At 37.2% G+C, this 243,793-nt stretch overlaps 3 protein-coding genes across 14 annotated transcripts; 2 read left to right on the top strand and 1 right to left on the bottom strand.

Annotated features, from left to right (window-relative positions):
• Positions 1–2,129: 2,129 nt before the first annotated feature.
• On the top strand, positions 2,130–115,449 carry MTMR2 (myotubularin related protein 2). 8 transcript variants are annotated; one of them, XM_087433613.1, is made up of 17 exons: positions 2,134–2,660; positions 11,199–11,269; positions 49,795–49,900; positions 64,282–64,347; positions 73,739–73,814; positions 78,333–78,427; positions 78,603–78,713; positions 80,819–80,920; positions 82,236–82,319; positions 87,650–87,799; positions 88,572–88,760; positions 99,507–99,692; positions 102,699–102,905; positions 107,551–107,643; positions 110,924–111,037; positions 113,171–113,347; positions 114,080–115,449. In XM_087433613.1, exons 4-17 carry the CDS (start codon positions 64,294–64,296, stop codon positions 114,239–114,241), a joined length of 1,800 nt encoding a protein of 599 aa, XP_087289739.1. In that variant the 5' UTR covers positions 2,134–2,660; positions 11,199–11,269; positions 49,795–49,900; positions 64,282–64,293; the 3' UTR covers positions 114,242–115,449. The 8 variants fall into 8 exon arrangements, with proteins under 8 accessions (XP_087289738.1, XP_004427478.1, XP_087289739.1 ...); XM_087433615.1 differs by lacking the exon at positions 64,282–64,347 and adding an exon at positions 51,820–51,940; XM_014785235.2 differs by lacking the exon at positions 64,282–64,347.
• Positions 115,450–124,371: 8,922 nt separating this feature from the next.
• CEP57 (centrosomal protein 57) lies at positions 124,372–163,124 on the bottom strand. 2 transcript variants are annotated; one of them, XM_087433618.1, is made up of 12 exons: positions 162,934–163,102; positions 159,051–159,083; positions 156,349–156,505; positions 143,751–143,930; positions 143,276–143,397; positions 139,844–139,960; positions 139,125–139,202; positions 136,292–136,399; positions 135,671–135,748; positions 129,022–129,263; positions 128,306–128,450; positions 124,372–125,646 (listed from the first exon to the last, which is right to left on the bottom strand). In XM_087433618.1, the coding sequence occupies exons 3-12, from the start codon at positions 156,467–156,469 to the stop codon at positions 125,413–125,415; spliced, it is 1,425 nt and encodes a 474-aa protein (XP_087289744.1). In that variant the 5' UTR covers positions 156,470–156,505; positions 159,051–159,083; positions 162,934–163,102; the 3' UTR covers positions 124,372–125,412. The 2 variants fall into 2 exon arrangements, with proteins under 2 accessions (XP_087289744.1, XP_004427479.1); XM_004427422.3 differs by lacking the exon at positions 159,051–159,083 and having other exon boundaries at positions 162,934–163,124.
• Positions 163,125–163,203: 79 nt separating this feature from the next.
• On the top strand, positions 163,204–184,394 carry FAM76B (family with sequence similarity 76 member B). Of its 4 annotated transcripts, none has more exons than XR_015552713.1 (11): positions 163,204–164,290; positions 165,131–165,195; positions 166,339–166,393; positions 167,173–167,328; positions 169,291–169,487; positions 172,696–172,743; positions 172,933–173,013; positions 173,667–173,802; positions 176,583–176,684; positions 178,310–178,419; positions 181,730–181,816. XR_015552713.1 is itself a non-coding variant. In XM_087433620.1 (11 exons), the coding sequence occupies exons 1-11, from the start codon at positions 164,204–164,206 to the stop codon at positions 181,817–181,819; spliced, it is 1,143 nt and encodes a 380-aa protein (XP_087289746.1). In that variant the 5' UTR covers positions 163,204–164,203; the 3' UTR covers positions 181,820–184,394. The 4 variants fall into 4 exon arrangements, 3 of the variants coding, with proteins under 3 accessions (XP_087289746.1, XP_014640723.1, XP_004427481.1); XM_087433620.1 differs by lacking the exon at positions 178,310–178,419 and adding an exon at positions 164,686–164,811 and having other exon boundaries at positions 181,730–184,394; XM_014785237.2 differs by lacking the exon at positions 178,310–178,419 and having other exon boundaries at positions 164,105–164,290; positions 173,670–173,802; positions 181,730–184,394.
• The last annotated feature ends 59,399 nt before the right edge of the window (positions 184,395–243,793 follow it).

The following is a 243,793-nucleotide window of genomic DNA, read 5'->3' as shown; positions in this document are numbered from 1 at the left end:
AGTAGAGAAAAACAACCCTTTATGTGGATTATATTTTTATTCCCATTTTGGAGATGAGAAAACTGAGTCTTGGAGAAGCAACTTAATCAAAATCATAGAGCAAGTAAGCGACAGAACCAGGATTCCAATTCAGACATCTGGTTTGAAAGTCGCTACACTTAACATTACTGTTCTTTATTAAGCCCCAAATAGACCCACACACAAATTATTATACCATCAGGCATGTGGTTTCAAGTGCTCTACTAAGACAGAGCTAGAAATGAACTGGGTAATAGCAAGTACGTGGGTCTCCCATTCAAGGATTCATCAGTCTTCACCAAACTTAACTTGGAAAATCTATGTCAAAGTATCAGGTAGCAGTCAGCATTTTGGAAGGCAGGTAAGGATGGGGAAGCAATAAACAAATTCTTTTCCGAATCACTGTAGATGTGTATGCTTGTTAAGCGTTTCTATTTATTCTCTTTGCCTATCAGAGGATCGGGTCTCTTTAAAAATTACACAAATAAAAACCATTGTTTGCCATCCTGTCCTTACCAAGCTGGAGAATGGAAGAGAAAGGCTAAGCCTTTTGTGCTTAAACACATATTCATTCATTTTAAGAACTCTAGTTTATGCTGAACACAACTAAGCTGGGTTGTTCTTCTGGGGAGTGTACTTGCAAGTCAATATTTCACTGGCCCTATACCTTAAGATTTTCTTAAAGACATCAGTTGTCAGTATAAATTAAATCTAGTTTAAATCAACATAATTCTATTTATCCCAGCAAGAAAGTTTTTTAAAAATGATTCCTTGTCTAATTGTTTACAGAAATAATCTTTGCATAATTTTACACCCCATACTTGAGGTGCTTGGGATTCAGTCTTAATCAGAAAAATTCCTTTACGGCATCCTTTCTACGTCCTTCCTGTATCCTCTGTAACAGAAAATTACCAGCAGAAGCATTTCCCCTTCACCCAGTTCCTGTTCTCTTATCACAATTCTATCCCTCTACCCTCCCTTCCTGCTCTGCAGGAGAATTTAAGAGGGCAGGGAAAGATTGCTAAAAGTTTGCCCTCTATCCAACACCACTGCATCCAGTAGTCTGCGTGTCTACTTTTTTGCCTATTTATCAGTTCCCTCCCGTTTCCTCTTCCATACCTCTTTGTGTGGACCATGGATTAACGCCCAAGTGCTTTTACCCTATGGACACTTCCAGACCACAGTGACTTCAATCCAAGTCACAGTAGGACTGAAAGTTTCAGCTTGTTTTCTAGTGCCCTTTCTACAATGCTGGGCCAGGGGTGGAATGAAAATAAAAATGATGAGCATTAATTTTTTTCCCTACCTGTCCTATACTTTCCCCATTACCCTCCCCATACCAATCATTCCTTACTTCTCTGCCACCCTTCCTATGTCTTCCGCTCCCACAGCTACCCTTTATTGAAGTTGTTAGAAACTGTTATATACATCAGTCCATTCCATCCTAAGAACCCTTACGAAGTAGGCAGTAATGCTAATAGCTACATTTGAGTGCTTACTATGTGCCAAGCATCGCTTTAACCATTTTACATGTATTAACTCATCTGATCTGTGAAGCTATTATTCCTCTTCCTATTTTACAGATAAGGAAGTTGATGTTTTCAATGCCCTGTGTTAAACTGGGAGTAACTGGCAGAGATTTGCTGTATTTTTTTTTTTGCAGGAGAAGATTCGCCCTAAGCTAACATCCGTTGCCAATCTTCCTCCTTTTTTTTTCCCCTCTCTCCCCTGCCCCCCTCAAAGCTGCAGTACATAGTTATATATTCTGGTTCTTCCACGTGAGTAACGGCCACAGCATGGCTACAGACAGTCTGAACCGGGCCACCAAAGCGGTGGGCGCCGAACTTAACCGCTAAGCCATCAAGGCCGGCTCCAGAGGCAGGATTTGAATCCATGTCTGACTGGCTCTAAAGCAGCCTTTAATCATTACTTAATTAATATTTATTGAATCAGTATTTTCAGCCCCTAATCTGGTGAACACTTTGCGATCTCATCTCCCATATCCTCATCCTTTACGTGCCCCTAAATTCTCTTCCTCCCTTCGTGACGCACCGCCCCCTCACGTCCCTTCTGCCCGTTCATCCTACTGTTCGCCCACATTCCTTTATTACCCTGCGCTCTCACTTTCCTTGACCCCCACATTCCGGTCTCCATCGTCTCCGTCCCTCAGCTCCTCGTCTCTTTCTTCTCTTACTCCTCTCTCTTATATCTAAAATTTCCCCTCCTTCCACACGTCCCTCGTCCCTCGTCCCTCCCGCCTCATGAGACCCTCTCACCCCGGGAACCGTCACCTCCCTTTCCCAGCGCCCAGAGGCCGAGCAGCGGGACGCAGCGCGCACAGCGCGCCGGGGAGGGCGTCTGAGGGGCGACGCGGGGTCCCCCCGCTCCCCGGCAGCCCCGGGCGCGGTGCAGTCTGGGGGAACATGGCCGCTTCCGGTCTCCCTGCCGGGCCGGCACTTGCCTGACCGCGGCTCCTGCCCGGCGCACTCCGCCCTCCGCTCCTCCCGCCCCGCAGCGGCGGAGGTCGCTTCAGCCTCTCCCTCCCGCTGTCCCCGCCGCGCCATGGAGAAGAGCTCGAGCTGCGAGAGTCTTGGCTCCCAGCCGGCGGCAGCACGGCCGCCCAGCGTGGATTCTCTGTCCAGGTAACCAGGACACCTAGGGCCCCCGCCCAGCGTCCGAGGGGGATGGAGAGGGGCCGGGGGCCCGCTGGATGGTGCCCCCACTCGCGGACTCTGGTTCCAAAGGCTGCGCCGGAATTCTTTCCCTGGGACTTGAAAGCTACTTCTTCCTCGCAGGGGCTTAGAGGCTGGGAAAAAGAAGGTTAAAACTCACTACTACTTTATCGCCTCCTCTACCTTTCGTATTCAGATATTATTTTATCCTCATTGAGGTAGCCCCAGTTCATTACTTTCTCTTATCTTTCGTTCCCTCTTAAATCATTTTTTGGACAGCCCTTCCCCCACTCTCCCCCTTCCCCCATTTCCTCCCTGTCTTTCTCTCTACCACTCTTTTCAAAACCATCCTCTAGTCTTGCTTCCATCCATGCTTGTGTCTTTGCCTTTTGGATTCTTGCCCACCCTGACTTCTCTTTTTCATCACTTCACTTCCATAAAGGAAATCGTTCAAGATTTTCCCTACACTCTGATTCGCCCCACCACCAACTTTGCTTAAAAATGTATATAAAAATACCCACTGTGCGTTTCTTTCTAGATCTTTCAGTTGAAAGTCATTATCTAGGAATCTCAGTAGTCTTTATCTCCGCGTGCATAGTGAATCATGAGTGGTAGTTTTCTTCCTTGAGTTACCGGTTCTCCAGGTTATTTCTCTTGTAGCAGATGGGATTTTTTTCCTGGAAATTTGAGGAGGACTTTAGTATGCAGCATCGCAGAGAGCTGTTGTAAATATTAACTAGACATGTTTTAGATGCAGTTTTTTCTTTGGTTTTAAAATAATGATTTAAAATTTTATTAAGGAATAATAGAAGACCTGTAACTGTTATATAGCAACAATGAAATCACGTTCTTTTCCTCTGAAAAAGTCTAATTTTTATTAGTGAGTTATTAGATACTACGCTGCGGTGCGAAAACACACACAATTTTCATTTTTTCCCCTGAATAAAAGTTGCACTGTCTCCTTTAATTAATTTTGGACTCCACTAAATATGGGTGATACTGCCAATTTTTCCTATTCCTGTTCAGTAGGGAACAGCAATCCCTATTTGGGATTCATTAGCTGATGGGAAATCATTAGCTGATGCCATCAATCTAAATTAGATTCTTTTCCTATATGCACTCATAGCAACCTGCCCACCCCCTTTTCAGAGTCCTTAACAAGCACAGTATAATTGTTGATTTGTCTTCTCTACTAGGCTATAAGCTACTTGAGGACAAGGACTGTATCTTACTCATCTTCATATCCTCAGCATTTAACAGAGACCCTGCATGTCAGAGGTGCTCAATAGTGTTATTTTGAATTTGTAGGTTGAATTATCCAGGAGAGAAGAATTTTTCTTTGAATTTGATTATGTATATTGTACATTTGTTTCAAGTATTTTTTGAATTTTGTGTTTATTACTCTGAAATTTAGAAAGCTGAGGATTTACATAGCTGTAAAATCATTCAGAAAACACGTTGGAAAATTATAATTTTATGAGAAAGTTACAAATGCCAGCTATGGTTCAAAGTAGAATGTAAAGAAAACAAATGAGGCAACCAATATTCTCATCCAAGCGAGAAGATTTAGAACCACAGGAGGCAGCACAGTCTGTTAGAAAGAAGAAAGTACTGGAAGTCAGGAGGCTCAGGTTCTCAAGTCCCTGGATCAGCTAGCCATTTGGCCTGTATCATTTGACGTTTCTAGTCTGCTGTTTTCTCATCTTTTAAAATAAAGGGGTTGATCTGGAAAATCTGTATCGCACCTTGGAGCTCTAAAATTCTATCGTTCTTTGTCTTAATGACTATACTTACTAGGATGAATGCATTCTTATCAATTACTAAAATATTCCCTTTACAAATAACCTTTGTTATAGATTTTTGAAGTTACACTAAATAAATGTTATCATTACAAATTAATGTACCTAATTGTTGCACTTAAGCACATTTATTTTCTAAAAAAGAGAATGTCCCGCAACTTTAAAGTTTATATATGTATTTTAACTTCTTAGTAAAAAATTATGTTATTGACATGTGAATTTGAGAAAATTAAGAACTTGAATTTTGACTACAGTATGTTAGTTTCAGCCTCTCTGGACAAAAATGTAGGTATGATTCTCTCATTTCCACAGGAGAATGCCAGCTTTCATTCCTCTCCTCTGGAAGGTAGAAAAATAACATTTATTGAATGTCTGCTGTAAAGAATTTACCATGCTAAATTCTTGCATATCTTTTATTTCATGAATTATTACACCTGTTTATGGCACTGTCTTTAATCAACAGTATAGAATAGCTGCATTGTAGACACTTGTTAGAAAGCTTAAATTAAAACTTAATGTAGCCTAACAATCACAGGTGATTCTAATAACAGGCCAGGTGTAATACACAACCATGGTTATAATAGCTACGTTAAGTGGCTATCTAGATGAAGTTTCTACTTTTGTTTTGTTAGCCTATGATAAAGCAAAATACTGTGTTTGAACTATATTATCTCAGCTTTTTGCAGAAATATCCCCCTTAAATTGTAGTTTATTTTCGTGCTTTCTGTTTTATACAATTAGGAAATTTTCAATTTTCATTTAGGAAATTGCCTTGTGAATTTGTTTTGATATCGCCTGCAAAATAATAGTTAACAATACTGTTCAATATGTTACGGATTGTCTTTTACACATTAGATTGACATAAATTTCTGCTGAGTTTAGCTTCAAGGAAAATTATTTATGCAAAAAAATTATGTATGCCTCCTATTTGTTTGAAAATGGAAACTATGTAACTGCATCTCTTCAGTTTAGCAAAAAGACTTGGGTCAGATTTATAGATGAAGTTGGTAATATACTCATCTCTAATTTCTTCAAGTACTTCTACTAGATGAATTCAGTTTAAATATTATGTTTAAATGTGTTAGTTTGTAAGATGTTTTACGCTTTTCTTGGAAGTAGGAAAAATGTAAATCTGAAAAATAATACACTAACCTATCTGATTGCCCATTGTTTTTTTGGAAAATAACACACTCCATTGAAGTTGGATGACTGGCTCTTGTGGGATCTGTAGTTCACACTAAACATGTGTTGAGTCTTGATATAAATATATCTGTCGTCAACTCAGAGTTGCTCTTGCTTCTCACTTTGCCTTCTAGATCATCAAAGGCCTGATGCCTTTGGTCATGAAAGAGCAATTTTATTCTTTATTTGATGTCCAGATAGCAGTTTCCTAATCAGCTATAGTTATGTCATCTTGCATCTTTGTAAAAAGTAATTTTCTTAGGTGAGTCCTGCTTGTTATTGCCCTACTTCAGTGAGCTGTTCAGCAGCTCTTGTATATCCTGCCATTGTCCATTCTTCATGGACAGCCCCACGGAGAAAGTTCTGAAAAAATTCACTTCAACACACTGATAATCTGGCTGTATTCCATAATTTTATTCATATTGGTCTTGCTCTGATTTTTGATGTAAGTATGACTTACATAGGATATAGGTAAAACAATACTATAGGCCTCATGTGATAGCTAGGGTAGGGGCCTGAGCCTCAGAATTGTATACGTTATGTAGCAGAATTTGTCACTATATTGGTAGTGTTCTGCCTTCTTAGTTTGGTTTTCCGTTTTTCTGTTTGTACACTGTTATAAAATGTACTGCTTGAGTGGGTTTCTTTGATTACTTTTTATGCACAATCAAATGCTAATATATCTAGTGCCAAATAGGTGCCCATTGAACGTTCGAATAAAGAAATGTTGACTGAATGTTCACCACTTGTCTTATTTGTTGTTTCCACTCAAAGGATTAAAAAGGGTTTTCTTATGTTGAATTTGACCTGTAAAGTAACAACTTAAGATGTCAAGAGGCTTCATGCAAGAATAACTTCAGGTTGGAGCTGAAGTGCCCAGTCCTACGTATCTTCACAGTATTATGTTTCCTTAGCCTACCTGCTTTTCCATCTGCTACTTTTGATTACTTTGGTCTCTTTCTCTAATTTATCTTGTCAGTCATTTTATTTAATGTGTATTTCCTTTATCCTTTTCATATCTTCGTGCACTAGTTATTCTGAGCACCACTTGTTTGTCTCAGATTATTTTGGTTTATCAGTTGATTTCTAGTCTGTAAACTCATTAGTGTTTATGAGCATCCCACATTTACATTTACTTTAGATAAAAAAATCATAGGGGAGGTACACATAATATACTCAAAAAAGTCGTCTCCAACAAATTACATTTTTTAATTGCATGTCTTCCTTAAAATTATCATTTGAAAACAGCAAATCCTGGATTTCTGTGTGAATTTTGATGGTACTTAGAGCCTGAAGACATACAAGAGTTTCTAAGATTTCTAAAACACATTTAGTGGCAAGGTCTCATCTCTAGTTGCAGCCTCAAAGTCACTTAGAGGTGATATCTTGATAGGAAATGTGCTTTGGGGTTGTTTTTCCAGTAGTGGTGATGGATTTGTGTCCAATCACACATTCTTACCCATTCCTGTTGTTACTCTTGGCATGTCTTCTGAGGCAGCTGGCCAGGGTTAGTGATAGAAACTATAGCTACAGAACAAAGTGAAGCTAAGAGATTGAACCTCCAATCCTGGCCTTATTATTAGCACCTTGCATCAGACATTGAACGTGTTGTAGCCTAAAAATTACTTATTTTGGATTTCATTATTCCAGGACCCTAAAAGAACTTTAAAGTTTGTTAGATAAGATCCATTATTGTGAACTAATCAGTAATTATTGTGTAGATTTTTCTGAAAGAATACTTAAAGAGAATAATTACTAATCAAAAGTATACTAGTTAAGCTAATACAAGTTAATTCTAAAGCTTATGCTATCATCAGTAGTATTCTATTAATGTAGCTCAGTAGTTCCCAGACCAGTAACATTAGCATCCTTTGAGAGTTGTTAAAAAGACAGATTCTCTGTTCCTACCTGAGATCTAACTGAATCAAAAACTCTGGATGTGGCGCCCACAGTTAGTGTTTTAGCAAGTCCTCCAGGTAATCCTGATGCATGCTAAAGTTTGAGAACCACTGCCTTCGATCTTTTACTAATTGTTGCTTAGTAACTTCATCAGTATTAGTTGAAATGGACTAAAAGTCTAGGTTAGAGCTGCTATAAGCCTATTACTTGACAGCATTTTTGTAAAAATATTGACTAGAAGTAGTGGAAGGTAAAAATCATCTCTTGTAGTTTTGTTATATCTGATTTTTAGGAAATTTCCTGAGATCTTTTCTTTCTCAGCCATGAGTAACACAAATCAAGAATACATGTTTTAGGCTTTTTCTTAAAAATAAGTTCTTGGTGAGATACTTTAGTGATAACTTGCATTTTTAAAAAGTATTGTAAAGGAGTAATTCCAGGAGGCCATCTCCAGAACCAGTAAAGCCTGGATTATGCCCAAAGGAAGGAAATAGCCCAGATACAAATGTCCAGAGAGCAGTAAGTTTATTTTGGAAAGCTGCCAGGTTAGTGTTCTTGTGTTCACAATCACCCGGGCCAAAGGTTGCATGTGATTCAGGACTTGACCAGTGGAAGTTCTTTAATTTTTAGTGTAGAATATTTTCTCTTTTTAAGGAAAATGAGTTTGAATAGGTAAAGCACTTGCTGTCTTTGTGCCTACTGTATGGTTTAATTAAATGAGTGGATAGGATTAAAAACTATTGAGAGGTGATAAGGATAGGGAGTGATTTTATAAGCCTGCTTTCTGCAGGAAGTCAGGTTAAAAATAGAACTGTAAAAAAAGAAAAGATTGGTACAAGGTTATTAAAATTAAAGGGACTGGAGAAGATGCCCTCTTAATGAAAATAATAACCTCAATTCCCTTTCCTGTAGCTTTATTACACAGAACTAATTGTGCTTATTCCTCTTAATGTGTTTCTGTATATGTACCAATGTTGTCATCACTATAGACCACTGATGAGCCAGTTTCATAATTCTTCCCCTGCCCAAGTACGTAGTACCCAGGACAGTAATTGCTGATGAATTTTCCTTCTTTCAAAGACTCTTACTAGATGTGTTTGACTCTTGGACTCTTTAAATACCTTTTAGTCTAGATTAAATAAAGGCAGGTGCTATGTTTTCAGTATAATAAAAATTAACTTTTAAGGTATGTTTTCATCTATATGCTTCGAAAAAGCCTAAATACTGATACTTGGAAAACTCTTCTTTCATTTTTATTTTCTAAAGTTAGGGTTTAGGTTTAGCAGAGTATAACAGAAAATCCAAACTAACTGTAGCTTAAAACAGAGATAATTTTATTCTTTCCCCCCATAAAAGGCCAGAGATAGTCAATACAGATCTGATATAGTGGATCTGAAGTATTGAGGACGCAGACTCTTTCTAACTTAATGTATCTTACGTTCCATTGTTACCTCATGAACCAAAATTGCTGTTGGAGCTCTAAGCATTGCATTTTCATTCTAGTTGAAAGTAACAAGGAAGGGAAGAAGAAAGGCATGTTCTCGCTCTTTAAAGGATGCTTTTTAAAGTCACATATAGTCTTTTAAGTTTACATCCAGTTGGCCAGAACATGGTCCCATGGCCATACCTAGCCACAAGGGAGGCTAGGGTGTGTAGTCTCTTCTGGGAGGGCTTGTGCTGAGCTAAACATTGGAGGTTCTGTCTCTAAGGAATAGGAGAGAATGGTTATTGGAGACAATCAAAAGCTTCTTCCGTGGTATACAAATGAATCATTTTAAAGCAAGGAAGACATTTTCCAGTTGAAGTCCACAACACTTCACTTAACGCCAGAGGCATTCTTAGATTTGCAAATGCAGTGACCAAAATAGAAAATACACTGAAAGAGAGAGATAATATATTGTAGCAGACCAAAAAGAGAACTGTATCTTGGAACTTTCTAAACTCTTGAGTTTTTAAACTTTCTACTTTTTTTTGTATTTTCTTGGCCAGATTTTTATAATCCTAATCTAAGACCATAAAATAAAAGGGATACATTTAATAATTGCCAGATCATTAAGTGAAAGGCAAATAGAAATCAAAAGAAAAATGATCAACTGTGCTGTTTCGTTTGAAGAGCTCAAGGAATTGCATGGTAAAGTTGTGGTGAGGAGGAGGATGGCCTCCATTGCTTACTTCTCTGCAGTTTGATGTTCATTTCCAAGACATGTGTCCGTGTGTTTTATCTCTCCCAGAATATTGCATCAGGTTCTCCTTAGGTCTTTTCTCTCATTTCGGTTCTAAAGGTTTGGACTCCATAAGGGAAATAAAGCAGGCCATTTTGGGCCATGTTAGTTATGAATACTTTTGCCAATATTTTGTGTTTTTTTCCTTATATCTTTGACCTAAAATTTTGATTGAAAATTCAGAGAAATTGGTGTTTTATGCATTTTTATGTCGCCTAACTTAAATATTAATATTTTAAGCGTGTAATGTCAAACATAAGTTGTTTAATCATTTGGGGTGGGTAGAGGAGGGTAGAGAAGTCTTCGCTGGATTGATACAGCATTATTCATTGTGCTCAGAGGGTTTAATAGGCATGAGTCACAAATATATCTCCTTCCTTAACAGAATTGCCTTTACTGGTAACAGCAAGTGAGCAGTTATTCAATTAGGACTTTGTTAGGAAGTTGTGCATCAGCAAAGGGGTAATAACTTTGGCTGATGATGGGCTAGTGAATACAAGCCTTAATTTTCTTGAGCTGAGCGAAGATGCCCAGCAAAGGCCAAAAATAAAATTTTATATGATACAAATGTCGTCTGTTACTGGTATTGGATAATATTCTTCCATTACAACCAAAGGCAGTACCTAGAAATATAAACACCTGAGATAGGCTTTGCTTTTGAAGTGATAGACAGTTGTTGTAGTAATAAATTAATAGTATTAATATTAACAATCACAACAATAATATATAAATAATATATATAATAGCACTTAACATTTATTGAGTGCTTACTGTATGCTGGGCATGGTATTAAATTCCTGGTATGCATTTTTTCATGTAATCCTCATAATTACGTAAAATAACAGTATTATTGTGTTCATTTTACAGATGAGAAAACTGAAGATTAGGGAGAGCGGTTTGACTTGGGAACCCAAGTCTGTTTAGCTTCAGGGTCTATGTGCTGTAAAGAACTGATCATACCTGAAGATCTGGTGCCCCAGGTCCAGGCCAAAACGTGATAGTTAGAGGGCAGTCTCAGGGCAAGTTGATTGGGCGGTAGTGACAACGATATGAGGTTCCTTGACCGGCTGCACTGCTGAGCAGGAGGATAAGGTACACAATACATTAGTGAGTTCGGAGTGTCCATCTTTGCAGAGAGTTTTCTCTAGCTTTGAGTGTTTTTTTTCTTCAGACAGAAAACAGGATGATTTTTTTCTTTGCCTGTTGATTAAAAGGATAGTATAATTTTCATTCAAAAGAATAGTTTTACATTTTGAACATCAGATAAATTATGAAGCAAGTAAACCTGCCAAAGCCTCCTTCCGCCCCTCCCTCCCCCGCAGGCTTTACAGAATAATTTAGAATACTTTACTGTAGAGTTCCTTAAATATCTGAATTCCCCTAAGTTCCTTTGTGTTTGTTTACAGTTAATGTGTTAAGAGCCATTGACATTTGAAGATCATCAGAAGTGAAGATAAAACATCTCAAAAATTATAATGTAAGTGAATGGGAAAATGGAAATAAATAATGGACAGAAGTTAATATTGCCAACAATATTTCTGGAATCCATGTATTACCCCAAATGAAATTTATGCATATGACTGACCACTAGCTTCAAATTTTAGTCCTAATTCCAAGTCCCAGTCCTTAAAATTCTGTGTTCTCTTCTACCTGGGGAAAATAGTCACTAGGTTTTAGTCATCAGTAATTTTCCATTAGAATTCTTTTGGCTTCCATGTACTGTTTTTTTCCTTTTCCTCCATAGTACTTTGCAGTTTGACAAGGGCTCGTGTTATATTTAAAATTTGATGTGTGTAGATTCTGAGGTCTTCACTTGACAGCTGATGATGTATGTTTTACTCAGTTTTAATTTTACTACTGTTTTGTATGTTTCATAGCCAAAAATGTGACCAGTTATCTAGCTACCCTCCTCCCTTCCTCCCTTCTTTCCCTTCTTTCTTTACCCACTCCTTTCCTCCCCCCTTTCTTCCTTTGTCTCTATAAATACTTGTTTAACATCAACTGTGCCTGCACGTTATGCTAGATCCAGAATTCCTAAGACCTTGGTGCTGAGTTAGGTCATTTTTTTATACAGTTAGGGACATTAGAGATCATCTAGCTCGTGTTTCTCAAGTGTGGCTGAGGACCACCTGCATATTTCAGTCACCTGTGGTGCTTGGTGAACATTTAGCTTCTTAGGTTTAGGGTAGACATTCTGAATCACTGGGAGTGGGCCCAAGAATCTGCACGTAAAGTAAGAACCACCGATCCAAAGATTCTAGTGCAACTCTGTAAGTTTGCAGGTGAGGGAACAGACCTAGAGAAGTTTTATAACTTACCCAAAGGCACAGTAAGTGTTAGAAGGCCAGGAAAGATTGATGATACTTCCTCCAAAGTCACAGAGCTATTTGGTGTCAGAAGTGATCTCCGGACTCCCAGTTCTAGACTTTACCAAGTCACGTCGTGATTTTTGTTGGGCCAGACAGCTTCACTGTGTATATATAAAATCATAAGTGATCCATCACTGTTCCTGAAAAAATATCCAAAAAAATAACTGAAAAACATGGACGGTTTGTTTCTTCATCTTTAGTCAGATATATGACTGATTCTGATTTTGAAATCACTGGGTGGGAAAAAAACCCTGGTAGTCCAGGTGGAGGAAAAAGACTTTTTTCCCCCTGTGGTACTATCCCTACCTGGCCTTTGAGTTTTATGCTTCGGAAAAGGATCTGATTTCATTTTTGAATGATGGTAGCTCGCATAGTGCTTTGCAAATAGTAGCTGCTTGGTAAACTGTAGTATGAACAGTTTCCTGTTAAAACTTTTTTTCCTTTGGATTCTGTGAGATACTGTTAGGAGTGGTTTTATTTGCTTTGTACAGAATCTGATGCTTTATATACCAAGCCAGAGACTTTAAATAATTGAGGTAATTTTATATTTATAATACTCCATTGTTGTAGTTGATAGTCACGGTATCTCTGAGGAACTGAAATACTCTAAAGTATTTTCTGAACTATAAGAATTTGAATTAATTTTAGTATTGTGTATATTTTATATTGTATTGTGTATACTATATTGATAGTTACTGAACAGTAACCTTACATTAGTAAATGTAGTTATCCAATTTTTTGGGAATATTCTGTAATTCTCAAATTTACTAGTAAGTTTAACTATAAAATGCCATTACCCAATTTTCTGGATATTTTGGGATGTGTTTTAATTGTAAGATTTTTAAAAAGTGACATTTTAAAATCACTTATTCACTTCTAATAAGTTTATTGTATTTTGTAATTATAAATTTTCTGTCTATTAAATATTTTCTGCTCTCTTTGTAACCACAATCTCAAAATCATAAATATACTAGCTCTAAAAAGGAACCTTATCTATAATGTAGTCTAACTCCTCATTTTTTTATGTTGGGACACTAAAGTTAAGGGACGTGCCTAGGAGTGGAAGTTTTATGAATGTTAAAATACACTTATGAACAAACAGAATAACATTTATTGTATTTCTATAATAATATGTGTAAAATGCTTTGAAAATTGTAAATTGTCGTGCAAATGTAATGTATTATTATGATTACCACTAGGATGATAATATGTCTACTGAGTTTCCTTATGATTTAATTGAAAATGTTTGCTATTGTTTAATTTAAAATCAGAAAGAAAAATAAGTGTGCTTGTCACTTGGTCTGTTCTCTTATTCCATGTGCTCAGATTTTACTGAGTCTCCTTAAAGCACATGGTATTAGGATAGATACTTTGCACGCTACTTACGTTTCTCTTTCACCCTGCTAATCCAATCCAGATTGTCACTTTATACACTTAACACGTAATACTCAGGGTGATACTTCTGTATTGGAAGACTTCTGTCAGCAATTTTCTGTGGGAAAAAATGGTTAATAAATGAATAAGTGAATGAATGGATGTTCAGTATTATTCCTCAGTGTAATCAAAGTAGGAGATAGTAATGTTAACACATTTTGCTGTAGTTTTTATAGTTACAGGCTGTTTCACCTACCTGATCTTGGTTGTTTCTCATAACAACCTTGTGAAGTAGGTCCTCACTTGACAGATGGGTAACCGAGGCTCAGAGAAGTGACATGATTGTCCAGTGTCCCCTGCTTATAAGAGCTGGAACTGGAACTGGAACTTGGACTCTAAATGCCATGCTGTTTCCACCGTCCAACATAAATCGTAACATGGAAGTGTTGGAGTTTCATGGGTATGCATTTTCTATTTAAAAGAAATTCTAAATGTTGGAAAATCGATGACAGGTTCACCTTATCCAGCCAGCCTAATTATTCAGTGCGTACTTCTCTTTAGAAGTGTGACTCACTTCTGCTACTCGTTAAATACTTACAAGAGATGCAGGTATCTTTTAGATAAAAGACTCATTCTCAGCATGGCTACCAGTGTGTGCTGCCTAAAATTATTTGAACGTTTAAAAGAGTATCTGTTCTTTAGAAGTATATTGAACTATATAAACTCAAAAAATATGCTGTGTGATATGCTACAGCACCATGTAGTGAAAAGTCTTCATTCTCTCTTACTCCTGGGTTCTTTAGTTCTGATTCTACTTCTTAACTGTGACTCTGGATGAGTCGCTTGATTTCTCTGGACCTGCTTCCTTTATCTGGAAAAAGGGTAAAATGATCCCTGCAGCCCTATCTTTACAGCATTGTTGTGAGACCTAAATGTGATGATTGATCATGGTGACAATAATAAAAAAAAAAATAGCCAGCACCTGTATAGTGTGTACCATGTGGTAGGCACTGTTTTGAGTATTTTACATATATTAATTCATTTGATTTTCATAACAATCCTGTTAGATATATAATTATCATTATCCTCACTTTATAGATGAGGAAACTGAGCCACAGAGAGGTTAAGTAACTTCCTCAAGGTCATACAGGGTGGTAGAACCAGAATTTAGTACAAAGCAATTTAGCCCCAGAGTTGGTAATATATAAGGAAGATAATGTGTATGAGAGCACTTTGAAATTTGTAAAGGGCTATGCTACTGTTAAGTATTATTACTTAGAAAAATATTTAAAAAGAGATTCATGGGGCTGACCCGGTGGCGCAAGTGGTTAAATTCGCGCACTCTGCTGCAGCGGTCCGGGGTTCGCAGGTTTGGATCCTGGGCACGCACCAACGCGCCGCTTGTGAAGCCATGCTGTGACAGCATCCCATATAAAGTAGAGGAAGATGGGCACAGATGTTAGCTTAGTGCCAGTCTTCCTCAGCAAAAAGAGGAGGATTGGCATTGGATGTTAGCTCAGGGCTGATCTTCCTCATACCCACACACACACAAAATATATGTGTGTGTGTGTATGTGTGTGTATATATATATATATATATATATAAATATATATATATATAAAGGAGATTCGTTTTCCTTATCCTTATTATACAGATGAAAAAAGACAAAAACAATTGAGAAAAAGGTGTCTTTTATGATTTATGGTTTTTAACAGCTAACTAATCTAGTAAATACGAAACAGTATTCAAAATTATGGAGGTATGAATCACTGAATGATGCCAATACATTAGATTTCTAATTTAACCTTTCCAGGCTAGAAAGAGAAAGAGACGTTGAATGCTCTTCTTTTCCTATGGAATGTTTTAATTTAGTGACTGCAAAATGAAACAAAACACCTGTGTTAATTTCACTTATATGACTGAAGTTTGTGCAGAAAAGTTATATCTCATTATGCTGAAAAGGTAGTGACCAATTAGTAGTAATAATTAGTTTTACTCTTGTTTTGGAAAAACAAAAATATCTATCTAGACAGCCTGAAGAATGGATATGTGGCTCTCTGATTTTAATAATGAATTCAGGGGACCGGCCCAGTGGCGTAGTGGTTAAGTTTGCGCGCTCCACTTTGGCGACCCAGGGTTCACGGGTTCGGATCCAAGGCGGATCTATACCCCTCATCAAGCCTTGCTGTGGCAGTGTCCTGTGTATAAAGTAGAGGAAGCTTGGCACGTGTTAGCTCAGGGACGATCTTTCTCAAGCAAAAAGAGGAAGATTAGCAACAGATGTTAGCTCAGGGCCATTCTTCCTCACCAAAAAAAATAAATAAATAAAAAATGAATTCAGATTTGCATGATGGAATGAGGAAATTACATGCGAGGTCATTTATCAAAGCATGAATTCCCCATGTGTTTTCTTTATTTGTCCAGGTAAAAGTGTATGTTGAGCAAGCAGTTACCGAATAGGTCAACTCTCTTCTTTTAGTGTTTCTGACCTTACACTTCAATTTGGGATGGAAGTGTTTGTTTCTAAAAGGAAATGCATTTGAGAGTAGCGTGCTTTGAGCTCTAATAATCTTACCAGTTTTCAGTTTAGTATGACATTTGTCTCAGCTAAACTGGTATATAAATAACTTCTCGCCTGTAGGCTACTTAAGAAGCCATATACGTTTTGATTTCAGCTCTAGTCTGAGTTTGAATGAGGTGCTGCTGAGGGTGTTGGGACTCAGGGTCTCTCCTACTCTCTGATTCTTATCCATCCCCCGTGAACACATTCATTTTGGCTAGAATACTTTGGCTTTTACCTGTTTTATTTATTTCTATTTCCAGATGAGATCTTTGAAGAAACAATACTCTGTAAGGAAGAAAAGACCTATGTAAACCATTTTCTGTACAACCTGGTTTTACAGACTTTCTGCTGCATTACCAAAGAATATGCCCTGACTTTTAGTTTGGGAAATGTAGTTGATAGACCTAAAAATAAAATAATACAGATTAAACTGTGTTCAAGGTCACATGTACGTTAGAATCCTGGGATTTTCCAGACTAAGTGGCAACATGCACCAGCTGTCCCAGAGCTCAAATCCCCTTTGTTTTTCTGAAGAATACAAAATGAAGTCTCATCTCTGTCAATCAGGTGCCATGATGATGAGATCATTTATGCCATCTCTTTAATACTATGGGTTGGTTAATTTAAAAAAATTCAAGGTTCTGGTGTAGCATTTTTAAAAATAACTATAAGCTGTAAATTAATTTGTTTTGGGGAGTTCTATTTTGGATATCCTGCAAATCTTCTGACAATAAGTCTTTTGTGTCCCAAATGCTTTATACACACTGCAGGCCTTTTATTATTTTTTTAAATAAAATTTTCAACAGAATGACTAGTAGAGCATGAACAGTGCTTATGACACTGCTGTCCATTGTGTAAGTATTGACAGCAAAATTTGCGTTCCTAGAAAAGCTTGTTCACGGTCAGAATATAGAACACATTCTGTGATGTTCTTGGGCAAACATGCTATGTGTGTCCTTAGGACATTACTTACAAAGGAAGACTTCTTAAAAAGAACCATTTCTTTCCATGGAATACTGAAGAAAAATAAAATTGGCAGTAGGAGTGAAGCGATTTAAATAAGGCAAGTGGTTTAATCTTATTGTGATGACTGTGGTCAGTAATGACTGGAAATAAAAGAAATGCAACCTCTCCCATGTCCTCTGGAGGCATTTGTTTACTGGGATATATGAAAAGATAGGTGACTTGTTTCCAGGTTGTTTTGAATTAAGAGTGTATAATGGCTGATGTGTTTATCTGCATCTCTAATCTTCAGAAATACCTTTTCACTTTTGCTAGAAATGTTTTTATTGGATTTTGAAATATTAGATCAGAAGAAGTAAGAGGAATATGAATATATTTATGGTATCGGTTAGTGCTTGGATTGTATTTTTCTGTTGATTATTGCAAAATACCTCCAGGAGTTAGTGTGATTAACAATAAAGTAATGATAATTCCATTAGCAGTCCAGCAAACCAGCAGAACCAGAGAGGGTCAATGCTTTGCTAATGGTTACACTGAAAAATACTAGTGATGGAATTGGTTTTGTTGTTGAAGCTTTGGGTCAGTCTTCTGCTTGAATCGATCGGAAATTACATAGGATGTGTGTATGCGTGTGCATGAGGGTGGGTATGTGTTATATATATATATTTAAAAAAATTTCCCCCCTGATATTTGTGCTTTGTATTAAGTGATTCATCCATTAACTAACTTTTTTTAAGTTTAAAAGTTTGTACATTCAGTTATCTTAGTCAATTGGGGACATTTTATAGTATAGATCTAAGTGAAAAGTTCTTTTAAGGCCAAGTGCTTTGCTTCCTTTTAATTCAATTAGTGGATTTCTTCTTAAAAGGAGACCCTTATTTCTGATTTCATTCTATTTTCCTTTCTGAAGAAGATACTCTTGTATTTCCACAATGCTATTTGTTGAACACTTTCTACCAGTTAAGTATTTAGCACTAATTACTTTCTATAGATCATGCTTTTTGATCCTTATTACAGTTTTATAAGGTATTATTATCTTATTTTATAAAGAGAGAACTTAGATTAGGTCACTTGCCTGAATTATTATTTGCTAAGTGCTGAAACCAAGTCTCTCTGACCCTGAAGCTCATGTTTTCAGCCAGTAAGCAGTTCTATGTCTGTTCTGTGCTTTGTGTTCTCTTCTGTGTGTCTGTTGCATCCATTATATGCCTTCATTTCCACACTGTACTATTATGAGATACTTAACATATCCAGCATCTTCATTAGACTGTAAGTCCCTTGAAGAAAATGAATCTGTTTCAACTCTGACCACAGTACATAATACATTGATGATGTCAGTAAATGTCTATGGAAGAGGGGAGGGTGTAAAAAAGGAGATTTAGGAAGTTCCTGCTCCCCAAATGGAGGGGAAGAGTGGGAAGAGCAGGAGGGAAGATGGCTAAGAGGCCTTTAGTTGGAGGTAGAGGTTCTTAGCCTCCATCCTTTCAATGAAGCTGAGGGCTGCTTTGAGGCGTGGAAATATTTAGAGGTGATAAGTGAACCCCTACTATCTGGAGACAGATTTCTCTGCCTTTGCAGCATTAACAGGGATACTTGTAAGTTCAGTAGTATTTAGGTAAGAAGTACTTCTGTAGTATGTACCAAAATTCACTTGTTTTGACATAATTTTCCTAATTTGCAAGATTTTAGCTTAATTAATTTGCAGGAATAAGTATAACAACGACAAAATCTCCTAACTTTCCTAACTCGAAGAAAGAAAGAAAGATGGAGAGTACATTATCTTATTTAATGATGCTATTTTGAAACGCATGTGGAGAGTAATTTGTATCGCCCTACCAATAATTATTTTCTATAACTGTTCACCTAAATGTTACACTTTGAAATAGTAGAACTTTTGAGACCAAAAGGGTAGAGCATGACTCTTAGGAATAGTGCAGCAAAGGAAAAAGACATTCTGTTATAATAACAGCAGACCAGTAAATGTGTGGGAATGACTAAGAGTCAGATGATGGGATTTCTGTTTTGATCCTGTGGTGGAAAGAAAACTGTGTCACTCTGGCTGAGATGGTGGCAGGGCTGTTAAAAAACAGAGTATGACTAGTGCTGTCCTGTATTATGCCTCTCTTACTCACTATAAACCTAAGTTCTGTTCCTTCATATGTATGTGTGTATGTGTATGTTCATTTGGTTATTTTGTGGAACCAGAAGTTAACATTTAAATAATATTGAGTTGATTCTTTTTAATTAAGACTAAAGAGAATAATATAGTTTAGGGTGGCATGAGGAGTGGGTTAAAGAGAGGGGAATTCTGGTGAGAGTGACTTCCCATTTACAAGGGCCATGGCTCTGCAAATTTGGATAAACGCATTTGTGAATGTAAATTGTTTGCATGTTCATATAATCTTTAATTGCTCTTCCTAAGGGTTGATAATGAATCAGAATTTAGTACATTAGAGTATAATTGCAGTTTTATTCTACGAGGTATTTTGAGTCTCTTGGGAAAAGGAGTCTAAATATGAATAAGTATAAGTATAAAGAATAATTGGTATTATTAATAAGTATTCCACAGTGCTGGTTATATTTTGATCCATTCTGTTGCTTTTGAGAAAATTTTCTCTCTATAACAATGTTAATTTCTAAAATGTGTGTTTTATTTATAATTTTTTGACTTAGCAAGCTTATCTGAATAAAGATATTAATGCTCTTGAGGGCAAGAATTGTTTTGCCTACCCTTGAGGTATTAAGATTGTTTTTGTTCCAAAGTACACTTACCTCTCCATTATTCTGAACCTTATTAATTACTTGCAGGTTATCCAGGGCTTGGGAATTTTCTATTTGCTTATGGCTTAAATATTTGAACCTTGTCAGTGGTTTTTTTGTACCTCCATTAAAGGATTTATAATAACAGAAGGGAATCATGATTATAATTTAATTTTATTTCTTAATAACAACTCTGATTAAAAGTTTGAGCAGAAAAGTGCCCACACAAATTGAAAATGAGGAATAAAATTTCATGATGTGGCTTTGTGAGGGCCTTTCTGTGGGGAAAGTTTATGCAGTATAGCTAAGAAATGATGTTGATGGACAAGTCTTTGAATCACATTTCAAATGGGACAATCGTATTTGTGTGTGTACGTGTGTGTGTGAGAGGGGAGATTTGGGGGCATTTTGATTATCAAGAAGTGAAAAGGATATTAAAAATGATAAAATCCTGTTTAGCAGATATTTCCAGTATTTAGTACTGTAACTGTACTGTTCAGTTCATTTGTAATTGTAGAATTTTATGTTCATTCTTAGAATCATAGAACCTTAGATTTGAACTTTAGACCGTCTTGTATAGCAACTCCACCCCTTAAGTCTTCCTTGTGACTTGAATATCATCGTATGACTTGAATGTCATCATTGAATTTAGTTCATTGAATATCATTGAATGTCATCATTCACAAAGCCCTCGCTTCCTCAACACTTTGTGCACCAATTTGGAGATCACTTTCGTGATAAAAGAGGCCTTGGATATAGGAAATGACCCTTTTTGTAGCCTGTCAATTAAATGAAATATGGATAATGGAGAATGATTGCTTAGTTTGGAAACATAGTAGTGTTTCTCTTTTAGGCATACATTGGGAAAAATCTTTTTTTTTTGTGGTGGAGGGAGGTGGCATTTAGTGATTAAAGCAGATACTATGGAATGGCTGTAATTTAATTTGAATAGTAATACCACAATTCTTTTACTCTTGACTTTGAAATCTCTCTGTGAAACTGTTATGAAACTTAGGGCCATTTAAAAAAGTATATTTGGACCATGAACCCATGAATCTTTATGTCATCTTTTCATTTGTTCTCCCAAATTCTATACAATTTGGCTTTTGTCGAAAATGAGATGATGTGATTTTTTTGGACAGTTTGTGACTTTTCCACAAGTCTTTTATTCTTTGTAATGAGAGATTTGATCATCTCAAATATTTCTTTATTTAATGTCTTTCCCTATAAACCAATTAGCCCTGTAAATTATTTTAGTGTAAATAGATCTGGCCTACTATTTTATTGCTGTCATTTTTTTTTTTATGGAAGATTGGCTCTGAGCTAACGTCTGTGCCAATCTTCCTCCTTTTTTCCTTTTGTCCCCCCAAAGCCCCAGTAGATAGTTGTATGTCATAGTTGTACATCCTTCTAGTTGCTCTATGTGGGACGCTGCCTCAGCATAGCTTGATGAGTAGTGCGTAGATCTGCGCCCAGGATCCAAACCGGCAAACCCCGAGTGCTCGAACTTAACCGCCATGCCACTGGGCTGGCCCTTGCTGTCATTTTTAGTATAATGGATATATTGTAAATGCTAATCTCTAAAGAGTTCTGATTTGTATTATTGGAAGTTTCCTTGGTAAATAAGCATTTATTGAGTTTGTGCATTTTATCAAACTAGAAAACATAAACTTGCTTGAAAACGTTAGCAAAGAACCAGTAAGATGTAGATAGGAATTAAAGATGAACGTGTTGAGGGGGGCATATATCCAGACAGTCATCCAGGAGGAATGGAGTTAATCTAGAAAGTCTTCCTGAGAAGATGCCTTGTTTCTTAGATAGCCCCGTACATATTTGTTTCTTGCTTTAAGCTTAAGTCTTTAAGGTTTTAACAGTAACTTCATTTTCCACATTGTACATTTTCAGTTGCAGGATGCTGGCCTCTTTCTTTCTTCCACTTTTATTTAGCAGTAATGTTTATATATAAAAGAATCTTACTGTGTAGACAGTATTTTCACTTGGTCTTTATAACTATCAAGTGAGATAAGAAGAGCAAGTATTTTTTTCCCTACTTCGCAATATGAGATTGAGCCTCTGAGAGGCTAAATGACTTTCCATGATTTATGAGACCTAATTTTTGTTTCTCTTCTCGTAGCTTAAACTTACATAACCTAATTGGAGTGGGAGAGCAGTTTATCTATGTGTAAGCATTTGCCAAAGTGTCCCTTGCTTCATATTGTGAAGATGGTTTTTAATATGGTTACATATAATAGTCCACTATTAAACACTTAACTGTAGACATCCTTTTTTGGTCATGAAGTAAAATAGTACACAGCATTTGCGATGAAAGCAGAAAGGAGGTATGTTTCCAACAATGATTTAATAATTGGAACCGGTTGCTAGAGGGGAAATATGAAATTTCCTTTTCTAGAGGTTATTTTTGCTTGTCTGGTTTTAAATAAATTGTATTAAATTTTCCCTGGCAGAGACTATTTGATTATGGGTAATTTAGCTCCTTGTTTCTTTAAGGGTCAAATTGGTAGAGTCTCATTTGTTTTAATTCCAGTCCCGTGTTTACTTCATTCTGATAAACTGGAGTTCTCTGGTGGCGGTAGGAGGTGTCCTGTTCCAGCCTTCATTAGGTAAAAATAATAGTTTACATTGTTTTGGTGTTTCTGTTTGTCAGGTAATGTGCTGAACTTTTTGCCTGCATTATTTTATTTGATCTTTGTAAGTATGTGCACTATTTCTGGCATATGGTAAGCGCTCAGTAAGTATTAACTAAGTGGAGGAGACAGAAGATAAGTAAAACAAAAAGTATATCAGATAGTGATAAGTGCTCTGGGAAAAATAAAGTGGGAAAGGGGATAGAGAATGAGGAGGTGAATTTGGAATTGTTTGCAATTTTAAATAAAATGGCCAGGGAAGGTCTCACTAAGAAGGCAACATTTGAGCAAGAACGCTGAAGAAAGTGAAGGAAAAAGGGGAATATTTAGGAGAAGAGAGTTAGAGATAACTGAAGATATAAAGATCCTGAAGTGGAAACTTGCCTGATGTGTTGGAGGAACAGCCAGAAGTCTTGTATGGTTATAGTGCAAGGGAGCAAAAGGGAGAATAGTAGAAGATGAGATCAAAGAGGTAAGGGTGGGGGCAGATTGTGAAAGGCCTTATAGGGCATTTTAAGGACTTGGGCTTTTATTCTGAGTGAGATGGGAAGGTAGTGGAAGGTTTTTTGCTAAGGAGTGACTAAATCAGATGTTTCAAAAGGATCTCTCTGGCTGCTGTGTTAAGAACAGACTAGGATGTAGAAGCAAGGAGACTGGTTTATAGGCAATTGGAATCATCCAGGAGGGAGATTCTAGTGGTAGCTGAAGAAGTAGAGAGAAGTGGTTGGATGCTGGACATGTTTTGAAGGTGCAACCATTAGGATTTCCTAACTGATTGAACCTATAGTGTAATAGAAGAGTCAAAGATGACTGCAAAGTTTTTGGCCCAAGAAGATGAGGAAGGATAGAATTACCATTTACTAAGGTGTTAGAGCTGTTTTCAGGAAGAACAGTAGTTTGGTTTTGGGCATAGTAGCTGTCCATCTGGAGGTATTAAATAGGTTATTGGAATCTGGAATTCAAGAGAGAAGTCTGTGATAGCGCTATAAATTTGGGTTCATCAACTTAAAGATATTAAAGCTGTGAGACTGAATGAGGTTATTAAGGAGCAGAGGTGTACATAGAGAACATAAGAGATCTAAGGACTGAGAGTTCAGGGGCATTCCAAGGAGGTTAAGAAGATGAGAAAGAATCATTACAGGAGACCTGAGAGAGAGTGGCTAGTGGCTAGTGAGGTAGCCATAAGAGTATATAGTGTTTTGGAAGCCAAGGGTAGAAAGTGTTTCAAGGAGGAAGGATCAACTATGTCAGATGCTGCTGATAGATGAGGACTAAGTACTGGCAACTGAGTTTAGCAGATTGGAGGTTCTTGATGACTTTTAACATTTTCGTTGGCCTAATGGAACTGGGTTCAAGAGAGAATGAGAGGTGAGGAATTGGAAGCAGTGAGTTAAAATATCTCTTTCAAGGAGTTTTTCTGTAAAGAAGCTCAAAGAGATGAAATGGTATCTGGAGGGGTTGAGAGAAATAACTACGTGTTTCTATGCTGGTTGGAATGATTGAATAGAGGGGGAAAGTTTTATGATGCAGGAGCCAGAGGGAAGAATTGCTGGAGAGATTTTCTTGCGAAGATGAGAGGAGGTGGAAGTTAGTGGAGGAGCTGGCTTTAGATGGGAGTATGTACTATTTTTCCACAGTAAGAGAAAGGAAGGCAGAGTACATATGCACAGATGCACATAGGTTGTGATTGGGGAAGCCTGTGGAAGATCTTCTTTGATTACTTCTATATTTTTCAGTGCTATGGGAATCTAGATCACCTACTAAAATTCAGGAGGAGAGGGTGGTAGAGGGTGAAGAAAGAAAAGACGTATGAATTAGTTGTCTAGAAGAATGGGAGAGTGTATGGACTAGGGAAATGTATGATTGCTGGGCAGTATTAAGGGCTTGGTTGAGGTAAATGATCATGAATTCAGAGTGAGTCCAGGCTGTATGGTTGTGTATTTTTCTCTAGACTAATTCAGCTGTATGGGTGCAGGTCTGGAGTAGGCAGAGAGTGGCTTAACTGGCATTTGGGTGTTGCCAGGTTAGTACCATGAAACAAGCAAGGGGCAAGGGAGTGATTGTAATTACAAGTTATGGAATTGAGTGAATTGGGGAAAGAGAGAAGTAAGGTCATGAAATAGAGACAATGAAAGGCAGTAGGAACAATGAAGGTCTTGGTGGAATTGAACAATTAAAGATGTTGGCTAGGGTACTAGAGAGAATGAGCTGGTGGTCAGACAGTAGAATGTTTGAAATTTAAATTAAGGAGGTCAGTTAATTGGTAATGCCAGTGTTTAGGGTATGATCATGGTCTGAGGTAGAGTGGAGGACAAGATTATTGGATAAGAGGAGGTCAGGGAACTGAGAGGCCGGGTGTTGGAATGCTCATTTACATGGATATTGAAATCAATAAGAATTATGGCAGTTGTATTAATATTAGAAAAAATGATGGTGAGCCTGAAGGTAATTCTTCAAGAAATGAGGGAGAGTGACTTAGAGATTGGTAAATGACTTCAACAGGGAGGAGTAGAGGGTGATATAGTCTGATGACATGATTGAGGTTTTTAGACATGGAGAGGAAGAATAGTCTGAAAGTGGCAATGAGGAACAAGGCCCAATTTGCAGGTCCAGTGGTGGGAGAGGGGTGTAGGATAGAAAGTAAGAGGGCTTATTTTGCCATTTGAAAGAGCTGTAGGGAGAGCAGTGTCCTCAGGGGAAAACCAGGCTTTAGTTAGAGTCAATGGTAAAAAGACCAGTTAAGAGAGAGAGTAGAGGATATTTTGCTGATGATTGACCTTGAAATCCAGAAGCACAGGAGTTGGGGGGTGAATGGAAAATGGGATCAGAAGAGGGGATTAGAGTCTGGTAGTTCTGACTTCTTGCGGGAACTGTTGAAAACAGAGATAAAGAGTATAATGGGGCCGGCTCTGTGGCTTGGCGGTTGGGTGCGCGCGCTCTGATGCTGGCGGCCCGGGTTCGGATCCCGGGCGCGCCCCGAGGCACCACTTCTCCGTCCAACGCGAGGCCGAGTCCCACGTACAGCAACTAGAAGGATGTGAACCTATGACATACAACTATCTACTGCGGCTTTGGGGGGAAAAAAATGAATAAATAAAATCTTTAAAAAAAAAAAAAAAGAGTATAATGAAGTTAGTCTTTACAGTTTTTAAGATAGAGTGTGGTGAGACTGTGAGTATTGAGGGGGAGGGAACAGTGAGATCCTGCAGGGATCACTCACAATTCTGGGGTCTTCTCTTCACTTTTGCCAATGGTGTTGAGGAGGCCAGGGGAGAGATGGAGAGACAGTCTTACTTCTCTAGAGCACTTGGATTTCTGATGCCCTTTCTTAAACTCCTGCTGATGGAGGCTGGGGATTGGGGGGAATGAGTGACCTTATTTGGAACACCAGGAGCTGAATAAATAACCAATTATATGAGGGAGAGTTTTTCTTCTCCATTTTACACATAAAGAAACTGAGACTCAGAGAGGTAGAGCATCCTGCCCAAGGTCACATCACTAGTGAGTAGTGGAGTAAAAGGAAATGAAGCAGTCTTAAACAGTAAAATAGATGAGGAGTCAAGAACAGTAACATTTTTTGAGATAATGTATCAGATTGTCATTGGAGCCTTATCTTCATTTACTTTCAGAACCTACAATATCACTTGGATTCATACTGAATTCTGAATGGGAAATTTTTTAACTTAAAAAATTTTGTTTTTACGTTTCTTTTTTTTTGTTTTTTGAGGAAGATTGGCCCTGTGCTAACATTTGTTGCCAGTCGTCGTCTTTTTTCTTTTTTCTCCCCAAAGCCCCAGTACATAGTTGTGTATTGTAGTTGTAGAGATGGAGCTCTTCTATATGGGACGCTGCCTCATCATGGCTTGATGAGTGGTGAGTTGCTCTGCACCCGGGATCCAGGATCTGAACCAGCGAACCCCCGGCCGCCAAAGTAGAATGTGTGAACTTAACCGCTATGCCACCAGACCGGCCCCTGAATGGGAGATTTAATTAACAATCCAGTCTTCTCATATAGAATATGTTCTGTGTGTTCATTGTCCAAAAACTTAAAAAAAAAATTATGGGAAACAGGCCTAAAGGTACTGCTTTCTAGTAGTCCTATTCTTAACCTACTTCCAAATCCAGTTCAGCTTTATCTTCTCCAAGGAGCATTCCCTGACTGGTCTCAGCTGAATTTCATCCTCATACAGTGAGCTTATGTGATAGAAGTATTGGGGGGTGTGTGTGTGTGTGTGTGTGTGTGTGTGTGTGTTTTATCTCCTCAGTTAGATAATAAGCACCCTGAGGGTATTTCTCCTTTTGATTCTGTACTCCATATCAGAAGCAATGTCATTTAGTCAAAAGGGGGCCTGATTCTATATCTGACTCTGCCACGACTTTGGTATATTTCAAATCATTCACTTCACTTCTTTGGGTTGTACTTTATCTGTAAACGAGGGGAGTTTCACTAGAATGATCTCGGGTCCTTGAAAGTTATAATATTCTGTAATTTACTGGCTGACTATCAGAATAGTTGGTTAACTGATGGCTATACTTGCATTTGAAAGGAACAATTTTAAAAAATATTATTCGATGTAATTCTGGTTACTTACTATATAGCTGAGTGTCATCGTAAGGTATGGGCAGTAGCCAAGCAGGATCAGAGTGAGAAATAGGGCTGCAGAGAGAGGGTGGGGCCAGATGGTACTAGTAGTAAGTATTTGTGAATGTGGGACTGAGAAGACTAAAGATATGTTTGAAAATCATTTGCACAGAGGTGATAACTGAAGCAGTGAGAATCCATGATATTTCAGAGAGATTGAGTACAGAGAACAGAACTTTCAAGAAAATCTATATTTAGAGGGCAAGTGGAAGAAAAGAACCTAGAGAAGGAAAGGGTGTAAAGAAATTTTAATGTAAATTAAATTTTAATGACAGCGGAAGTTTAGAGAGAAAAGAATCCCAAGAGGGAGGCGGTGACAGTAGTATCAGATATTGCAGAGAGGTTAAGGAGGGCAAGAACTGAGAGAAACAAGGCCCCTGGGTGTGTTCCTGAGGTCATTAATGACATCCAGAAAGCAGTATTAAGTGTAGTTGAGGGTAGAATTGAAATGTGTTGATGATTCTGACAGAGATTCAGCAAATCACTATTGAGTTCCCACTAAATGTCTGGTGTTGTGTAAAGCCTGTGCATACATAATACACACCCACCCACACCCACCCTACAGCCTCCCCTCCCAAAGGCGACTGGATGGGGCAAGATGAAGACCAAGAAGAGCAGGAAGAAGGACTGGCCTTGAACCCGAGAAGGGACGTATCATCATCTAAATAGAAAGAAAGAGAGTGGGTTTGGATCCAGATAAGTTTATTGAGAGAGGGGCAAGAAGTTGAGGCAGTCCATGCCTCATTACCTCCATTTTTTCATTCATATTAGATTATTGTTTCTAAAACATTATATAGATCCTATTACATAGTAATAGATTTAACATATCTTATTAATAAATCCATTTGAGTTTTTTCTTATTTTCCTTGACTGCTCTGTAGTATTACATACTATTAACTACCTATTTTGAAACACTTTTTTTGGCTTTCACTAAACTTTTCTCGATTCTTCCATCTCTCTGACCTTTTTTTTCTAGACTTCTACCTTCAGTCTCTATTCTATGAAAATGAATGTAGTTCCATTCACTAAATCTCAGATCTCTTCTTGCTTTATATCCTGTCCCTGGGCTACATGATTCAGTTTGATGAATTTAGTTATCACCTAGATATAACCTCTCCAGGGAATGTCAAAACTGGAAAAGTTTTATATTTCCACTTGATGAACACATCCACTTTGATGTTTTGCAAGAACCTCAAATTCAACATCATCAAAATCTATTGCATATTTCCACATACCCTATTCAGACTTTCTCTTTCTTCTGTTATTTCCTATCTTTGTCATTATGCGACCTATTCCAATTGTCTATTAAGTGATCTAGTTCAATAGTCTATTAACTAATCTAACTTCCTCTAGAATTTTTCCCCCAATTGATGCTCCGTAACTCCAGCAGAATATCTCTCTGCACATAGAACTAATTATATAACGCTTTTGCTGAGAAATGTTTGATGGCTTCCCGTGCCTACAGAATAGGATCTGAACTCTTATCATAGTATCCGTCATAGAACCATGATTTCTATGGTTCCTTCATAGAACGTAGCTCAGCCTTTCTTGCCTCTACCCCTCCTATGATCCACAAAGCCCTGTCACATAGGTTTCCCCAAATAATCTATTTCCTTATGCCGTTCTCTGTCTGAAATGTTTTTACTCTTCTGCTCTACCATCAAATGTCCATCGAACCAAACAGGCCAACGTCTGTAAAAAATGACATATTTTTCAAGTCTACCTCAATCTTTCTCAGTGATATTCAATCCTTCTCTATTCTACTGTAGTATTTTTTTTAACCATTCTTATGGCATTCATCACAGATTCATAGGTAAATAGGAGTCTGCCTCTCCCATGAGGCTATAATTTGGGAGCATATCTAATATTGCTGTATCACGTGTATCTTCACAGTGCAGTCATCCGATACAAAGTAAGCAGTAAATCAACATTACCTGAATGAATGAGTGGACAAACAAATGCATGATCAGGTCAAGTTTAAAATCCTTTGACTTACTACAGCATGGAGTACTACATGGTTCCCCGTGGATGCCTTAATGCTACCTCAGTCTTAAAAGTTCTAAGACCTCATCAGCTCCCCAAACTGATACCGAATGAAATGGGCTCGCCTCCTGGTGAGTTAAATAAGACTCTACACCAGTGGAAGTTGTCTCACAAAGTAAAGTGTATTTGCAGCAAATAGGAGGCCATGAGGAATCATTTCCAAAGTCATGGCATCCCTGAACAAAGGGAAGGAGGAACTTATATTTAGTTGGGGAATGCATATTCAGAAGGGAGAGGTGGGTATTCGCTTGTTCATCAGCTGAAGAACATGTTTCCACATAATGAGGCCTAAGCTCCTCCTGAAGAGATCCCTGCGTTAAACATGAGGCAAAGGTCATGGGCATAGCTCTTGTGGTGAGGCTTGGTCAGTTTCAGGATGGCTCCTGCATACATCTGCCTTGAGTGTCTTGCTTGCTCAGTTTCAGGATGGCTGGTAGTTACATCTCCTTAACATACAAAAGGAAAGAAACAACTTGGAAAAACAGTTAATTGCTTCCAAACCCCCCTTTGAGTTTCTGGAGGCACCTAGTTGGTGACAAAACTACCTACTTTTCTTGTTTGCCTTCTAATTTGGCACACTGGTTTCTTAGTCAGCAAGACTTGGGATCGTATATTGACCCTTTTCTCTCCCATTCTCATCATATCAAGTCAGTTGCCAAGTTCTGTTGATTCTATCTCCACTGTGTCCCCTGTATCCACTCCTGTTTGGTTTTTATGGCTAGTTTAGGCTCTTAGTATCTCTGACTTGAGGAGGTCTAACAGATTTTTTACTTTTATCATCCATTCTTCGACATATTGTTAAAGTAGTCTTCCTAAAATGCAGAAAGTTTTAGTGGCTTCTCACTGCTTTCAGAACTAAATATCTAAATATTAACTTATTTTTTAGAACCTACTGTAGTCTAATCAAAACCTATCTTTTCAGGCTTATTTCTGATTGTGCCTTACCAGTACCCTATACTCCAACTAAAGTGGTCTACCTCTTACAATAGCTTTAATATGCCCTGAATTTTCCACTTCTTTGTTTTTTTTTATGCTGTTCTTTTGCTTAGTGAAATTGAAATTGATGAGAAGGTGTTGAACTCTTCTATATTCTGGCTAACTTGAAACACCACCTCTTCCTTAAAACCTTTCTTGAGCCCCTAAATTAAAGCTGTATATGAGCTTTTTAATTTCTAAACCCCCAAGTGCTTTATTTCTCTCTCATTCATTTTTCATATTTTATGTTTTGTTGTGTTTTTTCTGTACTTGTATTAAGTGCATTGGAGTGAAAGCTCACTAGAAGAGCAACCCTGTGTTATTTATGTATCTCTGTATCTTTAGGAGTTCCTGGAACAGTAATATCTTACATATAATAGGTGCTCAAGAGTATTGACGAAATTAAACTGAGATATAGGATAACCAAAATAATATGCTAATGAATGGAGAGAATTTATAGTATCAGAACTGAGAAAAGACCATTATTTTTTTATAATCAGGTCATTAGTAATTATAGAAAGAGCTATTTTTAGGGGATTGATTGGGGCAGAAGCCAGATTGCAAAGGATTAACGAGTGAGTGAGTCCTGAGAAAATGGAGCTAGTGAGGATAGACAGTTTGCTGTAATGTGGAAAGTGGCTAAACTCTTAAGAAATGGAATATGGTCTGCATATTTGGAAAGAGACTTGTGAAGGAAAACCACATGTGGTGTTTGAAAGAAAAATGAGTGTGCTGTCAGAAATGCAAGTGCCAAGATTATTCCAAGTCATGCATTTTCATTTTTCACCTTGGCAGAGGAGAAGTACTTCAAATGAGTCAGGCTGCTAAAGCTAATAATGAGTTCCAGTGTGCTGAGGTCACAAAGTTCGAGTAAGTGTGCAAATCACAGAATAACAAGCCTGGTAAACATAACTGTGTTGGGCAGTGGCAGGGATGATGTTCCTGAGTCAATTGAGTTTATATTCCTTTGTTCCAGTTCAGTCTGATGAAATTATTTATTTAGAGAGAGGAGTTACTGAGCCAACCATATATATATATTTTAGGGGCTCTCTCCCCAGGTATATTTTGAAAGGTAAGACATTTGAAATGTAATTATTATTTAGATAAGTTAGAACATTTTTCAAGTGTACTTAAAAGATAGATATAGTTTCTGGTAAAATCACTTAATATGAAAATATTTAAAGAAAATATGGCTTATATTTCTTGATAGGATGTCATTTCTATTTATCTATAAGCAGGGTGTTAAATTTACACAGCGATAGCCCAGAGCTCCTGAAATAAGTGTAGCTATTGTACCATTTGACTTTATTATACATAAATATTCTCTTAAAGACTTTATTGTAAGAAATACAAGATTGGAATATTTCTGTTTAGTCTTTGAGTCTTCATATTCAAGACTAAGGCTGTGATTACATAATTAGAAAATATATATAGACACAAACACATACATACACATATTTATGGACAGTCATAAATATGGACAGTCGATTTAATGTTTCAATATTCATCTACATATTATATGAATATTACAGATGGTATAATACTTATTTCAGAAGCCCTGGATTGCATTAGAACTAAAAGGGATCATCTAGGCCAGGGTTCTTAACCTTAAAGTCCCTGACATTGTAAACAATTCAGGGAATAGCTTTCATGAGATTCTCAGAGGTAAACGACCACCAGAAAGCTAACCACTAAAATAGTGTAATTGGTACTTTTCACAGATAATGAAACTGTAATGGGGAGTGGGGATTAAGTCACTTGGCCAAGGATACTGCTGTTAGTTAGAAGGACTAAAATCCTGGTTTCTCAGTTCCCAACTGCTTTTTCTTTAACCATCCCAGTGGAAATAACAAATAGTCAAAAACCAATTCCCACCAGTTGTTTAAGGATTATTTATCAATCACTTAATAGCCTCTTTAAAGAAATGTTTACCCCAGTGTCCTAAGAAATTTTTTAATGGCAATAGGACACTATATATGGTATGTAAAATAATATACAAACAATAACTGTTTATCTTCCCCTACCCCTATTCTGCCCTTTCTCTCCCCCTTTACCAAGTTTCTTTTTCATTTTGTCTTGGATGTTCTAGTCATGGCCTCTGATGAATTTGATTAGAATAATCCATTCTTTTGATCATTCTCATTCATTCTTTCACTCATTAATTAATTCAACGAATATTTCCTGAGTGCCTGCTCTATGTCAGGCACCATGCTAGGTCCTAGGAATAGAACAATAAGTGAAATTAACATGATTCTTTCTTCTTGGAGTTTGTAGTCTTAGGAGAACTAAAGTCAAGAAGGAGATTGGCAGAATCAGGCTCCCTGCAGAGGGGCCAGCTTGTTTAAGGATCTCAAAGAAGGCCACTGTGGTTGGATTGAGGTGAGCAAGGGAGGAGAGAGATGCACAAGAGGAAGCTGGAGAAGAAGGCAGGGAGCAGATCATGTAACGACTTGAGCCTCAGGTAACATAAGAGCAGTGCGGAGCTCTTGAGAGATTTCAAGCAGAGGAATGGCATGGCTTGTGTCAACTTTTTGGCTATTGTGACTAATGCTGCTATGAACATTCCTGTGCATTTATGTGTGGACATGTTTTCATTTCTCTTGGGTGTATATTTAGGAGTGGAATTCCTGGGTCATTTGGTTACTCTGTTTCACCATTGACGGAACTGCCAGCCTGTTTTCCAAAGTGGCTGTACCATTTCACATTCCCACCAGCAATGTGCGACGATTCCAGTTTCTCCACATGTTTGCTAACATTTGTTATTGTCTGTCTTTTGACTCTAGCCACCCTTGAGGGTGTGGCGAGGTGTGTCATTGTGAGCTCCTTCCCTTTTCCTAGCAAGGCTTTTAAGTCTGGCGTTTAAGATTCTCAGTGATCTAGCACCAGGCTACCTTTTTAACTTTTTATCTGTTAGTTTGAGTAAACTGCTTATTATTCACAAAATATGCCATATACTTTCCCAAGTTCTTTTTTAAAAATTTCTGTGTGTGTGTGTGTGCGCGCACTTCTGATTTGTAAAGCCTTGATCTGTGCCTCACAATCCTTAAAGGCCCAGCTAAATTTCTTCTGTCTCCTTCATTTGAATATGTTGAGTCATACGGAATAGTTGATATTTGACCATTTTACCTACAAAATAGCAATTTCAAACGGTTGAACTTAATGTATTTCTTGCTTTCTCTAATCCTGGAATTACTGCCGTTCCCTTTGAGTTTTTTCTCCTGGCCCTTGTTTGTACCTCTCATGGTATTACTGATGTGCTTGTGTAGTACAATTTCTCTTATAGGCTGAAATCTCAAGGGCAGAGGCTGTTCTATAACCCAGTGTTTTGTACATAGTAAGGGTTTGGTAATTATTAACGTTTTTTTAAAGGAATATGTGTAATATATAATGAATCAATATAAAAAAAAGAATCAGTATAAACATAGTACATCAATGTAAGCATGACTGTAACTGAATACAAATGCAAAGGTGTTGGAATGACTAGACTTATTGGAAGGAGCCAGTAGGAATGGCTTAGAACTGGTTCCTTGAGGAAAATGAACCTTCAAGAGAAATTTTAGGTGGTTAAAAAGCACAGCTGGTCAGAAGAGAAGGCAGTTTGGAGACGACATTAAAAGGTATTCAAAGTAGAAAGTAAGAAGAGTCTGATTCTCATGATCAGTGGCAAGGAGCAGGTTTGTCTAGCTGGAGTGGAATGTAAGCTTGAGCTAGAGTTAGGTATGGTGGAGAACCTTGATGCTCTGAAAGCTATTGTGGGATTTAATTTGATTTGGAGGCAATTGCGTGCCAGTGTAAGAACCTTCATCATAATGTAAGTGCTAAGGAATTGTTGGAGCAATGCTTGAAGAAAATTATGCTTGTAGATTTGAATATAATATATTAGAAAGTGATGAGACTAACATCTCTGAATGAATCCAGGTATGAGCTGATTCTGGCTTTTTTCAGCCAAGGCTTATTGAGCTAGAGTGAGACATGAAAATGGGGAATAAAAATCATATTCAATGTGACAGAAAGGAAGAGAGGAAAAAGGAAAAATATAAAACAGTTTCTTCATGGAAATTACTTTGTGCAAGTTGGGATAAATAGTTTTGGGAAATGTAGTTCAGTGGAAAACAGTGATAGGCAAAATGAACATTCAATTTCTATTCACATTTTTCTCAGTGAACGGTTATTATTGATGACACGATTAGGTCTCTTCCAGGAGGACTGTCATGTCCTTTTTAGTACTTTTTAGAACTTTTGTGCTTTTTTTGTATAGAAAAATTTTTTTTATATTATCAGTTTTACTCGTAAATCCAAGAGAAACTCCTTTCATGACTTTCGTCTTCTAGGACTGTATTAGTCAACTCAGGCTTACTTCCAGAGTACTATAGACTGGGTGGCTTAAACAACAGAAATTTATTTCCCACAGTTCTGGAGACTGGGAAGTCCAAGATCAAAGCCAATTCAGTGTCTTGTGAGGACTCTCTTTGACTGGCTTGCAGATCACTGCCTTCTCATTATGTCCTCACATGATATTTCCTCCGTGTGTGTATGAAGAGATAGAGAGAGAGCAAGAGAGAAGGCTTACTCTCTCCCTCTTCTTATAAGGCCACTAATCTTATTGGATTAGGACCCCACCATTATGACCTCATTTAACTTTTTAATTAACCTCCTAAAAGCCATATCGCCAGTTACAATCACACTGAGGGTTAGAGCTTCAACGTAAGAATTTAGTGGGTGGTGGGGGGGACAGAATTCAGTCTATAGCGATGACAGCCTTCATTTTTAAATTGCATTTACAATGCCAACACACATGCTTCTATAGTGGGAATAATATTCATTTTTCTAATACTTCTAACATAATACTGTCCAAGAAACACAATTTCTTATTTTGTAAATACCAGCCAGGTCTTTAATTGTAGTTCTTGCTGTTTTTTCCCCTACCAGTAAATCTCTGGGTACAGTCATTGGGGGGTATTTGTATTCTCACTTGTAATATGTCACAACTGAAAGTAATATTAATGAGAGGTGAATGAAACATCAGCTTTCCCATTATAATTTTATTTATGCAGCTAATTTGACTTGGAGTAATATATGTGCAATAATACTCAGTTGTCATAAATAATAGTAACTAACACTTACATGTGTCACATATTCTTTCTTAAACACTTTACATGTTTCATTGTGAGAAAGGTGGGGAAATGATCTGTGGTAAAGAAAGAATCTTGAAATAGTGAACAAGATCAAAAATATCTGAGAGGAGGAGCCTGTAGATGAGTAAATGCAATAAAGTGTTAGAGATATTATGATACAAATACATACATTGCACAGTAAAGGAAGAAGTAATTGTGCATACAAGATGGGTGGGGCGAAGAGGACATGGAAGTGTATGAAGGACGTTACAGGCAAAGACAGCAGGGTTAGCAGAGGCAACAGAGGCATGAAATGGCTGGAAAACTTAGGGTATCTGCAAGCCATTCCCAATGGCTTCAGATGAGTAAAAGCTACAGCTAGAAATGTAGAACAAGGGCCAGATCATGGAAGACTTCAAGTGTTATGCTAAGGAGTTTGGGATTGATTCTGTAGGTAATGAGGAATCACTGAAGATTTAAGCAGGGAATGCAAATCAAAGCCACAATGAGATATCACCTCGCACCTGTCAGAATGGCTACCAAAAAGACAAGAAATAAGTGTTAGTGAGGAGGTGGAGAAAAGGGAATCCTTGTGCACTATTGGTAAGAGTGTAAATTTGTGCAGCCACTATGGAAAACAGTTTGGAGGTTCCTCAAAAAATTAAAAATAGAACTATCATATGATCCAGCCATTCCACTTGTGTGTATCTATCTGAAGAAAACAAAAACTCTAACTTGAAAAGATAAATGCACCTTTATGTTCATTGCAGCAATTTTTGCAGTAGCCAAGACATGGAAGCAACGTAAGTGTCCATCAATGGATGAATGGATAAAGAAAATGTGATATATATATATGTATATACACACACACACACACACAATAGAATATTATTCAGACATAAAAAGAAGGAAATCTTGCCATTTGTGACAACGTGATGGACCTTGAGGGCATTATGATAAGTGTAATAAGTCAGAGAAAGACAAATACTGTATGATCTCACTTATATCTAGAATCTAAAAAACCCCTAAAAAAACCAAAACCGGGGCCAGCCCTGTGGCTTGGTGGTTAAGTGCGCGCGCTGCGATGCTGGTGGCCCGGGTTCGGATCCCGGGTGCGCATCGAGGCACCACTTCTCCGTTCATCCTGGGGCCGAGTCCCACATACAGCAACTAGAAGGATGTGCAGCTACGACATACAACTATCCACTGGGGCTTTGGGGGGAAAAATAAAATAAATAAAATCTTTAAAAAAAAAAAAACCAAAACCGAAAACTGAACCCATAGATACAGAGAGCAAACTGGTGGTTGCCAGAGGCAAGGAGTGGGAGGTGGAGAAATGAGTGAAGGTGGTCAGAAGGTGCAAACTTCCAGTTATAAAATAAATAAGTGATAGAGATATAATGTACAGCATAGTGACTGTAGTTAATAATACTGTATTGTCTGTTTGAAAGTTGCTAAGAGAGTCGATCTTAAAAGTTCTCATCAGAAGAAAAAAAATATGTAACTGTGTGGTGATGGATGTTAACCAGACTATTGTGATCATTTCATAGTATATACAAATATCAAATCATTATGTTCTACACCTGAAACTAATGTAATGTTATATGTCAGTTACATCTTAATAAAAAAAACGATGTAAGTAGGGAATGATACGTCAGATCTGTTTGTGAAAGATCACCTTGCTACTGGTTTGGGATGGTATATTGGCTGAGCAGGAGAAAGGAGACAGGTGATTTGCAGTAGTCCAGGGAAGAGGTATTGAGGTAAGACAGTAGAAATTAGGATAGAAAAAGCAATGCATTCAAGATATGATAGGGAAGTTAGACTCTACAGGACTTTAGATTGACCGGATGTGATAGGATTGGGGAAAAGATAGTTATGGTTTAGAGAAGCCACTTGGGAAGTGGGAGTGCTGCTGAGCGCTTCCTTGGGCCTCGCTAATGTTTCTAACCGTGAGTGGCCCCAATGTGAAGATTTCCTCCATTAGTAGCCAAGCGTTAGCACAGGAGAAGGTAGATAGTTATAATGATCTGAATTTAGGGATTAACAGGGCAATGGTGACCAATGGATAAGGATATAAGGACACTTAGAGTTAGCCAAGAGAGTATGAAATGTTACACTATACATTCCAGGTTGTATAGGGAAGGAAGTGAAAGGGGAAAGGGAAAGCAGTCAAGTGTGAAGGATAATGACAAATCGAGGAGTTGAGGGGTGAGTTGTCTCCACTAGTTTGAAGATTAGATGAAGGGAAAGTTAAGGAAGTGTGAGATATTTGGAAAGGATAGCATCTGTGGTCAGAGATTGGTTTCCTTGAGTTTAAGATTACAGAGGCTGAGTAGTTCTCAGAAATGATAAAGTCCAGGGTGTCATTACAGAAGCACATTGCTAAAGTGGGGATGTGGATGAGGGATGTAGAAAGTGAGGAATTCTGAGCTAGGTGTAGCTAGTTTATCCTTATGGACATTAAAATTCTCATGATGATGGCAGCTTTGGAGTAAGAAGCAGCTTTGGAGAAGAAAGTGAGCCAGGTTAGAAAGTCTTTAGTGAGTGAGGAGGAGTAATTAAAAGGTGAGTAGATGATAGTAACAGAGTGGTTGTATACCCAAATACCATGAACCTCAGAGGAAGAAGGCTTTTATATATGAAGATGGGAAAAGTAATACTAGTGTAGAAGCGTGAGAGTGGAGCCTGGGGAAATGCTGGTTTCACCTTTGGGCTTTGTGAGATGTGGGAGAAGCAATGTTCTTCTCTAGAAAAGGCTGCAGGGAAGTGGATTCCAGAGGAGATGGGGGTTGGGGCAAAGCAGTGGAGGGGAGAATTCTGTTGAAAATATAAGGGAATTTATTCATTATGGAATGAAGATTTGAGTATAAGGTTAGGAAGAGTTAGTAGCTGAAGGAACACTTGGACAGGGCAAATGAATGGAGGAAACACGCAGTCAAACTAGAAGGTCTGGCATTTTTGAAGAGGGGCTCAGGATGACAAAGATAACAGGAATGTTTGAATTGAAGTTTATGTAGTGAATTTTATGGGCCCGGGAAAACTGAGGACTGAAGTGGTATTTGGTTACTTAATGAGGTTAGCAGGCATTGCTCCGAGTTCAAGTGCCTTGTCAATTACAAGATTCTTATTCTCAAGCAGTTTATAATTTAAAAAGGAGGTGGCCATGTAACCAAAGAGCTCTAGTCTAATGTGGAAAGTGCTAAGTGCAATTAAAGAATATAGACAGAAGTCTATTAAAGTGTAGAGGACTGAGAATTTTGTTCCAGCTGAAAGACCTGGGGAAGACTTCTAATAGCTAGCTTTTTAACTGGGTCTTAAGAAGTAAGTAGGATGTTAATAAATAGATTGGAGTAAAGGGGCATTCTCTTTTGGAATGGCATGAGCAAAGGTATGAATTCAGAGAAATACAGAGCTTGTTTATGGGACGGTCCATAAAAGGTAACCATAGAGAGCTTGAGCTCAAGATGAGCAAGGGAGAAATAGAAAAGAGCAGTGGAAATTAGATTGTATTATACCAGTAGCCATGGTGATCAGAGGCATGCGCAGAGCCCATATGACAGAAGAAAAAATAACTACTGAAAATAGAGCTCTGCATTCTGGGGCATGTGTGGCCACCTTCAGTAGCCACGAAGGGCAGCACTTTATGTTTACACCAGGAGAACTTGCAGTATTTTTGCTGGTGTGCGTGTGTGTATTTGTAAGTGTCTGCGGTAATCACAAGAACAGTACTATCATATATCCCCACCTCTGGCCCCTCCAGCTCCTCTTTGCTTCTCTGGAGTTTAAAACCTTTTGTAGACTGGTGATATTGAAATATATGTTAGTGCTTATTCAAATATAACATTGTAGATCATACTATCTTCCCATGTTTATGTGTGCCTGATAGAGAAGTTAATTAAAGGCTGTTTGCCACATTTTTGCTCGAAAGACTGCTTCTTGAATCTGAGACTGCAAGGTATTAGTTGCAGAACCTGGTTTTGTTTGTTATTTTCTCTTGGATTTATTTACTTCATACTTGGGCTCTAAAGAACCATTTGGTTTCTTAGTGGTGCATGCTATGATATTCTCTGTCAATATTATTTTTCTAGGTAATACACCACCCATAATTCTAAATTGTGTTTTATTGCCTTTAAGTGTTTTTTCTGTTCTCCCAGAGGGTCATATGCATAAACAGTAGTGTTGTACATTTGAACTTGTCCAAAATAGACTTTATGAGGTGTTGATTGCTTTATCACTTAGAATTGTTTTGGTTATACAGAATAGAAAACTTGATTACAGTGATTTTAACAATTGAATTTCATTTATTTTACGTAGCAAAAATTCCTGAAGTAGGGAGTTGTTGGTGTGGATTCAGCTACTCACGAGACTGTAAGGACTTTATGATCTTCCTGTTGTTTGGCTCCCTGTCCTTAGCAGGCCAGCATGTTGTTCATGTTTACAAGATGGCTACAGTATTTCCAAACTTTACATTCTTGTTCCAGGCAAGAGAGAGAAAGTGGGCAAAGTTAAGGGCTACCCTGCCGTTTCTGCTCCCATTTTTTAAGAAAATAAAAGGTTTCCATAACCATTAACAGACTTCCCCTTAAATCTCATTGACCAAAATTATGTCACATGGTTCTCCTAGCCACAAGAGAGCCAAAAGCAAGCACGGCATCTTGGGCTGGGCACAGACTGCCATGATCAAAGTGAGGAAAGAAAGGGGTGTGTATATGTATGGAGTAGGCATCAAACAATATCTGTCAAAGTAATGTGCCTAAAGTTTGATTATTTTACTTGTTATTTTAATGCAGATGGCATTTAATTAATCAGAAGTTGGCTACAAAAAAAAAGGAAGAAAACATTTTTAGGCTATCAATTTCTCTTTCCTTACGTTATGAAACTAAATAATAGAATTTCTTATGACTTCTCCATTGCATTATATTATGGACTCTTGGATATAGAAAAATAACAACCACAATCATACTTTGAAACAGTTAATAAAATAAAGAGATGTTCGCGTTAAAAAAAAAAATGTTATGAGGGAGTGACGTCAGCATCATGGCGGAGTGAGCTTTCCCGTGAACTCTTCCTCCGACAAGATACAACAAAAGCAACAGTCACAGACCAACAACGGAATCCCAGACAGTGAAAACCTAGAGCAGAGGGATCCACACTGCCACACATCTGAGAGCGGAACGTGCTGGGCCCCCGGAGGAAGTGGGGAGAGGTAAGGAGAACTCCGCTCCCTCCCCATCAGATCAGCGATCCGGGTCCGCGCGGCTCCCAGAGAGGGGGGAGGGGTGGCCCTCGGCGGGGAAACTGTGGCTCTTCGGACTCTCTCAGCCAGTGGGAAACTCCCACACAGAGGACTCAGAGGAGCCACAGGGCTACCATCAACATCTGAGCACCCCAGAGAGCGGATAAAGAGGGGCAAAGGAGAAGCCTCCCACGTCAGGGACCCAGAGGGCAAAAGAGAGAGCTCCCCGCTCCCCGCAACCCGGACTCTGCAGCTCGACCAGACCAAACCTAGCGATCCGAGGCAGACCTGATCAAACGACTGGACCCGTGGATCGCAGTGGGGAAAAAAACAAAACAAAACTGCGGATCGCAGCAGAAAAACCGGGGCAGAGCGCAGGGGGCTTAGACTACACAGCCCTTTACCACCAGACAGTGGCGGCAGGTGGAAATTGCAACCAGAGACTTCCAGGATGAGGAAAAACAAAACCAACACAGGAACCACAACGCAAAAATATATGAAATCACCAGACCAGAAACAAAATGACAAGCACCCAGAAATCAACCCCGAAGACACAGAAATCCATAAACTAAATGACAGAGATTTCAAAATAGCTATCATAAAAACACTCAACGAAATACAAGACAACACAGACAAACAATTCAATGAGATTAGGAGTTTCTTCACAAAAGAGATTGAAATCATAAAGAAAAACCAATCAGTGCTGATGGAGATGAAGAACACAATGGAGGAGATAAAGGAGAATCTGGAATCTTTAAAGAACAGAGCTGACAATATGGAGGAAAGAATTAGTACTTTAGAGGATAGGAAAACAGATATACTCCAGATGGAAGAGGAGAGAGAACTAAGACTAAAAAGAAATGAAGAAAGACTCCGAGAAATATCTGACCCTATTAGAAAATGTAACAAGAATTATAGGTATTCCTGAGGGAGAGGAGAGGGAAAGAGGAACAGAGAGCCTATTCAAGGAAATAATAGCTGAGAATTTCCCAAATCTGGGGAAGGAGCAGGAAATACCAGTAAGCGAAGCCAACAGGACACCTATATATATTAACAGACAAAGGCCTTCACCACGACACCTAGTGGTAAGACTAGCCAGGGTCAACGACAAAGAAACAATATTAAGGGCAGCTAGACAAAAACAAAAAATAACGTACAAAGGAACTTCCATCAGGCTCTCAGCAGATTTCTCAACAGAAACTTTTCAGGCTAGAAGAGACTGGAATGATATATTCAAAATACTGAAAGACAAAAACTTTCAGCCAAGAATACTCTATCCAGCAAAAATATCCTTCAAATATGATGGAGAAATAGTAACTCTCCCAGATAAACAAAAGCTAAGGGAGTTCATGGCCGCGAGACCCCCACTACAAGAAATACTCAAGAAGGCCCTCAGGCCTGAAAAAAAGAAGAGAAAGGGAACACAAAGCTTGGAGGAAGGAGAAAAGTAGGTAGACAAAATCAGAGAAATAGTAGATCTTTACCGGAATAGGTTAGCAACCACTTAAATACTAAACTCAAAGATCAAAGGAAGAAATTCACCAAAAATAAATTTAACCTCATCACTGTAAACACACAGCCACAACACAAGATAGAATAATGTATAACAAGAGCAACTTAGAAGGGGAAGAGGAAAGTGACTGAAGTGACTTAGTATAAGGAAATAGGAGGCTATCAGATAATGGACTATCTCATACACAAGATTTTTTGCCCAAACCTCAAGGTAACCACTAAACAAATAATCAAAGCAAAACCACATATGATAAACAAAGAGAAAACTAGAAGAATCATAAGACAGAACAACCAAACGGAATTGGCAGTCCAAAACAAATGGGACAAGAAACAAAGGAAATGCAAAAGAACCAGAAAATAAGTGACAAAACAGCAACATTAAGCCCTCATATATCAATAATTATCCTAAATGTAAATGGATTGAACTCTCCAATCAAAAGATACAGAGTGGCAGGATGGATTAAAAAGCCAGACCCAACAATATGCTGCCTTCAGGAAACACATCTTAGCACTAAAGACAAGCACAGGCTCAGAGTGAAAGGATGGAAGACAATACTCCAAGCTAATGGCAAGCAAAAGAAAGCAGGTGTTGCCATACTCATATCAGACAAAGTAGACCTCAAGATAAAACAGGTTAAGAAAGACAAAGAAGGGAAATATATAATGATAAAAGGGACACTACATCAAGAAGACATATCACTTATAAATATATATGCACCCAACATAGGAGCACCAATGTACATAAAGCAACTATTAACAAACCTAAAAGGAGAAATCAACAACAACACAATAATAGTAGGGGATCTTAACACCCCACTTACAGCAATGGATAGATCATCCAGACAAAAAGTTAATAAAGAAATATTAGACTTAAATGAAAAACTGGACGAGATGGACCTAGTAGACATATACAGAGCACTCCATCCAAAAACAGCTGACTACACATTCTTCTCAAGCGCGCATGGAACATTCTCTAGGATAGACCATATGTTGGGAAACAAAGCAAGCCTCAATAAATTTAAGAAGATTGAAATCATAACAAGCATCTTTTCAGACCATAAGGCTATGAAACTGGAAATGAACCATGAAAAAAAAACTGGGAAAGTGACAAAAATGTGGAGATTAAACAACATGCTACTGAACAACCAATGGACCATTGATGAAATTAAAGGAGAAATCAAAAACTCTCTGGAAACAAACGAAAATGATAACATGCCATATCAAACCATATGGGATGCAGCAAAAGCGGTCCTGAGAGGGAAACTCATAACGATACAAGCCCACCTTAACAAACAAGAAAAAGCCCTAATAGGCAACCTTAAATTACACCTAACAGAACTAGAAAAAGAAGAACAAACAAAGCCCAAAGTCAGCAGAAGGAGAGAAATAATAAAAATCAGAGCAGAAATAAATGAAATTGAGACCAAAAAAACAGTAGAAAGGATTAATGAAACAAAGAGTTGGTTCTTCGAGAAGATAAACAAAATCGACAAACCCTTAGCCAGGCTTACTAAGAAAAAAAGAGAAAAGGCTCAAGTAAATAAAATTAGAAATGAAAGAGGAGAAATTACAACGGATACCATGGAAATACAGAAGATTATAAGAGAATACTATGAGAAATTATATGCCAACAAATTGGACAATCTAGAAGAAATGGATAAATTCTTAGACTTATACAACCTCCCAAAATTGAACCAAGAAGAAATGGAGAATCTGAATAGACCAATAACAAGTAAAGAGATTGAAATAGTAATCAAAAACCTCCCAAAAAATAAAAGTCTAGGACCAGATGGCTTCTCCAGTGAATTTTACCAAACATTCAAAGAAGATTTAATACCCATCCTCCTCAAACTATTCCAAAAAATAGAGGAAGATGGAACACTTCCTAAATCATTCTATGAGGCCAACATCACCCTGATACCAAAACCAGACAAAGACAATACAAAGAAAGAAAATTACAGGCCAATATCGCTGGTGAACATTGATGCAAAAATCCTCAACAAAACATTGGCAAACCGAATACAACAATACATTAAAAAGATCACACACCATGATCAAGTGGGATTTATACCAGGGACGCAGGGATGGTTCAACATCTGCAAATCAATCAACGTGATACATCACATCAACAAAACAAAGAATAAAAACCACATGATCATCTCAATAGACGCAGAGAAGGCATTTGACAAGATACAACATCCATTTATGATAAAAACTCTCAATAAAATGGGAATAGAAGGAAAGTACCTCAACATAGTAAAGGCCATATATGACAAACCCACAGCCAACATCATACTCAACGGGGAAAGACTGAAAGCCATTCCTCTGAGAACAGGAACGAGGCAGGGCTGCCCACTCTCACCACTCCTGTTCAACATAGTACTGGAGGTTTTGGCCAGAGCAGTTAGGCAAGAAAAAGGAATAAAAGGAATCCAAATAGGTAACGAAGAAGTGAAACTCTCACTATTTGCAGATGACATGATTGTATATATAGAAAACCCTAAAGAATCTGTTGGAAAACTATTAGAAACAATCAACAACTACAGCAAAGTTGCAGGGTACAAAATCAATCTACAAAAATCAGTTGCATTTCTATATGCTAATAATGAACTAACAGAAAGAGAGCTCAAAAAGATAATACCATTTACAATTGCATCAAAAAGAATAAAATACCTAGGAATAAATCTTACCAAGGAGGTGAAGGACCTATACAGTGAGAACTACAAGACATTATTGAGGGAAATCCATGATGTCATAAAGAAATGGAAAGATATCCCATGCACGTGGATTGGAAGAATAAACATAGTTAAAATGTCTATATTACCTAAAGCAATCTACAGATTCAATGCAATCCCAATCAGAATCCCAATGACATTCTTCACAGAAATAGAAAAAAGAATACTAAAATTTATATGGGGCAACAAAAGACCCCAAATAGCTAAAGAAATCCTAAAGAAAAAGAACAAAGCAGGAGGCATCACAATCCCTGACTTCAAAACATACTACAAAGCAATAGTAATCAAAACAGCATGGTACTGGTACAAAAACAGACATACAGATCAATGGAACAGAATTGAAAGCCCAGAAATAAAACCACACATATACGGACAGCTAATTTTCGACAAAGGTGCTAAGAACATGCAATGGAGAAAGGAAAGTCTCTTCAATAAATGGTGTTGGGAAAACTGGACAGCCACATGCAAAAGAATGAAAGTGGACCATGTGCTATCGCCATTCACAAAAATTAACTCAAAATGGATCAAAGACCTGAAGGTGAGACCTGAAACTATAAAACTCATAGAAGAAAATATAGGCAACACACTATTTGACATTGGTTTTAAAGGAATCTTTTTGGATGACATGCCTACCCAGATTAGGGAAACTAAAGAAAAAATAAACAAGTGGGACTTTATCAGATTAAAGAGCTTTTATAAGACAAATGAAACCAGAATCAAGATGAACAAACAACCAACCAGCTGGGTGAGAATATTTGCAAAACATACATCTGACAAGGGGTTGATCTCCATAATATATAAAGAACTCACACAATTGAACAACAACAACAAAAAAACCCGATCAAAAAATGGGCAGAGGAAATGAAGAGACACTTCTCCAAGGAAGATATACAGATGGCCAATAGGCACATGAAAAGATGCTCAACATCACTAATCATCAGGGAAATGCAAATCAAAACAACACTAAGATACCACCTCACGCCTGTTAGAATGGCTATAATCACCAAGACAAAAAACAACAAATGTTGGAGAGGATGTGGAGAAACAGGAACCCTCATACACAGCTGGTGGGAATGCAAATTGGTGCAGCCTCTATGGAAAACGGTATGGAGATTCCTCAAAGAATTAAAAATAGAGATGCCCTATGATCCAGCCATCCTACTACTGGGAATCTATCCAACGCACCTGAAATCAACAATCCAAAGAGGCTTATGCACCCCTATGTTCATTGCAGCATTATTCACCATAGCCAAGAAGTGGAAGCAACCTAAGTGTCCCTCGACTGACGATTGGATTAAGAAAATGTGGTATATATATACAATGGAATACTACTCAGCCATAAAAAAGACAAAATCGTCCCATTTGCAACAACATGGATGGGCCTGGAGCGTATTATGTTAAGTGAAATAAGCCAGAAAGAGAAAGACAAACACTGTATGATCTCACTCATATGTGGAATATAAACCAACACATGGACAGAGAAAACTGGACTGTGGTTACCAGGGCAGTGGGGGTGGGGGGTGGGCACAAGGGGTGAAGGGAGTCATATATGTGGTGATGGACAAACAAAAATGTACAACCCAAAATTTCACAATGTTAGAAACCATTAAAACATCAATTAAAAAAAAAAAATGTTATGAAGTGTTCCCAGTGGCATACCATTTTCATCCGTTTAAATGACATTTTCTTTTGGGGGAGATGATTTTCACATTGTATAAATACATAACATTTTGCAGATGGCATAATCTTATACATGGAAAACTGTAAAAACTCTACCAAAAACATATTAAAACTAATAAACAAATTCAGGAAAGTTGCAGGATTCAAAATCAACATGCAGAAATCAGTTGTGTTTCTATACACTAACAACAGAGTCTCTGAAAAAGACATTAAGAAAATATTCCATTGCAATGCATCAAAACAGAGTAAAATACTTAGGAATAAATTTAACCAAGGAGGTTAAAGACCTTTACAGAGAGAACTATAAAATAATGATGGGGCCGGCCCCGTGGCTTAGCGGCTAAGTGGGCACGCTCTGCTACTGGCGGCCCGGGTTCAGATCCCGGGCGTGCACCGATGCACTGCTTCTCCGGCCATGCTGAGGCCGCGTCCCACATACAGCAACTAGAAGAATGTGCAACTATGACATACAACTATCTACTGGGGCTTTGGGGGAAAAAAAGGAGGAGGATTGGCAATAGATGTTAGCTAAGAGCTGGTCTTCCTCAGCAAAAAGAGGAGGATTAGCATGGATGTTATCTCAGGGCTGATCTTCCTCACAAAAAAATAAATAAATAAATAATGATGGAAAAAATTGAAGAAGACACAAATCAATGGAAAGTTATTCTGTGTTAATGGATTAGAAGAATGAATCTTGTTAAAATGTCCATACTACCCCAAGTGATCCACAGATTCAATACATTCTCTATAAAAATTCCAATGGCATTTTTCACAGAAAAAACAATTCTAAAATCAGTATGGAACACAAAAGACCCCAGATAGCTAAAGCAGTCTTGAGCACGGAGAACAAAGCTGAAGGCATACTTCCTAACTTTCAACTGTATTAGAAAGCTATAGTTATCAAAACAGTATGGTACTGGTATAAAAAACAGAAACATAGACCAATGGAATGGAATGGAGAGCCCAGAAATAAAACCACACATGAGGGTCAACTTATCTTTGAAAGGGGCTCCAGAATATACAATGGGAAAAGGATAAACTCTTTAATAAATGGTGTTAGTAAAAATAGATGTCCACATGCAAAAGAATGAAATTGGGCCCTTATATTACACCATACACAAAAATAAACTCAAAATGGATTAAACATTTAAATGTAAGACCTGAATCTGTAAAACTAGAGGAAAATGTAGGGGAAAAGCTCCTTGGCATTAGTGTTGAGACTGGTTTCTTGGTTTTGACACCAATAGCACAGGCAACAAAAGCAAAAATAAACTAGTGGGACTACATCAAACTAAAAAATTTCTCCACAACAAAGGAAACAATCAATGAAGTGAAAAAGTAACCTACAGAATGGGAGAAAATATTTTTAAACCATATATCTGATAAGAGAGAAATGAGGAGATATTGATCAAAGGGGACAAATTTTCAGATATAAGTGCATAAGTTCTGGGGACCTAATGTATAGCATGGTGACTATGGTAACCTATACCTTATTGTATACGTGAAATTGCCAAGAGAGTAGATCTCAAATTCTCTCACCACAAAAAAAAGAGAACTGTGAGGTGAAGGATGTTTTAATTAGATTGATTGTGGTAGTCATTTCACCGTGTATACATATATCAAAACTTCATATTGTACACCTTAAATATATACAGTTTTTATTTATCAATCATGCCTCAATAAAGCTGAAAAAAATTTAAAAAATGAAGTGACAATTTCTTTTGGGGGAGATAATTTTCACATGTGTAAATAATTTATTATTATAGGCAGGTTTATGGTGGACAAATTTTAAAATGAAACATGGAATTTAAATATTATCTCAGGGGCCGGCCCGGTGGTGCAAGCAGTTAAGTGTGCGTGCTCCACTGTGGCGGCCCGGGGTTTGCCGATTCGGATCCCAGGCACACACTGATGCACGACTTGTTAGGCCATGCTGTGGTGGCATGCCATATAAAGTAGAGGAAGATGGGCATGGATGTTAGCCCAGGGCCAGTCTTCCTCAGCAAAAAAGAGGAGGATTGGCATCGGATGTTAGCTCAGGGCGGGTCTTCCTCACACACACACACAAAAAAAATGTTATCTAATGAAAAAATTTTGACTTTTGGTGTGAGGAAGATGTTTAATAAGTTGGGAATGGAGCTTTAGAAAAATATATTTTTTAGTCAGATCTTTAAGCTTCAGTGTTTGAGGTTTTTCCATCATTGGTTTTTCTTACCTTGAATAAGTTTAACTTGCTTTTACTGATAAAAGGAAATGATGTAAATCATTCAGTTTCTGGCATAGGAATATTGTCACTGTGTTTTTGAATTTAACAAACAATACATGTTAACAGTATACTTAACAGTTAACAGGAAGTGAAGTAGATGTTTTGGAAAATAAAGACACAATTCTCCGTCTTGGGATACTTAAAATTTAGTTGGTGAGACAAAGTGTACATACCTGAGATCACTAAACAATAAAAGGCAGTATGTGATCACGTATGGAGAGTTCTATAGTAATTTAAGGGAATAAAAGTAACTATAGAATGTGATTACCTAGTATAATGGAAGAAGTGAATATTTAAGACAGGCTTGTTAAAAATATAGAGTTTGATTTGGTGGAAAGGTACAAGGTACAAAGATAGCTTCCCATCTTTATCTTCTGTTCATCCAGCCCTGTTGAACTATTTGTAGTTTCTCAAATGTCCTATCCTCTTTGATAATTCTATACCTTTGCAGTGCTTTTTGTTTGTTCATTTATGGAATTCCTTTACTTTTTTGTCAGCCTGGCATTCTCCTGTCTTTCAAGACTCAGTTCAAATATCATCTCCTCTGTGAAGTCTTCTCTGAACTTTCTGAGTAGAGTTAGGTGCTTCCTTTTCTTTTCTCCCATAGTTTGTTCACTCTTTCTCTTTCTCTGTGTGTGTGTGTGTGTGTGTGTGTGTGTGTGTGTGGTTAGAGTCATTATCACATTGCACCGTTAATTTACTTGACTGTCTCTGCCACAACCTTGTGAGCTTCATGAACATGAGGATTATATTGTGTTTATCTCCAAATCATATGGCCTGATGTAATGGTTTTGCACCGTTACACCATTACTCGTTTGCATCAATGAGTATTCATTGGATGAATGGATGGTTGGATAAAAAGAAAGAATTAGCCTGTGTTGTATTCATAAGTACTGGGGAAGTCTGTCCAGAGGGAATACGGAAGGTAAGAATACTTAGCCCTGCAGAAATAGAGAGTTTGCAATTTACCAATATTTGGAGAGAAGATTGACTAGGTAAAGTAGTTGGCACTAGTTGGCAATGGAAGCTTTAGTAAATAATGGAGATAGAATTAATAAAATTTCTGAAATTGGCTTTTTAAAGCCCCATTTTTCAAACATACTGTGCTTTTGTATTTTGTAGTGCTTCCACTTCTCATTCAGAGAATTCAGTGCATACAAAATCAGCTTCTGTTGTATCATCAGATTCCATTTCAACTTCTGCAGACAACTTTTCTCCTGATTTGAGGGTATGTATACTATTTCTAAGTTCTGATGAAGTGTTTTCTCTTAGTTATTTATGGCCACACTGTCAATATAACCTTTAAGCAGGAAATACGGATGGAGTATTCTCAACGACGTCAGTCTTTATAAAATATCCCAGAACAGGCCAGCAAATTTGGAATTCTTATTTATTTGTAAAAAAAAAAACGTGCAATTCATCTCTAAGTTTGTTAACTTTTAAGTTTTTTGCCAAAAGATAATGAATTTCATTGTGGTGTAAAAGATTTTCATGATTACTCTCATTTTGATGGCCAATTATAGCTAAACATTTATTTAGTACTTACCATGTGACAAGCATTGTTCTAAGTGCTGTAATGAAATATCTCTCTTAATTCTTCTCCTAGTTCTGTGAGGTAGACACTTGTTATTATCACCATTCTGCAGATGATGATAACTCGTAGAAAGATTAAGTAACCTGTCCAAGGTCTCATAGCTAATAAATTCTGTTGCCGGTATTCCAGCTCATGCAGTCCAGTTCTGGAGCTAAGTCCCTTAAATACCGTACTATAGTTGCTACACATCTCATTATAGTTTGTAAGTATTCCTCTGTTTATTAAAGGTCGTGTTGCTATGAAATTGACCACATCAGTGATATCCTATAGCACTTTGTACATTTTTGGATTCATCTGCTTTTCTACAACTTCTTGTCTATGAATGATGGAGAAAATGAATTTCATGTGTGGTGCTAACTCATAAACCTTACCTCATAATCTTTTTATTTTGATCGACTGCTTTCTCAGTGGTTACTTTTTCACAATTTTACTAAAAATTGTTTTCATTAAAGAAGTCGTTTGCTGTTGAGAATATATCTTTTTCATATATTTCATTTTCAAAACAGAATCCAACAAATGTAAGAAGACAGGTTGGAAACATCTGTAAAGGCTTCTGCATATTTGTCATTACCTTTTGTGAAATGTCATAAAATAGTAGATTGTGTATAGCATGACTTTAAACATCACTAAAAATGATAAAGATTTATCATTATAATCTTGATTATATGTTGTGCTAATTATGAAGGCTTCATAATATCATTAGCTGTTATCTTGAAGCATAATAAACATTTAGGGCAGAGTTCATTGTTAGTAATAGTAGATGTAAATCCATTGTTGCCTCTCTTTAATTTGTTACTATTTAAAAATACGTATTTTATATATGTATCTAACTTTTGTTTATTCATTACAGTAATAAAAATCCACTAAGGGCCAATAGGCATCTTAATAATTTTGAAATTTTTTGGCCTACTTCTGGTCAGATCTTATTAGTTGAAAACATCGTTGTTTTTAACTTCATGTTGTGACTGATAAAGAACACATACTAGGAATGGGAGAAATGTCACTTTTGCTTCTTGTGTATGCTTATATTATTAATATTGTATTCTACCTACTGTTTCTTGCCTGAAATATTTTAAATCATTTGTGTATTCTTGTGAGGAGTAGTTTAGTTAAACTACTTTACTGGGCATACATGTGAATTGCAGTACATTGCAGGGTACTGAAAGGAGGCCTCTGTTACCAGCTTCTCTGCGTGCAGACACCCTGCATTTCCTCAGGACACCATATGTACCATAAATAAAAGTGACTGGCTGATATTGGGACAAAATGAGGGTCATGATGTTAATCTGTATATTAAATATTATAATTTATTTCTTATTTTTATTAGATAAATTTTTTATTTTAGAACAGTTTTAGATTTACAGAAAACTTGCAAAGATGGTATCGAGTTCCCACGTACTTGACATCCGGTTTCTCCTATTGTTAATATCTTACATTTGTATGGTACATTTGTCAAAATTAATGAATCAGTGTTGATACATTATTATTAACTAAAGTCCATACTTTATTCAGATATTCTTAGTTTTTACTTAATGTCCTCCTTTTTGTTCCAGGGTCCCATCCAGGACACCACATTACATTTAGTAGTCATGTCTCCTTAGGCTCCTCTTGGCTGTGACAGGTTTTCAGACTTTGTTTTTGGTGACTCGGACAGTTTTGAAGAGCACTGGTCAGGTACTTCATAGAATGTCTGATGTTTTACCCATTATTAGACTGGGGTTATGTGTTATAGGGAAGAAGACCACAGAGCTTAAACAGACATTTTCATCACATCATATCAAGGGTTACATACTGTCAACATGATTCATCACTGTTGATGGTAATCTTAATCACTTGGTTGAGGTAGTGTTAGGTTTTTTCGCTATAAAATACTCTTTTTTTTTTTCCCGCCTTCTCGTTGTACTATACTTTTTGGAAGGAAGTGCCTGTGCACAGCCCACACTTAAGGAGTAGGGAGTTGTGCTCTACCTTGTTGAGAGTGGAACATCTCTCAACATTTTTTGTGACTCTTCTGCATGAGAGATTTGTCTGTTTTCCCTCATTTATTGATTTATTCGATCATTTATGTCAGTATAGACTCATGGATATTTATTTTATATTTTGGATTATAATCTAGTACTGCTTTGTTGCTCAAATTGCTCCAACTCCAAATTGGGAGTTCTTTCAGTCGGATCTTTTGTCCCTTTGACACGCTCACATTATTGTGCTTTTTAAATTTTTTTGTTTTTGTGTTTTTTGGCTCTTCTTTACTTTCTGGCACTACAAGATGCTTTAGGCTCATCTTGATATTTCCTTCCCAGGCTTAGAATCATCATCCGTTTCTCAAAGAGCTCAGGTTTCTTTTCTTGGAGAATGGTGTTAGAAACCAAGGTCTGGGCGCTAGGTGTACCACTTTCTTATTTTTTTTTTTACCAAAAAAAGGGTAACAAAATACTTTTATTTTCCTTCTGAAGCAAAAGATCATTTTCATGTGTCCTATTTGGAGATAATATTATGGGTAGAGTGATCATATATGCAAGTTTGTCTGGAGTAGACTTATTTTATGCCTGTCGTCCCTTCAAGTTTAACCTTAGACACAAAAATGTCGTGAATTATTGACTCTCTCAGCACAAGGATACCAAGAGAATCTGTTGAATTTATGTATCAGCCCCATGACTTCAGGAATTATCCCTTATTAATTCAGCATCTTTCACAACTTAATGGGGCCCTCAGAGTATTTTTATTAGATGAATGAAGAGACAGTTGTTAAATGTTAAATTAAGGAGAAGATGTTTTGGGGCAACAAAGGTTAACTGTACTTTCCATAGTAGAGTTCCTAAAGGGGCAGAGAAAAAAAGAAAATGAATATGTTTAGGCTGCCTGTTACCCTGTTTTCTCATTTTTAAAGATATCTTTGATTGTTAGATATATCTTTACTTGAATCACAGTCTTTTTTCAGTTGTGGGAGAGAAATGAATGACTAACATTACATTGAATGTTAGTATCATTTTAAAAATGCAGCGTGATTTCAAATGTATGTGTGCTGTTTTCAGAGGGTGGGGTGGGAGGAAGGATGTGCTGCTAATAATTGAAAAAAATCTAGCCTGCTACTATGATAAGCATTTATACATGCCTCATCTCATTTAACTTTCACAACACTCCTGCGAGACAGATATTATTATCCCACTTGACAGATGAGAAACCTGATATTCAGAAGAGATGAATTAAATCATGTTCTTAAAGGCACACAGCTAGGTGTTGCTCTATTTTAGTCTAAGGTTGGTCATATTCTTGTACAGCACATTACCCAGAGAGACTATCTGCCCATGATTTTGCTACTAAGTTTTTTCAAGTTTGAAGTGAGATTTTCTTACTTAACAAGGAATATCTTTAATACATTTTTTGAGGTAGAAATAGCAGTTTTCAATATTACTTCCTTAATAAATGAGAATTGCTTTTCTAAATAATCAGAAAAAGAGGGTTTTTGTAATAAAATCTGACCTCCCCTTTTCCCCAGTTTTGTTAGTTGATGATATTTTGTTTTTAGTATGTATACCTTTAGTGGCCATAAAATGGTAGTGCTCTAGTTAATTATAGGTGGAACTAACTGCAGACAGCTATGTGCTCCTTTTTGACCAACCACGGTTTGGCTCTGTGTGTGAGATGAGGGGCTTGGTATGGTAGTTTTGAAAATCATCATTCACAGGTGATGTCAAGTTGGTTAACCTCTAGGCTTCGAGTTCTCCACATAGCCTCACTGTTTATCTCTGCTCTGAGCCTCAACGTTTTATGAGCTCCTTTAGTAACAGCTTTTACATAGAAGTGTAGAAAACACAATGCATTGAAAAGCTAATACAATTTCATTAAAAATATTAAATTGTATAAGTTTTCTGCTACAGGTCCCATGTAGTGACACTTTCCTGAAAGAATAGTGTCTTAGTAGATTAACAGCTGAATGTGAAAGCTTCTGTTGAGGATTTCTTATTCAAACAAGATTTGTTGCTCCTGCATCAGTAAAGCAGAATGGAAAATCAGCAGGGGTATGGAACTATTCTAGATATTGTGAACTTGTATTTATTCAAGTGGAATTCTATTTGTATTGCTTTTTCACCTTGTTAACCTTGTTTGTTGTGGAAAAAGGCATATACAGATATAATCCAGTAGATGTAGTTCTGAAGAATTGAGCACAAATGCAGGCGTGGTAAGTTGAATCACGCTTCCTCAGTGACGTAATTGTGGAGCATTTTATCTTTGCTTCATTTACTCTTCACTTGGCAGTAAAACCTGTTTAATTTCATTTTAAAAGCTTACAAAAAAAGAATCCTTTTGTACAGAGTTTTTAATAATGCAAAGTATTTTTTTATAAATTTGCAATTTTTTAAATCAGGCTTTCTTTAATAAGAACCTATTTTTTAAGTTTGACACTCAGTGGAATTAAGAACCTAGGGAACTTGTGTCTGGTTGGTTTTATTTGCTGACTGAAGAATAAATACCATGAAAAATAGGATTTTAAAATTCAAACACACAGCTCTATTTATTTATGAAGTGTAATTTATATAGCATTAGGCTTTAAATAAAGTATGTTCCTTAAATGATGGTGGTTAAAAGATAAATTAAAAGTCAAGCTATGCAGCATTTCCTTTCCTTTGTGATGCCTGTGATATGGCACTTATATCAATGTTTGTCTGCATTGCAGAATCAAATATTAAAATGGAATTATATCTATGTCTTTTATCTCTTTATTTTGGAAGGCCTATTTGACCTCAGAATGTATATATATTATATAATTTATATTATATATAATTTATGTATATCTAAATATATATTTTGTATATGAGATAAAAGTTATAATATTTTGGATTTTGTTCTTAACCATCTGCCCTTATCTTGAAATGTTTAATAGGCTTAAATCAAGCAAATGTGATTATCTCTTCAAAATTTATGTTACGTTATTCATATTTTCTTTATGAAGCAAAGGTCAGAGATAATTGGATTATTTCTTATCTAGAGTGTGTACATGAATGTAATATTGACATGTTCTGAGTATGCAAATCTAGTCAGAATGAGTTAAGACTCATAGAGCAGATGTTAGGTAGACAGTGAACAGTGTCTATTACATATAATCATTTCAATAGCCAGAGAAAAAATGATTGAAGTTAGCACTTATTCATGATTAACACCACCACTTCTCACACCAACTTCAGCTCTTAAGAACCTAGGAATTGAAAAGAACAACTTTAGCTAGATAAAGGATATCCATCAAAACTCAGAATAAGCCTCATACTTAATGGGGAAGTGTTAGAAGCATTTCCTTTGAACTAAGAAACATGATGATGATTACTATCACCACTTTTGTTCAACATTATGCCAGAAGTCCTAGCCAGTAAAATAAGAAAAGAATAAATATAAGAAAAAAAAGAAACAAACAAAACTTTTATTATTTACAGATGATTGTCTATATAGAAAATTTAAGGAAAATCTGTATGTAAACTACCATCACTGTTGCTAGATACAAGATAACTTTAAAAAAACAAATCATGCTTCTGTACCTTAGCAAAATGTTTAGATAGTGTGATTTTAAAAAGATTCCAGTCATAAGAGCAACAAAATTACATTACCCAGGGATAAGTCTAATAAAAGATATGGAAAAACTTTATGGAGAAAGTTGTAAAATTTTATTAAAGAACCTAAAAAAATCTAAATAAATAGATGAGTAGACACAATAGCCAGGAGATGTCAAATATTTTCAGTATATCTGTTAATTCAGTATGATTTCAGACCAAATTCAAAAGTTTGTCTTGCAGAACTTGGCGAGCTGATCCTAAAATTTATATGGAAAGGTAAAAGGTCACGAATACCTAAGAGGAAAAATGAAGAGGGGGGATTCACTGAATCAGATATAAAGCTAAAGTAATTAGAACGGGAATAGATCAGTGAGACACATGACAAAGTTCAGGAACAGACTGGTGTTGTAGGAATTCTGTAAATGACAGAGATGGTATAACAAATCAGTGGAGAAAGAAGGAACTATTTGGTAATCACTGCTGGGTTAGCCATATTGAAATAAAAAAAAAGAAGTTGAGTTTCTCATTCACACATACACAAAAATTCAATTCATTGGATTAAAAACCTAAAATTGAAAATCAAAATATTAGAATTTTATAAGAAAATATATGATATCTTTATGACTTGTCAGGAAGGAATTTTTAAATAAAACCCAAAAATATTAACCACAAAAGAAAAGTTTATTTTTATTGTTAAATAAAAAATAAATTTAAAAAGTTTTATTTATAAAAAATGAAAACAAAAAGTTTTATTGTTCTCAAATGGTAAATAGGGACCTTTTCTTATTTATTTGAATACTGTTTATCTGACCTCTCTCAAATTAACCTCTACAGAGGCAGGAACCTTAGTTATATTCCTCATGCATAGAACAGTACCTGAATGAATGTGACTTCAAAGCTATTTCATACTTGTGGCCAGGTGTATCCTCAAGCTCCATGGAGCCCTGGAAACATCTATCCTCCCATTTGCTGTATTAATTGGTGGAAAAGTTTGAGGAGCACTCCTAATTGACTAAAACTTGAAGCCACTCATCAGCTACATCTGGGAAACTAAAGATTCATTCAGAGTTCCAGATAAAATCTGTGCATTTATTTACTAACTCACTGTACTCTTTTGAAATTCCCTGAGTGTTCTGGGGAAAAAGTGTCAAGTAAGATGTGGTCTCTGCCAGCATGAAGCTTAGTTATATTGTGGGAAAGTAGGTAAGCAAATCAGTGATTATTGTATGATAGATACTGTGATGAAGGTATACCTAGGGAGCAGAAAGGACAGAACCTTCTAAAGCAGTCTACATTATAAATAAAGTGCTACTACACTTAAAAATACAAGAAAATATTCGGAGGGCATTTACAAAAACAAGAATTTAAAGAAAAATAAACTTACTGGAAAAATAAAAAGAATATGACTATAAGCCCCTTGAGGGCAGACATGTCTTGTTGTTCTTGTTCCTTATTGTATCCTTAGAGCTCAGTATCTGGAAAGTGGAAGTACCCAGGAAAAGTTTGTTGACTGAATAGGTGGAAAAGAATGAGAAATACTAAGTTATTTTCCGTTTTATCAAAATGTCATATCTTTTGGAAAATGCTCATTTTCCCCTTTACTTCCATTCTTAATAGTCCCCTAGTTCTTATGTCTGACAGGCTTGCCTTTCTCTGATTCAGCTGATGCACTACTATAAGGCTAATCTTTCTCTGACATCACTTTCATAATGTGATACCCATGTTTAAAAATTTTTCGAGGGGATCCCTGTTACTTATAGTAGAAAATGCAGACTTGTAAGTGTTACGTTCAGGGTTCTTCATGTTTGGTTGCATCACGGCTATCACACTGTATCTCCAACTGTTCCCAAGCATAACCCCACCTCTATAGATGGGATTCTTCTTCAAGTCCCTTAAACATAATGTGCTCATTCCCACTTCCATTCAGTGCTGGCTCACACATCTGGAATGTACTTCCTTCTGCTCTTCAGTGAAACAAGTCCTGGTCAGCCTGTTAGTCACAGCCTCAGCCCCGTGACTGACCCTTCCAGCCCATTAAGGTCTTTTTTTCTAATAGGAGATATTTAGATAAAAATCAGAGAGATAACAATGTTGAAAAAAACTTTGAAGAAATTACATGAGGAAAATTTGGAAGTGAGACAGAAGGCAGTCACTAATTCATCTCCTTTATCAAAGAGCCGCGAAAATCCATTTGAAAAGTTCACTGTTGTCTCATTTCCATCCTTAATAGGGAAACGACTTGAATCTAAGCTCTCATGATTTCTATTTTACTGAAACTTTTCTCTCAAAAGTTACCATTAACTTTCCTTTGTAAAATTTTGTATCTTCTATAATAACATTGAGAGGTTTTTGAATTATAAAAGTAATACAATGTAATAAAAATTTGTAGGAAATAGAATTAAGGAAAAAAATAAAAACCACCCGTACTTCTACTCTATTACTCGTAGTATTTGGTACACAAAAACTCTTCCTTAAAAATTTCTCCATAGAACTTGTACGATTATAAGGTTGAGTATCAGAGTAAAAGCTCCTCAGCTCTACTCACCACAAGCTTCTGATGTCAGCAGTTGGCTAGGGTCTATGTAAGGGTCTTGCCTACTATACTATCACATAATCTATAGCATATTTATTGGGTTTGTAATTATTTTGATGTGGTTTGCAGATATTATTGCAGATATTATTAACCTCCTTAAGGCTTAAAAGAGTAAAAGTTCTGAATGTGTTAAAAGTTTTAGTAAAAAAAGCCAAATACTTATAATAGAAACAGAGAGGTTGTTTAAAAATTAGATAGTGTGAAAAAATGATAAATGTAAAAATATATTTAATATACTCATGATGCAACAAGAATAATATTGAGTGTATTCCATTGATAGTAAGAAGATAAGGAAAAGTATATGTGCCTAAAGGATATTTAATTGGGTAGGATATTAATATGATGCTAATTCTGGAGAAGCCAAGAAGTGTTTCAGACTTCAAGGCTTAGCATGGTAAAAGTGATGCTGATATAACTTCTGTTACAAGCCACAAATGGTTCCCTGTGATCACCTTTTTATACAGTCATACATTGCTTAACAACGAGGATATATTCTAAGAAATGCGTCATTGGCGATTTTGTCGTTGTGTGAACATCATAGAGTGTACTTACACAAATCTTGATGGTATAGCCTACTACACACCTAGACTATATGGTACTAATCTTATGGGACCGCTTTGGTATATGCAGTCTGTTGTTGACCAAAACGTCGTTATGTGGTGCATGACTATATACAGAAAAGGCATTTAATAAAGAGTTTTTGACAAAGTCAACGTCTATTCCAGATTTTTAAAACTTTTAGTTAAAAAGAAATAGGTAAATACTTATGTAAGGATTGTGCTAAATATTAAAATATTAAAACACCAGAAGTATTCCCATTAAAGAACAGGACGAGGTTACCTACTATCATGCCTGTGTTTTTAGCATTGTTTATTAATACTGTCTGATGCAATTAGATAAGAGCAATACATGGGAGGCATATTACTGCAAAGGAAGAGACAAAATAAGCATTATTTTTACCTAGAAATCAAGAAAATCAAATGAAAATTATTAGAAACAAAAGACTTTACTCAGGTGAGTGGTTTCAAAAAGGGGCTTGGAAGTCATCACTCTGTCCTAACAACAAGTATAAAGCAGAACAAGTTGAAAATCAACAACTCTTGTTAGGTCCATCAGAGAATTGAGGTTATAGGGCAAACAGCTGTCCCCCAAATTGGAGAGACAGGCAGAGCAGAAACCCACCAGCAGAAACTCTCTCAGGAACCAGTATGGAGTGGGAAAACTTAGACTATATATTGACAAATTGTTGAAGGCTCAGCGTGGACAAGTCTGAGTTAAAAACTCCAGGGGGCCCCAGTTTTAGGGAGACCTTCATACATTTGTGAGTTTTACCTACAGAAGCCCTACCAGGTTCTCACAATGAAGAGTGAGAAAAATCTCTTTTGCTTCTGGCAGAAGGAGGGGAAAAGCAACCATTTTGAAATAAGTCCAGAACATTCTGTTATTCTTAAAATGGCCTGCCCTCAAGAGAAACTATTTTACCAGCCGAGCCCACCAAGTTTTGTCAGAGCCTAGCTGACTTGGGGGAAGGAAAATACCCAATTCCAGCCTCCTTTAGCCATCCTGGCCTACCTCGGGGCAGGGGGACGGAGAAGCACTTGAGAATGTCACAGCCCGGAGGCACAAGCCCACTAAAAGACTGAGGACTGTAGGACTCAATCATAGGACTATAGAACACTTCCCTCTCACCTCCACACTTCACTCCCACATCACTAAAGGCCTGTTTATCTCGGTTCTTTTTATGTAGTACCTCACGTCCAGCTTTCAACAAAAAATTGCAAGGCATACTAAAAGCCAAAATTGATATATAAGAATCAACAGCTTTCTATTATAAAAGTACTTATAATATCAGGGAGGGAAAGATCCTATTTATAATAACAATTAAAAATATAGAATATCTAAGAATAAACCTAAGATATGTGTAGAAACTATATGAAGAAAGTTTAAAACTCTGCTGAGTAACATAAAAGAATACTTAAATAAATGGAAAAACATACGTTATTTTTGACAGGCTTAATATTGTTCAGATTTTAATTCTTGCTTATTCTGTAAATAATATGGTTAAAACTTGACAAGCTGATTCTCAAATTTGTAATGACAAAAGTCTGGAAACAAGACAAATGCCTTTTGGGAGGAATGGCTAAATAAATTATTTATATGTTTACAGTTGAATACTGCACAGTCTTTGGAAAGAAGAGGTGGATTTCCATGTGTGGATATGCAAATATGTTCAAGATAGGTTAAAAAATCAAGGGCAGAGCAGTGTGCATAAATTCCCATTTGTTGGGAATTGTGGGGGGAGGGGTAGAAGCAGCTATGGACACACAAACAGCAGGTATTAATTAGAGGCAGTTAGAATGAAAACAAGGAGACATGTTTGAAGGCTGTTCCAACAATTCCAAGTAAAAATTGGTAAAGGGCATGTAGTAGGGTAATGACATAATACAGAGTCAAGGACAGATTTGAAAAAATATATATGTGGATGTAGTATGTTAAAGCTGCCTGAATATTGAAGATTAGGGGGAAAGAGGAGTCAAAAATGATGACTCCAGGTTTCAAACCTCGTGACAGTTTATGGTTCATTTCTTTTCTGACTGCCTCCTTTATGTACTTTGCTATTCCTCTCTCCTCAGCTAAACAAGGTGACCCTAATGTGTCCTTCATCCCTTGCTCACCCCTAACCCGCTTCTCATTTCTTCCTTATGCTCCTTCTTTCTCATGGCTTCAGCTATCCTCTCTTATGGATGACTCTCACATCTTTAGTTCTGGTCCTTATCTTTTTCTCAGCCTCTGATCCCTTGTATCACTTGCTTGCTATACAGTTGCACTAGAATGCAATCATGTCATGATCATAGTCTTAGTACAGTCGTACATCTGTTCAAGCTCCGCTGCTGTTGCAAGGTATATGTCACCTTGGAAAAGTTGCTTACCTTCTATAAGGGTCATTTACCCCATTTATAAATGGGAATAAGAATACTACTTCTCTTTCAGGGGTATTATGAGCACTAAATGAGTAATGATCTTCTAAAAGCAGTGCATTAACTGGGCGAGGTCATGATGATGTTTTCCTTGGTATGAGGCATATGAGTTTCCTCCATATCTTGTGGCTTGGTAGCTCATTTCTTTTTATCGCTGAGTAATATTCCTTTGTATGGATGTACTATGGTTTATCCATTCACCTACTGAAAGACTTTTCAGTTGTTTCTAAGTTTTGGCAATAGTGATCAGCTTGCATTTTAAGATTCTAATTTGAAAGTTTTTCTTGACATTAGGTGTATTCATTTCCTAGGGCTGCTGTAACAGAGTACTGAAAACTAGGTGGCCTAAAACAACAAAAATTTATTCAACCAGTTCTGGAGTGTGATATTGTGCTATAATAAGAAATACGTATTTTGGTTTTCATCCTCAGCTCCTGGCCAGAGCTCCTAAAACCTTTGTAATGTCCTAAGTAGTAAGAGCCAAAGGAGCATCTCTTGTTATAATATTTGGTTTTTGTCCCTGGCTCCTGCAACAGTTCCAGAGTGATAAAAGTGAAAGGAGCATCTTTTGTTATTCATAACACATCTCTTGCAACCATATCTGATTTTATGTTGATGAGGTGACTTTTGGAAAGCCGCTAAGGATGGGCCGTGGTTGTCAAGGGAACCAACTTTGTGATTAGAGGTTTGGGACTTTTAGTCCCCCTCCCATCTCTGGGGAGGGGAGAGGAGCTGGAGTCTGAGTTAGTCACCAGTGGCCAGTGATTTAATCAATCATGTCTAAGTAATGGAGCCTCCATAAAAACACCCTAACTGAAAAGGTTTGGAGAGCTGCTGGATTGGTGAACACTTCGAGGTGCTGGGAGGGTGATGTGCCCAGAAAGGGCGTGGAAATTCCATACACCCTCCTGCCTCATATCTTGCTCTGTGCAGCTCTTCCGTCTGCCTGTTTCTGAGTTACATCCTTTCTAATAAATTGGTAAATGTAGATACAGTGTTTCCCTGAGTTTTGTAAGCCATTCTAGCAAATTATTGAACCTGAGGAGGGGGTCGTGGAAACCCTTGATTTATGGACTGTTGGTCAGAAGTACAGGTCACAGTCTGGGACTTGAGATTGGTTTTGAAGTGGGAGGCAGTTTTAGGGAAAGAGGGAGAATCCCCCTCTGCCCTTTCACTTAAGGTTCTTCTGGCTGGCCAAATAGTTAACAAGACAGGTTAGCAGAGAAAATAGTACCAAGTTTAATAACCTGTATACATGGGAGAAGCCAGGGACACTGAGTTTCTCAACACAATAGCAGAGATTCTCGTCTTAAATACCGTCTTCAGTAAAAGACAAAGGAGGATGTTGAGGGTCGGGGGAGTCAGTTACAGGAGATTACCAGAAAAGCACAGTAAATAAGAGTAAGGATATTATGCAGATTTAAGGCCTCACTCTTCACATTGATAAGTTTTTAGAGATGAGATCATCCCCCATCTTCCCAGTACAGAGAGGGAGATACCTTTACAAATGGAGATTTCCCTTATAAATGTAAATGTTTGTCTGGCATCTCCTAGCAGGGCCACCTAGAGAATGTGGCCGGGAAGAGACAGAATTTTTGATAAGAGGGGCTTGGTGCCTTTCCTATTGTAACATCTATTTTATATTATATTGCAGCCATCATGATAGCAACTTCTTCCTGAAACAGATCTTTTATGTTAAATTCTTTAGGCAGTTTGGGAGGGGAAACTCAAATGTTCTTCCTGAGTTTTCTGAGTCTTTGTCTTCAGCTCGAAATAATCCGCATACCAGAGTGGTGCATCTTGGGGTGGCCTGCCCTGAGCACCATCACAGTCTTGTGGGACTGAACCCTTATCTTGTGGGGTCTGTGCTAACTCTGGGTGTTAATGTAATAACTGAATTGTAGGACGCTTAGTTGAAGTCTGCCGAGAGCTGGAGAATTGCTTGGTATGGAAACACCCACATGTCTAGTGTCAGAAGTGTTGAGAATAGAATATAAAAAAACAGTATTTTTACTTTTAGGAGGCTAATAATCTGAAATCAAGGTTTTGGCAGGGTTGAGTTCCTTCTGAGGGCTCTGAGAGAGAATCTGTTCCATACCTCTCTCCTAGCTGCTAGTGAAGGCCAACAGTCCTTGGTGTTCCTTGGCTTGTAGATCCATCATGCCAATCTCTGCCTCCGTCTTCACGTGGCATTTTCTCTGGATCTTTGTCTTCACAAGGCCATCTTCTTATCAGGACAACAGTCATATTGGATTAGGGGCCCACCCTACTCCAGTATATCCTCATCATAACTTAACTAATTATGTCTGCAATGACTCTATTTCCAAATAAGGTCATGTTCCGAGGCACTGTCAGTTTAGACTTCAACCTGTCTTTAACCGGGGGAAGGAGGGAGGCACATTTCAACCCATAACTTCAGGTGTTGCTTTCCAAATTCTTCCTCTTTAGATACTTGCCTGTTTTTGTTGTTGTTGAATAACTGATGGTGATGTAATGTTATCCAACTCTGCTACTTGTGGTTTCAGCTGAAAACCAAATTGTCCTTGGGGGTGTTATAAAAAGAAAGAGCTTCCCTGTGCTCGAATTTGGATGTACTTTCAATTATATAACCAATATGATCCACCCCAGATGCCAGTCTGTGGCTCTACCCTGTTCAGATTTTTGTTTGTATGGTTCATTTGCCTACTTTGTGGTTTGTCAGTTAAGTTGTATAAAAAATAGAATAAAGTAAAATTGATGTAAACAGTTTTTTTTTTAAATATGTTAAAATTTTATTTGTGACCACGTACATGATCATTTTTTGTAAATATATGCTCATTAAGGAATATGTGAATATTGTAAACAGTTTTCTTTGGTAGAATTATCCAATGAAGAATAAGTTCATTATTTTTTCCTTCACAGCTTTAGTACATAATGAAACTGTGGAGGATAGTTTGTAACTTCTACAGACTCCCTTTTCCTTTTCAGGTAATTATAATTTAATGTTTTGCAGATTTTAGAAAAATTCTTTCCTGTTTTTCTATCATCTGACATTCCAAGTGAAAACTGACCCATAAACTTGCCAACTTCCAGATCGTTATAGACAAGGTTTCCAAATTTCCTTTGTAGTAATTTCCTGATCAGAGAGGGAGGGGGAGAGAGGGAGGTAGGTTAAAGTCACATGGAAAGTTACTGAGCGATTTGAAAATAATTTGATAAAGAGGGCATGGAAGAAAATGGGGAAAAAATGTGGTTGGGGAGAGAGCAAAACTGGATTATGTTTTTGGAATAAAAAAAGAAGTATAAATTTCAATCTGTGGGTTTTTTTTTCCCCACCAGTAACATGATTGATAGACTTTTCTTGATAATAAGAAAAGGATTAAATATTATATTAAATGCTATCGAAGAGTAGACCTTATATAATCTTAATCTGTTGATGTAGCCAGAGCTGCCATGGCAGGCAGGAATCTAACGTATATGATAGGAGACAGAGTGGATAGTCATTTAGTAACATTGTTTTGGCCCAGTAAGAGAAAATGTTTTATGTATTCCAGGGGATTTCTCCAGGAGAAGATTTCTCTCTTCCTCTCATATCTGAGGGTTAACTTTTTCTCCACTAAAGATATCTCCATGTAAATGCAGACAAACCTAATGAATCAGTTTGGCTTTGCTGTCTTAGTTTCCCAACCCCCGTTTTAGGAAGGTAGGCCCCTGGTGTTGAGATGCCCTCTTGTTTTGACTTTAACTCCTTTCTTCATTGAATCTGCATTTCTTCTTCCATTACTGACGTATCTAAAATGCAGTTCTTCTCAAGTAATAATCAAGTATTACTCAAATATTTGCTTGTACTTGTTTTATGAGCCTAGGGTCAAATTTGATCACTTTTTCCAAGTATCTCATATTCCTCATTATTTCTACTTCCACAGATTAATCCAGGATTTTGATATTTCTAACCTAGGTTGTTATCGTTTCATCTTTATCATACCCAGTTTTGTGCATCTCTTTGACCATGCCATTTACCTCTCTTAGAGGCCTGCAGTGATTTTCCTTTATATGACTGGTCAAGTTTAAAATCCTTACACGCTGCCTCCCCTCCCCCATTTTACTATAAAAATGTCCAAACACACTATTTGAGTTATATGAGTTCTTTTATATATTTTGGATATTAACTCCTTATCAGATATATCATTTGCAAATATTTTCTCCCGTTTGGTAGGTTGCCTTTTCATTTCGTTGATGGTTTCCTTTGCTGTGCAGAAGCTTTTTAGTTTGATGTAGTCCTACTTGTTTATCTTTGCTTTCGTTGCCTTTGCTTTTGGTGTCAAATCCAAAAACTCATTGCCAAGACCCGTGTCAAAGAGCTTACCCTCTGTGTTTTCTTCTAGGAGTTTTATGGTTTCAGATCTTATATTCAAGTTTTTAATCCATTTTGAAAGTTGATTTGTGTGTGTAATGTAAGATAGGGGTCTGGTTAATTTTTTTGCACTTAGCTGTCCAGTTTTGCCAGGACCATTTATTGAAAAGACTGTCTTTCCCCCATTGTATGTTCTTGGCAACTTTATTATAAATTAATTGACCAAATATGCATGGGTTTATTTCTGTGCTCTGTATTCTGTTCCGTTGATCTATGTGTCTGTTTTTATGCCGGTACCATACTATTTTGATTACTATAGTTTTGTAATATATTTTGAAATCAGGAAATGTGATCCCTCCAGCTTTGCTCTTTCTCAAGATTGCTTTGGTTATTTGGGATCTTTTGTAGTTCCATACGAACTTTAGGATTGTTTTTTCTGTTTCTGTGAAAAATGCCCTTGGAATTTTGATAGGGATTGCATTGAACTTTTTATGTTTTATTTATTTATTTATTGTGAGGAAGGTCGGCCCTGAGCTAACATCTGCCAATCCTCCTCTTTTTTTGCTGAGGAAGACTGGCCCTGGGCCAACATCCATGCCCATCTTCCTCCACTTTATATGGGATGCCACCACAGCATGGCTCAACAAGCAGTGCGTTGGTGCGCACCTGGGATCCGAACCGGCGAACCCCGGGCTGCCGCAGTGGAGCGCAGACACCTAACTGCTTGTGCCACTGGGCCGGCCCCAAACCTTTTGTGTTTTAAATGTCACAATTTACTTTTTTTTTTTTTTTCATGAGGAAGATTGGCCCTGAGCTAACATCTGTGCCAGTCTTCCTCTATTTTGTATGTGGGTCACCGCTACAGCATGGCTTGATGAGTGGTGTAGGTCCGCACCTGGGATCTGAACCAGCGAACGCCAGGCCACTGAAGCAGAGCATGCTGAACTTAACCACTGCATCACCGGGCCAGCCCCACAATTTACCTCTTTTTATATTGTGTATTCATGAAGAAATTATACTGACTATAGTTATTTTTAGTACTCTTTTCCTTTAACCTTTATAATATAGTTAAGTGCTTAACACACCATCCTATTACAGAATTAGAGTTTTCTGAATCTGACTGTATATTTACCTTTACCAGTGAGTTGCATATTTTCATATGTTTTCATGTTACCATTAGCATCTTTTCATTTCAGCTTGAAGAACTCCTTTAAGTGTTTTTTGTAAGGCAGATCTAGTGGTGAATAACTCCCTCAGCATTTTTCATCTAGGAAAGTCTTTATTTCTTCATTTCTGAAGGATACCTTTTCCAGATAGAATATTCTTGGCAGGCGGGGTTTTCCTTTCAGCACTTTGAATATATCATTCCATTCTCTTCTGACCTGAATATATCATTCCATTCTCTTCTGGCCTGTAAGGTTGCTACTGAGAAATCTGCTGATAACGTAATGAGGTTTTTTTTTTTTATAGGTTACAATCTTTTTTTCTCTTACTGCTTTTAGGATTCTCTCTTGGTCTTTGATTTTTGATAGTTTCATTATAATGTGTCTTGGAAAAGATCATTGTGAATTGAAATAATGGGGTCATCTGTTAGCTTCATGAACGTGGATGTCCAACTCTCTCCCTAGGTTTGGAAAGTTCTCAGCCATTATTTCTTTTAATAAGCTTTATGCCCCTTTCCCCTTCTCTTCTCCTTCTGGAACTCCAGTGATTCTGGTGTTGGTTCTTTTGATGATGTCCATAGATCACATAGGCTTTCTTCACTCTTTTTCATTCTTTTTTCTTTGTTCTCCTCTGACTGAGTTATTTCAAAGTTCCTATCCTCTAACTCACTGATTCTGTCTTCTGCCTGTTAGTTCTGTTGTTGATGCTCTCTCTTGATTCTTCATTTCATTCATTGAATTCTTTAGCTCTAGAATTTGTGTTTGGTTCTTTTTTATTATTTTTATCACTTTATTTCTCATTTTGTTCATGTATTGTTTTCCTGATTTTGTTGAATTGTCTGTCTTTATTTTCTTCTAGCTCATTGAGTTTCCTCAAAAGGGCTGTTTTGAATTCTTTATTGGGTAAATCATAGATCTCTGTGTCTTTGGGTTCAGTTATTGAGAGATTATTATGATCTCTTGGTAATTTTATATTTCTTTGATTCTTCGTGTTCCTCATAGTTTTACATTGCTGTTTTGGCATTGGAAGTGGCTGTCACCTCCTCTAATCTTTACCTGCTGCCTGCAGGTGAGAGAGACTGTTCATTGTTCCTGCTTATATTTTGGGGCTTTCTCTGACCTTGAGTGGATACTCACTTGCTCCCTCTTGTGGCAGAGTTCTTAAGCTTCTGTGTGTTCTCTTGATCTTATAATAAACCAGGTTGCTGTTGGTCACCTCTCTTTTGTTGTTCCGGAGGTAGTCCTACAGCTCAAGACTGTAGTTTCTTCCTTGCTTACAGCCCTTGGCTTGTTTTCTGCATGCACTCCCTGTCCACCTGAACTTGCTCTTGCTGTCACCTTTGGGAACGTGTACAAGGATCTGGCCACAGTGGGGAGGGTATGGATTTGGCACTTGGGGTGGGGGTTCCCATGGGTCAGATGAGGGGATCCTTGGGTGAGATTTTCCATAGAGTCATGGGTGGGCTTCCTGCTGGAGATAGAATGCAAAGAACCATGTCTCTTTAATGCTCTGGCATTCTTGTCTGCCTCTTTCCTGAACCCTTCCCTTCCCCCAGGGATGGAGCTCCTGCTTTAATACTCTGGGTACTGTGGAAAAGAGATAGGTTTCTTTAGCAGCGTCCCCACAGCTGGAGAAGCTGGGTGCTCACTCACTGCTCTCACTTTTCCGCCATGGGAGGCATCCCCAACTTCCTCTTGCTCTAAGCTGTGACACCTTGGAGTGAAGGTCATGCTGGCAAATTTCCTCCTACCCACTCTTATGCATCCAAACTTGTATTTCTTTGCTCCATTGGAGAGCTGGTACTTCTCCTCTAGAAACCTGGACTCCTATAAAGGCTTTCTCATCCATGGGTATCTGCCCAAGTCAGTGTTTTCCAGGTGTCACAGCCAAGAGGGGTTGGAGTCAGTTCACAGGCTCCTGCTGGTTCCACAGCCTGCACCAGGTTCTGTCTGCCTATTACCTGGTGCACAAGTGGGTGAGACTCCTCCTGGGTCCCTTGGCATATGGTGCTGAATTCCATAGCTCCCGCAGAGGCACTTTTGTTTATGGATAGATGCCAAATTTTAAATATTAAAGGGCAATAAAAATGAAGGACATCTTATGCTGCCATGATGCTATCACTCCTCTTGCTGCTTTCTTTAGAATAGTAAGATGTTTGCTATTCTGTAGCTGAATCGAGAAGTTAGTAGTTCTAGAGTTAAAGAGATTCATGGTTCTCTTTATGACAGGCTGTCTCAAATAGTAATCCCTGTGTATTTTAGAGCAGAGGAACAAAGCACGATGTAAATAGGCTATTGTGAGAAGAGACAGTGAAAACTTCTGTTGATGCTTCTGTTAGTGAATAATAAGTTATTTCTTACATTTTAATAGTACTTTGCAAATCCCTTTATGATGCAGCTATATTTCATACTCACAAACCTGTAAAGTGGATATTGATGTTATCTTTATAATATAAATGATGAAACTAAGACTGAGAGGTTAGTATAGTGGCAGTAATTTTTTCTCTTTTTTTTGGCAGGAGGGTAGTTAGGATATAAAACTTAAGTCTTTACTGTACACTACGAATTTCTTATATATGTTTTAATTTTGGTGACCTGGCATGTGAGAATGACTTTAACATCAAACATGTTAGAGAGGTCACAGCATTTTCCTTCAAAGATCTGATAAAATTTTGTTATTGTCTTCTAGAATATAGTTTTTCTGATAAATCTGAAGCTAGCCTTGCTTTTGTATGTAACTTCTCTCTTTTTTTTTGTCTGTGTTCTCGTAGTTTGTCTTTTATTTTTTGCGGTTCAAAAAAATTTGCTAAAACCAGATGTGTCTTTGTTCATTCATTTTTATGTGGAATGTGGTAAACTGTTTTGATGAAAAAACTTATAAAATCTTTATTCATTTCAAAAGCATGTTCTTTATATATTGGATTATTGCTCCTATTCTCTTTTGATTTTTTTCCTTTAGGAAATGGAATTCTTTTATTGGCTCCTTATTATCTTCCCTCATGATTTTTATCTCTGTTCTTTTTCTACAAATTCTTAGAGCATTTTTCATGTATTCCCTCAGCATAAATGCTGTTTTCTGAATAATCAGTTCAGTTCTTTATTAATTCCAACACAGATTTTATTTCTGCTATTATATTTTTAATTTTTGCAATCATTCCTTATCTTACCATTTCTGTTAGTCTCAGTGTGTCTCTCCTTGTGGCTTCCTGTTTCTGTTTCTTAGGAGAATATGGCTGATTTCCTTTTGAATATGCCAAATTGCTTATAAATGTTTCTCCTAATGCCTGTAGGGAATTATTTTCAGAAAACTGTTCTTTTGTTGAGCTTTAGGCTGATACTTTTCCTTGTCAAATAATAATTTTTTTTTTTTAGCCCCTATTTTTTCTCTTCTGTTTGATTATGGATAGATTTATTCAGAATCAGTGTTTGCCAACAAAACAAAGGGTGTGGATTGCCTTTGGCCCTGTTCTGTTCACTTGTTTGAATTCTTTTTATATCTCCAGCTCTAAAGGAAGTTGTTTATGTATAACCTTTAGAGTACGCCTATTAAAAGTCTGTCATCTAGTGCAGCTTTTCTGGACAAAGATGGGAGCTTGTCTTGCTTCTCTTCATTGCCTTGCTCTCCGACATTCTAGTCAGAGAGATTATAAGAGAGCTTATGATTCTCAACATGCACTACTTGCATGAGTTTCCCCGTGTCTCTTCTCAGTTTGTAAAGCTTTACTTATGAAGATTACACCTCCTATGTTACCGTGTTCCTCTGCCAGAACTGCCTTCCTCTTCACTCCTGTGTACAGCACACATACTTTCTGGGGTTTGTAGTTTCCTTCTGAATGTAGAAATATAGAAAGAGGAAGTAATGGGAACAACTCTGTAGCAGCTACAAGAAGATATACCTGTGTAGTGTAGCAACTACTGTCCAGCTTTATAAGTCGCATAATCTTTGTGTTTCCAAATTAGGTGGTAGATGATGGGCACCGGATAAAGCATCTTCCTTTTTACGATCTTTCACATGTATAGCATTGTTTGATTTTTTTCAGTATACTGTGTATTAGTTATTATTAGTATCTTTTGATCTAATTCTGTTGTTTTCATAACTAGTAGAAATTCTTACTGGATTCTGGCAATCAGTTGTTAGTCTGAATTTTTATTTTTGTTATTAATAGAAAACACTTACTAAGTATATATTATGTGCCAACAGTGATGTAAATGCTTTAGATGTATTAACTCATTTAAATTTTATAACAACCCTGTTGTGCGGTACATTTATAGTTATTACCATCTTATAGATGGGGAAAATGAGGCAGAAAGAGGTTGAACACTTTATCTGAGAGTACCACTGTGCATGTGGCACAGTCAAGATTTGAACCCAGGAAGTTTATCTATTTGCATTTTGTAAGTTTTTATCCTGTTTTTCTGTATCTTCATAGGCCTGTTTTTCTCCCTCCCTTCATTTTTTTCTCCTACTTTCTCTCTCTTCCTTTCTTCTATGACTACATAAAAGACTGTATCAGGAACCGGCAACCAGATGCCATTCAAAAATATCCCCTTTTTTGAGTTTTAGAATGGAATATAAAAACATATATGTGTGTGTATATATATTTTAGTTCTTTAGGTATTGCATTATGGTTACTTTATGAAACAAATTATTAAACCTTCAAAAGTATGAATATATTTAGAGTACAAATTTATTGAACAGAATTAAGTTTTCTCTGTAATTCTTAGTTTATTGGCCTTAGGTGAACGTTGGCTGTGGCAATAATGTTGAATCCTTTGTCTGATCCTCCCTAAGCACCTGACTTAAACCAGGGAATGACTTGATTATCAGGAAAAATTAGATTCATTAGATTAGTGCTCCCCAGTACTGGCACCACTGGAGATATGGCTGTTGAGCACTTGAAATGTGGCTGGTCTGGATTGAGATGTGCTGTAAGTATAAAATACACTCCGGTCTTTGAAGGTTTAGGATGAATAAAAGAATATAAAATGTCTCATTAATACTTTTAAAATATTTATTACATGTTGAAATGACAATATTTTTGATTTATTGGATTAAGTAAAATATATTATTAAAATGAATTTTGACTGTTTCTTTTCACTTTTTTAATGTGACTACTAGACAACTAAAAATTACATATGTGGTTCATGTTATATTTCTGTTGGGTATTCAAATGTGCATAAGATATGATACCTCTTCTCTAGGAGCCTGTTAGGGAAGAGGACAGACAGGCAATTAGAGTGGTATGGTAAGTGCCAGATGGGAGCTCATGCATAGGAGACATGTAACCCAGTTTTGAGGGCCTGCGGAAGGTGACGTTTATGGCAGTGATAGTACCTTGTTTTTTCTTCCTTTGCCTTCTTCTGAGGATTCTAAGTCTATGTGTTGGATGGAAGGAAATGAAAGTCAAAAGCTATTTAAAAAAATATTTGAGAATCTTTTTAGTGGTATTGGTTCTCAATCTATTGAAAGAAATCACAGTTGAAGTAGAAGGCCTGAGTCTGCTCACAGAGACCACTACTCGGCCCTCTCCCAAAACTGCCTGAGACAACCAAATGGATGGTAGTGCCACTTGCTAAGTATGGAACACAGGTCAGTTTGAGATCTGTTGTGTTCAAGGTGTCTGTAGGACATCTAGATGGGAAGGAACATTGGGCAGTTGATGTGTGGAACTAGGGTCCAAGAAAAATTTCAGCTGGCAATGTAGATTGAATTTAGGTGAAGTCACAGATAAGGTATGAGATCATCATCAGGCAGTGAGTAAAGTGAGAAATGGACAAACCTCTGAGGAAAAGAGCAGGTTGAGGAAAGGGAATGTAAAGGTCGTTGAAAAGAATGGCCAGAGAAGGAAGAGTTTAGCCAGGATAGGGTGCTTTCAAGAAGCAGGCAAGTGCAGATAGTGTCTGTTATAGCTAAAAGATAAAAATAAAGACTGAGAAATGTCCATTGTATTTAATAATGAGGAGGTTATTGGAGAGAAAGTGGGTTCCCTGGAAGGGATTGTGTTAGGTGGCGAAGCCAGATTGCAGAAGGTTAAGGAATTAATAGGAGGTAAAGAATTGTAGACAGTGAATTTTATTGTTTGGCAGTGAAAGAGGCGGAGGGAGAGGCTTTTGTTAGGTAGCGGGGTGTGTTTAGCGTATGTCAACTTGTATGTGTGTGTGCGTGTGTGTCTTTTCTGGAGTTGTAAATCCATTGGAAAACCATGTTTCTTATATCTTTACATTCTTGGAATCCAGTGTAGCATCCTTCATAAGGTAACTGCTCAATAACAGTTGTTGATGATGATTTTAATTTATTTAATATGTCTTTTTCAACAAGATTCTTTATCAACATCATTTCCAAATTCTGGAAACATTAAATCTACATTAAGAGCTTGATTTTATTGAAGTTTAAGTGCACTAAGGCCTCTGGGCATGGCTTAATGGAAAGAAAATAGGCTTTGTGGTCCACTAAAACTAGTTCGAATCTAGACTATGACATTTTTTAGCTATGTGATCTTGAACTAGTAAACTGTCACTTTTGGCCTCTTCTTCCTCATCAGGGAAATGAGGATAATAACACCTACCTTTATAGGGCTGTTTATAGGGCTGTTGTAGGGTTTAATGAGAAGACGTGTGAAGTGTTTTGTATAGTGCCTTATATGAAGTAGGCACTCAGTGAATGCTTTGTAGAAAAACAGCAGCTTCACGTGTTGTATGTGCCAACACTATAGTTTTTATAATTTGATTTAAAGTAGTATGTGTGATATAATGTTATAACTTTAAATAAAAACAAGCATTCTCCGTTGAAATTTGAGTGAAAAATTAGCCTTTGAATAAAAAATGTTTCTTTTCTTGCCCCCTCTTCCCCTTTCCAATCCAGGTCCTGAGGGAATCTAACAAATTAGCAGAAATGGAAGAACCACCCTTGCTTCCAGGAGAAAATATTAAAGACATGGGTCTGTAATGGTATTTTTTTGTTGAATTTCCTTCTCCTTTCTGACTATACCGACTATTCAGTACTCTCAGTGTACAGAGAACAGGCTCTCCGTCTGAGACGCCTCTTGTCTGGTAGCACTCATGACTGCCAGCCTTCCCAACAGTTAGTGTGTCGTGTGTCAAGTCCTGTTGGTCGTGTTTGTATTTGGACTACTGGGAAACATGCAAATTGAATTATATTTTGTTTCTTTTCTGGTTTGCTTTACTTTCATTGAAAGTAGGTGGCTTTTTTTTTCTTTTTAAACTATTGCTGAATTCTGTGAAAGAAAATTTCATTATTTTGAATTACTGCAGCAAGATAATTGAGTTACCTAGATAAGAAACATTGAATTGTCACTTTGTACAAGTAATTTTTCTTAAACACATTCTTTCTTTTTGCTTCCTTTATTTTTTCCCACTCTGAATAAACTCAGGTGAATTTTTGGGTGAAAATATTTCATCTCCAGGCAAAGCAATCCGTTTGCATGTAGGTGCCTTTCTTTGTCCAGCCTAAAGAACTAAGCAATAACTTATTGTATAGACTGGAAACTGGAAACAAGCATTTAAGCTATTTTTTTTTTGTCCTCGTGCTTTTATTTTGTTTCATCTGCGTGGTAATCTATAAAATACCAATAGCTTTTGAGAGATAAAATAATATATTAGGGGAATAAAGTAAATGGTTTCTTAGCCAAAGTAAACACTTTTCATATTGTTATCAATCATAATTTTAAAAAAGACTTGATAAATTCTTTTTTTTTTTTTTAAAGATTTATTTATTTATTTTCCCCCCAAAGCCCCAGTAGATAGTTGTATGTCATAGCTGCACATTCTTCTAGTTGCTGTATGTGGGACGCGGCCTCAGCATGGCCGGAGAAGCAGTGCGTCGGTGCGCGCCCGGGATCCGAACCCGGGCCGCCAGCAGCGGAGCGCGCGCACTTAACCGCTAAGCCACGGGGCCGGCCCAAGACTTCATAAATTCTTAATATTCCCTGGCCAGGTGTCATTTCCTTGTGTAAAAATAAGCAAGCCAAAGGAGGAACTACCCCAAAATGGGTTGTTCTTGCTTACAGTACATTTAGATCCTTCACACTTAGCATGGTATTTGTCTCTTCTTGCTCTTGACTCTTGGTTAAATACCTCCCCAGTCTCTTTTTTTTTCCCCGCTACTCAGCCTCATGTATGCCCTAAACTCTTATTCTGCTGAACTACTTACTGAGTCAGGTATTATCTATTATCAGCACTGGATGTTATATAATAAGAACAGTTATCATTATTGAGTGCTTACGGTCTCATTTAATCATTCTCATCTTCTGAGAAAGATATTAATCCCATTTTGTAGATGAGGAAACTAAGGCGTAGGGTGATTACCTAGCTAGTAAAGTTACAGCTGGCACTGTGACAATTTTTTTTCCTCTTCTGAACCTAAAGCACATGCATTTTCCACTATGATAAATGACCTTATAAAAGACTTGCAAGTTATCACTCGGTCTCTTTTGTTGGCTCCTCCTCCTTTAAATAGCAGCACTCCCTTTGGGACTCCACCCTTGACCCATTTCCCTTTTCTCTCTTCTATGCTCTTTTTGGTTGATCATATCTAAATTAGTAGCTTTATGTTCTATATATTTACTGATGACTCCAAACTTTGTTATTTCTAGTGTGAACCTCTGTCCTAATGCATATAAACAAGTGCCTGCATCTTAGACATATGACCTTGGATATCCTATTGATATCCCTTATACCCAACATCTCCAAAACTGAAGTCATCACCTTTATCCCTAAATTTACTTCTTTCCTTTTATTCTCTCCCTCAGTTAGTATTAACTCCAGTTGTCCATTCATTCAAGGCAGAAATCTGGGAGTCATCTTAGACTGCTCCATTCCTCTGAACTCTGACATCCAGTCACTTACCAGATCCAGAGGAGTCAGTCTCTAAGAATTTATCTTTTCCTCTCAATTTTCATGAGCCCTTGGTATAATATTTATGGGTACTGAATTTTAGGTACCTATGAGAAATTTCAAGTGGAGATATCTAGGAGAGCTATCTTAGGAGCTTAGGAGAGAGATCAGGGCCAGAAGTCCATATTTTGGAATCTTCAGATCATAGATATTGGTTGAAAATGAGAGGAGGAAAATAACCCAGAGAGCAAATGCAGTGGGAAGAGGGCCAAGAACATAAACATAGCGTTGGTAGACATTTTACAATTATATGGTAGAAGAGAAACCAGGGAGGGGAATTGAGGAGTGAAGAGAGTGTGATACAATATAAATTAGAGAGAGCCAGACTCTATACTTACCTTTGTCCACATAGGTACTTTACTTTCCCACTTCTGTATCTTGGATTAGGCTCTTCCTCTGCACTGAGTGCTGTCTCACCATCTCTGTGCATCTAAAGGATACCTGCCATTGGGGCACAGCTCACATGCCTATGTTCTCTGATCCCATAGCTGAAAGGATTTCCCCTTCTCTGTATTACCTGGAGTACGTCTTTGTGCCTTTCTTTCTGCACAGATGGCAGCTCTTGTATATTACATTTATTTGTATATATTTTATATCTTACAGATATGTGTTCTCAAGGTCATTTTGGTCTACCTCACAGAAACTATCATGGATTCTTCCTCTCAGTGAAAATTTGAGAGGATTAGTAAATCTAAGCTCCTTTGGTACCACTAGGCATTATTAGTATTGCAAAATTTGGAGGAATACCTAATATATTAAATAAAATATTCTGATTCAAAATCATCTATATAGACTTGATTATTGTGCCAAAAATTAAATTTAGTGTGAAGTATAAGGCTAGAAAATATTGAAATTTTGAAATTAATTTGAAAAAATTTGAAAATATTGAAATTAATATTGAAAATATTAATTCATGGAGAAAAGATGTTTGGTTTTTAGTTGGTCTAATGTAAATCTGCAGTTTAGATGTTTTTTAAAAGTTACTAGTGTTAGGAACATCAACAGAATGCTTTAGGGAGGAAGCAGTCTCAGAGTGTTGTAGCCTGGCACACCAGCCTAAGGAGGAAGGGTAAAGGGGACAGAACAAAGCAGAGCCTAATGATGATAATAGAAACATAGGTATACACCCCTTATATTTGTACTTTCAATTTTGGAAGCAGTATCATGTATATTATCTCTTGATTTTAGAATAAAGAGGGAGGTGTATCAAAAACATTTGACTAGGAAGGACATATCCTGTAGTAAAATATAGAATAATAAGATTGATTTTCTTGCGTGAGTAAGAAAACTGGCTCTGGAAGGAGTCCAGAAATGTTTTTAGTAACATTGAATAAAGCTTTCCTAGTTGAGGTAAAAATATAAGGTCAAGAAAATGTATGCAAGGCAAGTTTGTGTATCTTTCTATAATGATGAGTTTATTTAATTTTAAAAGCTTCCTTCTAAATGAAACATTGGAAATGCATTGGAAACCCTGATAAAAAAAATGTAGCTCGATCTTGAACATTCCCAAGGGAACCATTTTGAAGGTTAGAAATGTTTGTTAGAAGATCAGTCTCATTTCAAATTCCATATAAAGCAGTCAGTGCTTCAAAGTGATGTATAGAAAGCCAAGTCAGGAAGTTGCAATACCTTATTAAACCTATTTCATGTCCCTAGGTTTTCCCAGAAGCCCTTTGGAAGGTTCTTAGAAATTTGTTGCTCCTTATTGTGCCTTACTTCCTTGGAATGATGAAGATCTGCTGATTTGCTGCAATAATGACATAGCAGGGATTTATGAATATTTTAAGATATAAAAAATATATTGGGCATTACGAACTCTACCATATTAAATATTATTTGGAGCTAGTGGTAGCTGAGTTATTCTGCTTAATTAATTCATGTTCTAAAAAGCATGATATTGTATAGATTCATCATTTATCATTTAATAAAACAGTACTTATGATTATTTCTCTACAAAGTTTGACGTCAGTGCTTGGTCAGGAATATAATATCCTCTTATTTTACTAAGAAATTATATTTCATATACATTTCATTTCCCTCGCAGTATTTTCCCCATAAATATAATCAGGTCAGGAGTTTCAGGTATTCTATTTTTAGAGGAATATTGACAAACTAGACTGTGGCCAGAAGACGACCAGCAGATTGGTGAGGTGATCTAGAAAGTATGATAAGATTATTGGTGACTGTGACTTGAGGCATTTACTTTTGTTACCACCACCCCTCCACCCACCATTCCAACTACCACACCTATTTTATCCTACAGGGAGAGTGGCCATCTTTGTCTCCTTCTGTTCTGTCTCAGGATAAGGGATGATACTCTGCCTCTCTAGTCCTTCCCATTTATTCTACATTCCTTCCCCAGATTGCTGCACGGCTGGATGCTTGGATTTGGCTTCTGAGTTCTCTTTGAATCACTGATTCTGTGATTTTTGAGCATAAGTTAGATTAGCAGTCAGAATTCTATTACATTTTGTGAAAAGATGAGAGCGCAGTTTTTAATAGTGCACAATATATTGTAAATTGTGGACTCTTTGTCTTTTCAGCCAAAGATGTAACTTATATATGTCCATTCACTGGTGCTGTACGAGGAACTCTGACTGTCACGAATTACAGGTTATATTTCAAAAGCATGGAACGGGTAAGACTTGTTATTGGGTTAGATTTTTATATGTACATCTGTGTGTTGTTTGCAGACAGTTTTGTTCATTTTTAATCACTTTTAGTTAAAGCATTTCTAACTGAGGTTTTTCTCATGTATGATTATACAGTGTCAATTGCTCAATTTTTATTGTTTTTTTCTTTTCTTCCTTTAGGATCCCCCATTTGTTTTAGATGCTTCTCTTGGTGTGATAAGTAGAGTAGAAAAAATTGGTGGTGCTTCTAGTCGAGGGGAAAATTCTTATGGACTAGAAACTGTGTGTAAGGTAATTGTTATAATATGTGTGGAATTTTATTTGGTTTGAAAAGCTTTGTATTAAATAGAGCCTGTGTTTAGAGACTGATTTCCAAAATATCAAGTGGATTTCATACTAGAAATGTCATTCTAGTGGAAGAAAACAACATTCAGGAGTAATAAAAAGGTGTTCTATCATGAATTAGACTTGAATTCTTTTGGACCCAATACAAAGTACTTTCACATTCGTTATTTCACACTGAGCCTCATAAAAATCCTGAAGTAGGCATAATAGACATTATTACCTTTAGTTTACAAATTAGAAACATAAGGCTCTAAGCAATTAAGGCATAGTACTTTGTAGTAGGAGAATTGGTTATGATATATTCATCGTCCCCTATCTTTGCTGTTTCTAGTTTTCATAATTTTTTTTGCTTCTGAAACAATGCAGGGAAAACTTGGTATTATAGACCTTCCCTATTTTCTTACCTAATCGCATTCTTTAAATGCATCGATACTTGAATGAAACTTAGATTGTTACAATTTTAACATTCAGTCATATGTACTTAATACAGGTGCCACTTCTACAGGTCGCTCTTCTCCTTATTATGGCCTATTAACACCCATGCACGTCTCAATTCTAGGTCACCTTTTTCCTTTCTTTTGCTGTTCTGCCAGTGCCAAAAGTAAAAGCAACGGCAAATGCATAACTTTGAGGGTACTTTCTTATGCTAATCTTAGAAGTTTTATGAATCTAGTATTAAAGCTAATGACTTAGTAATTATTTTTATGCTTTTCCATTATAGTTGGAAGGGGTCTAAGAGTGTAATAGCTGTCAACCGTGTGTCAAGCACATTGTCTCCTGATCACTCTTCTGTGGTCTAATAGTAAATAGAGCAGAGAATATAAGAGGACATGAAAGAGGGTGACTTTAAAATCTTGATCATTTTAAATATAATTTTTTCCATGGAACAAGACCATTATCAACAAACCCAAACATTTAGGCCCCTGCAAACAAACCATAGGCCCCTGGTGTGGTACTTGAAGAGAGCTGTGTGGCTAACAGAGTGATTATGAATATTTCTACTAATTGTAAAGGTATTTACTGAGGGAAAACAAGGTATCAGCTTAGGTTCTTGCACATGTTTGTTTTAGAATACGGTAGAGCTAGCATTCTAGTTTTGGATCAGATTTGTAATAAAATGTTCTGCTTGTTCGTGTACTGCAGGTGCATTGTAGTGGGGGGGGGTCACTGTGTTCAGTTTTACAGAATGGGGTATAATAAAGCTATTTTGAATTCTGCCTAGGTTGAAACACTTAAGTAAAATGGGTAGTCTTAAAATTATTCTTAATCCTCAATTTTTTCTTAGTGCTGTTATGATGTCAATATACCAGAACATGAATATCTACGTTCAGCCTGAGCATAGAAAATCGTTTGAGGACAGATAATGGAAAGGGGCTTGGTCTTTAGATCTGACTTTAGAGCCTGGATGAATTGTTTGAAACCAAACTATTGAGAGTTTATCTGCCAGTAGGTGGTTGAAGAACTTGGACATGGAATGGAGGAAGCCCATAGGCAGAGTTTGGTTCTATCAGTCTAGTAGCAGGAGACTTAGAAAGAGAAGATCCAGTGGAGATGAGTCCTGGGAAGGGATCGTAAGTAGGAGAATAATCACCAGGGATAATGGGAATAAAAGACACTTAAGAAATATCACAAGAGGTAATCAGGTGTTTAATAGGGAAATTCATGACAGAAAATGGGCTTTCACAGGGAAAGGACATATGCTGATAGTGTGTATCAGTCATGACATTAAGCTGCAGATATAGTCTCTCTAATCTCCAGTCCCTACGTCATATGCTACCTCCTTCACTGGCCTGTCTTTGAGTCCATAAGCAGGGGTAAATTTCCTGTCCTCTGAGTTCTGCCTTGTATTAGAGAACCTTGTGTTTCTTTTTATTTCTCTCAATAAGGTGTTGTAATTTCCCTGCCTCCAGGAGCTGTCATCTGATTTATTTTTGTATCCCACATTCACAGATTTTAATATTTTACAAGTTAGTTCCAAGTTACCTTATTTGTTCATTAAATAAAAAGTGAACAAACCATGATAGATGACTTGGATCCTAAATCTTTTCTAGGATATTCGGAATTTACGGTTTGCTCATAAACCTGAGGGGCGAACAAGAAGATCCATATTTGAAAATCTAATGAAATATGCGTTTCCTGTTTCTAATAACCTGGTAAGATGTTTCTTTTCTTTGAAAAGTATGTGTTATAATTATTGGTGTAGCGTAAAGAAACTTGTCTAGGCTATCTAGAATCTCTACGTTTATGATCCTGCTTAGCCATTTAACCAGATGTATAATTTAGGTTTAATCTAATTTTTTGGACCAGTTTTTTTAGATATAAAATGAGGAAGCTGGACTAGCTGATTTCCGAGGTTTATTCCTGCATGCTGACATTCTATAATTATATGATCTTTCTATCCAGGATGTTTTCATGATAAAAAGCTGTATGTGGTCTTCATTAGGATTTGAAATCTTCTTTTTAATTGGGAGCTGAGAGTTAAGTCTTGCAATTTTAGGAGGGAAGGTTGGGAATTGGGCAGATACTTGACTGAGTTCCTACTGTGTACTATTAACAGTGTCAGGCTCCCTCATTTATATTATATAATCTAAGTTCTACAGTACCCCTATGATAGTAAATATTTATCCCTATTTTAGAGTTGAAACCAGGAGCAGGTAAGCAGTTAAATTAAGGGCATAGCTATTAGGGAGTAAAATTTGGAATCAATACTGGTCTTCTGACTCTAGTTTGAGTGTTTTTCATCATAGTTGATCCTGCCATTCTGTCTACATAAATGATAAATTAAATTTTCTTTTTTGGTATGCAAGATTGCTTGGCAAAAAATAAAAATTTTATTCAGTATGTTTTAGAAAATGTAGCATACACTTCAAAGCTGCTTAATTGCTGATCTCTGTGATGTCAAACTAATTGATTATACCAGATGTGTTTTTGTTATGTAATGCCTTTCATTATTTAGAAGTAAACCTAAAACAGCTACGAAAGATATCTGAAGGAAATATAGTAAATATGTTAGCATTTGATAAATCTTGGTGGAGGGCCTCTGTGCTTTTCTATATGTTTGAAAAATAGGAAAAAAAAATAAGTTTTCAAAATTATAAACAAATGCTAGAACAACAATATAAAAAAAAGACACCAATACAAAATATCCTTGCAGATAAGTAAGTAAAAACTTTGTGTATGATAAGGATACATTTCTGATTCATTACCTCTTTAAAGATTTTATTTATTTTTTTCCCCCCAAAGCCCCAGTGGATAGTTGTGTGTCGTAGCTGCACATCCTTCTAGTTGCTGTATGTGGGACTCGGCCTCAGGATGAACGGAGAAGTGGTGCCTCGATGCGCACCCGGGATCCGAACCCGGGCCACCAGCATCGCAGTGCGCGCACTTAACCACCAAGCCACAGGGCCGGCCCTCATTACCTCTTTAGATGTCTTTTTTTAGCTATTAATTCTGTTTACTTTTTTGTAGCCTCTTTTTGCTTTTGAATACAAAGAAGTATTCCCTGAAAATGGGTGGAAGCTATATGATTCTCTTTTAGAGTATAGAAGGCAGGTATGTACTTTTTTTTCTTTCAATTTTAATGTTCTGTATTCTTTTCATTACAACGAAAACTTCATGGGTAGAAGTAAACAGCTTTATACAGTCGTGTGGTTTATGTTGTTGTTTTTTTTTAATGAAGGCTATTCCTGATTTTTTGGCTGCCTTTCAGTTTCTTTAAACTGCTTTTCAGACTGTGCCAGTGATCTTTCATGAATCTTTAAGAGTTTACAAATAAATCAGTTTATTTTTAAGATGTTTAATAATTTTTAAAATAAAAATAAAATGGTATGTATATTTACATTTTAATGCTCTTGTATGCCATTCAACATTATTCACTCAGATTTTTCTCTTTTGGGTATCCTATATTTTAATTCTGAAAAAATTTCCTAATAGTTCTACTGCTTATAACTTAGCTCCACATAAAATTTTGAAAGTTTTACGTCTTCATAGAGGACACACTTCTACATAAAATGTTAACAAATCAAATCTGATAGTATACAAAAGAGATAATAAATCATGACCAAGGTTGATTGGTTTAATATTAGAAAACCTATTAATGTGATTCACCACAATAAAAGATTAAAGCAGAATTCAGTCTTGAAATCTGTGTTATAATGAATGATTCTCCCTATTCTTCCTCAATACACCACTCCCAAAGAGTCCTTATACTGCAATACTTAAACTCTACCTAAAATAGTCTTTATTTTTAACTTTCCACATTGGTTCACCATGCTTTCTTGAAAATTAAAGTTCAGACACATTGTTTCTTTCTTTGTAATCATTGGATTTGATATCCAAATTCTTCTAGAATTCTGATATGAAAATCATTAAGCTATGATTTTTGTATTTAGATTTCATACATTGAATTTTAGTTATAAAGCTTCTAATTTACTTAGGTTTGTTTCACAAAGGTAGGAAGAGTCAAAAACCACTACTAGAGAACTAATGCTATCCAAATGGTTTGAAACTGAGTTTGTTAATGCTCAGTCACATGTAGCAAGTGAAATTTCAAATTCCTCATTCAGTTATAAAACCTTCAGTTGGCAAAATGTGAAGCAGAATGCAAAATAAATGGATCATCTGGAAACCAAGAGTCTACAAGTAACATTGCAAGATTTTTGCTAATCTGAAAATCCAGTGTGAGAATTACGTGGGAAAGCAACCAGAAAATCTGACAAAAGTCTTTAGAATTGTAAAAATGAGGAATATTCTTTGGGAAACTAGGCAAAAATTGCTGTCTGTTCTAGTAGCATTCAACATAGAACTTTGGAAAGAAGATGAGATAACTGTGTCCAGAGAAAAGAAATAATTATTAAAAAGAAAAAATAAAGAGTAAATAACTGCCCATACAGAAAGAGAATTATGAGATTAGGAAATGTGGCTGTCACAATAGAGCACTGAACTCTATATTAAGTGATATAGATGCTTTGGTCTTTGACTTACTAGATGAATTTATTGGCTTTTTTCTGCAAAGTTAGACAGTTTGCTCTGAGTCAACTAAGCTAAAGTCTAGTGGAGAGGACACTGTATTTTTTGTAGTTAAAAGACTCAGATTTTTTTTTAAGTATCTTTTAAGTTTATTATGGAAGAAAATGAAGATAATCTCTTAATATAAACCTTAACACTAAAGATAAAGCATCAGAGTATTCCACCTTTTCCTTTAAATTAAAAAAAAAATTGAAAGTGGTAATACTTGCACTCTGTATAAAATTCAAAAGGTACAAAAGGTAGGTTTCCTTTCCAGGCCAACTTTGTCCCCTAGCCATCCCAGTAACTCTCTCTTTATTTTTTTTAAGCAGATGGTGGCATACTTTGCTCACTGTTCTGTTCCTTTCTTTTTCATTTAATATATTTTAGAGATTATACCATCTCAGAACATACAAACCTCATTTTTTCTTTAAAATTGAGATATAATTCACATAACATAAAATTTACCACTTTAAAGTGTACAGTCCACTGGTTTTTAACATATTCACAAGGTTGTACAGCTGTCACCACAATCTAATTCCAGAGCATTTAGAAAACTTAGTTTTGAATCCTAGCTCCAGCTCTTACTTAGCTCTGACACTTAGCTATGTGCTTTGAATGAGACATTTATGTCACATGGCCTTTACTTTTCACTTGTTGATAGGAATGGCTTTAAGGATTGTTTGAAGGATTCGAAATATACAAGAAGGCACTTTATAAACTATAGAAATCTATCCAAATTATTATTATTATATTTGTTACATTGTAAAGCTCTGAAAACAGAAATCATGACTGATTAGCTTTACTGTGTGCTGCCACTAAAACACAAAAGGAAAGCCACATTAATTCTATAGACCTACACGTTATAGTGCTAAAAGAAATTAGATTATGTATTTTTAAAAATGGGCAAAACTATTAATAACCATTTAAGTTTGTTATATAGGAGAGTGTTTCTTTAATTTACTCTTGACACATGTAGTGATTATATAGGGGACCCTGAAATTTGTGGATAAGATTAAGAAAAATCAGCAAGTTTGCTAAAACAGTAAACATCAGGCTTTTTACTGATTAGTAATCAGTACTCAATCCTAAGATAGATGTATTGCTTAACAAATTTGGAAAACACTCGAGTACAGTCAAGGAGAACAGAATTTATCCTCAGAACTGGAATGTAAGTAACTAAGGAAAGCTATAATCCAGTTAGTTTGGTTGTAACTTGACTCTGACAAATGGATACATTAACTGAAGGGCAGTGATTTGCAGGGAGAGTGGAAAAATGTAGGCCAAAGATCTACAATTGTTAGTATGTCTTTAGCACTGTCTACAGAGAGAGCGTATACTGACTAGCCAAGTCCGGTTTTCTGCTTGAAAGGCAATTCCTTTAGTGGAGTTAGGTGTGTCACTTTATCTAAGAATGAGGAGAACAATAGCCATTAAGACAATGTAAGTCAGTGGTTCTACCCCTAATCTGCCACTTCCCTGAAGAACGTGACATCATCCCAGTGGTAATAGTGGTTCTCCCTGGTATTGATTTTTCAAGGTTGTGGGAAGGGGATGAGAGAGATGGGAGTACGTACCTGGGTTGGGGGTGGTACATTAGGATCTCAGGAGATGTATGCTTTTCAGGTGATCTGACCCTCTTAGCTCTGACTCCATGATATCTAAGAAGACTTCAAAAACTAATTTTGCTTTGTATGGAAGCTTCCTTGTGTTACATTGATTTATTCACTCATATATTCATTCATTCATCAAATTTATGTAGCACCTACTGTATACTAGTGGCTAAATCTACAAAACAGAAGGACACTCCTGACTCCCAAAGAGCATATGTTTCATGGAGGATTCAAAGAAGTAAACTAATAGTTAAGATATACAGTGATGAAAACTGTGATTGATAGAGCAAGTGCTCCAGTGAGAGAATATGAAGCCCTCTCGGAGCTGAAAATATTTGGTATAGGCTAGAGTAGAGTGTAGAGTGGCAAGGGATAAGTTTAGGGAAAGCAGGAGTGTGAAGGCTTTGCTGTCATAAAGGATTTCATACTTTATGTGAAAAGGAATAGGTGGCCATTGATAGTTTTTAGGCCGAGGAATGACATGATAACTTTTGCATCTTAAAAGGTTATTGTGGAAGCAAGGTGGAAAATGGATTGCAGAGGGACTGGAGAGAAGTGATAATGACCTGAATTAGGGAAGTGGCAGTGAGGACTGAGAGAAGTGAGCGAACTATTCTTCTGGTACTTTTGGAAGAAAAATCATAGAAATTAGTCATTGATTGGATGTAGGGCGTAAGGCAAAGGGACAATTAAGGACAGTATCCAAGTTTCTTGCTTGAGTACCCCCTGTGTAAACTTACCAATTCACTGTACTTTTTTTATTATAGCATATAAATATATATCTTTTTAAATCTCTAATTAAACCTTTCTTTTATTTCTGGAAATAAGTAAGGATCTTGCCTGAACAGTTGTCTAGTATATATAAAGTTGAGGCGAGCAAGAGAGGAGAGATGTAGATCATAGGAAGCAAGTTGAGATCAGCCTAATTACATGGGGTACATAGGATGTGAAGCACTAATGAAGAAACAGACGGTGGCTAGGGATAGATGGAAACCATTGATAGTATCTACCACATGATTACTAGGAGGGAATTTTCTCTTCTTTCTTAATTTTAATATTCTCCTGGGTGTTTGGAAATAGCTTGATAAATACTGGTTTAAAGGAGAGTACATTCTGCCCTTTGATTTCAGATTTTTATAACAATTTTGTGAACCCCGATAGTAAATTTTTCTTGAGGAGCAATGTACTTTTATGTACAAAGGATAGATTTGGAATGTACATGGAATTCTTTACTACTTCATTTGGTCAAGTTACAGTCTGTGCTACAATTTCTTCATTTATAAAATGAAGTTAACAAAACCTGAATACAATAATGTATGTGTGTATGTGTATAAAGAGGGTGCTGGCATAATGCCTGCACATGGTAGGTGCTCAATAAATGTATTTTTTACTTTAATTTGGTTTCTTTCAACTCTGTCTTTTTCTGTTAGATATGAATTGCCAGGGGTCATAAAATTTAAAAAAATATATGTTTTCTTAGTTTCAACCATTTAACATAATGGCTTTATTTTCTATAGAGTGGAGGATGGAAAATTTAAGTGTCTTGTTAGGTAATCCTATATGTGAAGTAGTATACTAGTTATAAACATAGCAAATATGAAAGGACCAAATGAGAGCTTAATAATCGATGTGTTTTTAAAAAGTTGTTTTAAGTATTTCTCTTGCCTCTTGTCTTTTTGGCTTTGCCTTCTGTTACTCCCTTGCTTTTCTGACATGTCTTAGATTAGATTAAATCTAACATGATTTAGATTAGAATCTAATCATCCCATTAGATTCCATTAGTACTCTAACGTAGACATGAAATATTCACTGTAGGTATATAAGTGATAAACAGGTATACAGGATTCTGATGGACACTTGGTGCCTGCCCTCTAAATTTCTTTGTATATATGATTGGCAGCAAAATCAATCATCCAATCAAACTGAATGAGACTGTTCTTTTTTTAAAATAGGGAACATTTGCGGTCTTACGGTTTCCTTGCTTCCTTTCCTGTTGGAAATGCTTAGCATAGACTGACCACTCGATCAATATTTGTGACTTAATCTATTAACATAAAATCAAGTACCAAAATGAACACAGATCCCTATATTAGAATGTCTCATCCTAAAAGCCTGGTCACCGCAGGCAGACAATAACTGTTCCAACAACTATTCCAACAACTTATTGGAGATAAGAGAGGTTAAATATGGTAGCTTCTATTATGATGTCTTTTAATATGTTAGTTAGGTAGTAATTTGTCTCATGTTTTATTTCACATGTAGGGAATTCCAAATGAGAGCTGGAGAATAACAAAGATAAATGAGCGATATGAGCTTTGTGATACGTACCCTGCCCTCTTGGTTGTGCCAGCAAACATTCCTGATGAAGAATTAAAGAGAGTGGCATCCTTCAGATCCAGGGGCCGTATCCCAGTAAGTATGAAGCTTTGATGAGACTTTGCAAATGCTTTTGTACTCTACATAACGCTGAGATTAATGAATGGGAGAGTGGATGCAGGATAAAAATAGCTACAGCAGCAGGTCTTTTAGAGATGTTAGAGAATGAGTTATGTAGTAAAATTAAAACTTTTGGAGAGAACACGTAGATTAAAGAGGTTTCTGGAGAGTCTGACGTGGCTGTTAGAGAACTGCACAGAATTGCATGATTCTTAATTTGAAAACAAAGTTGGCTCTGTATATTATTCACTATTTCTTTATCTTATTATACATTCTTTAGTGGTGGTGATAAATGTTCTTTTCCTTTAAATCCTAGAAGGAAGAAAACTTTACAAATTTATGATAAATTACTGTGTTCTAGAAAGATCAGCTCAAATAATTTTAGGTACAAAATTTTGTAGATTCTGAAGACCTTATAGTTGGGCAGTTTTTCCGATACAGTAATAAAACTTTAAAAGTAGGGTTTATGTAGCCCTCTTTTAATGTATTTTTTTTCTAGAGACAACAGTTTCCAATAGTCAGTGACTTTCATAAATCAATATCTGATTAAAGAATTAGACCAAGTTTTCCACATGCCAGAGCTGGCTTGAAAGAAAGGTGATGGTTTTTTATAGCAGCCTTGTATATCCTTTCATGGCTAGGATTTGGATCCATTTAGAAGGCAGAGTTTTATAGAGTAATGTTTTTGAGAAGAATTATAAACAGAGAAGTATATAAAGGGCATGTTGCCATTTTTTCCCCCATTAAGGTTTTATCATGGATTCATCCTGAAAGTCAAGCCACAATCACTCGATGTAGCCAGCCCATGGTAGGAGTGAGTGGGAAGCGAAGCAAAGAAGATGAAAAATACGTTCAGTCTATCATGGACTCCAATGCCCAGTCTCATAAAATCTTTATATTCGATGCCCGGCCAAGCGTTAATGCTGTTGCCAATAAGGTGAGATTGTCTTTTAGTAATTAAGGTTACAATCACAATTTCATGAATCAGCTGAGTTTGGCGGGAGCCAGAGTGTAGTAGAAAGAGTTCAGGCTTTCCAATGATAAAGATATAGATTCTAATCCTGGCTTTCCTACTTGATGGTGTGACTTTGAGTTAGTTATTTAATCTTTTTAGACTTTATTAATTTGCTTATTTGTAAAATGAGAACAGTGATAGCTGACAGGGTTGTTTTAGGGGCAAAAATCATCTAATAAAAAATAGTGCAGAACCCTGTGCTAGTTTACATAATAAATAGGTGGTCAGCAATTATTAGTTTCTTTCTCCTTTCTCCAAACTTGACAACTACCTGAGCTTATGATTGACTAAAGTCTGCACAGCACAACTGTAGGAATTGTGAAGCAGTGTTCTCAGTGACTGGTGGTCTCCTCTTCTGACGACTTGCAGTTAGCTGGAGCAGTAGTGCTGATTTCTGCTATAGAATAAATATTTGCATTATGGAAATAGAAGTTCTGGTCCATTTGACAAAATCTATTATAGGAGGAAAGAGAAGAGATACAACTTAGCTTTAAAAAGCTACGTTTTTTTTTACCCTCAATAAGCAATGTCTGTGTATTAGAGAAGAATTAGCTAATGCAGATAAGCAAAAAGAAGAAAATGTTTTAAAACACCCCCAACCCTGTAACTAACAGAGAAACCTGGTGGTCTGGTGGTGAAGATTCGCTGCTCTCACCGGTGGCTTGAGTTCATTTCTCGGTCAGGGAACCACATCACCTGTCTGTCGGTTGTCATACTGTGGTGGCTGTGTGTTGCAGAGATGCTGAAAGGTATGCCACTGGTATTTCAAATACCGGCAGGGTCACCTGTGGCAGACAGGTTTCAGCGGAGCTTCCAAGACAGACAGACTAGGAAGAAGGACCTGGCCACCCACTTCCGAAAAAATTGGCCATGAAGACCCTATGAATAGCAGGGAGCATTGTCTGTTACAGCACTGGATGGTGAGAGGTTAGTGCAGAAAGACCGGGCATGGTTCTGCTCTGCTGTACACGGGGTCACTAGGAGTCTGAATCGACTTTAAGGCACTAACCACAAAAGAGAAACATCATTAAACCGTGGTTATACTACCAGACCTATGTGCATATGCATGCACATCTGTATTTGAAAAAGAAAGGAATAATTGTAACTTCCCTTTTTTTAAATTGACACTGGATCTTTCTATGCCAATACACATTCGTCTTTAACATTATTTATTTTTTTTTTGTGAGGAAGATAGGCCCTGAGCTAACATCTGCCAATCTTCCTCTTTTTGCTGAAGAAGACTGGCCCTGGGCTAACATCCATGCCCATCTTCCTCCACTTTATATGGGATACTGCCACAGCATGGCTTGCCAAGCGGTGTGTCGATGCGCACCTGGGATCAGAACTGGTGAACCCCAGGCTGCCGCGATGGAGCGCGGGCACTTAACCGCTGCGCCACTGGCCGGCCCCTCTAACATTATTTTAGTATAATAACTAAATAACACCAACTGTTGTTGGATATTTCTGGGTTTTTTGCTGTTATAAACAATACTGGTATGATTATCCTTTTAATTAAATTGTGGAGCATGTACCTAATTATTTCCATCCTGTTTAGTGTTTTGAGGGCATTGTGAGTTCCAGGCATTCTCTATTAAACTGTTAAGTATTCCTCCTTAAAGGAGAAATGAGATAATGTGTATGTGAAGCCTGTGGCTCAGGGTCTGGCATATATTTTTCCAGTAATTACTTGTCCCCTCCCTAAACTTTACACCATTAACTAGCAGAAATGAGACTTAGGATATTTTCTAGGATGAGAGAAGAAGGAGGGAGGAATATAAGGCAGAAAAGACGATAGGGCAAAATGTTATATTCCTCATCTTACTATTTGTTTAAATCATTTCCACACATCTTTCACAATGGAAATCCCCTCTTTTCTTTTGAAGACTCTGATATATTTTATTTATTGAGACATTTTTCTGATTACAAAATATGTAACAGACAATATTAAAAACTAGAAAGGCATATAAAAAGTAAAGAAAAGAAATAAAAATCACCCATAATCGCTAATACTTTGATATATTTTCCTCCCAACTGTTTTTTCTATGCAGTTATTCATTGGTTATTTAGTTTTGTTGTTTTTCCTCTTAACATTATAAATTATTTTTTTATGAAATAGTCTTGAAAAATCCTTTAATAGTACTCATATAGCTATATCATTATTCATTTAATTATTCATCTAATACTGGGCATTTAGGTATTTATTTAGTATTTTAAATATAGGTGAAATAAATCTCTTTTGTTGGCATCTTTATTTCCTTAAAATAGTTTCCTAGACATACAAGTAGAATATCAAAATTTAAAATATGCATATTTTAAAAAGTTTTGTTACATATTGCCAGTATTCTTCAGAAAGGTTTACCAGCCTTATGTGTTTTTTCCGCCAGTTTTATTGAAATGTAATTGACATAGAACATTGCATAAATTTAAGGTGTACAGTGTAATGATTTCCTATATGTATACATTGTGAAATGATCACCACAAGTTTAGTTAACATCCATCACCACACATGGTTACAGTTTTTTCTCTTATGATAAGAACTTTTAAGTTCTACTCTCTTAGCAACTTTCAAATATACAATACAGTATTGTTAACTATAGTCATTATGCTGTACATTATACCCACGTGACTTATTTATCTTTTCACTGGAAGTCTGTACCTTTTGATCACCTTCACCCAATTCCCCCACCTACCTCCCCCTCCTTTTTTTTGGTGAGGAAGATTAGCGCTGAGCTAACATTCATTACCAATCCTCCTCTTTTTGCTGAGGAAGACTGGCCCTGGGCTAACATCCGTGTCCATCTTCCTCTACTTTATATGGGACGCCGCCATAGCATGGCTTGATAAGCGGTGCATCGGTCCACGCCCAGGATCCGAACACGCGAACACCCGGCCGCCGAAGTGGAGCGCACACTTAACCACTCTGTCACCTGACCGGCCCCCTACTTTTCTTTTTTGATTTGCAAAAGTATACATCCTTATTGCAACAGATATTATTACCTGCATAATTAAGAATATTTTTTATAGCTTAATGTGAATATGACAGACGCTCTTGCAACCATGACCCATGTCAAGAATTAAAACTTTTCCAGCCAGTAAATCTTCCCTGTGTGTTTGATTCCCTTCCCTCATTCAAATTCACCTTCTGCCTCCACTAAAAGTATCCACTATCCTTACTTTTATAGTAATCGTCTTCTTGCATTTCTTTTTACTTCTATTACTGAAGTGTACATGCTTAGGCTCTATAGTTTAGACTTGCCTTTTTTTTTTTTTTTAAATTTTTTGTTTATTGCAGTAACATTGGTTTATAACATTGTATAAATTTCAGGTGTATATCATTGTACTTCTATTTCTGCATAGATTACATCATGTTCACCACCCAAATACTAATTACAACCCATCACCACACACATGTGCCAAATTATCCCTTTTGCCCTCCTCCCTCCCCCCTTCCCCTCTGGTAACCACCAATCCAATCTCTGTCTCTATGTGTTTGTTTATTGTTGTTATTATCTACTACTTAATGAAGGAAATCATACAGTATTTGACCTTCTCCCTCTGACTTATTTCACTTTGCATAATACTCTCAATGTCCATCCATGTTGTCACAAATGGCTGGATTTCATCGTTTCTTATGGCTGAGTAGTATTCCATTGTGTATATATACCACATCTTCTTTATCCATTCGTCCCTTGATGGGCACTTAGGTTGCTTCCAAGTCTTGGCTATTGTGAATAACGCTGCAATGAACACAGGAGTGCATGTATCTTTACACATTGGTGTTTTCAAGTTCTTTGGATAAATACCCAGCAGTGGAATAGCTGGATCATATGGTAGTTCTATCCTTGATTTTTTGAGGAATCTCCATGCTGTTTTCCATAGTGGCTGCACCAGTTTGCACTCCCACCAGCAGTGTATGAGAGTTCCCTTCTCTCCACATCTTCTCCAACACATGTTGTTTCCTGTCTTGTTAATTATAGCCATTTTGATGGGCGTGAGGTGATATCTCATTGTAGTTTTGATTTGCATTTCCCTGATAGTTGATGATTTTGAACATCTTTTCATGTGTCTGTTGGCCATCTGTATATCTTCTTTGGAGAAATGTCTGTTCAGTTCTTTTGCCCATTTTTTAATTGGGTTGTTAGTTTTTTTGTTGTTGAGATGCATCAGTTCTTTATATTTTGGAGATTAACCCCTTATCAGATGTATGGTTTGCAAATATCTTCTCCCAGTTGTTAGGTTGTCTTTTCGTTTTGTTGATGGTTTCCTTTGCTGTGCAGAAGCTTTTTAGTTTGATGTAGTCCCATTTGTTTATTTTTTCTGTTGTTTCTCTTGCCTGGTCAGACATGGTGCTTGAAAATATGTTGCTAAGACCGATGTCAAAGAGCGTTCTGCCTATGTTTTCTTCTAGAAGTTTCATGGTTTCGGGTCTTACATTCAAGTCTTTAATCCATTTGGAGTTAATTTTTGTGTATGGTATAAGGTAAGGGTCTACTTTCATTTTTTTGCATATGGCTATCCAGTTTTCCCAACACCATTTGTTGAAGAGACTTTCTTTTCTCCATTGTATGTTCTTGACTCCTTTGTCAAAGATTAGCTGTCCATAGATGTGTGAGTTTATTTCTGGGCTTTCGATTCTATTCCATTGATCTGTGTGTCTGTTTTTGTGCCAATACCATGCTGTTTTGGTTACTATAACTTTGTAGTATATTTTGAAATCAGGGAGTGTGATACCTCCAGCTTTGTTATTTTTTCTCAGGATTCCTTTAGCTATTCGGGGTCTTTTGTTGTTCCATATAAATTTTAGGATTCTTTGTTCTATTTCTGTGAAAAATGTTATTGGAACTTTGATAGGGATTGCATTGAACCTATAGATTGCTTTAGGAAGTATGGACATCTTAACTATGTTAATTCTTCCAATCCAAGAGCACGGAATATCTTTCCATTTCTTTGTGTCTTCTTTAATTTCTTTCAGCACTGTTGTATAGTTTTCGGTGTACAGATCTTTCACCTCTTTGGTTAAGTTTATTCCTAGGTATTTTATTCTTTTTGTTGCAATTGTAAATGGGATTGTATTCTTAATTTCTCTTTCTGCTACTTCGTTGTTAGTGTATAGAAATGCAACTAATTTTTGTATGTTGATTTTGTATCCTGCAACTTAACTGTATTTGTTTATTACTTTTAAAAGTTTTCTGGTGGATTCTTTAGGGTTTTCTATATATAAAATCATGTCATCTGCAAATAGTGACAGTTTCACTTCTTCCTTTCCAATGTGGATCCCTTTTATTTCTTTTTCTTGCCTGATTGCTCTGGCTAGGACTTCCAGTACTATGTTAAATAGGAGTGGTGACAGTGGGCATCCTTGTCTGGTTCCTGTTCTTAGAGGGATAGCTTTCAGTTTTTCACCATTGAGGATGATATTAGCTGTGGGTTTCTCATATATGGCCTTTATTATGTTGAGGTACTTTCCTTCTATCCCCATTTTATTCAGAGTTTTTATCATAAATAGATGCTGTATCTTGTCAAATGCTTTCTCTGCATCTACTGAGATGATCATGTGATTTTTATTCTTCATTTTATTAATGTGGTGTATTACGTTGATTGATTTGCGAATGTTAAACCATCCCTGCATACCTGGAATAAATCCCACTTGATCATGGTGTATAGTCTTTTTAACGTATTGTTGTATGCGATTTGCTAGTATTTTGTTGAGGATTTTTGCATTGATGTTCATCAGTGATATTGGCCTGTAATTTTCTTTTTTTGTGTTGTCCTTGTCTGGTTTTGGTATCAGGGTAATGTCAGCTTCGTAGAATGAGTCAGGAAGCTTCCCTCCCTCCTCAATTTTTTGGAACAGTTTGAGAAGGATAGGTATTAAGTCTTCTTTGAATGTTTGGTAGAATTCACCAGGGATAGGCTTGCCTTTTTAAATATTGTATTTGATATGTCTTTTCAGTCTCTCTTAATCTGGAGTCTTCCCCTTGCCCATCTTTTTTTTTTCTTTTTCTTTTAGCTGTAGAATTTCCCATAGTTGATTTTGCTGGTTACATTACAGTATGGATCACTTTTCTTCTGTCCTCTGAATTTCCGTCACATGAATTCAGAGGTTTATTCAGATTCAGGTTCAATCCCTTTGGCAAGGCTATAGCCTACAGGGGATATATCAGGAGGCACATAATTTGTGGTTGATTCTCCATTTTGGGATGTTAGCAGCTGTTGATGCTCAGGGCCAAGATACATTAATTCACTGGGGTTGCAAAATGGTGATATTCTGATTTTATGATTTCTTTTTCAGCTATTAGTTGAACTCTTTCTATAAAGAAATACTTTCTTTTATCTATATTTTGGTTAACCAGCAGTGTAGTTCATATAAGAAAGCTAGGATAAATGCTTGATTCATTCTCCTTATGTACCAGTTTTCCCAATAATGAATTTACTCCCTGTCATCCCATCAAGGTGACTAGTTTTTTTGAGTATCATTATGAATGCATGTATTTAAACATATTCATTATTTTCTAATCCATTGCTGATAGTGTTTTTCGAAGTTGAAATTTCCCATCCTTGGTCAGGGGGAGGCTTTTGAAGTTATCGCCTGAGTTCTTTTGAAATAACTATAGTAGTTTTTGCTATCTGATATGGCAAGATATATCAGACTCATCAGGAAATCTTGCACATTTCCTGGCCCAGACTTGGAATAACCATTTCTCCAAGAAGTTCTGATTTTTCTGTTAGTAAGAAATGGTATTTTAAACCATAATTTGGGTGCTAAAGAAACTTAATTTGCTACTGGGTTGGTCCTGTTTTTAGGTCTTTTCGGTGGATAGAGCTAGATTTATATGTTTTTAACGATAAAATACCTCATGAGTTCATACTGGTGCTTTCAGTTTAAATCCAGTGCTAAAGAGTTTTCACATAACTTCTTCTAAATTACATGTGTATCTCCTTTCTTCCACACCAGGAATCCTGGTTCTCAAGGACACAGGGGATTTGATAACATTAGTGTGTTCCGTAATTACTCATTTGCTTTATCCTGCTACAGTCTCAGAATAACAATACTATCATCACCAGTACAGTGACTGAAAAGTTGATTTTTTTTTTTTTGCATTTGTTCTCCCATTTTCCCTCTTTTTTTTTTGGCTGAGGAAGATTTGACCTGAGCTAACATCTGTTGCCAATCTTCCTCTTTTTTCGCTTGAGGAAGATTAGCCCTGAACTAACATCTGTGCCAGTCTTCCTCGATTTTGTGAGGAGATCAGTCCTGTGCTAACATCTGCCAATCCTCCTTTTTTTTTTTTTTTTTTTTTGCTGAGGAAGACTGGCCCTGGGCTAACATCCGTGCCCATCTTTCTCCAGTTTATATGGGACACCACCACAGCATGGCTTGCCAAGCGGGCATTGGTGCGCACCCGGGATCTGAACTGGCGAACCCCGGGCCGCCACAGCAGAGCGTGCGCACTCAACTGTTTGCGCCACCGGGCCGGCCCTGGTCTTCCTCTATTTTGTATGTGGGTTGCCGCCACAGCATGGTGGATGAGTGGTGGAGGTCCGCACTTGGGATCTGAACCCGCGAACCTGGGCCGCTGAAGTGGAGCATGCCAAACTTAACCACTATGCCATGGGGCCAGCCCCCCAGTTCCCTCATTTTTAAAATACATTGTATTACTATATTTACATTGTCAGCACATATAGGCTTTACATATTCTCCCTTTTGTACACATGCTCTCCCTTTTACCTCTGATTTCTACAAGTAGCTATAAATTTCATGCTTACATCCAATTCTTATATGGATGTCTTTCTAGTCTTTTTTTTTGCAGTTGTTCCCTTGTACATATTTCAGCAAGGGCTCATGGGAATAACATTCTGAATATTTGCATGCTGATAGCAGCTTATGTCCTTTATATTTGAAAGTCAGTTTTGCTGGACATTAAACCCTTGGCTTACATTTGATTTTCTCGAGTGTCTTAAATTATTTTCTTTTGGCATAAAGTTTCAAAGTCTGATGATAAACAAAATTGCTTTTCCTCCTAAATCAGTCTCTTTACTTGGATATCCAAAATATTTTCTTTTTCTTTTTCGTCCAGTTATTTTGTCAGAATATGTCTTCGTGTTGTGTGTTCTGGGTCTATATTCTCAGGTATGCACATGTGCTATTTTGATTTGTAATTTCCAATTTTGTTTTTAAATTTTGTGAACATTTTCTTTAATCATAGTTCTTAGTATTTGTTCTGTTTCATTGGTTTGGCCTTTTTCTTCAAGATTCCTGTCATTCCTATGTTGGTTCTTCTTTGCCTGTCTTCATCATTTGTCACTTTCTTTTGAGTCCTTTTTATGTCCTTCTAACTTCCTTTTGGTTTTAAGCATTTTCTTTTTCACCATCTAGTTCTTTTAATTTAATATCTGTTTGTATTTATTTGCTCTTGTGTTCCTTCCAATTTAATCTTCATTCCTGAGTTTTTTCTTCTGTTTCTCATTTGTTCTCAAGTTCTGTCACCTCATTTCTGAGTTTTTCTAATTCTAGTTTATTTTGTTTTTCATGCCTGGTATCATTTTTTAAAGTCTTTACCTTGCTTGAAAAGAGAAGATTTCAGTTTGTGGGGCATTGTTCATAGGAATGTTTTGAAGGCTGCTCATTCTCTTTTTACTATAGGTTGTATGAGATTTGACCTTGATCCTTTTCTGTTACTCATTTTTTGGTGAAATTAGTTTTCCTGAACTTTCAGAAGGATGCATGGTTCAGTTAGAAGGTGTGACTCAAAAGTTAGGTGCACCTGGAAGTTAGAAGAGCTAATTTCACTGAGCTGCCTCTTTTATTGTTTTCATGTAGCGTTAAAAAATTTGAGAGCTTATTTTCTGAGATTTTCTGGCTCTGTCCTGTCTCTCCCTACCCTGCATCCACACCCACATCTGTTCCTATACCCATCTTAACTGCCTCCCCCCATGCTTTTATCTGAAACTTCTCTTCCCTTCTCTTTTTATCTGGACTTTCTCTTCTTTTGTTTGTGTTGCCTCTGTCCTGCTCGGTTTTGATTGTGTGCTTAGCAGAGTGGATCCCTGGCTGGTCAGTTAGGAGCGTTTATAAGGGTTAGACTGCTTCAGCCTTTAGATCTACTGTAGACCCTTTATGCTCATCAGCTGTTAGAATGGACAGAACCCTTCCTGGTTTCAGCTGCACTTCTCAGATTGATCTATTCTGCTTTCCTGTAGTTCTGGAAGAAGAAAGCCAAAACAAGGAAGCAGAACAAACACTTAACAACTATAAGCCTCACTTGTGGTTTTCCTGTTCTCTAGTCTATCTTATATCCATTACTTCCTTCTGCTTCTTCCCACATAATCACTGATAGCATCCAGATCTTGTGGCTGTTGGTGGTTTTGAGGTTTGATGGAATGCTTTGTCCCCTAGTTCTGTTTTAAATAAGTCTTCTGTGTTTTTGGTTTTACTATCTAGTTGCTCTATTTTTTTCGGTATCAATTTTATTGAGGTATAATTCACGTGCCATAAAATGCACTCTTGTAAAGTATATATTTAAGTGTTTTTAGTATATTAATGAAGTTGTACAGCTATCTGATTCCAGAGCATTTTCATTCTGTGTGCTTTTGTGACAGATTCTGGGTAGTTGCCACTATTGCCATCTTTCTAGAGTTTTTTGCAACAACTTTGAATTGGAAGGCCCTCCACCCCTGACCTGTCTTATTCCCACTCTCCAGAAATAATCCTTGTTAACAGGTGTACACTGATACACTGTTAATTTTGTACCTGTGCCAATCTTGCATCTCAACTGTTTCCCAGACTATCAGTGTCAGAAAGGAACTGATATGGTTATGAGTTGGTGAATTTTGTTGTTTTAATAGGTGTGAGTCATATATAATATTATATAACTACAGTGGCTATTCTAGTATTTTCCTCAATTTTTTCCATTAGTGCTCTAAGAAGCATGATTTTATACATAGGTAGGAGATAGGGGAATATTTTTATTTATAAAATAGAGAAATATTCAATCCAGAAAAATTAAGTTCTCCTTCCCAGCTATAGTTTATTTTGAATACCAGTTGTTTCTTGTTCTGTTCTGTAGATGTAGAGTTAAGTCTTTGAGGATAGTGATAGTAATATACTATAGTATTCTGTGCTTTTATATTGTCTTTTTATTTAAAATAATTATGTGGTTAAAATAGAAGCAAGTCATTATGATTGCAAAGCATTTTGTGAATATTAAGATTAAAATGAGGTGAAGAGAAAGGGAGGTGAAGCAGCGTGGGCCAGTGGTAAACTAGACAGATGTAGTCCTGGCACGTGGAGCTTACTAGTCTGGTGATTTCTGTCTTCTGTAAGAAATTATGTTTGGGTAGGATTTGAAATATGGGTAGGGAAAATTTAGTGCTTTAAAATGTAAAAGTGTCTTCATGTATGTTATCACATTTAATTTTTCTAACAGTCACATAAAGAAGTGAGGGTGAGAGTGTATATTCCTGTTTTATAAAAAGGAACATGTGGTAGAGAGTGGTTGTGTTAAGTTGCCCTGAGCCATCCTCATTTTCCCATGGAGTTTTCCTGTTTGTCAGTAATGTCTATCATCTTTCCTGCTATTAGATGTTTTATGGCGCTTTTTCATGGATGTCAACTTACAATGGATGTGCATTCATTTATGATTTCCTGTGATGTGTCCTTTTTTTCAGGCAAAGGGTGGAGGCTATGAAAGTGAAGATGCCTATCAAAATGCAGAACTAGTTTTTCTAGATATCCACAATATTCATGTTATGAGAGAATCATTACGAAAACTTAAGGAGATTGTGTACCCCAACATTGAGGAAACTCACTGGTTGTCTAACTTGGAATCTACTCACTGGCTAGAACACATTAAGGTGGGTATATGTTACTATTTCCTTATACTATTGCAGAATATCAGTCAAGGACTTTCTCTGCCCCTTTGTCTATATTGGCTCTTTTCTTACAATTGAAATCAAGATGAAGGTACCTTTCTAAACAGTGAAAAATTGATAACTGCTTTGATAATTAGAGCTACTTCTAAGTTTTGGTGCTTGAATAAATTAGTTTCCTATATTGTGCATTTGGTTCTGTTGTACTTCTTTCTTTCCCTCTCTTTCTCATGCTATCTGAATACTACCCATCCTTGAGATCCTAGTTCATATTTCATTTCTTCCCTGAAGTCTTCCCAGATTGCATTCATTTCTATTTTCTCTGAAATTTTTACTTTTTCTTTCCATTTAATTACTTTTGTGTATCAACCAACGTATATTACTAATTCATAGAGACCACAACTGGATAAATCCTGTTTCTTTTTTGTCCCTTCAGGAGCTAGGGTAGCACTATCTGTGTAATAATAGGCACCCAGGAAATACTTACTGCATGACTTGTGAAGTAAAAACCATTCTGGTCAGGGAAATGGAGTGAAGTAGTTGAATGAAGGATACCATTGGAATGTTAAATGATTTGGAGACTACCATGTGAACACTAATTTGCCTAACATGTTAAGATAATGTTTGAAGCACCAAATGTTATTTCAGTTAATGTAGTTACATATGTTTTCAGGAAAGTTCTGAATTTTAGTAACATAGCTTTTTACTAAGATATAGAGTTGTATAACTACATATGTATTATGAAATAAAGGGAAATGAGATTTTTCATGTTAAGAAGGAGCAGACTTATACTTACATTAAAATCTCTAAAATTCAGACAAAAGCGAAGAGAAAGCCAAACTGACCTAATGAGAGTTATAGACTGTTTTATTATTGTTTCTCTTCTAGAAGCTTGAATGTAGCAAAGTGTAAACACTCCTCAGTTAGCCAGCATGTTCCTGTGGCCCATCTATTACATTGTATGATGTGTAAATAGAAAACCATGAGACTTGATTTGGAAGTAACGTAAGTTGCAGCACTTGCTTCTGTAAATTCCAGGACATTTCACTAGTAGGTACAACATTCTGTCCGAAAAGCTGGCTGTAACAGAAGCAAGTTTCCTTAGAGGTAAAGAAATACAGTTGTGTCTGGACTACCTGCTCCTACCCCAATCCTCACACCTACCAGGCTTACCCACTCACTTTCTTCAGATTTCTGCTCAAAGAGCACCTTCTCAGAGAGGGCTTTCCGAACCACTGCATACACAGTAACAGTTCTGCCAGCATTCTCTAGACCCTGCATGGTGCTTTGTCACTCATTGCCCTCTAACATGTATTTCCATATTCATTTGCATCTGCCTGGCCTCCCCTAAGTAGAATGTAAACTTCCTTAAGCCAGCACTTTGTTCTGTTCACTGCTCTATCTCCAGCCCCTAGAGCAGTGTCTGCCACAAAGTAAGGGACTCCATAAATGTTTATTTTATAAATGAGTGAATGAATGAAGATGACCACTTCGGATAACTCTCCCTGGTCAGTCTTAACTTTCCAACTCTTCTAGTCCTTTGGGTCAGTGATTCCCAAGTCTGGACATACATTTGAATTATGGGTGCAAGTTATTTAAAATAATGACTTAGGATTAGTGGAGAATGGGGCCCAGGCACTTTTTTAAAAAACTTGCTCACAGATGACTCTGATGCATAGTCCACATTGAGATTGCTTCAGAGTACCCCATTTCCAGAATATGCCTACAGCTGTGATCAAAAGGAGGTTATCAGGAGATTCTTCAAGCCTGGTAAATCTGTTTTCTTTCATTCTGATCTATGTTTGTGGAACCATGTTGTTTTTTAAGTATGATCTGGCCATTGCAGAGAAGAATGGGGCTATATTGTCCATTTTAAAGGATATTATACTTTCGTGTTTCTTTTTTGGTTACATCTAATTCTGTCTAGTATTAACTCAAGCTCAACTTCAGAAAACGTAAATTATTTCCCAAAGAGTCTATGTATATTTAAAAAAATAACTGAAATTATTTTAGATACCAGTTAAATTGATGTTTATCAATTTTATCAAATTGATGTTTATCAAATCAAATCAAATATGTTATCAACATATTACCATATGTTGATCTGATGAGAATTTTTTATTCATACTGACACAGAAAAGTAGCTTACTCTCAAGTTTTATACTGTGCTTGCTGTATGCTATGTATCATTTATAAAAACAGTATAGAATATTTGAAAAGAGATCCAATTTTATTACCTTCATACTTATTCTGATTTGGTTAAGTAAGCGTTGTTTTATTTTTTTATTTTATTTTATTTTTTTGTGAGGAAGATCAGCCCTGAGCTAACATCCGTGCTAATCCTCCTCTTTTTGCTGAGGAAGACTGGCTCTGAGCTAACATCTATTGCCAATCCTCCTCCTTTTTGTCCCCCAAAGCCCCAGTAGATAGTTGTATGTCATAGTTGCACATCCTTCTAGTTGCTGTATGTGGGACGCGGCCTCAGCATGGCTGGAGAAGTGGTGCGTTGGTGCGCGCCCGGCATCTGAACCCGGGCGGCCAGTAGCGGAGTGTGCGCACTTAACCGCTAAACCACGGGGCCGGCCCCGTAAGCGTTGTTTTAAATAACGGATAAGACTTCAGCATATTAATTATTTTTATTTAAATGGATTATGTTGGAATATTTGAAGATTCTTAGAAACAGGTCTCTTTAGAACTTGATCCTTCTTTTCCCTTACTCATACTGTTGATTTGTGTAGAATCCAGAGGTACCTTTCACTTGGATATGTCATTGTGCAGATGAATAGGAGTCTGCATTTATGAGATTTTTCTAGTTCTAAAAGCAAAACTTATGTATCATCTACCATTTAAAAAAATTTTTTTAGGAAGCAACTGATGTTTTTTCTCTGCATATTATTCAGACAGTCATCCCTAACAAAACTCTATTAGTAAATTTTGAAGAAGGAAGCATTTAATTTTTTAAAAATTTCATTTACAAAACCTGTTTTGCAGCTTATACTTGCAGGCGCTCTTAGGATTGCTGACAGAGTCGAGTCAGGAAAGACGTCTGTGGTAGTACACTGCAGTGATGGTTGGGACCGCACCGCTCAGCTCACTGCCCTCGCCATGCTCATGTTGGATGGATACTACCGAACCATCCGAGGATTTGAAGTCCTTGTGGAAAAAGAATGGCTAAGCTTCGGACATCGATTTCAACTTGTGAGTAAAGAACCTTGACTTGATGTATGATGTGCATCTCACATGAGGAATGTGAAAATAATGCCCTTTTATTCATTAGATATTCGTTTAAAATTAATCATTTATTCTAAAGGGGTAAACTTCTCAAGAGAACTTTTTTGTTTGTTTTGGAAAGCATTAGGATATCCTATCATGGCTCTACCATCTGGAGCCAGGGCTATTTGTCAGGTGTTTGACCCATTCTCTTCCATGATCTCATCCAGGAAACATCAGACATCATTCCGTGATGTCCACGCATGTCTCTACCTTCAAATGACAGTTCAGATTAGCATGAATAGCTATGGAATTACAGTGCACTTCTAGCTTTTCTTGTAGACTTAAAAAAAGATGAGAATGACTTAATTATTATTCTTAATTTAAAGTAGCTCTACAAGTAACCTTGCTCACACAGGATCAGGGTCTAAAAAAAATCAGACTGGGACGAAAAGAAATAACAGAGCAAAAAATAAAAATTCAACTCAGTTGGGAATAAAACAGCTTTTCTGTTGTCTTTCTTAAGGATAAGATATAATGACCACATGTATGGAAAGTGTTACAGTTAGTTTTATGGAAATGACAAATTTTTGTGCCCACTATGTGTCTCAAAATTTATTTTGTTCTTGTTGGTATCAAATGTAAGAGCTGGAAGGACCTCACAGTCCAGACATTCATTGTTAAATGTCTTCTAGGGTGTCCCCCAAATGATTGTTTAGTTTCTTTATTAACACCGCCAGAAATAAGCAGCCAGATCCCTTCCTGAGACTGTCCAGTCTCACTTCAGAAAGTCTACCTACTAGAAACTTCTTCCTCTTAGTGAACTAAAACTTGCTTCCTGTTTCCCTACATTCCCCTTTGGAGACAAGAAGAACAAATATGACTACTTATCCAAATAAAATATTTTATCCAAATAGCCCTTCAAATATCTGAAAGTAGCTGTCTGCCCCTATCATTCATAATCTTCACTTCTTCTGGCTAAATATCCATTTTCTTCAGTCTTTTGTCATCCTTATCCCCTCACCATTCCAGTTGTCCTCTGGACTTTGGTCCTGGCTTTCTACAAGTGTGGTTCCCAAAACTAATCACAGTTCCTAAAATAGAGGAATGGGGTTATGATGTCCCTTTTAAAGGATACTGTGCTTTCAGACTTGCTTTTTTGTTACATCATTCTTTGGATTCATGTAGCTTTTAATTAAATAAACATTCAAGTGGTTTTTAGCTGTGTGTCTGCTAAACACTAAATTTGGAATCAGAAAACTTGGAAACAGTAACTTTGTAGGCCTTGGTTCTCAGGTATTACCCATCTATGTTAGTTGTAATCATAGAATTTAGAGAGTGAGGAGTAGGAATATTTTCCCAGGAAGGAGGATCAGGGTGAGCAAATGTCTAGATGATTGAGCATGGCAAGAGTAGAGTTGAGGGAGGGGCGGATTTAGAGAACTATGGAGAGGGACGTTGGATTGTCAGAGGCCTTGAAGCCACTGAGAGCGTGGTTCTTGGCAGCATTTTCCTAGATTAGCTGAAAGACTTGCTGCAAGACTTTCTGAAAGATGCTTGCTCAGATGCTGTCTCTAATGTTAACCTTTAGTAAATAGTTACCAGGGTATACCAGCAGTGTTTATAAATAACTTGAAAGAAACAGATATTTAAAGGTAGTCTGCTCTTTTGAACTTCAACTGTTAAATAAAATTGGGTGTCTGGAGTATCTATTCAGATGGCTCACATTTTTCAATTCTCTATAAAATGTACTTATAATGAAAAGACCTTAAAAAAAATAAAACAACTCTTACTTCAAAGAATGAAGCTTTAGTTATCCAAAGTTGCACATGTTCATATAAATTGACGAAAATCATAAAGATTTCAGACTGTTTGAAGTTGCTGTGGATTCCTAAATTGCTAACTCTGGTTACCTACTCCTTTTCCCCTAGTTGTTGTCTGAAAGCAGAATTTGACAGTTAAAGGACGTCTGGTCCAGGTTAACAGAGGGTGACCATGGTTAGTGTAGGGTAACGTTTCTCAAACTTTTTCATTTCAGGACCACTTTCCATTCTTAACAATTAATGATGACCCCAAAGAACTTTGTGTGGTTTGTAGCTATCAATATTTATCATATTAAAAATTAAATTTTAAAATATTGATTAATTAAAGAAATAATAAATCTGTTTGTCTTAGTCCATTTGGGCTACTAAAACATAATACCACAGACTGGGTGGTTTATAAACAATAGATGTTTATTTCTCAGAGTTTTGAAGTCTGGAAGTCTAAGATCAGGGTGCCAGCATGGTCTGGTTCTAGTGAAAGCCTCTTCTGGGTTGTAGGCTGCTAACTCCTCACTGTGCCCTCACATGGTGGAAGGGGGCTAGGGAGCTCTGTGGGGTTTCTTTTGAGAAAAGCACTAATCCCATTCATGAGGATTCTACCCTCATGACCTAGGTAGCTCCCAAAGACTTCTCCTCCTAATACCATCATATTGGGCAATAGGATTTCAACATATGAATTTTGGGGGGGAGACAAACATTCAGAACATAGTACTATTATATTTTAATATAAATAACGTTTTAAAGAAAAATAGCTGTATTTTCCAAAACAAACTAAATGTTTAGTAATAAGAAGGGCATTGGTCTGCATTTTTTGCAAATTTCTTTAATATCTGGCTTAATAGAAGATAGCTGAATTTCATATCTACTTCTGCATTCAGTCTGTATATGAGGAAAGTCTGGCCACACAGATATGTAGGTTGAGAAGCACAGAGTACTTTAATAGCTCTTTCAGGGAATTGTGGATCTTCTTCTTTGATACTATGCCAAAACTTGACAAATAGTAGTTTCTTAGAGGTTAATTGTAATGTGGAATCCAAAACTAAATCAATGAGTCTTTCATTGTTTGTTCCATTAAATTCCATTGGTCTGTCTTGCACTTGGAATAGATCTTTTACCCATGCATGATTTTGTAAAATCATATGTTGGTTATTTGGAAAATACTGGCTTACTGAGTTAATGCAGCTCTTCCAATGTTAATGCATTTCATTATATAATATCATAAAATCACATTTGTTAATACCACCACTGATTTTATGAGAAAAATCTTTATTATCAAGCGCATTATGGCAGATAAAAGTTTTCCAAAAAATCTGATTTTCACTCAAAAGCTTGAATTTTATCATTGGCATTGGCAACAAATACTGTCCATTGTTTCTTGAAGTGACACATTCACTTTGTACATTTTCAAAAACATGTCTGCAAGATATTCAAGTCTTAATAACCATGGTTCATGTATCAGTTGTTCTTTCAAGTCGAAATGATGTTCCACGAACAAGTAGCATTCCCTACCATCCTAGTTAAGTTTGCAGCAGAGGCACGTTATGCGTATTTCCCATTTTGTTACACAGGATATTAAAAAAATTGTACTCAAGGGGAGAGATTTAATAAAGTTACTAATTTTTACTGCTTCATCAAGGAAGCTGGCTTCAGAGAGATTTTTTCTTCTTTTTTTCATTGAACTGCGAGTATGTGGCAAGGCAGAATACAGTAACTAGTGCAGTTCTATTCCAATGCCTTGCTTGATTCCTCCTAAGTTACCAGAAGTTTTATCCTTCATCACTTTTGCACCATTAGTGCAAATATCAGCATTGAAAAAAGCAAATAATGTCTTACTTAGTATTATTATGAAAATACTTTTTACCTCACAGGATTCCCCCCTCCACTCTCCCCCAACCCCCAGTCTATGGACCATACTTTTAGAATCACTGTGTTAGGATACAGAGTAGGGGTCTGTTTCATTCACCTGGGGCAAAGATCATCAGAGGATGAGAAAACTGAGAAAGTGGGTGAGTACGTGCTTGGAGGGCAGATGTCAAGCATTTTTTAAAGGTTTTCAGAGGTTTGTGCTAATGTGATTCTTCTTGATGAAGACAGACTGGAGCTAAGGTGCAACAGGTCACCTTCATGCACTGGCCAAGGTGTTAAAGGAGAAGTCTTCCTGAGGCTATTGTACAAGAAACTTAATATTCAGGGGAAAATTAAATCTCCAGGACAAAAATCTGGGCCCTGAGGTCTGACTGCTTCTATCTTCCATTTGTCAGCCTTTTAGGATCTGGGTTTCATTTATTTTTTTTATTTTATTTTTTTTATTTATTTATTTTTTTTTTAAAGATTTTATTTATTTTTATTTTTTGCCCCCAAAGCCCCAGTAGATAGTTGTATGTCATAGCTGCACACCCTTCTAGTTGCTGTATGTGGGACTCGGCCTCAGGATGGACAGAGAAGTGGTGCCTCGATGCGCACCCGGGATCCGAACCCGGGCCGCCAGCATCGCAGCGCGCGCACTTAACCACCAAGCCACAGGGCCGGCCGTGGGTTTCATTTATTAAACAAAGTTGTCATTCCTATTACAAACATCTCATGTCAGAAAATAATCTGGCAGTTTGTACATCAAAGTGTTTAAATAGAGATTTCCGCTTGGTAGGATAATCTGTGATTTCTGTTTTCTTTGCAGTGCTCTTTTAAAAAGATTTTCTGAATTTTTAAAAATATTGAACAAATATTACTTTTATTGGAAGATAAAATTATTTCCGTTAAAAAAATGAAAAATTTCACAAAGCTCATATAATATTTCACTCTCTTTGCTTCAGAGACTTGGCCATGGTGATAAGAACCATGCAGATGCAGACAGATCGCCTGTTTTTCTTCAGTTTATTGACTGTGTCTGGCAAATGACAAGACAGGTAACTTATCTGGGAGATCCATTCTTACATCTCTCTTGTAAGCTGTCCAGTCAGAGTTGGGAGATTTGGTCACTGATTATCCTACATTTCATGTAAAATGGAAATTCTTGTAAGGTTTCTGGGTAATGGAACTAGTACCTATTATTACATTATGAATTAAGTTAAAGGATATTATTTGGAGGTAGTACTTATCACCTAAACACCTGACAATTTGATTCCATTAGCCTTTCAATGACTGGCATTGATAATAAGTCCTGAGAGGTTTCCTCCTTTGTTTTGGGCAAGTAGTGTTAAATAATAGCGGTATATTCACCCAGAAGCTCATCTATACATTGCTAAGGGAGGTAAAGAAATGAAGAAATAGGCTAATTAACTCAAGCAAAATAAAATCTTATTTTAAGTAATTTTAATGGAAAAATGTGTAGAGATGGCAATTATGGCAAAGTAGATAGGTAATAGATTTATTCGTTTTGTGCTTAGGTATGGAGAGAGAGATTATGTTTTTTAGACCTTCTGTCAACTTTCTAACAAACCAGTGTGAAATATTGTAAACAGATTTATTCTATTGGAAAGTTACCAGAGGAGATAGAAAAAAACCTGGTTTATTGTGGGATCACTTCACTAATGAGGCAAGGGGTTAGTGTCTTAAGTGTTTAACTCTACTTAAAAAAAATCATCTCAAAACCCAAAAGTTGGATACAGCTCATTGGTGTGTCTGTTAAATATTTATCCAAGGGTTTATTAGACCTCAAACAACTGGGAGTCTGGTTTGTTTTCTGACTGCCACATGAATATAAAGTAGGGCATTGCTGGCTCTAGGATCATAGTTTAGCTTCAAGAAAATACTATTTATTTCATTAAAAGAAAACGAATGGCAATCCTAAGGTGAAATACATTAATTATATATTATGAATAGTTTTTTTTCTTCCCCTATAAGCATTTCAGTTGGGGTGGATTATTTTGAAAGCTGCCGGGTTAAATGAAATGTTGTAGTAGAGTGCAAATGTGTATATAATTGTTTTGATCTATAAATTAGGCCCTTGGTGTGTTGGGGGAGGGGAGATGCTACATACTCAGTTTAATAATATTTGTGACTTGGAGTAGGTTTGAATTTTCCCTTTGGTGTTGACTTTGTAGTAGTATATCCGCTATACAAATCCTTACCAATCCATTTTTGGGTGTTTGACCCAAAACTGTAGGACCCACTTTTGACTATTACTGTATTCAATTTTTAAATAACATTTGACTATTGGTAAAATTCAAATATGCCATATCAAAGGACTGGAAGAGCTGTTTGAAACCATGGCATCATTGATGGTTAAGTGTACTGCTTTCTAAGGGGAATGCCTTAAAGGGGGCAACATGTGTGAATGTATTAGTTCTGGTATGTTTGTTAGAAAAGAAAATCAGTCACATTTAGCAGTTGTTTGCATATAAGACTACATGACAAATACAATTCTTCCTTAGTAATTGTATTAACTTTTTATATGCTGTATATCTAAAAGCTGTTTCACTTTAATTTTGAGCTTAAGTTACTAAATAATAGAAAATTGGTTTGATCTTATGTTTCTTTGATAGAACTTAAAATACATTATAGTGTATTTTATTTTAGACATCTAGTTATGTTTTTCTGTATATTTTCTTCCTGAACATATACGTTAGTCATAATGGTTATTGTCAATCATCAGTTTTATAAATAATTGAATGTTTGTGCAGAGACTTAAATAGCATATTTGTCAAAATGGGACCAATTATGTTGCAATTAGCCAGATTCTGTCTGTCCTCCTCCCTTCATCCCTGTCCTCTCACTCCTGGGATCAGGAAGCAGTTGATGAAGGGCCCTTCAAATTTTAACATGTAAGAACAAAATATTCCTCCTCTGCTCAGGATTTTAAAAGCAATCGCAACAGTAAATGCTCTGCTATTTTAGTTTTGTTGTGAGGAAATGCCCACTGATGAAGCTGTCTTCTCATAACTGAGCTAATGGTTTTGCCAAGAAGATGAAAAACTAACCATGGGCTTAGCTGCTTTGGATTGCTATGTAATGAGTCAGGGTGCATTCATAGTTGGCTAATAAATAAGGCTGATAAGAGTGTGTAACAACACAGGAGATGATGGGGTTTATTTTGTAAATCAATGAATGAGATCTGACAGAGTTTCTTACAGTTAGTTGGCTTCTTGTTGCCATGTGCTTCATCACCTGCTTCATTCAACTTCACAGCCACAAACATTATCATTCACGGCATGGTGGCTACCCTTTATTGTTCGAGAAGGGAAATTTGCTACATTACCTTACTTATAGCTTCCTAAAATTTAGGAAACTTCAAGGTAAAGTTGTTTTCATCCCTATCCTATGCCTTTTGCATGCAGTTCTTGCTGTTTTCCTCCACTGTTGGGTAGGGATCATTCTAAGAGGAACTTGGAACCAATATTTATTTCCCAAATCTGCAATCCAAATATTCATGGAATTCTTGTTCACAATTCTATAATTGGTACAATCTTATATAGAAGCTTTTGAATAATTTTGAAATATTAGATGAATAGGATGGATTAAACTAAATCCTTTACCTTCCTGGGATCTGTAATTCGTCCTTGATAAGTTCCCCCCAAATTGTGGTATTTGTGTAATATTAAGACATCCAGTCAAGCCTTTATCCTAGGTTAAAGAGAAAGTGAATTTTCTTTTTGTTAGAAGGAGGCTGCCAAGGTACTGGATTACAAGATACTCTGGTTTGACTGGATGTTCTTAAAAAGATAAATAGGCTGGCTTTTAAATGATCTGCACATGTGCCTTAGATATTTATTTTTGTGCATTGCTGACATTTTCTAGAGACACTGTTAATATTTTTTGTGTAATTCCTAAAAACAAAACCATGTTGTTGAAAATTTAAGGAAAAATCTTGGGATGTTGTTTATAGTCATTTTTGGTAGAGAAAGATGAGAGTTGCTAGAATTGCCCAAGTCAAAATTGATCAGCCTGCAAGTTTAGGGTTAACAGGTAGAGGGGACACAGACACATCAAGGGCAGACCATTCAAACTCTTGCTACACAAGAGAAGGAGATTTTGGGAGAAAGTATCTCAGAAAAGTGGTCAGGTGATTTTTTTTTAATAGAAAACTTTTAAGTAGAAAATGCCATAATGGCTTAGAAATATATAGTTATGAACATAATTTAGCATAATTTTAAGAAGTATTACAAAGGATCTACCCATATATAAGGATGAATATGCTTGAAAAAAATGTCTTCGTAATTTTGTGTGTTTCTGATGTTCAATTTGCAGTTTCCCACAGCGTTTGAATTCAATGAATATTTTCTCATTACCATTTTGGACCACCTATATAGCTGTTTGTTTGGAACATTCCTCTGTAACAGTGAACAGCAGAGAGGAAAAGAGGTAAAATATGATCCCTGACACTTCCCTCTCTACCCCTAATATGTACTTTCCCTACTAGAGTGCCTTCTTCTGTGGTGGATTTCAACTCAACAGTTGTTCTTTTGGATGATTTCTTTGGCCATGTTTTATGTTATGTGCTGTAATTTGATTACTTCTTTCCACACATCTGAAGCTGATCTATTTTAAAGTGCCTCTGTCATAAAGCTGAAGGTGCCCTTTAGCTGTCAGGTGAGTTTATGGGTGGGAAGCAGTGTCTGTTAAAGAGAACTCAAGTATGTGGTGTCTTAGGAGCACCAGTGTACCTGTTGTTCCTTGCAGGATGGAAATCCTTCAAAGCAGGTGCAGAAAAATATAATCAGCAAAAAATACACATTTGAATGGACAGCTTAAATCACAAAATAAATTCTGCATACATATGAGCTGTTTTAGGTTTTTTTTTAATTGTAAAATAATACTTTAAAACATTCAAACACTGAAAAGATATTATATGGAAAGTTAGTTTGTTATCCCACTTCCCCAGAGATATCACTGTTAAATGGTTGGTATTATTTAGAAGAAACTGTGTTAAGGATTACATTTCAAGTTTTATTTCTGTCTTCCTCAAAATACATCTATCCTATATATGAAAATATTAATCATCTTGATTGGTGTCTCCCCCTGCATCAATTTTCATTCTAAAAAATGTGGTTATAAAATAGTTTATTCATGCTCTTCTATAAAGCATAGTGGCAAAGAGTTCTTGCTCTGGAGCCAGGCTGCCTGAGTTCAGATCTTGGATCTGTCACTTACTGTGTGACCTGGGGCAAGTAAATTTCTGTTTCTGTAAAACAGGGATAATAGTAGTTACTATTGTGAGGATTAAATAAAATAAACCATACAAACACTACAAAAACTGCCCTGTAGTGAGTGCTTCCTAGACTAGAAATTCCTTGAAGGCAGATATTAAATTTTTTAATATACCATTATATCTTCAGTGTCCAGCATGCAGTAAATATTTCAATGCATAGTAGGCACTCAAGAATTTATTGAATGTTAGATAATTAAGAAGAGCTAAGTTCCAAAGATGCTGTCATCCTTTTTTGTGTGTGTGTGTGAGGAAGACTAGCCCTGAGCTAACATCTGTTGCCAATCCTCCTCTTTTTGTTGAGGAAGATTGGCCCTGGGCTAACATCTGTGCCCATCTTCCTCTACTTTACATGGAACGCCGCCACAGCATGGCTTGATAAGGTCCACACCCAGGATCTGAACCCGCGAACCCTGGGTTGCCATGAAGTGGAGTGCGTGAACTTAGCCGCTGCCGCTGGGCCGGCCCCTGATGCTCTCATCTTTTGAGAGTCTTGAATAGGATTTACTGTATCCTGATTTAAAAAAAAACAAAACTTTTTTACTGAGATATAATTTATATTCCATAAAATTCAGTCTTTCAAAGTATACAATTTAGTGGGTTTACTGAGATATAATTTATATTCCATAAAATTCAGTCTTTCAAAGTATACAATTTAGTGGGTTTTAGTATATCTACAGAGTTGTACAACCGTCAACCATTATTAATTCCAGAACATTGAAAAGAAACCCCATGCCTGTTAGTAATTATTCCACATTCTCCTCTCCTCCCAGCCCCTGACAAACACTAATCTATCTCTATGGATTTGCCTTTTCTGAACATTTCATATAAATGGAATCATTCAAGATGTGGCCTTTGTGTCTGGCTTCTTTCATTTAGCATAATGTTTTCAAGGTTCAATTTGAAGCATTTATCAATACTTCAATCTTTTTTTTATGGCTGAATAATATTCCATTGTATAGATTTACCACATTTTATCCATTTATCAGTTGATGGACTTTTGGGTTGTTTCTGCTTTTTGGCTATTGTGAATAATGCTGCTTTCAATATCTGTGTTCAAGTTTTTGTGTGCATGTCTTTTCAGTTCTCTTGGGTATATACCTAAGAGTGGAATTGCTGGTATGATAAATATGTTTAACTTTTTGAGGAACTGCACCGTTTTCTGATATCCTCTGATTTTAATGTAAAAGTGGGGCTGTCACTGAAGTGTCCAAGTTCTCTGCCTCTAAAGAGATTTTCATCTAAAGCTTATGTGATAGAGAATCTTTACCTGTTTTTCCTTCTTACAGAATCTTACTAAAAGGACTGTGTCACTGTGGTCTTACATAAATAGCCAGCTGGAAGACTTCACTAATCCTCTCTATGGGAGCTATTCCAATCATGTCCTTTATCCAGTAGCCAGCATGCGCCACCTAGAGCTCTGGGTGGGTTATTACGTAAGGTGGAATCCAAGGATGAAACCACAGGTATATGCTCGACAATATACAATGGGAGTTTTCATCCATGCAATTGTATGAATTAGGTTTGTACCCTTGAAAGCAACTAGAAAAATTATCTGTGCATATTTAAAACTTTCCCTTTTTCATGTTAATAGTTATAATTGTATAGTAGAAAAAGCACTACATGGGAGTAATCAATATACTTGGTTCTTATCCTGACTGCTTGTGTGGCCTTGGACAGATCACTTCTGTTTTGCCTTTTCTTCCCTCCTCTGTAAAATGAGGGTGTTGGACTGGATAACATCCAGAGGTCTTGTTTTAATAAGGTGGAGAAAATGGCTTTAGGAGTGTTAAAAGCTTAACAAAATTCTGGTCCATTCTGAAATATGTTACAGAACATCTACTACTTAGAACTGTTTAAAAGACTAAAAATCTGCCACTAAACGATAGGAAATCTTTGACTATTGGCTTTTAGATTATATTGTTACTTAATTATTTGTTGTATTTGGAAAAGTACCAGTTTAAGGGTCTTCTGTGTCAATACTTGGGGGCACTAGGAAAGCCAGGGAAAGAGCCATGGTGTCAACAGAGTCCCTGAAATTAATTTTCACTGATGTGTTGGAAAGTCGGCTTGGTCCCCATAGCTGAAAAAAGCTATAATGCAACATTTAGAGAAAGAACTATATACAAGAATGATTTGACTTTGGATTTGTTTAGAATTGCCCTGTTGAATAATTTTATGGTGTTTTGCTCTTGTAGGAGCCCATTCACAACAGATATAAAGAACTTCTTGCTAAAAGAGCAGAGCTTCAGAAAAAAGTAGAGGAACTACAGAGAGAGATTTCCAACCGATCAACCTCATCCTCAGAGAGAGCCAGTTCTCCTGCCCAGTGTGTCACTCCTGTCCAAACTGTTGTATGAAAGGACTGTTATTAGATGGGGGCCATCATCGCCATGAACTCCTGATTACAATGGCAGCTTTATGAGTAGAAATTCTGAATTTAGAACCCATCTATGAGAGACATTGTTGCTTTATTTATTTTAAATCTTTCTAGGATGAGTTTAGAACTGTAGCAGTGCAGGTGGTTTAAGTGAAATAACTCCATATGTAATTACATAATTATGACACTAATCTTATAAGTCACCCAAAGAATATTAAAATGCTTCAGTCCTGGATCCACAGTGGGAACGTTTCTGATTTCAAAATACAAATGACTTCAGAAATATACCTCTTGATGGAAGAGAGCTCATTGCACAGGAGGAGCATCACTGTTTTCAAACCAAACCAACGCTGAAACTCTATGGCATCACACATATTGGGCCTTGATGTCATGACAGATCAAAATCATTTGATGCTCCTTTCCTCATCATGGGTTTTTCTTTTTTGTAGTAAGTGATTTACTTTGATCACCTTTTAACACCCACATTCTTTCTTTGTATATGATAAGGTAAAGTCATGGCGATATTATGGTGTAGTAGTAGTTGAAAATTATTGCTGTCATTATTTATGTACTTATTTAAGATGTTATTAAATAGCTGTTCCAAAATGATGCCTTACAGATGTGCTTAGGGGGAGGACAGAGAGTGGTAGCCGTCCAGGATTTCAAAGAACCCCACATCCTTCCAGATTAGTTTCCATTTGCCCAATTACTAGAAACATCATAAAACATTTAAAAAATTCATTATCTACCCTTTTTACATTTTTTTGTGTGTCTGAACATAGAGAAATTAATTGGTAAGTTTTGAGGCAATATTTTAAAAGTTTACTAGGATTGACTTTTTTCTGAAGTCTGTATAAATAGCTTATGGTGAGAAGTACTATGCTCAAATTTTACATAAAATGTTTTACTACTACTTTCCTTCACAAATTCTGTAATTCCACTGAATCATTAAGTTTACCAAAGAACTTATTGCATGTAAAAATGTATTACAATCCCAATGCCAGTAAAGGAAATCTTGCTTCACTGTTCGCCTGCTACAGTAAGAGTTCAGTGCTGGTAGAAACGTTCAACTCCCTGATGTCTCTTTTACTCTATATAAAGAGCCATATATTATATACTGTAACAAAGGAGCTTCTTGTCCCTTGGGTCTTTAATTAAAAGAAAATTTCAACTGATTTTTAAACTTCATCCTTGTCCTAAGTTGTTTGCCTTAAGTTGCTTTTGCAGAAATGTAATTTGTAAATTTTCTAAGGAAAAGGGTGTCTCTTAGCACCCATTCCAAATTGAAATGTTCAATTTGAACCCCTTTTTCCTCTAATACTCAAATCAAGCAATACTAAAAAATGACAGTATTTTTTTCACTTAATTCACTATAATCTGAACCTTAGCCCTGCTCTTGGTCTTGTAATGAGGAACTATAATTTCTATTAGTATATCCAGTATTAGCAAAATTGGCACCAAAATGATTTCTCGTGTGAAATTTGTTATAAGAAAATTTATAATGGTATTTTAGTGGCCAGTCTGTCAGTATTAAAGCTGTTTTCTATTCCAAATATTTTACAAATCCATTCTCTCCTGTCCAGTCTATCATTTCCCTCATTTAAAGCCTTTATCATCTTGGTCTGATAGCACAGAGAAGAATGTAGATGACTGAAGAGATCATGAATTTAAAACTTCCAGTCTTAATACCCTCACATCCACTTTAAATTCCACTCAAAGGCCACAGCAATCTAAGTGTAAATCTATCATTTCTCTTTTTAAAAATTTCCAGTGGCCTCCTTTCACCTGCAGGAATCCCCAAAGTGGAGTGCATTTAAGATAGTCCACTGGTGGCGACATTAGCATCAAGGCAGCTTGAGTCATTCCTTTTTCTCTCCCTTTTGACTTACAAATAATTGGACATTCAAATCTGAAAAGTGCCTCTACACAGCATACCAGAACACCTGAGAGATCCATCCATCTGTGCATCTGAAAGTGAGTGGACTGGACCTCAGAGGAGGCTACGGGGCCAAGGGAGTTGCAGTGGTGGCAGCAACGGCATTGGAGGCAGCAGCAGCCTCAAGCAGAGGAATTGAAAAGGGTGAGAGAGAGTCTGCCTGGCTGGATGGGTTGCAGCTGGAGGGTCCTGTTGCTCTTTAGCAACACCCATGTGATGGGGGAGGGGAAAGGAAAGGAGGGAGAAGGCAAAGAGAACTGAAAAAACACACTTCCTGCTGTCTACCCCAGAATTCCAGCAAGAGGTCTGCCCATAGACCTCTGGGACTCCCCCATTCTAGGATCCCCGTCTGAGGCCTGAGCACACCCAAAGCTCCAAGTGCTAAGAACATACCTTTTCCCCGTGCCACCAACCTGCCCTTTTTTTTTTTTGAGGAAGATTGACCCTGTGCTAACATCTGTTGGCAACCTTCCTTTTTTTCTTTTTTCTCCCCAAAGCCCCAGTACATAGTTATATATCATAGTTGTAGAGTTGTAGCTTTTCTATGTGAGATGCAACCTCAGCATGGCTTGATGAGCGGTGAGTAGGTCTGCATCCAGCATCCGAACTGGCAAACCCCGGGCTGCTGAAGCAGAATGCACGAACTTAACTGCAGTGCCACCAGGCCAGCCCCAACTCCACCCTTTTTAATTTGTGCTCACAACTTTAGCAGCAAGTCAGCTCTGGTAAAATAAACCCAAAACTTGTGCTATAGTGCCATCTTCTGGAAAATCTAAAAAGGCTTGTAATTGCCAACCTGTTGAACTGTTACAATCAAAGTAAACAAAACCTCACTCAAATAAGAAAGAGGTTTGCTACTTCAGATGTGGCAGGAGAGGCATGTTTCATCAAACACTATGAAAGATCACCATAATATGGCATCACAAAAAGAAAATGACAATTCTCTAGCAACTGAACCCAAAGATACAGAATATTGTGATCTAACTGGTAAAGAATTCAGAATAGCTGTTATGATGAAATTCAACAAGCTTAAAGAAAACTTAGGCAATTCAATGAATTCAAGAATAAAAGTAATGAACAGAAGTACTTTACCAAATAGATTGAAATTCTAAAAAAGAACCAAAAATTCTGGAGCTGAATTAACTCAATAAATGAGATGAAGAATGCATTAGAAAGCATTGGAAATAGGGCAGATCAGATGGAAGAGAGAGTAAGTGAGCTGGAGGATGGCAATTTAGAAATGATTCAGGTGGAAGAGGAGAGAGAACTAAGATTTTTTAAAAAGTGAAGAAACCCTATGAGAATTCTCAGACTCCATTAGAAAAAAGCCAACATAAGATTAATGGGTATACCAGAAGGAGGAGAGAGAGAGAGAAAGGGAAGGGGGCAGAGAGTTTATTTAAAGAAATAATAGTGAGAATTACCTAAACCTGGGGAAGGAACTGGATATACAAGTGCACAGAGTTAATAAAACTCCTTATTAGCTCAATGCAATAAGACCTTCTCTAAGACACATTGTAACGAAACTGTCAAAAGTCAATGATAAAGAATTTTAAAAGCAGCCAGGGAAAAAAGACAGTAACCTACAGAAGACCCTTATTAGACTATAAGCAGATTTCTCAGCAGAAACTCTATAGGCCAGGGGAGAGTGGACATAGTCAAAGTATTGAAAGATAAAAATTGCCAGAGAAGAATACTGTATCTGGCAAAGTTATCCTTCAGATATGAAGGAGAAATAAAGGCTTTCCCTAACAAACAAAAGCTGAGGGAGTTCACCACCACTAGAAATGATGCAAGGAGCTCTTCAAGCTGAAATGAAAAGACAAAAAAGTACACAAAACTCTGATTAAAGTGACACAGTCAGAATTAGAAAACTGTAACTCTATGTTAGAATAGTATATTAAACAATTAGCATAAAGTTTCAAGGAAAGAGCATTAAAAATACTACAACTTAATGACATAGCATAAAAAGATAAATTTATGATATCAAAAATATAAAAGGGAAGAGTCAAAGGATGGAGCCTTTATAGGCAAATGAAGATAAATTACTATCAGCATAAAATGGACTATTTTATCTGAGATGTTTTATCTAAACCTCATGGTAACCACAAAGCAAAAATCTAGAGCAGTGACATGAAACATAAAAAAGGGGAGACTGAGCAAATCCCCATGGAAAACCACCAACTTATAAAAGTAGACAGAAACAGAAGAAGAAACAATGGAAAGAAAAAATAACCAGAAGACAAAAGATAAAATGGCAGTAGTTAAGTCCTTACATATTAATAATCACCCTAAATGTAAATGGATTAAACTCATGAATTAAAAGGCACAGAGTGGGGCCGGCCCAGTGGCTTAGCGGTTAAGTGCGCGCGCTCCGCTACTGGCGGCCCAGGTTCCGATCCTGGGCACGCACCAAGGCACCGCTTCTCCGGTCATGCTGAGGCCGTGTCCCACATACAGCAACTAGAAGGATGTGCAACTATGACATACAACTATTTACTGGGGCTTTGGGGACAAAAGGGAGGAGGATTGGTAATAGATGTTAGCTCAGAGCTGGTCTTCTTCAGCAAAAAGAGATTAGCATGGATGTTAACTCAGGGCTGATCTTCCTCACAAAAAAAAAAAAAAAAAGGCACAGAGTGGCTGGATGGATTAAAAAACAAGACCCAACTATATGCTGTTGAAAGGAGAGACATTTCAGTTCTAAAGACACCCACAGGCTCAAACTGAAGGGACAGAAGATGATATTCCAAGCAAGTAGAAACCTAAAGAAAGTGGGTGTTGCCATACTTAGACAAAAAAAGACTTCAAGCCAAAAATGGTAACAAGAGACAAAGAAGGTCATTATATAATTATATAGTGGTCAATACATGAAGAAGATATAACAATTGTAAATATATATGCTCACAACACCCAAGCACTGAAATATATTAAACAAATACCAACAGATCTTAAGAGACAAACAGACTATATAATAATCGTAGGGGACTTGAATACCCCACTGTCACCAATGGATAGATTGTCTAGACAGAAAATCAACAAGAAAACACTGGAATTGAACCATACTTTAGAAAAAATGGACTTAACAGACATATACAGAACATTCCATCCAACAGCAGCAGAATACACATTCTTCTCAAGTGCACATGGAACATTCTCCAGTAGGACACAGAACGATCTTAGCAAATTTAAGAAGACTGAAATCATACCAACTATCTTTTCTGACCCCAATGGTATGAAGCTAGAAATCAACAAGAGGAAAAGGAGAAAATCTACAAATATAGTCATGCGTAACTTAACAGGGACATGTTCTGAGAAAGGCATCGTTAGGTGATGTTGTCATTGTGCAAACCTCATAGAGTGTACTTAAAGAAACCTAGATGGTATAGTCCACTACACACCTAGGCTATATGGTACTAAGCTTATGGGACCACCATCGTATATGCGGTCTGTTGTTGACTGAAACATCGTTTTGCAGTGCATGACTATGTGGAAACTACACAGCACACTCCTAAACAACCAATCAGTTAAAGAAGAAATCAAAAGGGAAATAAACAGTATCTTGAAATAAATGAAAATAGAAGTACAACATATCAAATCTTGTGGGATGCAGCAAAAGCAGTTCTGAAAGTTTATAGCAATAAACACATATATTAAGAAATCAGATCTCAAATACACAACCTAATTTTATATCTCAAGGAACTAGAAAAAGAACAAGTTAAGCCTAAAGCTAGCAGAAGAAATGAAATAAAGATCAGAGTGGAAATAAATGAAATACAGACCAGAAAAACAATAGAAAGCATCAATAAACCTAAGAGCTGGCTCTTCAAAAAGAGAAACAAAATTGACAGACCTTTACCCAGACTAAGAAAAAAAGAGAAAAGACGCAAATAAAATTAGAAACCAAAGAGGAGACATTAAAACTGATACCACAGAAATACACAGGATCATAGAGACTGTTATAAACAATTATATGCCAACAAATTACACAACCTAGAAGAAATGGATATGTTTCTAGAAACACACAACCTATCAAGACTGAACCAGGAAGAAATAAAAAATCTGAACAGACCAATAATAAGTAAAGAGATTGAATCAGTAGTCAAAAACTTCCAACACAGAAAGCTCCAGATGGCTTCACTGGTGAAGTCTACCAAACATTTAAAAAAGAATTAACACCAATCCCCCTCAAACTGTTCCAAAATATCGAGAAGAAGGGAACACTTCCAAACTCATTCTATGAGGCCAGCATTACTTTTATACCAAAACCAGATAACAATACTACAAGAGAACTATAGACTAATATCCCTGATGAATATAGATGCAAAAATTCTCAACAAAATGTTAGCAAACCAAATTCAAGAACACATTAAAAGGATTATAAACCATGACTGAGTGGGGTTTATCCTTGGGATGCAAGGATGGTTCAAAATCGTAAATCAATAAATGTAATACATCATACCAATAAAACAAAAGATAAAAATAATATCATTTTAATAGATACAGAAAAAGCATTTGACAAAATACAACATCCTTTCATGATAAAAACCCTTAACAGATTGGGTGTAGAAGGAACATATGTCAACATAATAAAGGCCATATATGACAAACCCATAGCTAACATTATACTCAATGGAGAAAAATTGAAAGCTTTTCCTCTAAGATCAGGAACAAGACAAGGAAGCCCACTCTCACCATTCCTATTCACTACAGTACTGGAATTCTTAGCTAGAGCAATTAGGTAAAACAAAGAAATAAAATGTATCCAAATAAGAAAGGAAGAAGTAAAACTGTTGCTACTTGCTGCTAATAGGATTTTATTTAGAGAAAATCCCAGAGTCATCAGAAAAACTTTTGGAACTAATCAGTAATTTAAGTAAAGTTATGGGATACAAAATAAACATACAGATATCAGTTGCATTCCTTTACACTAATGATGAGACATCTGAAAAAGAAATGAAGAAAACTATCCCATTCACAATAGCATCAAAAACAATAAAATACTAAGGAATAAATTTAACCAAGGAAGTGAAAGATTTATACAATGAAAACTACAAGATTTTGCTGAAAGAAACGGAAGACAAATGAAAAAGACATCTCATGTTCATGGACTGGAAGAATTAATATTATTAAAATGTCCACACTACCTAAAGGCATCTACAGATTCAACATAATCCCCATAAAAATACCAAAAGGCACTCTTCACAGAAATAGAAGAAACAATTGAAAAATTTGTGAGGAACCACAAAAGATCCCAAATAGCCAAAGCAATCCTGAGGAAAAAAAACAAAGCTGGAAGTATCACGCTTCCTGATTTCAAACTATACTACAAAGCCATAGTGATATAAACAGCATGGTACTGGCACAAAAACACACACACAGACCAATGGAACAGAATGGAGAGCCCATAATTAAATCCTGGCATATATGGTCAACTAACATTTGACAAGGGAGCGAAGAATACCCAGCGGGGAAAGTACACTCTTCAACAAATGGTGCTGGGAAAACTGGAGAAACACATGCAGAACAATGAAATTGGACCTCTATCTCACACCACTCACAAAAATGAACTCAAAATGGATCAAAGACTTAAACATAAGACCTGAAATCGTAAAGCTCCTATAAGCAAAGGTAGGGAAGAAGCTCCTCGATATTGGTCTTGGCAATGATTTTTTTGGACAGGACGCCAAAAGCACAAAAAACAAAAGCCAAAATCAATAAATGGGATTACATCAAACTCAAAAGCTTCTGCACAGCAAAAGAAACAATGAACAAAATGAAAAGACAAACCTACACGTAATGGGGGAAAATTTTTGCAAACCATATATTGGATAAGGCGTTAATATCTGACAATATAAAGAACTCATACAACTTAGTAACAAAAAAACTAACAATCCAATTAAAAAAATGGATAGAACTAAATAGACAGTTTTCCAAAAAGGACATCAAAATGGCCAACATGAAAAGATGCTCAACATCACTAATCACCAGGGAAATGCAAATGGAAACCACAATGAGATATCACCTCCCACCTGTCAGGATGGCTATCATCAAGAGACAATATAGGAGCTGGTGAGGATGTGGTGAAAAGGGAACCCTTATACTGTTGGTGAGAATGTAAATTGGTCCAACCACTATGGAAATAATATAGAGGTTCCTCAAAAAATTAAAAATAGATCTACCATATGATCCAGCAATTCTTCTCTTGAGTATATACCCAAAGGAAATGGAAACAGGATTTCAAAGAGATATATGTATGCACTCCCATGTTTATTCCAGCATTATTCACAATAGTCAAGATACAGAAACAACCTAAATGCCCATCAACAAATGAATGGATAAAAAAGATGTGGTACACACACAGAATGGAATATTATTCAGCCATGAGAAAGGATACCCTGCCATCTGTGACAAAAAGGATCTGATATAAGGGAATGACAAATACTGCACGCTATCACTTATATGTGAAATCTAAAAAAGTGAAATTCATGAAAAACAGTAAAATGGTGGTTACGAGGGGAAGAGGGATAGGGAGATAAGATTGATGTTGTTTAAGGGTACAAACTTGGAATGAAGTAGTCAATAAGCCATAGAGATCTAATGCACAGTATAATGAATATAGACAACAATATTGTACTATAATTAGAGATGTTTCTAACAAAGCTACTTGCTAGCTGCATTCAGTACAGTGTTATTTGAGTGAATGGAAGTGATACCCATTCTGTAATCCATGTAATGAAGTGTTAAAAAACACTTGTTATAAACATGTTTCTAAGAAAGCTAAAAAAAAAAAAGGCTAATCCATTGGTGTGTGTGTGGAAGCAGGCAGAGTATTAGCACTTTTTATATATTTATCTACACAAAACTTAAGAATTGACAATTGTGTTTTATAACTTTACATGTATCTATGAATATTGGTTATGTGGGTGTACTTTTTCCTTTATGATTAGGGATATAAAATTTAGAGACCTTTGTGGTTAAGTTGAAGCTCCTCAGCCTCCTGTGACTTGTCTGCTTACCCTTCGTTCTCATTTGCATACTTCAATTTTTATGTACCACCACTACACAGCTAGTCACAATTCTCCATGTATACTGCAGAGTCTTGCTTTCATTCATTTTTATCTTGACCTGAACTGTTCTCTAGAGTTAGGCATTCTTTCCTCCTCCAGGAAGTTATCCCCTCTTCATCACTCCCTTCTCTGTCCCTTCTCTGTCGTGCCCCACCTTCCTCTGTGCCCCCAGAGCACTATGCACATACTATCACCACTGCATTCACCACACTGTATTGAAATGAGTAATTCAGATGTCTACCACCTACCTGTAAGCATACTTTTCTTTACTCAGCTTGGTATCCATATTGGCATCTTACACATAGAAAATACTTCTATTTGAAATGCATTGCAATAAAGCTCTCCTACAACAGAAGTGGATGGATGACAACATAATCCTCTGCTGTAAACTCTCAGATAAGGAAACTATAGCAGTATATTCCTATTTTCAGTTCTCACCTGAGGGTATCAAGACCTGGCATGGATATTTCAGTTTGTCTCCTAACTGAGGGACTTGATGGGTTTTACCACCATTAAACCACTCTTCTCCTAATTAGGACTTTGAGCAACTACAATGCAAATGAGGGTTACACAATTTAATGACCTGAAATCAGAGATAAACAAAAATTTAATAGTTGAAATGGTTGTTGACACAAGAAATACTTACCATGTCAACAGAGCAGTGATTCCTTGGGTCTGTGTGTTGATGAAGATATAAACCTGCTCATCAGAAAACTGCATATGCAAGCAAAAGTTTACATACAATTTCAGGAGATTTACAAATACCTCCAAATCTAAGGACCCTAAATTAAGAACTCTGGAAAACTAACTCAATAAAAGGCCTGGCAGGCTTAGTGTCCAGAGAGCCACTACAATTCCTGCTGGTTATCTTGATAAAATCCCAGAACTCCACTTCAATCCTGGGGAGGCATAAAAAGGAATCTCATTATACGTGGTTAACTTGTTCATTAGTATTCAGAGTATCTTATACCATGAGATAATTCAATCTTGTTGTGCTTAGTTTCTATGTAAACATGAGAAAGGCAAGTAAATTATGTACTAAATACCACATATTCTTATTGTTTCTCATAAATGTTAAATAGAAATGCATTTTTTTTCCAGAGATTACAACAATAAAGCCTTTATTAACAGGCTGTTAAGGAAAATTTCAGTGTTTCCTTAAAAAAGCTGCTTTATTGACTTCAGTGACAAATTTAAGAAAAGTTAACATGTCTTGATATATTCAAAATTATGACTTACATTAACATAATGACAGTTGCACGTGTACAGTTAATATCGCACTCATACTGTACAACAATAAAAGTAATTACCAAGGGGTTCTTCTAAGTTTTAAGATTAAAAACCATAATGCCTTGAACTGAATAGCATGATTACAAACAGGTATTACTTAAAAACAGCAAATGTATATGCTTTATAAACACCTCCCCTTCTTCATTCCAAACTTCTTTACTTCATTAACAATTTGTTTATACTTTTAAAAATGCTTTTATAATTTTTATGGTTAATTGACTTAAAATGAATGCTTAGGTTTTTAAAAAATTTTTAACAGTGGATTAAAAATCAATACAAATGTATTTAATACTGATCAATGTTTGAAATGTCAAAAAGCAAAACAAAACAATCCTCTTAAATATGTATAAATATTTAAATATAGAAAACCTCCATTATTTAATAGTTGAAACAAAGTATATTTAATGGCTGTATTGGAAAGGAGAAAAGGGTGATTTATGCAAGGGAAAGATTTAAAAATGAGACTTTTCAAGCAAACACTGCCTATGGGATAGCCTCATATTTTGATAATTTAAACCTAATTTTACTTATATAAAGAACTATTTTTAAAAAAACACACCCACAAGTAAAAAATTGGTAATTTGTTTACAAAGTGCAATATTTCTGTACAGCAAATTCACCTCAAACAAAGAAACAGAGCATTTGTGGCTTCTTAGCCTTTAAAACTCCCCTGGATTCCATTTAGGTGGTTTACCATTTAGTTGTGATGCCTAATACAAGAAGCTTGGTTGAGCCCCTTAATACCTCCTATTAATTAATTCCAACATAAGAGAATATGAGACCTGGAAAGTAAGCTGTCAACATCTGATTGATGAGGTACAGATTATCTGAATAAAATTTATGACCTGGTATCAGTTAGTAATCCCAACACAAATTATTGCTTTGTAATGAACTCTGTATGGTTTGCATGTCCTTCAATAATTGAAGATTTTTTCTGCTTTTATCTCCAGGTCTTGGTTTGGCAAAGTCCTTCTTATTTGTGGTCCCTGTGTTTCCCGAAGAACGGCTGCTGCTATTTCCTTCTTCATCAAGAGTCTTTTTGGTGGTTCTTAATTCCCTCTTCTGCTTTTCTATCTTCTGTTTCTCCAGCTATACCAAATAACCAAGGCAGGGAAAAAAGGAGAATTTAATGAAAACATTCTCTTCTGACAACCAGTACTTTTAACTGTCATACTAACTAAAATGCAAATGATATATTCTGGGTTTACTTTTTTAAAGTCTTCATAAATCTGCTGTACTAGTGATTAAAATATATAGTGACATACAAATAAGTATACAAGAGTAAACACACCAATTCTGGTGCTGTTTCAGAATAAGGCAGTGTTGCCAAATTGCAGAATAGGGTGAGTGAGAAGCAATGGGGTTTGGGAGAAGGTCTCATGTAGGAGGCAAAAAATCTGAAAGATAGGAAGGATTTTAATAGATGAAGGAGAGGAGAAAGGCATTCTAGAAACTACTTCTGAGCGGGCAAAGCAGGGTACAGATGGATGAAGAGATGTAGTGATAAGGTATTAATACTATGAAAAGGATTTTTTTTTTTGGTGAGGAACATCAGCCCTGAGCTAACATCCGTTGCCAGTCCTCCTCTCTCTGCTGAGGAAGATTGGCCCTGGGCTAACATCCATGCCCATCTTCCTCCACTTTATGTGGGACGCCACCACAGCAAGGGTTGACAAGCGGTGCATCGGTACGCGCCCAGGATCCGAACCTGTGAACCCCAGGCCGCCAAAGCGGAGTGCGCGAACTTAACCACTACGCCACCAGGCCGGCCCCTGAAAAGGATTTTTAATTTTATTGTTCGTTATTAGAATAGTGACATAATTAGAACATTCTAACATTATCTATTAGAATAAACAGATATTATTCACTATTAGAATAATAAATAATTAGAATAATTAATTTTATTTTATTTTTTTTTTAAAGATTTTATTTATTTTATTTTTTCCCCCCAAAGCCCCAGCAGACAGCTGCATGTCACAGCTGCACATCCCTCCAGCTGCTGCATGCGGGACCCGGCCTCAGGATGGACGGAGAAGCGGTGCCTCGATGTGCACCCGGGATCCGAACCCGGGCCACCAGCATTGCAGCGCGCGCACTTAACCACCAAGCCACAGGGCCGGCCCTAGAATAATTAATTTTAAAATAGGGGAGCTTTATTTTTACTTTAGCTGCTGGCTAAAATAAATTGGTGCTGGCACATTAGTGTTCCATTAGAGAGAATAAACTTAAGTGTAATGTTCAAGAAATAAATTAGACCATTAGTCCTACAGGAATCATTGGCTTGTATTTCTTCTTTTTTAAACATGAACTTTAGAAAAAGCAGTTAAAAGCCCAGGTTTTGGAACTGAAAAGACCCAAGTTTGCAACTTAGCTCTGCCATTTACCATTAAGCTAGTATGTCTTTGGGCAAGTTATTTAATTTCACTTGAGGATATGCCCACCTCCCACGAAACTTAGTTCCAGTTTCCTCATCTATAAAATATACTGACTTCATAAGCCTTCCTTGAAAATTAAATAAGATAATATAGTCAAAGCACTAAGTGCCTATCAGTAGCAACAATTAACAACTGTCAGCCAAACCTGTCCTGCTCCCAGTCTTTGCTTCAGTCAGTGGTACCACTAAGCCCTCTCTCCACATGATATCCAGCAACAAGTAGCCCTGATACTTCTATTTCCAAAGCTCAAATTGGTCTACATCTCCTCAGCTACAATCACTGATGACCTGTGATAGAGATAAGCTTAAGTGGCCTGGCTGGTCACTCAGCCTCTCTGCCCTGTCACCATGCCCTTCCCAGCAGTCACAGTAATCTCTTAAATATACAAATCATTACATTTCTCTCCAGATGAAAACCTTGGAGGGTGAGTTCCCACTGCACTTAGTAGATATTACATAAATGACTGTCTAAGTGCCCATCAAGGGATGAAGGGATAAAGAAGACGTGGTATATATACACAATGGAATACTACTCAGCCATAAGAAACGATGAAATCCAGCCATTTGTGACAACATGGATAGACACTGAGGGTATTATGCTAAGCGAAATAAGTCAGAGTGAGAAGGTCAAATACCATATGATCTCACTCATAAGTAGAAGATACAAACAACAACACACACACACATAGAGACAGAGATTGAATTGGTGGTTACCAGAGGGGAAGGGGGCGAAAGGGATGATTAGGCACATATGTGTGGTGATGGATTTAAGTCTTTAGATGGTGAACATGATGAATCTATGCAGAAATAGAAGTATAATGATGTACACCTGAAATTTATATAATGTTATAAACCAATTTACTGCAATAAAAAATAGTTTTATTAATTTAATATAATTAGTAATATAAATATAACTAAAGATTTTTTCACATTTTTGTATCTGACTTATTCTTTTAGAAACTAATTTTAAAAGACTTGGGTAAACTGAGAACCATTTAAATTCATCATGGAAGTTAAAGTTTGTTCATATAAAAATAAGACTATTAAATATATTCAGTATCTGAAAGATGTATCTCAGATGAACAAAATCTACTCTAAGAGACTATAAGATAGTGTCTTCTTTCCTAGCCCACTTAACTCCAATTCTTAATAATTAAGGAACTGAATTAATAAGTGTCTACAGTAAAGAAATATTTCCTGTAGCTCCATATCTATGATACACTTACAATATCATTAATTATGAAGAAAAGGGTTTTCTGTTGTTTTTTTTCTTGTTTTTTAATGATTAGAAAAAGTAAAGGAAACTTGAGTTACCTGGGCTTGATATTTTCGAACTTTAGTTATTTGATTGGCTTTTGCCTCCATTCTTCCCACTAATGCCTCCAGTTCGCACTCTAAGTTGTCTTTCAGTTCAACGGTTGGTGATTCTTGGATGAGCTTCGCAAGCTGCTGGTGATCACTATATACAAAGCAAAAGCAGGGCTTGGTTAAGGTGCCTATCTCTCATGGTTAGGGGCCACTGCTCTGTGCATTAAAAGATGACTCAACTTTTTCAATAGAGCAACAAATTTCCAAATTATCAGTGACAGTTTAAAAGTTCAAGAAAGGCACTGGAGGCAATGCAAAAAGGGTTCTTAATTTCAAAGAGCTAATTATTTATATTTCTACCTTCCCCACAAGAGTATTTTACACATGTAGAAAGTCTAGAGAAGGATCTTGTTCTTCACTCACACCCTAACTTCTCAGTTAAGTTTAGCTAAACTCAATGTATATCAAGCTCCCGAACAGGGAAATAAAACTTAAATGTAAACCCTGGTCTTCGAAACATTTAACAGTATTACAAAGGGAGAGATTTTACCCAGAACTGTTGTATTTGTTAAAGTCCTAGTAACTTGCTCAGTGGTTGATGCAAGGATTGTGCTCAACAAATGTTTGTTGAGCAAATAAAGATAGGATTAATCAAGTCACCAAGAAGTTAAAATGAGGTTTTAGAACTAATTGTAATTAAAAAAACAAAAAGTAAAACTCACAAGCTCATCTGCCCAAATTCATCTTGTAAAGTCTGTAAGACTTCTGACAACTCTTCATTAATGCTGCTAGAGGAGGGAGGCATTACCGACAACTTCTTACTTTTACCACTTCGTGAAGATATTTGCTTTGCCAAAGGAACACTGTTGACTACGCGATCATTGCACAAGGCTTTACTGTGTTGCTTCATTAGATGCAAGACATGCTGAACATTGGCTACCACAGCATGGCTAGGACTGGTGGACTAAAGAAAAATGAAGAGAAGTAATTGAAGCCGCATTCTCTAAATCTGTTTTTACCCCCTAATGTTGGAAAAAGACTCCCCCCAAAAAGCCTCTGATACAAATCTCCTAGTCTAGAGTAAATCAATTACCAAGTCCTATTGATTTAACCTTTGAAATATCCCCAATCCACCTCTTACTCTCCACCCAACTGTCATTCATTTGGTTTATGCACCCATCTCTATTAGTATAGGAAAAACATCCCAACTGGTCTCCCTGCTCCTAGTCTCTTCAGTCTCTAACTCCACACTGCTATCAGTTATCCTCCTAAAATAGTATTCTGATCGTGTTGTTCTTCTATTTGAAATCCTCTGATGTTAAGTCTACTGATGCTAATGTCCAAACTCCTCAGCATAGAAAATAAGGCCCTACATCACTGAGCTGCAACTTATACTCCCTGGCCTCATGTCCCACCATCTCCTTATTTCTCTCCATTATTTGAATAAAACCTATTTGCACATGCCATTTCTTTTCAGTGGCAACTTTTATATTATTCTTTAAAACCCAGTTCAAATATATAATTTTTAAAGACTTCTTTAAAACCTTCAGGTAATTAATTGGTCCATTCTCAGATCACCTATAGCATTTATCACAATATTTTGTAATTGTGTTTGCATGTCTATTTCACTTATTAAATAGTGTATGTACTTCCAGGTGGTAGGGACTGTTACTGTATTCATTTCTCTATCCAAATAGTAGAAAGCACTAAGTTAATATCTGTCACATAAACAACAACAGGAAAAATCTAATAGCTTTCTCAAAATCTTTGTTTTGAACACTAAACAATAATCTAAATGTGCTATTTCAATTTACAAACAGATGGCTGGGCTAACTTGGCTCCATAAGCATCATCTTAAACAGCTTATTTAAAAATGCAGATTCCTAGACCCCACTCCAAACTCAATCAGTGTGGGGTCAGGGCTTGGAAATGTATATTTTTAAGTCTGCCAGTTGATTCTGATCAGCCAGGTTTGAAAACCACTGGGCTAACCTAAATAGGTGCTCTTTTTATCCTATATTTGTTAGGTAGCAAACTGAATCCAGCAACATATACAAAGAAATATACACAACATCCAAGTGGGTTTTATTCTATGAATGCAAAGCTTGTTCAATATTTGAAAATCAACATAATCCAGCAGATCAACAGGGTAAAAAAGATAAATCACATAACCATATCATCTGATGAAGAAAACATTTGAAAAAAAAAATCCAACACTCATTTAGAGTATAAACTCTCAGCAAAGTAGGAACAGAGGGAAATTTCTTCAAGCTGATAAAGAGTATTGACAAAAAACCTATAGCTAATGTCATACTTATTGGTGAAAGACTGAATGCTTTCCCTTTAAGATCAGAAAAAGGCAAGGATGTCCACTCTCATCTCTCTTACTTAACATAATACTGGGAATCCTAGCCAGTGCAGTAGGGGAAGAAAGGAAATAAAAGGGATACAAATTAAAAAGGAAGAAATAAAACTGTCCCTATTTACAGATGACATGGTTCTCTACATAGAAAATCTTAAGCAATCAAAAAAATAATTCCTAGGACTAATAAGTGAATTCAGCAAGGTCACAGGAGGTAAAATCAACATACAAAAAACAAATATACAAGCAATATCATGTAGAAACTGAAATTAAAACTAAATACAACTTACAATTGTTCAAAAAAATATTTGAGTGTAAGTCTAATAAAACAGGTATGAGACCAATATGCTGAAAACCACAGAACACTGATGAAAGATCTAAATAAATAAGAGATATACCCTACTCATGGGCTGGAAGACTCAACATAACAAGGATGTCAATTCTCCCCAAACTGATCTATAGGTTTAATACAATTCCTATCAAAATTCCAGGAAGATCTTTTTTTATAGAGACAAATTTATTCTAAGATTCGTATGAAGAGGCAAAGGAACTAGAAGAGCTAAAACAAGTTTTGAAAGGAAGAATAAAAAGTAGGCAGAATCACTATCCCTGATGTTAAGTCTTACTATATAAAGCTACAGTAATAAACGCAGTGTGGTGTTTGTGAAGAGGTTAACACATATATCAATGGAACAGAATAAAAAATGAAATTTGACCTAATAAGCTTCATACTGTATCCAAAAATTATTTCAAGTGGATCACAGATTTAAATATAAAATATAAAACTATAAAACATGGAATGAAAACATAAATGAAAATCTACAGGATGTAGGTCTAGGAAAAAGAGTTCTTAGACCTGACACCAAAAGCATGATCCATAGAAGCAAATAAATCAATTAACTGGGTTTTGTCAAAATGAAAAGCTTCTGCTCTGTGAAAGAGTTTAAGAGGATGAAAAGAGAAGCTACTGAGTGGAAGGACATATTCCCAAACCACTTATCTGATACACAAGTTGTATCTAAAATATATGAAGAACTCTCAAAACCTAACAGTAAAACAAAAAAAATCCAATTAAAAAAAGGGCAAGAAATATAAATAGTCATTTCACTAGAGGATATATAGATGGCAAATAAACATATGAAAATAAGTTCAGATATCATTAGTCATTAGGGTAATATAAATTAAAACCACAGTGAGATATCATAACACACCTATCAGAACAGCTAAAATAAAAAGTGACAATACTAAATGCTAGTGAGGATTTAGAGAAAAACTGCACCTCTCATACATTGCTACTGGGAATGTAAAACGGTATACACAGCCACTCAAAAATAGTTGGGTAGTTTCTTTAAACACTAAACATACACTTACCATACAACCCTGCAATCACACTTCTGGACATTTATCCTAGAGAAATGAAAACTTATGTCCATACAAAAACCTGTACATGCATGTTCATACTGGTTTTATTTGTAAATGCCAAAAACTGGAAACAACCCAAATGTCCCTCAATGGGTGAACGGTTAAACAAACTGTTGTACATTCACACCAGGGAATACTACTCAGCAACAGAAAGGAAAGAACTATGGATATACACAACAATTTGTTGGATATCAAGGGAATTATGCTAACTGAAAAAGCCAACTTCAAAAGGTCATATACTGCATGATTCCATGTATGTAACATTTTTGAAAAGGCAAAATTATATACATAGTGTGGTGGTGGTTACACAAATCTACATGTGATAAAACTGCACTGACCCATACCAATGCGCAAGCACGTGCGCGCACGCACACACACACAGAGGAATACATGTAAAACTAGAGAAATCTGAATAAGGTCTGTGATTTGCACCAATGTTACTCTCCTGGTTTTGCTATAGTAGTATAGTTATGTGATATGCTACTATTGGGGTAAACTGGCTGAAGGGTACATGGGGCCTGTCTGTACTATTTTTGTAATTCCTATGAATCTATAATCATTTCAAAATAAAAAAGTTAATCCATGTTTATCAAGATAATTTAAATTCAACCATAATTAAATGATTTAGACATACACTCTTCTTTGCAAGTACGCTGTCATCAATACAACTTGTTTATCAAGAACCAAATTCATCTGTCTCATTAACAACTTTAAATGCTCATATACATGATACTCATTTTAAGTGTGAAAATGTGTTGAATATGGGGAATCACTATTTTGCTCATAACTTGTAATATGTATTCACTATACTAATTACCTACAAATACATTTTCAATAAGCATATAGTTTGAAATTCTTCTTCCTGTTATTTTGCTGATTGTATTTATTAATGTAGTTTTGTATCTGTTGAATCTAGTAATAAAAAAACTGGGACTTGTATTTTATGTCTTTTTAATTTCATTTTTCTAGTAATTCATTTTTATTACCTTTTACAAATGTACTGATCTATGACAACGTATAATTAAAAATAAACATTGGCCCTTCACAATATATAGTTTGAGAAACATTCAGCTAGGTGACAGCACATTCTTAGCTGTTTGAATAATATTGCACAAAGAGTACAAGTAACTTCAAAAGGAGAGCTCAGGGGCTGGCCCCGTGGCTTAGCGGTTGAGTGCAGACGCTCCGCTGCTGGCGGCCCAGGTTCGGATCCCGGGCGCGCACCGACCCACCGCTTCTCTGGCCATGCTGACGCCGTGTCCCACATATAGCAACTAGAAGGATGTGCAACTATGACATACAACTATCTACTGGGGGGCTTTGGGGGAAAAAAAGGAGGAGGACTGGCAATGGATGTTAGCTCAGAGCCGTTCCTCAGCAAAAAGAGGAGGATTAGCATGGATGTTAGCTCAGGGCTGACCTTCCTCACAATAAAAAAAAAAAAAAAAGGAAAAAAAAAGGAGAGCTCAGGCTGAAAAGCCCTGTCTTTGAACCTGTCCTGTTTAACCTCTGGATTAACAACTTTAGTGAGAATTACCAAAGATAGGCAATTAATTTGGGGATTAATAGGCAATTAATTTAGGGATAACAAGAACATAATGGAAGACTAAACTAGATCCTAAACTAATGTGGGCCAGGGTGAATCTATTCCTATAGAGCTCCATTTGATTAAAAATTCTGTATAAAAAATCAGCTCGACAATTATAGGACCTACAGAGGCTGATGCAAAGATTCAGGACAAGGCCTGTTACTTCAGTTGACTCTAGAATTAATGAGTGAAAGGGATGATGTAGCTTCCCCTATAACAGTAATGTGAGGCTAGGCTGAGTTAACAGACGATCTAGAACATGACAAAGACTCTATTTTGTGCTAGTCATACCACATTTAGAGGGCTATATTCAATTTAGGAAGGAAGAGAGTGATGAGGTGTTAAAGAAACTCATAAAGCACATCCTCTGATGAATAGCTGAAGGAAAAAAAAGAAAGTATTTATTTATAACCTAGAATAGAATAAGAAGATGAGAATAAAGATAAAGCTATCTTCAAAAGTTTTGAAATTTTCCTATAGTCAAGGGTTCATTTATTCTACATGGATCCCTGAGAGCAGAAAAATACCAATGAGTAGAATTTATACAGTGACAGATTTCTACTCACTTAAGAACTTTCAAATAAAGCTGTCTAGAAATGCAATGGGCGGTTTGAGGTATAATGAGATCTCATCAATAGATGTATTTGAACAGAATACACACCATTACTCAAGGTTTATATAATGAAAACAATGGACAGGGAACTGTACTAAGTGGGTCCCAAATCTAACTAGACATTAGAGTGGTACCAGGGAACAGTTAAAAATACTTTGTAGGCCCCACACCCAGAAAATTCTGATTTAACAGGATTGTGGTGGGGCTTCGTAATCTACTTTTCCAAATGCATACTACTCAGGGATTCTGATGCTGCTGCTCATCCCTTGAGAACCTCTGTTTCCAACCCAACTCAGAGAGTCTGTGGTGAAGCAAAAAAAGCTTGGTAGGAGTAAGAAACAAAGGAAGTAACATAGGTCAAAAGATGGTCTGCAATCCAACAAGAGGTTAAATTTAGGGTAAAGCACAGCAAAGAGCCAATGGCAATGCTTTTTTCTTTTTTTAAAAAAATGATTTGTGCTTCATACATCTACAAAGGGCAAGTGGAAAAGCTAGGAAATAGTTCATTCCCCAAGCTTTCACTGAGGATTTACTGTGGGGTTAAAATAAATAAATAAATATAAAATAAATAAATAAATATAAACAAACAAACAAATTAAAATTTACTCCCCAAGCATCTCAAACTCACAACCTAGTTGGATATTTAAGGCATCTACACACAACACAAACAGTTAATGAAAAAGTGGTACAAACTAACACAGTGTTAAGCATTTATTAGAAATCTCTCAGTACTTGCTGATATCTGACAAAATTATCATCTCTACATTTAAGCACTAAGGGAACATAAGATTCAAGTCTATGTATGACTGTTTCTTGGATGATGATGAGTCCTGTAAGTAATATGGATGTAAGGACAAAGAGAATATGATTTCTATTTATTTAAGTATCTTGTCTGTATCTAAATATAAAATCAACAGAGTTGATACTAAAAAGCTAATGCTAAAAAACTAATGCTACAAATATGTAAGTAATATATATTTATTATATATAATAAATTGTAAGTTATATTTTTATACATAATATATAACAAATATATAACTAATGCTACAAACATATAACAAATATCTAACTAAAAATCTAATGCTACAAATGTACTATTTCCTTGACCCCTATCTGCAACCACACCTTCTCCAAACCAGGATCTCTGTTTTTGTTCATAACTTCCCTTCCACATATACTTTAAACTTGCTTTCAAGTGTCCCACTAGTCTCCTCCCTGCTCCCCAATCCCATAAAACCTTCTTCCATCTCATTCTCCTATCACTATGATCCACACTGGTAAAGGGAACAGAAAAATGTTCCACCATTTACAGGCATACAGGCAAACAACTGAACTTAATTCAAAGATCTAAGATGTACAAAAAAATTCAGAGTTCAACCTACTCACCTTTCCAGCTACAAATGGCATATCACCCAAGCATAATCTATAATGCGGTTGAGCAGCAAAATAGTTCCTAGAACCTTTCTGAATGCAAAGGAAAGAAAAACAATTTTACAACAAAAGCTACTGTACATAATTAACCTGAAACTTCAGTTTACTGCTGGGCTACTACTTGCCTTATCTATATTGGCACTATATGGTCGTGAGCTCCTAATAATACCTGTCAACATGCATTCTAGCCTATGAAAGGCTTGGAAAGAAAAACTGGTACCTGACAAAACAGGAATTACAGCCTACGTAGAGAAATAGTTTGTGTGTGTGTAGAGATACACACACACATACATAAAAACATTTTAAGAGCAAAAGGTAATTAATGCAATATTGAATAACAACTACTAATATTTGTGCAGTGTTTTATAGTTCTAAAATGCTTTCATATTATCTCACTATCAGGGTAAAAAGTTAGAAACAGATGTTACTTATCCCCACCTTCCCAATAAAGAAACTGAGAACCAAAGAGATTTACTCATCCAAGGTTATAGTACCACAAGATTTATGAGTGTTTTCACACAAATTATGCCAAGTAATAATAATCAGCACTTTGGCTTACTGGTTTTGTTTTCATACCTTTTCTGGTGGTTTTGATTTCTTCTTTTTAATTCTTCTCGCACTGGGAACACATGAAGTTGCCTTATCTTCAAAGATAAGTCTATTTGCCTCTAGACCAGTCTGCAACTAGGAAAAATATAAGAGCCTAAAGTTAATGATGTAAAAATAAAAGCTATGATTCACATTCGAGATGTGCCATGTAAAGGCCTGTAAAAATCTATAGTAGTATCTGACTGAAAAACACACCATCACTGTATAACTGTGTCTTGAACTAATCTGTCAACATTTGTCAAATATTTTAAATCAATACCAGTCTCTCCTTTTATCTTGAAGTGCTGTGTTATAATTTATCCTTTCTTTAGCCTGGAACTCTTTAGCTCCATTATTTGTAGTTGCTCCATAAATTATATCTAATGAGTTAAATGCAATATATCTAACTCCAAACTGATGCTTCAAGATTTCCCTTTTTTCACACGTGGCATCTACAACAGTGCCAGACACAAAGCAGCTGGAGAGCGAAACACATTTCTTCCTCTTTTATAAACTCATACATTTACAATATAAGAAAAAGGAATTGGAAATTTATTTCCAAAAGAACTGTAAGGTATGTGAGCAAATGATATCAAGCCCATTTCTCTAGAAGCTTAGTAACTCCATTAATTTAAAAATAATTTCCTACCCAAATGGTATAAATTCCACAAGCAATTACCAAGGACTTCAAAAAACGACTACTGTTTTCCTTAAACCAACTTTCAACTTTGCTTAAAACACACACAAACATGTGTGTGTATGTGTATGTGACTAGAATAGTGGTTTTCAAACCTGCCTATGTATTGTCTGGAGTTTAACAGAAAAATTCAGATTGTCAGGCTCCTCTCTCCAGACCTCATGATTTTGAACCTTCCAGGTTGGGGAAGTGGGTATTTTAAAAGTATTTTAAAGTTCTCCAGGAACTTATTATGGGGCTCAACAAACACTCAGAACCAATGGATTAGTTAAAAGAAATATAGAGATCATTACTAATTCTTCCCACAACGACTGCATTCTTGGGGGACAGAATCTATTCAGGGACAAAGGAATGTAGGGGTCTCTACCCTCAGGAGCATCTACATTCCCATACATCTATCAAAGCTTTATACAGAATAAACTGAATAGATATAATTCAATGAGCAGGAAATTACTACTCTAGAAGACTTATAAAGTCAATGAGTATGAATAGTACACAAAAGAACATTTTTTTGAATATTTTTTTTCTTCCCAATACTTATCATATATTTGTGTAGCAGAGTTTTAACATTTTAAAGTACTTTCATTATCCTTCCCATGTTTGATCCCTCCAACCCCAAAGAAGATACAAAATGAAGACCACTTTATCAATGATAAAATCCAAGCTTTCACTGGTTAAATAACTTGCCCAAGGCTACACAAGTTAGGGTTAGCTTGACTTGGAACCACATATCATCCCTGGCCATCCTTCTTCCACTACAATAGTGTTCATTATCAGAACCCAAAACCTTTACTGATATTCTATTACCAGTAATAACTGATTTGGTCTCTATTTTTTACCTGCTAAATAAAAAAGCAAAAATACCATAAAATAACTTTTTAAATTCATAAAATAATGAACTTGTTTAATTTTGTATTTCATGTAAAATAGAACTCACTCCCACAATATGTATAAAGCACAACCCCTAAGTTTGCATGTTACAAGTGAGGAAATGGAGACACAGTAAAGTGGCCTACACTAAAGTGGAAAAGGCAGAGAAACCAAGTAATTTCAATATTTGTTGGTGGTCAAAAATAAAGTCACGTGACTATGTAACTCTCAAAGTACACTGAGGAAAAAAAGATTAATAAGAAGGTAAATATTGGGGAAAGAAAATATATCAGGTTTAACAGAAAGAGAAATGTGAAGCCACTGAATTCTGGGAAGCACTGGAAGAAATTGACAAGATAACAAAGATGAGATGATAGAACGTTTACAGTCCTGTGAACACACGTATAACGTGGTACTGCCGGCATCTGGCCTCAGCCTGAACTGCAGAGCCTCCACTTCTAATTATTTTGGAATCAGGACCTGCTTCTTATGTTAATATTATAATGAAAAAAGATACATGCAAATGTTATAAGACTCAAAGACTTTGGAAGGGGGAGGGTAACATATGGGAGGTATTTGAATAAATAAGCTCGTAAGGGGAGAGTCTTCAATTATAAACAGAAGTATTTTACTAAGCCTATAAGTAAGACTTACTGGGTACAGACATATGGCTATATCTTCCAGAAATGCAGTTCTGATTAGTACACATAAACTCAATATTTTTATGAATTCACAGTGCCTCATCTATTCTACCTGGTGGCCAATGCATGGAATAAAATCCAAGACTAGGAGTGAATAGATCTTCTGTGAATTAGCATGGATCACCAGCTATCGGGGCAGACCACCACCTTAACTTCTGTCCTGGTGTCTTGAGGCCACCACGGATAAGGAACACTTGTAAGTAGGATATTGAACAATGGCTTGCAAACATTTCTGACAGTGACCCTGTGAGAAGTTTTACATGATTATGTATTACCTTGTTATGTATACAGTCTCTGATATTTTATAGTCTACTGATTTTTTTATTTGCTGTTTGAAACCCCACAATTTGAAAAACTCTGAAGAAGTGCTCAGCTTTTACTCTCAGCCTGTAAAAATACGTTTATAATTTTCCATATTAAGGTACATCTGAGAATTTATGTATTGGACCATTCCAAATTATAAATAATCTAAGAAGCCCACAGTTAATCATCTGTTCATGTATAAAGAGCAATATGAAATATGAAGAGTCTACCTGCTCACATTTCAACTTACCTGGGCTGCCTTAGCTTGCATACGTTTCCTTTCCTGTTCTTCTTCACCGAGTTTTGCTTCCAACTCTTCCATTTTTTTCTATTGATAAAAATATTAAAAGCGGTAATAGTGAAAAATGTCTTGGATCTATTTGTAAAATTTTAATATAGCAACACAGGAACGTGTTGTAAAATTTTAGCATAGTAAATATAAGCTTCTTAGTTCACTCTAGTAAAGGCTCTGGGCTTGGGCTTGTCAGTATCCATGACACTCTTCTTTGTGCATCATTATTAGTCATTTGTGAGGTAGGCTCTAAGGTAGGTGAATAGAATTATGGGTAAAATCTATGACCAAAGAACAGAGTTCTGTATGAAGGCATATAGGCTACATGGAAGTTGAATGCAGAACTTTAGTCTCAATGGTATTAAATACTTCCCAAGTGAATCAATTAAAACTAAAATTAGTACAGAGAACAACTTAAGTTAACCAAGTGATACAAGCCTTAGGAATACTCAAAACCATTTAATCTGTCAACATTTTCAGAAAGAACTCGTTCCTCATGTCCATCAAGATTGTAAACTGTGAACATTCTCTCCAAATTCACATTTCTTGCTTTTAAAAATTCCTATATATTTCTTTGCTATGACTTTTCTTCCCATAAATATCCAATATTATAAAATGATGAATTTTACAAAAAACACGATATTATGCATTAATGAGTAAAAGAGACATTCACTGACTTCTGCAAGGGCCTGCATTGTGGTAAGTTTGTTATACTCCTGTTCAAGAAGATCCAATTTCTCAAGTTGGCTCTGAACATGTGTTTGATCATGTTGTCGTTCTCTTTCTAGGGAAACCTAGGAAACAATATTCAATACACCATAACAATCTGACAAAAAATCGAAAACAACTAACACTGAGTGAAACTTACGAATATACTGTATGCTATTTATTTGACCTTTCATAGAATTATTTAGATACTGCAGAGAAATTCTAGGAAAATAATATTAAGATGAAACCACAGGAACATCAATCAATACAAATGGAATCCTGTTCTTACTCTATACCATTATATCATTTGGTTCTGTATAGTGAGACTATCATTACACTCCAGGATAACAGGGATTTACTAGATATATAGGCTACACACACACACACAAATACTTTCAATTAGTCTGGTTCTCTTACATAGTTAATCTCTTAATTAAGGTAATAATTATGGTTTTGGTATCCACCATTTACACTTCCTCTGAATTCTATGCATAACATCCATTATTATTTTTTTTTTAGGGTTAGGGTCAAGGATTTGAAAAGACTGTCTCCTATCAGATTTAAGGACTGACAGTCACAGGGTAAACAATTAAACTAGAATAAGAAGTGGAAGCATGCTAAAATGTGGTCTACTGGTAAAAATCCAAAACACTAAGTACTGAACTTGTAAACAGTGTATCTTTATATACAAGTCTATAGCAATAGGTATCATTGATTGTTAGTGCCACTGAGTCGAATCCAACCCCTAGCAACTCTGTGTACAGCAGAGTGGAACCCTGACGAGTCTTTTTGTGTCATCCTCTCACCTTCTGGCACTACATCAGACAATGCTCTGCTGCTATTCATAGGGTTTTCATGGCCAATTTTTTCAGAAGTGGGTGGCCAGGTCCTTCTTCCTAGGCTGTCTTAGTCTGGAAGCTCCAATGAAGCCTGTCCACCATGGGTGACCCTGCTGGTATCTGAAATACCAGGGGCATAACTTTCAGCAACAGAGCAACACACAGCCACCACACGACAACCGATAAGACAGTGGTATGGTTCCCTGACCAGGAAATGAAGCCGGGCTGCTGCGGTGAGAGTGCTGAATCTTAACCATTAGACCACCAGGGATGGCAACAGGTATCACAGAAATTTGAATATAAAAAAGTAATATAAAACAGGACCGGCCCGGCGGCGTAGCAGTTAAGTTTGCGCATTTGGCTTTGGCAGCCCAGGGATCGCTGGTTCGGATCCTGGGCGCAGACCTACTCACCACTCATCAAGCCATGCTGAGGTGGCATCCTATATAGAAGAGCTACAACTCTTCAACTATGACACACAACTATGTACTGGGGCTTTGGGGAGAAAAAAGAAAAAAAAGAGGAAGATTGGCAAGAGATGTTAGTGCAGGGCCAATCCTCCCCGCCAAAAAAGTGATATAAAACAATTTTCTCAGAAATTTGTGTGAACTACTAATTCCCTCCTATTCACTTCAGTGGACAGTTACTGCTCTTAAAGAATACATTAAGTTAAAAACTGGCACAAATCGTATTTTATTTCCAGTTACTGAAACTATTCTTATTAAATGGGCTATTTAAAATTTCCCAATAAAACAGGGCTATAATTCAAAGACATCTATTACATATATCTAACAGATATATTAGTCAAGACATCTTACTGTTGTCTTATAGATGCTTTCTAACCCGAGAACTGAAATATCCCAATGAAGAGAATTATTATATTACTGTGTATAATGTTTTGCCACTTCCAATCACATGGCAGACTGAACTGATCACCCCCTTCCCACCCCATCTAGCACATAAAATTGTTATACAAAACACAGCAATAATAATAAATTATTACATAGCAAGTTTGAAAGAAAGAAAGAGAAATCAGCAGAGGCAAAAAAAGATAAAGGAACTCAAAACCTCACTTAAGTGAAAGGATACTGAAGCCAAATATCACATGAGGCAGTACTCGAGCCTTGGTGACTAAGATATACCAGGAACATGACATAAAATCTCAGGCATTATACTATCTGCATGATGCAAGAACCCCAAGCTAAGAACATAAATCTGGACCAGAAACAGTGAAACCTACCAAGGCTCAGCAAAGGCAAATCCACAACTGCCTCATAAGGCTGCCCACACTAAACTTAGGAAGTATGTAATTCCCAGGATAAACAACTCTAAAGAGTATGTGTTCACCACAAGGAAAAAAAACACAAACCATAAAGGAGAATCAGCAGATGGAACAAATGAGAAGACTGATACTCTGAAAACATCAGCTAATTTAAAAGAAATTGAGAATTGTTTATAGTGTTCAAGAGATAAAAGAAAGCAATAAAAACCAAAGTAATGGTACATTAAAATGACAAAAATAGGTTGACTGAAGAAGACGCAGTTGGAAACAAAAAAATATGGTCACTGAAATAAACTCAATGGCAGAGTAAAGAGACACATGAGAATTAATTACTGAAACATCCTCTCAAATACTGTCATGCAATTATTCAAATATTTCCTTTAAGACTAGTATCTCCAAGTTTGACTGAAAGCTGACTGAAGGTAGGAAGTATATAATTTCTCTCTCACACTGCTGAGCATCTAGCAAAATGTTAAGCATACAAACATTCGAATTTTGCATAATAAAGTTAAGATGCCCTGAAATTGTGGTATTCATGATGAATTCAAATTCTAGATTCATAATAGGAAAAAGAAGTATGTTTTAAAAAATATATTCCAGATTGATGTTGCAGATGTGTTCTCACAAGTGTGGAGGTTGCTTAAATAAAAATACCTCCAGTGTGACACAGTAAAATACTTTTGTTAAAATAACAATTCTAAAGAGTTTTTCAAACTATAAAGAACTTTGAAATCTGCTACCTCACTTGAGCCTTTAAACAAATTCAAGAGCTAGAGAGGTACGTATTATGATTTAGACTTTTTATAATGTAGACTCAAAGAAGTTAACATGACTTGAAAAGATCACACAATTAACTGTATAGTATTTTTCCAATTTAAGTAAAACTCTACCAAATACAGCAACAACAATGAAGGCCAATCAAACCTTCAGACACCATAAATAATCCCAAGTAATTTCAGTCTCGGGCTGTGATATTGTTCAAAAGCAGAAGCCATCAAAGCTGCGTGCAGAGGATGTGGCAGTGTGTGTGAGACAGTCATCTAGAAAGGAAACCTCTGTTTACAGCTATGCTGAAAACACAAATCACATTTTTCTCAAAGCTTACACTAGCAGTTTTTCAAAGGGAACTGCTGGTACTATTAGCAGTGATCATGTTAAGATAAAAGGAGAAATTATTATAAGAGCACCATTAGTCCTCACTGAGAAAAAAAGGTGTTAATATCAATGGAATTTTCCCCATGACTAACCGTTCTTGAGAATGAATCTATAAGGTGCCATACCTGTTTCTCTAAGACTGATGTCCTTTCCATTTCTGCATGCTTTATCATATTACGCATGTATTCCAATTGCTTTTCTAAAAGATTACATTTATTTTCTGCAGCTAACAACTGAGATGTCAGTTCTAAAAAGAATACACAAGAAAAGCAGAAATTAGCTCACTCACAGAACAGTTTTAACAAGCTGTTTAACAGGAATTTAATCTACAGTGTAGGCAACAAACACTTTCCAGCAGGCCTATAAGCATTTTCAGATAACCTAAGTCATTCTCCTTCTATATGCTACTACAATCTGCCTCGAATTCAGTCAGTAAATATAATGCATGACATCAGCACTTGCTCCTCAAAATGCACCCAAGTATATGCAATTTTGTAGTGCTTGAAGACAGCGACCACTAGAAAACATTAACATGGAATTTCTCTTAATTTTACAATACTTATTTTGATAGCGTTTCATTTCTTCCATAATTAGACAAACCTTGATTGTGCTTTGATTCCTCATTCTTCGAATTCTCCCTTTCTTGTATCTGTTCATCCAATACTTTCTTATATTCAATTGTTTCTCTAGACAAGGTTTTCACACTTTCTTCTGCTTGAATCCTTTCAAGTTCTAAGCGTCGAATTTTATCTTGCAGATTCTTCAGAGCAGAAAATATGGCTGCCAAACACAAACATGGATACAGTAAGATAATATATATGGAGAAGGTTCACTGAAAAAGAATAAACTCATCTAAATAAAAAATAAAATTGATGGGTGAGTCCAGTGGAGGATCACTCTTTGGGAACGATAAAATGTTAATTATTATCTCAAGATAATTGTTTTTTAAAAAACTTAAAGACATCTTTTGAGTCTTTGTAATGTGCTAGGTACTCAAGTAAAAAAACACCTTATTATGGTAAAAACATTTCTAAGATTTTATAAAATGGTAAAAATATTTAGCTTATCATACAAAATTAATATAACTGCCCCAAAGTACATTATTAACCCTCAATCTTTTTCTGTTCTATGAGAACTTAACATAACAATCTCTATAATCATCTACCATATTCTCCTTATTTCTAATTTTGTGAACAATATATTTATGTTCTTTCTTTAGAATCTTACCATTTCCTTAAAATCTTTCTTAGAAGTTCCTTAGAATCTGTAGCGGTTTTTTTTCTAAACAAAACACAGGCCAAACATTAGTTCTTTCTCCCACTTTCGATAGTCCTACTGGTTCTCTCTAACAAATTTTAATTATTGTTTAGTAATTTTCATTTTTATCTTGCTCAATAATGAAAGTATTTAAGATTATATTAATTTTCTTCCAAATACTGCAATCCGTAAGTTTAAATATGTAATGCTTCACTGTTTTCTTTTGCAAGAAAATCAATGAATAAATACACATTAAGCAGAATTTAGAAAAAACAGGAATGAAAAGGAAAAACATGACACCCATAATCCTACCATCTTGGTGTAATAAACATTTTGTTGAAATGTTTATTGATTTTTCTATGCTTTTCTATGTTAGTGGGATTACTTTTACTATTTCTTATCACACATTCATATACAATCATGTGCCACATAATGACATTTCTGTCAATGACGGACTGCATATACAATGGTGGTCCCATAAGATTAGTACCATATAGCCTAGGTGTGTAGTAGGTTATACCATCTAGATCTATCTAAGTACTTAGGGAAGGACGAAATTTTCCTCTACCCTTCTAGGTTCTGTCTGGTCTAAGAATTAAATTGACATGGAACAGATTAACAGGAGAAAAACAAACAAAAGTTTTACAACATGTATACATGGGAGAAACCCAGAAAAACCAAGTAACTCACCAAAATAGCCAAAGCCCTCACCTTAAATACCATCCTCAGCTAAGGACAAAAGATGATGTTGGGGTTCAAAGAGAAGGAAGCAATTCACAAGTAGGGGAAAGTGAGCAAAGTTTTGGAAAACAAGTGTTTGGCCACACAGAAACAGAAGAACACACAGGGGAGCCCAACAAACAGGCTTCTCTAGATTCCTCCCTGTCTACCACTTAGTTCGTGTTATGCTAAGGTGACAGCTCACTTCCTGAGACAGGTTTATTTATCTGAATTCTTTTAGGCAGTTAAGGCGGAGGCAACAAGAAAAACTTTCTGAGCCTTTTGTTTCTTAAAAACAATCAGCCTAAAACAATTCTCATGATAAAGAGACACATGTTGGGGTGGCAAATTTCGTTTGCCTTGAGTACACTCCATGATGTTTGCACAAGGATGAAACTGCCTAACGATGAATTTCTCAGAATATTTCCTTGTTGTTAAGTGACTCATGATCGTATAGGTACTTCTCCACGTCAACAGATATATTTCTAGAATTCCATCCTAATAGGGCATTTATATATACTTGCGTCTCTGAACTTTCTGTTACACTAACGTCTGGCTCTACCAGTTCCCATATTTCCTGTTTTTATAGCTCTATAATCTGTTATTAGTTGACATGATGAGGCCATCCTTTATATAGAGTGAACCCTTCTATTAAAAGAAAAAATGCAGTTCTCACACACAGCTCTTTAAATGCAATTCACAAGAGTAAGCGTTTCCACTAACACTGTACAGCTCTCTCTATTTAAGTTTTCATACATGCACCTCAGTGAGGACACAGAACAGGCCTAGGTTCATTTATCAGAGATGACTTTTCTACTCACAGCCTCTCTCCCAGGCCACGGGGGCTGAGTTGTTCTAGTTCCCTTTCTCCAATTAGTGTCATCACTCAGTTTTCCAAAGGAAGCGCGATTCCAGAAGCTACCTCACATGGGCCTAACGCTTGGTTCTCCAGTCCCTACCTAGATTTAAAATCCTAACTTTTCTCCTACTATACCCCAATACCTAAGGCTTATATCTAATACCAAGACTCCTAATGGTGTCCCTGAGGCTTTTGGCTTTAGTTCCCTTACTGCTTTGGCTTTAAATTCATTTTATTTCTGGTACTGGGTATTCCTTTTTCTAGCTTTTAAGCTATGTATTATTTGCTGCTATTATTATATGAAACTGCTGATATTTGTCTACGCTACTATTCAGTCTGATAGTAATATTGCCATCCATCCTTTTTATGTTATGTTCCTAAGATGTCTTTGCCCAGCTTTTATTTTTAACCTGTCATTTTGTTTCACATTGGGCTTAAAAAGCATTTATTGACTTTTCTTTTGAGTTAACATAATCACATTTGTCATCATACCTGACAAATGTCATCCTATTTTTTTCATTGTATTTTGTGCTTTCTAATTTTGTTTCCTTGACTGTTTCTTTATTATATTTTACTACATGAAGTACAGCCTCTTTGGAACTGTTTGCCTGGCTTATACACCTCCTTTCCTGGGCACTTCTCCTTAACTCAACATGGCTATTCTATATCTTATGTGTCCCTTTAGTGCCCTCTCACAAATCTGGCCACAGCTGACTGACCCACAGTGGGCACCCAACTAAAGCCCAGACAAAACTCTCTTCTTGGGATTTTTGGACTTTTGTCCAAAAAGCTGAAGCCAGAATTAGTTCAACTTAAAGCCAAGCCGTTAGTAGCCATGTTTCCTGACATGTGGAAAAAGCCTGACTGTGGCTGAAGAGAATGAAGCTAGCTAGGAGGAGAAAGAAAAGAGATGGAGAGAAAGTGCTGGTCATGTTTGAATCCCTGGTTCCTAATGTGCTTAAAGTCTCCCTGTATAACTGCCTTCCTATTCTTGGTTGTTCAATCCTCCCTTGCATGTGCGTAAACCAAAAAGATCTCTCTTTGCCAAAGCAAGTTCAGATTGGGAGTTTCTATCACTCATAGCTAAGTTTCTATTAACTGTACTTTGTTTTTTAAGTTTTTATTAAATAAATCTAGTATCATAAAGATACCATATGACTTTACGCTACCAATGGCTATTTAAAAAGATATGAACACATAATGTACTTATGCACACATACATCCCAGAAGGCATGCTCTATGTCAAAAATGAAATTTTACACAAAAGTTCATATAAGAAATATTGCAAACTTCATATCCTCATTTTCTAGTTTTTTAATTGGAGATTTTTGGATCCAGATGATTAAGCAATTTACATTATATAATATCTTCATTTCAAGAGTTATATTTGGCATAGGTTTTCAGTTTTATAAATATTTAGTTTTCACACAAACATGTCTGCTTTCTTGAGTTAAAAATATTCTAGGTGACCAAGTTTTTTCCCCCTTGGAAAAGGATGTGAGTGAGCTCTTGGTTTCTTCTCTTCTCTTCTATTGCCCTTATATCTATGAGGTCATGCACCACTGTGCCATTTATGTTCAAGTTACCACATTACCTAGAAAGACCCTTGAGTGAAAAATACTCTATGTAGAAATGAACTATAGAAGATTGGGAGATTTTCAGCTTCATATATTGGGGAGAGATACACTGAAAAATATACTGAAAAATATATTTCTAGAACAAGAAGCAAACTAAATTGTGAAAGATAGAAAGAAGTGCCATACTGAAACATAATAATACTGTACGTATTTATTCTATTTTCAAAAATAGACTTTTCACAGCAAACACTAGATTTAAAATTTTTAATCCTTCATATTACCCACAATATTCCTGAGCATACATGTTCAAAATTAAATACATTTTGGTTAGTTGAGTATGAGAGTGTAAAATGTCTCTGGAAAACCTAGTCAAAAGGAGACACTAAGTTTTCCTTAAACTTTACTTTCATCCCTGAAATTTGAGCTCCTAGGGGGCAAGAGACAACTATTATTCATAATCGAAACTCCAATGCTATGCACTATGTGTGGCACGTAGTTGGCACTCAGATGTTTGAATAAACATATACCTATGAAAGTCTCCATACTAATTTAAAACATCAATTAGAAGACAACTAGCAGACAATTCTAACTCTTTTCCTAGCAAAATTAAACTCATCTTAGTAACTCATCTCTTGCCTAACACAATCAGTGGTTCCCTAACTTTACTGCATTTCTGTACTACTTGGTGAGATTTAAAAAATCCCAACGCCCCGGACATACCCCCACATCAAAAAAATAAAAAAATCCAAAAGAATATTTGGAAGGGCAGGGAATCCAAGAAGATCCTCAGGTGATTCTAGTCTGCAAAGTTTGGAAACTTTCTAGTGATATCTAGAAGGGGCTACAAGAATGGAAGACCTTCTATATACTTTTCAAACCCAGTCTGCCATTCATTGAGAAGAGTACAGTATTTCGGGTACAGCAAGCCTAGCAGATCTCAGTACTAACTCATTAATAACAAAGTTGGGTCTATTTGTTTGGAATATTTCTATCATTAATATATCAGCACAGGTTTGCTGCAGATTTAAGGGAGAAAAAAATATAACAGATCACTAGTACACATGTTCAATTTCCCTAGTATCTTTTTGTCTTGGTCATTCTCTACCCTTCTGACTAACTATTCATACTTTTTAGCTCAGTGTTTCAATGGTGGTATTTTCCAGAACTCTTTTCTCCCTCTATTTTCTCTCTGGAGAAACACCTCCACACTCATAGGGCTTCACTCACTACTGTATCCCTGATCATCCTGCGTTCATTACTGCAGAGTTCTCTTTTACACTTCACTTTTATCTTCATTTGCTTACTATTCAGCAAACATTTATAGAGCACATATGATGTGTAAGGCACTCTGCTAGGCGAAGGAGAAAATATAAAGATAATTAAGACAGTCCTTGCCTTCGAGGAGCTATCATCTATATTCTAGAACAGAAGCTATCTACTCTCTTTCTACACTTGGTGAAAAATATTTACAAACACTACTCTAGATGTATTCATATCCTTTATTACACTGGTTCTCATGAGCCCAAGGGGAGGCAGGGTTGATGAGACCTTTCCCAGGGTCTGAGATCAATACTATTTTCATAATACTACTAAGACTTTATTTGCTCTTTTCACTGCGTTGCCATTAGCAATGATGATGCAAAAGAAATGTTGGGTAAAACTGCTAATTTTAGCCCTAATCAAGGCAGTGGCACTAGACTATAACTTTGGGCATTGTACTCTTCACCGCCACAACACTCCCAGTAAGGAAAAACAAAGCTATTTGATTGTTGCTCTTGATGAAGCCATAAAAATCATTAAATCTCAAACCTTAAGTACACATCTATTTAATATTGTGTGACGAAATGGGAAGCACACATCCATCAAGTACATACCAAAGGACAATGGTCTTGAAAAGCACTTCTACAGATGTTTGAATTGTGAGCTCAACTAAAACCATTTCTTTCAAAGAAACAGCACTTTTTGTTTTTTAAAGAACTTTTGATAAACTACGGCTACTCAGACTTAGGTATTTAGCAGTCATTTTCTTGAAAATGAATGACATGAGCCTGTCACTTCAAAGATCTGATAGTAGTTGTTGTCAATGGTAAAATTCAAGTGCAAATTAGAATTCTAAAAAAATGCTATCTGTGCTGTGAGCTTTACAGATTTTCTTCTCTTGAGATCAGTGATATTAACAAATAGAATTCTTTTGTATTGTATAATGAAATATTTCAAATTTTGAAACTATGGATAAGTCAAGACAATAAAAATCATGCATGGGTAAAAGAGCTATTCAAAGTTCAAACAGATAAATGGATTTCAATGTAACGGTACGCAAAAAAAAAAGTTTACACAGCAGGCCTGAACCTTGGCTAACCTCTGGAAACTTGGCTTTTGGAATGTTCCCTATGTTACTAATTGATAATGTTGTTTTGTACGCCTAGGGCACTGGAATCCTGCTGCACAAGTCTGCCTTGATTGTTTGTGTAAACAATGTGTTTTATGGTGAATACTGTGACTTGTTTTGCAGGCACAAGCTGTTTGTGTGACCAGCTATGAATAAAATCCCTAGACTCTTGAGTTTTAATTGGGCTTTCCTGGACAGAACTACTGCATATATGTCGTGCAGTTCACTGCTGGAGGAAGAAATGTGTTTCTGCGTGACTTATATGAGGGAGAACTTTGGAAGCCTGTATCTGGATTTCTCCGGACTCCCCTGTAATAAACTATAGGGGTAATTACAACAGCTTCTGAATCTAGTGAGTCCTTCTAGTTACTCTCCGACCACTCCATGTAAGTGGTCTTGAGGTCCCAGGGTATGAAAAATTCACTGAAGTTTTCAAATTCCACATTGTGACTAAACTTTAACAAACTACAATTTATCAAGTTTTGGTGTAGCATCTAAGAAGAATATCCAAAAATTGTTGAAAAGGCTTTTAAAATACTACTTCTTTTCCAACTACACATCTATCTAAGGCCCAGATTTTTTTTCACGAACTTCAATCAAAACAACTTATAACCATAAATAGAATGCAAAAGTAGATATGAGAATCACGCTGTATTCTATGAAGCCAGAAGTAACATATTTATAAAGTGTAAAATAAAACAATGTCACTCTTTGTACTATATTTTTTTAGTTTAGAAAATATTCTTCATCAAACTATTTATATAAACATGTTAATGGGTTTTTTAGGGTTTCTTGGACCAAAGCATTTGAGAACCAATGCTTTGGGAGACCAGATAGGCAGTAAATTGCTATCAACACCTAACACAATAGCTATAACTTGACTCCCACTGGTCACAATAAGGCTGAGCTTTCCAACAGGTGTGCCACAAATTTGTAATAGATATGCCAAGATGTTTTCTCCCTCTGCTCTTAGGGGGGCCAAGAGTGGCCTGGGACAGTAAAAGACCACAGACTAGTTGCTACCGACCCCACCAGTTTATCTCAGTGTGCTACACACATACCATTTCATTTTCTATACGTACTACGATATGTGAAAAACTGGAAAGCGGTGGCTTAGGAGAACTGCCTTACAGCTAGTTATTTTGCTTCAAATGTCCAAGCCAGTCTCCACATTACTGTCATTTGAAATGCACTGAACAATGACATGAGCAATGGGTTATACTGAAAGTCTTTGGAATGACATTATTTACCATTTTTTAAAGGGCTCTAAAGACATTAACACATTTTTTGAAGGCAACAATAATTTCAAATTTCTTGCTCATTTCTTTTCTAACTAAAGTTCAAAATGAATAGGAAAATGAGAATTATAAGAAATACAGTTTAATTATCTCTTTCTATGGCATTAGTCAAATTATATTTTCAAGGCGATTATCAGATAGCAAAATGAAACGGTAATTTATCACTGAAAATATATTAAACTATAACTAAACTAAACAAGAATAGCAAGCCTTTTCCCCCCTAAAGTAATCGTGAGAAAAAAGCATTTACTATGTGTAAAAATAAAAAGTTTACCATAGGGGGTATCTATTCAAAATAAGACTTCACACATTCAATAAATATTTGAGGATCCAATGAACAAATGGGGGAAAAGCAGAAAGAGAAAACGGTTTTGATATTGTATAAGTTAAAGCAATCATCTTTGAGATATCTACTCATCTGTAAATTTTGAACATACCTACCTTATACAATTTTTCTGTGAAGATTAAATTAAATGCATCTGCTTTATCTGGAATGCTACTGCATTTCATTCTTTTTTTTTAGTGGTGTTTAATCACTAGTACTGTGGCAATTATATTTACCCAAAATTTTCTAGATAAAAGAAGTGTTATATTTTAGCCACATATAGGTTAAACATATGTTTGTAAGTTAGTTTAGGAATCTTTTTGTTTCAACTGAGAAACGCATTGCAAGTATCTTAAAAATTATCTCAGAAAGACACTGTTTTATAAATTGTGGACTGACTGTATGGTCAAATACTAAGTAGATAATAATATCTAAGTATAGCTACCAATATAAATCCTAGCCCACAGTGGGGGCTCACAGTGTTTGCTGAAATAAATGTAACCAAAAGTCTGGTTACTGAATCTGCTAACTAGAAACCTCTTATTTATAAGACACCGTGTCTCAAGGATGATTATGGTAACGAAAATGATAATTAATAGTTAATAAAAACAACTGATACAGTGCTTCATCAGAATACAGAATACAGCAGTTACAGACTTTGGCAATTTACAAAAATAACAAAAGTTGCATAACATTCAAACAACATAGGTTAAAAATCAAATCACTGAAGCCCACAAGTGGAGTAAAAATCAGTTAAGTTTTTAGTAATAATTTATTTTTATTAAAAAAATAAGCACAAAATAAAACATAGTTAAAATGTCTATATTACCTAAAGCAATCTACAGATTCAATGCAATCTCAATCAGAATCCCAATGACATTCTTCACGGAAATAGAAAAAAAGAATACTAAAATTCATATGGAGCAACACAAGACCCCGAATAGCTAAAGCAATCCTAAGAAAAAGGAACAAAGCTGGAGGCATCACAATCCCTGACTTCAAAACATACTACAAAGCAATAGTAATCAAAACAGCATGGTACTGGTACAAAAACAGACAGACAGATCAATGGAACAGAACTGAAAGCCCAGAAATAAAACTGCACATATATACGGACAGCTAATTTTTGACAAAGGAGCTAAGAACATACAATGGAGAAAGGAAAGTCTCTTCAATAAATGGTGTTGGGAAAACTGGACAGCCACGTGCAAAAGAATGAAAGTGGACCAGCTGCTATCGCCATTCACAAGCATTGACTCAAAATGGATCAAAGACCTGAAGGTGAAACCTGAAACTATAAAACTCATAGAAGAAAATATAGGCAACACACTATTTGACACTGGTCGTAAAGGAATCTTTTCGGATGCCATGCCTACTCAGACCAGGGAAACTAAGGAAAAAATAAGCAAGCGGGACTTGATCAGATTAAAGAGCTTCTACAAGACAAATGAAACCAGGATCAAAATGAATAGACAACCCATCAGCTGGGAGAAAATATTTGCAAAACATATATCTGACAAGGGGTTAATCTCCATAATATATAAAGAACTCACACAACTGAACAATAAAAAAAACAAACAACCTGATCAAAAAATGGGCAGAGGAAATCTTCTCCAAAGATATACAGATGGCCAACAGGCACATGAAAAGATGTTCAACATCACTAATCATCAGGGAAATGCAAATCAAAAACAACACTAAGATATCACCTCATGCCTGTTAAAATGGCTATAATCACCAAGAGAAAAAACAACAAATGTTGGAGAGGATGTGGAGAAACAGGAACCCTCATACACAGCTGGTGGGAATGCAAACTGGTGCAGCCTCTATGGAAAATGGTATGGAGAGTCCTCAAAAAATTAAAAATAGAAATACCCTGTGATCCAGCTATCCCCCTACTGGGAATCTATCCAACAAACCTGAAATCAACAACCCAAAGAGGCTTATGCATCCCTATGTTCATTGCAGCATTATTCACTATAGCCAAGACATGGAAGCCACCCAAGTGTCCCTCAACTGATAACTGGATCAAGAAGTTGTGGTATATATATAATGGAATACTACTCAGCCATAAAAAAAGACAAAATTGTCCCATTTGCAACAACATGGATGGACCTGGAGGATATTATGTTAAGTGAAATAAGCCAGAAAGAGAAAGACAAACACCGTATGATCTTACTCATATGTGGAATATAAACCAACACATGGACAGAGAAAACTGTATTGTGGTTATCACGGGCAGTGGGGGCAGGGGGTAGGCACAAGGGGTGAAGGAAGACATGTATATGGTGATCGACAAACAAAAATGTACAACCAAAATTTCACAATGTTATAAACTATTAAGACATCAATTAAAAAAAAAGCACAAAATAAAATAACCATGCAACAGAGTTCTAGCAGGAACACAATGTCTAAGAATTAGGTATCAATCCTTTCACTACAATATTACATCTAGTTCCAATCTTTACATCTATGTAAAGAAACTTAAAAGCAAATGACTCAATAATGAAAGAAAAAGAAAAACTAAATGGGGCAGATTTATTCACAGAGCAGAGTCAGCAAATGTTTAGCCCAGTGTGTTAGCAATAAAATTAAATTCTGTTTGTGTGTCACTAGTGGCTTTAATATGAGAGAGAAGGAAGGAAAAAAAAGATGAAAAGGAAAAGTAAACATGAGGAAAAAACATGTGCAGGACAGTAAATAAGCTTCTTTTATTCCTTCAGAGGATGGTGTTGTGAACTGTTTAAGCAATGCCTCAGGACAATCATTATGATCCATTCTATTTTTACAGTGTTTTTTTGTATCAATCCAGTGATATCTACCTTCAATATGGGATGGATAGACACAGAAACCACCACTCCCCTTTCTCCGATAACAAAGTGAAGGCTATGAGGTATAAAACAAAGGACCAAGACAGTTCAGAAGAGACATCTGAGGGGATCGGGGAGGGGTATGTGCTGGGGAAGCTGGTAGAGAGAAAGACTTCTCAGAAGAAATAATATATAATCTGGGCTTTAAAGAAAGTAAAATTCTACAACAGAAAAATTCCAACAAGAGAGTACAACATGAGAAAGGCTTGTAAATGACACATCTGGTATGGTAGGCAGAATGGATCCCCAAAGATGCCCATGTGCTAATCCTAGAACCTCTGAATACCTACGTTATATGGCAAACAGGACTTCTGGAGATGTTATCAAAGTTACGGTCCTTAAGATAAGGAGATAATTCCTGAGTCTCTGAGTGGGCCCAATCTAATCACCTGAGTCCCTAAAAGCAGATAATTTTCTCCACCTGTGGTTAGAAAGATGCAGCAGAGAAGTCAGAGAGATTTGAAGCATAAGAGAGACTTGACCCACCATCGCTGTAAGGGACAATGGAATGCAGACAGAGAATGCAGAAGAGAAGGAGTGCAGAAACCCTCTAGGAGCAAAGACTGGACCTGACTGAAAATCAGCAAGACAATGGAACCTCAGTTCCACAACCACAAGGAACTAATCTGGCCAAGAATCTGAATAAGCTGGCAGCAGATTCTTTCCCAGACTCTCCAAGAAGGAACACCGCCCAGTCAGTAGTACCTTGACAGTAGTACCTTGATTTCAGCCTTTTAGGACCCTAAATTGAAGACCCTGCTGAGCCCACCCAGATTTCTGACCTATAGAAATTGCGAGATAATATATTTGTGTTATTTAAAGCTGCTAAGTTTGTAGCCCCAGCCCATGGTTTAGTGGTCAAGACTTGGCATTCTGACTGCCGTGGCCTGGGGTTCATTTCCAGGCAGAGAACCTCTGCCCCCTTCTCTCAGTTGTCATACCTTGGTGGCTGCGTGTTGCTGAGATGCTGAAAGCTATGCCACTGGTATTTCAAATACCAGCAGGGTCACTCATGGCGGACAGGTTTCAGCAGAGCTTCCAGACTAGACAGACTAGGAAGAAGGACCTGGCCACCTACTTTCGAAAAAACTGGCCATGAAGACCCTATGAATAGCAGTGGACCATTGTCTGATATAGTGCTGGAAAGTGAGAGGACGGCGCAAAAAGACCAGGCAGGGTTCCGCTCTGCTGTACACAGGGTCACCAGGAGTTGGAATCAACTGGATGACACTAACAACAACAAAGTTTGTGGTAATTTGTTAAGGCAGCAAGAAAACTAATACAGCTGGCAAGTTCCAGGAACAAATATATTTAAGAGCAGCCAGAGCAAAGGACGTGTGGGTAAGAAACAACGGAAGAGAGGCTAGGGATGAAGTTGGAGGGCAGGGAGAGTGTAAGTTATAAAAATCTAAGACTTGGTTATGTAAGCCACAGAGGGGTGCTGAAACTTTTTTAAAGTGGGAAAGATGATAGATAACAGCAAATGACAGAAATGTTGTTGACTGGAGATGAGAGGGAGACCATGGGCAGGGAGATTAGTTAGGAGAGTATTACAATTATCTGTGTAATAGATGATGAGAGCCTGAACCAAAGCAATGAGAATGAAGAGACAGAACCAATAACTTTTTGGGATATTTCAGATGCAAAGACAGAAGTCTTGGTTCCTGATTGATACTGGAGATGAGGGAGAGCAGATGACTCAAAGTATTATAGCCATTATAATTTGGTGAGTGATGATATTTAACAATTAAAGAACACAAGAAAGTATACTTTGAGGAAGTTAAAAACAGGAAGGGGGAAATGTACTCTCCTCTTCTAATTTTAAAATAAATGGAAGGCACAATTCAGAGTTTTGAAGCAGTGAGTAAACACAAAAAACACCTATTTTGCTAGGCTCTATTACCTCTGCTGTTGCTTTCTGGATAGGCAAACGTAGGCTTATTCGGGGAGCGTCGTAGATCACTATTAAGGAAAGGCTTATCAGGTGGATACACTACATATGAAGATGAGGAATGGCGAACCATACTTCCATTAGGCCTTGATGGTTCGGCTAAGATGTTCTGAAAAACAAAAGTACAGAAATTACTTTTCAAAATGCTAAACTGCAAATAGCATGTATTAAATATATATACATGTTCATGACTGAGAACTGGACTGTCCATATGTGCCACTGATAGACACAACAGAAAAAATAGAGTCCACTGACCATACACAACAGAATTCAATCATTACTTTAAAATAATACAACTTTTAAAGTGTTTCATATTTGTCTAAATATAGCCATATGCCAGACAATATAAAAAAGTAATGTTTACACAACTTGAATACAAATGCTGCAAAAAATACTTAAATATGGTACTCACAATGAATTTAATATATTGTATTTTAAAAAATGTACTGTAAAATATACATTCAGAAAAGTAAATATTGTCTTTTTACAGTATCAGAAACTGCTACAAAATGACTGAATTAATTTATCGCCAATCAACTAAATACTTCCTGAATGTTTATCAAGTGTCCAAAACTCTGTGGTAGACAGAAAAAAAGGCATAATACTTGCCTCAAAGAATTTACAGTTAGGAGGGTAAAAAGGGAAACAGAAAACATTAAAGCTTATCAAACACCTAAATATAAAACTTTATTTCCACACATATGCTATTCTGTCATGAATAGGGATTTTGTTCAATTTGGGATTATGTTCTACATGATAATTTTCAGTGCAGGCGACTATTCATTTTATGAGGCAACCTTGATATCAAAATCAGTAAGAACTATATAAGAAAGAAATATTATAGGCCATTATTTCCCCATAAACAAATTTTGAAAATTCTAAACCAAAAACTTAGCAAACCATATTCAACTATATAGAAAACATAAAAAGAGTATGATCAAGGCGGTGTTATTCCAGAAATGTAAGACTAGGTGAACATCAGAACAACTTGTAACGCAATCCATTCCATTAATGTGAAAATCCACATGATCATCAACAAATGCAAAAAAGCATTCAATAAAATTCAGTATCTAGCCATTATTAAAGAACTATTTTCTTACGCTAATAATAAAATTTACAAAAAAACATACAGCAACATATTTAATGATGCAAAATTTAAAACATTCCTTTTAAATTCAGAAACAAGGCAAAGATATGTACAAGAAAACTTCTAGTCAATGTTGTGCTGCATTTCCTAGCCTGTACATTAAGATAATGAAAAGAAATAGAAAAGAAATAGAAGACGTTAAAATAGAAAGGAATCCAAACTTCACAGTTTATGATCATTTAAATAGAAAACACCAAAGAATTCTCAATTATTAGAATTAATTGGAGTTTAGGAAGGTTGCTGAGTAAAATGAACATGCAAGAATCAATAGTAATTCTAGATACCAGTTAGAAGATCCAATTTACAAAAACATAAAAAATAAAGTAAAAATAAATTTAACAAATAACGTCCAAGACCCGAAAATATAAAACTTTACTGAAAAATGTTAAATAAAGTTCCAAAAAACTGGAATAACATATTCAGATAGAAGGATAAATATCCTAAAGGCATCAGTTATTCCCAAATTGAACTTGAAATTTCAATTGAAACTACAATAGCAGATTCTAGAATTTCTACTAAAGAATAGCAAAGGATCACGAACAGCTAACACTTCTCTTGAGGAACAAGGAAGACAGTTGCCCTCTCAGACAAATAAAAAGGAGAATCATTAGGACAGTGAATATAGACATAGGGCGAGACAAATAGAACAATGCAACAAAGAGCCCCGTAACACACCCATACACATATGTAAATCAATATACTGACTGCAAACCATTAGGGAGAGGATGAGTTTTAGAGTAATGCTGGAACAACTGTGTATCTTAAGTAAAAACATTATACTGGATCCCTACCTCATTCACACATATTAATTTCAAGCGAAGTAAGGACCTGAAAGGCCCTAAATTTAAAATTTGTAGAGAAAAATACAGAAGAATATCATTAAGGCCTTGGCTATAAGGAAAAATTTCTTAACCAAAAAGCACTAATCATAAAAAGCAAAGACAAATCCATTTTACTACCTTAAAATTAAGAACTCCTATTAAACAAAAGATGATACAGAAAGACAAGCCAACAAGTATTTAGAATACTCCTAACAAATGAGGATTAACATCCAGAACACATAAAGAATGACTATAGGGGCAGGCCCAGTGGCGCAAGCGGTTAAGTGCACGTGCTCTGCTGTGGCGGCCTGGGGTTCACCGGTTCGGATCCCGGGCGCGCACCGACGCACCGCTTGGCAGGCCATGCTGTGGCGGCGTCCCATATAAAGTGGAGGAAGATGGGCGTGGATGTTAGCCCAGGGCCAGTCTTCTTCAGCAAAAAGAGGAGGATTGGCAGATTAGCTCAGGGCTGATCTTCCTCACCAAAAAAAAAAAAAAAAAAAAAGAATGACTATAAATCAATCAGAAAAGACAAACCAATTGAAAACAGGCAAAAGACACGAATAGGCATTTCATAGAAGAAAAAAAACGCAAAAGACTAAAGTTATGGGAGAAAAAAGTGCATCTTCACCAAAGATCAGGAGAGCACAAATGAGAACAAGAACAGGATATCATTTCACACTCACCTCTTAGCACAAATTTAAGTGAGACAATATCACCTGTTAAAGAGGACATGGATTAATGGGGACTGTGGATGGGAATGCACATTGGTACAATTACTTTGGAAAACAATTCAGCCTCACCAAATAAAGCCAAAGATGCACATAACTCTATGACCCAGCAATTTCACTCTCAGGTGTATTCGCTGAACTATTTTCTCTCTCTCCTCTTTTTTAAAAAAATGATGTGTCCTAAGTCACTAAACATAGTCCACAACCCACTACTAAGTTGTAACCCACAGCACAACCTGCAGTTTGAAAAATCACTGCTCAAGAGCTGCCCCTCTCAAACTTTTTCGTCTTGGGACTCCTTTACACATGTAAAAATTACTGAAGACCCCCAAAGAGCTTTTCCTTATGTTGGTTATATCTATTGATGTTTATCATATTAAAAACTAAAACTGAGAAAATTTATTTACTAATTTAAAAATAATAAACCCATGATGTTACCATAAATATAATTTTTGAGTGAAAAATAACTATATCATCCAAAAAAATTAGTGAAAAGAGTGGCATTCTCTTACATTTTTGCAAATCACTTTAATTCTTGGCTTTAAAAAAAGCCGCTGGATTCTTACATTTGCTTCTGCATTCACCCTATCAGACATGATGTTTTGGTTGATCCATACAAGGAAATCTGGTCTCCCACAAAGCAGATGGCTAAGGAAGGACACTGTAGACCCCCTGGGAGGGTCTCAGGGACCCCTAAGGTCTTAAGACCACTCTTTGAAAACTGCTGCTCTAGAGAAATTTTTGCACATGTGGAACATATAGGGATGATCACAACAGGATTGTTTATAATAGCTGGCACACAAACTAATGAACAAACCCTAAAAACCCCACAGGCCATCAAGACACTATACTATACAGAAATATAAAAGAGGCTCTGCCATTTACTAGTTGCATAACCTTGACTTAACCTCTCTTGCCTCACTTTGCTCATTTGAAAATGGAAATACTGATGCCAATCTCATAAGATTATTGTGAGGATTACATGAGTTAATATATGAAAAGTATTTAAAACAATGACTGCCAGACAGTACTATATAAGTGTCATATACTATTATAATCTCAAAATGTGTATGGTGGTGTGTGTATGTGTGTGAGAGAGCAAGACAGAGAAATAGGACGATGCAAAAAGGGGCATGAAGTTATTCATTTTTATTATTCTCAAAAATAAATTTTTTATATATTTAATGTTATAAAATCTATGATATATTCATAAAATATTTTTAAGAGATATATGGAGCAGGTCGGTTAAAGGGTCTGGCTAAAAAGCCAGGGAGACCAATTATGAGATTAGCTCATTAAGTCCAAAGTGACAGAAGGGTGTTGACCATGGTTACGGGGAAAATAAAAAAGGAATGACAGAAAAGACATTCTTCTCTTTCAACACTGTGCTGCCTGTACTTCTATTTAATATCATTATGCCCAATCATAGTTGTTTCCCTGCTGCTCTCCACTAGTGAAGTTGATACATAGCAATAGCACAATAAATGTTACCCACTGTTGTTACTCTTCTTGCTGCTGTTGCAGCGAAATACTGAAAAAAGCCATTTGAATGTATCACCTACTCCCATGTTGTTCACATTTGAGATTTACATGGTAGCTCTTTCCTAACAACTATGTTATTTGTGAATCTACCCGTTAAAAATCCTTGCCTGGTAAAAGCACCTTTATTTACTACAGCTAGCTCCATGCTGAATACATATTAATTGATAAAGTTCACAACCCTGAAGTCTGAATATGAATAGCCTTCTGAGTTCATGTTGTAGTTTTAAAAGGTCTTTTTGTGTTGTCTTCTTTTTGTGTTGTCTTATTTTACAATCAGCTGTTTGTTAAGCTAAAGTGCTTTTTTAATTCTGCTGGAAATGCCAGCCCTATTTCTCACAGGACAGTTAAAGCATCTAAGCGGGCTCATATCTTATACACTGATAAACAAAATTTAGTCGTTTTTACTTTGAGACATAGTGACTTCCAAATTAGACACTTTGATGTAGCAGGTCAAGTTAACTAAGAAGGTTGTTATACTTCGATTTGTAAAGGGCCCTAGATATTCTTAGTGTACCCTTGATATTTAGAATCCTTTTCAAGCTGAGTTTACCATATAAAAATATATATGCTTTCTTATTAAACACTCCATGGGATCTCTGTCCAGGCTACCTCAAAGACTAAGGGTTGACCATTAGATAGTCACTGGTAGAGTGCAGCTGAATTCAACACTCATAAGAGTATTCCTTGAGCAGTCTCCCAGTGCTACATTTTCAGAGCAGTGAAAAGCCCTCTTCTCCCAATTAAGTTTAATCACAACTCCTACGCAGATAATCTCACCCACCTACTTACTGACACTTCTTCCTAACAGTCTAACAGTGTCTCTCTTATCTTCCCTTTTACTGACCTAATTCCTGAATCAACTCCAATTGCTTCATTCATTCTTCGTCCTTATTCTTCCCAAAACTCTCTGCAAACTTGTTACCCTCATTCTGCTGAAACCCTGAAGGTTACTTCTGGCCTCATTATCACAAATCCTGACAACAGTCATCAAAAGCTGAAACTGAGAAGTGTGTCTTCCCCTAGGTGACTCTGCTGGCCCTAAACTTTTTTCCCCCGTTAGCTTCTATGACATAACTTTACCCTGATATTCTCCTGTCTTCTTCCCTCACTATCCTTTTTTCATGTTTTTACCTACGTTTACAATTCATCTAGCCCAACTCTACTTCCACACTACCTCTACTCATTCCAAATTATTTCAAGTTTCCTAAGAGCACCTATTGTCTTGTCACATGCCCCACAATGCCTGTGATGCTTTTGTCTCCTTCCTTTTTCTGTTCTTGCCACAAGCATTTACGATTCCTTCATCATCCAGGTAGCTCCATCTTCCCTTCTAGGAAACTGTCTCTAGCCTACCCAAGCACTGCTAATCACTGTCGCCCAGGTTATTCTAGTATGGTAGTATTAAAAACTGTACTGTGTAATAATCTAATTACGTGTAGTTTCTCTTCAGTGCTTTGCTCTTTCAGAGCAGGGATTCTATCCTACTCATCTCCGTAATCTTAGAGTCTACAAGTGTGCCAGGCACTCAGCATCTGCTAAATACAGAAATAATGGCTCTAACTTCAGCCTCCTCACATTTATTGCCTATCTGTTCCTAACGCCGCGGTTCCCAAAATGCTAAGCGTTCGGTACTCCAATTCGCCAATTATTAGTGACTGAACTGGCTGATGACCCTTGTGGAGGGGAAACCAGTATTTAAGATCATTTCCCCCTGTGGCCTCTCAAAAACGGCATTTACACACTGCAGTCATAGTAACAAGGTGGGAGGTGGGAAGCGCGCGCTCTGGGTAGGATAAGCACAGAACAAAGTTACTGGGAGGATAGGAGGGGGAGGAGCTGCAGGCAAAGGAATCAGCATAAGCAACGACGAGGATGCACTAGAGGCTGCGGACTCGGCCACAGCTGCCAAGTAAGCCGACTAGCGCGCCTACCTGTTCGCGGCGCGTTTCCAAGACCGGCCGTTACACCCACGTGACCAAAGGAGAAAGGTTTTCACAGGCCAGCGTGTGGGTACAGCCATCCCAGAGAGCCCTGGCAATGTTTGGCAACCTGGGCTGCCAAGCCGAAAGGTGAAGGGGGCATGGGGGACAGAGCCGGGCCAGGCCTGTTTCAGTGGAAGACAGGAGCCTCGACAGAGAAGCACTGGACGTCAGGGTAGAACGGGGCGACCTCAGCGTCGCCTGCCGTTCCCCAGGATGGGGTGAGACGCTGGCCCAAGAGCTCTCTGAAGCGGGAGGAAAAGCAAAGAGGCGCTAGGGCCGACATGGGGCTTATTCGAACGTCAACCGCTTCTTACCGAGAACTGAGAACCAGAAGTCGCAGAGACCGACGCTGCCGCCATCTTCCTGCCTGCCCAGCGGACCTCCGCAGCCCCGCAGCGGTCCGAGTTCTCGTGCTTTTCTTCAAAATTCGAGAGCCGCCCGCCAGGGGCGACCCTAAGCCGAACCCCTGATGGAAGGGGCTAGGTGGCTGGTGCCAGGTCCAGAAGCCCCAGCCACACACCCCCACAGGGACGCCCACGCTCAGAGCGCACACAGAAAGGGCGACACGTCCTAAAGGACGTCTTGAACAGCCAATCAAAAAAACGGACGTCTTCCGGGAGTAGGAGAGAACCCGCCTCTTCCCTCGGTGACGTCACAAGGTAGCGCGTAGCTGAGACTGCGGCACGGGTAACGCTGCGGAATACTAGATGGCTCAGGGGGGACTCTACAAAGGGGCGGGCCTTCTCGAGGAGGAAACATGGGTGAGGGGTTGAGTTGTCTCCGGTGGCAACTGGATCGAATGACTGACAGAGGATAAAAGCGAATGCGAATTTCAAACACTCCATCGGTTCTCTCGGACTAACGCCGGAGAGAGCGTGAGCTTGACTCGGGGACGCCTCTCCAGGTGAAGTACTTACCTTTTGACCAATAACTAATAGAATTAGGAGGGGCTTAATGATTTGGACCAATAGAAGTCAGGGGAAAAAGAGTAGAGTCAGAGAGTAAACCTTCGCGAACATTTGCCCAATTGGGTTGGGGCGCTCTCACCCAAACCTGGCACTGGCTGTTAGAAATGGCCGCGACCGGGACCTTTGGGCGGGGCGAGTTTAAAGCGGATTTCGCGCGCTGAGAGCGTCGGGCTGTTATTGGCCAGCGACTTCCTCCCTTTGTGGGAGCTCCCTGCGTAGCCGGGGTTAGGCACTGGGAGGAGCGACCGAGAGACGCAGTACTCTCCCCAGCCAATCAGGGATGGGGAAGGGGGCCGAGAAGGAAGCGGATCCGCTGCCGCGCAGCTAAACCGCAAAGAACTATCTGCTTCGTCTCCCTCCGCCGCTATCGGGGCCTAAGCAGGAGCGGCTGGGTCGGCGTCACTTGGTGGGCTGGGGCGGAAGTGGAGGCGGAGGGAGACGGCGTCGGCCGCAGGGCCCTGGGATCTCGCAGCAAGGCCCTGGTGGGCGCGAGGCAGGGGGAGGGGGAGGAGGAGGAGCCGGCGGCCCGGGCGGCGGTGGCGGCTGCGGCGCCCGAGTTCTCCGTAGGGCCCCGCCTCGGAGCGGGCGGCGGTGGAGGAGGAGACTGAGGAGCAGGATGGCGGCCTCGGCCCTGTACGCTTGCACCAAGTGTACCCAGCGCTATCCCTTCGAGGAGCTCTCCCAGGGCCAGCAGCTCTGCAAGGTCCGTGGGCGCTGGGCGGCGGGCGGGCGGGGTTTCCTCGGCCGTAGCCCGAAGGTGCTGGGTGCCCGCTGCACTGCAGCGCTGAGCCCTTCGCCGGCGCCTTAGGGATTTGGAGCCTTCGCCTTCTCACCCGGGGACCCCTTTTTCCGAGGACCTGGGCATCAGCTGCGAAAGGCCCCTGGGAGGAAGACAGAATACTGCTATCTTCCAGGCGGCCCAGGAGGGGCCCGGGCCCCAATAACGTTCAGGGGTCTCCGGGGTGGGGCTGAGTGAAGCAGCCACCTGTCTATGCTGCAGAGACCCTGGGGTGGAGATGTTTTCATCTCGTTTTTCTGCCTGGTCTGTCCTCTCCTTCCATCGGGAGGCGGGGGACGGTTTTTGCACTTTCTTGCTAGGAACCTGAAGCCGCAAAGCTGATGGCATCCTTCTTCCCTGTCCAGGAAAGCGAAGCGACTGGCTTGGGAACAGAATGCTCTATGATTTGGAGCTCCTCCCATCCCATTAAAGCCGGGATGCTGTCTGTGAGCAACGGTGCAAAATAATAAGTAGTTTCACATTTAACCAGTTCTTGAAGTCGGCCCTGACAGCTTGCTTAATTTATCTGCAGCATACCCCCCACATCTAATAAAGACAAAGACACCTATGCCTTTCCCAAGGAATTGTGCTGTAATTGGCCACTTACATAAGTCACTCAATTGTCTACATCGGGGGACAGATTTTATAGATGTTTTAGACATTTGACTGGGTTGGGTAATAATTTTCTACTAGAAAAGTGAAATTTAGGACTTTGAGATAGATACTGACTAATATATTGTTTTATTACATATTGTTTTATTACAGGAATGTCGGATTGCACATCCTATTGTAAAATGTACTTACTGCAGATCAGAATTTCAACAAGAGAGGTTTGTATACTGAACAGTTTTTGATTGTTAAGGACAAAGTATTGTCTGTAAGGAATACTTGGGGGTTGTAATCCCATGTTTGTATTCAAGTTTTTTTAAAAAAATGGTTTAGTTTTTTAAATTTTAAGTTGTAAACCTTTTATGCATGATGAGAGAGAGAATGTTGACAAAAATTTAATGGTTATTTTACAGCTAGACTTCAGTTTACACATGAGGAGATAAAGAATAAATTATCGCCTGAGAAATGTACAGCCTTGCTAACAAAAAAATGCAAATATAGATAGTTACTATTGAGCTCTAAAAAAATGGCAGAACATTAGTGCTGGCTTGGGCATGAAAAGAGGTCTTGAGTGTTACCAACTACCTTCCCCGGGTGAAATCTAGTAACTTGTTACCAGTGGAAGAACAGCACATACTTTTTTTTTTTTTTTTTTTTGTGAGGATGATCGGCCCTGAGCTAACATCTGCCAATTCTCCTCTTTTTCCTGAGGAAGACTGGCCCTGGGCTAACATCCATGCCCATCTTCCTCTACTTTATATGGGACGCCGCCACAGCATGGCTTGACAAGCAGTGCGTCAGTGCGCGACCGGGATCCGAACCGGCGAACCCCGGGCCGCCACAGCAGAGTGTGCGCACTTAACCGCTTGCGCCACCAGGCCGGCCCCAGCAAATACCTTTTAACAGGGTGATTCTTAGAGAATCACAGCACATACAAGAGAGTAGCCTAAGACAAGAACAAATGATTTCTTCATGAGTAGGTGTGGACATCATATAGTGGAGAAGGCCCAGTGGAAGGTAAGGTAGGCACTGGTATGTAATGCTATACCTAAATAGTGGCAAGTGTGAAGATTTTGAAACTAGATAGGAAACATTAGGAGTTTTTGTTTAACAAAAAGTAAAAAATAAAAATATGTAAAAACATTTATGTTAAGCTGTTGGAAGAAAAGTAAATTTGGATAATATACAACCCTAAAAGATACTTATGTTTGTATTTTCTAAAAAATCCTTGGTCTATATTAGAGTAAGTTTTAAGTACTGCTAAAGCAAATTGTTCTCTTTCACTGTTTGCTTTAGTTCAACATTGTGCTAGGTACTCAGAAAGCTACATAAATTTGATCATCTATATACAATTTCCTTTTCAGCAAAACTAATACAATTTGTAAGAAGTGTGCTCAAAATGTGAAGCAATTTGGCACGGTAAGTATGTCTTACATTTTCATTTCATTTTATTGTTACTGGTCAATTAATCTTTTTCACAATGATGGACCTTTTAAAAAATATGTATTGCTATGTTCTGAAATATTTCAACATACCAGAATATTTCAGGGAAGAAATTATTGGTATATTATAGTCATGATTAGTCAAAGTGCTGGCCTTAAGGCTCTATAAAATCCTGAATTGTCATTTGAACATCAAAGAAAATTAAGGTATGTTTGTTATAGTTTATGTTGAGTGTGCTTGTGCCAATATTTTTAAGTTGAAAACTCACCTATAGTATGTATTTCTTGAATCATCTGTACCTGTATATGATGATAAGTTGCTAAATGTTTTTTGAATAAATGATATAGTAATTAAGCTAACCAGAATATTAAATTAGTAAAACTTTATTCCTCCATATACTGGATACATGAAACTTTTCTATAAGCGCATACATTTATTTTCATTCTTTGAGACCTTTTTCACGTGTAGCTTTTGTATTGTATAACATGATATGCAAATCGTAAATAATGTTTCTCATGATCATTTAACTATTCAATAGAATAACAAAAGTTTCATAGCTCTAGAAATAAATGTTAGTAAATGAATAGAAATATGATAAATGTCATTGAATGCGACAAGGCAGCATACTTGACAGAAAAATTTTTTGCCTGTTTCCTTAATCCAGAAATATATTTGTACACTGGGTATATTTTATGCAGCAAATGTTTAATTTTTTTAAATGTCTCAATTAAAGGAAATGTTTATCTGTTTTTCAGCCTAAGCCTTGTCAATACTGTAACATAATTGCAGCATTTATTGGTACAAAGTGTCAGCGTTGCACAAATTCAGAAAAAAAATATGGACCACCTCAGACGTGTGAGCAGTGCAAACAACAATGTGCTTTTGATCGGAAGGAGGAAGGAAGAAGAAAGGTATATTACTTACGTTATGACATCTGGAAATTAAATAAAACACCAACCAAGTTGGAAGTTATTATAATTAATACACTCTTGAGACTTGATGTATTCTTTGGGTCCCTGAAAGCAGGTAGTTAGATGAAAGTGCAGGAATAGTGTCATATGTAGATTCATGTTGATCAATTGAGATTACTACAAAAAATATTCTGTGATGGCTACTTAGTACTATTTGGGTATCCAACATTTGGTTCAGGATGATTAGTAACTGCTTTTAAATCCATTCAGCTACTTACCCTTTTGCTGGTTGCTTCAAGTTGCTGGTGTGAAAAAATACTTGATGGCACATTAGCACAAATAATTCAAAGTTACTCTTAGGCTTTTTGATTTGGGGCTCATATTTAAATGATTGTTTGTTTTTCTCTACCTACAGTGACTTAAAAAGTATATGTATGCATATGGCATTCTTCTGATTAGCATTCATACAGGCCTTCTGTTGTCTATCAGTTTCAGTTGATTTGGAGGGTGACTGTCTCTTTGAGGGGTTCCCCCAGGTCTCCCCAAAGCAATATATGTACCTTAGTTGTAAGACATGTCCCTCTAGCACTTCTTGTGTGAACAAATAGAAACTTAATTTTATTTTTATAGATTTAGTCTTAATAATTTTGGAGGCAAGTCTCTTTGCCTCTCCCTTGACACACGTGCAATTGATTCTCCTTATTCATGGTAGTTATGTTGCTGTAAACATGAATTAGCGAATACCAAACTATTGCTCCTACGGGTAATACAGGGTTAGGTTCCTGCTTCTGGTCACAACGTCGTGATCAGTTGATCAATACATAGTCTCGTTTTGTGTATGTTTCTGTTTAAAAACACCTTTTTTTGTATTGTTGATTGATTAGAATGAACTCATGGGAAACAGCACTATAACTATGCCTGACCAAAGCTTACCTGACACACATGTTTTTTACATAAGGTACATCACAGCCTTTTTGCACTTAGGAACACCATACATCACTTTAGCACTATACTTGGGCACCATTTTAAACAGTGAAATCACCAATAAACACAAAATGCAAAACGATGGCACTCAATAGACCGTGAAAAGGACACATGTTTACAGTGTAAGAGCTGACAGAAGAAAGCAACAGAGCATCACCTTGTTCCACCTTAGCTGGGAACATTTGCTGTCTGTCTATACAAATTTTTTGCTGCTCTGTGCATATGCGTGAATGATCACAAAAGCACAGCAAGTTGATTTTGGGGTTACAGATAAATTTTAGCAAGTAGGTGGTGAATTTGCAAATAAGCGACCTGCGAATAATGAGGATGGACTATATATGTCATTCATGCTCTCCTTTTTTCTGTAAATTAACAGTTCTTACTGTAGTGGGAAATTGTCATTTTAGTAATTATACAGTGATTTAAGAATTCAGGCAAGGGGCCGGCCCGGTGGTGCAAGCGGTTAAGTGCGCGCGCTCCGCTGCGGCGGCCCGGGGTTCGCTGGTTCGGATCCCGGGCGCGCACTGACGCACTGCTTGGCAAGCCATGCTGTGGCGGCGTCCCATATAAAGTGGAGGAAGATGGGCACAGATGTTAGCCCAGGGCTGTCTTCCTCAGCAAAAAAAGAGGAGGATTGGCGGATGTTAGCACAGGGCTGATCTCCTCACAAAAAAAAAAAAAGAATTCAGGCTAGTGCATGGATAAGATTTACACTTTTGTCCAGTAATAAAAAAAGTTTCTCTCTCCAAATTAAAGAATTCCTCTAATGGAAATCCATATCTCCTCCTCACCAATTTTATGATCCTCCAAACAAGCGTATTCCCAAGTTTCAGAAAAGTCTAATTTTACTTCCATTTTGCAGCAATCTGTGTGTATGCATGTGTGAAATATAGCTAGAAGTTGAACAGTTTATCTTAGCTGGTTTCACTTCCAGTTTACAAGTACATTTAATGTAATACAGATATTTTCTTAAAAAAGGTTGATGGAAAGTTGTTATGCTGGCTCTGTACTTTATCATACAAGAGAGTTTTACAGAAGACGAAAGAACAAAGGAAGAGCCTGGGATCTTCACATTCAAATTCATCTTCTTCGTCTCTTACTGAGAAAGACCAGCATCATTCAAAACATCATCACCATCATCATCATCACCATCGTCACAGCAGTAGCCATCACAAGTAAGTACTTGAAATCATGTTTTCTAAAATCCTCCCTGGCATTTTAAAGCCATGTATTGGTGTTTAACTTTTTGCACATTCTAGCTATGTGCTAGTCTAGTTTCCGTTGTACATGGTAAGCTTTTTGAGTGTCTAGGGCTGTTTCTGCACTTCATTCAGTATAAAAAATTAGCCACGTGGAGTGTGTTTAGCTGTTTACCGTAATAGTAAAGATAGGACATTTAGGGAATTATACAAAATTATGGTCATATCATGAAGTCAAAATACAAGTTCATCAGAGTTAATACTTAATTGATTGGTGTTATCAAAAGCGTCAATATTCTTTTTTTGTTTAAATAATTGTTAGGATTTTACTTGTAAAAATTATATTTACCTCTGTTATCATTAATTTATTTTAGTTAAGACATTTAAACCAGTGACTAGGAAATGTTTGTTCATTAGTTTTGGAGAACAGATTGTAACACTATCGTTTGTGACCACGATAGAAGCATTCTAAATCTTGAAGGTTCCCAAAGTGTGAGAAATTTTTTTTTTCAACTAGTTTGCTATTTTTTGTGAAACACATAGGCAGGAGCTCTACTCAAATATAAACAACTACTTGATTTCTAAAATGTCTTGGGGGTTGAAAGTTACATAGTAATAATAACTTACAAGGGTTTCTTTAAATGTGGTTTTAGTCTTCATGGAAAAATCAAAAATATTAAAACACAGACACACAAATTAAACTGGAAAAAACAGGGACATGATACACACAGATTTTCAGAAGAATTCATTGTTTTTTCCCAGATTTCTCTGTGAGTCTTTAAAGTTCTAGATAGTTAAAACATAATTTGATTTATAGAAAACTGATGCCTACCACATTTAGGAACACATAATGATATTTTTGGAATATAATATAGTTCTGTCTAATTAACAAGATTTGATTCTAAATTATAGGCAAGCACATATTAGATTATGAGGTTTTATTGAGGCACTGATGTTGTTTACTTCAGTAGCAATTTTTCCACATGCCCTACAGTCTTGTAGTGCTTCATAGATGTAGCAGTGGTAGACTGCATACTGACTTCTAATCTGGCTATTTTGAAGAAATCTTGTGGTCTTTATATCAGAGTATCCCAGGGAGCAAAAGAACATAAATCTTCCTTGTTTTTGCTTCTTGCTTTAAGAAAAAATATGATAAAATAACTACCATAATGGTAGCTGTCAGACCTACTCCTAAGACCCAGCCAAAATGTACCTTTCTCCTGTCCTTTACAGATAAATTTGTCTTAGCTTGATGTGAAAGGACACACTCTGAGTATGTTTATAATGTCAGATTTTGTGACAGTAACTTAATCTTTTGAAAGACAAATTTCAAAAGTAAAGGGAGAGGATGGTATTGACCTTTAATTTTTTTCTTTTGATTATTTAAGAAATACAAATGCTATTTTGTATTTGATGGATATAGATCATTTGACGAGTAGGCAACCAATTTGTGGGGTCCTATTCTAAGTTCAGTAGATTAGAACGATTATGAGGAGCATACATATTGTGATATATAGTGATGGGGGGAAGGGGAGGAGGGAAGAAATTCAGGTCTATCTGGATCCAGGAATGGCCCACCACAGAAAACAAGATGAGAATTCCAAGTGTATTTGTTAAATCCTTAAAAGTGTGATTGTTCTCACTTTGACATGTGCATAGTGCTGTTAATTTACGTGATTATATAGCTTGCTAATACTTAGAGTGAAATTTGTGAAAGAAACAAAATGGCAATTAATTCCTCAGTAGAGTTGCCTTTCATTGCCACAAGTTCAAAAAAAGAACTCAGTGCCAGCCGGTAGCGTAGTGGCTGAGTTCATGCCCTCCGTTTCGGCAGCCTAGGGTTCATGGGTTCAGATCCCAGGCGTGGACCTATGCACAGCTTACCAAGCCATGCTGTGGCAGGCATCCCACATAAAATAGAGGAAGATGGGCACAGATGTTAGCCCAGGGCCAATCTTCCTCAGCAAAAAGAGGAGGATTGTCAATAGATGGTTAGCTCAGGGCTTGTCTTCCTCACCAAAAAAAAAACAAACAAAAAAAACTCAGGTTCATAGAATTACAGAATGATTTCCCCAACTTGATATTTATTTACAGCTGATTCTTGAGAACATGGTGTATTTTTCACTTTTGCTTAAAAAACTTCTACAGCTAAAACAGGAGTAAATTTTATATACACACACATCTGTACATAATTTCTATTTATTGTGTATATGCTAGTGCTGTACTAAGTGCTTTTATATACATAACTCATTTAATCCTCATATCCCTAAAAGGTATGTATTAATCCCATTTCACAGATGAGGGAACTGAGGCTCAGGGAATTTAAGTAACAAACGAAAGGTCACACAGCCCAGATCTTCTAACATCTCTTATTTTGTATAAATACATGATGTTTGGTACATAGGAGATGCTCTATACATGTTGAGTCAATAAACTAAGGGTTAATGAAGAATTAACTAATCTGCAAGTACAGGAGAAAAGTATGTAGGATTCACAGTGAATTATAAAGTGGTTATTAGTATTACGGCATAATGGAAAAGTAGTAGTATTATAGTAATTATAAGTAAAAGTAAAATCAGTTGTGACTGAGATTTCCCAATATTTTCAGCATGACTTCTCTAGAGTACTGACTAAAGAAAGATCTAGAGACTTTGGAGAGGGTTCTTAGGAAAACTAGGAAAGAAACAGAGAAATTAAGATATTTCCTGGTTCAACTTCACATACTATTCTGAGCAACTTGAGTTAACTCCAAAGGAAGAATCTCCATGTAGGCTTATTAGGAAGGCTTTAACTTGGAAGATACAACATCTTCTGTCTGACATAGTAAGGGCAGCCTAAGTATGATGATTCTCAGACTTTATGATTATAGAACCCTTTTGTGATTTTCATGGTTGTATACCCCAACCGTTAGTATGATGTTAAACTGAATTATGGAAGTCCTGATTAAAAAGAAAATTCAGTCCCTGTTGTTGTACCTAAGATGGCTGGTAGTTATTTGATTAAAATTTATCTCAGTAGAATGTGATTTATTCCATATTTATTAGTCTTAAAACTTAATTGATTATGCCTTTCTCTGGACAAAAGGTTATAAACATATATAATTTGATTCTATTGGGAAGGATGCTGTTAAATGTGGATGTATTAAGTAAATATTGTTATTAGATGTCATTTATATATTTTTCAGAATCAGCAATCTGAGTCCAGAACAAGAGCAGGGACTGTGGAAACAGAGGTAAATATGTTAACATATTTTCTGAAGTGTTTTGAAATATATTTTTTAAAGTGTGATATCCCTTTAACTTTGTTACTTAGGTTTTTAAAAAATCAATGATGTTTGGTAATATTTTAGGGGAAGAAGAACTTATCACTTGATGCCTCTGCCCTTTTTACTCTAATTATTCTTATTAATGTTTGGTTTCAGCCATAAATCCTCTGCAGCAATTCAGAATGAAACTCCAAAGAAAAAGCCCAAATTGGAATCTAAGCCATCTAATGGAGATAGGTAAAAATGAATTCCTTTAGCGCTGTGAAAATTCAACTTAGTTGAACAGTTATGGTTGATTGCCAGTTATTACTAGGTAAAAGAATAGAAAATCTTCTACATTGACTTCTTTGAGTCACCTAGAAGAGTAAACATAATCAGTTAAAACTTTTTAACTTAATTTTGGCGATAAAGTGGCACTGAACTATGTTGTTCTATTTGGGGAGTAAATTTGGGTTTTGAAAAAAGGAAAACAAATCTGAATAGAGAACATTCTCTTTGTCTTAATTATTCTTCAATGAAACACAAATCTAATTGTGACATTTTAAATTGACCTGCTTGGAAAATGTTTTTAGATTTAAAGTATTATGAGCGTGACTTTGTTTTAGTTCATTAGCCAAAAGTTTGCTGATGTTACTGTACAAATTGGCTGCCTATTGCTTTACACTAGAAGTATTGACCCCCTAAAAGCTAATACTGAATTATATTTCTGCAGGTGTATGTAATGTGTGCCATTAGTAAGGTAATTTGCCAGTTGCATCCATTTCTGTCAGGTACATATTTTTTTGCATTAGCCTTAAGGATGTTTGTGGAATTGTCTAATTTATGCAATTTGAACACCTGCTAATTTTCCTTCTCCTTCATTTAACTGTATTTTACTTTTTTCTTTTTAGTAGCTCTATAAATCAGTCAGCAGATAGTGGGGGAACAGACAATTTTGTCCTTATAAGTCAACTGAAAGAAGAGGTGATGTCACTTAAACGTCTCTTACAACAGAGAGACCAGACCATTTTAGAAAAAGATAAAAAGGTAAGAACATGTTTTACTGAAACCTAGTAAGATTTACATCTTGACTCTTGCTTGATAATTGCAAATTTTATTACACTTCCTTCAATAATTTGGTAATGTTTGTTGTGCATGATTCTTATAAGACTTACAGAAGCCCAAATTGGAACCTAAGCCATCTAATAAAGATAAATAAAAATGGTCTTTCAGAATTTCAGGTCTGAAAATTAAATGAGAGCTAAATAGAATTATAAAAATTTCTGAACATTAGTTTTCAGTAAGCCTGTAACTTAAAAATAGGTCTAGTGTCTTAATTTGAAAATGAAATGTAAATGGAATCTTACGTGAATTCTTGTGATATAAGAAAATGAGTATAGTCTTTGATACACCAATCATGTATGTATTTCAATCCAGATCAAATAGCTGGTGAAAAGTAATGCTATGGAAATTTCCTGTGTGGTAATCCGTGATTAACAATAGGTGTCTAAGATGGTTTTGTAGGAAGTAGGTGTATTGGAACTTGGTTTATCAGTTGGATCAACAGGAGTGTCAAATATGTTGTCTGTCTAGTGCAAAGTTCTAACACTTCCTGTGTGAACTTGAGCAGAATGCTTTCACATCTTTGGGACTTAGTTTTCTCCTTTTAAAAATGAGAGTATTAGTACCATCTCATGGGATGGTTGTTATGATTAAATGAAAATGTAAAGTACTTGCTACAGCTCCTCGCATGTATAAGTGGTCATAGCTGCTGTTACTGATATTTGGTCACCTTTGAGGGTAGAACCTACTTTTGTACTTGTTTTATGGTCCTAGACTATCTAGTTTGACCTATTTCAAACATCTTATGTAATAGGAGACCATGAAAAACGTTCTTTTTAAAACTATGAACAAGATATGATTATAAATATGTATATGAATTATCTTTCTCTGACCATACATAGTCGTGCTTGAGTCTGAGCTGGCTTTTACCTCTGTCATTCAACGACTTCTGTGTTACATTTTCCCACACCTTGGTGGTTAGTGGATTTAAATTTATTTTAATACATTTGTATCTTAATTTAAGCAAATTCAGTATATGAAATTTCAGATTGAAGTAAGATAAAAAAATAGCATAGTTATGAGTGTCTTGTTTTTTATGGTTCTTTTTGATTAACAGCAGAATTTTTTGAATTAATGAGCTTTTATGGAAATTTGTTTTATGCACAAAATTTTAGAGACATTTCTGTTGCACAAAGGCAGGAAGATCTGTATTAACCTAGATAAGAGTTGAATAAAATGTTAAGTTTATTATAAAATACCAAGGATTCCAAAACCAAGTAGTAATGAATTGTAGAATTTTGTCTTTTTTAAATTTTTTTTCTTTTTCTAGCATGACTATTCTATATTAGCGCAGTTAGTTGCAGGTTTTCTGCTCTTTTTAGTGTTCCTCTTTTAAAAACGAACACTAATGGGGATGGAAATTAGTGGTGTTATGAGGTAATAACAATTGTAAGCCTAAAATAGCTACATATTTGCCATTTTTTCTTATAATGTAAATCTAAGACAGCCAAGTTATTTTCTTAAATTTATTTCAGTTTACTTCTAGAGCCAGCCACAAACTAGATCATGAGGTTACAAAGATAAATGAATAAATAAATAAGACAGGATCCTTATCTTCCAGCAATTCATAATCCAGAGGCAACTTACAGTGTGACAAGAATAATTATCTTAGCTGATCTGATGTGAATTGGCATTTCAGAACAGGAATTCCTTTGTAATATAGAAAACAGAGAGAGAATTTAGTTAGTCTTTCAGTTTGACAAAAGCAAGGGCTTTTATTCAGAAAATAAGAATATAGCACACCATGACTTCCTTTCTCTGTTTTTGTTGTGCATCTTTCAGTTTACTAGTTACTGGATAATTACTAAAAAAACCATGCAAACCTTTAAAGTTCACCTAATGAAAACCATTTAAAAATAACCAGAACCTTTCTTCTGCATGGTTCTGATAATGAAATTATATACTAACTTATTTTTTAATTTGAAGTCATGAGATTTTGTGTTGTTGTGTATATCATTGATATTGATGAAAAAATTGTCATGTAGCCTTCCTTGCTTCCTCAAACCACTGACTTTTTTCTTATGTTTATTTCTTATGTCTAATTTAGCCCAAATTTTAAAGTAACCCCATTTCCTTCCTCATTCCGTATTAGTTGTATTTCTGTGCTTTTTTCTCCATTTTTACCTCAAATCTTAGATGGTATTGGGTACATAATTCTGGACATAAAGGTTTTAAAATAAAAGCAGTATAGCTCTTGGTTGATAAGACCATTCGTCTTTGTACTTGCCCAGTGTGAAACTTTTTTCTTTTATCATTGAAAGATTATTTTAACCTCAAATCCCTGTTAATGTTTACTTTGTTTATATATAACATGAAGTACATTTTAATTGAAGCATTGTCCAAGGTATTAGCCATTAAGCTTTCCTTTTGGCATACCAGTTGCCAAACTCTGTGTCCAGTGAAGCCACCTTTAAATAGATCAAGCCAAACTTCTCAAAAAAAAGGCAACTTCTCAAAAGTTTTACTTGATGGTTCAATATTATATTAACATTAAAATTATACTATAGTAAAGTAGATAGAATTCATCATTTCACAAAACAGAAATTCCGGATAAGGTATAAAACTCAGGAAACTGCTGTTAACATCTTGCACTTTTGTATTGAATTCTGAGTTTGTTGTAAAGGATATTTAAAGTGATGTGTTTGTGTATGTGCATAGCTATATATACACACATATACATATATATATATTTTTTAATTTCTCAGTTAACTGAACTAAAGGCAGACTTTCAGTACCAAGAGTCAAACCTGAGAACAAAGATGAACAGTATGGAAAAAGCTCACAAAGAAACTGTGGAACAACTTCAGGTAAATGACATTATTTATGTAAACTGTTAGGCAAGGAGAGCTAAACTTGGTTAATAGTATTCATTGTCTTAGACTGGTATTGGGATCCCTATTTTATGCATATTTGGTGCATTTTCAGCATTGATTTAATCCTGCTCCCATTAAAGGTTATTGCTTGAGGGGCCAGCCCCGTGGCTTAGCGGGTAAGTGCGCGCGCTCCGCTACTGGCGGCCCAGGTTTGGATCCCGGGTGCGCACTAAGGCACTGCTTCTCCGGCCATGCTGAGGCTGCGTCCCACATACAGCAACTAGAAGGATGTGCAACTGTGACATACAACTATCTACTGGGGCTTTGAGGGAAAAAAAAAAGGAGGAGGATTGGCAATAGATGTTAGCTCAGGGCCGGTCTTCCTCAGCAAAAAGAGGAGGATTAGCATGGATGTTAGCTCAGGGCTGATCTTCCTCACACACACACACACAAAAAGTTATTGCTTGAAATCACTTGATAGGAGATTCAGTATATTAATTCTGAAAACTTGCCTAAACTTCAAATGGGGTTTTCAGAGGAGGATATTACTGGAGTATGTTCAACTGATCATTGGATGAAAAACAAAAAATTAAAAATCAGATTCATGAAACTAAGGTGAAAATAAGGTCTTTAGTACATTGCGCAATCATTCTTCCTATTTCCTCCCAGATAATGGGAAGGGAGGTAGGTGTACAAAACGAATTCTTAGGGACCTCAAGTGGAGAAAATTTATGCTGCAAGCAGTGATGCAAGGCAAAAGAGTGTACTTTAAACCTTTGTACTGTGATTTTTAGGGTGCCAAATAGGGTTCTGTATGCCACAGCAGAGAGCCTCTAGTGATCTAGGTCATCCTCCAAGTACTGCAAAATATACTCAGTAGGATTTCAATATACAGGACAACTGAATGGTGAAGCCAAGAGCCACCACAGTGACAGAGAGGGTAGTGTGTGATGTCTGGCATGCAGAGATGGAGAGCATCCAAAGTGATACAGATTATTCCTTTATTTAAGCCTTTTCTCACCTAGGTTTTATAAATTTAGAAATCAGTCCACACTAAATTAATTACACATTCTGTTGATTTATGCATTCTGACGTTTGTAGAATTAATCTTTGGTTAACTGGGTTTTTAAAGTTCAGAAGTTTTAAGTCTTAGAAGCATAGAAGATGCCAGCACATAGGCTTTAGACTTTTGAGGGAGAGTGCAGCTTGAGAAGGAAGGAATTAATACTGCGTTTTTTTTTAACATTGTAACACCAAGGGATATTTGCTATTACTATCTTTTGGTTTTGTATTCTTCATACTTCATTGAAAGTAGCTTAAACTGAGTAAAATTGTAAAGTGGATATAGGAACCTGTTGAAATTCAAGGTACAGGTTGCCTAGTCTTAATGCTAATCTTACTATTTCAAAGAATTTTGAAGAGAAACCTTGTATATAGAACCTGGCACGTAGTAGGTATTCAGATAATTTCTTGAATGAGTGGTGATTGAATGATGGAAATGCCCATCTGCCCTCTGTCCTGAGAGATTGCCCATATCATATATTGGGCTTCTTGTATGTTACTGTTTATCATCCACCAGCAAGTATTAGTTTTATGATGTTCTTATTTTTCTCATTCAGTTATTAATGCTGAATGATTACCTGGAAACAAAATCTGCATGATGATCTCTGATTTAATGTGTTGTAACCAGATCTCTGGAGTATATCCAGAATGAAGTAACAGAAAAACGGTGAGCAGTAGTTAAATATGATAAAACTTATTACTTCTCACTGTTCAAAAGAGCAGTTTCTTGTTTTATTTTGTAGCTGTAAGCACAGGGGAACCTCTCTTTGACGTCTTAGCCTGATTGGTGTCTTAAGCCTTCCTCCTCTTGGTTGGTAGCTGAAGTTTCATATAATAGAATAGTAACTAATATTTATATAGAAATAGGACATTTTCAACATGATATTACACAGGCTGTCTTACTTGCTCCTTAGAATAACTTTGAGTTATGTGGTATTCCCATTTTACAGATGAAACTGTGGTCACATAATTAATCAGAAGTGACATAGAAACCTGCATCTTCTGACTCAGATTTAACTATGCTTTCTCCTCTTCTACACTGCCTCCCACCACCTCAGCTTACTCAGGTTTTTTATTTCATCCTTGTTATCAGACCACTTCCCTATATCTTTTGTGTTATTGCTGGAGATATTCCGTCACAGTTAAATACCCTCTTTTAACCCCACTCCCTTTAGCACCTGTGTACTAGTGGAGTTCTCTACCTAGATGAGTAAACATAGTTAACTATTTTTCTTTTTGTGATAATAAGAAACTGAACCCTATAGCAGAAAATTTACCTTGCCCTAATAGTTCTCAAAACATTTTTAACTATCAAACCTGGGAAATAAGCACTGAGCATCACAAGAAAAAATTGTGCAAAATACCAAAAAAAAAAAAACCCCAAACAACCCAAATTATCTAAAATATCAAGAATACCAAATGAAAACATTTACCTTTTGTTTAGGAGATAAGTTGATAAAAGGGGAAAGAGAACTAACGTTTGAGTGCCTATATGCAGCAGCCACTGTGTCAGGCTGTTTTATGTATTTTATTAGTTCTGTCAACTGTTGAAGTGGGAGGTGAAGTTTCTGTTTTACATGTGAGAAAATAGACTCCAGGTTATGTAACAGATAAGGCAGAGCCAGGATCTGTATGATTCTTAATCCAGATATTCTTTCCTTTAGGCCAGCATTTCTAGACATTTTTAATTTAACTTGCTTAAGAGTTTTTAATTTAATTGATTTTTGCAAGGTGCATAATAAAGAAGTAATATTAGGATAAAAAATTTTAAATGCATATATATTTAAATGTTACATTATAAAATATATTTTTAATTGACCTAAATTAGAATAAGACAGATTTGGACTTAACTCCAGTTAACAACTGATGCACTGTTTATTTTTTCTTGAAGACTTTTCTCTTATATAATTTATCAGCAAATAAATTTATTAGTGGTGTGATTAGGAGACTGAATATATAAATGCAGATTGAAAATTAGCTGCTAAAGAATTAAAAGGAAAAACTGCTTTCAATACCTAATATTTGAATTCTTATATTTCATATTTAGAATATGAAAATTATAAACTCATTGATATTTTTTGTTTCTTAATGATGATTGAGAAAAGATAATTTGAAGATTAAGGTTTTAGTAATTTGGTATGTCAGTATAAATACTTGTGTATAAATGTAACGTACAGATCTGATGGAGATCTCTTTGAGGCAAATTTGCAGACATATCCTTTTTTTATGCCCTTCCGTAATTTGTATTTTAAAATTTCTGTTTCTTAAAATTCCTATTTTAGCCAGTGAGTCTGTTATAAATTAAATAACATGTAGCTAACAATAAAAAGAAAAACAATTTAAAACTACCACATTGACTAGGACAGGTTAAACCAATTGATCATGAGTGTGCTTACCTGACTTTTGCTAACTGCCAGGCGTTCTCATTGATTTGTTCTGAGTTTCTCAAACCGCTTAGTTTTTAAGGAGAAAATAAAAATCCTTTGAAATTCTTGATGGTTTTCTAAATTAGAAATTGAAATTAAAACTCTTAATTACCACCTTAATTATTTAATAATGGTTGAATAGAGAAATGCTGTTGGTCGTGCCATTGAACATAAAGAGTGATTTGATTTGCAAATATAAGATAGCTCTAAGAATATTTGCATTTTGGAGGTCGTAGGTAATAAGTAGGGAGAGTTTGATTGGAGAAGGGTGGGGGAGTGGAAGAACAAAGCCTGGAAAAGGTTAATATTTCGTGGAATTGCTTTAAGAGAGTATACAGAAGAGGCAGGCTGTAACTTTGCTATACAAAGGCTAAAATTAGAGTAGAAGATGAAGTACTGAGGTTAAAAAAAGTCTATGTAGATAATAAAAAATATTTAGACCTGTGAAGGAAAATGGTTTTCAAATGTAAACCAGAGGATATCTTTTAAAATTTTATTTTTAGAGCAGTGCTCAGATTCCAAACTGATGTCAACACTCTCCCCATTCTGGCTCAAAAATGCCAAAAGTGTTTGGTCATTAGTGTGTTTGTTTATATGAAGGGTTCTTATTATCTACCTTTGCACAGTTAAGGGGCTGTATAGGGAGACAATGGCAGTCAAAATATGAAAATATTCACTGAAGGTCCCTACTTACACATTCCTTCTCACTAAACACTAGTGACTGTCGTAGCACATTGGCTCAAGGACACAGTCTTTCTTAGTGGTCGATGGAATGTTTTGAGTGCAAATTCAGCTCAGATCGATAGCAAAGTGAAATTTTGAGTCTTTGAAAAAAAAGTTCAGCCTTTCATGAAACTGAAAACAGTGATGATGTGTAACTGCTCAGTTTACATACATCAAGGCCAATACCAAATGACTATGTGGCAATTAAAGGAACAAAAGTAAGATCAGAAAGGGTGGTTCTGACGGGTGCTTCAAAAAAGTAATTATTCGAATATCATTAAGTTAAGAGAGTCCCTTTGGCAAAGTGATAAAGTCTGAAAATTTTTGCAAAGAGGACCTCTTACACTTGTTCTATAAATAGGTAAACATCAAATGAAAGACTGTACAGTTTGTCAGAAATATCCTCCGGAATCATCACTTGAGTCATTTAATCTTATTAATTATGAAATAAAACTTATTAATAAAATAGTTTTCATTTCATGTTTTTAAGATGAAGAGCCAAACTTTCCCTATTTGAAATTTTGATCCTCTTTTAAGTAGATTCACTTTAAGTTGCCTTTTTTGTAACTGATTATGTCTCTGGACAGCAATTATATTAATATTGACATTTACAAAGGGGGCTGATAAACCAACCTAGAATTTTCTTTGTATATATCCAACGTTAAAGAGATGAACCGAAATATACCAACTCTTTCACTTATTCTGTTAGTGTTTTAATGAAATCTTGTTCTATAAGTAAAAAGGACAGCATTAAATAAGTGGTATTCTTCAGCATGTGTTAATAATATTTCAAACCTTTTTAATGTTCAATGTTTTTGTCTCCCACAGGCCAAAAACAGAGAACTACTTAAACAGGTTGCAGCATTGTCAAAGGGTAAAAAGTTTGACAAAAGTGGAAGCATACTAACATCCCCTTGAAAAAGTAGTTATTCATTTACTGTTTCTGCTGAAAATGTAAATTTGAAAAAAGTTCTGTGAAGCCCTTAAATTCTGTGTAGTGGAAAACTATTTTTGCACACCAAATGAATTGGCGTGTTTCCTATTCACTTTTGTAACTGATATACAGCGTTTTTTAAGTTGTAAAACATTCAAATAAAACTTCAACTGGTTTGAAGTAACTTTTTAATTATTTGATATCCAGGAACTTTTTTGCCAGCAATAGTATTAAACAGTTGTAAAGGAGTGCATGAGTAGTGCTCTTTATAAAATGCAACATGCAATAATAGGGTAGGTATGGTTGTAAGAAGTCAGAGCAGCAGGGTTTTGGGTTTGTTTGTTTTTTGTTTTACACTATGCTAACTTCAGATTAACAGTTTTCAATTTAGAAATACAAAAACTTTTAAACAAGGAAAATGGTGAACACTGGTTTTTTGGTAATTGTTTTTACTTTGCATCAACATGAATTTAGGAGAGAATCATGGTGCTTTTATTAAATGAACTTCAGAGTATATGTAAATATGTTTTTAAAAGTTACATCATTAACATTAGTTAGTAAACTAGTATTTTCATTATTGGTATAGGAATTAATGTTTATTGTACAGTATCCAAGGTAAAATGTGTTTTGTTTTATAAAAACTACTGTAGATTTTTACTTACAAGTGCCTTTTTGCCACCTAATGTTTTATTTATAGGAATGCTGATCTTTTGTACATAGTTTGTTTTAAAATCATGTTTAATAAATGTTTGTATATAAATGTATATGTACAGAAGCCTATTTCAAAAGGAAATCAGAGTTGCTAGTAAAATGTTTGAGGTTGCATTAAGAACTGATAATGCACATAGACTTTACGTGATTTTGTGGTTTGTTTCTGTGTGATGTGGGAAGCTGTTGGTCATTGAATTCATTTAATTATGTTAAAATACTTCCCCAAAGATTTAATTTTAAATCACTTCTGATAGAGTAATTTTATTTTTTATGTCATATGGCTTCATATTCATATTTTGTGAGTTACATGTTTTGCTTTATTTTTCTTTTATAAAAATTTATAATTTTTCTGCAGTGATCCATGTATCTGCTTTCCCTATAATATGTGGTTATCTAAGTTAATATTTATGTACACCATACTTAATTTGTAAGTTTAAAGCAAATCTGGAAAAAATTAAATAACTTTTAAGTCAATCTGTGATTATCTTTGAATAGATTGGAATCTACTGTAAGATTCAGGCACTATTTATAAGAAAATTATATCAGAGTCTTTAAAATTGTCTATAAAAGGTTAAGGTAGGGTGAGATAGGTTATGTGAAGTTATTGACTAATTACATTCTGATCTAGTGGTTTTCAGCCTGTAATGGAATTGATCTACTTAATAAATTCCAGTTCAGACTTTTATTTCAATTTTAAAGCTTCAAGCATTGCTAGATATACTGTATAGAGTGGAAGAGTTCCTTCTCATAGGAGTTTATGGGTAAGGATAAATTTGTTTCAAGTAAACTGTTATTAAATTTATCAGTTTTGAAGATTTTGTTTTTAAACAAGCATTGATTATGAATGTCATATCGAAGATTGTCTTTCCTCAGAACACAGGGTGATTGTAATAATTGGTTTTAACATGAGTCATGTTTCAGTAGATTATTCCTATTATTCATCATAAAGTGGTTTCAAATAACTCTTTGTTCAGTTTGGAAACATAATCTAGGGTAATTTTCAAGTGATAACAGAAGATTGAGTCAGTCAGACTTAGAAAAATTAAACCAGTTTATTTTTATGAGATCTTCATGCAATAATCTTGCTAAATTTAGTACTCGAAGCAATGACAGATAATGTCTTCTTAACACAGGTTTTAATGTTTGCAGGGTTTGCTAAATTCATAAGATAGTCGTTACCTTTCTTTAAAATTTATAATTTTTTATATTCTGGTTTCATAGCCATTTGTCAATCCACAGTGATCATTATGGTTTTAAAATAAATTATGTAATAGTTCTTATACCTTGTTGGAGCTGCTACAAAAGAAAGGTGCCCCTTCCCCCTTTTTTAGGTAACAGATTAAAAATTGAAAATCTAAATACTTAAGCTTTGTAAATTCCAAGGCTGAAACCTTTTAGGGGCTTCACAGTATTTAGTCCTAATTAAATACCCTCTTCTTTTTTACATGCCCTTATTTTATAACTTAATTTTTTTGCAATTGTATAAACTAGTAATTGAGTCTCAGTCCTGGATCTGTAGTGTATTGACATAAATTGCTGATATTCTTTAAATGTGGACCTGTAAGGAGATACTATGGTGTGCCGTATTGTGCTTTTTAGCCTGTTTTCAGCTATTAATTAGCATTACCAGTGAGGGTCATTTTGGCTCAAGTTATTTATGTATTAATAGCTTGTGAATATTGCAGTCCTTTTTAGATTGTATTGGTCTAAATATGCATTCTGCAGTGAACCTGTTAAGCTGTTCACATGTATAGACTATTGAAATACTGTACTTGTACACATCTGACTGTTGACATTTTGTACTTTTTTCTAAATCCAATATTTCACAATAAAACTTGTCAAAAGCTTTGTATTAGTTTCCTATCGCTGCTATAATAAATTACCACAAACTTGGTGGCTTAAAACAGCACCGATTAACTCTCTTAAGGCTCTGGAGGCGAGAAGTGCAAAATCAGTTTCACTGGGCTAAGGGCAAGGTACTGGCAGGGCTGGTTCCTTTTGGAGGCTAGAGGAGAGAATCCATTTCCTTGCCTTTTCCAGCTTCTGGAGCTACATTCCTTGCAATCTGTGGCTCTTTGCCCCTTCCTCCATCTTCAAAGCCTAAAATGTAGCGTCTTCAAGTCTCTCTGCCTCCATTGTCATCAAGTCTCTCTCTTTGGTTGTGATATCTCCCTCTGCTCCCTGTTATAAGGACCTTATAAGGACGTCATTGGGCTCACCCGGATGATGAAGATAGTATCCCCATCTCAAATCCTTAGTCATATCTACAAACTCCCTTTTGTCATGTAGGGTAGCGTATTCACAGGTTCCAGGGATTCAGACGCGGACATCTTGGGGGAGACCATTATTGAGCCTACCATAAACCTCATCTGCATTTTCCTATTATAAGGCCCTAAAACACAGATGTGAGAGAATTGGCTCAGGCCCAACAGAAACTTTATTTTCCTATCTGTTGATTTGAACTGCTTTCGTGAAATAATTATTTTCCTGAGGAAGAAAAGTGTAAATTTTTATGGAGCCATTTCAAAGCAACAATAAAACAAATCAAGCTATGTAAGTTTCTGCAAGCTTTGGAACATGACTATGACTAGAACCGTGCTCGATTGTGTGATAAGATAAAAGTTGAAGACGTGATTCTTTATAGTCTAGTTGGGGAGACAATATCTCCCCAACATGAGACTGAGAAGACATGAAAAAAAAATCTGGAATTTAATTTTGGTGTTATATTGCAATAAAAAGCAAGTAGGTTTTAGCAAAGGCATTCCAAGAATTGTGGGAAAGATTATTCTAAGTCATTGCTTTCTCAGACTTGAGTATGCATCAGTCATGGGGAGAGGGGCTTCTTAAACACATGTTGCTGGGCCTCAGCCCCCCTTTCTTGAGTTCCTAGGTCTGGGATGGGGCCCAAGAATTTGCATTTCTAGGGTCCCAGGTAATGCTGATGCTTCTGGCTCAGATCCCAGACTTTGAGAACCAGTGGTATATTTTTTAAAAAAGGCATGAGAAGGTTTAAGGGATAATGAAGACATTTTGGGGAGAATTGGGGGGTGAACTTGGAAAGTTATTTGGAGCCTCATTTTAAAGGCAGTTTGGGTAGTCTTTTTTTGGAAGGGGAGTGATGTAAGACCATATAATTTTACACTTTAAGAAGACTAGGGGGGCCAGCCCCGTGGCTTAGCGGTTAAGTGCGCGTGCTCTGCTACTGGTGGCCCGGGTTTGGATCCCCGGCGCACACCGACGCATCGCTTGTCCGGCCATGCTGAGGCCGCATCCCACATACAGCAACTAGAGGAGTGTGCAACTATGACGTACAACTATCTAGTAGGGTTTTGGGGAGAAAAGGGGGAAAAAAAGGAGGATTGGCAATAGATGTTAGCTCAGGGACAGTCTTCCTCAGCAAAAAGAGGAGGATTGGCATGGATGTTAGCTCAGGGCTGATCTTCCTCACACACAGAAAAAAAAGACTAGAAAATGTAGGAACCATTTTCTCCAACTGCTTTATTTTATAGCCAAGGAAACAGAGCAGGAAAGGATAAATGTGTTAAGTATTAACTTTATCAAAGTCCTGCCGTTCTCCAAGAAGAATTTGGGGAGTTGGGTTTAAGTGACTTGTCCTAGCCAGTTTGCTACACAAATGAAAATCAGTTTTAAGGAGGTAGGTGTATAGTCGTCATAGCAGCCATAGCTAAGAGGTTGAGGATAATGAGAAAAGTCTGTTGGATATGACAAGCTTATGGGCAGAGCAAAATCTCAATTCTCAACAATGCCTTGACATATAAGGTGCAGAATTTGGTTCTTAATTGACGAGATGGTAGACGACTCAAGCCCAGTGTTTTTTCTCTCATGTTTAAGGCTGATATGACTGCATTAGCAATATGGAGTGCTAGTCACCACTTCTCAGAAAGATATTAATAATCTGAGAAGTTATATGATTAGGGGGTTGGACTGTATTTTGTATTTTGACTAAAAAGATTCATGTTTCTAAAATATAGAAGAAAAAGACCAACAACTTTGTAGAAAACTGGGCCAGAGGGATGAATAGACAGAGACAGTTCATAGGAAAAATGCAAGTGATTCTTTTTTTGTGTGTGTGTGAGGAAGATCAACCCTGAGCTAACATCCATGCTAATCCTCCTCTTTTTGCTGAGGAAGACTGGCTCTGAGCTAACATCTATTGCCAATCCTCCTCCTTTTTTTTTTTTTTCCCCCAAAGCGCCAGTAGATAGTCGTACGTCATAGTTGCACAGCCTTCTAGTTGCTGTATGTGGGACGCGGCCTCAGCATGGCCGGAGAAGCGGCGCGTCAGTGCACGCCCGGGACCCGAACCCAGGCCGCTAGTAGCGGAGCGTGCCCACTTAGCCGCTAAGCCACGGGGCCGGCCCGCAAGTGATTCTTAACCGTGTGAAAAGATGGTCAACCGCACTCGTAATAAGAAAAATGAAAAGTATATGGAGTCACCGTTTCTTACTTATTGATTTGCAGAATTTCAAATCTGACAACATACTTTGTTGACAAGATTGTGGGGAAACAGATACTCTCATACATTCCTGATGGTCATTGCAAAATAGTCCCTACTGGGGTAAATTTTGTCAATAACTGGCAAAATCACATGCATTTATGCTTTGACCTAGCAATTCAATTTCTAGGAATCTGTCCCAAACACACACTTAAAAAATGAAAAGACATATGCACAATGTTATTGCAAAATTATTTTTAATAGCAGACATCAGAAAACAATTGGTTAAAATTGGTTAAAAAACTATTGTCCATCCATACAATGGGTACTATGTAGCTGTAAAAAATAACTCAGCTACTACTCTGTGATACATTGTTAATTGAGAAAAGCAAACTAGAGACAGGTGTGTTAGATAGCATGTTACTGTTTAAAAAGGGTAGGGCTGCACACACACAGGCACACCCCTACACAAATGTATTTACTTAAATTTTTTTAAATTGAAGGTTTAATCATAATTTTAAAAAAAGTTTACCAATAAGGGGCAGGGGCCAGAAAATAGGTTGGAGGGGTCAATGTTAGAAGGCAGAGTTCTTTGAATATACCATATTTTGTTGATTTGACTTTGGAGTCATTTAAATACTTTTTAAAAATTATAAAATAATCTTTAAAAAAAAATGAAACAAATGTTCCTAAATATATATCCAGCTGGTACCACAACCACACAGAGAAGAACTATTCTTACTGCTATAAAATGCAGTAATTTGTACCTTCCTAATGGGATATGCCCTAAAGTAAGAAACAACTGCAAAAATCGTCTTACGCTGTTGACAATAATCATATTGTTGGTGGCAGTGTTAGTATTGTTATTCTGAGATTGTTGTGTGGCATGAAATACTGTGGGATAAGGCAAGTGAATAATAATGTGATATTCTAATTCTCTCATTCCATTTGTTGCTTAGGACTGGGATTCTTTGCTAAAGAGAAAGGAGATATAAATATACGTTTAGTAAAATCTGTGTAGTCTTGTTTTTAATTGGAATTATCAGTAAAAACTCAAGATATTTTATCTAAGAAAAAATAGACATGTTGAGCAGGAAAAGTATGAGATGAGCCTGCAACATATTGTCATGCCAGATAGCAAGGATGCTATCAAGGACTATTTAGTATGCTCTCAAAAGGACTCATGATACAATCTGAAGATAGCACAATTTGAACAATCAATATAGAAAATAATAACTACAATGAGTTGAAACATTGAATATGTTTAAATACATGAGTTCAAAATGATGCTAAATAAAGAGACAAACACCACACAAAAACCAAAGCACTAATTGCTTTCCATTGGAGGATGCTAGTGAGCTAACTCCTTATTTTGAAAACTGACAAGCTGAAAAGAATTCAATATTTCCTATGGTTCCTATGCAAACAGTACCTCTGGGTAGGTAAGTAGTAGGACAGTGGTAGTTTCTCTTTAAAAAAGCATTCCAGTTAATAAGTGAAAAAGAAATAATGGAATTGCAATATCACCATTTTGCAACTTCTAATGAATTCATGGAGATAAAAAAGACTTGGTTATGCTATCAGTTAGCTGCTAAAAGTACACAAAGAGACACATTCCTAGCATCATATGCTTTCTGATGGAGCAACACACCGCTACCCTTAGAGTAGTTTTCCCAAAAAGAATCAAACCTAAATCTGATCAAGCATCTACCAACTTACAGGAAATAGAACAGAAAACCATGTTGAATGACACTGAAGGGATGCACTTGGCGTGACTGTTTCTTCAATAAGCTGCAAGGAAAGAAAAGTGATGGAGGGGGAATCTGTAGAGTGAGAGGTACTTAGGGGATATGAACCAATCACGATGTGTGGACCTGATTTGGATCTTGAATCAAAGAAACTTAAGAATTAAAAAATTTTTATCATGATGCAACTAGAAATTTGAATACTGACTGGTTATTTAATATTAAGGAATTATTGTTAACTTTTAGGTGTGATAATGGTATTATTGCAGCTATGTTTAATTTTTTATTGAGATATAATTGACATATTAGTTTCAAGTGCACAACATGATGATTCAATATTTGTATATATTGCAAATATGTTTAATTTTTTAAAGAGTCCTAAAGACATCTACTAAAATACTAACAACGAAATGGCATGATGTTTGGTATTTGATTCAAAATAATATAGGGAGGGAGGTGGATGGGAATATAAATGAAACAGGGTTGGCTGTGAGTTGTTAATTATTGGAAGTGAGTAATTGATATATGATAGTTCATTGTACTATTCAGTTCAACTTTGTGTAAGCTTAAGGTTTTTTCATAATAAAAAGTAACACCATCACCACTACCATCATCACCTCTGCCAAATTATAGCTCACCTTAAACAACACATGCTCACTGAAAAAAAATAGGGGACAATACAAAAAAAGTAGAAATAAGGGGAAAAAAGACCACCCACAAATCTATCACCTGGGGACATTCATGTCTCTGTTTTGTACGTTCTCTTCCAGCATTATCTGTGAGTAATGGCTATGATCACGCCACACACCATATGTAATTTTGATTTCTGTTTCCATCCTTCCTTTCTCCCCCCACCTCCATAACAAAAGCAGCCCCTACATTATAAAAAACTATTTGTAGTAATTTCATAGCCATCCACGTGAGGCACTAGAGTCTAGTATTTGAGACCACTAGCTTTGGAGTCAAATCTGGTTTCAAATCCAGCTCTGCCATTTGCTAGCTGGGTGTTTTGGGGGTATATTTATTAATATCTCTGGGTCTCGGTTCCCTCATCTGTCATTAATATTTTATAGAGTTGTTAATGGCTGTTAAATAAGGTAAATTACTAGATATATTAAGTACTTTATATACTCCTTGGCACATAGTAGGTTTACAAATGATTAGGTAATTGTTTCATTTATTTAATCAACTAAAAATCTTTAATAACATGAAAGGCAACTGTGCCTTTTCAGCTTTCAAGCATGTCTCTTGATGGGTCTGTTGACAAAAGAGTATTAGTGTTGGTTAATGTCTTCATAGTAATTAGCCATGGAACTAATTTTCTTTTATCAAATAAAATCTGATCAGGAGTCCCAATACATAAAACAAAAGCTGAGACACTTTGGTTAAAGTCAAGGCAAGGATGGTATCCTTTTCATAGTAGGATCCAACACAGCAGATGTTGGTGGCTAAAAGTCCTTGATAATGCCACATAATTTAAACATATTGGTGATTTGAATTATGACTGAGTTATTGCTAATTTTGGATTAATTGAGAACCTCAATGAGTTGTCATCTTATTGTACAGATATTTTTATTTCAGAGCGGTGAATTTCCTGTTAATTGAACATGTATTATGTAATATGTGCCAGTTACCGTGCTACTTGCTACAAAGATGCAAAGATAGATCTTCATTCTCCGGAGCTCACAATCTAGAAGAGACAGCCAGGTAAATAAATTATTGCAGAAACTATGATAAATTACAGATGTTCACAAATGATAACATTAAGAAGGGAGATACTAAGATGAAACCATTTGGTATAAGAAGGAAAACTATTGGGCCGGCCCTGTGGCTTAGTGGTTAAGTGCGTGTGCTCTGCTGCTGGCGACCCGGGTTCGGATCCCGGGCGCGCACTGACGCACCGCTTCTCCGGCCATGCTGAGGCTGTGTCCCACATACAGCAACTAGGAGGATGTGCAACCATGACATACAACTATCTACTGGGGCTTTGGGGGAAAAAAATAAATAAATAAATAAAATTAAAAAAAAAAAAAAAAAAGAAATAGAAGGAAAACTATGTGCAAAGGCCCATGACTTCCAGAACATCACGCTTGCCTCCTTTTTTCCACCTTTTCTTGTTGCTTCTCAGTTTCTTTTGTTAGTTCCTTCTCATATCCCTTACATCAAATAGTTGGAGTTGCTCAGGGCTCAGCCCTTTTATCTATATCTGTATCTATATCTATCTAACTAGCTATTAATATCTATCTATCATCTATATCTATCTATCTATCTATCTATCTATCTATCTATCTATCTATCTATCTATCTATCATCTATCATTATCTATCATCTATCTATCTATCTATCTATCTATCTATCTATCTATCTATCTATCTATCTAAGCATCTAAGCTAGATAAGCTCAATAAATATTATCTGTAAGATAATGACTCCAAAATTGATAGCAGCAGCCTGGAGTTCTCTTGTAATTTCCAGACTATATATCCACTGCAACTTGGTATCTCCATTTAGGTGTCTAAAAAGGCTCTCAAACGTAGCATGTCCACAATTGGCATCCTGACCTACACAACCCCCCCGAAGTCCAAACAAACAAATCCAGAGCCAGCTTCTCTTCTGTCTTCCCATCTCAGTTAATGGCAACTCAGTTCTAGCTGTTCAGGCTAAAATTCTAGGTGTCATCCTTGAATACTCTCTCTCTATCACTCCATATTTGTCCTTTCAAAATTTCTGTCAGCTCTAACTTCAAAATATATCCAGAATTTGACCACTTTTCACCATTTCCGCTCCTAACTGGTATTTCTGTTACCTGTAGGCTATTCTCCACAGAGAAGTAGAGAGTGATCCTGTTAAAAGATGTCATATCCTGTCATTATTCTATTCCAGTGGTTCTCCACTGGGTGTTATTTTGCTCTCCTGGGGACATTTGGCAATGTCTGGAGACATTTTTGATCATCATAACTGGTGGTGGTAGTGGGGAGGGGTTTGCTACCTGATAACTAAGTAGAGGCCAGGGGTGCTGCTAAACATCCTACAATACACAGAACAACCACCCCTAACAAAGAACTGTCTAACCTAAAATGTCTATGGTGCCGTGGTTGAGAAACCCTGCTCCACTCAAAACCCTGAAATGGTTTTACATCTCAACTGTTACAATGGCCTAATAAACCTTGACTTTAACACAAGTCTTTCTACCACACTGCATCTTAAATGGCTCATCAATGAAGCAGGTATTACTCTTTTCTTCTTTAACTCCGTGATTTAATTATTAAAGAGGTAATAAAATGTATTTTAGATTTTACCATTTTTGTTTAAATTCCTACTATTCCCACTAGGGGGAGCGCTTCACTACTAAATAATGTCATACAGTATTTTCATTTGCTGAGCCGCTATAGGAATCACTGTGGTAAGAGCAAGCATTCTCATACCTACTCTTTGTAACAGAAAGTTTTGATATGCATCATAGCCCATTTTCAGAAGCAGTTGATTTTTCACAATTCCAGATACAATTTTTCAGCTCAGTCAACCAGTTGGCTCACAAAAAAAGAGTTTTAAAATCTGTTTGTCTTTGGATGGATTGTTTTTGAATTCAGAGGTGCTGTTTTAAAAAGAGTTGCTATAAAGGTTCTGTCTTGAATTTCTGTGCACATTTTTTTCTCTCTAAAACCAGTCTTACTGATGCACCAGGTATGACGTTTGTTTGGTCCTTCTTCCTTCTCCATGTGAGGGAGTTCCTGTACCCACTACCCTCAGGGGCAACATAATGGGTCAGGGAACCAGCAGTCCTAAGTCAGAAGCCCACCATCTCCCACTAAGCTATGTCTCCCAGCTCAACTGCATTGCTTAGCTTGTCTGTGTCAGCAGCACCCCTGGAGTCCTGTGGTTGTATCATACACAGCCTGCACAGCCATGCTAATGGCCTGAGACTTGGAGTCCCCACTGGGCTGGAATGGTATGCTCTGAGTCAGGCTATTGTATGTACTGGATGGCTCCTAAATGATCATTTCCTTGTGATTTTGCTCGTTTCTGCACATTTCATGTGACATGGGTGGTTCTTTGTGAGGGTTATTAAGGCCTCCTTTATTCATTAGTGATGGGACAGATCTGACAGGATATCCAGAACTCGTATGGATTGCACCATTTAGCTTCTATTGAAAGCCCTTCTTTTTATATTCTTAATTGTCAGTGCAGCTAGAAAAATCATTTCCTCTTTGCCCATATAACAACCAACGAAACTGCTAGCTACCTCTAACCAGGATAAGGCTTGTGAATTTTCTTTGCTGGATAAAATCACTAACTTTTTTTTTTTTTTTTTTTTGAGTGAATGGCCAACATTATTAAGGCACAGGGCCAAATATGTTATATGTATTAGCATTCTAGATAATAAACCTGGAATGTTGCAACTTATTTCGGAGTATAATTTAGGAGACTCCCTGAAAATTAATGAACAAAACTGAAAATAATGATGGAATGCAACAGGTGTGAGGAGGTAACCTGAGAAGCCTAGAGTGTAGCTGGAAGGAAAGTGGGACATTAGGAAAAGTGGTGTTCACGTAGAAGTCAACAAACACCAAAGGCCCAGCGTAATTACTGCATCCAACTTTTGTTCATATTAAAATGACTTTATACAAGCCTGACTTAGTCTGGGGTTATGACATAGCCATCCTACAGCTGGGTGCATTCATAGTCAAACTAATAGCCAAAACTAATAATTGGTAAAAAAAAAAAAACAAAAAACAAATACATATATATATCATAATAATTGGTAATATATATATATCATTGAATGTGCATTCTTATTACTTTACATCATTTTCAAATTGTCTTAAGTTCTTTTCTAATATAAATTTTATTAATATAAGCTGAAGGTTTAAAAATGGCTGCAGGAATTCAGATCCTTCTTTTAGAAATCATTTCCAAGTCCCTCTCAAAAGGAATGAAAAGCATTTTATATCATGTTTTCTTTACATCACCTGTGGTTTCCTTCAACATAGCAGCACTGAGCACACAGAAGCCACAGTGCAGGCTTCTGATGTCATTGGCTGCCTGCTCCTATGGTTACCAAGATGGGCCCATGATTCCTGATCATCTATGTCAGTAAAGTGGCCTGGTGCCCGGATTATAAATATCTGTGTGGCTGTACAGAGTAGAGGGAGAAACAGGCATTTGTCAGTATTTAGTCTCTCCTTTGGGTAACGAAATATGAGGATGTGTGATATAGATGATTTTTAAAACATAAAGCACTATTCGTTTTCTGTGTTCCCTAGATAAGTGTGTTCTCAATCCACATGTCTTAAAGCACAAGAGTAAGAAAACCTTTGGGGAGCATTTGAAAGGGAGTGCAAAACAAACATATGAATTAGGAATAGGACCAAAAATTCAGCTTGTGCATACAGATCATTTGTAATAGGATATGAGGTTGAAAGTCATGACTGAGACACCAAGATACAATAGATAGCAGATACCCAAGTGAGAATGGCCACCCTTGGGGACTTATGAAGAAGAGGTAACTGAAAACCCAGGACACAATTAGTAAACCCCTCACCAACACTAAGCGTCTAACAAGGTTGAGAGAGGTACCTAGGAGATTTGTTTGGAGAGAGCTGAGCTGTAAGCCCTTCCTCTCCACCCAAGGAAGACAGGTTTGGGGTGTTAACCCTGGAAAAACAGAGGATCTTCAATAAATTCACTTGAAGAGCTTGATATATTTGCTACCATTGGGGGGGCATAATAGACTGGTCTCTAACTTCTCCCTGGAAAAATCTAAAATCTGATAGATACGGCTGGCTTGGTCAGCTTCTCTGATGGTACCAGCAAAGGAAGTGTGGCTGCGTCGAGATTGGTTTCCATTCTCAGAGATTATTGGGTCGAGGATGTGTGAGTAGTGTTTCCAGTTGTGAGAAATGTGATTCAGCCAGCTTGGAGTTGTTTCAAATTTTACCCAAGAGGACTGCTTTGGGTGGGTAGGAGATGAGCGTTGAGGGGGATTCCAGCAGAGTCTTTATTGAATAGTCAAAAAAGGAACCTGTGCTTTAAGGAGAAGCAGAGAGCCATGGGGAAGTATCTTTCCCATATGCTGAAAAGTACAATAAAAAGTTCCCAGTGGTCTGGAGGGAGATCTCGAAAGAATTTATGAAACCACCAACTCTGCCACAGCCACTCGTCCTAGCACAAGAGAAGAAATCAGCTCTAAACATTTGCCGAATCCAGAGTGAAGCCATCTTATAATAACATCACTAAAGTAAAAACTCCCACTCTGCTTACTGCTGTTGCATCTCCCTTCTTTGATACCAGCTGGGTATCAAAAACACCAGCAAGCTGGCGGAAGAGGACAAACACTAAGTGGAGGAAGAGAAGGATCATGACCTCCCTGCCCACTGCAAATGGCTGGTCCACAGCTGTCCTCAGTTGGAGAAGAGAAGACATCGTAACTTTAAAACTTTAAAGTTTTATTAATACATATGTGTGGTAGCTGTCTCCAAAAATTAGCCCCATGAATCACGCCTTCCAGCATTCACACCTTGTGTAGTCCTCTCCTACATTGAATCTGGGATGACCCTGTGTCTCCCTTTAACCAATAAATCCAAAAGAAGTGATGCTGTGCCAGTTCTGGGCCTTAGCCTTAAGAAGCTCTGGGAATTTCCAATTTTATGCTTTTAGGGAGTCCTTCCCATAAGAAGGCCAGCTCTGCTGCTAAAGAGACCACATGGAAAGGCCACATGAAGAGGAAAAGTCTGAGACTACATGGAGAAGGAAAGGGGGCCAGCTGTCCCACTCAAGTTCAAGGCCAATCTTGTTTTGTCTGTATTTATACCCAATTTCCCCCAATTTTCTTTTTCTTTTTTTTTTTTTTGAGGAAGATTAGCCCTGAGCCAACATCTGTTGCGAATCCTCCTCTTTCTCACTGAGGAAGATTGGCCCCAGGCTAACACCCGTGCCCATCTTCCTCCACCCTACATGGGACGCCGCCACAGCGTGGCTTGATAAGTGGTGTGTAGGTCCGAGTCCAGGATCCAAATCTGCGAATCCTGGGCCACCAAAGCAGAGCGCGCGAACTTTACTGCTACCCTACTGGGCCGGCCCTTCCCCCAATTTTCTTGAAGCAAATCCTAATCATCACGTAACTTCCTTTATAAATACTTTAGTATGTATCTCTAAATGAAAAAGATTCTTTCTAAAAGCATAACCCTTTATTCCATTATCTTATTTAAAAGTTATCATTTCTTAATGTTATCGATTATCAGTGTTCAAATTTTTTAATAGATCATTTTTTGTTTGTTGGAATTAAGATCTATATGAGATCCATAAATTGCATTTATTGTGTCTCTTAAATCTTTTTCATTTCTAACTTCTCCTTCCATTTCCCCTCCCACACCCCACACCTCGGGGATAAGAATCTCAGAGCAGTAGATTCTAAGAAGAGCTTGTGGGACAGCCGTTACTTAGGACACTCTGACAACCAAAACTGAGCTCCAATGAGCTAACAAAACACATGCTCCCGCTTAAGGGGGCCCAGCATTTTGATGGGGGAAGATCAGCCGGAATAAATAATACATGCACAATGAATTAAAGCTGCTGAAAGAAAGAAATGAAAATTTGAACAGAAAAATAATCAAGAATGCTTGGAGAACTGCAAGCAAATGGGGGAAAGAGACTTTGTAGACCTGGAAAAGATGATTTCCCAACCAAACACTTCAGTAAATGGCGAGGATACTCATTGCTAAAATTGGATTAATGGCCTGGAAGAATAATGACACTAGCTCCAAAAGGCAAAGTAGAAATGATGAGAAAAGATTTTTTCTTTTTTGTAAAACAAAAGATTTAGGAGCCCTGATATGCAAAGTAATAATAATTTTAAAAGGAGTTATAGAATAATAATTTTAAAAGAAACAGAAGGAGTAGAAACAATAATTAAATTATTGTAGAAAACTGCCCAGAGCTGGTGAAAGGATTGAGTCTGAATATTGGAAGAAATCAATGAGTTTCTAGCAGTATTGATTAAAAAATTACACATCCTGAAAAAAACTTCTGTATAAGGCTAAAGAGGAAAATCTCATCAGCTTCCAGACAGAGAAAAACGGGTTTCCTGCAAAGGAAAAGGAATTAGACTTCTCATCTGTAACACTAGAAGCAACAGAGAATTAACGTCTCGCAAACTGCTTCTAGAAAAAGGCCTGCCACCCAGGAATCCTACATCTGCCATGGATCATTCTCCTGTCGAGATGAAAGAAATTTAATTGTGGATATGCTAGTAATTAGAGAATATATCACCCACGTTCTCCATATGAAGAAAGTGTTCTAGAAAAGACACTAAACAAAGAAACTAGAAAAAAGAAAACTCAGCCCAGATGTAGTGGAGAGGAAACAGTGGTGAGCGATGAAGCTTGCGAGATATATTTATCTTTAAATCTAAACAGATAATGTTAGCCTGGGATTTTTTGATATCAGGAAGTGATAAACATGGACTCTCGAAAAAAAGGGACATACAAAGATTTTAACTATCTCAGCGAAATCTAAGAGTTGGAGATGGGAAGGAGGTCGAAACAATTGCACCCCCAGAGCTTCATGGTAAATAAGCAGACAGCAGAGGAGAGCAACAGAAGGGGAGGGAGCATATTTTGAAGGTTTGGTCTTATTGGGATCAGGAGAAAATGGAAAAATAGAACCTCTGGGGTGGGAGAAATTGATGGTATCTTTTCTTCAAATAAAATAGGAGAACATTAGTGTGATTGTGAGCAAAGGAAAGGGAAGGGAGCCATTAATGAAATGAAAGGGAGGTAGAACTTACAAAATATCAGGGAAAAACTGGACTGAAAGCAGCTTGACGAAACCAGTAAAAATAAGGAAAAGGAAAAAAGGAAGCATCATTTAAAAAAATCAACAGAGGAAAGGAGAAGTGGCAAGTAATGCGGAGTGCTTGGAGAGAAGGGAAAGCCACAAAGAAAAAGACTGTGCCACAAGGATCTAGCACGGATATTATCATGTCTATATGTAAAATTGGAAGGGTATGTATTTTTAAACTAATATTCAAGAGTTTTTTATTTTTAGAAAAAAACCCCGCTTTATGTAAATGAAGATAATTGTGCAATTAAAATAATAATAATAAAGATAAACTTTAAGAAGAATATACAAAGTAAAAGCGAAATAACAACTCATGTATCCTGAACTGCAGGGAAAAGCGTAATTCAGGAACATAATTTCTCCTGATCACTAAAGATTAATTAAGTAAAATATCTTAAACCAGTTTTTGATGAAAATTTTCAAAAAAAAAAGTAAATATATATATAACACTTCCTGGTATTCTTAGGTAGTGACTTCTGGTAAGAATTTAACTTTTTCTAACTCAAAGATAAGACACCTCACATCAGACCTAGCACGGTGTGGCATACAGAGGCCACAAGGTGTGGTGGTTAAGAACTGAAGCTTTAGAATTAGATCCTGGTTCAAACTCAGACTCTGTCATTCTCTGGCTGTGTGACACTGGGTGAGTTACTCAACCTCTCTGAGCCTCAGTTTCATCATCGCTAAAATAGAGATCAATTACATGGTTGTTGTCAACTTTAAATGAAGCATCTAAGATGCTGATCCCATTGCCTGGAACATAGTATGTGCTCAGTAAATGGCTATTATTATTCCCTATAAAAGGCAAATGTAAGACTGAATAGGACACTGGAACCTGCTCACTTGAAAAAGTCCTTGATATCCACTTGCTTTTTAATTATTTAGCTCTTTTAAATAGAGAAGGGATATCTATGCCATTGCATAACTTGCAGAGCTGAGTTTCAGTAAATTCATGATAGAATCAAAGTCTGTTGTCATGTATAGAAAGAAATGGAGGTGGGGAGTCAGGAGACGTTGAGAAAGTAACTTTTTCTTTTCTACGTCTTACTTTCCTCACTTCTAAAGTGTCGTAATAATACTGCTGTAACTATCAATTCCCAGGGCAGTGAGGATCAAATAAGATCATGATTATGAAAATTCCTATCCACCATAAATTGCCATCAAATATTGTTGTTATTACAGACCAGGTGGCAAATGCCTCCTTGGCAGTTGAACTGAGCTGACCCCTCTGGGGTACAGTAAACACGGCGCAGTCTGAGTTCTGCCATGCAGCTGCCAGCAGGAACAAGTCAGGTGTCCTTTCACTGAATGGCCCTCTAGACTACAAGTTCTCAGTGAGGTCCAGAGAAATCGAAAAGGGCTGCCCTTGTGTCACAGAGTCCTTCTGGTGCCCTTCACATAACAGATTCTTTCCTTCTTCCAGGCTCTATATCCTCCCAGTGCTGGGGCTTACTGCCCGGTGTTGGTGTCAAAGTCAGCTCCATCTCGAATCTTCATCATCTGCTTTCTTTGACCCACAGCATTTGTTACTCTCTGACTGTTCTTTTTAGTCTTTCCATTTTCTCCTTTTCTTGCTCTTTCTCCCTCGTACTTTTTGTTTTGTTATTTTTGCTTTCTTACATTTGCTTTGTTTTGTTTTAATTTTCCTATGCTAATAAGTAGCTTGACTTTCCTGGCCATCAGAGACCAATGAAAGGACTTTTTGCACTTTTAATTTCCCTACGAGCGAGCCAACAGATCCAATGCAATCAGTGTAGCATTGTGAGACAAGGTGATCATGGATATGACTGAAAACTCCAAATTTGGGAAGATCTACCACGTGCCAAATGATTTTGTTGAGGCCATGGACCACCTGACACCCCGTAGTGGGGAAGGGATTTCTCCTAAAGAAAATGGATATTCTCACTGTCCATCACCTGAGGATAAGTGGTAGACCAAGGTCTAGGGGAGGGAGGGCTTTGTCTCCTCTCTGGGGCTCTGAGTCAGTTGTTCATGGTCTCTGAGGAGTGGGGAGGCCTGGAGCAGCCCCAGGAGTAGGAATGAGCTGCACCAGCAAGAGCAACAGGTAAGGAGAGACCAATGCCAACAAATAATTGCTTTCCCGTAGCAGAGACAGGAGCAGCAGCAGCAATACTAGTGCAGAGGCTACGGCCTCCAGGGTAGCAGGGAGAGCCTTCGAGTCTCAAGGGCTCCTGTTTGGGTTCCACTCGGTGAAAGCAACAAGAGATAATGCAACAGACGTAAGAAAACATCTCCAGAAAGACTAGAGTTCTTACTCATTTGATCCAGTGGCAGCATGGTTTTTTACACCTTGCCAATGGGGAGATGTTTGCACTTCAAACTGGTCAAACTCTTCATTCCTGTTGCAGACTCTTCAGAAGCCTTAGACTGGAGGTTTTCAGGCTGCATGCTCCACAGAAGCTGCAGGAGTCTGCAAACGTAATAAAAATTCATTTAAAACATTTCAAAAACTAATAAAAAGTAAGAAGCCCACTCATGTACTTATAATAAATTTTAACACATGGGAGGTGCTATAAATTAGGATTATGATTTCAAGTAATAGAACCCAATCCTAACTAGCTGAAGCAAAAATGGGGAATTTTATTTGAAGGACTCAGGACTTTGTCATAGACCAAAGGCTGGAACGCAGCCAGGTCTCAGGAAGGAACTGGAACCAGGTGCCAAAGGTCAACAAGGCTCTCTGTTTCTCATCTCTGTCTGTTTCTTCATTCTTTTCTCTGAAGACCTGCTTTCTACGTTCCTCTGGCCTTGTGGCCAAAAATACACCACTACATACCCCCTGGGTCTGTATAAATCTCCAGAGATGGCCTCAACTTTCAGAACCAATTCCAAATGCTTAGGAGAGAGAATCCAATTAGCTAACTTGAGCCAAGTTTCAACTGCAGATCCAATCAACTGTGGCCAAGGGCACAGAGTCCTGCAGTATAGATATGGCTGCCGGGAGCCTATTGCTGTGGGTGAGGGCTTCTGTGTGTGCTGGCACTGGGATGCCTCTGATATGTACTACAGGGACCACAACTTACGTGTTGACTTGTGATACCTAGTTTAACTTCTTTTTGTGCCAGCTTTGGAATAAAATTTTTCTGACAGCTTTTGTATCTCTACTTAAAAAAATGTGTTATCTAGGAGATTTGGAGGCCTACTCCAGTGTTTTTGAGTTCAGCTTGCTGCATGAGCCCCCCATAAAGTTGTATAAGCAAGTATGTTGCAGCAACCCCTGTCTGCTGTGCTCCACTCAATGGTGGGCACCCCTTCGATGCTTCCACTGGATGCATGGCATTTTCATGGAGAAATAACCTGTTTTAAGAAATATGTGAATGCGTAATATGTCGTGACCCAATTATATTACAAATAGTTTTAGCATTTGTGAGTTGTGGTGCTTTCTGTCTGACTTTTAATAAGCTGAATAAGCTCAATTTTACAATGCAGTCTTCCAGTATTTTCCAGCTTACAAATACAGATAAAATATCCAAAATAAAAGTGGACCTTAAAGTTTGACTTCTACATGCAAAACACAATGAATATAGTCATGTGAAAATAGCCTCAGTATGGCAAAGCAGTTACAAGATTCTGGATTTACGTTGCCCAAGTTCCACAGGTAGCTTTACCACTTACTAGCTGAACCTCGGGCATATTACTTAACTTTTCTGTGCCTCAGTTTCTTCATCTATGAAATGGATATAGTATCAATTTTATATGGTGGTTGTGAGGATTTAATGGGACAATACCTAGTTAGGTGCTTAAAACATTGCTTCGCATGGAGTAAGTGGCTCAATAAAACTCGGTTATGATGATCATCACCTCCTGACTACTGGGTATCACTACTACAGTTGACTACCCCCAGCCTCAGCCACGCCAGGACGTGCTCAGAGCTGGAGCCCCATCTGCTCTTGTTCATCCACCGGTATCACATCATCTGGTTTCTATCTTATGGAAATTTACCAATGAGTGTTCTACATTGATGTCCCCCTTCCTATTCTCAGCTCTTGTATGAATTTATCCCATTCTTTGCTTACTGTCATTTCAATGGGCTTCCAGAAAGAAGGAGAGGAAAGCATGTGCTTCATTTACAGTCTTGAAGAGAAGTCCTTCTGAGATTTTAAAAGACGTCATTGGATATCTCATAATGTTCCCAATTATGTGCTTCTTAAAAAATTGTCCCACCAACTCACTCAACCTCAGTACTTACCAATGACAAAATGTGAACGCTTTTAGATATTGTTAGTGAGTTAACTTTGAATAAAAAAAGATTTCTTACAGTTTCCCTGTCAAACTTTTGGATCAGTTATCTTGAAGAGTATCAGGAGACTGGTGGGCAATCTGTTAAAAACGTTATGGTTTGCAATTACTTTTATCTATGAAATAGGAGTTTCTCAATATTCTGCAACCCAATAAAAATAAAGAAGTAAATTAGACACTGAGGGTGATATAATACAGCAACTACTATACATGATTTCTATAAATCCTGATTTTATCTAAGCAAAATCTTCATTATTCATTGGTGACTTTCTGAGTAAGAATTGGCAATTTTCAATTCATTAAACTTGGTATATTGAACACATAGGTTTATATCCTCCTCCTTTTTTTTTTTGTGAGGAGATCAGCCCTGTGCTAATGTCTGCCAATCCTCCTCTTTTTTTGCTGAGGAAGACTGGCCCTGGGCTAACATCCATGCCCAACTTCCTCCACTTTATATAGGACGCCGCCACAGCATGGCTTGCCAAGCAGTGCGTCGGTGTGCGCCCGGGATCCGAACCGGCGAACCCCGGGCCACTGCAGCGGAGAACGCGCACTTAACCACTTGCACCACCGAGTCAGCCCCCTATCCTCATCCTTCTAAAACCTTGTTAAAACTAAAGAAATTTAAAAGATATAGACTCAGGAAGAAAAAGATAATTCAGCGGTTGCAGGAGTTTGATACATTTTTGGGAGACAGAAAGTGGATGGAGAAGTGATGGCTGACTTAGCAGAGCAGAGTCTGCAAGAGGGGAAATTTACCCAATAGTGAGCTGGTCTCCTTCGCAGAGACCTTACAAAGCTCAGAACTTGGAGGTGTCAGGTACTGTGGAAGTTGGGAATGAGGAATGGGGCTGAAGATAAGAAGATTCTTTGAAAGTCTGCAAGAAACAAAAGAAAGGTTGAGCTCGGAATGCAGCCATATCGGACATCATGTATGGCTGGAGAGAGAGGCAGGCCAGAAAACAGGGACTGAGTGAGAGTCCACGTTCAGATAACAAGACCAGCCCTCCAGCCACTTTCCCTGTTCTGCTTCTAGGTGATCAGAGGCCTGAGAATGAATAAAACAAGATACAAATACACAAGGATAGAGAAAAGGGGGTAGGAAACCACAGCAGATGTGATATGCCAACAAAAAATATTGTAGAAGAAAGAAAGCTGGTGGATTCCAACATAGCCGAGCGAAAACAGCTGAAATGTTAAGTGCCTACAAAGTGCCAACAACGAGGCTTTACTCTAAAGGGCCCAGGAAAGACTGGGAATTGGAGGTGGGGTGAGGATGGGCTCAATGAAGGAAGATTGATTGAAATTTAGACTGTTTGAACCCTTCTCCCACCCCCATAAAGCCAGGCATCTGGAAATTTATTCTTCAGAAAAATTGAACCAAGAGACTCTGGACTTAGTGATGACAGTTACAGCTTGGGGTCAGAGTGAGTCACTTTACTAGAAATGGGAATTACATTAAATTCTGCACAGTGAATGGTTACGATCTCTCAGTCCGTTTCTTTAGCTGGTCTCCCAAATCATGGACACTCAGTGTCTTGTACTGAGGCAGAAGTTTAGAGGGATTCAGCCCTCTAAGGAAACAGGCATGACAAGAACTAGAGTGGTTATTAATGTTGTATGTAGCAAACGACCATAAAATTTAGTGGCATAAAACATAAGCCATTTTATTATGCTAATGGATTCTGTGGGTCAGGGTTTCAGACAGAGCACTCTCTAATAAAACCTAAGTGGGGATGGCTTGTCTCTGCTTTATAACACCTCAAGTCTCAACTCAGAAGACTGAAACATCTGGAGTGACTCAAATGACTAGGGACTGGAATCATCTAGAAACTTCTTCAACCATAGATATGGTGCCTGGTGGGATTGTGTAAAAAACTTGGCTCAACCAGGATGTCACCTGCAATGCCCACATGTGGCCTCTTCATGTGATTTGAGCTTCCTCACAGCATGGTGGACTGGTCCAGCAAAAAAGATAGAAGCTCCCTGGCCATTTATGACCCAGCCTTGAAGTCAGATTGTATCACTTCTGCTGTACTCTGTTGGTCTAAGCAGTCAAAACTAATCCAGGTTCAAGAAGGGTGTAGAGATCATTTCTCAACAGAAGGGATGTCAAAGAATTTGTAGCCAGGTTCTAAAACCACCACAGATAGTCATGAGAACAGTGGTCAAATGGTCAGAAGCTCATCAGGGAAATCAAAGCAGAAGCCCAAAGGAAAATCAGGCTGAGCCCTAGTTGATAAAGGCAATGGCAACAAAAATAATTTCCCAATCCACTTGCCTTTGGCTGCAGCACTGCTATAATCCCTGGCCTGATCAGCCCTGGCACAGGAGCTGAAGGGTGAGGGCATCTAGGGCCCTGGCTGGGAGAATCTGGGAAGGTCGGTATGGAGTGAACCTCTGGAACCCTATCAACCAAAGGCTCAGTGTGGACCTTGTGTGGACCCTGACTCAGGAAGATGATCAGGGAAATTTGAACACTGATGATACTGAGGATTTATTGTAATTTTGCGATGTGATAATAATATTGTTATGTTAAAAATGGTAATGTCAATTTATTTAAAAAAAAGAGTCCTTATTATTATTATTATTGCTGCTGAGGAAGATTTGCCCTGAGCTAACATCTGTTACCAATCTTCCTCTTTTTGCATGAGAGCAGCCACCACAGCACGGCCACTAACAGACAAGTGTTGTATGTCTGCACCTGGGAATTGAACCCGGGCCACCAAAGCAGAGCACAGCAAACTTCACCACCAGGCCACTGGGGCTGGCCCAAGAGTCCTTATTTTTTAAGAAACATGCTAAAGTATATAGAGATAAAATAATATGATGTATTGAATTTACCTCAAAATAATCCAGTGAGGGAAGGAGGAGGAGATGGGGGTGTAGATGAAACAAGATTGGCCATATGTTGATATTTATGGAAACTAATACATGGGGGTTTGCTATACTATTTTCTCTCCTTTTGCATATGTTTGAAAACTTTCACGTTGAAAAATTTTAAAAAGTTTATACACACACATTCATGTACAGATAGGAATTAACCTCGAGAGTGGATTTGCCATATTTAAAAGAGCAATGAGGAACTTCTAATAAATTAAATTAATTTACTTAAGTTAATTTTTATTTTTATAGATAATAATAGTGTAACACTTTATATTTTATGGAACACTTTGACTTTTACAACAATTTCACAAGGTAGGCAGATGATGGATTTAGGCATAGAGGGATAAAGGGACACGTTCAAGGTCATACAGCTAGTATGTGGAGCACCCAAGTCTCACATTTGAGTCTTTTGGCTTCATAACTTGATGCCATTACATGATAATTTACTATGCAGCAGTGGTTCTTAACATTTAGAGGCTTTGTGATAGTTTGATAACCTGATCAAAGCTGAGGAACCTCTTCCCACAAAAATGCATATGTGTGCACATCCAAAAATGTAGACAATTCCAGGGATGGAGAGAGTCGTGGCCCCCAATACATCTGAAGTCCAGTCATGGACCTCAGGTTAGGCACTTCTGCTCTATGAAGAACATGCTTGTTAGTTATATTTCTCATTTTTTTTGCTATCATTACTCGGCCTTTTAACAGAGTTCTAGCTTCCTCCCCCATCCAATTAACTACATCAGACATACTCTCTTGCTTTCTCTCCTTCTCTCTGATAATGATCTGAGCACTGAGCACTAGGATATCCTCACTCAGCCTTAAATCAGCAGTTCCTCACAGGCCCCACAGATAGCTATTTTGTTTTGTAATGTTTAATACACTATTCCCTGTATCTCTTACTATGTCTCCAGTTCAAAACTGTCTCAATTCTGAGATGCTCAGATATATTGACCATAATCTACTACTGAAATGGTATCTGTTCTGGGTAGTTTTTCCCATGGCATGGAGAATTACTCCCTCTTCTGTGCTCCTGTAGCTCTCTGAGCATGTCTCTGTCAAATGACTTCACTATATTTTAATGATTCAGTTACATATCTTGCTCCTTCAGGAGACTGTGAGCTCCTTGGGAGAAGCAACCCTATCCAATCATCACTAGGGAATAACTAGCATGGGGCATGACATGCAGTAGGAGTGAAATAAATGTTTCTGAATTAATAAATAAATGGCTCCAACTATACCATTTAACAAATTACTTAAAATAGTAAAAAACAAAACAAGAAAAACCCAACCTATAAATTCTTGCCAGGTATAACTGTATCATCCCTTGGAAGTCAATTAAGTAAGAATTTTTTTGAATTCTTCCTTCTATTGCTCTTCTGGAGACTGGAAGGAGAGAGATATATTTTGGTTAAATGTTATTAAAAGTTCTCCAGTTTTATTAACTACCTACCTAGAGACTTATTTAAAGACCTGATCTAATTAAAATGTTCATGCTCAATGACTAGCCAAGATGCCTTTTTTCCTACTGGATTGATTGGATGTACTCTTTTGGGTTAAACAACAAAGTCAGAACTGTCGTCTCCAGAAGGTGTCTGCCGAAACGAACAGATGTTACTTTGGTCAAAAGCAATAAACCCTGAGCTAGTCTCCCACCACCACTGAAGTGTGGCCCACATATATGGTCCCTGAATGGGAAGTTGGACTCTGAACAGGTGGATAATTAGGCAGGAAATTCTGTTGAGAGACATTTTGAAAAAAGTGGGGAGCATGGTGTGCTACAAGGGGAATCCAGAACCAAGAATGCAGATGAGGAAGGGTGGTGAGGCAGAGGATTGTTGCTAAGTAAAAAGTACGTGAGCATTTTTATGGAAATTCTGCTACTACAACCATCTTAGGATTTCTTTGATCGTTTATTCTTTGTTCTTCCTCACACCTATTCAACGATGAAAAGAGATTACTATGGTCTTTGAAAGGCAAGGTTAAGTCTTTTGTAGGGTAATGTGAATTTTACTTAAATCAGAAAACCATTTTTCCTAGAGTATAACAGCAATCAAAACACCGTGTTTGACTTCCACTTCCAGATATGATGAAGTAACTGAGATTGGACTTGCTCTCTCACCGAAAACACTAGAAAATTGGACACAAATACGTTAAACAAATGTCTTAAGACTTTGGACAACAGGCAGTGCAGGACTGTAATCCTTGAGAGATGGTAAAAAAGCAATATGGGGTCATTCTTTCAATGACCTCAGCTGTCTGTACTTTATGGATGCCAGCTCATAGAGGGAGAGTCTAAGCAGAATTCAGTGATCTTGTGTTGAGGACACAGAAATCAGAGATTGAGAAGACTCAGGTAGCTGGAGTTTGTAAGTCAGGGAACTGGAGAGTAGGGAGCCTTGCAGAGAAAGAGCGCCATATACCTACAGAGAGGTCCATTTGAGTCTGTTGCTGAATACTAAGCTATGCATGCAGAGGATGAAAGCTCCTCAAAGTCAAGCAAGGAATCACTAGGGAGTTGTAAAATAAGCAACTTCCAGAGATCATACTTGACTGAAAGCTATTTGAGTTCCAACTAACCAAAGTAGTGAGACCTCATTGAACATTAAATAGGGACCCCAGAGGGTTCACACTTTAGTAGTAGATCTATTGTAACCCTAGAGTAAAGGCTACTCTAGAAATTCCTAAAAACTTAAAATCCAACCTCAAAAAGATGAAGCTGATCCACAAGTAATTTAATTACCTATCAAAACAAACTTAAACACATTTTAATGGAAGACAACAAAATCTAGGCATTCAAAGTGTAACAATCACCATTCCCAGCATCTGATAAAAATTACTAGACATGTAAAGAAGCAGGAAAATGTGACCCATAACCAGAAAAAAAAAGTCAGTAACAAACCTAGAAAAGACGAGGAAGATGGAATTAACATACCAAACTGTATAGCTTTAAAATTGCTATAAAATTAAACCATATAGCATTAAAATTGCCATAACAAATATGTTCAAGGATGTAAGGAAAAACATAAAGTTAGTGAGGAAACAAATAAAAAGTATTTTAAAAGAAGCAACCAGAACTTCCAGGATAAAAAATCAATATCTAAAATAAACATGTTACAGGATGGACATAATAGAAAATTAGATAGTGTAGAAGAAAAGATCTGTGAAGTTGAGGATGTTGGAATAGAAACTATCCAAATGGAAGCAGAGAAAGAAAAAAGGCTAAAATAAATGAATAGTGCCTCAGCAATCTTTGCAACAATTTCCAGTACTCTATGTACATATAATTGGAATCCAAGAAGAAAGGCAGAAGGTAGAAAAAGTGTTTGATGAAATAAAGGGAAAAATATTTCCAAATTTGATAAAAACCATAAAATTATATAAATCTAGGAAAGTCAACAAACTCCAACCAAAATTAATGGACAGATAATCACAGAAAAAACCAAAAAACCCATCAAGGCATATCCTAATCAAATTGCTGAAAAATCAATGCTAAAGAGAAGATTCTAAAACAGCCAGAGGAAAAGAGAATAACATATATATAAAAGAGAACAAAAATAAGAATGATGTCAGACTTCTTGTCAGAAACAATACAAGCCAATACATAATGGAACAACAGATTTAAAGCACTGAAAAAAAAAAAAATCTATTAACCTAGAGTTATGTGGTAAGCAAATATATCCTTCAGAAATGAAGGTGAAAAAAAAGACTTACTAACAAATATAAAGAGCACATAGCAAGATTGTGGATTTAAACCCAACCATATCAATAATTCATGAAATGTAAATGGTCTAAAGGCCCTAATAAAAGATAGAGATTGTCAAATTGGATAAAAAAGCAATACCCAACTCTATGATACCTGCAAGAAGTCTACCTTAAGTATCAAAACTTAGGTTAAAAGTAAAAGAATGCAAAAATACCAAGAAAAAACTAATCAAAAGAAAGATAAAATGGCTGTATTAATAATGTGAGTCTCCTTAATAAAGGAGACTCAGAACAAAGAATAGTATCAGGATAAAGAAGGACGTAGGATCCAGGCTTCTACTTTAAGAAGACGTGAGTTGTTCTCTATAGAGCAAATAAAACCTAAAGGAAACGGAAGGAAGGGAATAATAAAGATAAGAACAGAAAGGAATTAAATAGTGGACTAACAGAGAAAAATCAATAAAATTGAAAGCCGACTCTTTGAAAAGATCACTAAAATTGATAAGGCTCTAGCCAGGCTGATCAGGAAAAAAAAAAGATAGAACTTACCAAAATCAAGAATAAAAGAGGATTTATCACTCTAGATGCTGCAGTATTTAAAAGAAAATAAGGAAATATTATGAACAACTTTATGCCAAAAAATCGGCAACTTAGATAAGCATTTCTTGAAAAGCACCAATTACCAAAAGTAACACAGGTAAAAAGAAAGTATCTGAATAGCCCTATACCTATACAAGATATTACATTCAGAATTAAAAGATTTCCCACAAAGAAAACTACAGATTTGCTAGATTGTTGTATTGGTGAATTCCATCACACATTTGTGGAAGAAATAGTACAAATTCTACACAAATTTTTTGGAAAACAGCAGAGGAGGAAATACTTCCTAACTTGTTTCTTGAGGCCAGCCTTATTCTGATAACAAAACCAGGCTAAGACATTACAAGAAAACTGTTGACCCATGTCGCTCATGAACATTGATGCAAAATTACTCTACAAATTATCAGCAAATGGAATCCAGTGATAAATTAAAGAAATAATACAAAATAAACAGGTAAGATTTATCCCAGGAATGCAAAGTTGGTTTCCATTCAAAAATCAATTAATATCATTCACTATACTAACAGAGTAAAGAAGAAAAAATGATATGAGCATCATTAGATGCAGAAAAAGCGCTGAACAAAATACAACACATACTCATGGTAAAATATCTCAGCAAACTAGGAATAGAAGTAAACTTTTCAACCTGATAAAGGATATCTACAAAAACAAAAAACACACAGCTAACATCATACTTAATGGTGAAAGACTCAATGGGAACAACACAAGGATGTTTGGTTTTACCACGTCTATTCAACACTGCTGTGATCCTAGTTCATGCAATAAAGCCATATATATATATAGTTTATATATATATATATAATTTATTTACTCCTCATGACAACCCTCATTATCATCCCCATCTGACAGTTTAGTAACTAAGACACAGAGAGGTTAAGTAACTTGCCTAAAGTCACACAGCTACTAAGAAGCAGATCCAAGATTGAAACCCATAAAGTATGATGCAGAGTCTGTGAGTTCAATTGTTACATTATTCTATTTAGTTGTACTCTGAAGTTGTCAGCACTTCAGAACTCCTCACAGGTAGAATCAAACAAAGAGAGCCTTCATCTCTACCTTCAGATTGAGAGGTGTCAAATCTGTCAAATTGCCTTTCTCAATCTCTCTCTCTCTCTCTCTCTGCAGAGGCTAACTGCCTATCGCTTACTTGATCTTCTGTTTAACAAATACATGTTGAGTAACTTCTATGTGCCTGATATTATAGCCATTACTGGGGATTCAGAAATAAATAAGACGTAATTCTTGCTTCCAGAGGACTGGATATTCCTCCAAGATGACTTGGTGAAAGGCATATAATGCAAATGAGGGCTTGGAACACCTGCCACACTAGTGTAAACCAGGTATCGAGGCAGCACAACTTGCATCCGTGTTATCAGGAGACTGGCTGCACTTCACTAACTGAAGGTCACACCTGGGCATCCCTGGGGGTCCTCTTAGCTTACCATTATGAGCAATCTGAAGCTATAAAATGATTAGGGTTGGCACGCTTTTAGAGGATTAATGTTCTAACAAATTGGGTGATTTTGCTCAGCTTGGCTATTGAGGATAAAATATTGTGAATTTACTGAGCTTATCTGTGACCAGATTCCTCTGCAGAGTAATTGACAGTGAATGAAAATGGCTATTTATGTATTCTCAGCCATTAGATGTTGCTTTCATCTCTGATTTTGTTGGATGATGAGTCAAAATATATACTGAGATCCCTGCCCGCGGGTGGCACTTAGCATGTTCAGTTAACTAAGGCCTGTGCATGGTGCTGGTCATGAAAGGCAGATGGTGAAGGGAAGCTGTACTATTAGACTTCAGAAATAACTCACCAGCCAAATGGGGGCACATTTCTGAATTGCATCTCCTTTTTGTAGGGTTTGATGGCCACTAGGGGTCTGTGTGGCCCTCAGCTATATTCACAATCCTATGGAATGTTGCCTCAAGTTTTTGCTTGGATGTTAAGAATAATCTTAAAACTCACAAAAAAAGAGTTCATGGTGAAATACATTTAGGAAGTCCCATATTGAGCAAAGTTCAATGCGTTTCTTTGGTACAGGGTATTTCAGAGCCCTAAGTATACTTAAGTGCATTGTGAATCTCAGACAGGGAGTAATAAAATTATCAAATGTGTATAAGGAAGCGAGCATTTATTGAGCACCTATGTTCTATTTATTACATTAAATGTTTTACATAGATTACTTTATCTGATCCATATAACTATTCTATGGCATATCTTTCATTTTTGGAATGATGGCCCTGAGGCCTGGAGTGCTTAAATAACTTTGCCAAGGTCACATGAATAGGCGACTTTGCTGGGATTTGAACTCAAACAGTTTGGCTGCAGAACCCATACTCTTGACCACAATGCTCTGTTTTCTTCCTTTTTTTATTTTTCGTTTCTCCAAAGAATATCTTGCTCAAGCAGAATCCCACAGATCACACTTTGAGAAAGGCATTTCTAGGATAAAGATATCAGGTATTGCTGGGATGTGCCCCAGCTCAGGGTCAACAGATTAATGATATAGTGGAAACAGGGAAACACAGAGCCAGGGTTTGACTTTTTTCAACTCACTCTAGCCTGATCCTATTCCTTAGAGTACCAAGTAAATGAATAACTCCTGGACTTTTGATTAAGAGTTGACTCCCCATTTTCCTAAGCATTGAAATTGCCTTGTGCTTATCTAGGTCATTCTTCACATTTCCATTCAAGCATCACCAAGACCCTGACAATATCATTTCATTAAGCTCAGTCATTTTTTTTTTATTGATGTCATCATAGTTTATAACTTTGTGAAATTTTAGTTGTACATTATTGTTTGTCAGTCACCATGTAAATGTGCCTCTTCACCCCTTGTGCCCATCCCCTAACCCACTTCCCCCTGGTAACCACCAAACTATTCTCTCTCTCTCTGTTAGTTTATCTTCCACATATGAGTGAAATCATGCGGTGTTTGTCTTTCTCTGTCTGGCTTAGTTCGCTTAACATAATACCCTCCAAGTCCATCCCTGTTGTTGCAAATGGGATGATTTTGTCTTTTTTATGGCTGAGTAGTATTTCATTGTATATATATACCACATCTTCTTTATCCAATCATCAGTCGAGGGACACTTGGGTTGCTTCCACTTCTTGGCTATAGCGAATAATGCTGCAATGAACATAGAAGTGTTCATAAGCCTCTTTGGATTATTGATTGAGTGTTCATAAGTGTTCATAAGCCTCTTTGGATTATTGATTTCAGGATCTTTGGATAAATACCCAGTATTGGGATAGCTGGATCATAAGGTATTTCGATTTTTAATTTTTTTGAGGAATCTCCATACTGTTTTCCATAGAGGCTGCATCAGTTTACATTCCCACCAGCAGTGAATTAGGGTTCCTGTTTCTCCACATCCTCTCCAACATTTGTGGTTTTTGGTCTTGGTGATTATAAGCTCACTCATTTTTGAGTGCATATCATGAGCCAGGCCCCATGCTAGCTGTGGCATGCAGAGCTGATTCTGGCATAGATGCAGGAATCTAACAGAGAGGTAAAACTGGCTTTGTTGGTAAGACTAATTAGAGACTGTGGTTTAGAAACAGCATCCCCAATGGACTGCCTAAGACTCTACTCCTGAGTTAGGCAGACTGACTTACCCACCCAGCCCCGGAAGAGCAGTACAACCCCCTCACTCTCCAGCCTATCCCATACACTCACTCCATGGCAGTGACAAGAGAATCCAGGTCTCCTGAGGGCAGCCAGGGTCCGAAAGGAGAGGTAATGGGGCTGAGTCGAGCATGTGTGATTTCTTCTCCCACATTTCCCAATGAAGTAAGCAGCCCAGAGAGGAGTGAGAGAGGGCTTGGAGAGATGTTGGAAGTTCCTCCCACGTTTTTTGTTCTAAGGAGACTAGACATTCCTACTCCTCTCTGGCTGGAAACAAGTAGTGGGGAAGTAAGGGTTCTCCCATTCCAGATGCTAGTGACAGGAGATAAAACAAGTAAATACATATAGTCTCTCAAGGAGCTCAGAGGACAGTGGGAAGAGACAGGCAGACAAATAGACAAACGAAACTGTGAAATAAAAGTATGCATGAGGAGGGGATAAAGCAGAAAGTTATAGGAGAGGTATGGTCCAAATTTCCACCACTTTAACAAAATCCACATTGTTTCTTTCCCTCTGTCAGGATTACATTTTCATGTATTAATGTTTATCATTCATTCACTCATCAGACATATATTGAGTACTAATGTGTATTGAGCCCTGGAGATACAATGTTGAATCAGATGAAGCCAGGACCACCCTCCCTCTTTAAAAAAATTCACTTTACTTGGATTAAGTAACTGTGTGTGGACTAATTTTTTGCCAACCATTGGTTTACTGGTTATGTGGAAAGTCCTCAAGGTAATGCCACCTAGGGGTCAAGCTTTCGGTGGGGGACATATGTAGCGCAGGTCAGGGCCACCATCAGCACTACACATTGGAAGGGAGGAGAAGAAGGGAAGTACAGTAATAAATGGGTTAAGAACCTCAGAAATGAGTTGTGACGGGGCTCCTGCCCAGCCTTCACTTGCTTCACAGTTTTGCCCAGAGTCAGTCTTTTATTAAGATAGTCTTGTACTCATGGAAGTTCAAATGGGGTCCAGAGAATCAAATGAGTGTCTTAGAATTGAGTTGGTAAAACACTGCGAGTGGTGGGACTCTTCTGACGTCAAAGGACAAAAACCGGTAATTATTCTATTTGTGAAGGGGAGATGGAAAGACAGAGAAACCAAATTAGCTCTAATAAAATATAATGGCTATAGAAACCAGAGTATCCTAATATGTCGTTCCACACAATCAGACCTGGAAATTAAAAGAGTAAAAACGACTATGTAAAATTCCATTACTTGCTTGAATGGGAAAGGAACAAATCTATTACTTGCCAGTATGAGACCTTGTTCCAGAGGAAAGGATGTGTGTCTTCACAGAATCCTCACTTTTGTTTTTTAAAGTTTTTTTTTTTTTTGAGGAAGATTGGCCCCACGCTAACATCTGTTACCAATCATCCTCTTTTTCTTTTTTTTTCTCCCCAAAGCCCCAGTACATAGTTGTGTATCATAGTTATGGAGTTGTGGCTCTTCTATGTGGGATGCTGGGTCAGCATGGCTTGATGAGTGGTGAGTAGGTCAACGCCCAGGGTCCGAACTGGTGAACCCCGGGCCACCGAAGCGGAACGCACGAATTTAGCCCCCGCGCTACTGGGTCGGCCCTCCTCATTCTTTTGAAAGCTAACTGTTGAGAGGAAAGGGGAGAATTTTCTACTCCTCTCCCCAAACCCAACTCAGCAGTCTTTACCCTGCTGACTCTGCTCTACAGTTCATTTTTAATCCATAACAGTTATGACAACACATTATATAATTTACCTCTTTATTATATTTCTTATTTATTGTCCATCTCCTCCACTAGAATATCAGCTCACAAGGACAGGGAACTTTGTACATTCCTTAATGTATTCCAAGTGCCTAGAAGAGTGCAAGGCAGTTGTGGGTCTTTCAATACTTGTTGCATGCTAAATTCTTTGCCAAATTCCTCTAAGGGACCAAAATGGAGGTAGCTTCACGAAAAAAAGAAAAAGTAGTTTATGAAAAATGGTCCTTTGAAAAGAAGAGCAAGTGGTTTGTAATAGGTCATCCTCGGGTTCTGAATTAGAGAGGAGCTGAATCAAGCTGAAGCCGGAACTTGGTGATGTGGTTAGACAAACGCTTCCCAGGAGGCATTTAAATAGGAAAACTGCTGCCAGAAACTTGCACTTACAAAACTACTTTTTTCCCACCCCCTCTGTCAATTATAACAGTGCCCAGGTGATCTTCACTTTTTTCCTCTGATTATTAAGTCTGCTGTTTTATAGAAAATCATTGGTTAGCTCGTTTAATGGCTTACCAGACCCAGGTGAGCCCCACACATCTGGAATATTTAGGGCCATAAAGATTCGGTAACACAGCTGGGTGCCATAAGTGAGCTTGACGGGTCTCCATTCAGCTGCTGCAATTGAGAAGGCATTGAAAATTGTCTGTCTTGTTCCTTCTCTAATCCTGTAATTGTTTTCTCTTCTGAAGACTGAGTTAATTATACATTGGCTATTTTAGGTTGCTTCTAACTGCATAATATTTATGTTCCATGTTTTTTCATCTGATAAAAGGGAGGTTCATTCTTGGGTCCCTGAAATAAAAAGGAAAGCAACAATAGCCAACATTTGTGCAGTAATGGTCACCAACTTTATTTCATGAGATCATCACAATGACCCTGTGGAGTGGTGTCATGAACTGTAACTATTTTATTTGAAATGCGCTGAGGCTCAGAGTCGTCACGTTGTTTGTCCAAAAGATGCACAGCTAGGAAGGTACTCCAGGTGGTACTCAGACCCGTGTCCTGGAACTCAAATTCCTGGTCGCTCTCTCTTCCTCATAAGTCATCATAGTACTTATGCAACAATGGCCTAATTGTTAGTCTTGTCATGAGATTCTGCCTAGTAAATTATAGACTTCAGAAGTATATGAACCCTTGAACTTTACGGGCACAATCTTTTTTTCAGACTAATTTTTTTTATTGTTGAAATAACTTGAAAAACAAATGTTGTCTTCTAATTTTATTTACTAGTTTTATTTCTCTAAAAATATACAAACCTTTGAGATTAATATCAAGAAAGATCTGAGCCATTATTGTTATTCTTTTTTTTTTCCATGCTTCTGCTGCAACTTGAGTAGCCAGAAATAACATGGAAACTTCTAACCTCCTTTTTTTACCTCACTATCATCAATCTCTATGTCATAAGAGGCCGAGAGAAGAGGATTGTTGTGTGATGGAATCCAACAAGATCCCCTTTTCCAAGCTCTGCTTGAGTATTGATTTATCCTAATGATGTTTTACCATTAGGTAGTTTGTCCTTCCTTCCTTCCTCCCTTCCTCCCTCCCTCCCTCCCTTCCTTCCTTCCTTCCTCTATTTCTTTCTTTCTCTCTTTCCTTTCTTCCTTCCTTCCTTTCGTTCTTTCTTTTCTTTCTTTCAGAGAGCATAAGGCATTTACCCTTGCTTATGGTAATACATGCTTTTTGAAATGTTCTGAAATAGCACCATACAGAGAATTATCTACTCTGATAGAAATTGTTGAACGTCTTCCAAATTCTGCAGCTTTGGCACAGTGCTGATTGCTGCCCTCTCCCTTCTCCTGCTTGAGCAGGCTGATCCCTGCAGGCTGTTTCCCAGGTTCATGTGTCAGCAGGCCTCTGCCTCAGTGTGGCCCATAGGAAGCCCTGCAGGAGATTGGAGGGTGAGAGAAATGAAGATGCTAGGGTATCTCTCTTTGTTCATCTCTTTCTTGTGGGTATCTTTGCCTGGGCTATGTTTTCCATGGCACCAGCTCCTGTCTGACAGGCCTGTCATGAAGCCAGCTTCTGCTGAGTGACCCTGGCACCTGGGTCCTGGTAACGTTGCTTCTTCCCTTTATCTTTCAGCCTAGGATTAGCAGTGGTTCCCTGATATTGCTAATTTCTGGATTCCCTCTCGCCATTCTATGTGGCTTCTCAGCTCCTTTATCACCTGTATAACCAACTTCCTGCATTATGTATCTTCTGTTGTAAATACTTTAAGTGGATTGTGTTTTCCTGGTCATACCCTGACCAAAACAGGCACTGGTAATCACTTCAAGGTTTCTGAGACAAGCAGCTTTGTTAAAATGCGATAGTAACAACCATTGACTTACTTATTGAGAGATTCTGCTTACATTCTGAATGACTTCACATTCACTTTACCAGGCCAGTAGGAAAATGAATGGGCAGTATTTTTGTATAAATCCACTGTTATTTGTAAGGCAGAGCTATCACTTTTTTTTTTTATTTAATAAAAGCTTAACTTTTTGGAGGAGTTTTAGGTTCACAGCAAAATTGAATGGAAAGTACAGAGAGTTCCCATATAACCCCTGTCTCTACACACACCCATCAGTTCTTTTTTATTTTCTCAAAAGGCGAAGACTTAATAAATAAATAGCAATCCTAGTCCTGTTGTTCTATTTGTGAGGGTTTATATTGAGAGGGCAAATGTAGTTTTATAGAATTTTCTGCTAGGTAATATAGTAAATAATAACTACTTTTATGTAGTGAATGCTCTGAAGAGAAACACAAGCCATGAATCTATTCAGCTGAAGGAATTCTGGAAGTGGAGTCTATGAGTGCCTTCCAGGTTGGAGAAAATGGAGGAGAGGGTGGGGATGAGATTGAGTGCTGCTTGTGAGAGATGGGAGGGAAGTCTGAGACTCTCTTCATAATTAGGTGCCATGTGCTGGGGGACGAGAGATGAGGAGGGAGTTGTGTAGATACATTTAGACACACCGAAGTAGAAGCCAAGCAGGTTAACTCCTGATGGGTGAAACATTTTAGTAACTCCATCTCAAGACACACAGGCTTTTTGCACAAGAGAACACCTTGCGTTGCTGCAGAGAAACAGGTTGGGAAGTCCATGGATAGCACAGATGGGACATGAGCGAGCACTGAAATTCATTGGGAACAATTGGGCACTGCCTCAGCATCTAGGGAGACCTGAGAAGTCACATAGAGTAGAGATGGCCTGGCATTTTGAGAGACACCTCAGACATTGTCCCCTTGCTTCTCACATCGTCCTTGCGTCCTGCGTTCCTTTGTTCTTTTGTTCCTTCCTTCCATTTAACAATTATTTACAAGTGTCTACTTAAGTGTCAGGCACTGTTCTAGGCAATAGTGACACATTAATAAATAAAACAAACAAGAAACCCTGGCCTTCAAAAGAAAACAGTCAATAAATATAATAAGTTATTATTATGTAGTACACTAAAAGGTGAAGAGTGCTATGGAAAAATCTAGAGCTGGTGAGAGTGCTGTGGGGGGTAGAGGATAGGGTGGGATTGGTCGGAAGGTGACTTTTGGCAAAGGCTTGAGGAAGTGAAGGAGTGAGCTGTTAGATACGTAGAGGAAGAGCATTTCAGGTAAAGGGAACAGCAAGAGCACAGGCCAGAAGGCAAGAGTTGCCTTAAAAATTTAAACATACATCTAGCCTATGATCCAGTAATCTCACTCTTGGTATTTACCCAAAAGAAATGAAAACATATGTCCACACAAAGACTGTACACTAATGTTCATGTCAGCTTTATTCATGTTAGCCCCAAACAGAGAACATCCCTAATATCCATCAACAGGAAAAATAGGCAAATAAATTGTGGTATATTCATACGCTGGCTAGGTGGAATGCTACTCATCAGATAAAAAGAACTGTGAATACATGCTACAACAGGAATGACTCTCAAAAACAAAAACATTGTGTTGAATCAAAGAAGCCAGACACAAAAGAATATATACTATTTGATTCTGTTTATATTAAGCCTAAGAACAGGTAAAACTACTCTATGTGACAGAAATTAAAGCACTGGTTGCCTATGGGGATGGGTAGGAATTGACTGGAAAACGATCTGAGGAAACGTCCTGAGGAGATAGAGATGTTCTAGATCTTGATTTGGGTGGTGGTTACATGGGTGTAGTATAATTGTCTATGAACTGGACACTTAATATTTACACATTTTATTGTATGTAAATTATGTTTCAGTTTTTAAAGAATGCCTGGAGTGTTTGTTGAGGAAAAGCAGGATATCAGTGTATTTGGTGTGGAGTGAGTGAGAAGGAATGCAGATGGAGATGAGGCCAAAGATATGACAGGGGATGAAGGGAAGCATGTAAGGCCTGATAATATTGCAGGGCCACTGGCTTTTATTTTGGACAAAATAGGGACCCTTTGCAGGATTTTGAGCAGAGTTGTGAAATGATCTGATACAGGTCTTAATAGGATCACTCTGATTGCTGTATTGATAAAGACTGTGGGAAGCAAGGCAGATCCATTAGAAGACCATTGCGATAATCTGTGCTAGAGCTAATGCTGGCTTGGATAAGGGTGGTAGCAGTGGAGGTGGTAGGGTTTGGATTCTGGATATCATTTTGAAGGTAGAGATGATGGAATTTGTGTAAAGATTGGATGTGGGATAAGAGAGGAAGAAAGGAATAAAAGTGACTCCAAATTTTGGCTGGAGCAACTAGGAGGATGGAGTTGCTGTTAGCTGACGTGGGGAAGACTGCAGGCGGAGCAGGCTTTGTGGACATGTTCAATCTGAGATGCCTACTGAACATCCAAGTAGAGATGATGAATAGGCAGTTGGATATTGGGGGTTTTAAGCATACAGAAGTTATTAAAAGCTGCCAGACTGGGTGACATCACCAAGGAATCGAGTGCGAATAGAAAAAAGGAGGGGTCCAAGGCTATGGATGTCAGCCATACTGAAGGGATTTCTAGCCTGCTCATGTAAGGCAGGAAAAGAGAAGCCATGAACAGGAAGGGGATGGAAAACTCATCATGGGCAGGTAAAGAAGAGAGACACAGTCTCTTCTCCTTTTCTCTCCTCCCTGCCTCAACATCAGAGGAGGATAGGAAGCAAGATGAAGAGGGGTGAAGAGGAGAGAAATCAACAACTCCGTTCTCCTTACTCTCCTCTCAATCTTCTAGAGTCATGAATTTATCCCACACTAGGGCAAACAGAAAGGGGACTTTGGATCAAATTCGAGATTGAAGCTAAATGAACAGCACTCGGTTTTAAAGATCCACAGTGTGACTATTTTAATAACTGAAAGTGGCTACAAAGTTATGGAGCCGGAATGACACCTTAAGGGAGCCTGCTACACAGCCTGGAAAACCGTATGGGCTGAAAAATGGTGTGGGTGAGAGCACAGCTAGTATCAGTTGTGGGGGGCGGAAAAACCTTTTAATGTTTACAACCTGTGAGCTGAGATTACTCACAAAACTGGGCGTTTCAGTGTCTGATAACTATGGGATCTGTGAGAGAGACATCTGGGCTTGAATTTGCTCACCTATAAAACAAGTAGGCTGGGAGATATGATAATCTACAAGGTCGTTTCCAAATCTCAAATTCCATCATTTCATTCGAAGCACTTCAGATCAGTGGTAGCACATTGGCTGGTGCTAAGCCAACATTTTGCTAAACAGTGATTTTTTTTCTTTGAAACTGCATTCATGGTAACAGGATTTGACTATCTGAGTTGTAGTGAAACTAAAAAGCTTTTTAAATCTAGTTATTAAAATACTTTTAAGATTCTGCTTTTAAGGCAAGCATTACCAATAACAAGGTGCAATGTAATTTCTATCTATATGCAGAGCAAGCATATCAATAAAATTTCAGTTAATGCAGACACCTGCTTTATGGGTTTAATGAGAATCTAAAAATAAGAACTAATGTCCTATGTGGAGATAAACACAGATTTGTTTGACACAAAGAGTTCCCAACATTGAGGAACATATCCTTCCAACTCATGTTTTGGCCTCTTTTAGCCCTCAAACAGCTATCTTCCAGCAAACTTAATGACGGATGTGTTCCAGAAATGATTCCTGTAATTCTTCCACATTAGTGTAGAAATCAGCTAAGGTCGCAGAATGCAAATCAGTGATTTTACCATACAAAATTTATTCTAATTTTCCTCTGGGGAAAAACCTTGCAGTTGAAACCCAGTGGTTTTGAGCATATTTGAGGTCCATTTTGCAACTGCAAATATACAAATATTGAACCTTAAGCAGCAACTAATGGTCATGGCATCTGTGCGATGATGTTTGTTACAAAAGAAAAAAAGCCATTTAAAATTGGCTCTTGGAATTCATTGCTATTTTGAGCAAACTTTTTTCCAAAATTTAAAGGATCAATAAAATTATAAAAAATAAGATTTCTGGGAAGCTGGGTGTATTATTCCAAAGGAAAAAAGGCCACTTCATAAGATCTTATCTGATATGCTCAATACAGTCTTATGCCTGTGGCAGGTACTGACTAATCAGTTGATTGGGGTTTTCATAGAGACAGAGGGATCAAACATAGAAAAGGTGCATATCTCTTGTCTATTTTTTCATTTAGTAGGAACTGAGGTGAAGATGTCAACTTTAAACAGTAATAAAATAGTAGGCTAAGATGCTAATTTCCATAAAATTAAAAAATGATTAAAAAGTATAAATTTAATAGTTCTTATCCAGAATTGTGAGGAGTCATGATGGTTTGCCTGACTGTCATTGCACAACTTTAAACTTTTATTTATGTATACATACTTTAAAAATTATAGAAATGCTATTTTCTTTGAAAACAAAGAAATGTGGGTATCATATACATATATTATATATGTATAAATTTATATATTTGTGTGTGAATATATATAGAGAGAGACAGAGGGGCATAAATATAAAAGGTGCCATATATACGTATATAAGCATCTATTATGCACAAGTTCTTCATGTGGTTCCTTGGAGTAAGTTGTGAGATCAGTAATGGCCCTACTTTACAGATGAGAAAACTGAGGCTCAACAAATCTAAGAAGCCTGTTTAAGGTCACATAGCCAGTTAGTGGCAGATAAAGATTGATTCCCAATCTACTTGATTTTAAACCCATACTCTTTTTACTCTGCTGTGCTTTCCTCTTTCCGCAAACCTACTAAGGAGGCAATACAAATCTACAAAAGAAATGAATGAGAGATGATTATTTCCTTTACAAATGAATTCACTCCAGAATTTTTTTCAATGATCAGTGTTTAAAATACCATTTGCCTTTATATGCAATTCATCACAGCATATAGACTTTTCAGGAATGTAAGTACTACATAATATGAGACATGTCTTTTAAAATGAATGTAATCCATGTGTCTGGGCTTCAAAAGATCTTTGTTGCTATATTCCATATGTATTCCTTCCTGACATCTTGACTAATATCATGGGTAGAATCCTTTACCGAGAATAGAAATGACACTGAAAGGATCCTATGTATGTGAAGCCTCAGGATCGTCACAAACGGCAAAGGTTTACTGAGTTCCTACAGTATGTCAGAAAGTGTTCGGGAAGGGCAGACAAATGTACAAAACAACTTCTCTCCCATCAAGTATCATAAGATAGTATGGCTCAGAGGCGACACTCAGAGAACTCTATAGACGTAGAGATATATTCACATATTTCTCGTGATGTGTACACCATGTTTCCCAAGCCACATCAAGTAAGAGGTAAAAATAAGAGAGTCAGAATAGCAGCACAAATATGTTATTTTTTTGGTTCTGCCTTGTTCACTCTAGACTCTAAAATCTTTACTGATTACTTCTGAGTTATCCTTAGAGAGTGTTTCAACATATCGCACACACCCAGACACCATCATTTTACTTCTTTCCAGCCCCAGCTTTGCTGCCTAGGGTAAGATCTGCTGCCAGATTTCCCAATGCCAAGGAGCAGATGCTGTTGCCCAAGGCACTTGCCTTGGCTCTCCCCTGCCTCCCGCCCCCTGCTTTCCTCAGTACTAAAGCTATTTCATTGTGCCGAAGGCACTAGTGGGGGTAGCTTTGGTGCAGAAATCTCATGTTGTGATCTCCACTGGTCTGTGGAGAAGCCCTCTCACCCTCTTTTGTATCACACTCCTAGTATATGTGTAACTCATATCCTCAGGCTTCTCCAGTCTGTGGGTAGAAATGAAGTCACCTTAGCATAATGCCCAGAATTTGCTGGCTCCTTTGCCCTCATTTATTAAACTGCAGTAACTTACCACTCCCCACTCCTGCCCAAGTCTCTCCATTTGAGTGTGGGAATCCTTCGAGAGCATCTCTGTGCATGCAGAAACAGGTCTGTTCAGACTTTTCTACCCTCTGAGTTCTCTGTAGAGCTGTCTTTTCTATACTCCAGTCTCTTTCCTCCGTGCAAAGAATGCTTAAAAATAGAGCCTTTGGGATCATGAGCCACAGACACACAATCTTGGATTCTGAGGCAGCACAGTGTCCTTGTAATAAGTTTCCATGCTTTGCTTAAGCAGGCCTAAGTTAGTGTCTGTCACTTCCAATAAAAAGAATCTTGACTGATACAAGTGTGGAAAGAAGGAGTGGTCTGTTCATCTCTGAACAATTACTTTTTCTTTTCTAAATCATTTCCATTCTTCAAAATTCCCAAGATTATCCCCAAACACTCCACCATTAGTTATATTCTACAGAGGGAGGTGCTCTCAGATTAATTAATGTTGAGGCTCAACTCGATTTTCTGATGTGATTTGTTGTTAGCGTCCATTAATTGACAAGATTTTGGATAATTTCTTTTTTTTTTTTATTGAGGTAACATTGGTTTATAACATTATATAAATTTCAGTTGTACATCATTATATTTTGATTTCTGTGTAGATTACATCATGTTCACCACCCAAAGACTAATTACCATCCATCACCACACACATGTGCCTAGTCACCCCTTTTGCCCTGCTCCCTCCCCTCTTCCCCTCTGGTAACCACCAATCTAATCTACGTGTTTGTTGTTGTTGTTGTTTTTATCTTCTATTTATGAGTGAGATCATAAGGTATTTGACTTTCTCCATCTGACTTATTTCCCTTGGCATAATGCCCTCAAGGTCCATTCATGTTTTCACAAATGGCAAGATTTCATCTTCTTGATGACTGAGTAGTATTCCACTGTATATATATACCACATCTTCTGCATCCATTCATCCCTTGATGGGCACTCAGGTTGTTTCCAAGTCTTGGCTGTTGTGAATAATGCTGCAATGAACATAGGGGTGCATATATCTTTACGTATTTGTGTTTTCATGTTCTTTGGATAAATACCCAGCAGTGGGATAGCTGGATCGTATGGTAGTTCTATTCTTAATTTTTTTTGTGTGTGTGTGAGGAAGATTAGCCTTGAGCTAACATCTATTGCCAATCCTCCTCTTTTTGCCGAGGAAGACTGGCCCTGCGCTAACATCTATGCCCATCTTCCTCTACTTTACATGGGGTGCCACCACAGCATGGCTTGATAAGTGGTGCGTCAGTCCACACCCGGGATCCGAACCTGTGTACCCTGGGCCGCCCAAGCGGAGCGCGCAAACTTAACTGCTATGCCACCAGGCCAGCCCCTCTCTTCTTAATTTTTTGAGGCGTCTCCACACTATTTTCCATAGTGGCTGTACCAGTTTGCATTCCCCCCAGCAGTGTATGAGAGTTCCTCCACATTCTCTCCAACATTTGTTATTTTTTAATTATAGCCATTCTGACAGATGTAAGGTGGTATCTTATTATAATTTTTTATATATATATTAGGGAGTTATATAATGTAATTTCCCTAATAAATAGTGATGTTGAACATCTTTTCATGTGCCTGGTGGCCGTCTGTATATCTTCTTTGGAAACGTTTTCTTCTGGTACTGCAAAGTTCAACATTCTCAGTCTCCTTAATTTATTCATTTATATTTGTTTATTTATAAACAGTTGACTTGAAAATATTCTTTTGATAAGAAACTCTCACTGCAGCTATATTGCAAATAGTATGAACTTTACAGGCTTTACAGGAGACCTGCAATTTAGTCCTGAGTCTATCACTTATTTGCTGTATGACTTTAATTCAAGCCCTTAATATCTCTGACATTATTTCATAATCTATAAAACAGACCAATGACATAATGTTATGAAAAGGCATTGAAAAATATGAAGCCAATAAAATGTAGGGTATTAATAACAAAAGTAGTAAACAAAAGGACATTGAGAGTTTTATCTCAGTTTCTCTATGGAAGATAGGTGTGCAAGATTTTCTTATTTGAATCTTCTCCTAAAACTTTTGGAAATACTATTTATAAAAATATTCCAAATAGTATTTGAGCTAAAATTGGTATGTAAATAATGATGATGTATTTGAATGAATAAAGATTTTTGGTATGATAAAGTATGTATTTATGAATTTATAAGAATGAGATCAAATATGTATTTCCATCAGAATCTTCTTTGTAGTCTTCTTAGGGTTTGATACAGGTGATATCTTCTTTTCTAGATATACCACCATCAACCTAGCTAAATAGTCGTTAACTCAACCAGGTTTTAGAATGGGGAGAGGGGAGGCAGGGATAATGTGTAATCCTGTGTTTGCTTCAGGGCTGGTGAAGATGTTAACATACCCATTTCTTCAATAGGTGTTAGATGTCGTCCCTGGAATTAGATTAAAATTAACCAGACAATGGGTTTGGGACTTAAATACATTTGTATGACTTCTGATGACTGTTCACCCAAGGACATCCTCCTATTTGAGGTTCCAAGTATCGCTTTCTCCTTTCATTCCTATCCTAACAACATCGTTTCCAGCACTATTTTTCAGCCAGCTATTTGTGTGTTTATAGAGCCCTTGGGTTCAGTTATAGCAGCTTTGGTAACACTAATACAATGCAACATCACGTATCCAGAATGATTCTGATTAAATCATCCAGTACATAAAAAAGTCTAAAAAAGTGTGCCCCTATCCATTTAATGTAATTTAACATGGATTTGTTTCTATCAAGTCAACTAACGTAAATGGAATATACCACTAAATATATTACACTGTAGCTGCTAGCTTTTATTTTTATTCCATAAAACCATATGCATTCTGCCTGAATTGTCAAAAATTCTGAATTAGTGATGTATAAATTAATGAGATAGTGTCTCCTAGATTTTAAGTTCAAATGTACTCTCTAGTTTTTCTTTCTCTATAGCACATTCCCTGCTTCCAGAAATAGATTGGATGAAGCTTCCTTTTGCCCTCTGCAAGATAAATTGAGTTTCCTTGTGTGAAAGCAAAGCAACCGGAGAAATAATTTTTTCCACCTTGGGCAGCTCTGTTGAGTTATACCATCATTGCACAGCAGGCTTTTCCAGATAAAGAAGTCGGGTGTGGAGAGACAAGAGTTCTAAAGAAGAGACAGGCATATTTGTGGAGAAAGGGGAAACTATACCTATCAAGCCTGTGGTTCATGATCTCCCTGATGGTTCATGATCTCCCTGATGGTTCATGATCTCCCTGATGGTTCATGATCTCCCTGATGGTTCATGATCTCCCTGATGGTTCATGATCTCCCTGATGGTTCATGATCTCCCTGAGACAAGGGAAGACAGCATGTTGGAGTAGAACGTGGTCTGGACTAAGGGAGCAGACGTGTGTGAAGTTCCAGCTAACCACTGAAAGTAGACCTCAAATGTGCTTGGCAGCTTATACAATCACATTTAATCTTCAAACTAACTCTGAAGGGTAGGTATTGTTATCTGAATTTTACTGGTAAACAAACTATAGCTCAGAGAATTGAAATGACTAATAAGAGACAGAATGTGGAATTTGACCCCAGTTCTTCTGATTCTGATAGATCCATTCACATCCTACCCACCCCCACCTTCCACAGAGTCCCCTTTGTCATCAAAAAAGTGTTTGCTGGCTGGGTGAAAAGTCAACCTGTCTCTGTGAGGCCCAGAGTAAAGGATGTGATGCTTCTACCTTTGGGATCAATCTCAGGACATCTCTACAGCCTCTGCAACCACTAGCCTTTACACAATGCTCACAACAGGCTCTCTCTCTCTACTTGTGTATTTGCTGAATATCATTGCTTCACATCAGACCATAAGCCCCCTGAAGGCGTGGACCAGGTTTGTTTTGCTCTCTGATTTATATGCAGTGCCACCCAGTACAATGCAAGAGCGTAGCAATATTTGCTCAATGTAGAATGGATAATTTTTAAAATAAACTTTCTTTTTAAAACAGTTTAAGATTTACAGAATTCCTGTGAAGATAGTAGTTTCCCATATACCCCACATCCCATTTCCCCTGTTATTAATATCTTACATTAGTGTGGAACATTTGTCACAATTAATGAACCAATATTGATACATTATTATTATGAAAACTCCATACTTTATTCAGATTTCCTGTGATCTTTGGTTTTTTACCTAATGCCCTTTTTCTGTTCCAGAATCTCATGTAAGAGACAACACTATGTTTAGCAGTCACATCTCCTTTGGCTGTGACAATTTCTCAGACTTTCCCTGTTTTGAAGACCTGATGGTTTTGTAGAGCACTAGGCAGATATTTTGTAGAATGCCCCTCAATTGGGATTTGTTTGATTTTTATCTCATGGTTAGGCTGGGTAATGTGTTTTTGGGAGGATGACCACAGAGGTAAAGTGCCCTTCTCATCACATCGTATCAAGGGTACACTCTATCAATACGGCTTATCACTGTTGATGTTAACCTTGATCACCTGGCTTGAGACAGTGTTTGTTAGGTTTCTCCATTGTAAAGTTACTCTTATTTGCTCCCTTTCCAATGTACTCTTTGGAAGGAAGTCACTGTGTGCAGCTCACACTTAAGTAGTGGGGCATTATGCTCCATCTGCTTTAGGGTTGAGTATCTACATAGATTATTCTGCACAGGAGATTTATTTCTCCTCCCCCATTTATTTATTCAACCACTTATATCAGTGTGAACTCATGGATATTTACTTTATGCTTTGAAGTTGAATCCAATACTACATTATTTTGTTTGCTCAAATTATTCCAACTTTGGCTATTGGGAACTCTTTCAGTTGGCTTCTGCATGCCTTTGACATACTTCCAATCAGTGTGGGATTTTGTTTCGCTTTGTTTTGAATACTTTCTTACTTTCTGGCGCTACAAGATGTTCCAGGCTCATTTTGCATATTTTCTGCCCAAGTCCTCAAATCAGCAATCTCTCCAAGGAGTCTTCATTCCTTTTATTGGAGAATGGTATTAGAAACCAAGATCTGGGCCCTAGATGTGCTCATTGCTACTGAGGTGTCATTTCTTGTAAGCCCTCTGAGATGACAGGGTGAGGAGAAATATGAGTGTATTTTTACTGGTGTTTATACACATATCTATAAATATTTCCATATATAATCCTCTGTACCTATATTAAACTAAACATTAGTTTATATCGATGCCTTCATCTCTAACTCATTACCACATGGATCACTGTAGGCTCCTCCTGTTGTTTGTCTATAACCTCCCACTCCAATAGTGAGAAACTTGGCTCTCACCATCCACCATCCATTTACTTAATTGTTCAATTCCAGTATCCATGTTTGGTGGTTTCAGAATTGTTAACCCATACTTTATGGGAAACTACTTTATCAACTAGAATACATGTAGAGTCCCTTTTGCCTTTAGACTTACAGGCTCCACTGATTTCCAAAGTTATTTAGGTCAGCATCCTAGTTCCCCACCCCATTCAGTGAGGTCATTTCATATGTTTATAATGTATTTAGATTTTTTGGGGTCACATTCTTCATTTAAACATGGTATCCCCGACTTCCAAAATTATTTTTTAAACATTTGCATACATTAAGGTCATACTTTGTGTTGTAATGTTCTGTAGGCTTTGAGAAATGTGTGGTGTCAACCATCCACCATCACAGTATCATACAGAATATTTTCACCACCCTAAAAATCCCTGTACTTCACCTGTTCAACTCTACTCACCCTACCCCCCACCTGAACATCTGGCAATCACTTATCTGTTACCATAGTCTTGCCTTTTCCAGAATGTCATATAATTGGAATTGTACAGTATATAACTTTTTCAGATTGGCTATTTTCATTTAGCAATATACTTTTAAGATTCATTCACTTCTTTTTTTGTGGCTTGAGAGCTCATTCATTTTTATTGCTGAATAACATCCCGTTGTATGGTTGTAGCAAGATTTGTTTATCCATTTAGCTATTAAAGGGCATCTTGGTTGCTTCCAGTTTTTGGCAATTATAAATAAAGCTATTGTAGCCATGTTTTCAAATCAGTTAGGTAAATACCTATGAGTACAATTGTTGGTAAGACCGTATTCATTTTATAAGAAAGTGACAAACTGTCTTCCAAAGTGCCTGTACCATTTTGCATTCCCACCAGCAATGAATGAGAGTCCCTGTTGCTCTGCAGACTTGTCTGCACTTAGTATTGTCAGTTTTTTGAGTTTTAGGCATTCTAATAGTTTTGTAGTGGTTGTTGTTAAATGGATATTTTTCACAGAAAAGGGTACCATTTACTCACGTTTCCTGTAAATGTACAACTTACAGATCATCTTCTGGGCCAAATTCTTATTTTCCAATCAATAAATTGAGGACTAGAAACTTGGCAAAGTCCCTATGGAGTTTGGCAGAACGAGAAATCACATTGAGGCCATCAACGTAACCATTGTTCTTTTTTTTAAAACCATATTCTCTTATAATAATAGAGCTAGCTTTGTTGGGTAGAATTTGAAGAACTCACAATGGCAAGAGATGTTTTTAAGAAATTTAGAAGACTTCAGAAACAGAGACAGGAGCTGTGGGCATGCGCAGATCTTCGGGCCAGGCATTATGGGAGCTCAGGCGATATGAGGCCATGTTTATGAGGCTGAGGTGGAGAGTCACTCTGAGTCCAGTCCTGCTAGCTTTGTACTAAGGACAACTCTACTTCCGGACCTTGAGATTGCATCTTTTTAAAAACCTACGAGGATTAGAGAAAATCTATGGGACATTGGAGGCAGAAATTTCATCCCAGTCTAGAAATCTTTATAAAACAATATAAGGAAGAATTCTTTACCTTGGATCTTATTAAGAAAGTAAAATAATTAATGGATGGTTAGCAAATCTATATTATAAAATGAAAATTATATAAACTTTACTATATAGTTAGTATGAGCAAAATAATATACATAACAAGCTAAAAATCCTGTTCTGGGAGTAATTCTGATTCCTCCATCCCAAGGAACTGGTGAAACCCTCTGTCAGACATGAGCAAGGAAAACATTTCTGTTTTGGTTCTTTATCCAGGGCCTGACTTGCTATTCTGCTGTGCCTAGCACTGCTTATATCCCAGACTCTCTGTGCAGGTAGATTATGTTCTTCTTGGGTTTTACATCTAATAGCATAGAATTTTCTGTATTTCTATTTGCAATTGCCCAAAGTTCAGATGCAATGTTTTGAACGCAAAGATGTTTATTATCTCTAGCCATCTTTTTCACATAATTGCTCAGCTATAACCAAAGCTCTGCAAGATATTGGATTCACTCTCTGTATCTCTGTGCACCATGCATGCTCTGATCTATGCTGCCGAGAGTATGGATTTTTGCTTTGTGAGGGGAAAAGAGCTGCTGCCTAAGTAGGTGTGACCTGAAAGTGTTCCCCCAAGGCACAGAATTTATGGATTCTTTAGATTGACCACGTGTACATCAGCATTTTCCTGGTGTGGTGGTTGGAATGGGTGCTCCCAGTATTATTTCTTCCTGCCTAGAATTGGCTGGGGGTGACCCTGGGTGCCAGTCTCCTCTTAAGGGCAATACTTTCTAAAGGCAGAGTACGCCAACTCTGCTGAATCACTTTGGGATCTGTAATCTCTGTGTGCTTGTCTGACCTGAAGACACGAGATAGAGCTCAGAAGCTTGGCTACAAGATTTTCTGATTTTCCTCTATTCCCTTTTTACAAATGGGGGGTTGGGGTAGTAGCAGTCTCAAGGGGGTCTCCTCCAAAGACCTCACTCTCCTGCAGGGTTCTTGGGTCCTTTCTCTTCAGCTTCCCTTTCTATGTTTTGCCCCTAAAGATCCTCAGACGCAGGCATGTAGACTCCCACTGATAATGCCACACACCAGCAGTGGCGTGAGAGCTGGAAGTAGGGTCAGTAGAGAGTGCCAGGAAGAAAAGTCCTGGAGGAGGAGGAAGCGCTTACTGATAAGGCATGGTTTAAGAGGCTCTAAAAACCCTTTGCTTCCTTTACCCAAGCATTTCCCTTTCTGATTCTGCCAAAGTGCTTGGAATTTCCCAAAGTTATCTAATCTATTGTGTTTAGGGATTAAAGTCATTTATAAAGTGCAGGTGCTTTTTAGGTGCAGGAGCCATGAAAAATTGAACTCAGATTAATTTATCAGTTAAGTCACAGTAATTTAGCAGGGGAATAGGATATTCCTGAGGGAATAGGATGTGAGACAGGTGAGATTTGATGTGGGAAGAGCAGTGGTTCTTACCTTTGGTGGTTATGGACTCCTTAGAGAGTATTTCAAAAGCTGTAGACTTTCTCCCCAGAAAAATGTACATAGAGTGGAAGAGACTTTTGTAGCCAGGCATGTTCAAAAGTCAAAACTAGTTGCTTGAAAAGCCCTTAAATAATCTATGAAGTATAGTATAAATGGTTTTAAGGTATTGTACTATTCAGCAATTCTTAAGCATATTGAAATTTGGTTACCATTGATCTAGACCAAAGATGGAATAAAAAGAATGAAAAATTCTGATATTTGGCCCTTCACAACATTCTGCCTTTGAAGTACCTATTAAATCCTGGAGGAGAATGGGGGATAGGTATAAATTCTAAAGCTTGCCTGCAGGGTGTATTCCATTTTGGTTTTTGCTATTAAGCCACTATAACCTTGATACATGCTAATAGATTTGTTTGTGGTTGAAGATTAAAAAACATTAGTTGCAAGCCTAGGTTCTAAAGTCAGAATACAAGTTAAGTTTGCATAAAATGAGGCTCCATGGTACACACAAAACTAACTCCTGACTTGGAGCATTTGTTGTTTCAGGTGGTTGAGGGGATGGGAAGCAGAGCAGCTGGGAGGGGGTGGGGAATTGAAGGTGATGAGAACATTTTGGAGAATAAAGAGAGAGAGATGGAGAGGATTGTGTTAAGGCCCCTCTACTGACCTTCGATTTTTCCTTGGACCAGCCCTAGCTGGAGATCTTGCTCCTTTTGAAAATTCCCTGTGCTCCCTCTTCTGTTTGCTCCTCCTCACCCTCCTTTCTCTCTCCTACGCGACCCAGCTTCTCCCCTGGCCTCTTAGCACTCAGCAAGTGAGGCCCAAAGGAAGTTCCCAGTTGGATAAAGGAAAAGCGTAAAGCAGCCTTATCACTACTTCCCTGATTCCTCTGGGTTTTATTGTTATTAATTTTCTTCTGCAGTGTTTCTGTGAGACAGCTGTGTTTTCAGCTGGAGAAAAGTTTGTGACCTTAAGGACAGAAAGAAAAAAAGATGCCATTAAGAAAGGGAGTGGGGAATTTTAAAAGTCAGGATTGCTTTAAATAGCATCAACCGTAGCCGGTTCCCATCTTTTCTACAAAATCTTGCCTGGCTGAATAGAAGGTAGATGGTCATTCTCTCTGGTCTGATGATTTCTCATTCCTTTTTGGCACAGGGTCAGGAACAACAAACTTTCTTAGTATCTGGTGAGACCATTCCTTTGTTCACTCTTTAAACAAGTCCATAAATCTATTAGTTAGGAAGTTAATTAGTGATTTGGGAACTCTGGCCATTGTAAAATTTATAATCTCTCTATTGGTATGTAAAGGCACATCTCTACCTCTGACCCTATTTCCTCATTTGAAAGGAAATAAAAGAGAAGCTATTGTTAACATTAAATGAGATAATGTATGTGGAAATGCCCATCATAACTTGGTACATGCAAACAGCTCGGTCCATGTTAGTTTCACTTTCCTTCTGTAAATGAATATCCCACACTCCACATGTTTCTATTCCTATCAGAACCTAGTTCCCATTACTCAGAACCCTGATGGTGGCGAAAAACAACAGGACACACGTATTCACACTAAAGCTGTTGATGAGCTTCTAACATCACACATGGAAAGGTGGGCATGGAGTAGTACACAGCTAGCTTTGACATCCATTACAGTAAACTTCTGTACCTTCAAGTTATATTTCTCAAGTTAAACTTCTACTGGTTTTATGGAGATATATCCTCACCTGATTAAGACAGAAAATTTATGAGAGCCTTAGCAATGTTATGTAATCTGCAAACTAAATGATTTTGTAGTCAAATAGCTGGATTTCTAAATTTCTTTTTCAAATATACTAAATGTAGTCATGTTGAGCAAGCTGACAAAGTTGAGGACAAGGATTTGTCTCTTTTGTTCTTTTCGTTGTAGAATCTCAATCATTCAGAGCAGTGCCTGGCACAGAGTATAAACTCAAACATATTTGTTGAATAAATGAAAGAATGAATGAATGATCTTGTCCAAGCAGCCTAATGAAAGAGCCAATCTAGGCTCTGCTTCTCTAGAATATCTGGGAATATTTAAGGATATTCTCAGGAGTGCTAAGTAAAGGGGTGCTAAGCGCCTACTATGTATCTTACGTTGTGCTGGGCCTTTGGATTTTTCTGGTTAACAGGGCAGTCAGGCTCCCTGCTATGAAATGAGCATACAGTTTAGCAGAGAAGAGAGATATTGTATTAAAAGGTGAATACTAAAGGGATGATTTTTATGAAAAAGAAGGTACAGAGTGTTATGGGAGCACTGCAGGGGACCACAGCATGAGAACAAAGGCAATATTCCTAAAAGAAGTGTTATAGAACATGAAAACATCTTGAAAACTAAAAAGTGTATTTCAAATGGAAGGTGTTATTAGCCAAGGCCTTGTGATTAATTACCTGGCTCTTTCCTGGTGTACTCTCTCTCTCTTGGGATACCGAGGGAGGAGCGCAGTTGTTCCAATGTGTGTATGACCCTGAGATGCAGCTAAAGAACCAAGCCTGAATAGGACAGCAAGCAACTTGCTCTAAAATTCTTTTGAGGAAACATCTGTCTCTCTTTCAGGATGCCAGCTGTCACATGAGTCTTCCAGTATTAGCATATTTTTCAGCCATCTGTGATATTTGCCTCCCACGCACACTGGATTAGTCACCACACACAAACACACACCTTTGCCCAAACTTCAGTACCAGGCTTTATTATCAAAGACTGCAAAATCACCTCAGAACCACCTTAAAGCTTCATAGGCCATGCATATTTTTCCAAGAGTGTTACATAGCTATTTTATTTGTAATGTATTTATCACTTTTCAGATCGTTTGAATGCAAGGAAAACACAAGAGAAAGAGAGGCTTGTTGTAGATGTTCTTGGTTTTTGGTTGTTATTGTCGTCCCTTAGAGTCACAGGATGGAAGAAAGACTGAGATATTATTTGGTTTCACTTCCTACTAGGCAATCAGGTAGGCCCACCCTTAAATGAAACCTCTAATTCAATATCCTCACATTTTTAAGTCACCTAATGGGGATGAAATTCTGTAGGTTCCTTCGGTAAATTATTCCAGAGTTAATAAACCTTGTTTTCAAGAATTTCTTTTATATTTAGCTAAAGTGTCTCCCATTGCCTCTGAGGTTAAGTGTTAAGTTTCAGTTGTAGCGTAGCCTATGATGGAGTTAAGAGCTAAGACTTTGAAATTGGGCAGATCTGTGTTCATATCTGACCTCTGCTTCTGATGAACTGTATTTGAGACAATTACATGACCATTTTGTATCCTAGTTTCCCCATCTGTAAACTGAGGGAAATATTCACACTCATATCAAGAGGATGGTGTCTGTGACCCTGACATTGATCTAGTCTCTCTCGCATTATGGATATTGAATATAGTGATTATCATTATTGCTCTGAATAAAGTAACTGATAATAATATCTTTGGGAGCAGGAGCCACGACTTGTTTAGGTGATATCCTTCACAGTCCTTATATAGCATTTGTAGATATGATAGATATTCAAGAATTGTGTATAAATGATCAAGAAAAAGTAAGATAGTATGTGTAGGAAACAACTTGCTCTTCTATATACTAGGTCCACAACAGGGCAAATCATTTACTCTTCCTGAATCTCAAATTCTTCATTTGTAAAATAAGGAGTAAATAAAAAATTTGGTTGTTTTATGAACGACTCTTTGCAATTGACTGTTTGTGATGAATGTTTATTCTCCTCTATCAGGACTCCAGAGAGGGAAGTTCTTTAGGCAAAATTTCTGGGCCTAAGAATGATTTTTAAAACTCTCAGACATTTTATTTAGCTACATTTTAAAACATCTTTCAGGGAGGTTATAGAAGCTTTGTCATATTTTCTTGATTAGATTCTGATGAAAAGGGGTAAATGTTGAGTTCCACGGACAGCATAGGACTGGTATTTAATGCTGGTTACCAAAGTGAAAGTAGACGTGGGGGAAGCAGGTGAAGGAGCAAACTCTGAAACAGTTCCATTTTATTTGTCGTTCTGGTGACTAATGGCTTCAGCTTTCTCCCTGGAATATTTCCAAAGCTCTTTGCTAGATGTTCACCTTAACTCCACTCACTGTTCTCAATCTCAGCTAAATGAAATTGCAGTTTATGACAGCATAGAAGCTGAAGAAACACAGCTTATAAAGCCTGTGCACAATTCTCCTTAGAGAGGCAATGACAATCTCACACTTATATTCATTTAACTCTATGGATTTTTTTCCTCAGAACTTTAGGTGGATCAAGGCATAAAGTTATGTGATGGGGAGAAAGGGGAAAATTCCTGGAGGAAGTCTTAAGTACTCTTTGAAGTTTCTTTCTACACCTGACTCTTTCCTGGGATTCTGAACGTTCCAACATGAACATTGATTACATCACAAAATTCTAAGAAAATGAACTATTTTGTTAGTTTCACCAGTGGCCACTTTGGATTCCCAAAGAGCACAGTAACCTGCAGTTAGGTGAATAAACCATTAGGTGGAGAAAGAAGTGTGTCTATCTCAGCATAATCTTCTCATCTGATCCACCAAACTGTAAGTCTTATGGAGTTCCCAGTATATACACCAATGTTAACTATGATACATGTTAGTAATACATAAATACTAGTGATGCATAAATAGAGTAAATAATACTGTATGCCTAAGTGAGTAGACTATGTGGTGGTTATGTGGTGGCATTCTACAATGGAATTATGCCATATTTCTTTCTTTTTTTTTTTTAATGGGTGGGTGGCATTCCTTAGAATTTTGGGTAGACTAACTTATAACGTGGGAAAATTATTTGTTTGATTTCAAGTTAATTGATAACACCAATGAGAATAAAATTCATGTTAGTTAGTATAGTTTCACAGCTTTGCTCTGTTAATGCTGGATTCATACCTTTACATTCAGGAGTTTTACTTTGTGCCAGTGACATCAACAAAAATAAATCCAAACCTAAAGGAAATTTCCATGTTGAATCAAATAATTATAAGCAAGTTATTTTTTCTTAACTTTCTAAATCCTATGCCAATGATTCCGTTGGACATAGAGCAAAGAGTCTTTCCTTTGAGAATTTCCTTTCCCACAAACTGATTAAAAATATACAATCCAGGAAATCCTTTTAGTACAAACCAAGGCAAACTGATGTAAAATAAATAAGGTAAAATGAAAACAGTGGGTAGAATCCGACATATTTATTTGATAAAATATTATCGGTAGTTATGAACGGCACAGTATAATTCAGATTCCACTAACATTTATGTAATATCATTATCACATATATTATCTTATTTAATGTTTTCATTAAACTTGTAAGGTAGCTCTTACTATCCCCCCCTTTTATTGAAGACAAGGAAATGGATGCAGAGAGAAATTAAATAATGGCCCAAAACAAGTTGTTAGTATGTGTGGGAACTCAAATTAAATTCTCATTCCATCTGACTGTAGGCCAGTGATTTTTCTCATTTTGCTGATGACTTTCAACCTTGTTTCACTCAATTTACCTGATGATTCCTGTCCATAAGTAGCAGTGTTCCTCGCTGGAGTGGGAAGGTGGGATTTTTCCCTTGGGGGCTCATGAGGATCTATGTGTGGGTAGATATGTATAGTTTGGAAAAGATGCCAGCGATAATTCTACTTCCCTACCCCTCAGGCTGATTGACATTCTCTGCATTATCTCATACTCTGTGCCATTTTGATTTGATTTTAGTCTATTGACTTTAGAATAGAACTACTTTCAGCTTTCCTCTTTAATATCTCTGTATTAAGTTTGTTTTTTGCACAAATTTACCAGGCAATTAGTTTCATGGAATATTTCTGGGAAAGCATGTTTTCTTCTCCCAGAAGTAAATCTTGGAATATATGAGGCAAGGAACTCTTACCACACAATTATATTAAGGTTTACTTAGGAAAAAACATCAATTCAGAGGTTACTATATGAAGCTGGAAATCTCCCCTCTGCCACATCTTCTTGTTTCTCATCTAGTGAGAGTCTGTGACCTTGCCTATGATGGCTTGATGTAATAGGAATCATTCCCCTTGAGCTCACTCGGATACCCCCAGCTCAAATGCTTCCTAACATGCTTCCAGGAGGGGAATTTAATTCCTTTCACTATCCTTTACCCACAGGGCCCTTGCTTTCCTGGCCACAGTCAACTCTAGTCTCCCGTGAGGCTCTGCACCCCAGCCATGCTCAGCATCGCCCACAACCCCCTCCCCTCCTCCGTAGAACTCTGGTATCTTGGCCAGGTTACATCCATACTTAATATCCTGTTGTATTTCTTTACTGGTTGCTTTGGTCTTCCTTCACAGTATCCTCCAAGGTATAACTTGTTTTTCTTGTTAGCACAATGAATTGGTGAGCTTTGTAGTATTGAATTGGGTGTAGGGACAAGACAACATTTGAGTGTTAGGGCCATGGAGCTCACTGGATTTAGGTGCCCTGAGCCTTCTGGAAATAATACCAAGTAGGCTGAATTATGTAGCTTTACATCCAGTCTTTATGACTCATACTGCCAGCTAAAAGGGACATTTTTGCTTTTTCTCTGTGTTGATGGTTTCAATATCAAAATCATTTTCTTTCAAAATCATTGGCCAATTTGGATTTCACAGAGAGCACAGCATTTTCAGGTTTACCTGAGCTGTTAATTTTCATACAAAAGCTGCTGTCTGTTAGAAGCCAAACCGTGAGAGGATTTTTCACAGCTGGACTTGATTGTTCTCAAACTCTTCTTGGAGCTGCTGGCAGCCGATGACTCTGCTTCTAACCTCAGAAATCAAGTGAAAGTAGAGAGCTGCGTATTTTATATATGCATCTCCACCTTTCTATTGCTTACTGTCTGCTCTGTCTGGACTCTAACGTTAGTGGACGATGGAGTAAGTGAGCCCACAAATGATGTAATTTCAGGAACAGATGTAATATTCAAGCTTTGTCAAAATATCGGAGATCTTACCCTGAGAGATTCATTCTTTTGGGACTCTCTTCAAGACTCCCACATAAAAGTGTAAATACCATTGGGAGGTATTGTATTTTAAGCCTTATATTTTTTTGCACTTAAAACACCTTAAGGCAAAGTCAGTCCACCCTTGAGGGATATTCATTGACGACTAGCTGAAAGCAAAATAATAGGAAAAACAGTGAATCTCAGAAACTGTTTGCCAGGAAATGGTGCTAAAAGAAAGCAAGGACGAACTCTGACAAGTTCATCCCTTTTTGGTCCTCCATATGTGTGTAATAATCATCCCATTGCAAGAGGTTTTGGCCCATCACATTTGTAGAACATATATTTACAGCTTGTGTGAAAAATTAACAATAGTAAACGTTAGTCTGTAACAGTGACAGGCTAAAGTGTAATGTTAAAATGTAGAATATTTTATTTTCCCAACCAGTGAAAACGTGATCACGTAATTGAATGTGTACTCACTGCTCAAGTAGATGACTGATATTTTTGCTTTTGTTAGCTAATTACTCATTTGGATAATTGTGCCCATCTCTCTCCCTTGGTAAGATCAGAAGGGATTCCCTGGATTTGATGGGAAGCGGAAACAACCTTTACTCAGAGAGTATGTGGACCCAGACTATGACTGCTCAACTGGGTCTAAGAGCGCACGGGTCAGACTGCCAGGGGATGTCCCACTGGGACATCAATACAGAAGGGGCCAGAAGTGGAAGCTGGGAGAAGAGTTCAGAGACTCAGAGAAGATGAAAGCAGGAAGAGCAGGTTGTCATAAATGAACTGGTTGGACAAGTGTTGGACACTGAGGCCTGGTGCCTAGAGCTGGAACTTTACATATTCCTACCACCCAGTGCTTGGTCAGGCTAGATTGGTTCATATGTCTGGGATGGGATGGATCTATTCTTGTCTATTCTATTTTACTTTAATGTGTGTGTGTGTGTTTTGAGTACTTCCTGTGGGTCAGGATCCCTGCTAGGCCTTGTGAGTATAAACACCACCACCAATAATGCTTACTATTAGGCACTGTGATAAGAGCTTTACACATATTCCTCATTTAATCCTTACAAAAATCCCATTAGGGGAATGTTATCTTTATTTTACATATAAGGACACCAGTTCGATCATGTCAGGAAATGTGCCCAAGGTTACACGGGATATAAATGATTGAGTTGGAAATTGAACTCAGTTTTCTCTCTTTTTCTAAAATTTATGCTCTTAACCCTTATGCTTTATAGCTGGCTATATGCATTAACCTGTTGCTAAATATTAATGAAAACAAGGAACTAAAGAATTTCCATAGCATGGCTGGGTAATTAAAATTAAGCTCATTGGCTTATTGGGTGGCGAGGAACTTCTAGAAGCAAAGAGGAAACAATTTGCTCTTCAGCTTGGCCAGTACCCCTTTCTCCTTTTGCCCATACTCACCCCATCCTCCTGCCCACTGTGTTATCAGGACAAAGGAGTACAGAGTAGGTGGGTAACAACTGAATTCAGAGCTCTCTCACAAGACGAGATCCTATGAGGAATTGTGCAGAACACAATGAGAGAAGTTTTGGAGAAGAAATGACGAGATCAAGAAATAGGGCCTGTCAGGTCCAAGCCCCTGTTTTTGGTGCTGTGTGATATAAATAAATATCTCATGTCACTGCTGCCCTCTAGGAGCTTAAAAACCTGCAGGGGATGTTACTCCAAAGTACATGACTACTTAGACAACCAGGCAAGAATTAAATAATAAAACTTACAAGAGATGTCACTAGGCAGTTTAATTGATAAATAATTGGTATTGACCATGTGTGGTATGAAGAATTGTAAAGACTGGAAAGAAAGATTGCATGAGGAGAGAAAAACATTCTTAATTAGTCCTTGAAAAATACACAGGTTTTGGCTAAGAGGTGAGGCTGAGGCAATGGGAATGGCATGAACAAAACCATGAGAAACAACATAGGAGATGGTGAGGAATCCAGTTTGGTGCAGACTTGGTACAGAGGACAGGTGGCAGATAAGACCAAGAAAGTGGGCAGGAGTAGACTGTGTCAGACCAGGTGTCTGGGTGGTAAGAAGAAATCTAAAACCTCCTTCCAAATCTCCAATGGCTTCCTCTTTTTAAGCTTCAAAGCTGGCCCTTCCTTCCTCTTTCTTTATCCCACAGTCCAAGACACACTTTGGCCGTGGGCTTTCAAAGCCTTGGGCAATTGGGACGCTTGGAGCTGACAAAGGGACTGCGTGTGAAAAGTCATGGGGCAGATACAGTAGGTGGCGCTCTCCAACCAAGGCAGGGAGAGCCAGCACCATCTGACTACGCAAGGTCAGACTTCCGCTCAACTCTTCCTTAAATCTGAAGTGAGGAGCTTTCCAACTCAACAAAGGAGTTACCATGCCTTGGTTAGTGTATCCCTTACCCCTTAATTTTAACTATTTAGCTCTTTCATGATATTTTGAGGGATGAGGGCTGGGAGATTTACGTCTTAAAGACATTATTAAAGCTCATTTTAGCAGATGGAAAGGAGAGTTGCATTAAGAGGTCTTGATATTCTGCCTAGATGTCAGGTAGATGGTGGTCTTTTAAACTAAAACAACTTGCATGCCCATTGAGGATCTATTTTATTTCTTTCCAATGCTTAATTTTTGCATGCTGTTGTTAAGCTTAATGGCAATAAATAAGTAATCAATAATTACATCCCTTTCTCAGAGAAAAGTCTATTTCTGTTTGAGGTGAACCTTGGGAATATTCAGCATAGAAGGCTCAATATAAGTGGGGCATGAGGTGATTTCACTGGGGTGTCACTATGGTAACACGTACTCTACAGCCTGGTCCTTGGCCCAGAGGAAGGAGGGTGCTGGGCTCAGGGCTTGGCACAGAGTAGGGACTCAGGAAACAGTAAATTGAGCACTCACTCTATCTGTATTTTATGTTCAAGAAAGTAGGATATTTTATCTTTGTCCACATTTCCTTTACTTATTTTTTCCTGAAGACTACAACAAAAATATTGAGGGCTAAGTAGAAACATGAGGGCCACCTAGGGCAGCCTTGTGACATTTTGTTTTTCAGAACCAGCTGTCTTCCTAGTTTCCCATTCCTCTTGGGGATGCTGTGATGCTCTCTGGCACTGATGGCCCCACACTCTTCCATTCCTCCTGAATCTATTGCCCCATCCACCCCTTCCTTCATTAAAATGACCCTGTTTCATGCCTATAATCACTTAATATCTCAGCCCTCCTAGTACTGTTATGACTTCAATTTTTTTTTAAAGTTGATAATTACATTTTTACTTGTGCAACCACTTGACCCAATTTTAGATTTGTAAAACATGTTCACTGTATTCAAGAACCCTTGCTAGTCAGTCTGAAGTAGAAACTATCGGTGTCTGAGTAGAAACGAAGGGCTAAAAGTGTTAACCACCCCTTCCCTCAATTACATTTTAACATTATGCTTGCTCTAACAAAGGGAGTGAAGAATTTCAGGCACATATCAGGTTGATGACGGAGATGATTTGGGGTAGGCAAGTCATTTAGTTCTGTCAAATCACATTCTCTGTGTGGAGTTATATACCACAACAAAATCTCTTGGGACCCTTCTTCTGCAGCCCTGTGTCCTGCCAGTGTGTGGTGTGTCATAACCAGATAGGAATAATCCTTCTGAAGTAATATTCTAGAAGGGCTACTGCTCGTGTTAATGTTGTTTGCTTATTCTAATCACCAGAATCTTGGTTGTGATTGTCCATTGGGCACATCCAATCTGGATAATTATTAATTATGGTATTTGCTGGGCAGTTTCACATTGGAGGTTACAATGAACTAAAAAAGGATTAATTGAGAATAATTAAACCCATACCAACAAATGTACTAGGTTCAAGTAACAAAGTAGTTAACAAGCAAATATACAGACATGCACATGCACACACGAAAGTACAAATAATATCTACTCAAGAAATCACAGGATTTCCTATCTCAACTCTTTAGAGAACTGATACAAGATTTAGCCAGGGATATCTATGCGTGGTCCATGTGTACCTCTTCATCACCCGTCCCCACCCTCCCGCTGTTTCATCTAATTCTAGGATGTGATTTTATCATCTTCTATGTGACATGCTGTTCCATGTCCCTCACAAATCTGGGTTGGAATGGTAACTTCTTGAATCAGAGCTCTTAAACTACTTGAGAATTATCACACTCTCTGTGTGCAACTGCTCAGAGTTCACACTTGAAGATGAGTTTCTATCAGCTGTGTTTCTTTAGCTCTAATTACTCCTCTTCCTAAGTACTACCGCCTGGATCTATGTGATGCTGGAACTTCTGGAAATTTTCCTTTTTTTCAGTCAGCTTACAGCACTGGTCACCTGGGAATGACTTAACTCTCTCCTATGCCTCACTTCACTTTTTTCAGCCTTCTCATTCAGTGGAGGCAGGGTAAGTAGTTACATAAATTACTCTGGCTTTTAGTTGAGAAGAGAACAACTTCCAAGTCAAGATCTACCTAAAAGTATTTACCATTATGAAAATGTCATTAACTTTAGGTTACTTCCTCCATCTTCTTAATATGTACGGAGGTCTTTAACCATTTTTTGACCATCCAGTTATGGCAAACCTAGAAAGGGTCTGCATCCTTGGGTAGGAGTGAGGCCAAGATAGCAAGCAGTGCAGGCTATGGCCCACTCTGCTGAATATCTATAGCCTGTCTTTTAAAGGGAAACCAATACAAAGAAAATAGGCAGTGTTTCTAAGAGCAACAAGCCATGAATGGTGGGATAGGTCAGAGGAAGGAGAACAGCTTTGGGGGCTCCCAACCCCTGCAGAAAGAATGCCAGTTCTGAGACTATCCTATCCCTTATATACTCATTGCTGCCTTAACAGCTGGTTGCTGGGTACCCTGATGGTAAAACCTGGTGAACTTTCAGACTTATCCCCTCCCCACCCAGCAACCAAGCTATACCAGTTTTCCTACGTGTTCTCTCTGAAGTGGTCAGAACTATGTTGGGTTGGAGGTTGAATTCTGGACTGAACTGGGGATCACAGAGACTCAGAAGGATTGAGGACAGCTGATAGACTTTAAGTTTTTGTTAAACTGTAAAATGCATTTATCATTTGAGCACCATTGTTTAGAAAATGCCACGACTCAAGTTGATGTGAAAATGTGTGTGTGTGTGTGTTTGTGCTTGTGTATGTGTGTGTATTCACATGGCTCTTTTCCCAGTTCTTAAAGCCTCACCATGACTCACTGCTTTCTTTTCCCCAACAAATAATCATTATTATGGATTGAATTAACTGGAAATGACAGCAATGTTTCATTTTGTTATTACTATAAATCAGTAGTAGAAGAAGAATATTGGCTTGGCAGGTTTTGACTCTTGAGTCTTTGAGTTCCCTGAAGGTCAGAGGTTCTTAAAAATCAGAAGGGTATTGAGTCTGGGTCCTCAGATTGTTTTCTGTTTGGGAGCAGGATAGATGAGGGAGAATACTTTTAAAAGCCCTCTTATAAAAATGTTTTTCCTAGTTACTGCCTGAATGAGTGGCTTAAACCTTTGAGTTCTTTTTATAGGGAAGTTTTTCTTTGTTGGAGTGAAGGAAGTTAAAATGCTTTGAGAACTGAAGCTGCTTTCTGCAGCACTTAACACAGTAGTGCGAAGGTACTCAGGATGCATTTGTTGATTAAGTGATTGAAAAGTCAGCCCTAATCTGCTGCTCGATTCCTTTCTCTATTAATAAAAACAAATGCAATACTGGCACACAAAGTGTAATCTGGAAATGGGTTTTAGAAATCCACTCTACTGATAATAAATGGGCCATTAGAGCCCATCATTATCAAGGCTAAGAAGGTACATTAGACTAGATGGAGGTGGGAGCTGAAGGGGAGGGGGAGATGTATTTAACTATTTCAAGATACTGATTGAGAAAAATTTTAGCCTCTAAGTTTTTATCTGCCTAATATTCCTACCAACATCCTAAAATATCATAATGTCT

Source organism: Ceratotherium simum, chromosome 7 (assembly GCF_057802395.1).
Source record: "Ceratotherium simum simum isolate JZ-2026a chromosome 7, ASM5780239v1, whole genome shotgun sequence".
Taxonomy (NCBI): domain Eukaryota; kingdom Metazoa; phylum Chordata; class Mammalia; order Perissodactyla; family Rhinocerotidae; genus Ceratotherium; species Ceratotherium simum.
The sequence above is the reverse complement of the archived record's forward strand: the minus strand, read 5'-3'. Positions and strand labels throughout refer to the sequence as shown.

What these genes read in the sequence shown, in the direction of transcription:
- CEP57 (XM_004427422.3), bottom strand. Translation starts at nt 162,978, where the DNA reads ATGGCGGCAGCGTCGGTCTCTGCGACTTCTGGTTCTCAGTTCTCG. An exon ending in AATCAAAACCACCAGAAAAG is followed by an intron (nt 135,749 to 136,291) that starts GTATGAAAACAA and finishes CTTTGCATTCAG; the next exon opens with AAAGGTTCTAGGAACTATTT. An exon ending in TTCGAAAATATCAAGCCCAG is followed by an intron (nt 125,647 to 128,305) that starts GTAACTCAAGTT and finishes TATTTGGTATAG; the next exon opens with CTGGAGAAACAGAAGATAGA.
- FAM76B (XM_087433620.1), top strand. Translation starts at nt 164,204, where the DNA reads ATGGCGGCCTCGGCCCTGTACGCTTGCACCAAGTGTACCCAGCGCTAT. An exon ending in AGGAGGAAGGAAGAAGAAAG is followed by an intron (nt 167,329 to 169,290) that starts GTATATTACTTA and finishes TTCTTAAAAAAG; the next exon opens with GTTGATGGAAAGTTGTTATG. An exon ending in AAGCCATCTAATGGAGATAG is followed by an intron (nt 173,014 to 173,666) that starts GTAAAAATGAAT and finishes TTTTCTTTTTAG; the next exon opens with TAGCTCTATAAATCAGTCAG.
- MTMR2 (XM_004427421.3), top strand. Translation starts at nt 2,581, where the DNA reads ATGGAGAAGAGCTCGAGCTGCGAGAGTCTTGGCTCCCAGCCGGCGGCA. An exon ending in ACTTTTCTCCTGATTTGAGG is followed by an intron (nt 49,901 to 73,738) that starts GTATGTATACTA and finishes TTTCCAATCCAG; the next exon opens with GTCCTGAGGGAATCTAACAA. An exon ending in ATCCAAGGATGAAACCACAG is followed by an intron (nt 113,348 to 114,079) that starts GTATATGCTCGA and finishes TTGCTCTTGTAG; the next exon opens with GAGCCCATTCACAACAGATA.